This window comes from Balaenoptera ricei, chromosome 3, assembly GCF_028023285.1.
Source record: "Balaenoptera ricei isolate mBalRic1 chromosome 3, mBalRic1.hap2, whole genome shotgun sequence".
NCBI classification, from domain to species: domain Eukaryota; kingdom Metazoa; phylum Chordata; class Mammalia; order Artiodactyla; family Balaenopteridae; genus Balaenoptera; species Balaenoptera ricei.
This window is the reverse complement of record NC_082641.1, coordinates 140,070,007-140,358,364: the sequence shown is the minus strand read 5'-3', so window position 1 is coordinate 140,358,364 and position 288,358 is coordinate 140,070,007. Positions and strand designations below refer to the sequence as shown.

Below are 288,358 nucleotides of genomic sequence, written 5' to 3'. Positions count from 1 at the left end.
TGTCCTGGGCCCTCTGGTGAGCAGGGCCATGTCCAGGGGCAGCTCTGGGCTCAGGGGTTCTTAAGGCAGCCTGTCTGCAGGTGGGTGGGGCTGTGTCCCCACCTAGTTAGTTGCTTGGCTTGAGACTTTCCAGCACTGGTGACTACAGACTGTTGGGCCAGGGTGGGGCTGGGTCCTGGGGCTAATAAGCTAGAGGAAGAATTCCAAATGGCACTTGCCAGCACTAGGGTCCGTGTGATAGAAGGAGCTCCCCAAAATGGCTGCTGCCAGTATCCATGTCCCCAGGGTGAGCTGCAGTTGCCTCTTGACTCTTCAGGACACTCTCCAAGGTCAACAGGTAGGTCTGACCCAGGCTCCTATCAAATTACTGCTTCCACCCTTGGTCCCAGAGCATATTGTGTGCACCCTTTGAAAGTGAAATGTCTGTTTCCCCCAGCCTTCTGGAACTCCTGAAAGAAAGCACCACTGGTCTTCAAAGCCAAATGCTCTGGGAGCTCATCTTCCTGGTACAGGACCCCTGTGCTGGGGAGCCTGATGTCACGCTGAGACCCCTTACTCCTATTCTCCTGTCTGTGGGTCGTCCACCTGGGGGTGTGGGTCTTGACCATACCGCCACTCCACTCCTCCTACACAGCTCATTGTGGTTCCTTCTGTATATCCTTAGTTGTAGAAGATCTTTTCTGGTAGGTTCTCATCTTTTTCATTGATAGTTGTTCTGAAAATAGTTGTAATTTTGGTGTTCCCATGAGAGGAGGTGAACTGAGATTCTTTATACTCCACCATCTTGGGAACTCAGTATATCAACCTTTGTCTTTTGATTGGAGATTTTAATCCACTTACACTTAAAGTAATTACTGATAGGTATGGACTTACTATTGCTATTTTCTTGTTTTCTGACATTTTTGTAATTCCTTTTCTCTGTCTACTTTTCTTACTCTTTTTTTGTGCTTTGATAATTTGCTGAAATAGTATGCATAGATTTCTTTCTCTTTATATTTTGTGTATCTACTATAGGTTTTTGCTTTGTGAATACTGTGATGCTTACATGAAACAGCTTGTATTTATAACAATCTTTATATTCTTCAGCTCTGTGATTTCTGTTTCGTACTTTCTTATATATTCTATTTCTTTGTTGATATTCTCACTTTGTTCATACATTTCTTCTTGACCTCAGTGAGCATTTTTTGACTGTTACTTTGAACTCTTTTTCAGGTAAATCCCTTATCTCCATTTCATTCATTAAGATCTGTTTCCGGAGTTTTATCTTGTTCTTTTATTTGGATCATATTTCTCTGTTTCTTCATTTTCCTTGTCTCTGTTTCAGTTTCTGCACATTAGATAAAATAGCCACCTCTCCTAGTCTTGATAGAGTCGTGTTGTTTAGGAGATGAATGGTCAATCAGCCCAGCCCAAGCTTTTGGTCATTACTCAAACCTTTGTAATTGTCCAAGCCTCATTCTTTATTCTTAGTGACTCCCAATAGTTGAGGGTCTGCCAGGACCAGTGCATGTCCCAAAAGGGAGTATCACAGTATCGAATGAAAAAAAAAAATCACAACCTAAAATTTAAGAATTAGGTTTTATTACTGAAGTCTATAACCTGGGAGACAGCCTCTCAGCTAGCTCTGAGAAACTGCTCTGAAGAAGTAGGGAGGAGCCAGAATATATGTAAACTTTTCTGCTGGGAAAACATCTTGTCAAGCATAGAAAGATTACTGCTAATCACAAAGAAGAGACATCTCAAGTTAATTGTTTTACTGCTTTTCTATGTATGGCTGGATATAAGAATCTGGGGTCATTTTAAATTTTTCCTTAGATAGGCATCTTAACGATCTAGGGCCAGTATCCTGTTTTTAACCATCCTGAATTCCCCTCAGAGCCTCCTTTTGGGGGCAGCTGCAGTGGCTGATAGCTTGATGGGGGCAACATTGTCATTTACTGAAGTGGCAGATGACATTCTTTGTCCACAACAGGCAACAGCTAGATACAGGCTGATGGATCCTCAGGCAGCAGCTGGGAGAGTAGGTAGTTAGGACCCTGCTAGGGAGAAACTTGGAGATGGTCTTTTTTGCCTGTTTTTTTTTGTTTTTTGTTTTTGTTTTTTTACATGTCCTGGGTTTGGGTGTATAGCTATGCATACTACTCCTGAGCCTGTTAATGACTGCTTCTTTGTTTGCTACAGTCCTGTGGGACTTTTGAATGCAAGCACCCTTGGCTTTCTGAGCCACGTGATGCGGGGCCCAGCCCTTGGGTGCCTTCACAAGAGTTGGGGTGCCAGACGTGTGTGCCAGTACCTCCAGGGAGATACAGGAAAATTGGAGCAAGCTAAAAGGTGTCCACAGTCTTCCCTGTTCCCCAGAATGGGTCACAGTCAGACCCTAGATGTGTGCTAAATTAAAAGTGAGGCCCTCGGGCAGCAGCTTTTAAAGTATGCAAATAGGCGTCTTTCAGGGAAAGACTGGGAAATAGTTGTTTCTGTTTGCTTCCTCTGTACTGAGCCCTGGAAGGACAGCCAGGTAACTATTATGTCTTTGTTTACTATAGTCCAGTTGGACTTGTGAATATAAGCCCCAGGGGCTCTCAGAGCCAGGCAGTCCTACTGGTTTGTCCCTTGGACAACAGCTACAACAGCAGGAGCACCAGAAATGTGCGTAAGCTTCCAGGGAGATATTGGCAGTTTGCAGGAGACTCAAGTGAGAAACTGAAGGTGGTATTGCTGGCTTCCCTGATCCAGTGGGGGAGGGGAAGATTATAGTCAGCGCCTAGAAACCTGACCTTCAGGCAACAGCTTTAAAGTATGCAAAAAGGCCTCTTTCAGGGAAAAAATTCTGTAGATGGGAGTTTTTCGCCAGCTCCCTCTGTGTTGAGCGCTGGGGGATAGTCACCAGCCCCTTAGAAACTGTTTGCTTTGGTCTTATGGTCACAAGTCTCATTGGCTTTGAGAGCTAGGTGTTTTGGGGCCCCTCCCTCAGGTGGGAGTCTTAAAAGTTGGGGCACTAGATGTGGGGTTCAAGCCCTTCACTTCTCCGGGAGAAGCTGGGATTTGTCTCCCAATTGTACGGGACTATGCCTGGGGTCAGGTTTATGGCAAAAATTGTGTCTCAGCCTTTCCTACCCATTTTGATGTGGGTCATACGGGTATTTCCTCTTGTGCTTAATGTATAGGAGTCACTCAGCTAGTTTCTGGATTTCTTCCAGAGGGAATTGCTCCACTGTAAACCTGTAGATCTGGTGTGCCCAGGGAAGGAGGTGAGTTCAGGAGGCTCGCATGCCATCTTGGATCAGAACTCCAATAATAATCTTCCATTTGTTTCTTTCATTTTACATAAGGTGTTCATCTGGGCCTGGTATCAAGGCTCTGCCAACCTCATAAAATAAATTGGGAAGTGATCACTATTTTTGTATTTTTTGGAACATTTTTTATGAAATCAGTGTTATGTATTCCTTAGATTTTAGAAGAAATCACCAGGGAAGCCAGGGTCCCTAAATTTTCTTATGGGAATGTTTTAACTGATGAGTTCGATTTCTTTAATAGCCATAGGACTATTCAGATTTCCTGTTTCTTCATATGTCAATTGGTAGGTTTATTTTTTTTTAGGAATGTGTCCATATCATCTAAATTCTTAATTTTATTGATATAAAGTTGTTCATAATATCTTCCAATGATATTTTTTGTCAGTTAAATCTTTAATGATATTCCTTAATTTCCTTTATGTTATTGGGTTATTTTGTGTTTTCTTTTTTTTCTCTTGATTAGACTTCCCAGAGGTATATCAGTTTTGTTAGTTTTTCCCAAGTGCCACCTTTTGGATTTTTAAAATTCTATCTACTGTACACTTTGAAATTTTATTAACTTTCTTCAATTTAGATTCTTTGGGTTTCATTTGCTCTTTTCTTATTTCCTGGAGAAAGCTACTTGGATAATTGATTTTTAGTGTCTCCTCTTTTCTGGTATGTGCACTCAAGGCCACAATTTCTCTCTAAGCATGGCTTTATCTGTATCTCACAAATTTTGATAAGCTATATTTCTTATTCAGTTCAAAATATTTTCTAAACTTCCATAATGATTTCTTCTTGTTCCATGGGTTATTAAGTAGTGTATTGCTTAGCTTTCAGATTTGGGGAAATCTTTTCTAGTTATCTTTCTGTTATTTATTTCTAGTTTATTTTCATTGTGGTCTAAGAATATAGTCTCTAGAAAAATGGTACAGATGAACCTATTTGCAGGGCAGTATAGAGATGCAGATGTAAGAAACAAATGTGTGGACATGGTGGGGGGTGAGGATGAATTGGGAGGTTGGGATTGACACACTGCACGTGCACATGCACATGGGATTGACACACATGGCATGGACACTGCCATGTGTAAAACAGATAGCTAGTGGGAACCTGCTGTATAGCGCAGGGAGCTCAGCTCGGTGCTCTGTGGAGACCTAGATGGATGGGATGGTGGGGGGGGGGGAGGGAGGTCCAAGAGGGAGGAGATATATATATATACATATAGCTGATTCACTTTGTTGTGCAACAGAAACTAACACAACATTGTAAAGCAACTATACACCAATTTAAAAAAATCCTTTGAAATTTGGTGAGACTTGCTTTATGGCCAGCATGCGGTCTATTTTGGTAAAATGTTCCACATGCACTTGAAATTCTGTGCCAGATTAAAAGTATATGATCAAATACTCTTGTTCATAAATTAATTGGATTAGTTCTTTTTCCCCTTCCCTTTAGCATGGTTATATTTTTTATTTGAAATGCAGTTGGGTTCATTTGTTTTCAATTTGCTTTCACCTAGAAGTTTTCTTCCTTCCCATCCTTATCAATTTAATATTTTAATATGAAGACCATTAACATACTTCTAAAAATCAAAGCTATGGCACACAGGTATACTCAGAAAAGCGCCATTTCCTCCTGTATTCCTTCTACCTATCTCCATCTAGGTAACTAACATTATTGTTTGGTAACTTATTCTTCCTGTGTTTTTTTAAAAGATAAGTAGATGTATATGTGTTATCTTATTGCCTCTTCTTTCTTTTATGCAGGGTAGCATGTGAGCTCTTTCACAATTTGCATTTTTCATTTAACAATGTCTCCCACAGATCACTCCACATCAGTTTATAGAGATCTTCCTCATTCTTTGTTTACAGATGGATAGTACTCTACTGAATATATGGGCCATATGTTCAATCAATCTCCTGTGCTTAGACATTTAGGTAGTTTCCTAAAAATAATACTGTAATTAGTTGCTTTGTGCATATGTATTTTTGTACTATTGTGGAGTATATCTCCAGGATAAATTCCTAGAAGTGGGATTGCTATATTGAAGAATAGATGCCTAAGTAATTTTATTAGCTGGTGCCAAATTCCCCTCAATAAGGGTTTTGCATTCCTACCGTTTTGCATTCCTTCCAACAATGTATGAGAGTGTCTGTCTTTCCACAGCCATGGAAACAAAGTGTATTGTCAAGCTTTTGAGTTTTTTCCAATCTGATGAGTGAGATACAGTATTTCAGTGAGTTTTAACTTGCATTTATCTTCATATGAGTGAAGTTGAATATATTTTCATATGTTCAAGGCTCAAATTTATATTTTTTTGTAAATTGCCTCTTCATGTCTTTTATCTATTTTCTATAGAATTATTAGTATTTATTTTTTCTTCAAGTGTTAAAGGTTTGTGTATAATATATTAACAATACTGGCCCTTTTTCTGTGATATCCACTGCAAACACTTTCTCTTAGTCTGTCATTTGTATTTTTACTTTGCTTATGGTGTTTTGTTTTGTTTTGTTGCCATGTATATTCAATTTATCAATTCTTTATTTATAATCTGGAATTTTTTAGTCACAATTTAAAAAATTTTCCTAAATATAGATTATAGAGTAATTCACCCATATTTTCTTCTAGTACTGGTAAAGTTTTATTTCCTACATTTACTTTTCTGATCAGTTTAGAGTTTCTTCTTGTATATGACATGAGGAGTGGATCCTTTTTTTTTTTCATTAAAAAAAAAATGATCATCCATTTGTTCCAACATTATTCATTAAAAAGATCATCTTTCCCCCAATAAGTCTAGATAACACATTTATAATAGACACCTATTCCATTGCATTTTGTCTCTTCATGAGCCAGTACTACACTGTTCTAATTATAGAGGCTTAGTAATATTAACATCCAGAGGACTAGACCCCGCCCCCCAACCATAGCTCTTCCTATCTTCTCTTTTCCTACCTACACTTGTATATTTATTTCTTCTTTCATAGCTTCATTGAGGCATAACTGACAAATAAAACTATAAGATGTTTAAAGCATACAATGTGATGATTTGATATACATTCATGTGAACTTTAGGTTCAATATATCTAGCTTGATAATAAAGTGTGTCAATATTTCTCTTGGGTTACATTAAATTTACAAATTAACATAGTGAAAATGAGATCTTGATTATGTTGAGGCATCCTAAGCAAGAACAGGATTATTTTTCCACTTGCTCATGTGTACTTTTATGTTTTTCACAAGTATTTATACTTTTCTTTATATAAATTTTTGTTATTTCTTGTTATGTTGGATCCTAAATATTTTATCTTTTTCCTTTTTTAATTTTTGAATTTCATTTATTGTTTTATACAGCAGGTTGTTATTAGTCATCAATTTTATACACATCAGTGTATACATGTCAATCCCAATCACCCAATTCATCACACCACCACCCCCATCCCCCCACAGCTTTCCCCCCTTGGTGTCCATATGTTTGTTCTCTACATCTGTGTCTCAATTTCTGTCCTGCAAACTGGTTCACCTGTACCATTATTCTAGGTTCCACAAATATGCATCAATATACAATATTTGTTTTCCTCTTTCTGACTTACTTCACTCTGTATGACAGTCTCTAGATCCATCCACGTCTCAACAAATGACCCAGTTTCGTTCCTTTTTATGGCTGAGTAATATTCCATTGTATATATGTACCACATCTTCTTTATGCATTCATCTGTCAGTGGGCATTTAGGTTGCTTCCATGACCTGACTATTGTAAATAGTGCTGCAATGAACATTAGGGTGCATGTGTCTTTTTGAATTATGGTTTTCTCTGGGTATATGCCCAGTAGTGGGATTGCTGGGTCATATGGTAATTCTATTTTTAGTTTTTTAAGGAACATCCATAGTGGCTGTATCAATTTACATTCCAACCAACAATGCAGGAGGGTTCCCTTTTCTCCACACCCTCTCTAGCAGTTGTTGTTTGTAGATTTCCTACAAAATGATGCCCATTCTAACTGCTGTGAGGTGATACCTCACTGTAGTTTTGATTTGTATTTCTCTAATAATTACTGATGTTGAGCAGCTTTTTATGTGCTTCTTGGCCATCTGTATGTCTTCTTTGGAGAAATGTCTTTTTAGGTCTTCTGCCCATTTTTGGATTGGGTTGTTTGTTTTTTGTTTGTTTGTTTTAAGTAATCTTTTTTTTTAATAGTAATCTTTTATTTATTTTTATATTTTTGGCTGTGTTGGGTCTTCGTTTCTGTGCGAGGGCTTTCTCTAGTTGCGGCAAGCAGGGGCCACTCTTCATCACAGTGCGCGGGCCTCTTCACTATCGTGGCCTCTCTTGTTGCGGAGCACAGGCTCCAGACGCGCAGGCTCAGTAGTTGTGGCTCACGGGCCTAATTGCTCCGCAGCATGTGGGATCTTCCCAGACCACGGCTCAAACCCGTGTCCCCTGCATTGGCAGGCAGATTCTCAACCACTGCGCCACCAGGGATTTAATATTGAGCTGCATGAGCTGCTTATATATTTTGGAGATTAATCCTTTCTCCGTTGATTCGTTTACAAATATTTTCTCCCATTCTAAGGGTTGTCTTTACATCTTGTTTATGGTTTCCTTTGCTGTGTAAAACCTTTGAAGTTTCATTAGGTCCCATTTGTTTATTTTTGTTTTCATTTTCATTACTCTAGGAGGTGGATCAAAAAAGATCTTGCTGTGATTTATGTTAAAGAGTGTTCTTCCTACGTTTTCCTCAAAGAGTTTTACAGTGTCCAGTCTTACATTTACGTCTCTAATCCATTTTGAGTTTATTTTTGTGTATGGTGTTAGGGAGTGTTCTAATTTCATTCCTTTACATGTAGCTGTCCAGTTTTCCCAGCACCACTTATTGAAGAGACTGTCTTTTCTCCATTGTATACCCTTGCCTCCTTTGTCATAGATTAGTTGAACACAGGTGTGTGGGTTTATCTCTGGGCTTTCTATCTTGTTCCATTGATGTGTGTTTCTGTTTTTCTGCCAGTACCATATTGTCTTGATTACTGTAGTATAGTCTGTAGTCTATATAGTCTTTGTAGTATAGTCTGCAGTCAGGGAGTCTGATTCCTCCAGCTCTGTTTTTTTCCCTCAAGATTGCTTTGGCTATTTGCTGTCTTTTGTGTCTCCATACAAATTTTAAGACTTTTTTGTTCTAGTTCTGTAAAAACTGCCATTGGTAATTTGATAGGGATTGCATTGAATCTGTAGATTGCTTTGTGTAGTATAGTCATTTTCACAATATTAATCTTCCAATCCAAGAACATGGTATATCTCTCCATCTGTTGGTATCATCTTTCATTTCTTTCATCAGTGTCTTATAATTTTCTGCATACAGGTCTTTTGTCTCCTTAGGTAGGTTTATTCCTAGGTATTTTATTCTTTTTTGTTGTAGTGGTAAATGGGAGTGTTTCCTTAATTTCTCTTTCAGATATTTCATCATTAGCGTATAGGAATGCAAGAGATTTCTGTGCATTAATTTTGTATCCTGCAACTTTACCAAATTCATTGATTAGCTCTAGTAGTTTTCTGGTAGCATCTTTAGGATTCTCAGTGTATAGTATCATGTCATCTGCAAACAGTGACAGTTTCACTTCTTCTCTTCCAATTTGTATTCCTTTTATTTCTTTTTCTTCTCTGATTGCCATGGCTAGGACTTCCAAAACAATGTTGAATAATAGTGGTGAGAGTGGACAACCTTGTCTTGTCCCTGATCTTAGAGGAAATTCTTTCAGTTTTTCACCATTGAGAATGATGTTTGCTGTCGGTTTGTCATATATGGCCTTTATTATGTTGAGGTAGTTTCCCTCTATGCCCACATTCTGGAGAGTTTTTATCATAAATGAGTGTTGAATTTTGTCAGAAGCTTTTTCTGCATCTATTGAGATGGTCATATGGTTTTTATTCTTCAATTTGTTAATATGGTGTATCACATTGATTGATTTGCATATATTGAAGAATCCTTGCATTCCTGGGATAAATCCCATTTGATCATGGTGTATGATCCTTTTAATGTGTTGTTGGATTCTGTTTGCTAGTATTTTGTTGAGGACTTTTGCATCTATATTCATCAGTGATATTGGTCTGTAATTTTCTTTTTTTTGTGGTATCTTTGTATGGTTTTTGTATCAGGGTGATGGTGACCTCATAGAATGAGTTTGGGAGTGTTCCTTCCTCTGCAATATTTTGGAAGAGTTTGAGAAGGATGGGTGTTAGCTCTTCCCTAAATGTTTGATAGAATTCACCTGTGAAGCCATCTGGTCCTGGACTTTTGTTTGTTGGAAGATTTTAAATCAGTTTCAATTTCATTACTTGTGATTGGTCTGTTCATATTTTCTATTTCTTCCTGGTTCAATCTTGGAATGTTATACCTTTTAAAAAATTTGTCCATTTCTTCCAGGTTGTCCATTTTATTGGCATAGAGTTGCTTGTAGTAGTCTCTTAGGATGCTTTGTATTTCTGAGGTGTCTGTTGTAACTTCTCCTTTTTCATTTCTAATTTTATTGATTTGAGTCCTCTCCCTCTTTTCCTTGATAAGTCTGGCTACTGGTTTATCAATTTTGTTTATCTTCTCAAACAACCTGCTTTTAGTTTTATTGATCTTTGCTATTGTTTTCTTTGTTTCCATTTCATTTTTTTCTGCTCTGATCTTTATGATTTCTTTCCGTCTGCTTTGGGTTTTGTTTGTTCTTCTTTCTCTAGTTCCTTTAGGTGTAAGGTTAGATTGTTTACTTGAGATTTTTCTTGTTTCTTTAGGTAGGCTTGTATAGCTATAAACTTCCCTCTTAGAACTGCTTTTGCTGCATCCCGTAGGTGGATGGGATGGTCGTGTTTTCATTGTCATTTATCTCTAGGTATTTTTCGATTTCCTCTTTGATTTCTTCAGTGATCTCTTGGTTATTTAGTAACGTATTGTTTAACCTCCATGTGTTTGTGTTTTTTACGTTTTTTTCCCTGTAATTGATTTCTAATCTCATAGCATTGTGTTCAGAAAAGATGCTTGATATTATTTCAATTTTCTCTATATTTACTGAGGCTTGATTTGTGACCCAAGATGTGATCTATCCTGGAGAATGTTCGTGTGCACTTGAGAAGAAAGTGTAATCTGCTGTTCTTGGATGCAGTGTCTTATAAATATCAATTAAATCTATCTGGGTCTGTTGTGTCATTTAAAGCTTCTGTTTCCTTATTTATTTTCATTTTGGATGATCTGTCCATTGGTGTAAGTGAGGTGTTAAATTTCCCCACTGTTATTGTGTTACTGTCGATTTCCTCTTTTATAGCTGTTAGCAGTTGCCTTATGTATTGAGGTGCTCCTATGTTGGGTGCATATATATTTATAATTGTTATATCTTCCTCTTGGATTGATCCCTTGATCATTATGTAGTGTCCTTCTTTGTCTCTTGAAACATTCTTTATTTTAATGTCTATTTTATCTGATATGAGTATTGCTACTCCAGCTTTCTTTTGATTTCCATTTGCATGGAATATCTTTTTCCATCCCCTCACTTTCAGTCTGAATGTGTCCCTAGGTCTTAAGTGGATCTCTTGTAGACAGCATATATAGGGGTCTTGTTTTTGTATCCATTCAGCAAGCCTGTGTCTTTTGGTTGGAACATTTAATCCTTTCACGTTTAAGGTAATTATCAACATGTATGTTCCTATGACAATTTTCTTAATTGTTTTGGGTTTGTTTTTGTAGGTCCTTTTCTTCTCTTGTGTTTCCCACTTAGAGAAGTTCCTTTAGCATTTGTTGTAGAGCCGGTTTGGTGGTGCTGAATTCTCTTAGCTTTTGGTTGTCTGTAAAGCTTTTGATTTCTCCATTTAATCTGAATGAGATCCTTGATGGGTAGAGTAATCTTGGTTGTAGCTTCTTCCCTTTCATCACTTTAAGTATATCATGCCATTCCCTTCTGGCTTGTAGAGTTTCTGCTGAGAAATCAGCTGTTAACCTTATGGGAGTTCCCTTGTATGTTATTTGTCGTTTTTCCCTTGCTGCTTTCAATAATTTTTCTTTGTCTTTAATTTTTGCCTATTTGATTACCATGTGTCTTGGCGTGTTTCTCCTTGGGTTTATCCTGTATGGGACTTTCTGTGCTTCCTGGACTTGGGTGGCTATTTCCTTTCCCATGTTAGGGAAGTTTTCGACTATAATCTCTTCAAATATTTTCTCAGGTCCTTTCTCTCTCTCTTCTCCTTCTGGGACCCCTATAATGCGAATGTTGTTGCATTTAATGTTGTCCCAGAGGTCTCTTAGGCTGTCTTCATTTCTTTTCATTCTTTTTTCTTTATTCTGTTCTGCAGCACTGAATTCCACCATTCTGTCTTCCAGGTCACTTATCCGTTCTTCTGCCTCAGTTATTCTGCTATTGATTCCTTCTAGTGTAGTTTTCATTTCAGTTATTGTATTGTTCATCTCTGTTTGTTTGTTCTTTAATTCTTCTATGTCTTTGTTAAACGTTTTTTGCATCTTCTCGATCTTTGCCTCCATTCTTTTTCCGAGGTCCTGGATCATCTTCACTGTCATTATTCTGAATTCTTTTTCTGGAAGGTTGCCTATCTCCACTTCATTTAGTTGTTTTTCTGGGGTCTTATCTTGTTCCTTCATCTGGTACATAACCCTCTGCCTTTTCATCTTGTCTCTCCTTCTGTGAATGTGGTTTTTGTTCCACAGGCTGCAGGATTGTAGTTCTTCTTGCTTCTGCTGACTGCCCTCTGGTGGATAAGGCTATCCAAGAGCTTGTGCAAGTTTCCTAATGGGAGGGACTGGTGGTGGGTAGAGCTGACTGTTGCTCTGGTGGGCAGAGCTCAGTAAACTTTAATCCGCTTGACTGCTCATGAGTGGGGCTGGGTTCCCTCCCTGTTGGTTGTTTGGCCTGAGGCAACCCAACACTGGAGCCTACCTGGGTTCTTTGGTGGGGCTAATGGCAGACTCTGGACTCTGGGAGGGCTCACACCAAGGAATAGTTCCCAGAACTTCTGCTGACAGTGTCCTTGTCCCCACAGTGAGCCACAGCCACCCCCCACCTCTGCAGGAGCCCCTCCAAAACTAGCAAGTAGGTCTGGTTCAGTCTCCCCTGGGTTCACTGCTCCTTCCCCTGGGTCCTGATGCACACACTGTCATTTCTGTTGTAATTTCTGTGAGCATCGTATTTACTTTCTTTCTTCCTTCACTGTGTCTTCTTTGCTTTTATTTTTTGCCTTTGGCTATTTATGAAGTTTTGTGTTTCTTTTGTAGTGTTTAGCTTGGTATTTATAGTATTCTTGATTCCCTTTTGTCTTATTTAACCCTTTATTATCTCAAAACTTTCATTGACGCCCGCATCTCAGAATAAAATCCAGTATCCTTGCTGTGGCCCACAGAGCCTTCCATAACCCGTTTTTTCACTATTCCTCTGAAGTTTTTTCCTATGACTCTCCATTCGTTCACTGAACTCCAGCATCATGACTTTGCTGGTCTTTCTCAAACGTGTTCCCATCTCAAGGCCTTTGCAGATGGGTTACTTCTATTTGAATGTCCTTCCTCCCAATTTTTATACTATTTACTCTCTCACTTCATTCAAGTCTGCAGTCAAATTTTATCTCATCATCAAAAGGGTCCCTGACCCCATATTTATAAATCACTGCTATATCACTCTCTAGACCCTTGTCCTACATGATTTCTCTTCAAAGCACATGTCACGACTTGCCATTGTTAATAAAAGTCACAGATAGATACTCAAGGCCAAAGAAAATATTTGAATGGTCCCTTCAGTTAAAGAACATATTTTTCATGGCATCTTGGCATTGTTAAAATGCTGTCCAGCCAAAATTGTAAAACTTGAAAACCTGGGTCAAGTATATTGAGGGTCTCAAATAGACAACAGTACTGAAAAGGTATTTGGTAAATGGCTTGACGCTGCCTGACAGCCAGATGACAGCCCTGTCTGTTGAGGTTTTTCTCTAGGCTGTTTCCACATCACAAATTGGAAGTTTCATCCACATCTTGTTTTGATGGTACATATGAGCCTGTTTTCTTACATTCCCAGGGCCATTCTAAAAGGAATCTAGGATAAGGGTCCATTCTGAACCCTAAAACTCTACAGTGTGAGACCCTCCAGAATGGAAGTCTAGCACCAGCTGCCCCATGCAGTTTTCCAACTTCACACTACATAATACAGAGAAGAGAGGCATGGGGAGTTGATGAGGTATAGCATAGTAACCCAGGGCTTCAAAATGTGTGCCACATGAGAAGGCAATTGGAGTGGGATTCTAAGTACCAGCATAATCTTATAATTCTGACAAAACTTTGTGAGTGAAAGATAGCCCAGTCCCAAATGGTGCCTACAATCTGTGGCTACATTGTAGAACCCGGGTATGGAAGAATTTGGTTCTTATAACTTTGCTCAAACTTCTGTGAGGTAATGAATACCTTTATAAACAGGAGTGGTTATTGTATACTGGTGAGCTAATGATAAGTACAGGAATATCTCCAGGTCAAGGATAGGATGGAGAATGGATCATGGGGAAATAATTTTTTAAATGGTTCTCCAGGGCTAAGGGATAAACCAGATGGTATTGTATGTGAAAAATGGGGGAGAACAAATTATAGCTATTTACATTTCTGCTCTGAAGGCAAAGCTTGTGTTTTCTGTAAGAGGGCTTCTTTGCTAAGGACTATTAACTTGAGGGGAGAAATACCAACAAATGATATTTTAATAGTCAGCATAAAAAAAAGTATGCTACTTTGCTGTGATTTCTCTGAAAAAAATATATCTTGGTAAAGGAACCTTGATCATATTTTAGAAGCTCTGTTAGGGCTTTCTCATGAAATAAGAAAGTAACAACACTTTAGGAGGAGAAACACTAACATGGATTTCCCTTTTAGAAAATATTCATTTCAATGAATGTTTAACAAGCTCTTGCTATATTCATGACACTGTACTAGGTACCAAGGGGATATAAAGAGAAATAAAATATATCCCTTTACCTCAAAGCATTTGTAATTTTGCTAAGAATATTCCAAGAGCTAAATTTTCTGAATTGTATGATAAGAGATAATAACAGTATATAAATGACCCTCCTCACCCATATTTACAGTAGCTGATTTTTTTTATCCCTGCTTCAAAAAGTCCTTTCTAGTTGAAAAAAGAAAACCCCACAAAATTATTTCTTAGAACAGCCAAACAACTTAGCAGCTTTAGACAAATGTAATCAGCAGTGATGAGAAAACATGATGGGCTGACTGATGGGGCAGAGAAACTTTCGAATGCCTGGATATATGATAAGATAGTGAATCCATATGCCCAGAAACCAAACAGTGATTTTTCCAAAGGGTTGTCATACTTCAAAACTCTTAAGAAAAAGAAAATTGAGACATTAAAGAAGGCATTTTCAGCTTGAGCAAGGGAATATTTGATAACTCCAGCAGGAGGGTCTGTTGACAGGACCTCATAGTTCAGGGAAGAGCTGCAAGAAGTAATAACATTATGTAATATAAGGAGGAGGAGGAAATGCTGGCCAGAGATGGAGTATAATGAAGGATCCCTGAAGGAGGTGGCAGCTAATTTCAGCTTGAAGAATATGGTTGGGTCAAGTCCATGGAAAAGAATGATTGAGTCAGAGGAATGAGAGTGAGCAAACACATGAATATCTGAATTTGCTAGAAATCTTGTGAGGGAAAATAATTTGTCTGTTGGGTTGGTAAGAGCTAAAGAAGCAATGATAGTTTGCAGCTAGTTCACAGAGAGTGTTCATTTGAACTTGATTTAATAAGCAATTAAGAAAATGTAGGATGTAAAAAATAATGTGATGAGATTAGGGTTTTAGAAAGATAAATCTGATGGAGCAAAGTAAAGAACAAGTAGAGTACATGTGACAGTTGTCTAGACCAGAAAGGAGAAGCACAAGGACTCTATCTCAGTTTGTTCTCTACAAATAACAAGCATGTTATTGAGTACATGGTAGCCCTTCCACAAATATTTCATTCACTCAGCACTGAATTACAGCATGTCTACCTCATATAAGCATCTCTGGAAGCTAGAGAAATGGAGAACCATTCCATTGTTTCCAAGAAACTTAAAATCTTTATTGATTAGTCATGATTTTACAAGGTTTTGAGGGTTTTCCAAGGTTCAGTTGCCCAACTGTTTTGAAATGGTTTGCATTCCACTCTCCAGGATATCAGTAGTCAGGACCAAACTTCAAGAATTAGTTAAACAAAAGATTATAAATTGCATGAAACAAACAACAAACTTGGCTCTCTGTTATATTTCCATATTGCTCTTACTGGTTTTTTCCCCCTGAGATTGAAATGATATCTAGGTAACCAGAAACAGAAAATATCAGATCTGACTACAGATTCCATCAGGAACCCTATGAAAACCTGTTTGTCCATGTGTGTGTGTTTTGGTGTGGGGCTGTATGATTCCAGTGCATGAAGAAAAATCCCTATCTAGAAGCCAAACACCCTAAGCCAATGTCCAACTTGCTTCTTAGATATTAGCCAAATATGTATAGTATAGACAATAGCTACTTGACGGACAGGACTTTGGAATCAGGAAGAGGAAGAGCTTTTCTGGTTGAAAATATAATGGTAGTCTTTATCCTCATAATGCTGAGTATGCTCCAGGCTTGCCTTCATCCTAACCCCTGAGGAGAGAAATAACTGGATTCAAGCCAGTGGGTCAAGATCCAGTGTAGCACATAAGCTTATTCCTGATGCAGGTAGGAGGTCCCAGAAAACAGCATGTTCCATAAAACCTTGGGCAGCAGAGAGGGGTGACCATATGCTCCTCTTGCCACTTCTACTTGTCATTTTCCACTCCCCTTCCCCCTGCAGATGACTGACAAGCAAAAGTTTCACATTCCTTCTAAAAAAGAAAACCACCACAAGCAGTACATCTCGGGTTATTTTTCAGCAAGCACAGCCTGTTTCTGAGCCAGTGTTTGGAGTTAGAAGTGGCAACTCAACCCAGTAATTTTGCTCCCCTCTCCCTCAGTCACAAATTATCTTTTGGCCACATCTTAATCCAGGGTGTAAGAAACAGGACTCTTATAGAATGAAAGAAGTCTTGCTGAGGAATTCTCTGTCTCTCGGCTCTACAACATCTTTTTTGGATATTCTCCCACTGAGCATGTGTTCCAGAGGGACTTCTCACCACATCAGTAATCTGTATCTCAGCTGTCGCTTCTTTTTAAAGAAAACCTTGTTTTTTCAGTTTCTAGAGAACACACAAAATCTTGTGGGGAGTGGGAGTAGGAGACAGCCACAAATTCTTGTCAAGAACGCAGTGAGATACCTACAGACTAAGGTTGTTCTGGCTATTACCCTTACTGAGAAGAATTGAGGATGCTGAGGTCTTTCAGAACCTTAATCCTCAAGGAAAGATTTATCATGATAACTAATCCATGTTTGGACTAGGAAACATATATAAAAACTCCTAAAATGTATACCACAAGGACCATAACCAAAGAGCTTCTCTGCTTGATGAGAATTCACATGAGTATCCCGATACATGTTGTAAACTGAGAAGATGCACCATCACTAAGCCCCCTGATTAAGATTTCTTTTCATTCAATTTTAAATGTGGTTCATCCTATTGACACATCTCTCTGCTTTTTTCAGTTTCATCCGTGTTTATCTCCACCAATAGCATTTTATAGAGTGTTGCCCTGAAAATGCAACACCATTTTGTACAGATTAATCAAATCTATCTTTTAGAAATGAACACATACTGGTTTCTGCCACATCCAGCCTAAGACTGAACTTGACCATCCTGGACAGCATGCCCATTACTCTATAACAGCATTATGACCATGACAAGCAAAAGAATCTACTGTGTTGCTCCTTGAAAAGATGAAAGTGAAAAAGTTCTTCCCAGAGAAAACAGTGCTTCTCCCTCTCCCCTAGGGACAATTATTTATCCTGGAATCATACTGCTGGAATAGAAAAGTCTACCTCCCACACATAGGCTTTTAGAAATACTGTTGATGTGATCACTGTTGTAATGTCTAGATGTCCAACTGGAGACCTTGATTGTTTGATGCCTCCAGGTATGGTAGAACCATTATTGCCAATAAACCTCAGAGAGTGCATAGATTTACATCAAAGTTTTTTCCATAGAGTTGAGGTTTCCCTCTAAAGTATTTGAATTATACTTTAGCCATTTCACATGGAAAGACTTGGGAAATTGTTTTTAAAGTCACTTTTTAAATTTTTAAAACATCTTATCACTACGCAAATGTAAATGATAAAAATCATACAATGTAAACATATGGTTCTTTTTTATAGACTTCATTTTTTGCTTAATATTCTCCATCTTTTTGTGAATTGTCAACTTTCCTCCACCAGATTCTATAACATATTTATCACAGTTATTTTAAAGTCTTTGGCTTCTAATTCCAACATCTGAACTGCTTCTATTGACTACTTTTTCTCTTCATTGTATTGGGTTGGCCAAAATGTTCGTTCGGGTTTTTCTGTAAGCTCTTACGAAAAACCCAAACAAACTTTTTGACCAATCCAATAAATCACCTTCTCCTGCTTTTTTGCCCATCTCATAATTTTTGGTTTCATGCTGGACATTGTATGTAAAAAGAACCATAGAATGAAACAAATATTAACTCCTTGAAAAGAGCATAACCCTTTGTCTTCAGACTGCTGATGTGGAAAGTTGAGTCAATCGGATCAACTAATCTATAACTGAGCTGGATCTGGGGTTTGTTAGAGCTTTTGTTAAATTCAGTTCACCACTGACCTCAAAGGATTTGAGGGCAGGATCAGAGCTTTGCCTTCATCAAGGCTTAGGGACCTCATTACTAGTAAGAATCTTGAGTTTCCTCTATATTCTACCATCAAGCTGTGAGCTCTTAAAGTTGTGGGAGATCTCTCTTCTTTATGACACAGCCATCAGTCTTTTAGGTTTTTGTGCCTTGTGAAATCTACCCACCATACTACCCTGCCACCAGGTCGCCACCTGGTAGCAGATGCCACCTGCCATTTGGAAGACTGATGCCTTAAAAAAAAAAAAAAAAAAGAAGGATGCCTTATACCTGATGAAGGCCCATCCTCCTTAAAGTAAATCTCTATCAGATCTCTTGGCCCACCATAGATTTTGGCATTCTAACCCTGTGCACTTGGTTAAGGTCCTGTGGAAAAGAGTTGGCAGATGAGAGCATTCTTGCTTGGGTTTGGATTTGCTCAGAATTCTAACCTGTCATGCCATCCCATACCTAGCCATGAAAAGATAGTTACAGATTGGGCTGGTTTCTCCTTACCCCCATCTATGGCATGTTTGCTGCTTTTTCTGCCATGCCACTGGCATGAAAGGAGTGGTGGCATTATTCTCTCCTAAGAATTGCTTACCCCGTTCTGTTTGTTTTATTTAGATATCTTTGTATCCTCAGCTGTCCAATGGCTTTTTTAGAAGTATGATTTTGTGACCTGTCTAGTTTCATCTTATTGTCAGGGTGGGAGCAGCAGTCTCTTACAACACTTTCCAATCTTACTGGAAGCAGAAGTCATACATTAAAAATTGAAAGTCATCTTTCTTGCTCCACAGATGAATCCATGTGTGTGTGCCTGTACACACGAACACACACACACACACACACTTTTATTCATTCATTCATTCATTTCTTTCTCTGTGTCATATATATTTAACTTTTAAAATAAATATTTAGTCTGCCATACCTTCTCTCTACAACGTTCTCTTTTTTTCCAACAATGTGTTGGGTGTATATTTCCCTGCCAATACAGGTGGAATTACCACATTCTTTCGAACACTGGTATAGCATTCCATCATATTAGCTGAACCATCATTTACCCAGGCAATTTCTTACTGATGGACGTTTAGTCATTAAGTGTTTTAATATGGTAAATAATGTATTCATGAACAATCTTAAAAAGGTATGCAAGGTTTTATGAGCGTTCCTAAGGTTGAATTCCTAAAACTAAAATAACTACTTTGAAGGTGTTTCCTTTATGTAAAAGATGACATTAAACACAATAATCTAATTTTTCCAAATGGCTCTGTGATATCATTAAGACTCTATCACTCTACTGCTGTGATTCCCTGATCACTTGTTGGGCAAGTGTTGGACTATTTGACCAATAGTCCGTACTTGCATAACATCCTGAGACCAGAATAACCCAAAGTAGGTTCTATGGAACACTAGTAATATGAATATTCCATAAAAGGGGGTTCTGTGGTCAAGTTAGATTGGGAAGCCCAGTATAAACTAGCCACGCATCCTTCTTTCTTAGAGATTCAGAGTATACTTCAATATACTAAAGAGCTTGTGAAGCCATGAAGAAGAATAGCAATCTATTTAACTTTATTTCACCCAGCGTTTTGCGCACTGATCAAGTAACTCTCATTGCCTATTATGTATTGACACCCTATAGAAAAAACACAGTATGGAAATTCTGCTGTAAGTAATTTCGTTCCTTTAAAAATAAACCCAAATATTCCTGTTTCTTCTATCTCTTCCCTTGTGATTAGACTTTTAGCACATTTCACAATGAGTTACCCTTTTCTCCTAATCTCTGAATCTCCTAATCTCTGAATCTCCTAGCAGAAAGACTACTCCCCCTTAGAGATGAGGAAGGTTCATACTTGTTAGATTTGTTTATAAACTAGAAATAAGCAGACTTTAAAACCAGAGGTCCGGATGAGCTCTCCCATGAGTCAATAAGGAGACCTTTAATGCCTGAACTCTACTGAACTCATTTGGCCTTCCCATAACTCTTCTTTTCTTCTTTCAAGTTAGTCATCTGTATTTTCCCATAAGTGAAGGATGATGTACTTTATTGTCCCCTGAATTCCTGATTTAGGGAATTCTCTTGCTTTTTGAAGGCTTAAGCAGGGTGCATGTATCCAACAGAAGAGGAAAAGTAGGAAAATTCAGTAATCTTACTCATAATAAGGTATCAGAAGAAAGCTGTGCAGTTAAACAAGAGAGACCATATGCTAGGTAGTCACCATTAACTCTGGACTTAATGCTAGCCGTGATGCTAAGAAGTTTACCTGAATCATCTTACTGACTTCACTCAACAACAGACCACGAAAATACTATTTTTATCTCCATTGAACAGATAAAGAATGCTGGACCCATTGAAACTAAAAACAAAAAAGCAACAGCAATTCATTTAAAGTCACAAAGAAAAAGGAAAAACAAGTGGCAAAGCTGAGATGTAAACTAAGTTTGACTAATTTCAAAGTCTGTCTTCAACCACTACACTATTCTGTCTGCAGAGAGTGTGGATGTGTGTGTGAGAAAGAGAGACAGAGGCACAGAGGGAGAAAGAGAGACACAGATGGAGAATGAAAATGAAACTAGCCAAAGTGGCTGTTCTGATGTGTCAGATTAACTAGAGTGAGAGTCAGAGATTGAAGGACAGGCCAAGCAGGGGTAAAATTTCTACTTGTCAACCATCCCTCTGGATCCCATTCCATATGCTGTCCTCATTTCTCCTCTGGAGCTTCCATTGACGTCAGTTGTAGAATATGCAGTAGAAATCTGCACTGCAGATAAAGGCACTATAGAGGATCTCTGAGCTAAGAAAAAAACCAGTCCACAGTTTCACATATAGAAATTTGGCTCCATTCCTAACAAATTTGGATGATGTGACGTCAGCACTGTTTTCTCTGTGGCTAACCAATCAAGTACAAAAGAAGGCTTGGCTTAATCTGCAGCTGGAATCACACTTGAGAAAGCAAAGAACAGGTTTTCAAAGCTCAAAAAACCTTAGGCCTATTTGATCTGGTGTCATGATTACACTCTGTCACATGCAAAAAGCATATTTGCAAACGTGTATCAAGCACTTCACACCCAAGTACCATGTCAACTGTCACAGTGCGTACACACACACACACAGTCGTTGGAAAAAATTAAGAAATGAATTGCTTGAGCGCATCTGGTAAGATTATAAAAAATGGGAAGATTAAAGAAAATATTAAAATGTATGCTCCTAACTTTTGCCGTAAGAATAAACATTAGCAGGGAATAATTTAAATGACATTAGTGAGATAAAATTTTACATTAGAAATCTTATATTCATCCAACAAATATTTGCTGAGCAACTCTTACGTGCTAGGTATGTGCTGGGTTTTGGGAAGGGGGGGATGCATAGGACAGTTCTTGACCCCAAACAGCTTACAGCTCAGTGGGCAAGAGAGACCAAATAAAGAAAATAACCACACAACTTTTATTAAGAGGTATAATAGTGGCATAAACAAAAAAAGGGAAGAAAAGTCCCAAAGAATTAACCTTTATGAAAATGCATAAAGCTAGTTGACATGTCATATTTAGTCTTTGGAAATGTTAGGAAAAACCTGGGGAGATCACAGATAAATGCCCTCTCTTAGCAAAGAGGAAACAAGGCACAGAGGAAGAAGGTGGCTTGCCCAAAGCTAGCAATCGGTAGAATGGGACTAGGAAAACCCTTGACCCCCAGGCTAGTGTGTTGAGCACACTTTGTTAGAGATATTCAAAGAAGACACGTGACCTTTCCTGGCACACTTCTCAATTGGGAAGCTGCTGTATCTACTGATTTTCTGCTGCAGATTTTCTCAGGTTGGGCAGTCATTTGTGAGCATGCCCAAGTACTCACCCGAAACCAAAGGAAAATGCAGACAGTTTGAAATAAAAGTTTTCATTATGAAATGTGACAGAGGGTACTTTTCTTGCAAACTATTTTACAGTAGAACCACCTGCAAAGGGGGGACTGCTGGTGTTTACTGAAACCCGCCCCCTCTTGGCATAACTGGAATGAAAATAAGCGGCTGCTCTATTTCTGCAATGTCACTGATCAGAGGTTTGTTAAAGTACCTCTTGTTTGTGTTGGATGTATCTCTAGGCCACTAAGAGCTACTATATTTTCCAGGAATTAGTTTAACCCTCTTTATTATTCATAAAATAATGAAAAGTGGAAAACCAATATCCAGTCTGAATCCCCTTTCAGTTTTAGTCATTGTACTACAAGATACAGAGGCAAGAAGGTTTTGTAGAAACTAGACAGGACTCTTATTAAACAGGTTCATTATTTCAACCCCAAAATTCTACTTCTTAGAGTTTATCTGGAAAGTTTACTAAAAGAAGAAAACATTCATTGTATTAAACTAACTTTTAAGAGAACTAGTTATAATAATAGTACAAATTATGCAGACACCTTAAATATTGAATAGTGGTAAGTTAGATCAATTTTAGGACATTTTAAATCCACTAAAAATACTAATGAATAGCTATATAGTTTCATGGAAAATTATTTAACATAATGTTTGTTTTCTGTCATGATGGCCAATAAGGTAAAAAATCGTATAGACAATTTGACTACATACTCTGAAAGTCACCTAGAAGTGAAAATATAACAAACATCCTTTTAGTGCTAGCTAAGCACCCAAGAAAGTAAAGAAAATGCTAAGGGGTCAAAAACAAAAATTTTTTGTTATTATTAGGGGTATTATTCTGAGTGATTGAAGTGAGTTTGTGGGATGGCAGGTAGGACTGGTAGTCCCTATAACATAAGAACTTGATTTTTAGTATGCAGGAACCAAACTCTTGAGTCTCAATTATTTGAGGAATTTTGAAATAAGTTGTCTATATAAAACCAAAAATTTCAAAGGACTCTGACTTCAGTGCAAGACTAGAGTTGAAGAAAAAAAATCTGCCCATCAGCAAAGGGACATTAGAATCTTATACACAATGTCCTCAGCTCAAGGAAAGGTATAAAGAAACCTCTGAAAATTCATAATGAATCTGTCTTTACTTGTGTTTGGAGTTTGATTTTTATACCATCTGGTTGGTCCAGGAAATATGAAGCTGTAAAATGTACATACACAAGTGGTCCTGGGATCTTCTGCTCCTGGCCATGATGGAGTAACTGGACTAAACTTGCTTCTCTCCATGAATGATTAGAAAACTAAGCAAAATATATGAAACAGTTCTTTTCAAATGATGAACACAAGGCAGTGTAGGCCTATGGTCCCTAAGAGAAGGGGGGGAAATTAGGTAAGTTTTTGATTGCCCTAACTTCTGCTCGTAGGCACTTTCTAGACCACACTGCAGGGAGGGAAAACCCAAGCAGAGCTCAACAGACTCAATGATTAGAGAAGACTGAAATAAGTGTTCAGGAAGGCTAAGGTGAAAGGAATTTGTGGGCTATGGTACCAGCGAAGAGGAAACTCTACAAAGAAAGAGTTCCAGAAAATTTCATGGGGTCCCTTTGATTGTGTTACTGAATATTAAAGTGCACATGTGCAGGATGAAACTACGTTGAGACCAACCAAAGAAAAACTTGGGCATTTTAAGCTGGCCCATTCAGAGTTCATACAGGGCTGGGAGATAATTGTGCTCTGAAAAGTTGGTGGAGAGTAAACATTAGACACTGAGAGCACTTGATAGCAACTCCATAAGACCACACCCTACACATTTTAGCAGGTGGGATAAGTTAGCACTAGAGTAAAAGTTACTTTAACTCTAAAGAATTTTTAAAATATAATTCAAAAGAGCAATGTGACCTACAAGTAACTTAGATGACTGCCAGAACAAAGTCCAACACTCTTTAAAGGGAGACAAATGATCCAGATGCTCAACGATGTATAATATTCACAATGTCGAGCATTCAAACTACTACTAGACTTAGAATTAAGCAGGAAAATGTGACCCATTTCCAGAAGAAAAATCAGTCAGTAGAAACAGATCCAGAAATGACAGAGATAATGGAATTAATAGACAAGGACCTTAGAATAGCTGCTATAAATATTCTCAGTGATCTAAAGGAAATTTGAACATAGTGAGGAGAGAGATAAATGAAATAAAGAAGAAACATAACTTTATAGCTGAAATATACATTATATTTAAATAAAATATTTACTAGGTGGGATTAACAACCCATTCTACATTGAAGAAAAGATTATGGACCTAAAGACAAAAGAATAAAATTATCCAAAATAAAGCAAAGAGAGAAACAAAATAGTGGAGGAAAAAAAGAGAGACTCAGTGACCTGTGGAACAATAATAAGTCAAATAACCATGTGTACTTAGAGTTCTAGAAGGGAGAATCAGCAAAAGAGTGTTTTGAATTTTTTTTTAATTGAAGAAAGCTATAAAACTAAAAATCCAATTAACTCAATGAACTAAAAATCCAATTATCCATGTAGGATATATACGGAAAACAACACTACAGCACATCAAAATTAAATTTTGAAGAACCAGTGATAAAAAAGAAAATCTTAAAACATCAAGAAGAAAAAATACACATTACCTAGAAAGGAATAAAGGTAAGAATTATTAATTATTCATAGAAAACATGATAATGTACTGGATAATCCTCAAAAGAGCTACTAGAACTATAAGTAAATTTAGGAAGGTCACAGATAAATATACAAAACTCATTTGTATTTTTAAAAACTGAAAATAATGATTAGAAATGAAATTTAAAATACTGTTCACAAGCATCAGAAAAAAATTAAACAAACTGTTACCTAAAATCTCTGCTGAGAGAAATTTTTAAAAATCTAAATAAATAGAAAGACATGTTAAATTCATGTATTAGAAGACTCAGTGTTGCTAAGATGTCAATTGTATTGAAATTTGTGTATGTATTCCACACAATCTCAATGAAAATCCAAGCAAGCTTTACTGTAGAAATTTAACAAGTGATCCCAAAATTTTTATGGAAATACAAAGAACTAACATAGCCACAGAAACTCTTAAAATGAATAATAAGTTTGGAGAGCGTGTACTACCTGATTTCGAGAATTACTATAAAATTGTTGTGCTCAAGATGATAGTGTAGTATTGACATACATGTGAACATACAGACCAATATAACAGAATAGATGATCAATTGTTTTTTGACAAACAGCCAAGGTAATTCAACAAGAAAAAAACTGTCTTTTCAACAAATGGTGCTTGAACAATATGGCTATATCCATACAGGAAAATAACGAACTTTGAAAAATGAACTTGAATAAAATGAACTCACATCAGATCTAAACCTATAAAAACGTTGAAGGAAACATTCTTCTGTGTTTGGAATGTTAAAGCTTAAAAAAATGTGAAAACGATTTATCAAGAATAATGGATATTAACACAACAAATATCAGAATTAGACAAGAACTTCAGATAATAGAAATGGCAAAGGTTATAAAATATGATTGAGGAAAAACAGAAGAAGGAACTGATATATATATGTGTGTGTGTGTGTGTGGGTGTATATATATATATATATATACATATATATATACATATATATATGTATATATATATGTATATATATATATAAAACACCAGGCAAATATAAAAAGAACCAAATAGAACTTCTGGAATTAAAAAGAAAAAAAAAAACAGTCAATGATTTTTAAAACTAATTGATGGTTGAACTGGAATGGAGAAGTGATGAACTAGAATATAGTTATGAAGACATTACCCAAAAAACAGTACAGTGAGTTAATGAGATAGAAACTACAGGGTTAAAAAAAAAAAAAAATAGACATGGAGAAGAAACAGAGAAAGATAAAATGAGAGTGAAACCCGTAAAACTATTGTTTTGTTATTTCAGATTAACTAGAATGAGATTCAGAGATTAAAGTCTGTGCAATTCCTAGACACAGGTAAAACAGCAGAATAATAGACAAAAATCTCAGAAAAACATATGTATATTACTTGCAAAGAAATAAACTGACAGACTTCTCATTGTAAAATAGAATATAAAGAAAATGGTGCTACAGAAAAATAACTTTTAACCTCAGAATATATATCTAGCTAGGGTAGTATTTAAGAGTTAAAACAAAACGAAGACATTTTCAGACAAAGACTAGAAGAACTAGTAAGAGAGTCCACTAAAGCAATTAGTAGAGAAATTAATCCAGTAGGAAAAAATGAATTAAAAGCAAAATGCTGAGCAAGAAAAGTTTAAACATTTCAAGAATTTTAAACAAATACTGACCATATTAAAGAACAATAATAATATTTGATTTAGAAGTAATAAAGACAAAGGTAGAATTAAATTCTGGGTAACAACTGGTAAGACAGATAGGATTGAGGCAGGACACAGAAATGAGCAGAGTTAAAGAAATCTAAGTTCCACAGGGGAGGTCAAGATATAATTAATTTCAATTTTTTAGGTGTCCATGGTAAGTTGTTAAGGATAACCAATAAAAAGAAGATAAAAATACATGGAATAACATCTAAACCGGCAGAACACAGAGACACAAGAAGAGCAAATGTTCAACTAGAAAGTACTGAATAAAATGGCAAAATGAAAATGTGTCAAATCACAGAAACATCAATAAGTTAAAGTTGCCTATAAAGATAGAGATTAACATATTGGATTAAAATTACACAAACCACTCTGAAGCTCTTAATTTTTAAATTAATTTATTACCAGCAAAGTCTATGCGTTTATAAACATATATGAATATGAACATTGGGGTGCATGTATCTTTTTGAATTACAGTTTTCTCCAGGAGTGGGATTGCTGGATCATATGATAGCTCTATTTTTAGTTTTTGAGGAACCTCCATACTGTTTTCCATAGTAGGTATAGCATTTTACATTCCCACCAACAGTGTAGGAAGTAAAACCACAATCTTCATGGGAGATCATCATTGCTTTCTGATTAAATTTTCATGTGCTTCAGCTGTAAATTAATAAGAACATATAAGTATTTGAAGAATACATTTAGCAAGCTTGATGAAATGAACACACAGAGAACCCAACACCCCATTTAGATAATAAATATTCTTTTTCAGGACACATGGTTATTTACAAAATTTTCCATGCAGTAAACACAAAACAAATCTCAATAAATACTAAACAATTGGTATACTACTAAACAATTTAATTAGAGATATTATTAAGCACTTACAAAAAGATAAGTTTAAAATTTTTGTATTTGGAAACAAACTAATAAGTAGGTCAAAGAAGAAAGAACAATAGAAATTTTTAAATATTTAGAGCTTAAAAGTAATGAAAATGCTACATATCGAATTGTAAACCTTGTAAGAAGAAAAACTAATGCCTGAAATTTTCATATTATGAAAAAGGAGGCAATTAATCAGCTAACAGAAGAGCTAGTGCAATAGAAGGAAAATAAGAAAAAAATTTAAAACAGCTGATAAACTAAAAAAGAAATGGAAAAAAAAGAAGTCAATAGTTGGCTCTTTGAAAAGATTTACCCATAATAAGCCATACATACTCCTGGCAAAGTTAATCAAGAAAAGAAATAGAAGATACTGTAGAGATTAAAAAGAAATACAGAATATTAGTTACAACTTTAGGTCAATAGTTGTGAAGGTTTTAGATTACATGATCAATTTCTTTAAAAATATAATTTATCAAACCTAAGTCAAGAAAAAAAGAATAGAAAAACTGAACGTTCATTAAAAGTCCTAATACACATCTTAACCACTAAAGAACTTAACCACTAAAGAAAATGGAATTAATAGTTAAAACTCTCTCTTTTCCCCATCCCCATCCCCTTCTACTCATACCAAGTCAGTTTTTCAGGTAAGTTTGACTGTATGTTCAAGGAATAGATAATATTACTGTTAAACAGTTCTAGAACAGCAAAGAACACTTCCAAGTCATATTTAGAGTTAATATAACCTTGAAGTCAAAATCAGACAAGCACAAGAAGAAAGAAAAATCATTGGCCATCTCACAAATGAACATAGACGGAAAATCTGAAATAAAATAATAAATTAAAACTGTCAGTGGGTTTTTTTTTTTTTAACATCTTTATTAGAGTATAATTGCTTTACAATGGTGTGTGTCAGTGGGTTTTGAAAAGACATCTCAAGGGTTAAAAAGCAAGTCACAGACTTGGAAAAATATTTGAATTTCATCTAACCAACCGAGCATTATTATCTAGAGTCAATTAAGAAAGCTTACAAATCAACAACAGTAAAAGACAAGCTAGTAGAAATGAAGGCCAATTTATACTATGTGCAAAGCGCTGCGGTGAATACTAAGTTTACAGCAGGGAAGGAAACATGTAATCTCTGCCCCCAGGATGCTCACAGCACAGTGAGAGGAAAAGAAACAATAAACAGGTAAACAAATAGATAAATCAAGTTGAATACATTTTATTATGGATTGAATTGTGTCACCAAAATTCATGTGTTGAAGTCCTAACACAGTACCTCACAATATGACCTTATTTGGAAATAGTGTCATTGCATATGTAATTAGCTAAGGTAAGGTCATTAGGGTGGGCCCTAATCCAGTGTGATGTCCTAATAAAAAGGGGAAACTTGGATACAGAGGCAGGCACACAGGCAGAATGTTATGTAAAGATAAAAAAAGAAATGTGGGTGAAGCTTCTACAAGCCAAAGAACTCCAAAGATTGTCAGCAAACCACCAGAAACCAGGACAGAGGCATGGAACAGATCCTTCCCCTACAGCTCTCAGAAGGACCCAACCCTGCCAACACCTTGATCTTGGACTTCTAGCCTCCAGAACTGTGAGAGAATACATTTCTGCTGTTTAAGCCACTCAGGTTGTGGTACTTTGTTACAGCAGCTGTGACAAACTAATACACATTTCTTTAAAGATAATAAATGAGGTAACATATTGGAGAAGAATGGAGGATCTGCCTAGATAAATGGTAAAGGAAAATCTTCCTGAGAATTAGTTAAGCTGACATTGGAAGGCTAAGAAGGTTGCAAGTCTGCCAAGAGTTTGGGGAAGAACATCCCGGTGAGAGAGAACAATGTGGCCAAGCCAACTAAGGTAGAGAAAAGCTTATTTACAACATATTAAAAGGGAACATGATTGTGGGGGCAGTAGCAGAAATTGATGATAGAATATAGGTTCTTGGGCCTTTTGAAGGATGAATGATGACCCAAAGCAGAACACTCAAAGTCAAGTTTGTCCTCATCTGTTTGGAGGTCTCCAAGGCCATGGTCACCTTACAGGATCCCCTGACCACCCTCAGACAGAGATAACATGCCATCCTCAAGGTATTATCCCCATAGGGAGTATGGTGAAAGCACCATTTCCAGGGATGTGAGTATAATATAATCTCAGATTCATTAGAACCGCTCCAAGCACCAATCTGCCCTCCAAAGTATCTTTTTTTTTAATTTTTATTTTATACTGGAATATAGTTGATATCCAATGATGTGTTAGTTACAGGTGTACAACAAAGTGACTCAGTTATACCCACACAAGTATCCATTCTTTTTCAAATTCTTTTCCCATTTAGGTTATTCCAAAGTATCTTTACACCATCTCTGATATCTGCACAGTCTATTTGAATATTCCCTGTCCATTCACCACCTCAAAGCACAGCCCATTCTGTTTCTTAATTCTTAGAAGTTCATTTTGACTAGGTAATACAAACACATGGCATAAAGTTTAAAAGATAAAAAATGGTTTACAGTGAAAATTAAGTCTCCCTCCTTCCCTGCTCCCTTCCAAAGAGTTTCCCTTACAGAAGCAATCATTATTACCAGCAAAGTCTATGCGTTTATAAACATATATGAATATTTTATTTTAGCAACACAATCAGAGCAATTATACACACCCTCCTGCCTGGTGTTTTTCTCTCGTAGCTTCTGTATGTACGGTTTTCTTCTGTGGTTCTAATTTGTTACTAGATTCTCTCTTTGACAGAATTGAACTCTGCATCTCCTTATATTTTTCCTCATCTGTTTGCTTTCTGCAGCCCTTGAAAATGGAGCTAATCCCACTTGTACTCTGCTTGAAGTAAGGAAAGTTTCCCTGTACTACACAGAGGCTGATAGAGTACTCTCCTGCCATAAATAGTTACGGAAGTGATGGTGAATTCTGGAAGGCAGTGTAGATATTGGTTAATAAGACAGGCTGTGTTCACATCTGGACTTTGCCAACTTATAGTTAAGTGACCATGGACCGGTTCCTCAAACTCTATGTCTCCTCAATTTCTTCAACTGGAAAATGGGAATGATAATAGCACCCAGGCAAATAGAGTTGTTGAGTAGATTAGGTGATGTTTGTCAAACGTCTAGCACACGGTAAAAATTCAATCAATGCTAATTGTTGTTGTTAGCTTCTGTCTTCCTTAGAGGATAAAGATCAACTTCCTAAGACCTCTCGGACAATGCTCAGAGAGGAAGACACACACGGTGAAGGGAAACCTCTGCTCTCAGCTTGCATCTCTGTCTCTTGAACGTTATCTCCTCTGCTCTAAGGAATAATTCTGTGTGGGTGTATGCACACTTATTAAGGAAATATGGCAGTGCCAGGTTGCCCTTTACAAGTCTGCCTGGTAGCTTGTTTTCGGATCTTGTCCTTACCGGCAGCAAAGGCAGTTGACCTTGGTCTGTGTCAGGAGAATGTCATTTGCCTTGCAACTATCTTCCCACAGAATCCCCCCATCTCAAACCTGGGGCATCTGCTCACATACACAGCTACAGACTCCAAGGACCCAGAGAGATCCTCTGAGGCACTCAGGACCATGGCAAGCACTATGCAGATGCTCTTAAGTGCCTTCTACTTCACTGTACCAGGGCCTTCGCAGGCAGCGAGACAGATTTCTGGCTTGGAAAACATGGGTTGGTCCCAGGTGGCCTGTCTAGGTGGGTATGACCCAGTTAGTGTAGTCACCCAGAAATGCTCGTGTGTGCTTGCCAATCCTCAAATCAGCAGCATGGAAGGCAGACTTTGGTTCTACTTCTAAAATGAGCCGATAGCTTAAAACTTCAGTGATGATCTAAATGGTTTCTTCAAGATACACTTAGCAAGACAATTCAATTTAACAAGATGCTATTAAATACCAGTGATTGTTTAAATGAATATGTGGAGGTGCTGCCTTGTAGGAAACGCAAATTAGTATTAATTACTGCTAAGTGATTTTAATCAGCAGCATTTAAATTTCAACATTTCTCATCAAATTGGGATACTTATGTGCAGAATCCTAAATTTAATATATAAGCAGTGATAAATGATCCGTAAAGCCCTTCTTCACAGAAGGAGAATAAAAGCTAATATGTGGCCACATATATGCCAAGCTCTATTCTAAGAACTTTACAAATAATACAGTTAACCCTCACAATAACACCATGAGGTACTCCTATTTTTTAATCTCTGTTTTACATATAAATAAACTGAGGCACAGAATGGATACAGGAGCAAAGATCAAACACCTTTATGTGGAAGGTGATGGAGCCCAGATTTGAACCCAAGCAGACTGACTCTAGACCCCACATGCTTAACTGCTGATCATAACTTCTCCTCCCAAATGACTGCAGGTTTCTAAATATCTGGTTTGCAAAGTTCTAGTCTAATGCTGAGGGAACATGGGGCTTTAGATCCAGATCAGCCTGCGTTAGCATCCTGACTCCACACTTACTAGCTGTGTGAAGGTGGACTCCTAAGCCTGTTTCTTCATCTGCAAAACGTCAGCACCAATGCATGCTCACGTGGTAAGATAATACATGCAGAATGCATGGTAAGATGATGCCACAAGGCCTAGCATGAAGCACAAGCTCGAGTTTGCTCCCTTGACTTATTTCTAGAATACTGTTATATATACAACACTGTGGTGGACACAGGGCAAAAATGATGGGCAAAGGCTGTTCAATGTAGTTCACCTTCTTACCACACACATAAATGAGCACGTAACGCAGTCTAGACAGTGCTGAACAGGGAGGTACGTGCTGCTGTGAGACTGTATAAAGGGAACTTTGATCAGCCAAAAAAAATGGTTTCCCTGAGGAGATGATGGACACCTGTAACTTCATCCTTTAGAGAAGTAGCTCTTTGGCCAAACAGATCTAATTGTCTTTATGCATGGGCATGGGTGTAGGACCTTAGATGGTTTATTTGCTGTGAATCTGAGCATTTGAACTCAGGAGTCCATCAGAGAACGGTAGGCTGGGTCAGGGACTGTGTCAGAAATTTGATCTCTGCCTCCCCGGGAATCCTGCAGGGACGGTGTTGGAGAAACCTCAGTGTGACTTTCTCTGACACAGTCTCTAACACACAAGAGCTGCTCAGTACACATTAGTTGAAAGTATAAAGTACAAATACAGAGCACAAAGGGGAAATTCTGAGATTTATAGAGTACCTCACATTATTCAGAGCTTTTTCTGTACATCACTAATGTAGAGCTTAGTGTAGACTACCAGGTTTAAATTCTTCCACCACCTACAGGCTGCCTGATCTTGAGCAAGTCATCTCTTTCCATGCCTCAGTTTACTCCTCTTCAAAATAGGTTACGGTGATAATTAAATCCTATAGTGTGTAAAACACTTAGCACAGTTGCTGGCATATGGTAATCTTCATAGCAGTGTTAATGGACATAGTAGTCAATGGCAGGTGATATATGTTTTTTTACTCCACGTAACACAACTAAGACAATTGGTCATAGCATTCTCCTTTGATGTAAAAGGAAAAACTGAGGTTCAGGGGTCTCAGGTTACACAGCTAGTCAAACCCAGGTTAGCAGGATCGAAACCCACCAAGCCAGGTGAACCAACAGAAGCCTTTAGAGCAGGACTGTGCCACTGGGAAAGCATCAAAGAGAAACACTTCTCAGGGAGTGTGCACAGAAACGTGGAGTCAGCTGAAACTAGTTCCTTCCTTCTGAGCGGAAGGCACAGCTTATGTTGAGCCCCAGTTGTTTCCCCTCCTTCCCATTTCTGGAGTGGGGTGAAAGATGCAGAATTGTGGGACTGGAGACAGGCAGATTCCTCTCCCGTGAGCTCAGCAGGAGAAAGGTGAGAAGCCAGACAAAGGCATCCCCCTCTCTGCCTGGGGCTCTGGATCCTGCCACAGTAGTGGCTGCAAGTCTGAACCCAAGCTGCCCCCTAATGTGCACAGGCCACATCCAGGAGGCTGCAGCTGGGGGATCAGAGATGCTGCAGCCGTGAGCAACCAATGGAAGGCAGGAAGAAAGGGCAAGGGCTGCAGTGCCTTAAGCAGTAGACAGCAGGCTCTGTGTGAGAATTCAGTGTGTCACTAGCCCCGTGTTTTGGCCTTATCTGGGCCAGGGCTTCTCAGCCTCAGCACTAGTGATTTTGTGAGCTGAATAATTCTTTCCTATGGGGGGTTGTTCTTTGCATTCATTGTAGATGTTTAGCATTATCCCTGGGATATTTTTACTGATATCTTTCCATTTAGGTATCAATTAAAGTCTTCAGGTATGACAACCAAAAATGTCTCTGGACATGGTCAGATGTCTTCAAGGACAAAATTGCTCCCAGCTGAGAACTAGGACTTGACATCTGACTTGAGAACGGATCTTGGCTATGGGTTAAGCATGTTCCTGGTCTCATTTAAGGGCAGAGACAAGAGTTTGTGGCCTGACATTACCTGAAGAAAAAGTCCTGCACCACCAGGCTAGATATCTTTATTCTGTCTTTGCAAATTGAGGCAAATCAGGAAGCATTTGGTTTCCTGGAGGAAGCAGTCATGAGGCGCTCATCTTCCTCAGCTTATTTTCAGCTTTCTAAGGCGCACCTATATTTTTAGGAAATAGTTTCTCAGCACTTGATATGAGGTGGTATGATCCATTTCCAGAGATGTTTGCTGAAGGAAAAAGTTGTTACAGAAATCCCTGCCATGTTTCCACCTCCACCTCCACAGACATGACTGGAAGACAGCAGCGTATCAGTAACAAGCTAGCAAGCATTCATCTTGAAAATCATGCTTAGCCCTATGCAACAAATATTTCTTGGGCAGATCTCCTGTGCTAGGCATTGTGCCAGATGAGGTGGAAGGTGCTGAGATGAAGGAGGCATTGTCCCCAACTCCAAAGCTTCCAATCTATTTGGAAGGACCACGTGGGCTATATATCGTCCAAATTCAAGACCTGCAGTTGGAATCCAGATTTGGATTCTATCTGATCAATTGGTGAATTTGGGGTATATATTGCCAGGAGCCAGGATGGGTGTTTGAGCTCTTCCTAGACGTTGATTTGCATTAGAACTTCTGTCTTCCTTGCCTGGATCCCTGGTTTGGAAAAGCATGGGTTCAGGAGAACAAAATAGTCATTGATTCACTCAGTACATATTTACTGAGTACAGTTATGTTGAAGACTGTGCTACTCTGAATGTGTGATGGTGATCAAAGCATATTCAGTTTATTCCCCCATAGCTTACCATCTAATAGGGAAGACAGACATTAGGCAGAAATGTCACAAAATAATGAGTAATCGCCACTAGTAATAAGAGTTCTAAAGGAAAAGATCAGGCGTCCCCCTGTCTCTGAGCCTGGCTGCAGTCTGAGACTGATGGGAAAGGTGCTACAAGCAGAGGCTCAAGGAGCCATTAACATGAAGGGCTTTGTGAGATAAGAGTATAAGCAGAGTGACTGCAGGACCAATGAGGCAGTGAAATAGCAAGTTGCATTTCTGTAGGGGAAGCAGCACCATTTTAGTTCCTGGTGGGGCTTGTGGCCAGAAAGTTCCCTGGGCAGGGAATGTGTTCACAGAGAGGACCCTGGGGGTTGGGGTGGAGGTTGAATATATCGCAGTGGATTCCTGAGCCACAGAAATCAAGGAGGAGGGGCCAGAATTACACAAGTTCCTGTGAAACTCTTCTAAGAATTCCTGGAAGTAACTCTAGGACATTCTGAGGGCTAAGGAAGGTTTTTACAGCATGAAAGTGGAACCAAGAGTCTGCAAACTCTGCATTACAAACTTATTTAATAAGAGGCACAAGAAGGCCTAAGCTGTGAGGGCCCTGTAGGGGAGGGCCCTCCGGATGACAGGGAAGTTTCAAAGCTTCTTGGAAGAGGTAGGCCTTTACTTGAGCCTTGAAGTATGAATGTTTTAAATTTGTTTCCTAAGCTGATGTCATCATTCCCAAATATTATCCAGGAAGTACTTTCTGCTCAGACTGAAGAACTACTGAGAATCAAAGGGCAATGGCCTATCTCTGCTGAATCCAGTGGAGGAAAAAAAGAAACCAGTTATATTAGGAGCTAATCAAGTAAAAATGGAATCTGTTAAGCAAGATCCAAGAGTCTTCTCTGGCAGGAATGTATTGCCTATAATTTATCAATCTACAAATACTTATCCAGCATGTACTTTGTGCAAACCACTGTAGTGAGAACTCTAGATCACAGTGCTACCGTCAGTGGATCAAATCCTAGCTCTACCACATTTTAGCTGTGTGATAAAGGGCAAGTTTGTTAACCTCTCTACTTTTCAATTTTTTCATCTATAAAATAGAAATAATCATATCTATGTGTAGAAGCATGCTTGGCATATAGAAAATGCTATACAATTGTTACTGTTGTCTTTGTAATTTTTAATCATCATCATCTTAATAGGCCAGACTATATTGACTATATTACAGGATTCCAGTTAGTCCTTATAAGATACACAGTTTTATTATTTCCATTTGTTTCCAAAATGAGGAAACTGAGGCCTAGAAAGACTAAGCAACTAAGTCACTTAGCTACTGAGTTTCACAGCCAGGATTTAAATCCAGGGTGTTGGACTCCAAGTTCATACTCCCAAACACTACCCTACAATGAGAGGATTATAAGAAATAATGTATATGAAGTACGAACCAAGATTTTTGACACTTAATAAATGACAGTTACTGGCATTTTCATCATTATCAGTGGTGCGCGATTTCCTGCTTAAATGAGATCATGGATATACAACATTTGGTTCAGTAACTGGCACATAGTTAGTGCTCCAACTCTAAGGGCCTTATTCCACCTGGCAAGGTGTAGGGTTCAAATTCGTAATCAGGATACTTGGCATCTTGAATGAGGGAGAATTATGATTGAACCTGTCAGTTGTAAGGAAAAAGGAAAATTCTTTTCTTAGTTTCTCTAAGAAACTGAGAACTCCAAATCCTATCAGGTTGCATAAAGCTGTGGACTCCAGAACTTTCTGCTTTCTGCCCCATTTGACCCTTCTCACCCCCAAGTTATGTGTTTTTCCACAAGCGTCAGACAGCCAGCACTCATGAATTGCTTAATTCAAGCTGTGATTGGGCACCTGAATCCAGTCATGCGTTGATTTTTAGGCACATACTGAAAGTTGTGTTCAGAATTAGAAGAACCCTTCATCCCTTAAATAAGCACTTTTGACAGCAGTGTCAGCAAAGCAAAGATCAGCTTTAATTAACAGTGACTTCGGAATGTGTGATGTTTTCCGTTAGATCTGAAGGGAGGAGGAGAAAGGACAACACATGTCATCACCACGTGACCGGAGAGAAAAGGAGCTAAATTCAGAATGCAGAAGTAGACTCCTGTTTGCTTAAAAATAAAAGGGCAATGTTTAGAGAACTCGAGTGGTTAATGGTGGAGATGGTAAAACCAGATGACTAATCTCTCAGAGTGCCCCATTGTGTATGGTCAGTGGGCAGCTGCATTCTTGGTGCCATGGGCAACTCAGCCTTAAGGAAAGATATAGGAAAGTGTTCTCAGCATGAGGACTTTTTTCACTCGTTTGATGTACCTTTATAAAACACAAATCTGAAAAAAAATCAGTTCTTGTTACCACCTAACATTCTTTGATGAATCTCCATTTCACTAATAAACACAGTCTTTCCCTTGCCCCCTGTATTAATTTCCTAGGGCTACCATAACAAATTACCATATTTGGTGGCCTTCAACAACAGAAATTTATTCTCTCACGGTTCCGGCGACTAGTAGCCCGAAATCAAGGTGTCAAGATCTTGGGGAGGATCCTTCCTTGCTTCTTCCCGAGTTTCCAGTGATGACCGGTGATCCCGGGTGTTCCTTACCCTGTATATGCATCACTGCAATCTCTGCCTCTGTCTTCCCATGACCTTCTTCCCTCTGTGTCTCTCACTCTGTGTCTGCCTTCTCTTCTTTTTTTTTTTTTTTTTTAAATTTTTATTTATTATTTCTTTATTATGTTTATTTTTGGCTGTGTTGGGTCTTCGTTTCTGTGTGAGGGCTTTCTCCAGTTGCGGCAAGTGGGGGCCACTCTTCATCGCGGTGCGCGGGCCTCTCACTATCGCGGCCTCTCTTGTTGCGGAGCACAGGCTCCAGACGCTCAGGCTCAGTAGTTGTGGCTCACGGGCCCAGTTGCTCCGCGGCATGTGGGATCCTCCCAGACCAGGGCTTGAACCCGTGTGCCCTGCATTGGCAGGCAGATTCTCAACCACTGCGCCACCAGGGAAGCCCCTGCCTTCTCTTCTTAAAGGATACCCGTCACTGGAATAAGGCCCACCCTACTCCATGTGACTTCATCTTAACTAATTACATCTGCAAAGACCGTGTTTCCAAATAAGGCCACAGTCTGAGGTGCTGGGTAGACATGAATTTTAGGGAGACACTTCAACCCAGTTCACACCCCTTCCACTCTCCACCTTCACCAGCTGAGACTGAGCCTTAGTGGCCTCCCCTCAATTCTCTGAATATGTCAAACTCTTTCCCACCCTTTGAACTTCCAAGTCCTCTCAGCCGAGAATTTTCCCCTGGTTTAAATGTCACCACCTCAAAGAAACCTTCCCTTGCCCACTCTGTCCAAGCTCTTTGAGCCCATCAACTGTTCTCAGTCGCCATACTTGTTTCTTTTCTTGTATTTAGCATGACACCAGTGCTCTGTGTGTGTGTATCAATATTTTCTAGCTTTCTCACTAAAGTCAGCTTGTCCACAACTAGCTTGTTCTCTCCTAGCTTGTTCTTCCAGCATCAATAAAGTTCCTGTCACAGATCATGTACAAAATGGATAGTTGTTTATTAAAGAAACAACTTGAGTATCTATTCTATGCAAGGCCAGGTGCTGGGCACTTGGGGGACATGGAGTATGTGAAATATAATTTGTGCCCTCAAGGAACTTAGGCTGGGGGTGAAATCAGAGGTAGACACAAATAATTCTAAAATAGGATGTGTGAAGTTTAAGCAGAGAGGGCCTGAAAAATGCTGTAGGAAAAACTAACAACTTAGCAAAGCTGGCGGTCTCGGGAGAACAGAGAGACACAGGTAGGGAGAGACTTAGCAAAAGGGAGCTGGTATTGATGCAAAAAGTGAGAGTAATTCAGGATGCACGTAACCAAGAGTAACCCCCAGGGCATTTGGGGTGTCTGTGGGCCTGGCACAGTGGAGCCATGTGGAAAAGGTATGTGAACCCAGCTGCTGCGGCAGGCAAGGCAGTCAAGGGGAAGGTGCAGCGAATGACGCCTTTCCCAACTATGGGTTTTGGGGTCCTGGTTCCTGGGCCTCAAGGGGCCTGGAAGCCATATGTTTTTAATGAGTTCTGACACACACTGGTGACTCAGGGCAAGATTTTGCTGCCCGCGCCTGGGTGCCCCTGGCAGCTGGGGCAAGTTCTACCTGGCAGTTTTCTTTAGGTTCCTGCCTGCCCTCCCTCCCTCCGCTCCAGTTCCCAACCTAAGAAGATTGTTTGTTTAAGCTCCTGGTGAAATTAAAGCCCAATGCTCCTGGAGTAAATGACACTCAGTTTTTTACTACAAGAGACAGCTAGCTTAGAAAGAGCTGCCTTTCCTGCCTTTTCTCCTACTCCTTCTGGACTCCTTTCTGGTCCTCCAGCTGCAGGGGCTAGTGCCTGGCTGAAGTGTTCGCTCTCGCGATTCTCACTTCCCGTAAGGGTCTTCAGTAGACAACATGTCAGAGGACAAGGCAATCCCTTAACGTGCAGAAAATGTAAAATGTAGTTTCCTTTGCGATCTGCTGGTTAGAATCAAATGTCTTTCTGGAGGAAGGAGATGATTCCAAAGGGCACATGCACATGTGAAGCCAGACGACACTACATAGGGGTCCTGAGGATGCAATAGTGGGCCTTGTACCCTGAATATGTTTACTAGGGAATTCATTTAGGAGGTCCTGTTTTTGGAGGCTGAAAGAAATAATACCTTAAAAGTGCTTAGCACCGTGGTTACACAGGGTAAACAACCAGTTACTGTTAGCTACTATTACCACTCATTACTGTTAGTATTAATGTTTTCACATCGCTTGTGGAAGTGGAAACCTCCATAGCACCTAGGGCAAGACTGGGCCGTCCTTAAACACTTGCTGATGTATTGTCTGAGGGGACTTGGAGAGGCAGGAGGATCAAGAAGAGAGGAGATTCCGTGTGGCTGAAGGTGGCTGGAGGAAACAGGTCACAGCAAAGAGGGAGAAATAGCTGCCATGGGAAGCAGAAGGGGCACATTGACTATGTAAGGAGACTGTGGTGTGATGTGGATAAGATGATCTTCCGGATCTCTTTTTACTGGACTACACATCAGCTAAGTTTCTAGAGTGGGCCTGGTGGGGTTACCAAATATGGCGAGGTTAGAAACTGGGTTCTGGGTTAAGGAGGCCCAGTGACCCTCAGCCACACCTATCATACAGATTAATACATCGTTAATTTCCTAAGGCTGCCATAACACCATACCACAAACTTGGTAACTTAAAACAACAGAAATGTGTTCCTTCACAGTTCTGGAGGCCAGAAGTCCAAAGTCCCACAGGGCCACACTTCCTCTAGGGGCTTGATGGAAAAATCTATTATTTGCCTCTTGCAGCTTCTGGTGGCTCTTGGCATTCTTGACTTGTGGCTGCAACCTCTGTCACTGTGGTCACATTGCCTTCTCCTCTGTCTCAAATCTCCCTCTGCCTTTCTCTTATAAGGACACTTGTCATTAGATTTAGGGCCCATCTTCTTAAGCCAGGATGACCTCCTCATCGTAAGATCCTGAAGTTAATAACATCTGCAAAGACCTTTTTCCAAACAAGGAAACACTTGTGGGTTCCAGGAATTGTGATAGAGACATATATTTTAGGGGCTTGCTATTCAGCCCACTACAAGTATCCTGGAGCTGAGAGAGGTTAGGTGACTTGCTGAAGATCTTGGCACTAGCAAACAAAGGAGCCCAATGTGGAAATGTGAGGACCAGAGATGGGAAGTGACTTACCCAAGATAGTATGGTAGATACCAGCGTCAAGTCATCTTTCTACACCAGTCTTCAATGATTTTACCCAAAGATATGAGTAATAGGAGTATTTTCTGTAATACTTAGAAGACCTTTTTGTCTGAGTAACTGGGAAACTTCAAGGGAGTTTTTTTTGCTATTGAGATATCCAATCTGAGACTCAAATCTTTTTTTTTTATGAGGATAAGAAAAGATGGTTTGTAATAAGATAAAGGAATGGAATGGCCAGTGCAACCATGTCAATGTTGAAATGCAAAGGGAGATGATTTCTGTATAACATGGCCTCCATCATTACCATCAGTGAGAAACATTTATCTGTTCATGCACTCATTTGTTTATTCATTTAACAAATATTGAGGACCTACCCTTGCGAGACAGTGTGCTTAGGGCTAGGGAGACAACAATGAACAAAATGAATGTGCTCCTTGTATTTATGGAATTCAATACAATATAGGAGAGACAGACAACAACAATAATAAAACAAAGGAGTGTTATTTTGAAATTTGAAAATTGCTGTGAATGAAATAGAGTACTGTGAGAGAGTCTATTGCTGATGATGCTACTTTAGGTAGAGGAATTAGAGAAGGTCTCTGTGAAATTTAGGTGAGATTCGGAGAAGCCCATTAGGCAAAGAGGCTAGAAAAGGCATTCCATTTCACACAATGTCCTAAGGGGCCAGTGAGCTTGCCACGTTCTTCGAAGTCACTTATGACCAGAACTTAGAGCTGGATGGGGAAGGTGAGTGGTGTGAGATTGCAGAGGTGGGCAGGTGCCATTTTTCACTTTGTAGTCCAGGGAAAATGTGTGAATAAAATTCAAAGTATAATGAAATTGAAGTGATTTCAGTGTGTGTGTGCAGGGGGAGGGATCTAATTTGCATTTTTCAAGATCTCTCTATGGAGGACAGATTATGGGAGGGTAAGAGTGAAGCAAGAACCTTTTCGGAGTCTATAGCACTGTTCTGGGCAGCAGATAGGGAAGATCTGAACTTGGGCAGTGACTGTGCTTATAGAAATGAAAGGATAGGTCTAAGGTATCATTTGGAGGTGAACCCTACAAGACTTGGTTGATGTACGAGATATTGGGCATCAGGAGAAAAAATAAATCAGGAGCCAATGGGTGTACGATGGTGCCATTTAGAGAGATAATGGAGAATTAAGAAGTAACAGAATGCTGGGGAGGGCAAGCCAAACCAGATTCTGAAGAGCTATTGTTGAGCCACATTAAGTTGGGAAGCCTATGAAACATCTAAGTGAAGATATCAAACCAGACATTGAATACATGAGTCTAGAGCTCAAGAGCATGGTCTAAGCTGGAGGTATAATTTAAGAATCAAAAACCTATAGATGGTATTTAAAGTCATGGGAAAGGACAAGGTCACCCAGGGAGAGAAGAACAAGGTACTCTTGCAGGAAATGGATTGATATCTCACTTTGCCCTGATTTAAGCCTGAGTTCTGATCAGTTTTGTACTCTCCCTTTTCTAGTTTATAAATAAATTTCCCTCTGCTGCTCCGAGCCCTCTAGACCCTCAAAGTGCTAATGAATAAAACATAGCAATACGTACAAATGACTTAACATAGAGAAATCAGGAAATGTGGACAGTGTGGAAAGTGCTTGGGCATGACTTGTAGTGCAATCCTTCACAAGAATAGAGTTTAACTCGCCACTTGGGGTTCCGATGAGTGTAACCATCACTTCCTCTCCTCCAGAACATTGCATGGGTTCACAAAGATGGGATTTGTCCTTGATGAGGTGTAATCACATGAAATACACTGAATTCTCTCCTGTGGGCAAATTCATGTTTACTATTTAACTGCCTCCTGCTTGCTTCATGAAGAAAGCCTGACACAGAACTATGCCCTACTTCCAACCCAGTTATAGTGGTAAAGACACAGATGCCAGCAGGTATAAGATAGTCAAAAGGTGGCTCTACAAAATTCAGTTCATCTGAAACCTCCCTTAACAATATTTGTTGAGATTAGATAGATTGAGAATTCCTTGAGTGAGCTGTTGCCTTTTCATGCTTGTATCCCTGGTTCCCAACATAGAGCCTGCCCCATAGTACAAGTCAGTCTAAATGGCTGGGAAATTAAGGGCCCCTCTCTGACCTCTCTTCCCATCATGGTCTCCATCATTCTTGATAGCCCACCACACAGCCTTCTTTAAATTTCTTAAATACACTAGGCTCATTCTGACCTCAGAGCCTTTGCACTTGCTGTTCCCTCTGTCTGGAGCACTCTTTCCCCTGTCTTCATATGGCTGGCTCCTTTTTGGATGCAGATCTCAGCTCAAATGTCATCTTCCCTTAGAAGTCTTCTCTGACCACCCAGTCTAGAAGAGGCTCTGTTCATCTCTATTCCTACTTTATTATCCATGACCTGTACTACTTCCTCAAATGACTTAATCATTTATTTGTTTTTTATTTTGTTACCACCTCCCTCCACTCAAACAGAATCTCCTTGAGGATAAGGTCCTCATCTGTCTCATCCTCCTGTATCCCCAGGACTAAGACAGTCCTGGCATATAAAGACACTCACTCAATAAAAACTGGTTTATGAATATAGGTAGCATTAGAGCTTTTGACTATATGTCAGTGGCTTCTTTTTTTTTGGTAAATGATTGTATTTTTATGTTTAATTCCATAATGCATTTAAAATTTATCTTTTGAGTGAACTTAATTAGAAATCTAGTATTCTATTTGTAATTTCTTTTTTAAAATATTACTATATTTTATTTATTTTATCCTTTCTTAAAAACTTTTTATTACAGTATAGTTGATTTACAATGTTGTATTAGTTTCAGGTGTACAGCAAAGTGAATCAGTTATACATATACATATATCTATTCTTTTTTAGATTATTTTCCTATATAGGTCATTACAGAGTATTGAGTAGAGTTCCCTGTGCTTTACAGTAGGTTCTTATTATTATCTATTTTATATATAGTAGTGTGTATGTGTCAATCCCAATCTCCCAATTTATCCCTCCTACCAGCTGCTCTTATTAAAGCTTTACTCTTATCTCATTATATCCTCATCAAAAACCCCTATGAGGGGGTAGTCATTATTTTTCAACATCACACAGCTGGTTGCTGCTGAAGCCAGAAATCAAAGCCAGGCCTGCCTAATATCTAAGCTCTTTTTCTTTCTAAGTCCTCTGCTTCACAATACTTTGAGAAAATGGATGAACATTATGATAAAATAAGATGGTGGGAAATTTTTCAATCTTAAATGCCTTTCCTCTTAGCCAAAGTCATAGTCAATATAGTGCCATTCATTTATTTATTCATTCATTCATTTAAGAAATATGTCCTGTGTATCTTTTCTACTCAGCACACTGTACTAGGTGATAGGAATGTCCAGACAAAGGGGCTCAAAAGTAATGTTCAGCTCTCTTTTTCCATTTGCCATTTCAAAAATAAGTAATGAGCACCTACTAGTCATTGTTTTAGTATCTATTCCAATGAATCAGTCTGCTTCCCAATTGTTGTGACTGCCTGTCCCTTAATGCCTGCCTCTCCACCTCCCCATCACCTACCGTTCTTGGTTCTACTTCTCTGTTGCAAGAGGTGTCCTCCATGTGGCAAAAAATACTGCCACAGTTGGCTCCAAGATTACATCATCCCAGCCCAGTAATGACAAATCAAAGAAGAGCTTCTCTCTCTTCCTGTTTCCTAAATTGTAAATCCCAGAAAAGACTTCGATTGGCTTAGGTTTGGATCATGTGACTTCTCTTGAACCAATCACTGTGGCCAAAGGAACACAGTAATCAGAAATGCAGGCCTGGATCTCTTGCCTCCCTCTGTGGTCAACAACCCCATCAGAATCACATGGTTCCCCAATAAAAATTAAAAAAAAAAAAAAAAGAATCACATGGTTGGAGCAGCAGGGGAACAGTTGCCCAGAGGAGGGGAATGATGCAATATACATGAGACAATAGATGTTCACCCTCTTGACTCATCAACTGCCCATCAGATTCTCCGGAACAGGAATATTGTCTGTTTTGCTCACCACTATGTTTCCCATGCTGAAGACTGTTCCTAGGACACGTTAACTCCTCAAAACTGTCTATTGTGTTTATATGATGACTTAAAAGAATGACATTTTATTATTTGAAAAAATACCCCATGATTTTCATTATAACAAACTTCACAACGGATAACTAAATATCACTTTTATACCACACCATTGTTGAGAACTGTTGATGTAGGGGGTGGGAATACTAATACTTAGGCTACATAACTTACCAGGCTTCCCTGATGATTAAATGCTATTATCATTGCGAAAGCGTTTCAAAAAGTTTTAAACAACATACAAATATAAGGCATTTTGTTGTTAATAGTCAGCTAGAAAATGAAGGCTCAGCGGAATTGTCTAAATAGGCTCTTAAAGGGGTATGGCAAAAAATGGGACTTTGTAAAGAAAGTTTCAAATGGCAAGAAATCCTTAGGCAGCAAAAGACAATTTTCTAAAATGATGGGTTTGAGAAGAATGAATCAGCAGTGAATGTCAGTGCAAAACATTATTTAGGAACTCTGGACAAACTTCTGATTAAAGATATTTTCCAGAGTGACTCCAGCAGAAATAATAAAATGCTAGGCTCGAACCTATTCACTTAGCTCTCCTAGCTAAGTAGAATGAGAGAGCCTGGCTCACTCCCCCTATCAAGTACACTTGGCTGCTTTTTGAAGGCTTGGCATAAGTACGTTCAGTACTTTAGGTCTCATTATTTTATGCTAAGTGTCAGCCTCCTGCTAAAAGACAAGTGGAAAGGAAGGCAGACTGCTGTCCATAGGGAGAGAGACCAGTTCTGTTCATCATGAGAACGAGCTAATGCACAGCTAAACTGCTGTCATGAAAACCAAATGCAGCAGCTTAGAAGAGCAAGTTTGTGTATCCCTCCCAGCTTAAAAGTAGGCGAGCAGGCTAGGGCAGGTAAGCAGCTCCATGTGGTCACTGTGAGTCACAGGCTGGCCATTTGCTTCTGCCATCCTCCACATGTGGCTTCCATCTCTGGTTCCAAGGAAACTGCTGTACTGTTTTCCAGCCAACACGAAGAGAGTAGGAGGAAGAGTCCTGGCAAGCAGATTTATCCTTATGGAGATGACCCAGAATCTGCAAATATCACTCCAATTCATATTCCATTGGTCCTGATATAGTCACATGGTCACACATAACCCCAAGGGAGACACAGCACTGAACTATCTAGTTGGATGGCAATGTACACAGACAACGCTTAGGGCCAGGGAGGGTGGCTATTTCTAATAGGAAAAGAGGACTACGGATCCTGGGGGACAAGCTAGCAGTCTCTGCTGTGTCGTGTGTATATTGAGTTCATGCTGTGTTTGAGACTTTCAACTGTGAATAAGACGATGGCCTGCATTCCAGAAGGCAAGAGACACTCTCACATGTAGCAATAACTCTCACATTATGTGGACTGTGACAATTATTTCCATCTGAGTGGAACTTAGGAAAAATTCTTAGAGAAGGTAACATTTGAAATGGACCTTTCAGATTGGATAGGATTAGTGCAGACTGGAAATTAAAGTTAGGAAACAGGACTGAGAAGAGGGAAAGAAGGGCCTATAGTCAGTGTGGAGGGAAGAGCTGGCATCCCAGCCAGAGTCATTTGCATAGCTGGAGCCTTTTGAGAACCATCCACCAATCACCAAAAAAAAAAAAAAAAAAAAATGAAGACGGATATTGTTGGTCCTCACTCCAAATCCATTCTCTCCTATCTCCTTAACGACAATTCTAACTTTTAGTTGAGCATATTGTCTGCCTCACACTTCTTTACAGTTATATGTGATCATGTGACCAAGTTTTGGCCAAGGATATATGAGTGGAGCATTGTATGCCACTACTGAAAAGTGTTCTCAAAGAAATAGCTTTCCTTCACACTTCTTCCAGCCTGCTGCCTGGAATTCAGATGTGACGGCTAGAGCTCTGGTAGTCAGGTCGCATCAGAAGAATGAGAACCAACCCTGGTAATAGCAGAACAGAAAGTTGGAATCTGCCCACTTTTCTGATGACTCTGCAGAAGCACCTTAGTGGGAAGCCCTGGACTGCCTACCCCCAGACTTCTTTAAAGCAAAAAATAAGACTTTAGGTGTTTAAGCCACTGTTATTTGGGGTTATATGCTACATTCAGTCACACCAAGTCCTAACCAACTTTCAAACCCCACCTGGTGCTATATTAAACTTAACAACGGATGGGCGGTTAAACCAAAAGTCAGCTTATTAGTTTCCTGTTACTACCATAACACATTACCACAAACTTAGAGATGTAAAGCAACAGAACTTTATTTATTTATCTTGCAGTTCTATAAGTCAGAAGTCCAACATGGGTCTCACTAGGATAAATTCAATGTGACAGCAGAGCTGTGTTCCTTTCTGGAGACTGTAAGGGAAAATCCATCTCCTTTCTAATTGAGGTTGTTGGCTGAATTGAGTTCTTGCAGTTGTAGGACTGAGGACCCCCATTTCTTTGCTAGCTTTCAGCTAAGGACTATGCCCAGCTTTTAGAGGCTGCCCACATTCCTTGGCTCATGGCCCACCGTCCATCATCAGACCAGCAACAGTGGATCAAGTCCCCACATTTCAAATCTCATCTACTTCTCCTTGCATGATTGCATATCTCTGGTCAACCATTTTGCCTTCCTTTTCCACCTTTACAGATCCATGTGATTACATTGGGCCCACCCAGGTGATTCAGGATAATCTCTCTATCTTAAGGTCTGTAACCTTAATTCCATCTGCAAAGTTCCTTTTGCCATGTAATGTCATATATTCATAGGTTCCAGGGATTAGGGCATGAACACCTTTAGGAGGGTATTATTCTATCTACCACATTCAGAGAATATGAAGTTCCCTCAGCACCCTCCTTCTCCTGTCCATTTGAGATCTTGTTTCAGCTGTTCTCCTCGTTCACTGGTGTAATGACCCAAGGGGCAGTTTGTCCTGGATGCTTGGGGTCCTTTATAGCCTTGACACAGTCAGGAGTCCCGGCCTCCTCTAATTCTCAGGAATAATGCAGTGTCTCTGCCTGATCTCAAGAAAAATTTGGGATGATACATTAACTTGATACAAACATCTATGTTTGTAGGGCCAGGTTACAGGCCAAATTTGATGAATGCTGGGAGTTTTGTCAGGTAGGTGTGGGGTTGGGACCAGGAGTAAAACTAGGTCTGTTTCTACCTTTCCTCAAAGCCAGACCCTGAAAGAGCCCGAGCGGCTCTGGAAAAGGATTTAGGCCTGTTCAGTGAGTTGCAAAGAGCAAGTTCTTTACAGACTCTTTCCGGTTAGATTTGAGGATACGATTGGAAAATGGTTGTAACAAACCTAAGGCGAGAAGAGAATAGAGAGAGGAGAAAATAAAAGAGGGAACAAATGCCCCTCAAAGAAAATGTGGAGATGGGGTACCATCCAAATTATCTAAGTGGAGCTGGGGAAAGGTCACCTGATTGGTAGTGTTCTCCTTAAAGAAGCATTATGGCTTGATCTTTGTGCTTTCTGCCTTGTGCAATTTGGGGAACGTGCAGTTTGTGCAATTTGGAGAACTTCAGTGTGAGGTCACTGGAATGTAAACTCCAGGAGGACAAGGACCTTGTCTGTCATGCTTTCTTTAGTCCCAGCTTTCAGAGTACTCTTCTGCACAGAGTACTAACACACATGTATTTCCATGAATCAGTGAATTAATGCATTACTGATCGATTGAGTGAGTAATTGGTGGGAATCCAAGTCCTTCTTTAGTCATTTTCCCACTGGACAGTGCAGTTTCGTGCTTAAAAGCTTATGCTCTGAAGTCACACATGGCTCCTGGTCCCACCTCTGCCGTTTATCCCACCAGTGTGTTCCCTGGGAATTTACCTGAGTCTGTTTCCTGTCTGTAGCATGTAACCAAAAAATTAGTGCTTTGTGAGGTCTCATTGAGGTCACAGATAAAAACTGCTTAGCATAGTTCTCAGTAGTCAGTGAGTATTAGTTCTTAATGTTAGTCTGAGCCCTCTGCTTAGACCAAAGTGGTCTCCCCTTGATGGTCAAACTTAATCTCCAGCCTACATGTCTTTGCTTGTATCAATTATCTTGTCTCTCTAGCATGTTGTGCACAATGTCTGGCCTATAATATAGAAACCTAAAACACTTGGATGGATAGATGGATGGATGGATGGATGGATGGATGGATGGATGGATGGATGGAAGGAAGGAAGGAAAATTAACTTATAGTCTCTGGCAGCTCCATAGGAATTTATGTATCTTCATACACACCCGGGTCAGCCCAGTGCCTTACCTACAGTAAGGGCTCACTAAATGTTGGTTGGATGGGGATAAAAGGAAAGAAACATCAGAGAAAGTGAAAATCAAGACCAATGCCCACCTGGATTCACTCTTCTTTCAGGGCGTCCTGTTGAAAGACGTTGTTGAAAAGAGAAGCAGGGAGTCGACAGCCACTCTCTGAACTCTATCCCAGGGCCTTTTTAGAACAGGAAAGTTAATTATGGAACCAGATTAACAGTTTCTTTTTTTGATATAGTCAAAGTAAAACCAGCAGGATGCAATTTAGCTCTTCCCCACTTTCCAAATAGCAGCAAATTTTCATACAAAACAAAGAGGCACTTGAATTGCAAATTACTTAGAGAATCAGCCAGCAACTCCAACGGAAGAATATTTCTGCTACCTTCAAAACCCCGCTGTTGCCCTTTCAGGATTAACCATGTAGTGGGACCACAAAGCCTTGGGCGTCTTGTTGTTTCAACTCTGGGCCAAGTGGGAGGAGGTGACCCATTAAGGTTTGCTGGAATGCTGCAGCATGGTGTCTGCTCAGAACATTTTTTCTTTTCTCTGAGTCATCTCTAACTCTTAGATTGCTTATCTCCACTCACAGAATTGGGGCTGATGGGTCCCTAGAGGTCATCTCAATCAAAGGTGGCAAGAGCAAATGCCTATGAGGGCAGACAGGGACATAAACGAACAGATCAGGTGGTGAGGGTGTGTGTGTGTATGCCCACTGGGAAGTAGGTGAGGACTGGGGTGAACTCAGAGCCCCCATCTAACCATCATGGTCATTCAGGGATGCTGGCCCGTTGTTGATCATTGCTAGATAGTTCTGAGAAGTCTGTCATCTGGATAATCTGGATTCTTACTTGAAATATCCTTCTTTTTAGCTGTTGGCATATAATTAATGAAAGAAGAAAATACCATCTATTGGCTTGATATGGCTTGTGGGCCACCAGCTTAAAACTTCTGATCTAGCTCAACTTCCTTTATTGATAGATGAAGAAACTGAGGTAGAGAGAAGGAAATCATTCATAAAAGGTCACAGAATGACAGAATCTTCAGACTTCTCATCAAGTGCCTAGTTGATTACACCACACAGCCTCCCTCAAATCCCTGTGCCCTACAAGACACAGGGCAGCTTCATTTTACAAGAGTATTCATAAAACTTTTTTTTCTGATTTAAATTTTTGGCAGAGGATTTGGAAGGTCCAAATCCAAGGATACATAGAAATCCAAGGAAACATAAAATAAAATCACACGCTGCTGCCACTGTGCTTTTGTTCCTGGAGAGACTGGAGCCTAGGGTGGGAACCTGGCTAGAAACAGGCTACTTCCAGACACGGCCACTGGAGGGCAAGGTGGCATCTCAGTTGGGTTAGTGCCAATAGGTGTAGGAATGTCAAGGCAGGGGTTGAAAATGCATGTGTTCATAGCGGCCAGGCAGGTGGCAGAAATGAGTTTAAAAAAAAAGCCAGATGGATAATACGGTGAAGAAAGAAAATATATCTAAAGGACTCAGACACTTGGATTCAGTCCATGTCACTGTGTGGGGATACATGTAGTGTTGACAGTCCTTTTGATTTTTTTCAAGTGAAGCATAAAATCTAAGTTTTGATGTAAAATTTTTCAATCTTTAAATGTAGCTCAATTTTTTTAAAAAAAAAGTGAGTTAAAACACACAAAGGAGCAGGATTTGGGTTGTGGCCTTCCTCTTTGTGACCTCTGCTTAGTGACTCACTGTAAGTGGACCAGTCACTGGGCAAGTCAGTCAACTGGGTGGAGAGTTTGTTTGTGATCAGTCCGGTCACAGACCAGCAGACACAGGGCACGGAGATGACAGGGTCAGGACGACGAGAGAGGCAGCAGAGAAGATCCGTAGACTTAGGGCAGCTGTCACCTGGGGAAAGAGGGCTTCCACCAGAGCCACCCTGCAGCCTGGGCAGATCCTTGGGGGAAATGATCTTCTGTGCAAATCTAAGGCACCTCCTGTGGCCTTTTGTAGTGTAGGTGTGGGTGTGTGTGCACACGTGTAACAATCTTTACTTTGCTAAAGTCATATAGGTAATCTCCCTTGGTAATCCAGTGGAAGACTCCTTCATTTTCTCTAAACCAGAAATATTTGAAGTCAGTTAAGATAGCAGTGGGTGTGTCAATTCCTTCCACTTCGCTGCAATGAATCGCTGAATGAGTAAGCAGCAGACTAGCATGGCAGGAGCCCTTGAGCAGAGGTCTTGGACCTCCCACCCTAACCTTTCTCTGAGCCTCCATTTCATACTTTGTAAGGTGAGATTTATGATACCTGCCCTCCTTCTCTGTTTTAGTGAGGATTTTCGATTGGAAGAGACAGAAAGCCCAACTGGCTTAAGCAAAAACGGATTATGTACTGGTTCATGCGACTGGAAAGTTCAAGCATTTCAATCATAGCTAGATGCTAGTGCCCAAATAACATCAAGGCTTGGCACCTCTTACTCTAAACTGCAGTTGTGATTTCCCACGTTGCTGCCAGCAGCTTCAGGTGTGCGTCCTCACCATCCTCAGTGCAATAGAAAGAGAGCTTCTCTTCCCCTCCATTTTCAACACGAGTGTCAGGACTGACATGAATTGGCCTCAGTCGGGTCCTATGCCCATCCCTGAACCAGTCAATGTGGCAAAGAAGATGGAATGCACTGAGTGGCTGGACCAATACGCATTTCAGAGCAATTAGGCATTTAACTAGAGTTTATGGAAACAGGCTGTGCACCCTGCAGGATAACAGTTTATTCCTCTCTGGTGGAATAAACTGTTCCTAGTGAAACAACTTGCTGGGAAAATGTCCAGCCTGATCCATGAAGTTTAAAGCTGGAGCCATCCAGTAGGAGAGAAAAGGGCCAAATACTTGATGACTGGATGATGCCAAAATGAGATTGTATATTTTATATTGATTTTCTCTCCTGCATCTTGCAGGCTTGCTTTGACAGGAGGATCAGGACCGGTGACGCTTGTTTCAGTGAAAGTGGGAGTGTGAATAGTGAGTAGTTTTTCCTATTTGTTTCTTATAGAATGTGAACTCCTTTCTGGTACCAAGATGAGCTTTATTAAACTACCATTCCTCCCTCCAACCAATTTAAACAAATATCCACTGGCCTCATTAGTAAATCAGATGCCAAGTATATGGCTTAACTTTTCCCTATTATATATATGTTCCCCAGAGCAACATAGGAACTCTCAAGGTGCAGATCACTTAAGATATATTCTTGGCTACAAGTAACAGGAAACACAGACTCAAGATGGCTTAAGTAATAAGAAAACGATTATTAGCTGTCATAACAAGATGTCCTAAAGTAGGATAGGTCCATAGTTGGTTAATTGAGTAGTTCAAAAATGTCACCATGATCTGGGTTCTAACATCTTCAGTGGACTGTCTCTTTCATTTATTTTTTTATCGGCTTTTCCAGCAGTCCCCCAGCAGGTTTTCACTCACATTCATTGGCCAGAACTGTGTCACATACCCTTGCTTAAATCAATCCCTGGCAGAGCAAGCTGTGACCACCATGACTGGCTTAGACCAATCATTAATCTCTTCTTGGGGCTAGGGATGGGATCCACATCCTCTGAAGCACGTGGTCACATAGAGGAAAGTGAATATCTGAACAAAATTAAAGTCTTGTTTAAAAGGAGAAAGGAAGAATGAATGTTTATTGTAAAGGCTGTAAGGTAATACTGTGCACATTTCAGATGAAAACTTGTACACGTACCTAAGTTCCAAGGCATCATATACTCCATCACTGAAGAAAAAGCAGGCCCCCAGCCTTGGCTAACCTTCCCCCAAGTCATGGATAAAATTGAAGAAATATTTAGAAATACTTTTGACTCTGGATATAAGACCCAAGGCATTATCATTGTACCATATGCAGATTGTTTCTCCAATTTGCATAATTATAAACTCCCCCTCAAAGAGTAAACATCGCTGCCAACTTAACAAAAAACAAACTACAAAGCAGTATTAAATATGCATTGCTAATTTGACTTTTTAATTTGTCTGAGATCTCACAGAGGCGTGCACAACTCTATAGATAACGTGTGCTTAATAAAACCTTCCACCTGCCTAAAAGAATTCAACAGGAAAAACAAAGCTAAAACCCAATTTTTTTTAGCTAAAGAATTTGAGTTGACGCCTGAAAATTACCAGTAGGAGTTCATCCTATTAAATTGGCTCTCAAATTCATTATTCTGTGCATTGACTACCATCGTTCATGTCTAGGCAATTGCTCTGTGCAGCCATAGGAAGATAACATTCCCTCAGATGTCTTCATTGGGTTTTGAGTCACCTGTGAGCTGTGTGTGGTCTTAAATTTGAATATTTATAGGAAGTGATTGAAGAGGTGCAGAAAGACTTTCTTGCCCCCAACTCTCTCTCTTATTGATCTGCCTAAAATGTCCACACCAGTCCCTGTCTTGGGCCTTGAAGTTCTCAGCTGCAATACAAATATGCTGCCTGGCCAAGATGGAATATTAAGCTATTCTTATACACCTCAATTTAAGTTTATCCCTTAGCACCAGTGTTGACTGAGACACAGGATACCAATGTGTTTATGCATAGAGAAAAGTCCTCCTGGACCTATAGTAAAAATTATATATATATATATATATATATATATATATATATATATATATATATATATATATATATATATATATATATATATATATATGTATTTATATGTAATGGAGATGCATATTACATTTAAACACACAACACACATACACACAATGTTACATAAATGAGTTACTTTTATACAAGCTATTCTATGACCTGCTTTTTAAGCTCAACAATACATTATAGACATCTTTCCATTGCATCGTGTATGTGTGTATACACATCATTTTTTACCATTGATTAATATTTCATTTCAGGAATAAAAGGTAAGTTATTTACTCAATCCCCTTTTAAAAGATATCTGTCATTACTAGTTAATATTTTTACTGTTTTAAACTATACCAAATATTCATGTGCACAGAGATTTTTCTCCACACTTATGGTCATGTCTTTGGTCAAGATTCTAGAAGGGTGATCACTGGGTCAGTGAGAGACCCGCAGCTGTGTAAGGGCAGAGCCATAAAAGACTAGAATCTCGACACAACCATGTGCCAGCAGAGCATGGGCCCTTGGGGGGCTCTGGATATGCCTGTGCTTTGGGCTTCTGCACAAGGGAGAGGTTAAATGACAGGAAGAAGAAAATGGGGGCAAATTGCACCAAATGTGAACTTTGCTAAACGCCACATTTTTATCTTGTCCTACTACAGAACAGTAAGGGAATTACTGTTATTATAGGCGATTATATTTATTTTTGTGTTTATTTGAGTAATGGCCTGTCTGTCCTTTGTCTAGACTGTAAACTCCCTATGAGTAGGAGCCAGTTCTGGTTTTCTTTTGTTGTCCACGAATACATACCAAATACCCAACATATTTACATTGCTGTGTGGATGTAATTTTGGGGTGAAAGGGTGAACGAATTATATAGAAAATATTTCATGATGGAAAGAAGGAAGTTCCTAAAGAGTGAAATGTCTAGAGAATCTATGCTCTTCTTAATCATCTCACCCAGCTCTCACTATCACTTGTTTATTATAATCTACATCCCAAAACAATGGAAACACTATACAGCTCCAGGTGGTACTCCAGGATCTTAGGGCAAAAGACAATTCTGCCTCAGGAAGTATTGTATAAGGGACAGCTTGTACTAAATGACCTCAGGGGTCAACCTATTTTTATGACCAGCATTTGATTTATTTTTACCTTTCTTTTTCTAAACAAGATGAGGTTCGGTGAGATTATGAAAACCAAAGAAGTGATGGACTTAGAGATGTGACTTTATATGAAATTCTATCCCATCGCAAAATGAATGGGTTCTGTAATGTTGTACCAGTTTGATTTGCTCCAAAACACACAAAACACACAAGAAAGATGAGATTTTTTTCTCTTTCCATAAATGATATTTATTTGCTTTTTCTATTTTCAAAAATGTTTCATGTCATTCAGGGCTTTATCTAAGTTTCTTGAGTTTTTGTCATCCTTCCCAGAGCAGCAAGGGTGGTTTTCCTGTTCCCTAACTCACTTAATGTCTGTATGCCCAGCAAAAGAGCTAGCTGAACAGAGACACCCTACACCCATCGCCAACTGACAACTCCATTGGCTCCAGTGCTTACAGTATCAAAATCAGTTCTCCAGGAAGCTATCAGTTGCTCAGATGAAACTTATTGGCCAACTCTGATCTGGTCAATACTTCTGATCTCTTCATTCTTCCTCATGTATAATATTCCTTTAATGGAAAACCAAGTCTAGAAATCCTTCAACTATCTCCAAGGAGGAAGAAAGATTGCTATTTGGCTGTTCACAGTGAAGTTTGGAGACCAACAGAATTAGCCTCACCTGGTCTCTTCTTAGAAATGCAGAATCCCAGGTTCCACCCCAGACCTAGTGAGTAATAATATACATTTTCTCAAGACCCTCATGTACTTTGGTGTGCACATAACAGATCTAAAAGACAATTTTTTGTAGTCATTCTCCCTGATACCTTCTGTTTCCAAAATCTCTCCCACAAAATGAAGCACATGTGAAGTAGAGTACTATTAAAAGTGCGTTATTTCCATAGCTCATACTATTATCAAGTTAGGCAGAAAAACAAAAGCAAACTTTCATAATCATTTGAAGGACACTTTCTATATTTAAAAACAATTATTTACTCCTTAGAGCATTTCATTATTTTTCAAAACAATTTGCCCTCTATTCTCTCATTTTTTCAAAATGGCAGCCCTACAATAAGACTAAATCATGGCAAAAATGAGAGATAGGATAAGGTGATTTTTGGTGCTCCTAGGTCCTTCTTCTGAGCTTATCTCCTCTGTTCCTTTAAGATTTCAGGTACTATCAGCTTCTCTTCAACACTTCCCTCAAGAAAAATCTATTCTTGGGGCAACATATGATGCCAGCCATTTTATATTTTATGTATTTTTATGTTCATAGAGTCGATCTGATAATTTTTAGTCATCTCTCTCATGATGAAAGAAAGACTTGGTTTTCCATTAAAGGAATATTACATAAGAGGAAGCGTGAAGAGGTAAGAAGTATTAATCAGATCAGAGTTGGCCAAAAGTTTCATCTGAGCAATTGATAGCTTCCTGTATATCTGTGTTAAGAAGGATTCTGAGGCTATATCTGGGTTCACCAGGAAAAAATATTTTGTGATGTCTGCTGTGGGTGTGGGATAAAGCCATACATCAGCCATATAATGTTCCTTACCAACATTTACTAAATCTTTGTATGTCATACATTGTCAAGCTACTCACATGCTGTCTTAGTTTTCTATTGCTAAATAACAAATTACCCCAAAATGTAATGGCTTAAAAGAATAATGTTTATTATCTCATAGTTTCTGTGCATCAGGAGTCTTTGAGCAGATTTCATGAGTTCTCTGTCTCAGGGTTTCCCACAGGGACACAATAAAGGTATCGGCCTGGGCTGCAGTCTTACTCAAAGGCTTGAATGGGGAAGGATCCACTGACCAGCTCACATGGGAGTATTGCATTCTTTGAGGACTGCTGCACTAGGGTCTCAGTTCCTCACCAGCCATTGTCCAGAGACTGCCCTCAGTTCCTTGACAGATTGCCCACTCCACAGGGCAAGGATGCAAGAAGAGTGAGAGAGGATGTCAGCAAGAGGGAAGTCACAGTCTTTTGCACCTAGTTATAGAAGTGTTGTCCAATCACCTTTGCCTATTGTATTCATTAAATGTAAGTCATTATGTCCACTCAAGGGGAGGGAATTACACAGGGCATGAATACTAGAAGGTGGGAATCATTCAGAGCCACCTTAAAAGCAGGCTGCCATACATAGTTTATTGCATTGAATATTCACCATGACCTCTTAAGATAGGTACTATTATTATCCCATTTTTACAAGTGAGGAAGCAGGCATAGAAAAGCAGTCATTTATTCAGAGGACATAGCTAATAACGGACAGAGCTGGGATTTTGACCGAGGTCCACTGGCTTTAAAATTGATGTTCTTGTCACTGTGCCCTTTGCTATCTCTAGAATTACACTATAGAGTGATCTCAAAATATTTTGACCATGAAAACCCTATTAGCAAACACTTTCAGAATACACCTTCACTATATGCATATGTGTTTATAAAGTGCATCTTAATCTGTAATTAAATTTGAGTTAAGCTTACTTCAGAAAGTGATTATGAATAGAAATTCTTTTATCCGCACTACAGTGGATTGTCTTGCCTTCCCCTGGGGTCTCTCCCGCATTGGAGACTACCGAGGTCACCCCCTTCCGGCTGCAGGATCCTGTGATCCCTGGCTCCCTGGTGGACATCAAGTGGGCTGACTGGAGATACAGTTGAAAGCTTCTGCTGCTCAAGCACCAAAAACAGGGAGAAACTGGCTGGCAGCCTCCTCCTCCTCTACCCATGATGAGTGTTAGGGAGAATAGTGAATGAGGAGTTTGGACAACTGCTTCCTCTCACTTGGTGTCATCAAGTCACTTAAGGAAGGATATTGCAGGATTGGAGCAGCTTTCTCCCAGCCTCGGAGCCCTAGGGCTTCACTGCAGGGGGGGAAAAAATGCCTTTAAATCTGCCTCCTAATCAAGTTTGAAGGATAGAGAAAAGTTCAGATGCAGTTTCCAAGTGAGGCTCTAAATTTTATTTATTATTTATTAATTGTATAATATTTATTATTGCATAAAAATTATGTTTATGTTTATTTTAAATAGGTAATTCATGCACATGGTAAAAACATGTTTAATGCATTTTGGATATTTAGCAAAAATTAAGCTTTCTGCAGAGCCTTCATTCAACTTCTCTGCTCTCCTCTCCTTAAATAACCACTTTGTGTGAGTGTTTCCTTCCAGTAAGAGTCTCTATCTATTCAGATATGGATGCACCTTGTTTTTTTTGTAACCCTAACGGTATACACGCTGATCTACACCTTGGTGTTTCTTCAGTTATTGTTTCTTGGAGATGGTGTTACATTAGTGCACACAATGCTTTCTTATTCTTCTTAATGGGCACATAACATTTTGTAGTATGAATGAATCAAAATTTATGTAATCAGTCTCCTATAGATGGATACTTAGGTTGGTTCCAATCTTTTGCTCTTATAAAAAAAAGCTGTGACAGATACAGTGTTTAGAGAATTGCTTTGGAAAGCGTTTGGCTTTTAATGTTGGTGTCTAATAGCTTTTTCTGACCACTTAAAAACCATGAAGTCATTGTTTGAGCCAGGTTGGATATCAGGGACATATAACCACCTTCCGGATTCTTCCAATGTATTTCTCTGAATTGTAGTGTTCCCCTTGCTCCAGTACTTAGTGCCTTAGTGAATAAGCCCACAATGCTGCTCAGAGAAAAGTCTTATGTGGCTTTCCTGGAAGAGTAGAGAAACTAAGGCTCCACCTTCCATCTCTGGATTTCCCAATGCAGTCCTGGGAAACAAGCATAAGAACTTTGCTCCAGACTAGCTAACAGGATTTATCCAGGGAGATATGAGTGGCCTTGACCAGTGGCAGGACGGTGTGGTAGGAGAGCCCCAGTTCTGAGGTCAGTGCACTTGGACTGCGTCAGTGGTTGCCCAAGTCAAGCTATTGCTGGGTCACAGCCTTCTTGGGGAACTTCCTGGGTGTAACTGAAACCAACTCCCCCTTCCCTATACGTGGAGGGCAGGGAGAAATTGAAGAAAAAGGCAGCCGACTCCAGATGGGTAGGTGGCTGTCTAAATAAGCAAGGGAATTTACTTATGAGGTTTGTCTTGGGTGGTCACAAAACAAATGGATTTCCTCACCCACCTGCCAAATCTGGAGTTTATATAGAGGCCTTATCTGGGTTCAATTACATGCACAGTCCAAATGATCTCAGCAGCACATTATTATCTCAAGGCTGTGTCCTTGGACAGCTTCCTATCAGGAGGAAGGCAAGAACAACACACATTCCAAGGACAGGGGTAGGGGTTAACGAGTGTCCGATTGCTCAGGGCCAGTTCACAGGTCAAACTGGTGGTCACGTCTTGTTGATGAACTCCCCCAGGAAATACTGTCACCAAAAAATGGATTGGATACTAGCCAGTCACAAACCATAGATGCCCACTCTAGGGGTTGTTCAAGCAGACCCCTCATCAGCGACCCTTTGTCACCATCCCTTCTGTAGCTCTAATCCTTTCTGCCTCTCTGGTCCTCTTTCCTTAGCAAGACTAGATGACCTCTGAGGTCATCCATCTCAGGCTTTCCCCAGCTTTGTGATTTGCCACCACTTATGGGGGGAGAAGTCAGGCTCAGGCATCTGCCTTTATTTTGTTTGACCCCCATCTTGTCAGATCACTCAGAATTCACCAGCTGTGGGAATCTTCCCCTTTCTCTTGCCCTCCTCGCCAGCTGCATATGGGAATTATTCACAGTCGCCCAACTGAAATGCCTTCTGAAGACACATGTTTGCATTGATTTTCAAATCAGTATTCTGGCCAGGGTGACAGACACACACACTGAAATCTCAGCCTCTGAGTTCTGACTGAGCAAGATTTTTCACGTTTGGGCAAATTGTTATAAGCATACAGATGACTAGGCTGACTGTATCCTTCCCTTCCACCAAGTGTCACGGAGGGAAAAGCCTTAATAATAACAAGAGCAGCAGCAGCTGCATTTGAGTTCCTATTTTATCCTGGAGTCTATATGAGACACGGAGCATTGTGATGGACGGTACAGGACCTGGCGTCAGCCTAAGTGGTTTGAGCCCCCATCGCCATCACTCAGTCACTGTGTCACTCAGCACATTTCTTGACCACTCTGAACATCGGTTACACCATCTGTAAAAGCAAATAGACAAACAAATGAAAAACACCAGTAACAACACTTACCTCGAAAGACCTGTTGGAAAGATCAAACGAGGCAGCCCATGGAAAGTACTTAGCCCAGTGCCTGGTGCATAATAAACACACAGTACCAGCTGGCTGTCCCTGCAAGATTGTTTCTCCTCATTTCATAAATGTGCAAACCCAGAAGCAGAGAAGGTAAAAATCTTGCCCAAGACTGAAAGTTGAAGAACTGGGATTTAAACTTAGGTCCATCTGCCTCATTAATTCTTCAGATATTTATTGGGTGCTTTCTATGTTACAAGCACTGGGGATAGAGCAACGAGGGAGCAAGGCACGGTGCTGGTCCTCATGGAGCTGATGGTCTAATGGGATGACGTGCAGTTCCTTCACCTACCTCCCACTCACTGCCTTTGCAAAGGTGCCCCAGGATACTCTTGACAGTAACTGAAATAGCTCGTATTTATTGGGTGCTATTGGGTGCTCATTTAATCTCCTCAGTAGCCCTGGGAGGTAGATACAATTATTATCAGCATTTTACAGATTAGCAATCTGAGGCTTGCGGAAGGCAGAACACCTTGTCAAGGTCATGTAGCTCAAAAATGGTGGAGCTGGGATGGAAACCCAGGCAGCATCCTAGCACAGTTCATCGTATCATTTCCAAGGAGGCAAGCTGACGTGTGACTGCGATGGGAGCTAGGGCTGGAAGCAATGTTACTGATGCAGCCCGCATCTAATCACATGTAAGGGGTGTCCCCTTTTTTGTGCCCTGAGATCCTGTAGTTACCGTCTGAGGATAAAAAGTACTAGAAGTTTTTATATTTAGCCATGAAACAAATCAAGTGCAGTCTAATTAAAATCAGGCAGCGGGACTTAAACCGACTCTGCTCTGCTAATCTCTATTTAGTTGCATTTTCAAGGACCCTGCATCAAGAGAAAATCTCTGTTAGGTCAGCCAGTGGCAGATCCTGGCCCCCTTCAGCCCACGGGAATGGAGCTTGACTTGGCGGGATGCAGGCAGCCGTGGCCTGAGGAGACGTGGGCAGGGGCAGAGCCCCAGAGTCTGGATGATAACCACGGCCACAGCCTGCTTATTTCCGCAGAGCTGCTGCAGATCGTGGCGAGGGCTGTGTTCAGAGGAATCTCACCAACTTCAGTTCTGCCTCCCTGATTCAGAAGATTCATCCGAGTCTCCACACACGCCTGGTGGGTCCAGGGAGCCAGTGATGCCAGTAATAAGTGAAATGCCACCAGCGTGATTTTCCCCCATTTGATCACTTTATTCACGGCTCACAGTTACCAGCCAGCGAGGGAGGGTCTGCACACCTCTAAGGCACTGTGAGATTATTGACGAGGAGTGAAAACCAGGCAGGGACGAGAGGCTCCCTGCGGAAAACAAAGAGGCCTTGCCCTTCACAGACACAGCCAAACACGTCTGGAGCCTGAGCTCAGGACTGAGTTCCTTACAAAAGAGAACACCCAGCCAAAACATACTAAGTTTGTATTCTTGTTCCCAGCCTGGAATTAAGAAATCTAAAGCAATTAGTCCTTCATAGATCAACCCCCCTCCTGCCTCCCAAGGTGGATACTCAGCTCAGGAAAACATAAAGAATGGCCCAGGAGTGCCAAGGAAGCCGAGAAGAGTTGATAGAGCCAGATATTGGCCAAGGATTTTATCCCTTCCTGAGGCCTTGCTGGTTAGGGGTCTCATTTGAGCCTTGTGGGTCCAGGAGGGGGACACAGTATTTTCACTCGTTGTGAAAGCATATGTGTTGCATATGCAAACTCTGAATATCCAGACAGGTTATGAGATCTGCATAAAGCCACACAGCAATCCGATGGAAGAAATGGAGCCGGGACTCTGATCTCTCTCTGCTCCTGATGCCACTAAGACCTCAGCTGTGCCTCCAGGGGAGAGGTGGGGATGCAGACGGGGCGCTGGGCACAGCGAGTGCAACCCCGGAAGCCCTCAGTCCTGATTAGCTGGCCTTAAGTGGCCGGGACCTCGCGTTGCTCTTCCCACGGGGCCAAAATGAAGACCGATGTTGTTTAGTTTGTATGTCCACCTCCCGGGGTTATGCTGGCGAAGCTTCTAATGAACCACAGTGGAAGAACACATCCTTCTCAATTAAAGCCCTTAAGAAAGTCTGCCGCGTCTTCCTACCTGCGGAGGAAAACACTGAATCGAGAGTCTGTATATGAATAAACAAGAGAAAAAGTGATATCTGTGACGATCCACAGGCTAACAGGAGTCTTTACAATGGCAAATGGCCCGAGAGACTTCAGACCCATCATACTGGGTTTTTGTAAGGTAGCTTTCGTCATTGCTAACGGCATCCATTGCTAATGGATTCTGCAATTAACCACCAAACGAGCTGGGAGGTCAGGCTGCATGGGATGAGAATGTCTGACTGCCCATCATGTGATTGCTTGCTCGAACAGAGGCAGGTGTTTCTGGCACCCTGAAACCCTCCCAGCCAGAGCTTGCCACTACACTGATGAACAATAAACTGTAGCAAGGTGGGCAAGAGTCAGAATGGGACTGGAGGCTGAGATGTGCCACCTTCTAGTGATGTGATACTGGAAAAATATTCACTGCTCTGAGTCTAGAATTTCTCAACTATAAGATGGAACCACTAATGTAACCTAACAAATGGCGCATATGGTATTTAGCTGAATAAAGGGGCCATCTCAGAAGCTGTAGAAGTACCATTCTAATAGAGCTGGAAATGACTCCAGAAATTACCTCCCCGAGAGGTTCCCACATCTGCCTGCACATCAGCATCAAGTGAGGTGTTTTTGAAATATGTAAAAACGCACAGGGCTTCCCTGGTGGCACAGTGGTTGAGAGTCTGCCTGCCAATGCAGGGGACACGGGTTCGAGCCCTGCTCTGGGAAGATCCCACATGCCGTGGAGCAGCTGGGCCCGTGAGCCACAACTACTGAGCCTGCGCGTCTGGAGCCTGTGCTCCGCAACAAGAGAGGCCGCGACAGTGAGAGGCCCGCGCACCGCGATGAAGAGTGGCCCCCGCTCACCGCAACTGGAGAAAGCCCTCGCACAGAAACGAAGACCTAACACAGCCATAAATTAATTAATTAATTAATTAATTTAAAAAAAAAAAAAAAACGCACATGGCTGGACCACAGACATTTCTATCCCGTGCAGCCTGCTTTTACACTCTAACTTCGTAGGCCTCCCTGGTCCTTTGATATGTAATTACAGAGTCTGTTTAGGACAAAAATACAGTGTTTCCCTGAGCAAAGACTATTTTTCAAAATCTGAGGATAGGGACCAGGCCTCTGTAGTTTTCAAAGCTCCTCAGGTGATTCTTAAGCAGTCCGGTTGACCTAAAGCCATAGAGAGGCTAAGAAAACTGAAGGTCACAGAACCGTGGAACTAACTAGCTAATAATAATAACAACAACAAAAACAACAACAAACACCCTCAGTTTTTCTGATTTCTAGTCTAATGACCTTCTCGCCAAATCAGTGCAACAAAATTAAGAACGAGACGGTTTGCATGGTTGACTGTCTCAAGTGCGGTCCATGAGGTCCTGGTTGCTCATGTGCCAGCAACAGTTTAGAGCCATCAACTGATTTTTCCCTGAGGATTCACTGTGTATTTCAGTCAGAACCACAAACCCAGGGATATTTGAGGATCTGAGTGTTAAAGCATCACTGAGTTGCCCCAGGGAGGGCTGGCTTTTTAGGACACAAGATCACAGCCCAGGCATCTGCGCTCCATCCCACAGACACCACTGCCAGGTGGCTTCCTGGATGATAGACCTTGTGTGCAGCAGGAAATGAGCCAATCAGAAGCAAACCTGGCATGCAAACCTGTAGGGGGCAACATGTATTGCCCACATAGCCTGAGGATAATATTGAGAAGACCTACTTTTTCCAGAGAGCTGACCATGTGCCAAGTATTGAGATAACTTAGTGAGCAGTCTTAGGAGTGTAATACTCCTGATTGTCCTTTATACTTATTTATCCTTGCTTCATGGTTTGTATTTTTTAAAGATAGCTTTATTAAGTTATAATTGCTATACCATAAACTGAACTTATTTAAAATGCACAGTTTGATAAATTTTGACATATTTATATACCAGTGAAACTGTACCACAATCAAAATAACAAACATATCCATAGTCTCCAGAAGTTTTTTCCCACTCCTCCCCAACCCATTGTACTTCTGTTATTTCTTGGTCTGACTTCTTTCACTCAGTATGATCATTTTAATTTTATCCATTTTGTTACATATATCAATAGTTCTCTTTTTACTGCTGAGAATTTTCCATTGTATGGGTATACATGCATTTATAGTTTATCCCTTCACCATTGTTAGATATTTGTATTGTGCCTAGTTTTTGGTTATTACAAACATAGCTGCTCATTTGTATATAAATCTTTGTAAGAGTATATATATTTTTTCTTTCCTTTTTGTAAAGACAAATAACTAGGAATGGAATGTCTGGATCATATTATAGGTATGTAAGTTTAACTTTTTAGAGAAACTGACAAGCTGTTTTCCAAAGGGCTGATATCATTTTAACATTCTCACATTCCCTGGAGAGTTCCAGTTCCTCCATATCTTCACCCAAATTCGGTATGACTGATCTTTAAATTTTAGCCTTCCTAATAGGTGTGTAGTTTTATCTCATAATTCCCAACCCCTCATCTATATGCCTTTTTTTTTTTCCTTGCCTTAATGCAGTGCCCAAGACTTTCAGTAAGACGTTGAATAGCAGTGGTGAGAGAAGACATCCTTGCTTTGTTCTTGCTCTTAAAGGAAAAGCATTCAGTCTTTCATCAGCTATGATAAGAGTTGTATGTTTTTTAGACATCCTTTAAAAGTTAAGAGATTTTCTTTCTATTCCTAGTTTGTTAAGAGTGTTTATTTATTTATTTATTTATTTTTGGCTGTGTTGGGTCTTTGTTTCTGTGCGACGGCTTTCTCCAGTTGTGGCAAGCGGGGGCCACTCTTCATCGCGGTGCGTGGGCTTCTCACTGTCGCGGCCTCTCTTGTTGCGGAGCACAGGCTCCAGACGCGCAGGCTCAGTAGTTGTGGCTCACGGGCCCAGCTGCTCCGTGGCATGTGGGATCTTCCCAGACCGGGGCTCGAACCCGTGTCCTCTGCATTGGCAGGCAGATTCTCAACCACTGCGCCACCAGGGAAGCCCTAGAGTGTTTATTTTTGAATAGATGTTATGCTTCTCTCTTTTTTTCGTATCTATTGAGATGATCATATCATTTTTCTTCTTCACTCTGTTAGTATAATGAATTATATTGATGTTGAACCAGACTTGCATTCTTCCGATAAACCCCACTTCATCATGATGTATTACTACTCTTATACATTGCTAGATAAGATTTGCTATTATTTTGGTGAGGATTTACTTATCATCATTGTAAGGATGAGGATCATCATTGTGAACATGGGGGGTTGGGTATCACAGGTCTGAGATGAGCATAAAGGCAAATAAAAAAGAAAGATGGAATATTCCTACCTTTACTAATGCAAGCAAAATTTGTTTTTAATGCCATAACTGTTAATAATGACTTTTCCTTTAAATAATAGAATTTATGTTGCCCTTGATATTTTTCTTAGCTCCAATCTCCTCAGTTGTAAAATATGGATTCATAATGTGCCTACTTCCTAAGATTGTAAAGATTAAATGATTTAATGCATAAAAAGCACTTAGCACAATGAACATGTCCTAATTGTTCAATGAATGTTAGATATTGTTGTAATTACTATTAGACCGTGGATTTAGTCTTTATAAGCAGTAAAATTTACCCAAATCTAAGAGTAGAAAATACAGTGGATGATTCAGTTGAGTGCATTTATATATATAATAATATTATATTTATAGAATACGGCTACCATTTAAGGCTTTAGTTACGGTATTAGTTTTGTTTTGTTTTGTTTTTTTTAATTGCTATGTAACGTATTCCCAGAAGCTTAGCTTAAAGCAGTACGTGTTTATTATGCCACAGTTTCTCTAGGTCAGAAGTCCAGGCAAGGGTGACTTGCCTGGATTCACCTGCTGGCTTCTCTCCTCAGGGTCTTCCAAGGCTGAAGTCAAGGCATCAGTTGGGCTCTGTTCCTTTCCAGAGGCTCTGGGAAAGAATCTACATCTACATCCAAACTTATTCATATTGTTGGCTAAATTCAGTTCCTTGCAGTTGTAGCATTGTGGTTCCCCATTTCCTTGTAAACTGTCAGAACTCCTAGTGGTCACATACATTCCTTGCCTTGTGTCCCCCTTCTATCCAACTTCAAAGACAGCAGTGAAAAATCTCTCCTCATCAAATCCCTCTCACACTTTGAATTTCTCTTGCCAGGAGGATCCCAGTCCCTTTGAGGGGCTCATCTTATTAGTCAGATGCCCAGGATAATCTGTCTTAAGGTCAACTGCTTTGGGACCTGAATTATAACTGCCGAGCCTTTTCTCCACAGTCCCTAGGATAGTATTTGATTGGATGGGCGAAGGCATGTGTAGACCTGGGACCAGGTCTCTTGGGGGCCATCTTATAATTCTTCCTACCACAGATACATTTTCTCGTCAACTTTGGCTTACATCAAAATAAGATGGGACTATAAAATAACGAGAGTGACTTCCTTTTAACGTGCAGCTTGTAAAAATAATTCTTTAAAGATTATTCTCATTGTTTTATAATCACACCCCATATGTGGGACACCCAAGCCCCTTGGCCGGCACTTAGCAGGAATGAGGGTTAAAGATGCTAATGGTAATGTATTATTAGATTCTCTCGAATAATCCCAAATATTCCTCAATACTGGCTGTCACTTAACCTTTTTATGCCTATTTGATCACCTGTAAAAAGAAAGAGATGAATACTTACCTCTCAGGGCTGATATGAGAGTTTAAGGATCTGTTTTACATAAACGATTATGCTGATGAACAGCTGTCATTTCTTGCAAGCTGACCAGGTGCAGCCATTGCACATGCTTCCAAGGCATTGTGTTGTAACTGAAGGTGTGTGGCTCCAGAACTGAGGCCAGAGCCATGATTCAATCCCAGCACTATCTGCTTGGGTGAATTTTTAACTGCTCAGAGCCTCAATAACTTTAGATCTAGAATAGTAACAAAAAGGATAGATCATGGATAATAATAAAGGATAGAAAATGGTCCACAACATAAGTGTGGACCTAGCCTATGGCATCCATCCTATATATATGGCAAGCATGTAAATATGGACCCTATGGTAATAACTCTGCTTCTAAAACTGCATTTATTCAAGCACCTCCTTCATATTTTTTGCCCTAAGAGCATGCCATCTATTTGTCCTACCTGAATACCCTATATTCTTGTAAATCAACTTTATTTCTTATCCTTGAGGTCATGGTTTTGATGTGCTTATTTCACTTTTTTCCTAAGCTCATGTTAAAATAAGTGCATAACTGTTAAAAGTGCACTGAGCAAAATTGCCATGTGTATCCCTTGAGATGCATGTTGAGCAGTGAGGATGTGAAAGGCCCCGTCTCAATGAAAGACAGTGCCCACTGAGGTCCCTGAGGAAGTAAATTGAGAGCTACCCAGATTTTAAACAACTTAGTTTTGTTTTTTGAGACAGTGCCTTGAAATTGAATTCATCTGATGTTTAAAATATGCCTAGGGAATAGAAAAAGTCATATTTAGTTACAACAAAATTAAAATAGGCAAGGGCCAGAACTCATACTCAGATCTTTCTAATTCTAAGGCCCACATTTTTTTTTTTTTTTTTTTTTTTTGCATCACAACCAAAAATAGAGGCAATGGGAAGGGGGTGGGGAGTGGGGAGAGTAAGAAGAAAGATAAAAATACAGAGGAAGAGTGACTGGCAAATTGGCATCCAGAGAGAGAGAGTAAGAGACAGGGAACTTTAGGAAAGTGGTGGCGGGGGGGAAGGATTTGGTAAATTCTTAAGTGAGGATAAACCTTTCTTGTAACTCCATGTTTGGGCTCCTATGGGTTTTAAAATAGAGTTACCTCTTATCACTTTTCTTTGTATGTGTTTAGGTGATTGACAGCTCTTCAGCTTTCTTTTCTCTTAAGACTTTAGAAACCCTCTCAGAATCCACACGATATGGCTGCCCACTAGAGCAAAATTGTCAACTGTAGAAACGCATTCCTAATCAGGGCACTGTGACTCCAGGATCTGAAAGTCAGGCTGGGATCCTTAACTCTGAGTCTCTCTCCTTGGTCTAAAAAATAACCACGCTAATTATATTATGGTAACCAACTGAAAACGCTGTTGAACATGAGAATGAGATGGTTTCAGTGCTGCTTTTTGACTTTCTCCTCCTTGCTAAGTGGCTCTCAGGAGGTGAATTTCTTGCAGCTATTTGCTTCAACAACTGGAATTAAATTTTCTGCCTTTGCCACTTCCTGTCCCAAGAAGCTCTGAGGTACTGACTCCTCAATACCTAGGGAAGAGCACTTTCATTCTATATTTTAATTAGGCCCTGACATCTGGTATGGGCTGCGAGTGCTTATTTGCACACCTGCAGGCTATTGGCTAGAAAAGAGTCCAGCCTATCTGGAGATTACTAGTGCAGATGGAGTCTGCAGTCATTTAATTTAATAGAGCATTTGTGTGAGCCTTGTAGAATGTGCCACCATCGTGAAATGTGGGCCTCTGTCTCAATTCCAGGTACTCTGAGCTGTTCCTTCTGTAATGCACATGTTACCTCTTCTGTCAATCTCCATAACCAATACAGTCAGTTAGAAGAGGAGCTTGGCAACCAAGCAGTCTTGGAAACCTTTTGAGGGAGAGGAAATAGAGGTGGGGCTCAAGGGAAGGAATTTGATTTATAAAGACAATGAAATTTGCCAAGGATTTAAATTATCATCATGCCTCCTCTGTTAAACAAATGTGCCATGTACCACTCCAACCTCATCTAATGAGCCTCTGTCTACCAGGTGCTACAGGAAGTGTACATCTGACACTGAGACAGAGGCAAATGTGACAGGAGATGTTCAGAGTGGGGTCTCGTGAACACGTGTTTCCATGATGTTGGGGATGATTTCTTACTTCCCCATGATGGAGTGCCAACTCAAGCCTCAGGCTTCAGTTTTATGGAATCTCACCTGTAACATCTGTTTTATTTTCCACTGTATCCCCAATACCTGTCCCAGTGTCCAACATAGTGCACGTGCTCACTAAGCAGTGGTGGAAAGAAAGAATGAATAATAAGCCAGCTGAGGTATTATTGCCAGACCACTGAGACCCACTAACTTCCTGAATGCACCCTTCTGGATGTTCTCAAATCTCTGGGCCCACCCTGGGTAACTTGCTGGAAAATTGCACCTGTCAGTAGGTTCACTGGCTATAAAAAAACAGGGATGTCCTTGGTTGGCTTACACTGTTTCCTAATAATCTCTTAAGTGCCTTTGGAATCCCAGCTAGCTTAGAGTGCAGCAGAGGAGGCACTTATAACTTAGTGACAAACAATACAAAACAGAGTAATGCCTGATGTATTAGCACCAATTCAGTGTTGGAGGAGTTCAGAGGAGAGAGAATTCCTGGTGACCCAGGAAAATGAGACAGACCTTGCATTAGGACTTGAGTGTGGGTATTCAGAGAAATTGTGGCAAGTCTTCCAGATAAAGAGGAAAGGATGTATAAAGCAGCTAACAGCATGGATTATGGACAGACGTGGCTTACATTCCTAGCTTCACCATTCTCCAGTCAAATGAATTTAGGTAAATAGCACAATCTGTCTAAACTTTAGTCTTCTCTTTTTAAAAATGGGAATAGAGTGCGCAGCAAGGGCAAAGCCTGCTTTGTCGGGAACCCCCGCGCCTTGAACAACACTGGCCCCACGAAGACCATGCCCTTCCCGATTTCAGATACTCAGACTCCAGCTGGATTTTCACCTACGTTGGTGGCCCCAAAAGATGGGCATCTCTAAAATATCTTGAGGAGGACCTTCAAGGTGGCGGAGGAGTAAGACATGGAGATCACCTTCCTCCCCACATATACACCAAAAATACATCTACATGTGGAACAACTCCTACAGAACACCTACTGAATGCTGGCAGAAGACCACAGACTTAAAAAACTGTATGGCTGAACCGGGTCTTGGTGCTCCGGCTGGGTGTCAGGCCTGAGATTCTGAGGTGGGAGAGGCGAGTTCAGAACATTGGTCCTCCAGAGACTTCCCGGCCCCCCGCAACATCAGTCAGCAAGAGCTCTCCCAGATCTCTGTCTCAAAGCTGAGACCCAGCTACACTCAACAACCAGCAAGCTCCAGTGCTGGACACCCCATGCCAAACAGCTAGCAAGACAGGAACAAAACCCCACCCATTAACAGAGAGGCTGCCTAAAATCATACTAAGTTCACAGACATCCCAAAACACACCACCGGATGCGGTCCGGCACATCAGAAAGAAAAGATCCAATCTCATCCAACAGGACACAGGCACCAGTCCCCTCCACCAGGAAGCCTACACAACCCACTGAACCAACCTCACCCACTGGGGGCAGACACCAAAAACAACGGGAACTATGAACCTGCAGCCTATGAAAAGAAGACCCCAAACACAGTAAGTTAAGCAAAATGAGAACAAATATGCAGCAGATGGGGCTTCCCTGGTGGCGCAGTGGTTGAGAATCTGCCTGCCAATGCAGGGGACATGGGTTCGTGCCCTGGTCTGGGAAGATCCCACATGCCACGGAGCAGCTAGGCCCATGAGCCACAACTACTGAGCCTGCGCGTCTGGAGCCTGTGCCCTGCAACAAGAGAGGCCGCGACAGTGAAAGGCCCGCGCACCGCAATGAAGAGTGGCCCCCGCTTGCCACAACTAGAGAATGCCCTCACACAGAAACGAAGACCCAACACAGCCAAAAATAAATTAAAACAAAAAACAAACAAACAAAAAAAACAACCCCTTTGCTTTCATTCTCCAAACTCTATAAAAAAAAAAAAAAAATGCAGCAGATGAAGTAGCAAAGTAAAAGCCGACCAGACCAAACAAACGAAGAGGAAATAAGCAGTATACCTGAAAAAGAATTCAGAGTAATGATAGTAAAGATAATCCAAAATCTTGGAAATAGAATGGAGAAAATACAAGAAACGTTTAACAAGGACCTAGAAGAACTAAAGCGCAAACAAACAATGACAAACAACACAATAAATGAAATTAAAAATTCTCTAGAAGGGATCAATAGCAGAATAACTGAGGCAGAAGAACGGATAAGTGACCTGGAAGATAAAAGAGTGGAAATACCTACCGCAGAGCAGAATAAAGAAAAAAGAATAAAAAGAATTGAGGACCTCTGGGACAACACTAAAGGCACCAACATTCGAATGATACAGGTCCCAGAAGAAGAAGAGAAAAAGAAAGGGACTGAGAAAATATTTGAAGAGATTACAGTTTAAAACTTCCCTAATATGGGAAAGGAAATAGTCAAGTGCAGGAATCACGGAGAGTCCCATACAGGATAACTCCAAGGAGAAACTCGCCAAGACGCATATTAAGAAAACTATCAAAAATTAAATACAAAGAAAAAATATTAAAAGCAGCAAGGGAAAAGCAACAAATAACATACAAGGGAATCCCCATAAGGTTAACAGCTGATCTTTAAGCAGAAACTCTGCAAGCCAGAAGAGAGTGGCAGGACATATGTAAAGTGATGAAAGGGAAAAACCTGCAACCAAGATGACTCTACACAGCAAGGATCTCATTCAGATTTGATGGAGAAAATAAAACCTTTACAGACAAGCAAAAGTTAAGAGAATTCAGCACCACCAAACCAGCTCTACAACAAATGGTAAAGGAACTTCTCTAGGCAGGAAACACAAGAGAAGGAAAAGACCTACAATAACAAACCCAAAACAATTAAGAAAATGGTAATAGGAACATACATATCGATAATTACCTTAAATGTAAATGGATGAAATGCTCCAACCAAAAGACATAGACTGGCTGAATGGATCCAAAAACAAGACCCGTATATATGCTGCCTACAAGAGACCCACTTCAGACCCAGGGACACATACAGACTGAAAGTGAGGGGATGGAAAAAGATATTCTATGCAAATGGAAATCAAAAGAAATCTGGAGTAGCAATTCTCATATCAGACAAAATAGACTGAAATAAAGACTATTACAAGAGACAAAGTAGGACACTACATAATGGTCAAGGGATCAATCCAAGAAGGAGGTATAACAATTGTAAATATTTATGCACCCAACATAGGAGCACCTCAATACATAAGGCAACTGCTAACAGCCATAAAAGGGGAAATCAGTAACACAATAATACTAGGGGACTTTAACACCCTACTTTCACCAGTGGACAGATCATCCAAAATGAAAATAAATAAGGAAACACAAGCTTTAAATGATACATTAAACAAGACGGACTTAATAGATATTTATAGGAAATTCCATTCAAAAACAACAGAATACACTTTCTTCTCAAGTGCTCATGGACCATTCTCCATGATAGATCATATCTTGGGTCACAAATCAACCCTTGGTAAATTTAAGAAAATTGAAATCGTATCAAGTATCTTTTCCAATCACAACGCTATGAGACTAGATATCAATTACAGGAAAAAAACTGTAATAAATACAAACACATGGAGGCTAAACAATACGCTACTAAGAAACCAAGAGATCACTGAAGAAATCGAAGAGGAAATCAAAATATACCTAGAAACAAATGACAAGGAAAATACGATGACCCAAAACCTATAGAATACAGCAAAAGCAGTTCTAAGAGGGAAGTTTATAGCAATACAATCCTACCTCAAGAAACAGGAAATATCTCAAATAAACAACCTAACCTGACACCTAAAGCAATTAGAGAAAGAAGAACAAAAAAACCCCAAAGTTAGCAGAAGGAAAGAAATCATAAAAATCAGATCAGAAATTAATGAAAAAGAAATGAAGGAAATGATAGCCAAGATCAATAAAACTGCAAGCTGGTTCTTTGAGAAGATAAACAAAATTGATGAACCATTAGCCAGACTCATCAAGAAAAGAAGGGAAAAGACTCAAATCCACAGAACTAGAAATGAAAAAGGAGAAGTTACAACTAACATTGCAGAAATACAAAGGATCATGAGAGATTACTGCAAGCAACTATATGCCAATAAAATGGACAACCTGGAAGAAATGGACAAATTCTTAGAAAAGCAAAACCTTTTGAGACTGAACCAGGATGAAATAGAAAATATAAACAGACCAATCACAAGTACTGAAATTGAAACTGTGGTTAAAAATCTTCCAACAAACAAAAGCCCAGGACCAGATGGCTTCACAGGAAAATTCCATCAAACCTTTAGAGAAGAGTTAACACCTATCCTTCTCAAACTCTTCCAAAATAGAGCAGAGGGAGGAACACTCCCAAACTCATTCTAAGAGGCCACCATCACCCTGATAGCAAAACCAGACAAAGATGTCACAAAGAAAGAAAACTACAAGCCAATATCACTGATCAACAGAGATGAAAAAATCCTCAACAAAATACTAGCAAACAGAATCCAACAGCACATTAGAAGGATCATACACCATGATCAAGTGGGGTTTATCCCAGGAATGCAAGGATTCTTCAATATACACAAATCAAACAATGTGATACACCATATTAACAAACTGAAGGATAAAAACAATATGAAAATCTCGATAGAAGCAGAGAAAGCTTACGACAAAATTCAGCACCCACTTATGATAAAAACCCTCAAGAAAGTAGGCATAGAGGGAACTTACCTCAACATAATAAAGGCCATATATGACAAACCCACAACCAACATCGCCCTCAATGGTGAAAAACTGAAACCATTTCCACTAAGATCAGGAATAAGACAAGGTTGCCCACTCTCACCACTATTATTCAACATAGTTTTGGAAGTTTTAGCCACAGTAATCAGAGAAGAAAAAGTAATAAAAGGAATCCAAATCGGAAAAGAAGAAGTAAAGCTGTCACTGTTTGCTGATGATATGATACAATACGTAGAGAATCCTAAAGATGCTACAAGGAAACTACTAGAGCTAATCAATGAATATGGTAAAGTAGCAGGATACAAAATTAATGCACAGAAATCTCTTGCATCAAAAAGAATAAAATACCTAGGAATAAACCTACCTAAGGAGACAAAAGACCTGTATGCAGAAAACTATAAGACACTGATGAAAGAAATTAAAGATGATACAAACAGATGGAGAGATATACCATGTTCTTGGATTGGAAGAATCAACATTGTGAAAATTACTATACAACCCAAGGCAATCTTCAGATTCAGTGCAATCCCTATCAAACTACCAATGGCATTTTTCACAGAACTAGAGCAAAAAATTTCACAATTTGTATGGAAACACAAGACTCCGAATAGCCAAAGCAATCTTGAGAAAGAAAAACAGAGCTAGAGGAATCAGGCTTCCTGACTTCATACTATACTACAAAGCTACAGTAATCAAGACAGTATGGTACTGGCACAAAAACAGAATTATAAATCAATGGAACAGGATAGAAAGCCCAGAGATAAACCCATGCACATATGGTCACCTTATTTTTGAGAAAGGAGGCAAGAATATACAATGGAGAGAAGACATCCTCTTCAATAAGTGGTGCTGGGAAAACTAGACAGCTACATGTAAAAGAATGAAATTAGAACACTCCCTAACACCATACACAAAAATAAACTGAAAATGAATTAAAGACCTAAATGTAAGGCCAGACACTGTAAAACTCTCAGAGGAAAACATAGGCAGAACACTCTATGACATGCATCACAGCAAGATCCTTTTTGACCCACCTCCTAGAGAAATGGAAATAAAAACACAAATAAACCAACGGAGCCTAATGAAACTTAAAAGCTTTTGCACAGCAAAGGAAACCATAAAGAAGAGAAAAAGACAACCTTCAGAAGGGGAGAAAATATTTGCAAACGAAGCAATGACAAAGAATTAATCTCTACAATATACAAGCAGCTCTTGCAGCTCAATATGAAAAAAAAAAACCCAATCCAAAAATGGGCAGAAGACCTAAATAGACATTTCTCCAGAGAAGATATATGGATTGCCAACAAACACATCAAAGGATGCTAAACATCACTAATCATCAGGGAAATGCAAATCAAAACCACCATGAGGTATCACCTCACACTGGTCAGAATGGCCATCATCAAAAAATCTAGAAACAATAAATGCTGGAGAAGGTGTGGAGAAAAGGGAACACTCTTGCACTGTTGGTGGGAATGTAAATTGATACAGCCACTATGGAGAACAGTATGGAGGTTCCTTAAAAACTAAAAATAGAACCACCATACGACCCAGCAATCCCACTACTGGGCATATACACTGAGAAAACCATAATTCAAAAAGAGTCATGCACCACAATGTTCACTGCAGCTCTATTTACAATAGCCAGGACATGGAAGCAACCTAAATGTCCATCGACAGATGAATGGATAAAGAAGATGTGGCACATATATACAATGGAATATTACTCAGCCATAAAAAGAAATGAAATGGAGGTATTTGTAGTGAGGTGGATGGACCTAGAGTCTGTCATACAGAGTGAAGTAAGTCAGAAAGAGAAAAACAAATACCATATGCTAACACATATGTTTGGAATCTAAAAAAAAAAAATGGTTCTGAAGAACCTAGGCACAGGACAGGAATAAAGACACAGATGTAGAGAATGGACTTGAGGACACGGGGAGGGGGAACGGTAAGTTGGGACGAAGTGAGAGAGTGGCATGGACATATATACACTACCAAATGTAAAATAGATAGCTAGTGGGAAGAAGCCGCATAGCACAGGGAGATCAGCTCAGTGCTTTGTGACGACCTAGAGGGTTGGGATAGGGAGGGTGGCAGGGAGACGCAAGATAGAGGACATATGGGGATATATGTATATGTATAGCTAATTCACTTTGGTATAAAGCAGAAACTAACCACTGTAAGGCAATTATACTCCAATAAAGACGTTTAAAAAAATACAGATTGCACAGTTCATTGGAAAAAAAAAATTTTAAGACTAATCATAGAAGTATTGTCAAGAATGTGGAGCAACTAGAACACTCATACACTGCTGTTGGGAATGCAAAATGGAAAAATCTCCTTGTAAAAACTCCAGCAGTTTCTCAAAAAAAAAAAAAAAATTAAACATATACCCACTATTTGACCGAGCTACTCCCTCATAAGTACAGTATTTACCCAAGAGAAAAGAGAAACATGTATCCACATATGTAGAGAAATTCAGAGCAACTTTATTTATAATGGCCCCAAACTGGAAACCACCCAAACGTCCATCAACAAGTAAGTAAATAAACAAATTGTGGTATATCCATGCAGCAAAAAGGAACAAATTACTGATACACACTAGATAGATGATTATCAAAATAATTATGTTGAGTAAAAGGAGCCAGACACACATCCCCCACCATCAAAAAACAAAAGAACATCTATACTGTGTGGTTCCATTTATGTAAAATTCTAAAAACTAAATCATCTATAAGACAGAAAGCAAATCAGTCATTTCCTAGAGGACAGGGGTGGGTAAGGGATGGGGACTTATAAAGGGGCAAAGGGAAACTTTGGAGATGATGGATATATTCATCATCTTGTTTGCAGTGATGCTTTCATGAATGTATACGATGTCAAACTCATTAAATTGTATAATTTACATATACATAGTTTATTACACATTAAATCCCAGTAAAACTTTAGAAAAATTAAGTGAATAAGATATTTCAGTTCTATGTCCTTTAGCTCCCTTTTCCCATGTGAGGGGCTGCCACCCAACGGGGATCATCTGCTTCTAACTCTGTAGTGCTAACTGCAGTGGCCACAGGACTGCCTGCTTCCTTTAGTGACAGCTGAGTGTGGCCTCCTGGCCTCTGTCATCTCTAGGAAGGCTCTGCTGGTACAGTCATTCAGTGGTCAACCCATCCACAAAAAACTGAAAATCAACACTTAGAGTTTGCACATCAGTGACATCAGTGGCGTCATCTTGGATAATCTTCATCATTAAGTTCGGAGTGAGTTACACCAATCACTTTAAAGTCAAGGCATAACCTGGAGGTCACATAAGACCCAATCTGCTAAAACATGGTGTCTGAACACATCTTCCACAGGAACTTACAACACATCCTGGAGTTTCATTTCACATCTTTATTTGTAGCCCTGATTACATGTCTTTGAAAGCTTATCTATTTTGACTTTTCATCGCCTCTTTCCTAACCAAGAAACAATAAAATCCTGAGCCACATAAAAACCACGATTCATCAAAACATTTATTTCCCAGCAACCTTCTTCTCAGGTCTCAGTTTAACAAGCAATCGAGAGTTAGAAATTTATGTGGATGGTGTTCGGGAAGATGATGATGCTGTCTGACAGATTTTTGTCCTCATACCATCAGTTTTCTCTATGTCTGTACATATTTAACAGAAAATGGCTATAACGTATACTATATGTGAGAGGATACCATAGAAATTACCACAAACTTTGGCTTCACATCTGAACTCAAAGCCCCTTTGTATAATTTCCTAGTTGTATGACTTATGGCAAGTTTCTTATCTTTTGTGAACTTCAGGTTTCTCTTCTGTAAAGTGAGATGATTGGTTTGCAAGGGTTTAGTAAGATATTTTCTTTAAGGAACTTTATAAATTAAGAAACCATAGTATAGTCATTCAGATCACGGGATCTGAAGCCAGGCAGTCTACATTTCCATCCTGACCTTGCCACTTCCTTTGTAATACTCTGTGCCTCAGTTTCTTCATCTGTAAAAATGAGGATCATAAGAGAACCTACCTCCTAAGGCTGGTATGTGGGTTAAATTTGTTAATACATATATATAAAATGTTTACACCAGTACCAACACAAGACGAGGACTCAATAAATATTAGCTGCCATCAGCATTATTCAGTTATTTGTGATGATCTGTGCCACATAATAGGTGTTGGATAAGTGGTAGGCTTCATTCATTTAAAATCCTCTGTCTCTTTTGGTTTTCAAACAACTTCTCTATCCTACAGCCATCCCTGAAGTGCTCCCAAGAAAACCCAAACATTCTTCAGATCACAGTAAGAATGACACTTTTTTCTGTGTGTGCGCATGTGTTGCTTAGCAAAGCAAATAAAATAATGACTAATGTGAGATTTTAATTATCATGTGTGTCAGTGATGCTGCTTTGTAAATCAGAGTTAATTAATTCTGAGTACTTGCTACTTCTTCAGTCCTCCTACCAGCTCAGGAGCAAGTGTGCTATTTTCTATGTCAACAACAAGGGTTCTTCTAGAAAGGGTATTCATAAAAAGCAGGGTGCCATCTCCACAAGAGCAATTTCAAGACTGGGAATTTAGATTTATACTGAGTTCCACCTAAGGTATGTTTCCCAGAAAAGGACAAGATGTTTCCTCGCTGTAATGTTAGGGCACAGCCTCCTCCAGCAACACTTTTTGGCCTTATCCTTCAGAAAATGGTCCAAATTTTTGAATCAATGATTTTGTCTTAATCCTTTAAAGCAATCTTTCATATAATGGATTCAGTTATTTATCTGGCTGTTATGTGAAATGGTACTTTCTTTTATTTATCTAAATGCATGGTTTTCAAACTTACAATGTTTACCCACAACTAAGTCTTGCATGGAAACGTAATTCATAAAGCAGAAAATGAGAGGAGCTGAAGAGTGTAGGTTGAAAAAAGAAACCAGTGGCCACCCAACCAAACCCCACACACACTCCTGTCCCCTACAGCTGCCCCTGCAGTACTTCCAAGAAATCCCGTATGTTTTTCAGATCACACCTTGGAGTCTTCTGTCCTAAAGTACATTTCTTCCTTAAGTTTTCCAAAAAACTTCTTCATCACTGAATTTGTGTATTTCGTGAAAAGCCCACCATTCCTTTGATTTCCCTGGTTGTGCTTCTATCCATTTCAATCATGTTGCCTTTAAGCTGCCTCCTTTCCAAAGTGATAAAGCTTACATTTTTCAACAAATCAAAAAGCGCTTCCTCCTATCCTACCATCATTCTTCTCATCATTGTAATGATTAAGAAGAAGGAGATAGACTGAACTTTTCAAGATTCTTTCTTCTGGAAAGATACAAGCAAAACTTTGGAATGATTGAAGTCCATGAAATCATCATGGAGCTGGAAAGGAGGAAGATGGGTTTTTCCAGCAAATTCCTCACTAATGGATCTTTTTTTGGGGGGGGGGGGGTGGCGTCTTGAAGCTTGACAATAGAGATGCACGCAGAGTAGGAGAATTTATTGCTGAGGCAACTACAGCTCAAAAATAGAAATTGCTTTACAAGAGACTGAGTGAATAAACAAAGATGATAAAACTACAAATGTATATTACTCATCAGTCTTGCAATGGCAAAACTATGACATGTATGCCCCCACTCCCGCCTCTGATGCGCAAGGTCAAGGTCCCTGATGATCATGGCGTAGGTGCAGCCTCAGAATCCTTCACAACACAGCAGTCCCGACAACCACTACATATTCATTCATCAGCATTGGCATGTGATTGCAAGTCTCTCTGCTGATCAGTACTGATCTAGCCCAACCACCAGATTTCACATATAAAAATAGAAGCCCAGAGGGTGGACAATTTGCCCAAGATCACACAGCTAATTAGTGGTGGGTAGCCATGCCCTTTCACCAACACAACTCTCAGTCCATTACACTGAACATATTAAAACACTTGTTGAACTCTGAGAATTCCTGTGTTCTTACACCCTGTGTCCATATATAGGGAGCTAAGAGCATCTCCTAGCTTTCTTTCAGTCCTAAAGTTGTTTCACAGTGTTTGTTCCCCTGTAGCCTTTCAGAATTTACATCAGTAATGCCAGATATTGGAGGCAGCATCTTGCAAAAGTTAAGAGCACAGGCTTTGCCTGACCAGTTCAAACGAGGCTGATATTCCTGCCTTGCTATTTACTTGCTGCATGATATCCAGGATGCAGTCTAACCTCTTTGAACCTCAGTTTCCTCCTGCATAGGATAAATACCCACCTCCCAGGGATGCTCTGAGATTAATTCAGATTCTGAGATTAAATGCTCTGAGATTAAATCAGATTCTGTATGTGAAAGTGCATAGCACAGGGCCCAGAACTTCGTAAGTACACATTTACCTGGAAGAGTTTTCCTTTCTTCCTTTCCTTCCCTTCCTTCTTCCCCTTTCTCTTTTCTTCATATTTGATTCTACAAGTTTATTAATTCCTTGACCTTGGGCAAGGAGCTTAACCTTTCTGAGTTTCTTTCTTCATTTTTAAAACAAGGATCACATTAGCACTGACCAGACTGGCTTGCTGTGGAAAGTAAATGGGATTAGAGCAGCAGCAGCAAACTCGATTCACAGTATGAGTATGGACTCCGTACAGAGAATCTTCTAGAAGTCTTACCAGCTTTCTTGCACTTAAATGTCTAACCTCAGAGGCTTTTTCCGTGAATATTTATATTATGGCCATTGGAGGCAGAATGCAAAGGAGGTGGCCAGTGTCAGAATGCCCAGCTGTCTCTTGAGAGGGAGTCCTTTCCTGGTGGGTAGGATAGTCTTGGACTTCAAGTTTGAAAACTTGAATTTTCGTGAGGCCTGTCATGAACTTGCTCTGTGACCTTTGGCAGGTCATTTAGCCTCTCTGGACCTCAAGGTAATCCACCATGTCCACATCATAGCATTGGCAGCCCAAATGAGAAACAACCCCGGGAAATCTAAAGGAAGGAATCATATTTTTTCTTTTTTTCTGGAACAAAAAACGAGGGGGACCTGTTCCCCTGGAGTTGGAATTGGCTCTAGTTTATCTTTCTCTTACATGCACAAATGACTTTTTATGTGAAGATCTTCTTTTTTAATTTAAGATTGGATATGCGGCTGCCCTACTTAGAGTTTAAGCTGTCTCTGAGCAGCCGTCTTTAACTCCTACACATGTAGCCAATTAGAGGATGCACACTGATCCTGGGCCTCCAAGAATCTTCTTCTGATCTTTACAGCAAAGACTTCGTGTGCAGAGGGTCCCTGAATTATTAGATGGAATGACCTAGTTCAACCACGACAAAAATGTGAAACACACCTTTCCTACCACAAACAGACACAGAGGCATGTGTGCACACACGTACACAAACACTTCCTTCTCCAGACCCCTTGTATCAAACAATTCAACATTCCTCCTGCCGAGCCTCCGTAGGGCTCCAGAGTGACAACCAAGAGGATGGCACCAGTGACAGTGTCAGTTCTGATGGATCATTTTGATCAGCAGCAAAGAGTTTCCAGAATGGAATGCAAGCACTGGGTAATTGAGAATGAGTCCTTTGGGCTATTAGGTATCTAGTAGACGGTAAGATAAATCCTCATCTTTTGCTAGTTATAGAAAAAGAGATATATTTTTCCCCTACAAAGAAAGTGAAAGGACTAGACCGTTATCAGTTACCATGGCAACACAGCTCCACTACTGCTCAGTTCATCCTGTCACTATGGAAGACTTGAGGAAAAAAAGAAAATAACATCAAGCTTCTCTGTTTTTTGTTCAATATTTTGAAGTGACATTTCATGGCATGAGCCTGAAACAACTTTTGCTGAGCGGAAAGGACAGGAGAACCTGAGAGGGAGACAAAGGGGGAATGCAAAGCCTGGAGGACGCCGGGGACGTGTTTGAGAGGAGCTAGCTGTTCACTGATGTGTTCAGTACCAATGAAACTGAGAGGGAAGGAAAAGAAAGTAATAAATATTTATTGAGTGCCCACCACATGCCTGGTGTGGTGCTTAATAATGAACAGTGTGCAACCTCCCAGAACTCTCTGTCTGGAAGAGAAAGACAACTAAACAAGCAATTAAAATATAAGGGGCAGACTATTCCAGGGCATAAGTACGGGGGCAATGGGAGTAGGTGGAAGGTGGCGCTGACACAGGTGTTTTTTTAGGGGGCAGAAGGAGGGAAGGGGGTAGAATTCCCTGTGTGTAATAGAGCTACCACTCCCAGGCATTTCTTCTCCCACTCACATAAGACAATGAATAAATAAGCACAGTCCCCAAATATGGTTACTTAACTTGTGCTCCCTCCAGCCAGTGCAATAAATTACTCCTAGAGTAACAGAAAAAAACATGGATTAGATTCAGACTACCTCGATTCAACACTGACACTTACTAGGTATGCAGTCTTGGTTCAGTCATTAAACTTCTGAGAGTGTCTGTTTCCTCATCTGTATTTATCTGGAAGATGATGAGGATCCATGATAGTGGTTTTTTCGTTGTAGTTTTTGGTTATTTATTTATTTGGTTGCATCAGGTCTTAGTTGTGGCAGGCAGGCTCCTTGGTTGTGGCTTCCCAGCTTCTTAGTTGCGGCACCTGGGCTCCTTAGTTGCGGCAGGCAGCCTCCTTAGTTGTGGCATATGAACTCTTAGTTACAGCATGCATGTGGGATCTAGTTCCCGGACCAGGGATCAAATCCGGGCCCCCTGCATTGGGAGCGTGGAGTCTTAACCACTGTGCTACCAGGGAAGTCCCTATGATAGTGTTTTTTTTTTTTTTTTTTTTTACAAGTAGAAAAATGTTTATTACAGCCCTATTATGCTAGGTTATAATAGCAAAAACCTGAGAGCAACACAAATATTCATTACTAGTAAAATGGATGAATAAAATGTGGTATATTTATGTAATATAATCCTATGATAGTGTTTTGTTTTTGTTTTTTTTTTTAAAAGAGAGGCTTTTTTATTTATTTATTTATTTATTTATTTATGGCTGTGTTGGGTCTTCGTTTCTGTGCGAGGGCTTTCTCCAGTTGCGGCAAGCGGGGGCCACTCTTCATCGCAGTGCGCAGGCCTCTCACTGTCGCGGCCTCTCCTTGCGGAGCACAGGCTCCAGACGCGCAGGCTCAGTAGTTGTGGGTCACGGGCCCAGTTGCTCCGTGGCATGTGGGATCTTCCCAGACCAGGGCTCGAACCCGTGTCCCCTGCATTGGCAGGCAGGTTCTCAACCACTGCGCCACCAGGGAAGCCCCTATGATAGTGTTTTAAGCAGGTTTGTAACATAATCAAAGTCGTGCCGGCAGCAGAGTACAGGATGGTTCTAGAGCCAAACAGTAGTGGTGGAGGGAACGAGGGAGACATTCTAAAGACAAGAGCGTGGGGAATGGATTAGATAAGACGAGTGGCAGCGGAGAGACGTGGATGGATTCTAGAAATTCTATAAATTAGAACCAACAGAAGTTATTGAACATGAAAAAGAGAGAATTGAAAAACGAAGCCAAGTCGTTGGGCAACTGAGTGAATGGCATAGCCATTTGCTAAATGATGGTTAGTGATGGAGCCATAGGTTTGGCACCATTTTGGTTGGTTACAAAGTAGCCAAGTTGGTTAAGTCATGTTAAGTTTTTAGAAGGGCACTTGTTAAGCTTTTGTGTGAGACTGGTATGTGGGTTTGCCCAGAGTTTGAAATAGGTCTGGAACACTATGAGAAGATTACACATTTAGCTTAGAACATGACGAGGGATTCTAGAATGAGATCTTGTGGTAGACTCCACCGTCAGGTGCATAAGCACAACCACAGCTGAACAATTTAGAGCATCTTCTTACTCTCCGCCTTTAATTACAAGCTACATTCCTTCTGCAATCTCCATTACTGCTACCTGCACTTGAAAGATTGGAGATCATCTTTAGCCTTGGAGAAAGAAGCACGTTTAATTCCCCTATTGCTCTATGCACTGATATCCAGGAACTTAGCTTTTGTGGAGCTCAAAATCCTCAGTCAGGTTTGGAGAATGCCAAAGGTGGGACATGTTGAAATGAGATAGAATGTGGCCAAGTTGAGTTGCCTCTGGTGGTAGTCAGCCAATTGGCTGGCTAGAGGATTCCATCTGTGACCCTCACGTGTGCTCACTTACGCTCTATTCTCTCTTCCAGCAAACCCAACGCTGAACTCATTCTTCTTCCAGGGGTCCACAGTCTTGCTCCAAAGGCAGAACTCGTTTCTACATACAGCCATGCAAGATCTTGGCTTCTGCCATTTTCACTGCCAGGAGTGTACACGAAGTCAGAGGATGTGGATTTGAGACCTAGTGCCACAGCTAGCCGAGGTGTTTACCTTGAGCAAGTTTCTTCATTCTCAGAGAGTTTCCTTCTCTGTGTTGCAGGGATAATAGTGACAAGAGAGGGCCCCACCCGACCTGGTGGCAGTGAGGAATAGCTGAAACAAGGCTTGGGAAAGAGGTGTGGAACTGAAACAGGAGTTGGGGGTTGACTCTCGGAGCATGGGGAGGGCAGCTGGATTGTAGAAAGAGGAAAAGCGAACCTCCCGCCCCTTCCTTCCTGCTGCCATGCATGTCTAGACCTCTCTGGGAGGCATCCCCTCAGGGTAACCTTGAATCTTCTGTAGGAGGGGCCCGAGGTCTGAGAAGATAGAATTCTATGTAGGTAGTGGGGCTACCACTCCCAGGCATTTCTTCTCCCGCGATAAGACAGTAAGTAAATAAACTCTCCCCTGCACCTTCACCGTATATCAACCCTGTAAGTTTGCCCTGAGCACAGTCCCCCAAATACGGTTACTTACTTTATGCTTCCTGCAGCCAGTAGCAGTAAGTCTCTCCTAGAGTAACAGAAAGAACATCGTTCTGGATTCAGACTACCTAGATTCAGTGCTGACATTTACTAGCTGTGCAGCCTTGGTTAAGTCGTTTAACTTCTGTGAGCGTCTATTTCCTCATTTGTAACAAAGAGAGATTATCCTTCTCAAACGGTCTTATAAGAATTAGAGATAATTTATGTAAGGTGCCAATCACAGGGTCTAGCACACAGCAGGCACTCGATAAGCAGTAGCTCCATTCTTTTATTTATAATCACTTATAATAATAAAAAAATAAGAGGATCTACTTCTGCACACCCTCAGCCCACTGCCTCTCAAACTTTCTATCAATTACTATGGCTGTATAAGGATTTCTCCCCATTCAGAGGGCAGCATCTGGATTCAGTGGTTACGAAACCAGTTGACAACAGAGAGGACTGGGAAAAATCCTGTCTCTGACTCTATCACTATCACTGCATCTGCTCAGAAATCTCAGCCAGCGCTACTCCCGCTGGCATCTAGAAGTCACTCCTGCATCTCAGAGCAGCTTTGCAAGAACCTGGTCCCACGAGAGGGGCGTCGGCATCTCTGCAGGCAGAGAGGGTCAGAGCAGGACAGCTAGAAAGATATGTCTGGCTGGGCCCCTGCTCCCCAGCGCTCGTTCGTACCCAGTGGCTGCGTAAAGGGTGGATGAAGGATATTTGGTTTTAATTGGGAAATGCTATCAATTGTCCTAGGCTCATTTAAAAATCCATTAGTATCAGGAAGTGGACAGATTAAGTAATGAGGAAGAGAAAAGGGAAAAAGCTGTCAGTGCCCTGCTTTGCAGGGACCGAACGGCCTGTCTAAGCTTCACCAGCGAGAGCTGCATTGAATGCTAAGAAGCTCCTAGAGTCGATTTTGAGATGCCGCAGAGGGAGAAGAGGTGTCTGGGCCAATTCACACAAAGTCCTGGGCAAGCTTGCTGTTCTCGCAGCTCCCAGAGGTGGTACTGCAGTGATCGGCCCTGAGATTTCAGGTTTCCGGCAGCTGTTTCTGGCAGCCTGGCGACTGTGCCACCCAGCGGTAACCATATCAACACGTGCAAATAATCGCTCCCCTGTGTTACCTCCCTATTTGCCAAACTCGGAAGTGGGTTCAGGGTCCTTTTCGTCCTGGGAGACATCAGTCAGGTTCAAAGTCCATAGTGGACCTGAGGCAGACAGGGAGAAGGAGGATAGAGACGTACTGGAGGATGGATGAGAGAGACAGGGAAGCAGAAATGAAGGAGGACAAGGATAAAAGCAGGCTATAAGAACCGGAAATGAAAGGGATGTGTGACAGTGCTGTGTATTAGTTTCGTAGGGCTGCTGTAACAAAGTACCACAACCTGGGGGACTTAAAGCAACAGAAGTTTACTCTGTCACGGTTCTGGAGGCTAGAAGTCTAAAATCAAGGTGTCTGCAGAGCCATGCTCCCTCCAAAGCTTCTGGGGCAAGGTCTTTCCTTGCTTCTTCCACCTACTGGTAGCCCTAGATGTTCCTAGGCTTGTGTCAGCTGCCTCTGGCTTCACGTGGCCATCTTCTCTCTGGGTCTGTATCTGTGTCTCTGCTCCTCTTTGTATAATGACACATCATACTGAAGTAGTGTCCACCCTAATTAAGTATGACCTCATCTTAACTTGATGACATCTGCAAAGAAGACTGTATTTCCAAGTAAGGTCACATGCACTGGCCCTGGGGGTTAGAACTTTAACATATCTTTGCCGGGGGACACAATTCAACCCCTTAGAGGCTGTTCAGAGGGCTGCTGTCTGATAAATTTAGTCCAGTACTGTAGAAGGCCCTGGGAAAGGCTGGAAAGGCACTAGTAGAGATTTCAGAGTCACAAATTCCAATGTAACATAATAGTTAAGTAACATAATAAACTTTGTTAAGTAACATAACAGGCTGCAGAATAGGAAAATGGTGGTTGTTCCTTAGCCCAAGACCTTGGGATGAGGATGAACTAGAGTTCTCGCCCCAGATAAGGGCAAAGGCTGCTCGGCTCCAGCCAATGTTGCCCTGTAGGACTGGCTCAAGGAGGCCAGACCCTCAGAGGAGGCAAGAATCCAGATTTATATGCAAAATTTCACAATTTTTTTTTAAACTTTGGCAAATAATTGTTTTTTCAGAATGCAGTACAGCCCAAACTAAGCCCATCTGCAAACTAAGAACAGTCGTGAGTAGCCAATCTGCCCCCACTGGTAAAGAGCCTTAGGTTCAAGTCCCAGGCTTGCCACTTACCGTGTGACCTTCAGTGATTCCTCTCGCATCTCTGGACCACAGTTTCCTAGTGGGGCAGGAGGCAGCCTCGATCATCCCACAGAGTATGGTGGTGAGTGATGGTGACTATTTCGAGGTATGGGATGCCAGGCGTATGCTGAAGGTACTTACAGAATCGTTTAAGAAACAAGACTTACACATTGGGAAACTTGAGTGACCTCCTGCAGTTGTCCTGAAGGTTATATAAGTGGATCAATTTAAAGCCACTAGAAAGTGCCTGCCCCAGCCTCCCGCTGAGTAATTCCTCTCCTCATGCTAACCCCTTTCAGGGCTCCTCTGTGAGTCAGACTTAGCGGCTGTTTTAGTGGTTTTAAATGCATGGGTTCCAAATGCAGAGATGTGAGGCAGATATAACTGAGTTGCTAGGAGAGAGCATCACAGAGTAGAGACAGACAGAAATCTTCCAATCCCAGCTTTAACGCTGCTGATGATAATAGCTCACTGTGCAAATTCTATGCACAAGGCACTGTGCTAAGAGCTGCCGTGGATTATTTGCAGTTCTCATGCCAACCCTGAGAGGGAGATGTTATAATGACTTCTATTTCATTGACGAAACAGAAGCAGGAACTCCAGAGTTTCAGGAGAAATCTCCCAGTTCCTTGTGGCAGCTAAATCAAATATTTTTCAAAACCTTGTGCAGTCTAAACTAAGACCATCTGCAAACTGAACCCAGCCCATGGGCAGCCACTTTGTGATCTTTGGTCAAGAGCCTTGGATTCCATGAGCTTCCCTGGTGGTGCAGTGGTTAAGAATCTGCCTGCTAATTCAGGGGACACGGGTTCGAGCCCTGGTCTGGGAAGATCCCACATGCTGCGGAGCAACTAAGCCTGTGCGCCACAACTGCTGAGCCTGCACTCTAGAGCCCATGAGCCACAACTACTGAGCTCATGTGCCACAGCTACTAAAGCCCACATGCCTAGAGCCCGCGCTCCGCAACAAGAGAAGCCACCGCAATGAGAAGACTGCACACTGCAACGAAGAGTAGCCCCCGCTCGCCGCAACTAGAGAAAGCCTGAACAACAACAAAGAACCAAAGCAGCCAAAAATAAATTAATTAAATTAAAAAAAAAAAAGAGCCTTGGATTCCAGTTCTAGCTTTGCCATTCTCTGTGTGACCTTGGGTAAGTCACATACTCTCTCCAGACCATGGTTGAGATGCTCAGTAACTTGCCAAGGTCACAGAGTTTATAAGTGGCAAAGCTCAGGATTTGAACCCAGTCAGTTCAGGGTCACGAAATGTAATCACTGTAAATGTAAACAATCTTTAATATGTGTTTCCATTACTCTTCTAAGACCCTCCACCAACCAAGCTACCAGATCTAGGTGAGACACAGGATGGAGACCTATTTGCATTGGCTGATATATTTAACAAACTCCAGTGAGGGACAGTAAATAAGAATGAAAAGAATGAAAGTAAATAAGTGAAGAGTTGCATAGACTTCTTTAAATGTGAAGGGCAAACAAGAGGTAGGAAGGCCCTCTCCACAGCTACGCATCATTTGGCCTAATATTGCACCCTTGAGGTTTTTTTCCCTCAGTCATGTGACACTTTTGATTCATGCTTCAAAATAAGAGGAGTCTTAAAAGCTTTTGATGTGAAAATGAAGCTGCCCAGTGGTTTTTCTGATTGATTGATTGATTGATTGATTTTTTAAGTCTTTATTGAATTTGTTACAATATCACTTCTATTTTATGTTTTGGTTTTTTGGCCACGAGGCATGTCGGATCTTAGCTCCTTGACCAGGGATTGAACCCACACCCCATGCGTTGGAAGGCGAAGTCTTAACCACTGGACCACCAGGGAAGTCCCTAGAATTATTTTTAGCAGAAAACATTTTTTTAAAAAAAAGAAACCTTACGTAGAATGCCAGCATATAGAATAGCATCAGCTGGTGTCCATTATGTACTGCTCTGGCATAGTAATGATGATGAAGGTAAGAATGCAGCAGCTAATCCTTGCTGAGAACTTCCTGCGTGCCAGGCACAATTTATGCTAAGACCTGACCCACGGTAACTCATGGAAGCCTTACAACAACCCTAGGAGGAGACGGAGGCTCAGGGATGTTAAGTAATTTGCTCAAGGTCACAGAGCTCAGCCTGAGGCTGCCTCCAAGGCCCACAGCCTTTCCCCTTCTACTGCTCTGCTCTCCACCCCAGTCTACTCCAGACGTGCCTGGGTAAGGAAGGAGCAGCTTATTGCAGATGAGAGCCACAGTGACACAGAGCCATGCCTTTGCCACTTACGATTCCGAGTCATCTTGAAACCCCAGTTTGATTTTACTATCCACATGGACTTCATCCGTGGGAAACATCTCTTCTAACTGACAGTTACTAAGCCTGTCATTGTACCTCAGTCTCAGCTAATGTGTCTTTGAGGTGTTTCAGTGGGTCTTTCAAAGAGATAGTCGTGTCTCCCTCAAAAAATAAATTAGAAGTCAGAATATCCCCAATGTTACTCTCCAAATTTGGTGAAAATCTGTCCAGAGTGGTTAGAAACAGACCCCAATCCACTGGATTTATATAAATAAAAGAGGATCTGCAGTGATCCCAGGAAGAAGGGGGCCCAGCTGCCCACGAGGCCTCTTCAGGGAACCTCAGGCTCTGGGAACCCAGGCAGAAAAGAAAGCCAGTAGCCAGGAGGAAGCATACCAGTCTGCTCTCTGTTTTGCCTGGAACAACACAGAAGCTGTTTAATTTGCATGATTAGGCCAGGGCTGATGGTACAATTAGTGATAGGGTAAACCTCTCCTGAGCTTTATTTTCCTTACACTTTACTGATAAAATGTAACTTTTAAATAGAACATGGATCTTAACTATTAAGCTTCTAGAGAGTTGAACCAGATCAGATTTCTCAACCTTGGCATTATTGATATCTGGGGCTGGATGATTCTTTGCTGTGGGAGCTGTCCTGGGCACTGCAGGATGATTAGAAGTAGTTCTGGCCTCTACGCCTTCAGGGCCACTAGCGTGGTCCTCCCCTCCCCCAGTTTGTGACAATCAAAAATACCTCTGCAGGGCTTCCCTGGTGGCGCAGTGGTTGAGAGTCTGCCTGCCAATGCAGGGGACACGGGTTCGAGCCCTGGTCTGGGAAGATACCACATGCCGCGGAGCAACTAGGCCCGTGAGCCACAACTACTGAGCCTGCGCGTCTGGAGCTTGTGCTCCGAAACGGGAGAGGCCGTGACAGTGAGAGGCCCGCGCGCACTGCAATGAAGAGTGGCCCCCACTTGCCGCAACTGGAGAAAGCCCTCGCACAGAAACGAAGACCCAACACAGCCAAAAATAAATAAATAAATAAATAAATTTATTAAAAAAAATACCTCTGCACGTTGTTAAATATCCCCCAGAGGGCAAAATAAAGCCCAGTGAGAACACTGAATTAGATGATTTCAGAGAGGTCATTTAATTATCATCCTATGATCCCTATGATATTTGAGATAAGTTTTAAATGAAAACTTCAGCCCAGGGACTTCCCTGGCGGTCCAGTGGTTAGGACCCCATGCTTTCACTGCCAAGGACGCGAGTTCGATCCGTGGTCAGGGAACTAAGATCTCCCAAGCCATAGGGCACGGCCAAAAAAAAAAAAAAAAAGAAAAAAAGTCTAGCTCAATATATTTTTCCTACTGCTAAACTTGTCCTTTGTCTGGAGGTCCTGGTTCATAGGTCGAGGCCAACATCATAGTGGTTTGCCTTCACTCCAGTTGCTCCTGGCTACCGGACCTCAAGTTAGTTCCTAAAAGCATATAGCTTAATAATCCTGCAGAGATCAGCCTCTCTCACCACCTCCTGTTGCTTCCAACTCCCTTCTCTCATCGTATCTCCTCTTCCCACAAATGCGAAACTAGAAGACAAATGAAAATAAATGTCGAGTATCTTGGCTGAGTCAGTGTAACCCACCCAGACAGCCTTTCTCATATCAAGGGGCATTATTTATTTCTTACTTTGCCTTTTTCCATTGTCTTTTCCTAAACAACTTTCTCTAGTAATTACTACTTATTAATTTAAGGGCTTAAGTCACACCCTGTATGTAAGTGTGGGTGTTAAGAGTTCAAACCCCATAATCAGACCACAGCCCAGGTTTGAATACCAGCCCATCCATCCACCCACCAGTTTCAGGATGGTGGGTAATTTCCTGAGACTCGTAGCTGCAGTTTTATTATCTACAAAATGGAGACAGTAGTAGTGCCAGCTCCACATGGTGGCTGTGAGAATTTAATAAAATAAGTATGTGAAGTATTCAGCAAAATGCTGTGCATATAGCAAGCATTCAATACACGCTCTTCCCACTATCATCATCACCATTATAATTATTTTTAATGATCACTTCATTCCCTATCCTCCAATTTCCACTAGAACTATCTGCAGGTAATGACTTGGGGCAGCCAGGGGATTGCTTCAGGAACTTTTGAAGAAATAAACATTTTTAAAAAGCAATTAAAACCTATCCCGCCATACCTTTCTATCACTCTGAGACCACCAGCCAAGAAGGCCATAGGATATCCACAATGAACTCAGCCAGAACCCGAAACCAGGAAGTCCCAAAAGACCCCCTCCCCCCAACGAAGTCCGCCAAATCACTCTTCCCTCTTTCTTTTCATAGGCACCTACATAGGACCTCCCCCTCACTCCCTCCACCTTTCCTTTTCCAAAAGTATCTCCTGCCATTATTTGAAGTGGCTACACTTGAGTTCAGAATGACAGGAAAGAAAAGATCTTGTTTCCTTGGTGATACTTATTTGCTCAGCAGGTGAAAAGCAAAGACTTGTAAGAAAGAGGTGAATCTCTGGTGCAGCCAAAGTAATTATAGCCCCTTTCTCATCACCCAGCGTTAACTCCTTGCTGCCTGTGTCCAGAATGAAGGAAACAGCCCTTTGGGATTTAAGGGTTCAAAAGACTTACTGACCTTTTTTCTTTTTTTTTTAATTAATTAATTTATTATTTATTTTTGGCTGTGTTGGGTCTTCGTTGCTGCAGGCGGGCTTTCTCTAGTTGCGGCGAGCAGGGGCTATTCTTCGTTGCAGTGCGCGGGCTTCTCATTGCAGTGGTTTCTCTTGTTGCAGAGCACGGGCTCCAGGCATGCGGGCTTCAGTAGTTGTGGCTCGTGGGCTCTAGAGCACAGACTCAGTAGTTGTGGCGCACGGGCTTAGTTGCTCTGCAGCATGTGGGATCTTCCCGGACTAGGGCTCGAACCCGTGTCCCCTGCATTGGCAGATGGATTCTTAACCTCTGCGCCACCAGGGAAGTCCCTGACCTTTTTTCTTAATCAACAAAGATTGAAGTGTTTACCATGGAGTCCTCTTTTTTCTGTGTAGGTGACCAGCAGTGAGTGGTCTGGGTAATGGGTTTTTCTATGTATACTTAGTATGACATATAGCGTCGTGCTTACACCCTCAGTCTGGAAGTGTGCACGCCTGGGTTTGAATCCCAGCTTGGCTGTTTACTAGCTGTGAGAAAAGGATCGTCACTTCGCATGTTTCAAGACATTCTCCTGTCCATTAGCACAGATGGTCCCCATGCTAGCTAAGCCTTGGGAGACCAGGAGGAGATATCATTAAACCCATTAGACCCAGAGTCAGAGAGGTGGCCAGTTGCTCGAGATTACTTATCAGTTTGTAATGGATTGGAGAATAACTCTGGCAAGTTATTTGATCTGTTTGAGCTTCAGTTTTCATATCTGTATTTCTTCTGCATAGGGTTGCTCTAATGATTCAGTTTGTAAACAGTGTGACATACTTAGCTCAAACCCTGGCATCTAGTAGGTATTCAATAAATAGTTCTGAAAATAATGGCTATTTAGATGACAATAATTGGGGTCTATGCAGAGAGTATATGAAAAGAGCCCAGCATTAGCAATTAGGAGACCTAAGTCCCCAGATCTGTCCCTAAATGTTATCTTGAGTGACTATCTCAACCTCTGCAGCATAGTTTCCTATCAGGCTAAAATGGAGTTACTGTTATTTGCCTCTAATTTGTTTGAAAAATGGTGAAAGTCTCAACTGAGCTTTAGGGAAGAAAGGAACCTTGAAAAATGTAAAGTGCAGAACAGATTTAACTACTAGCAATGTTCTCATTCTTTGCGTGCTGCTGTTGTTATGGTTGCCTTTGATCCTGGTAGTGGCAGTTGACAGGCTTGCTACACATAGGCTCTTCTAGCACGTTCCTAGACAAGGAGAGACTGCCAGAAACCATTGCTGAAGCTAACGCAACGCTGAGTCAGGATTAGAACCCAAGTCTGTGACCTCAGTCTAGTTTCTTTCTCACTCACGGAGTGGGAGAGGTCCTACAGAGTACTGGACCTTGTACAGAGGCTGGAAATATTGACTAATGGCATTCACAAAGTGAGAGGCAGTCGATGATTCTGTGTAGCCCTTCTGATTGCTAAATTTACAGAAGTGTTTCTTCAGAGCTGTTTGTCTTTCCTTCCTTTTCTATCTCTTCAGGGTAAAGAGTGTTCAGCTGCTGACAGCCGGTGATGGGCTTACCCCACAAACAGTTCATAAGCGTGACTGCTCCCAGGACAGCTGCTTGTGCAAGCCTGGGAGAGGGCTCAGTCCAGCAATGGAGGCAGCCGAGATTGCCTGCAAAATAAACATGCAGCTTCTTAATGGTCATTACTGTACATTGAATAGCTCCCCGACAGAGGCTGGGGCAAGGGAAGTGAGGACGGGGGAGGTCGTTTCCATTCCATGACTTTATAAAGTCCCATTGAGATGGGAGCTGAGTCAGAGAGCTGGCCAGGGATGGTGACCTCCCAAAGCAGATCAGTGACATGTCTGGGGATGGAGGTCAGGCAAAGGTCCAAAGACTTTCACCACTGCTACTCCTTCCTGCAGAGCTCAACTGGGAAAATGTATTGAGTGCAGGAACTCTTGATATTCCCAGGCTTCCTGTACTTGGCAATTGCTGAAGTTGTTAAGTCACTTGAGGACAGGCGGTGCCAAGGTACCATCGCCTAATTCAGCATCTGTTTTGGGTTGAGGCCACAGGCCATTGCTATACTGATTACAGAAGGGAAAAATCAGTCTAGTACTAGGATTGTACAGTATTAGAAAAAAAAAGACCGGAGGTGAACCCAATACCCATCAGGTATTTGAAGGAACTCTCAAGGAAAAGACAATTTTTCAACATGTCTCCACAGAGCAGAGCCAGGGCCAGTAAGTGGAGATCGTGGCAAGATGACCCACGTTTGGAAAATTGACAGTTCAGTGGTCCAAAATGGAGTGGAATGCTCTGTGAGGTGACAAGTTCCTCACTTGAGGTGTCCAGGCACAGAGTGCTTTACAAACTGTTCTGTGTAGCCTTAGGGTTCTCTTGAAGTTCAAGAAAGTCACAGCCGGTGTACAAATTAGCATTGAAGTTGGCCCTGAACAAAAATCATACTTGGTCAAAATTACTTTTGAGGGCTTCTCTGGTGGCGCAGTGGTTAAGAATCCGCCTGCCAATGCAGGGGACACGGGTTCGAGCGCTGGTCCGGGAAGATCCCACATGCCACAGAGCAACTAAGCCCGTGAGCCACAACTACTGAGCCTGTGCTCTAGAGCCCGCGAGCCACAACTACAGAAGCTTGCGCACCTAGAGCCCATGCTCCGCAACAAGAGAAGCCACTGCAGTGAGAAGCCCGCTCACCACAACTAGAGAAAGCCCACTCGCAGCAACGAAGACCCCACACAGCCAAAAATAAAATAAAATAAAATACTTTTGAGAATCCTTTAAATTGTCCATAAAAAGCTATATATAAATATGATTTTATTTTTCACCTTGGACAGTTAAGGCTAAGGCTGGGTTGCCTCTGGAAACCATGTTGTTGAAAATGGGTCTTTACACACTGGAATCACTTTCAGTGGGGTGAGGTGCCTGAGGATTGGAGGAATCGCAACTATTCACCTCTCTCATCAGGGCACGTGCTCAGTGAGTGGGTAGAATGCAAGAGGAACCACCTATATTATTTAACTTAATGTACATTTCTGTGTACATGAGGTGTGGCACATACGGTTGAGTGTGCCAATTTAAAATTAGATATGCTGCTTATTTATGAATCTCACAGGATGAGGGCAGGGGTGAAATCTGGGCCCACCCATCTTTGCTATAATTTCAAAGGCTCTTCCTATCTCTGTCCTACATATCAGAGTTTTTTTTCCAGATATATTGGGGTATAATTTGAATATAACAAAATTTATCCATTTTAGATGTACAATCTGATTTTTAATAATTGCAATTTTTTTAATTGGGGTATAGTTGCTTTACAATGTTGTGTTAGTTTCTGCTGTACAGTGAAGTATATCAGCTATATGTATACATACATCACCTCCTTTTTGGATTTCCCTCCCATTCAGGCCACCACAGAGCACTGAGTAGAGCTCCCTGCACTACACAGCAGGTTCTATTTTACACATAGCAGCATATATATGTCAATCCCAGCCTCTCAACTCATCCCATCCCCCCTTCTCCCCTTGGTGTCCGTATGCTTGTTCTCCACGTCTGCGTCTCCACCTCTGCCCTGCAAACCTGTTCATCTGTACCACTTTTCTAGATTCCACGCATATGCATTAATATACAATATTTGTTTTTCTCTTTCTGACTTACTTCACTCTGTATGACAGTCTTTAGATACATCCACGTCTCAACAAATGACCCAATTTCATTCCTTTTTATGGCCGAATAATATTCCATTGTATATATATACCACATCTTTATCCATCCATCTGTCGATGGGCATTTAGGTTGCTTCCATGACCTGGCTATTGCAAACAGTGCTGCAATGAACACTGGGGTGCATGTGTCTTTTTGAATTATGGTTTTCTCAGGGTATATGCCCAGTAGTGGGATTGCTGGGTCATATGGTAATTCTATTTTTAGTTTTTTAGGGAACCTCCACACAGTTCTCTATAGTGGCTGTATCAATTTGCATTCCCACCAACAGGGCAAAAGTGTTCCCTTTTCTCCACACCCTCTCCAGCATTTGTTGTTTGTAGACTTTTTGGTGATGGCCATTCTGACAGGTGCGAGGTGATACCTCATTGTAGTTTTGATTTGCACTTCTCTAATAATTAGTGATGTTGAGCATCTTTTCATGTGCCTCTTGGCCATCTGTATGTCATCTTTGGAGAAATGTCTATTTAGGTCTTCTGCCCGTTTTTGAATTGGGTTGTTTGTTTCTTTAATATTGAGCTGCATGAGCTGTTTATATATTTTGGAGATTAATCCTTTGTCCGTTGATTCGTTTGAAAATATTTTCTCCCATTCTGAGGGTTGTGTTTTCATCTTGTTTATGGTTTCCTTTGCTGTGCAAAAGCTTTGAAGTTTCATTAGGTCTCATTTGTTTATTTTTCTTTTATTTCCATTACTCTAGGAGGTGGATCAAAAAAGATCTTGCTGTGGTTTATGTCAAAGAGTGTTCTTCCTATGTTTTCCTCTAAGAGTTTTATAGTGTCTGGTCTTACATTTAGGTATCGAATCCATTTTGAGTTTATTTTTGTGTATGGTGTTAGGGAGTGTTCTAATTTCATTCTTTTACATGTAGCTGTCCAGTTTTCCCAGCACCACTTATTGAAGAGACTGTCTTTTCTCCATTGTATATCCTTGCCTCCTTTGTCATAGATTACTTGACCATAGGTGCGTGAGTTTATCTCTGGGCTTTCTATCTTGTTCCATTGATCTATGTTTCTGTTTTTGTACCAGTACCATATTGTCTTGATTACTGTAGCTTTGTAGTATAGTCTGAAGTCAAGGAGTCTGATTCCTCCAGCTCCGTTTTTTTCTCTCAAGACTACTTTGGCTATTCGGGGTCTTTTGTGTCTCCATACAAATTTTAAAATGGTTTGTTCTAGTTGCATAAAAAATGCCATTGGTAATTTGATAGGGATTACATTGAATCTGTAGATTGCTTTGGGTAGTAGAGTCATTTTCAGAATATTGATTCTTCCAATCCGAGAACATGGTATATCTCTCCATCTGTTGGTATAATCTTTAATTTCTTTCTTCAGTGTCTTATAGTTTTCTGCATACAGGTCTTTTGTCTCCCTAGGTAGGTTTATTCCTACGTATTTTATTCTTTTTGTTGCAGTGGTAAATGGGAGTGTTTCCTTCATTTCTCTTTTAGATTTTCATCACTAGTGTATAGGAATGCAAAAGATTTCTGTGCATTAATTTTGTATCCTGCAACTTTACCAAATTCATGATTAGCGCTAGGAGTTTTCTGGTGGCATTTTTAAGATTCTCTATGTATAGTATCATGTCATCTGCAAACAGTGACAGTTTTACTTCTTCTTTTCCAATTTGTATTCCTTTTATTTCTTTTTCTTCTCTGATTGCCGTGGCTAGGACTTCCAAAACTATGTTGAATAATAGTGGTGAGAGTATTGTCTCTTTCCTGATATTAGAGGAAATGCTTTCAGTTTTTCACCATTAAGAATGATGTTTGCTGTGGGTGTGTCGTATATGGCCTTTATTATGTTGAGGTAGGTTCCCTCTATGCCCACTTTCTGGAGAGTTTTATCATAAATGGGTGTTGAATTTTGTCAAAAGCTTTTTCTGCATCTATTGAGATGATCATATGGATTTTATTCTTCACTTTGTTAATATGGTGTATCACATTGATTGATTTGCGTATATTGAAGAATCCTTGCATCCCTGGGATAAATCCCACTTGATCATGGTGTATGATCCTTTTAATGTGCTGTTGGATTCTGTTTGCTAGTATTTTGTTGAGGATTTTTGCATCTATATTCATCAGTGATATTGGCCTGTAGTTTTCTTTTTTTGTAGTATCTTTGTCTGCTTTTGGTATCAGGGTGATGGTGGCCTCATAGAATGAGTTTGGGAGTGTTCCTTTCTCTGAAATTTTTTGGAAGAGTTTGAGGAGGATGGGTGTTAGCTCTTCTCTAAATGTTTGATAGTATTCACCTGTGAAGCCATCTGGTCCTGGACTTTTGTTTGTTGGAAGATTTTAATCACAGTTTCAATTTCATTACTTGTGATTGGTCTGTTCATATTTTCTATTTCTTCCTGGTTCAGTCTTGGAAGGTTATACCTTTCTAAGAATTTGTCCATTTCTTCCAGGTTGTCCATTTTATTGACATAGAGTTGCTTGTAGTAGTCTCTTAGGATGGTTTGTATTTCTGCAGTGTCTGTTGTAACTTCTCCTTTTTCATTTCTAATTTTATAGATTTGAGTCCTCTTCCTCTTTTTCTTGATGAGTCTGGCTAATGGTTTATCAATTTAGTTTATCTTCTCAAAGAACCAGCTTTTAGTTTTATTGATCTTTGCTATTGTTTTCTTTGTTTCTATTTCATTAATTTCTGCTCTGATCTTTATGATTTCTTTCCTTCTGCTAACTTTGGGTTTTGTTTGTTCTTCTTTCTCTAGTTCCTTTAGGTGTAAGGTTAGATTGTTTACTTGAGGTTTTTCTTGTTTCTTGAGGTAGGCTTGTATAGCTATAAACTTCCCTCTTAGAACTGATTTTGCTGCAACCCATAGGTTTTGGATTGTCGTGTTTTCATTGTCATTTGTCTCTAGGTATTTTTTGATTTCCTCTTTGATTTCTTCAGTGATCTCTTGGTTATTTAGTAACGTATTGTTTATCCTCCATGTATTTGTGTTTTTTACAGTTTTTTCCCTGTAATTCATTTCTAATCTCATAGCATTGTGGTCAGAAAAGATGCTTGATATGATTTCAATTTTCTTAAATTTACTGAGGTTTGATTTGTGACCCAAGATGTGATCTATCCTGGAGAATGTTCTGTGCGCACTAGAGAAGAAAGTGTAATCTGCTGTTTTTGGATGGAATGTCCTATTAATATCAATTAAATCTATCTGGTCTATTGTAACGTTTAAAGCTGTGTTTCCTTATTAATTTTCTGTTTGGATGATCTGTCCATTGGTGTAAGTAAGGTGTTAAAGCCCCCCACTATTATTGTGTTGCTGTCGATTTCCTCTTTTAGAGCTGTAAGCAGTTGCCTTATGTGTTGAGGTGTTCCTATGTTGCGTGCCTATATATTTATAATTGTTTTATCTTCTTCTTGGATTGATCTCTTGATCATTATGTAGTGTCCTTCCTTGTCTCTTGTAACATTCTTTAAAGTCTATTTTATCTGATATGAGTATTGCTACTCCAGCTTTCTTTTGATTTCCATTTGCATAGAATATCTTTTTCCATCCCCTCACCTTCAGTCTGTATGTGTCCCTAGGTCTGAAGTGGGTCTCTTGTAGACAGCATATATATGGGTCTTGTTTTTGTATCCATTCAGCAAGCCTGTGTCTTTTGGTTGGAGCATTTAATCCATTCACGTTTAACGTAATTATCGATATGTATGTTCCTATGACCATTTTCTTAATTGTTTTGGGTTTGTTTTTGTAGGTCCTTTTCTTCTCTTGTGTTTCCCACTTAGAGAAGCTCCTTTAGCATTTGTTGTAGAGCTGGTTTGGTGGTGCTGAATTCTCGTAGCTTTTGCTTGTCTGTAAAGCTTTTGATTTCTCCATCGAATCTGAATGAGATCCTTGACAGGTAGATTAATCTTGGTTGTAGGTTCTTCCCTTTCATCACTTTAAGTATATCATGCCACTCCCTTCTGGCTTGTAGAGTTTCTGCTGAGAAATCAGCTGTTAACCTTATGGGAGTTCCCTTGTATGTTATTTGTCATTTTTCCCTTGCTGCTTTTAATAATTTTTCTTTGTCTTTAATTTTTGCCATTTTGATTACTATGTGTCTCGGCGTGTTTCTCTTTGGGTTTATCCTGTATAGGACTTGCTGCGCTTTCTGGACTTGGGTGGCTATTTCCTTTCCCATGTTAGGGAAGTTTTTGACTATAATGTCTTCAAATATTTTCTCTCGTCCTTTCTCTCTCTCTTCTCCTTCTGGGACCCCTATAATGCGAATGTTGTTGCGTTTAATGTTGTCCCAGAGGTCTCTTAGTCTGTCTTCATTTCTTTTCATTCTTTTTTCTTTAGTCTGTTCCGCAGCAGTGAATTCCACCATTCTGTCTTCCAGGTCACTTATCCGTTCTTCTGCCTCAATTATTCTGCTGTTGTTTCCTTTTAGTGTAGTATTCATTTCAGTTATTGTATTGTTCATCTCTGTTTGTTTGTTCTTTAATTCTTCTAGGTCTTTGTTAAACATTTCTTGCATCTTCTCGATCTTTGCCTCCATTCTTTTTCTGAGGTCCTGGATCATCTTCACTATCATTATTCTGAATTATTTTTCTGGAAGGTTTCCTATCTCTACTTCATTTAGTTGTTTTTCTGGGGTTTTATCTTGTTCCTTCATCTGGTACATAACCCTCTGCCTTTTCATCTTGTCTATCTTTCTGTGAATGTGGTTTTTGTTCCACAGGCTGCAGGATTGTAGTTCTTCTTGCTTCTGCTGTCTGCCCTCTGGTGGATGAGGCTATCTAAGAGGCTTGATGGGAGGGACTGATGGTGGGTAGAGCTGACTGTTGCTCTGGTGAGCAGAGCTCAGTAAAACTTTAATCCACTTGACTGTTGATGTGTGGGTCTGGGTTCCCTCCCTGTTGGGTGTTTGGCCTGAGACAACCCAACATTGGAGCCTACCTGGGCTCTTTGGTGAGGCTAATGACAGACTCTGGGAGGGCTCACACCAAGGAGCACTTCTCAGAAGTTCTGCTGCCAGTGTCCTTGTCCCCATGGTGAGCCACAGTGCCCCCCCTGCCTCTACAGGAGACCCTCCAACACTAGCAGGTAGGTCTGGTTCAGTCTCCCCTGGGGTCACTGCTCCTTCCCCTGGGTCCCGCTGTGCACACTACCTTGTGTGTGGCCTCCAAGAGTGGAGTCTCTCTTTCCCCCAGTCCTGTCGAAGTCCTGAAATCAATTCCCACTAGGCTTCAAAGTCTGAATCTCTAGGAATTCCTCCTCCCATTGCCAGACCCCCAGGTTTGGAAGCCTGACATGGGGCTCAGAACCTTCGCTCCAGTGGGTGGACTTCTGTGGTATAAGTGTTCTCCAGTCTGTGAGTCACCCACCCACCAGTTATGGGATTTGATTTTACTGTGATTGCACCCCTCCTACTGTCTCATTGTGGCTTCTCCTTTGTCTTTGGATGTGGGTATCTTTTTTGGTGAGTTCCAGTGTCTTCCTGTCAATGACTGTCCAGCAGCTAGTTGTGATTCTGGTGGTCTCGCAAGAGGGAGTGAGAGCATGTCCTTCTACTCTGCCATCTTGGTTCCTCTCTCAGTTATCTGTTTTATACATAGCATTGTCTATATGTCAATCCCAATCTCCCAATTTATCCCTCCCTCACCTTCACCCCTTGGTAAACATAAGTTTCTTTTCTATATCTGTGACTCTGTTTCTGTTTTGTAAATAGTTTCATTTGTACCATTTTTTTTTTAATTTTTTTATAGCTACTTTTATTTTTATTTATTTATTTTATTTTTGGCTGTGCTGAGTCTTTGGTTCGTGCGAGGGCTTTCTCTAGTTGCGGCAAGTGGGGGCCACTCTTCATCGCGGTGCGGGGACCGCTCTTCATCGCGGTGCGCGGGCCTTTCACTATCGTGGCCCCTCCCGTTGCGGGGCACAGGCTCCAGACGCGCAGGCTCAGTAGTTGTGGCTCACGGGCCCAGCTGCTCCGTGGCATGTGGGATCTTCCCAGACCAGGGCTCGAACCCGTGTCCCCTGCATTAGCAGGCAGATTCTCAACCACTGCGCCACGAGGGAAGCCCCCCATTTTTTTATATTCCATGTATAAGTGATATCGTATGATATTTGTCTTTCTCTGACTAATTCATTTAGTATGACTATCTCTAGGTCCATCCATGTCACTGCAAACCATCCATGTCACTGCAAAAGGCATCATTTCATTCTTTTTTGTGGCTGAGTAATATTCCATTGTATATATGTATCACATCTTCTTTATCCATTCCTTTGTTGATGGATATTTAGGTTGTTTCCATGTCCTGGCTATTGTAAATAATGCTGCTGTGAACATTGGGGTACATGTATCTTTTCAAATTATGGTTTTCTCCAGATATATGCCCAGGAGTGGGATTGCTGGATCATATGGGAGTTCTGTTTTTAGTTTTTCAAGGAACCTCCATACTGTTCTCCATAGTGGCTGTTTCCAGTTTTTGACTATTATGAACAATGTTACTCTAAATATACATATTCAAATCTGTGGATGAACACGTTTTCTTTTCTGTTGGGTAAATACTAGTTTTCTGAAGTGGAATTGTATGGTTTTATGGCAAGTATCTGTTTAACTTTACAAGAAACTGCCAAACTGTTTTTAAAGCCAACTGTCTATTTTGCACTCATATTGGCACTGTATGAGAGTCCCACTTATTCCAAATTCTTCCCAACGCTTGATATTGTCACTCTTTTTAATTTTAGCCAACTTAATGTGTATGTGTAAGTGGTTTCAATTTTCATTCCTCTGGTACCTAATGGTGTCAAGCACATTTACATGTGCTTATTGGCCATTCATTTTATCTTCTTTTGTGAAGTATCTGTTCAAATATTTTGTAGACTTTCTAAATTAGGTTGCTTCTCTTGTTATAATTGAGGTTTTGTATTCTTGATACACCCCTTTGTCAGATATATGTTTTGCAAACATTTCCTGTGATAGGATAGCTTGCCTTTTGGTTTTCTCTATGTCTTTTAAAATACAAAAAAATGTTACCCTTGATATCATCTAATTTATGAATTAATTTCTTTTATAGTTGGTGCTTTTGGAGTCCGAAGAAATTTTTACTTAACCCAAGATCATAATATTGTCTCCTACTTTCTCTTGTGGAATTTTGTTCTTGTTGTTTCAGCTCTTACATTTTGGTATACAATTCATTTCAAATGAATTTTCATGTACAGTGTAAACTAATAGTCAAGGTTTACTTTTTTGCACACAGATATCCAATTATTCCAACATCAGTGGTCAAAAAGACTATCCTTTCCCCATTGAATTACCTTGGTGTCTTTGTCAAAATCAATTGACCATATGAGTCTATATCTAGGTTCTCTTTTCAATTCCATTTATCTAGCTGTCTCTATTTATGCCAATACTACACTGTCTTAATTACTTTATATTTACAGTAAGTCTTGAATTCAGGCAGCATAAGTCCTTCAAACTTGATATTCTTTTTCAAGATTGTTTTATTTATTCCAGGCCTTTTGCACTTCCACATAAATTTTTTAAATTAACTTGAAGAAATTAACAGTTTCTTCAAAAATATCTGGTTATGATTTTGATTGTGATCTCATTGAATCTGTAGATCAACTTGGGGAAAATTCCATCCTAACAATATTGTCTTCCAATCTATGAACATAGTATCGCTCTCCATTAATTTAGATATTCTTTGATTTGTCTCAGCAGTGTTTTGCTGTTTCAGTGTACAGGCCTTATACATCTTTCATTAGATTTGTTCTTAGTATTTTTATGGCATTATAAATAGGTTTGTTATTTTAATGCTATTTTTCAGTTGTTCATTGATAATGAACAGAAATACAATTGACTTTTGCATACTGACTTCGTATTCTGCAACCTTTTAAGGCACCTATTAATTCTACTGCCTTTCAGGATTTTCTATATGTATACAATCATGTTGTATGCAAATAAAGATATTTTTATGTCTTGCTTTTACATCTGTATGACTTTTAGTTATTTTTCTTGCCTTATTGACCTACATAGTTCTACTAATACAATATTGAATAAAAGTTGTGAGAGTGGATATCCTTGCCTTGTTTCTGATCTTAGGGGAAAGCATTCAGTCTTTCACCATTGAGTATGACATTAGTTGTAAGGTTTGTGTAGATATCCTTATTGGGTTGAGGAAGATCCTATCTATGCCTAGTTTTCTGAGAGTTTTTATCATAAATGCAAGTTGAATTTCATCAAATAATTTTTTCTGCTTCTACTAAAATTATCACATGTGTTTTCTCCTTTATTCCATTAATATGGGGAGTCAAACTGATTTTGTATGTTAAATCCAACCTTGGCTTCATAGAATAAATCCTAAACGGTTGTAATACATTGCTCTTTTTATACGTTACTGGATTTTATTTACAAACATTTTGTTAAGGATTTTTTTTTTTAATAATATACACACATATATCACACTCTTTATTTTATTATTTTTTTATTTAATTTATTTATTTATTTATTTATTTATTTATTTATTTATGGCTGTGTTGGGTCTTCGTTTCTGTGCGAGGGCTTTCTCTAATTGCGGCAAGCGGGGGCCACTCTTCATTGCGGTGCGCGGGCCTCTCACTATCGTGGCCTCTCTTGTTGCGGAGCACAAGCTCCAGACGCGCAGGCTCAGTAGTTGTGGCACACGGGCCTAGTTGCTCCGCGGCATGTGGGATCTTCCCAGACCAGGGCTCGAACCCGTGTCCCCTGCATTGGCAGGCGGACTCTCAACCACTGCACCACCAGGGAAGCCCTTTGTTAAGGATTTTTAACTTATGTTCATGAAGAAAATTGGTATGTAGTTTCATTTTCTTGTGATGTGTTCACCTAGTAATACTGGACTTATAAAATGATTTGAAAATAATTTCCTTTTCTTCTGTTTTCTAAAGAAGATTGTATCAGATTGTTCTTATTTTTCCTTAAATGTTAGAATCCACCAGTGCACCCATCTGTGCCTGGTTCTTCTTTGTAAGGAGATTTTTATTTTAATTCAACTTTTTAATTGACCTAAGGTTATTCATTTTTTCCTGTTTCTTCTTGTGTCCATTTTAATTATTTATGTCTTTCAAAGGATTGGCTCAATTTTAGTTGTTAAACTTATCATCATAAAGTAGTTAATGACATTCCGTTACTATCCTTTCATGTCTGTAAGATGTGTAGTGCTTAGTGATATTCATATTTTGTGTATTGTATCTTCTTCTGCAATCAAATAGGGTATATTAATTTTATTGACCTTTTCAAAATTGACCTTTTGGTTTCATTTTTTCCTGTTTTGTGTCCAATTTTTATTTTATTGATTTCTAAACTTATCTTTATTGTCTTCTTCATTTTATTACCTTGGCTTTAATTTGGTCTTTTTCTTAAGGTAGAAACCTAGATTCTTGAGTTTTTAAATTTTTTTTCCTTTTTTAAGTATCATTTAGTTTGAAATAATTTTGATTTCTTTATTGATTTCTTCTTTAGCCCACAAATTATTTAGAAGTACATTATTTAATTTCCAAATAGTTGAGACTTTCATGAATACCTTATTTGTATTGATTTTTAACTTAATTCCATTTTGGTCAGAGAATATACTCTGTATGATTTCAGACTTCTAAGACTTATTGAGATTTGTTTTACAACCTACCATATTCTGGTGTGCACATACTCTTGAAAAGAATGTGTATGCTAGCAGTTGTTAGGTATATTTCTATAAATGTCAATCAGATAAATGTGATAATAGTGTTCAGATCTTGTATGTCTTTACTAATTTTTTGTCTATCTTTGCCAGTTGCTGAAAGAAAGTTATTAAATCTCTAACTATAATTGTGGAATTGTCTATTTTCCTCTTTAACTATGTAAAAACTTAAAAATTGTGTAATTTCATTTATTCTCCTACTTACGTCTTTATGCTGTTGTTATATTTATGACATCTACTTACATAAAATCCCAGAAGGCAATGCTGTTGTTTTTTCTCTATACAGGCACATGTATTATAAACAAATTAAGAAGAAAAAGGCAAAAAAAAAAATAGTCTTTTTTACATTTACATAGATATTCACCACTTCTGATGCTTTTATTCCTTTCTGGGGATTTGAGTTTCCATCTGGTGTCATTTTGCTTTAGCCTAAAGAAGTTCCTTTAGTGTTTCTTATAGTGCAGATCTGGTAACAACAAGTTTTCATAGTTTTCTTTTATCTGAAAATGTCTGTTTTGCTTTATTCTTGAAGAATTATTTTTGCTGCTTATATAATTCTGTTGACTTTTTTAAAACTCTTTAACGATGTTTTAATCTCTTCTGGCCTTTAATCAAACCATCATTCGTTTATATGTAATGTGTCATTTTTCTCTGATTTCTTTCAAGATTTGCTCTTTTCCTTGGCTTTTCATAGTTGCTGACACATGTATGTGCCTATGGCCTTATTCATATTTATTCTGCTTGTGGTTTATTGAGCATCTTGAATATGTAAACTTATGTCTTTTATCAAATTCAGGAAGTTTTAGGTCACTACTTATTCACATATTTTTTTATACTCTATTATCTCATTCTTGTCCTCCTGGAGTTTCAATAAAATATATGTTAAACTCTTTTATATTATCTAGCAAGCCTCTGAGGCTCTACTCATCTTCTTTCTGTTCTTCACATTGGATAATTTCTATTCATCTATCTTAGGATTCACTAACTTTTTCCTCTATCATTTCCATTCTTCAGTTAAATTTATCCAGTGAATATTTTATTGCAGATATTTTATTTTTTTGGTTATAGAACATTAATTTTGTGCATTTTTACTGTTCCCATACCTGTGCTGAGATGTTTACTCTTTTTACCCGTTGCAAGCATATTTTCTCCTATATCATTGAAGGTAGATATAATAACTGTTAAATTTCATGTCTGCTAATTCTAAAATCTGGGTCATCTTGGGATTCATCTTAGCTGATGGTCTCTTCCTTTGAGAACTGGTCACATTTTCCTGGGTCATATACATTGAATATTCTGGACATTTTGAATATTAAGCATGGAGACTCTGAATCCTATTATTTTTCTACAAGATATAGCTTCTTTTCTTTTAGTAGGCATTTAACTTTGTTGGAATTAGACTACAAACTTTTCTTCTTGGGAAGCAGCTTCTATCTCAATTCAGATATTTTTGTTTGTTTTTAGTTGATCTTCTTGGATCTGTTCCATGTATGCATAGTTCAGGGGTTAGTCAGAGATGTGGAAAGACAGAACTTAAGGATCCCCTCTCTGGCTCTTTGCCTTCTGGAGTTATTCCTCTTTCTTTCTGTAGTGAGTATGATTTCCCCAAGACTTAGTCCTCTGGTTACCAATGCCACAAAAACAGATTTTTTTTTTTTTCACTAGCACCCCCATCAACTGCTCTTCAACAACTGCACAGGTCTCTCCAACAAAACCTCCTCCACTTCTACATCAGTACTAAAATTATCTCCATTGATAGAGAACCTTGTTAACACATAAATTTTTTACTTGTCTCAGGCTCTCCTAAGGTTATATTTACCAAAACTCCATTCCTTAAGTACTCCTTTATCACTTACACCTTCCTCTTTCTTTATTTTTGATCTACTTCTCACTTTGAGTGCCTTCTCTAGTGTTTCTTTGTTATGCAGATCCTACCGTCTAAATCCTAACTCAGGTCCCACCATGAAACCATCATCCATTCTATTCCAAGTTAACATCGAATCCTTCAAGTAAGGTTTTCCTAGAATTTCAGTGGTTACATCACTTATAGCGTCTTAGATTATTATTTACCTTTTGAAGTAAAGGTGGTTTTTTCCCTCATAATTGGCTTAAACTCCATGGCCACAAGAAATATGTCTTATGTAGTTATTTTTTATCCTCCACAATAATTAAGGGCAGACAGACCAAGATTAAATCTAGATTCTGCTATGTATTTACTATATATTTCTGACAAGTTACTTAACTCTGTGACTTCAGCATCCTAATATTTTAAATATACTTAATAATACCTGACTTATGAGGCTATTTTAGGATAAATAAAATTATTTCCCTAGCACACTATCCTATTCTTTATGAGTGTTTTATACCTTCTTTTCCCTCAAACTCCCAACACCTTCTGCCACTTCTTCACTTTCAGCCAATGAATTTTTGCTTCTTATTTCACTGAGAAAACTGTGAACTCAGTAGCCATAAGAAGGAGACTTCCACACATTTCCACCAACCAATCTGCCTCCCCACCTACATCTGTGCCCATTTTCTCTCTTTTTCTTCTTGTTAAATGTCAATGCTCTAACCTAAGGCAATTCCTTCACTTTTGTATTTGAAGTCTTGTACTTGTGTACTTTTCTATTTAAGGACATTGTTTCTGCAATTGCTCCCTCTCTCCTAGGTCTTCAGTTTTCCACCTCTACTCAGTCATTCCCATCAACATGCCAACATGCTATGAAAACTCCCCTCCTTAAAACAAAAAAACTTCTCCTGATTTACATACTTTCCATTGGCCTACTCCCTAACACTTGTCTGGGCTCACTCTCTCATTCCCTTGCCACCCATTTTCTGCTAGATCAATATAATCAGGCTCTTGTATCTACCATTCAAAGAGAACATTTCTTGTTAAGAGCTCCATAATGGCAAACCCAATGCCTGTTATCACTCTTTATTCTTTATTTTCTTCACTGTCTTCCAGAACTCTGTTCTCCCTTGGTTCTCCTCCTACTTCATTAGCCACTCTTTTTCAATTTCCCAGTATTCATTTCTTAGGACACTTCTCTGCATCTGCTGTCTAGATGATCTCATATTATCCCCTGGCTTTAAATACTATCTACACATTGATGACTTGAAAATGTATATCTCCAACTTAGATCTCTCCGCCAGATTCCAGATTCAAATACCCAGTTCTCGACAGGTCATCTCCACTTGGATAATTAATGGTAATCTCAAAACTACATATCCAAACCTGAACTCCTGGCCTCATCTCCCAAGCCAGTTCTTTCCAGAGTCTTCCCATCTCGATATATAATTACTCCATCTTTTCAGTTGCTTATGACAAATACTACTCTCTGGTCCTTGACTTCTCTTTCTCTTTTACCTCACATTCAGTACATCAGTAAATCCTTTGGGCTCTTCTAAGTATATCTATAATCTGACCATCTGTCATCTCCATCACTAAGTCACTGATCTAAACCACGATAATCTCTCAAGTGGCAATTTTATTTCAGTAACCCCCAAACTGCATTTCCTAGTTCTATTCTTTGCTCCAGCTACACTGATCTCCTTCTTTTTCTCAAAAATGCAAGCATGCTTCTGCTTTGGGGCATTACCCTGGTTTTTCTCTTCCTGGAGTTCTCCTCTCTAAGATACCCCAATGGATTTACTCCCTTACTTCCAGTCTCTGTGTAAATGTCACCTTCTCCTAGAGGACTTTCCTGATCTTGCTGCGTAAAATAGCAACCACGCCCCCATCACCTAGTCCCCCTACCCTGCTTTATTTTGCTTCGTAGCACTTACCACTGTCTGAACTATTACATACTTGTTTCACACACACAACACACACGCACACACACACAGGGACAGGGATTTTGTTTTGCTTTGTTTTGTTTTTACTGCTATAGTCCCAGCACCTAAAACTCTGCCTGACATACAACAAGCATCCAATAACTGTTATTGGATGGATGGATGAATAATATTGATACAGACTGAAGTCTTATCACAGTACCTGGAGTATAGTAAGCACTTAATAAATCATAAGTTTTATTATCAGGCACTTGATAAATATGTGTTGAATGAATGATTGAGTTTGTTCAAAAGTAGCAAAAAGAACTTTATCTATAATGAGCTAGAATCATCATCTGCCTCTTGATCTTGTGTCTCCCCTCCTGATCACTTCACCAGATTCTCCATCCAGATGCTATGTGCCCAGGGTTCAGAAAGCCATTGCATCCCGCTCATGAAAGACTCTTTTAGTGTATGTAACCTTACCCCTTGCAAAGATATCAGGAGCAGCTACCTGCTCACTTGCCAGAAAGCAACCCCTGTGCAAAGCCAAACTCACCCACAGAGGATCAACCCGGATATGGTCATTATGACAGAAGGCTGGGTCAGGAGCACGTGATTGTTCTGAACTTAAACGTTAGAAGCATTTTTTTTTTAACATATTTCTTGGAGTATAATTGCTTTACAAAGGTGTGTTAGTTTCTGCTTTATACCAACCCTCTTGCGTCTCCTTCCCCTCCTCCCTATCGCACCCCTCTAGGTGGTCACAAAGCACCGAGCTGATCTCCCTGTGTTATGCAGCTGCTTCACACCAGCTATCTGTTTTACATTTGGTAGTGTATATATGTCCATGCCACTCTCTCACTTCGACCCAGCTTACCGTTCCCCTCCCCATGTCCTCAAGTCCATTCTCTACGTCTGCATCTTTATTCCTATCCTGCCCCTAGGTTGTTCAGAACAACTTTTTTTTTTTTTAAGATTCCATATATATGTGTAAGCATATGGTATTTGCTTTTCTCTTTCTTACTTACTTCACTCTGTATGACAGACTCTAGGTCCATCCACCTCACTACAAATAACTCAATTTCATTTCTTTTTATGGCTGAGTGATATTCCATTGTGTATATGTGCCACATCTTCTTTATCCGTTCATCTGTCGATGGACACTTAGGTTGTTTCCATTTCCTGGTTATTGTAAATACAGCTGCATTGAACATTGTGGTACATGACTCTTTTTGAATTATGGTTTTCTCAGGGTATATGCCCAGTAGTGGGATTGCTGGGTCGTATGGTGGTTCTATTTTTAGTGTTTTAAGGGACCTCCATACTGTTCTCCATAGTGGCTGTATCAATTTACATTCCCACCAACAGTGCAAGAGGGTTCCCTTTCCTCCATACGCTCTCCAGCATTTATTGTTTGTAGATTTTTTGATGACGGCCATTCTGACCAGTGTGAGGTGATACCTCATTTTGGTTTTGGTTTGCATTTCTCTAATGATTAGTGATGCTGAACATCCTTCCATGTGTTTGTTGGCAATCTGTATATCTTCTCTGGAGAAATGTCTATTTAGGTCTTCTGCCCATTTTTGGATTGGGTTGTTTGTTTTTTTGATATTGAGCTGCATGAGTTGTTTGTATATTTTAGAGATTAATCCTTTTTCAGTTGCTTCGTTTGCAAATATTTTCTCCCATTCTGAGGGGTGTCTTTTCGTCTTGTTTATGGTTTCCTTTGGTGCATAAAAGCTTTTAAGTTTCATTAGGTCCCACCTGTTTATTTTTGTTTTTATTTCCATTTCTCTAGGAAGTGGGTCAAAAAAGATCATGCTGTGATTTATGTCATAGAGTGTTCTGCCTATGTTTTCCTCTAAGAGTTTTACAGTGTCTGGCCTTACATTTAGGTCTTTAATCCATTTGAGTTTATTTTTGTGTATGGTGTTAGGGAGTGTTCTAATTTCATTCTTTTACATGTAGCTGTCTAGTTTTCCCAGAACCACTTATTGAAGAGGCTGTCTTTTCTCCATTGTATATTCTTGCCTCCTTTATCAAAAATAAGGTGACCATAGGTGCATGGGTTTATCTCTGGGCTTTCTCTCCTGTTCCATTGATCTATATTTCTCTTTCTGTGCCAGTACCATACTGTCTTGATTACTGTAGCTTTGTAGTATAGTCTGCAGTCCAGGAGCCTGATTCCTCCAGCTCTGTTTTTCTTTCTCAAGATTGCTTTGGCTATTTGGGGTCTTTTGTGTTTCCATACAAATTGTGAAATTTTTTGTTCTAGTTCTATAAAAAAAAAATGCCATTGGTAGTTTGATAGGGATTGCATTGAATCTGTAGATTGCTTTGAGTAGTAGAGTCATTTTCACAATGTTGATTCTTCCAATCCAAGAACATGGTATATCTCTCCATCTGTTCGTGTCATCTTTAATTACTTTCATCAGTGTCTTATAGTTTTATGCGTACAGGTCTTTTTTCTCCTTAGGTAGGTTTATTCCTAGGTATTTTATTCTTTTTGTTGCAATGGTAAATGGGAATGTTTCCTTAATTTCTCTTTCAGATTTTTCATCATTAGTGTATAGGAATGCAAGAGATTTCTGTGCATTAATTTTGTATCCTGCTACTTTACCAAATTCATTGATTAGTTCTAGTAGTTTTCTGGTAGCATCTTTAGGATTCTTTGTGTATAGTATGTCATCTGCAAACAGTGACAACTTTTCTTCTTATTTTCTCATTTGGATTCCTTTTCTTTCTTTTTCTTCTCTGATTGAGGTGGCTGAAGCTTCCAAAACTATGTTGAATAATAGAGGTGAGAGTGGACAACCTTGTCTTGTTCCTGATCTTAGAGGAAATGCTTTCACTTTTTCACCATTGAGAATGATGTTGGCTGTGGGTTTGTCATATATGGCCTTTATTATATTGAGATAAGTTCCCTCTATGCCTACTTTCTGGAGGGTTTTTATCATAAATTGGTGTTGGGGCTTCCCTGGTGGTGCAGTGGTTAAGAATCCGCCTGCCAATGCAGGGGACACGGGTTCGAGTCCTGGTCTGGGAAGATCCCACATGCCGCGGAGCAACTAAGCCCGTGCGCCACAACTACTGAGCCTGCGCGTCTGGAGCCTGTGCTCCGCAACAAGAGAGGCCGCGATAGTGAGAGGCCCGCGCACCGCGATGAAGAGTGGTCCCCGCTCGCCGCAACTGGAGAAAGCCCTCGCACAGAAACAAAGACCCAACACAGCCATAAATAAATAAATAAATAATTTAAAAAAAAAAAAAAAAAAATTGGTGTTGAATTTTGTCAAAGGTTTTTCTGCCTCAATTGAGATAATCATATGGTTTTTCTCCTTCAGTTTGTTAATATGGTGTATCACATTGTTTGATTTGCATATATTGAATGAAGAATCCTTGCATTCCTGGGATAAACCCGACTTGATCGTGGTGTATGATCCTTTTAATGTGCTGTTGGATTCTGTTTGCAGTATTTTGTTGAGAATTTTTGCATCTCTGTTCATCAATGATATTGGCCTGTAGTTTTCTTTCTTTGTGACATCTTTGTCTGGTTTTGGTATCAGGTTGATGGTGGCCTAGTAGAACGAGTTTGGGAGTTTTCCTCCCTCTGCTATATTTTGGAAGAGTTTGAGAAAGATAGGTGCTAGCTCTTCTCTAAATGTTTGATAGAATTCGCCTGTGAAGCCATCTGGTCCTGGGCTTTTGTTTGTTGGGAGAATTTTAATCACAGTCTCAATTTCAATGCTTGTGATTGGTCTGTTTATATTTTCTGTTTCTTCCTGGTTCAGTCTTGGATGGTTGTGCTTTTCTAAGAATTTGTCCATTTCTTCCAGGTTGTCCGTTTTATTGGAATATAGTTGCTTGTAGTAATCTCTCATGATCCTTTATATTACTGCAGTGTCAGTTGTTACTTCTCCTTTTTCATTTCTAATGCTACTGATTTGAGTCTTCTCCCATTTTTTCTTGATGAGTCTGGCTAATGGTTTATCAATTTTGTCTACCTCCTCAAAGAACAAGCTTTTAGTTTTATTGATCTTTGCTATCATTTCCTTAATTTCTTTTTCATTTATTTCTGATCTGATCTTTATGATTTCTTTCCTTCTGCTAACTTTGGGGTTTTTTTGTTCTTCCTTCTCTAATTGCTTTAGGTGTCAGGTTAGGTTGTTTATTTGAGATGTTTCTTGTTTCTTGAGGTAGGATTTTATTACTATAAACTTCCTTCTTAGGACTGCTTTTGCTACATCCCATAGGTTTTGGGTCGTCATGTTTTCAGTGTCATTTGTTTCTAAGTATTTTTTGATTTCCTCTTTGATTTCTTCAGTGATCTCTTCGTTATTTAGTAGTGTGTTGTTTAGCCTCCATGTATTTGTATTTTTAACAGATTTTTTCCTGTAATTGATATCTAGTCTCATAGTGTTGTGGTCAGAAAAGATACTTGGTAAGATTTCAATTTTCTTAAATTTACCAAGGCTTGATTTGTGACCCAAGATATGATCTATCCTGGAGAATGTTCCATGAGCAGTTGAGAAGAAACTGTATTCTGTCATTTTTGGATGGAATGTCCTATAAATATCAATTAAGTCCCTCTTGTTTAATGTGTCATTTAAAGCTTGTGTTTTCTTATTTATTTTCATTTTGGATGATGTGTCCACTGGTGAAAATGAGGTGTTAAAGTTCCCTAGTATGAATTTGTTACTGTCAGTTTCCCCTTTTATGGCTATTAGTGAGGTGCTCCTGTGTTGGGTGCGTAAATATTTACAATTGTTATATCTTCTTCTTGGATTGATCCCTTGGTCATTATGTAGTGTCCATCTTTGTCTCTTGTAATAGTCTTTATTTTAAGGTCTATTTTGTCTGATATGAGAATTACTACTTCAGCTTTCTTCTGATTTCCCTTTGCATGGAATACCTTTTTCCATCCTCTCACTTTCAGTCTGTATGTGTCCCTGGGTCTGACGTGGGTCTTTTGTAGACAGCATATATACGGGTCTTGTTTTTGGATCCATACAGCCAGTCTATGTCTTTTGGTTGGAGCATTTAATCCATTTACATTTAAGGTAGTTATCAATATGTATGTTCCTATTATCATTTTCCTAATTGTTTTGGGTTTGTTATTGTAGGTGTTTTCCTTCTCTTGTGTTTCTTGCCTAGAGAAGTTCCTTTAGCATTTGTTGTAAAGCTGATTTAGTGATGCTGAATTCTCTTAGCTTTTTCTTGTCTGTAAAGGTTTTATTTTCTCCGTCAAATCTGAATGAGATCCATGCTGGGTAGAGTCATCTTGGTTGTAGGTTTTTCTCTTTCATCACTTTAAATATGTCCTGCCACTCCCTCCTGGCTTGCAGAGTTTCTGCTTAAAGATCAGCTGTTAACCTTATGGGGAATCCATTGTATATTATTTGTTGTTATTCCCTTGCTGCTTTTAATATTTTTTCTTTGTATTTAATTTTTGATAGTTTGATTACTATGTGTCTTGGCGTGTTTCTCCTTGGATTTATCCTGTATGGGACTCTCTGTGCTTCCTGCACTTGACTGACTATTTCTTTTCCCATATTAGGGAGGTTTTCAACTATAATCTCTTCAAATATTTTCTCAGTCCCTTTCTTTTTCTCTTCTTCTTTTGGGACCCCTATAATTCGAATGTTGGTGCGTTTACTGTTGTCCCAGAGGTCTCTGAGGCTGTTCTCATTTTTTTTCTTTATTTTTCTTTATTTTACTCTGTGGTAGTTATTTCCCTTATTTTATCTTCCAGGTCACTTATCCATTCTTCTGCCTCAGTTATTCTGCTATTGGTTCCTTGTAGAGAATTTTAAATTTCATTTATTGTGTTGTTCATCATTGTTTGTTTGCTTTAGTTCTTCTAGGTCCTTGTTAAACATTTCTTGTATTTTTTCCATTCTATTTCCAAGATTGTGGATCATCTTTACTATCATTACTCTGAATTCTTTGCCAGGTAAACTGCCCTATTTCCCCTTCATTTGTTTGCTCTGGTGGGTTTTTACCTTGCTCCTTCATCTGCTGTGTGTTTCTCTGTCTTCTCATTTTGCTTAACTTACTGTGTTTGGGGTCTCCTTTTCACAGGCTGCAGGTTCATAGTTTCCGTTGTTTTTGGTGTCTGCCCCCAGTGGGTAAGGTTGTTTCAGTAGGTTGTGTAGGCTTCCTGGTGGAGCTGCCTATGTTCAGGTGGATGAGGCTGGATCTTGTCTTTCTGGTAGGCAGGACCACATCTGGTGGCGTATTTTGGTGTATCTGTGACCTTATTATGATTTTAGGCAGCCTCTCTACTAATGGATGGGTTTGTGTTCTTGTCTTGCAAGTTGTTTGGCATAGTGTGTCCAGCACTGTAGCTTGCTGGTCGTTGAGTGGACCTGGGTCTTAGCGTTGAGATGGAGATCTCTGGGAGAGCTTTTGCCCTTTGATATTATGTGGAGCCAGCACGTCTCTGGTGGACCAGTGTCCTGAACTCGGCTCTCCCACCTCAGAGGCACAGGACTGACACCCGGCCAGAGCACCAAGACCCTGCCAGCCACACGGCTCAGAAGAAAAGTGAGGAAAAAAGAAAGAAAGAAAAAAAAGAAAATAAATTTATTAAAATAAAAAGTAAATTATTAAAAATTTTTAAAAATTTAAAAGTAATGAAAAAAATAAGAAAAGAAAGAAGAAAAGAAGAGAGCAACCAAACCAAAAAACAAATCCACCAATGATCACAAGTGCTAAAACTATACTAAAAAAACAAAAAAAAAATGGGCAGACAGAACCCTAGGACAAATGGTACAAGCACAGCTCTACAGACAAAATCACACAAAGAAACATACACATACACAGTCACAAAAAGAGAAAAAGGAAAAAAATATATATATATCTATATATTAAAAAAAAGGAAAAGGAAAAGAGCAAGCAAATCTACCAGTGACAATAAACTCTAAATACTAAACTAAGAGAAACATAAGACCAGAAACAAATTAGATGCAGAAAGCAAACCCCACGTCTACAATTGCTCCCAAAGTCCACCGCCTCAGTTTTGGGATGATTCGTTGTCTTTTCAGGTATTCCAGAGATACAGGGTACATCAAGTTGATTGTGGAGATTTAATCCACTGCTCCTGAGGCTGCTGGGAGAGATTTCCCTTTCTCTTCTTTGTTCGCACAACTCCTGTGGTTCAGCTTTGGATTTGGCTCCGCCCCTGCATGTAGGTCCCCTGAGGGCGTCTTTTCTTCACTCAGGCAGGATGGGGTTAAAGGAGCAGCTGATTAGGGGGCTCGGGCTCACTCAGGCTGGGGGGAGGGAGGGGTACAGAATGCAGGGCGAGCCTGCAGCGGCAGAGGCCGGCATGACGTTGCAACAGCATGAGGCGCGTCGTGTGTTCTCCCTGGGAAGTTGTCCCTGCATCGCGTGACCCTGGCAGTGGTGGAGTGCACAGGCTGTTGGAGGGGAGGTGTGGATAGTGGCCTGTGCTTGCACACAGGCTTCTCGGTGCCTGCAGCAGCAGCCTTAGCATTTCATGCCCATCTCTGGGGTCCGCGCTGATAGCCGCGGCTTGCAGGTGCCTCTGGAGCTCGTTTAGGTGGTGCTCTGTATCCCCTGTCCTCGTGCATCCCGAAACAGTGGTCTCTTGCCTCTTAGGCAGTTCCAGACGTTTTCCCGGACTCCTTCCTGGCTAGCTGTGGCACACTAGCCCCCTTCAGGCTGTGTTCACGTAGCCAACCCCAATCCTCTCCCTGGGATCTGACCTCCGAAGCCCGAGCCTCAGCTCCCAGCCCCCACCCGTCCCGGCGGGTGAGCAGACAAGCCTCTGGAGCTGGTGAGTGCTGGTCGGCACCGCTCCTCTGTGCGAGAGTCTCTCCGCTTTGCCCTCCACACCCTTGTGGCTGCGCTCTCCTCCGTGGCTCCGAAGCTTCCTCCCTGCCCACCCCCTGTCCCCGCCAGTGAAGGAGCTTCCTAGTGTGTGGAAACTTTTCCTCCTTCACAGCTCCTTCCCAGAGGTGCAGGTCCCGTCCCTATTCTTTTGTCTCCGTTTTTTCTTTTTTCTTTTGCCCTACCCAGGTACATGGGGAGTTTCTTGCCTTTTGGGAAGTCTGAGGTCTTCTGCCAGTGTTCAGTAGGTGTTCTGTAGGAGTTGTTCCACACGTAGATGTATATCTGATGTATTTGTGGGGAGGAAGGTGATCTCCACGTCTTACTCCTCTGCCATCTTGAAGGTCTCCCCTAGAAGCATTTTTATTCCCCATGTTTTCCTAAGACCTACAAACTGCAAACAAGGTTGGATCATCTCAGTAGGTGACCTGGGTTTATGACTTCTAATATTTAAAATGAACAGAAAATAATAATGAAAGAGATTGTTATTGCATAAAAAAGTAGTTTCTATATCTTCCCTACAGATTCTGTAGTCAAAATTAACTTTTTTCTTGATTAAATTTCTTTGGTTCACTTACTTCAAACTAGTGAAGATGTCAGAAAGGCCTTTATGAGAAGGTTAATGAAGTCTCACACAGAATCCAAAGCATGGCTGAACCCAGACCTCAGGATGGACATGGCCCAGGGCATCCCAGTGGCCTCAGCAGTGGAGGTCCAGGACCCTCTCCACCAGTGTTCTGTTATTCAAGTGACTCCCTGTCAACTCCAAGTCTGGAAAGAATTTGATTGATCTGGCTGATTTTGAGAATGCCCTCAGGTCCAACCAACTGGTCCAACCAATTGACCAGGGGATGGGTCATATAGTAGAAACATGGTGCTGGAGGTTAGAGGGGTAAAGTTTTCACAAGAGGAAGGATAATTGGAGAAATACCCTGGGAAGTGTCTAGAACACATAAGGGAGAATAGAATGCAAATTCAGAGGAGCCACTATGGGCAACATACACATGCAGAAGAAACATGCCATGTGGGCTCAGTCATCCAATTCAATAATGAAAAAATATTGATTTCTCCCAGCAGCTCATTCAGACTTAAGCATATGCAACAGCTGTGCACGCTGTATGTAGCATGCGTCATTACAGCTCCTGTCAGGCGAGAAGAAAGCATATTAGGAAGCCAAAGAAATAATTTTCATTCTTGTTGTGTGGTCTTGGGCTTATGACTTAATCTTTATTCGCCTCAGGTTCCTCATCTATAAAATGGGAACAGTAGTATTTCCCCAGGCAGGGTAAGAATGAAGTGAGATAGCAGGGCAGCACAGGAGTCAGGAGAACAGACTTGAGTCTGAGAGGCAAAGTCAAGGCTAGCCCTGCTGTTCGCCAGCTCTGGGGCCCTGTGCAAACTCACCTTCTCGGACCTGCATGCTCTGTGTCTCTAAAACAGACGGGTATACCCATCATGGGTTTTGTCAGCATGAAATGATTTATAGAAACTCTGTGCATTGGGCCTAGCAGTGTGAGGGCTTAAAATTGTGCTTCTTAAAAACTGTGTTTAAGTGATGGTGCTTTGAAAATTGTAAAATATCTACAGGGGTGCACTGTGATTTTTTTTTTATATTATCATTGTCACCACTACTATCATCACATCACCACTGATTCAGGAAAGCACAGTAGAAACAAGGATAAACATAGTTTCAAAGGATGGTCTTATCCTTCCTTCTTCAGCAGGCTCTTCCTTGCTACCAAGTAAGATAAAAATGCTTTGACTTGACAGACAAGGCCATTCGTTCTCCAATCTCTGTCTTTCCAACCTCATCTCTCCCTCCCTCCCTCCCTCCCTCTCTCTCTCTCTCTCTCTATCTCCCCCCTCCCTCTCCCCTTCCCCCTCCCTCTCCCCCTCCCCCCTCCCTCTCCCCCCCTCTCCTGTTCTGCTGCTTCCCCTGCTACACTTCATCACCCAGGTTCACGGGCTATGGGCTAGTCCCCAGACACACTCTATACTTAAAACTCTGTGCCTTCATTCTTGCCACTTTCATCTCTTGGAAGGACACTTTGACCAACCTCTATCCATTGAAATTCTTATTTCAAGTTCAGTAATACTTCCTCCTAGGCCGTTACTGCAGCCACTACTATTGTTACCTTTTGAACAATTGTTCACTCCTTCAAATTTTGCATGTCTCTCTACTCCTAGTTAACCGTTATTTTACTTAGATGTTCTATGAAGTTGTTCACGTGACCCAACACCCCACCTTATTAAAGTTCCCTTTAAGGCAGGACTGTGTCATGATGGTCTTTGCAGTCCCTGTTGGCTAGCACAGTGGCTGAAGTGTATGAGTGGAACACTAGAGCTGCTGGAAGGGAGGGAGGGAAGGAGGGCAGGAAGACAGGAGGAATGCCCTCTGTGGACATCGATCTGTGATCACAATAAGTATCAGCACAGTGTTCTAGGCACCCCAGCTGCCCAGCCCTGCAGGAATATCTAGAAATGGACAAAAAACATCTTCTTCTAAGCCCCCAAGGGGTTGTTACTCTTTCCATGCTGTCAGACCATAGAATCCCAGAAAATCTGAAGCCTTAAGGGACCTAATAATAATTATTTCAGTATCTCCATATTACAGATGAAAAATCTGAGGCCCAGAGAGATTTAACCTCCAGCCTCCAGAGGCATTAAACAAACAGGAGGCAGAGCTAGGCTAGGATCAGGGGCCATCTGTGACTGCTGTGTCCAGACCAGCCCTTCATCAGCTCCTACCTGCCATTCCCAGGTTTTGCTTGATTGTCACTTTCCTGGCCTTGACCCCTGACCTCATGTCGCCAGTGCCTTGCTGGCCCAACCCAGTGTTACAGTGGCTCATTCCAGGATTTGCTACTCAGACAAGGAGAGAAGAGAGAAACACAGTCCAGAAGAAGAAGGCCGCCAGCGCAAGGGCTGAGTGAGCCCACAAAGTTAGAGGGAGCACAGTCTGTAAGCCCACCCTCACCTTTCACACCAATTGCAAGTTTGTGGTTTCCCAAGACCACCTTCAGTGTTGATCATTCACTAGCAAGACTCAGAACTCACTGAAAGCTGTTATACTCAAGGTCATAGTTTACAGAAGGGAAAGGATATGGATGAAAGTAAGCCAAGAAATCATGGGGCCAATTCCAGGAAGGTTCCAAATGCAGCGTTTCCATTGTCCTCCTCCCATGGAGCTGTGGACAGTGTTACTTTCCCAACATCCATGTGTGACAACATGCACAGAGTATTCTCAACCAGAGAAGCTCCCCCAAGCCTTGGCCTCCAGAGTTTTTATTGGGGGTCCATCCTATATATACAGCTGTCTGCCCACATGGCTGATCTCAGCCCCTCTGGACATTGAATTGACACTACATGACCCAAAGCATCCACCCTAAGTCATGTTGTTAGTTTATCTGACATGACCCAACATCCCCAGGCAAACAAAAACACTCACACATGACATTCCGAGGCCTTAGAGATTATTTCCCAGAAGCCAAGGACAAACAGCAGACCTCTTTGGGGCAAGGTTAAATTCTTCACTATGCAGAGTCCAGCATAGACACCCTTCCTGACCCTTATTACCCCCACTTCAGCATGCTGGGAAATGCATGAACTTGGAGCCAGACAGGGCTGTGCAGGCTCGACCATTATCCCTGTATAACCTCACCAGTCACTCACGTCTCTAAGCCCCAGTTTTCTCCTTTGGAAAATGGAGATACGAATGCCTAGCCCTTGCAGTGTTTGTAAGGATTAGAGTTGATGTTTTTAATGTACTTAATATAATGCTGATGTGTAGTAGATACCCAGTAAATTGAATAGCCTTTTCCTATTCTTCAATTCTTTTTTCACCTCTCTTTCTCCGTCCCTCTCCCTCTCCCTCTCCCCAGCCCCGCTCCCTCCCTCCCTCCCTCCCTCCTCACTTATTCTCTCTTCTTTTCCAACCTTGCATCATCTCTCAGGATAGGAGGATGTCACTTCACTGCACTGTGACTAAGGAAATGCCAAATTCAAGGGACGCAGCTTCCTGCAGCAGCCTTGGCATACACTGCCCCCATAGACAGGCCCTGCCAGTGTCTACTGAACAAAGCTAGCTGTCCAGGGCTGGAATGAACAGGACCTAACACGTTGTAATGACTTAGCTCCACTCCAGATCTGGTGTAAATTGAAGATGAAAATATGTTTTCTAAAAATACCTGGGCTGCTACAGATGTCTGGGCCTGTTTCACCTTCGGTTACACAACAGTCCTGCCTGGGCTTCTCTTCTGGGCTCACAGGGAAGGTTGGGCTCACGTGCCAGGAAACTTCCCTAAGAACAGCCCTGCCCTCCTCACTAGCATTAGCACAGTCTACCCACTGTACAGACAGAGAGTCTAAAGCACCCGAGAGGAACATTGAGCATGTTATGAAGCAAGGTCTTATCGAGACCGGAACTTGCGTCATCCTGAGTTAGGCTTGTGCGGCTCTCAGCACCTCTCCTGATGCTGCCTGGAATTGTTCTGTGGTTTGGGAAAAGGCAAACCTTCCCCCAGACCCCTATTCTGTGATTGAGATCCGCCTTCCACGTACACTTTTCCCCCAAATACCTTCTCCTACAGAGCTACAATCATAAAGAAGAAAAAGTCCTGCTTTAGGGTGTCAGTTTTCTGACTGTTGAAGATCTGAGTCACAGATTTTGCTGTTTTCTTCCCTGCACCTCTTCCCATGCACGTGGCATTGGGGAAGATCAATGATAAGGCGCCTGCACATTTGCTGCCTGAGAATCCCATGATGAGCCTATGACGTAGCCCCAGCAATTAGGGCTGCGTACGATAAACGCTGCTGCATTGCCCTTATTTTACCTGCTAGGTCTAGACGGAGAAAGTCACTTCTCCGAGTTCCCAGATGTTCTTAGTGAGCACAGAGAGTGACTGAATAATCTAGGGTAATCCGTGAAGACTAAACTGCAGTGCATGAAAGCAAACATTTTGCTTTCTACACATTCAGGCTATTTTTATGCCTGACCTCTCTTATTTAGCGTCAAAGTCAACTAATTTTTCGATCTTGGTTTTTTTAAAAGTTATCAAGTCAGAGGAATAGGTCCTCTTCCTTAATTCATTAACTCAACAGATATTTACTAAGTGCCTCCTACACACAAAGAACTCCTCTAGGCAATCTAAAAAATGAAATGGACAAAAATTCATGGCCTTCAGTAGTTGATATTTTGGTAGTGGGGAGCAAACAATAAGCAAACAAAAAATAGTAAAAAAACGTTCTATCAAATGATGATAAATGATTTGGAGGGAAAAAATGCAAGGAAAAATGATAAAGAGTATTGGGGCCTACAGGGCTTGTGGTTTTAAGTATTAAATTGGTCAGGGAAGTCCCTAGTGAAAAGGTGACATTTGAGCAAAAACCACAGGAGGTGATCAAGGGATCCCGGGCAGCATGAAGACAGATTCTTGGCCTTTGAGGTGTCATATGGCAGGAGTGCCCTAAAAACAAGTATGAGGCCATCATAGTTGGAGCAGAGTGAGTCAGGAGGGGAGGGGGCTTAGAAAGGTGGTCAGAGGTGAGAGGAGGGGCCAGAATACACAGGGCCTTCTGTGGTGACTGCAGATAACTAAGGAATACAAACACAAAGGAATTTAGTTATGTTTTTTACTCTGAGCATATGGGAAGTCATTGGAGAGTTTTGAGAGGGGTTGTGAAATCACTTGATTTCTATTTTTCAGAATGACTATAGCTACTCTGTTAAGAACAGACTCCAAGGAACCAGGGTAGAAGTGCAACCAGTTAGGAGTTTATTGCAGCAAGCCAGTTGAGAGGTGATGATGGCTCAGACCAGGGTATATCAGAGGAGGTGGAGAGAAGTGGTCAGATTCTGTAAATACAGCTGACCCTTGAATGACTGAGGTTTGAACTGTGCGGGTCCACTTATACGTGGATTTTTTTCAATGGTAAATACTACAGTACTACACCATCCACAGCTGGTTGGATGTATAGATACAGAAACACAATTACAGAGGAATTATGCACCCCAGGGGCTGGTTATTCGACTGCATGGAGGGACAGTGCCCCTAACTCCCACTTTGTTTCAAAGGTCAATTGTATATTGAAGTAGAGGTTTCCTGATTGATTATATATGATTGGATAATAGGGTACAATAGAGAAAGACAGAAAGATCGAGAGAAATAAGAATGACACCAAAGTATTTGGCCAAGAAATGGAAGGATGGAGTTGTAATTTGGGAACAAATTATGATTAACCTCTCTCTGCCTCCTTTTTCTCATCTGCCAAATGGGTCAATTAATTAAAATGTGAAAGGTAAATGAGTTGTTACAAGCAAATGGCTTAGAATTATTCCTGGTATGTAAAACTCAAGTGTTAGCTACTAATCTCAGGATTATCCTCCTTTCCCTGCTTACTTCCTTGAGAGAACTAAGCACAATCGGCTATGATCTTGTTTACTTTTCTTTGTCATCTATCCCCTCCACCAAAATTGAAGCCTCATGAGGGGAAAGATCTCATCTGCCAAGTTCATGCCATATCATCAGCTTCTACAACACTGTTTCAACTTTAATATATGCTTGGTAAATACTTACGAGTAGAAGCATGAAAGGCTATAACACTCAGCCTGCATTTCCCATGATATCTCTGCTTGACATCTGTCTGTTTCAGCACTCACACTTGTTCATTTGCAGCTTAGAAAATGGCACTAAGGAGGGCCTTTTTAAAAGGTGGATCACGCTTAGGCTAAATAGTTCACTCAGAGAAGTCTCTGTACTATGCCTTGATGAAGAGAAAAGTTCTACCTAAGTGCTGCCAAGAACAGGAGCTCCGAGATTCCAGGCACCACAATCTACGCTGCTCCTTCTGAAGCTGAAATCAATGCATCCAGTTCTTTAATTAGCAGAGCTGTTGCCCTGCCTGTACCCCGTTTCTGCTGTCAAGATGTCGCACATCTCTGGGCTGGCTGCCTGTCCCAAGACAGTTTAGCTCTCTGTGCATGGCTGAGGAAGGCAGGAAAAGGGCAAGGAGCCAATTAGATTGAAATGGAATCTGGTCTTTGGAGGCCCCTGTCACGGTAAAGAGTTTTGGATGTTCCCAAAGATGACAGATGTTTCTTTATTTGAGCTGATCTCAGAGGTTAGAGGTCATTTGTAAATAAGATTTGGTCCATTTGGTGTGGCAAGTCCTGTTCCTCTTGCCTTATTTTTTTTTAACCCCTGAGTCTTTTTCTCTGTGTTTTGACGTGTTTGCTGCCCTCAGAAAGGCTGTTTTGGTCTGTAATGAATATTTCATATTCTTGGGAGCAGCTGAAATAGCAATCAAATTCAGTGAGGGTGCCAGTGATCAGCTGACATGGTGCTAAGACAACCCCCTGGGAAGGATAAGATAGAACAACTGGGGTACTGAATGAATGAATGAGTGGGAAAATGAATGAAGCCTCAAAAATTATTTCCTCTGATTTTAGCTGAGAGGAGAGGAAGTAAGCTAAATTCTATTATTTAGTCTTTCTGTTGTTGGTCTAAAAAATTTAGTCTTTGTATAGATGATATTCCATGGAATATAATCTTCAAGTAAATAACCGATTCTGATTATAAACACAAATTTTAATCCAAATCAGGGAATTTTTCTAACTCAGGTCCATGGACTTATAAGTATCCACAAACTGTCTTTGTGTATATATATTTACATATGAAATATAAATGTATATATTTATATATATAAGTTAGCAACCACTTAAAAAAAGAAACATTTAGTATGGGGCAGTCATTGCTCTAATGTTTTAGAAATTGTGTCTCATATAATCCCTACAACCCTAGGAGGTAGATATTATTACTATCTCCACACAAATAAGGTCACTGAGATACTAAAAGGATAAGTAGGACTTAGAGCTAGGGAGTGGCAGAGCTGGGGTTTTAACTCAGGTAGTCTGGATCTAATTGTATACATGATGTCATGATAGGTCAAGGAGAAAGCATGGATGTGGAGTTGTTTTTCAGTTTTGTTTTATAAAGGAGGGTATATTGAAAGAAATCAGAGCACCTCATAGACTCCAAGGGCAAGAAAGCAGCTACCCTCACAGAGATTAGAACCAGAGGTCAAGTCATCAGGAAGCTCTGCAGCCATCTCTCTGGTCTCTTAGAGTTTCTGTGTGTTTTCTCTGCAAGACTGGCCTATGAACCCATCCATCAGCTTGAACATGGCTCATCATAGCTGATCAAAACACAGCTTGAGCTTCCTAAGCTTAATCTCCAGAAGCTTCATTGGAAATCTTGATTTGCACTGTAGCAGCCTGTTTGGAACTCCCCATTCCATGTTCCTTCCTTCATGCCATCATACTCATGGCAATGGACTTGGCCCAAGAGGAGGCAGAAGTGTGAGCTTTAGCCCAGAGATGACAGTGTTGAAGATCTAGCAGAACCCATTTTATATCTTGAAACCTCATTTCAGTATTCAATCAGTATTATGAATTAGGTCAATATCACCTTAATTACCTGTGAAAGCTCATTGCTCAGGAAGTGTTAACATTTGGTGGGGAGCAGAACACACCATCTCCAGAACGTGCCACTTTGGCATGTGGATTATTTTGAGCTGAAGACAATTCGGGCCCAGCAAACTCAGAAAGAGCTTTTTACCTCCCCCTTAACCGCCTAAAAGAATTTTAGATAGAGGACCTGTACCAGGAAGAGAACTATTACCAGGGATAACTTTTTATATCAGAAAGACTCATTTGGATGGCAGGGGAAACATTTGTTTACCAAACATTTGCTCGTCTCACCTTCCCGTGAATTGTCTTCCTCCCCTCTAAAGCCCCAGATCCCTTACCCCTTCTCCTTAGCTCAGGGTGGTGTGTAAGTCTCAGTCACCTGTCTGCTGGGGAGTCTCATCTTTACAGGCCTCTCGTACGTACAAAATTTGTTTTTCTCCTGTTCATCTGTCATGTGTCAATTTAATTATTAGACCAGCCAAAGAACCTAAAAAGGAAGAAGGGGAAAGTTTTCCACCACTACATGTTCCATAAGGAGCAAGCACCATTGTCCGTGGATCTCTAGGTGTTCTGATGCATCCTATCCTGTGATTCAAAGATATCACTGTATGTGCACTGTCCCCAACTTAGAAGACCCAACTGGCAATCTTCTGCATTCATACTGTTCTTTTCACAAGTCACACACACACACACACACACACACACACACACACACACACACACACACACACACACACTCTTAGTCCTTAGCATCCACAACCTGTGTTAAAACTGGCCTACTTACTACAACCAATGTAGTCACTCATGCCAATTATCAGCTGAGTGAACTGGCACAATAATAATTACAAAAAGCAATGAACCCACACACCTACGGTCAATTAATCTTTGAAGGAGGCAAGAATATACAATGGAGAAAAGACAGTCTCTTCAGCAAGTGGTGCTGAGAAAGCTGGACAGCCACATGTAAATCAATGAAGTTAGAACACACCCTCTCACCATACACAAAAATAAACTTAAAACAGCTTAAAGACTTAAATATAAGACATGACATCATAAAATTCCTGGAAGAGAACATATGCAAAACATTCTCTGACATAAATTGTACCAATGTTTTCTTAGGTCAGTCTCCCAAGGCAAAAGAAATAAAAGCAAAAATAAACAAATGGGACCTAATCAAACTTACAAGCTTTCACACAGCAAAGGAAACCATAAACAAAATGAAAAGACAACCTATGGAATAGGAGAAAATATTTGCAAGTAATACAACCAACAAGGGCTTAATTTCCAAAATACACAAACAGCTCATACAACTCAACAACAACAGCAAAAAAACCCAATCAAAACATGAGCAGAAAACCTAAATAGACATTTCTCCAAAGAAGACATACAGATAGATGCCAATAGGCACATGAAAAGATGCTCAACATCACTAATAGAGAAATGCAAATCAAAACTACAATGAGGTATCACCTCACACGGGTCAGAATGACCATCATTAAAAAGTCTACAAATAACAACTTCTGGAGAGGGTGTGGAGAGAAGGGAACCCTCCTACGCTATTGGTGGGAATGTAAATTGGTGCAGCCACTATGGAAAACAGTATGGAGGTTCCTTAAAAAACTAAAAACAGATTTACCATATGATCTGGCAATCCCACTCCTGGGCATATATCCAGAGAAAACTCTAATTCAAAAAGATACATGCACCCCAGTGTTCAGAGCAGCACTATTTACAGTAGCCAAGACATGGGAACAACCTAAGTGTCCATATCAACAGATGAGTGGTTAAAGAAGATGTAGTATATATACACAATGGAATACTACTCAGCCATAAAAAAGAATGAATTAATGTCATTTGCAGCAACATGGATGGACCTAGAGATTATCATACTAAGCGAAGTAAGTCAGAAAGAGAAAGACAAATACCCTATGATATCACTTATATGTGGAATCTAAAATATGACACAAATGAACTTATTTACAAAACAGAAACAGACTCGCAGACGTAGAAAACAAACTTACAGTTACCCAAGAAGAAAGGAGGTGGGGGAGGGATAAATTAAGAGTTTGGAATTAGCAGATACAAACTATTATATATAAAATAGATAAATAACAAGGTCCTACTGTGTAGCACAAGGAAGTGTATTCAGTATCCTGTAGTAAACCATAATGGAAAAGAATATGGGGGAAAAAAAAGAAAAAGCAATGGGCTAAGTCATGAGGTGGAATAATTTTTGATCACATGGCTTTATGTGCAGACATGCAAATCATATACTTTTCCACCAAAGCAACAATTTTTACCAAGACAATATCTCTCTGAAAAGCTAATAGCTCATGTGGTGAGATATCAAAGATGAGTTTTCTAGCATGAGTTTAAGGATAGTTTGAGATTTCAAGGCTATAAACTCAGGGGGAAAATATAAATGCATAAAAGAAGCAAAAGAAGAATCTTCAAGAGAACTGAGCTGAAACTCTTGAAGAGGGTAGTCATTGCAGAGTATTTTACATCACAAAACAAGGATCAAGGTTTCCTGGTCAAAGCCTGATTGCAGAGGTTTTCAGGCATATTGACTGGTAAGAAAAGTTTGAGTTGATTTTCATTTGAATTCAATTCAAAGGACCCTGGAGCAAAAAAGAGTGCTTAGGGAGCTTGTTAGAGGGATATTTGCCGGAAAAGGAAGCCAGCACTTGCATTTCAGACTTCATTGCTCTCAGATTTTTATAAAGCCTCTTTAAGAACAGAAAGAAGAAAATACAATGTAGCCTTTACATTCCCTATTTGATTTTTGCTTCTTAATAAATGTTCGCAAAAGCACGCATTTGGGGGTTGCTTTTTCCTTCGTTTATGTTCAAGATTAATGTTGGTATTTTTAGGATATACCAAGTTTCCATAGGGTAATACCAATTCACAGCATCGCTCCTATGGGAAATAAGGACTTACATTAAGTCAACTAGATTTGCCAGCAGAAAACAATTAGGTTAGGAGCTGCAGCTTAAGTATATTCAGAGTAGCCATAAGATCACCTGTGCCTTGGGAGGAGTTATGGGAACATGCCAGAATCTTTCCTTAAGGAGAAATGTAACTTCTTTACTGCCATTTTTTGATGCTGCAACTCAGTCTGTGAAAGGGGAAAAGTCTGGCCACCGCAGTAGTAGAAGTATAGACTTTGGAGCCCAAGAAACCCGCATTTAAATCCTAACTGGGATCCTAACTGGGATCCTTGTGATATGTTTGATCTTCAAGAGTCCACTTAACCTTCTAGGACTGGGCCTCTTCATTGTGAAATGGTAAGGGTAATACCTACCTTGCAAGGTGATGGTAAGTTTTAGAGATAATATACTTAACAACACTGGGCACATAAGAGAGACCAAATAAATTATGGCCATAGTTGTTTTTGATGATGATATTCATGATGTTTTTATTAGAGATTTGGGATCATTTTCAAACAACCTCCTGGCTCTTTACCTGTGGATCTCTGGAATACGCCGTACGATTCCAGTGCATTGTTATACATCCCTGTTTTTATTAGATAATTCATCTCAATTCTGCTCAGCTGTGGGCATGATGCTGGGGCAAAGTGTGCAAACACGAATAATGCCTTGCCCTCAAGGAACTTCAACTAAATTTGTGTTTATTGTGCTGAGTGCTCAGGCCCGACTCAGAGGACACCAGCGAACCTCCGTCCTCTTGAGTTTACTTGTTTGTTCATTTGTTTATTCAGCAAACATTTCTGTTCCTACCGTATGCCAGCACCATCTCAGATCTTGCACCAGACACGGTCTCCTCAAGGAGCTCTCTAGAGGGGAAGCAGAGGGAACAGGCAGTGAGAGCACAAGTAATGGGTACTGTGCCCTGCTTAAAGCTCAGGGAGAAATGACAGTGGGGACGTCAGTGTAGGTACACTCTTCCTGGCCAGGGTTCCACCCTGAGCGCCTGGCTAAGTCCTACCCTGCAGCAGCAACACTGTGACTAATGAAAGCCCCTTGAGAAGCCCCCCTTATTTCTTTGGCTTCTAGACCAAGTGCCCGCTCTGAGCACTTAGCTTTCTCCTTCATCTCAGCCTGGCCCTCTGTGGCCCTTCCAAACTGAGACCCCTACCAACCATAGGAAAACCCAGCCTGTTTTTCCATCCCGATCCTAACATCCCACCTTATCCTTGGCGTCTTGCTTTGGCTGCATCCCACAGAGCCCTTCTTAGAAGTTCTAGCAGGAGATGGGGCAGGGGAGTGATTGGACATCAGAAGAGCTGGCTACAAGCCCAGGTGCAGAGGCCAGACAGGTGTGGCTTCCAATCTGGACTCTGCCCCTGTGGACTGTGGGATCTTCGGAAAGATATGCAAACTCTCTAAGCCCTATTTCCTCTTCTGTCACATGGAAATAACAGTAGTTCTTAGCTGCCAGGGCTCTTGTGGATTAAATAAGTTAATGCTTGCCAAGGCCATAGCTTAGCTCTTGACATTTGATAAGCCCTCAACCAATTTATTCCTGTTGAAGCAGGTGCACTCCAAAAATGCTGCAGTTTGGAACAAACTGCCATAAGTTCAGTGAGGGCGTGAGCTTTCAACCGGGGAGATGGCTCTGGGAGATCTCTCCCCTTCTCTAGAAAAAGAGAGGAAAATGAGAAGGAGTGAATGAATCCCGCAGAAGAAGAAGGAGAGCATTGAAAACACACATACATGCCCAAAAGACACACCCGGCCTTACCCTCCACCCAAATTATTGCAATTTAACCATCATTTTTGCTTCAGATTTTTTTTTAAAGTTGAGATACAGTTGAAGTTTATTGTGTATCCCCCCACTTCCCTCCTTCTCCAAACATAAATATTGTCCTAAATTTGGTATTAATTATTCCCATGCATGTTTTTATATCATAATAAGTATGTATAAATCTACAAACGGTATATCACATTCTTTTAAACCCTATATAAATGGCACTTCCGATAGAAACTCTTTGTTACCTACTCAGTATTTATTTATTAGTCGACCTACTTCAATATTTACTTTTCTTCTTTGCAGAACAAGTAGTTTGTTCTGGGCAGCAATGCATCCAGCTAAAGGCCTACATTTCCCACCTTCACTTGCTGCTAGAGAGGCAGCCAGTGAGATGAAGGTGAAGGTCATTGGCCAGTGTTTCTGGAATGACCCTTTGAAGAGGCTCAGCTGCCAGGTGTACCCTTGCTCTTCCTCCCCTTTTCCTCCTTCCTCCCTGGAATATGAGTGAGGTGAATGAAGCTCCAGTAGCTCTTTAGTTTATAGCACACCTGGAGGTTGGACGCCAGTGCTAAACATGGTGGAGCAGAAAGGCCTGCGTCCCTCAGTACCTTGGAGCTTCTGTATCAGCCAGCCTTGGAGACCTACCTCTAGATTTGTTTCGTGTCATGATTAAATATCCTGGTTAAGGCACATTTTGTTACTGTGGTTAAATGCAGTTGAAGCTAAGCCTAATCATACTAACCAGAGAATCAGAGAATCATACTGTATGTATCATCTTCCAAATTGAATTTCTGTTCAACATTATATTTTCATTGCTCAGCATTCTATTTATTTTACAAGACAGGTATAGGGTTTAAATCACCCATTCTGGAGTTAGACTGGCTGTGTCACAGCCCAACTCTGGCACTGACAGCTATGAGACCTTGGGTAACTGCTTAAACTTCTCTGTATCTTAGTTTGCTCATCTATAAAATAGTACCCTTATCACAGGATTGGCAAGGGAATTAAATAAGTTAATATTCACATGCAAAGTGCTTACAATTGTACCTACAGCAACATAATAAGTAAACCTGTAGAGACTTATTAACTATTATTTTGCAGCTTATTGATGGTGATATAGTTCAATTTTAACTGCCATATAATATTCCATTTTATAAACATGCTATAATTTATTTTTTTATTCTATGTTTGATGGATTTTTAAGTTGTTTCCAGTTTTTAACTTTTCCTAAATGATGGTGCATTGAACATTTCTGAATATGTCTCCTTCTGTCCACATGTGCGAGTTTCTCCAGGGTATCTACCTAGAAGTGGAAATGCTCAGTCCAGGGCCATGTGCACTTTCCACCTGGCTTGATAAAGCTAACTTGCTTTCCCAAGCGGTCATAACAATCTGTCTAAGAAAGTGCCCATTACAGCTCCTCTTCCCCAAATCCCAACGTAATTCAACTTCTTCTTTTTTGCCCGTCTGATGTTGTAGCAAGGTATCACTTTATTGTTGTTTAAATTTGTATTTCCCTGATCAGTAGTGAAGCTGGAAATAATTTCATGTGATTTGGAGCCGTTTGGGTGTTCTCTTCTGTGAACAACCTGTTTTTATCATCCCTCATTTTTCTTCAGGGTTGTTTACCTTTTCCTTTTTGAATTTGTATCTATAATAATGTTACAAAAATATCTTCCCAATCTATGACTTGTCTTTCCACATTCTTTAGGGCACAGAAATTTTAATGTAGTCAAATTTATCAAACTTTAATTATTGATGTCTGTGCCTTAAGAGTTCCCTCTCAACCTCAAGGTCATAGGGATTTTCTCCTATATTTTGTTTTAAATTCTTCTCCCCAAGAGGGGAGTCTTGACTGCACCTGCGATTGTTTTTTTGTACGCGCAGTGTGAAGTAGGAATTGGTTGCTTCTGTATGAGTTAACAATGATCTCAACACTACTGATTGAGCAGTCCGTCCACCCACACTGATTTGTAAGGCTACCTCTGTCACTTATTGAGTCCCCATATGTACACGAGTCTGTTGCCCAGCTCTCTGGTGTGTATCATCTGTCTGTTGCTATCCTAGTGCCAGTGCGCACTACCTGAATCTCAGTCTCTAAAGGGTCTTTAGTCCATGAGAACCCTGGTTTTTTGGCCTCGTGCAGATAAATCAAATCATAGTTAGGATGGATTTTCCCCTGTTCAGACAGCTCTTCCAGCTTTATGTAGGACAAGTCTCAGTGCCACAGGGACACAGCAGAAGGGAGAAATAGGTTTAACTCAAACTTGCGTCTTCCCTCTCTTCTCAATATATACCCTGTGGTGTTTCAGACTCCAAAACCCATACATGCATCCTGCCACCATCAGAGTTTACTCTACATGATGCTGTACTCAACAGTACCCCCCAACTCTACTTGATAGCAAAGCCATTTTGTCTTTCTAATGGTCCAAAGAAAGGGAAAGGTGCCTAGATGCAATATTTATAGCCTGGATAGTTATGAAGCACTTGGGACAGGAACCATTATATTGGAGATGTAAAACTTCACCAAATCCCCACATACACAACTCTAAAAAGGTTGAGAAAATTAGAAATAAATTATCTGCTTACCAGATGGAGTGTTATCTCCTTGGCTCTTTCATAAAAGGACAGAATGAAGTGATTAGGAGGTGGGAAGGAGAGTGAGTGTAGCCACCTACATGTGTTAATTTGCTTTTATCTCAATTTTCTATATCAGAATAATAGGCCAAACAAAGTGCCCTAGAGAGAATGCTGATTTTGCTTTATTAATCAGGTAACAAAACCGCTGCAACACCCTAAGTAAATGTTTAAATGGTTGCCAACCACCCCCCTGGGCACCAGGAAATGTCAGTGGGTCTGCTTCAGCAGCCTCAATCAGAATTCAATCAGACAAGAACATAAAAAGCAAGGCCCAGTGGTTTTTCTAAACATCCAGGATCTCTCACCAAGGACTGAGGTTTAATGAAGAGGGGAGAATTGGGCCTCGGGGACCAAGTCTTCAGAAGGGGTAAATTTCCTGGAGACGTGCGCAGCCCCTAAGCTCCATCAAGCAGTCCAGCCAGGGAACATCACTCTGCCATTCTCCTTCAAGCTGATCATGGCTGATGGATTTATCACTGTGCCGCTTCTCCCCTATCTCCATGGGCCTTTGCCATTTAAGGCAGAAGAGTATTTAAATGGTGAAACCTGTTTTCCTACTTTCTTCCCATTTCTTTTTTGTCTATTTTCTCTCTCCTTCTGTCTCTGGGTTTATGATCTCACCATAGGAAACCACAGTCATATTCTCCTTTCCAATCTCGTAGACCTCCATTCACTCACTCAATATTAACAAACTTTTCTTTACTGTGGGAAACAAACATTAACAACTGTGGTCTATTATTCTTCACAAAGCTGTATGTGGATCTGTGTGCCCCTATCCTGAAGGTAAATTGTGCATATTACAAAAAAGGAAAAAGAGTATGTGATGTTGTCACATGCCAGTGCAAAGTCTCTGTCCAGAAATTTGCTTGCTTGCAAGTTTACTGAGTCTTAAAATAGCCAGAGAACCTTTCAGAGTCTGAAATGAGGCAAGAAGCTTGTGATTAGCTCTTCTCAAGAGTCCAAAGTTACTGCCCTGAAGAGCTAACCCCCTGCCCACCCACACCAGCTCAGGGCTCTACCATAGTGGGAGAGATAGAAGGAGTGTGGGTCGCATGAGAAAGTCACTTAGTATCGTTTCAGATAGGAATAGAAGGATATGAAAACAAACAATCCACCAACAAATATTTAACCGATTGAGTCTCTTGCTGCCAGTGATCAAGTATTGTGGCACTGGAGTCAAGCTCTGTATTTTTCTCTAATTTGAAATGCTTTGTAACTTGAGAAATTGTAAAATGCCAAGGTAAAACCCAAATAAAGTTTGTAGTTTAATTAATTGTAGTGTACGGACACTAATTTCTCATTTTGACAAATGTATCCTGGTTTTGTAACGTTAGGAGAATCTCGGGTGAAGGAAATCTCTGTACTATCTTTGCAACTCTTCTGTAAACCTAAAATTATTCCAGAATCAAAAGTTTATTTTCAAACAATCACAGGGCAATCACAGATGTCTAAAATTATAGGAATAAACATAAATGGCTCACATTGACATAGAAAAACCAAAAGCCAAGTTGTCTGGCCTATACATTAGGAAACTGATGTCAGCTCTACCGCTGATTACTTTTGTGAGCTTAAGCACGTCACCTAACCTCTCTTCTTTTTATTTATTATTCCAGAGAAAAAGGGCAATCAGATTGATCTGCAAAATATGGAAAAGTTCAGAATTATCCACAGCCATACCCTCCAAGGCATGATTTCACCAAATATGAAAATTCAGTAGCAACAGATTTACTTCTGCACATCTAGTTGACCCAGGCAATTTCAGTTCCGGTATATGCAAATATCACATCATTTCTAACAGAACAAGGAACTAAAGAGGAAAAAGATGGTACATTGGAAGTAGAGATGGGAGTGACATAATACTGAAAGATAAAGAATACTGAAAGCATGGGAATTGTGATCTTAGAACCGCACCCTGGGTCTGTAGGGAAAGCCTTTGCTGAGAGGTATGAGAGCATTTTGTTACAAGCACTTTGATCAGAATTCCTTCTGAGCCGAGTGAAGGACATGTAACACTGTGTTATGGGAAGGTAGTTTCAGAAGCACGTCCCCAATAATTTGCCCATCTCAAAAATCCAGTCATTCAGAGTCTCTGAGATCTGAGGAGCCAGAAATCAAAAGCTCTGAGTCATAAATCAACAATTTTGTTTTCATGCTTCATAACAGATGTTAGTGACAAACAAAATTAATTTCAAGTTTCTCGTGTTAGCTGAGGCAAGCATTAAAATGTTCCAGGGAGCAGATTCTGAGTGAAATTGTGCCATACCTATGGTTATTTTAAAAGATAAATGTCATTGATATTGACATGCTACCTTGATTGCTTTCTTCAAAATATTTTTTATTATACTCTCAAACTTGGTCGCAGGAAGAACTTCTACTATGAGTTCTGAAGTTCCTTAACCACAGGTTCTCCTAAATGGGCATATTGAGGAACTTAACACCTACAGCTGGGGAGAACCAGTATAATACAGACCCAGCCTACCTCAAAGGATTATTTGGAGGGTAAAGTGGAATACAGTCGTACCTCATTTTATTGCACTTCTCAGATACTGCGTTTTTTACAGATTGAAGGTTTGTGGCACATCTGCTTCGAGCGAGTCTATCGATGCCACTTTTCCAATGGCATTTGCTCACTTCGTGTCTCTGTGTCACATTTTGGTAATTCTCCCAATATCTCAAACCTTTTCATTATTATTATATCTGTTATGGTGATCTGTGATCAGTGATCTTTGATGTTACTATTGTATTTGTTTCGGGGTGCCACGAACCACACCCGTATAAGACATTGAACTTGATTGTTATTACATAAACTTAGTTGATAAAGCAGTGGCAGGGTTTGAGAGGACAGACTCCAATTTTGAAAGGCATTCTACTGTGGGTAAAATGCTATCAAGCAGCATTTCATGCTACAGAGAAATCGTGTGCAGTAAACTTCATTGTTTTTTTTAAGAAACTGGTACAGCCACCCTAACCTTCAGCAAGCACCACCCTGATCGGTCAGCAGCCATAGACATAATGCTCTTGCATACGTAATAGACTACGATGTAGTGCAAACATAACTTCAAATGCCCTGGAAAACCAAAAAAATTCATGTGACTCACTTTATTTTGCAACATTCACTTTATTGTTGTGGTCTGGAACCGAACCTGTAATATCTCTAAGGTATGCTTGTAATAGAGTTGAAGTTCTTTTAAATTTTTTAAAATAATATTGATATACACATTTTTTATTCATCAGAGAAATCAAGCATGTCTTGGTGCCTATCACTGCCCTGGGAAAGGAGGCATAAAGTGCTGACTGCTCCCAGGAGACACTGGTGGGTAGAGTGGTGACGACCCTGTAGAAACCCTCAATCCCAACAAGTACATAGGCTTAATATACAGAACTAGGAGCTAAAACGGGATAAGGACAGGGTACTACGAGGCACATGAGTAACCCCTCAATCATATATCAAGACAAAGGAAAGCTTTCTGGGGGAGGTAACATCTAAGTCCTAAAAAAAATGAATGGAAATTAGCTAGGTTTTGGGGGGATGGGAGCTAGGGAGTGCTGGTGGTGTTGGTTGTGACAGAGACAGACACAAAAGGAAATAAAATAATTTCCTATGATGAGAATAGAGCATGAACGAGAGATTAACAAAAGATGAGGCTGGAAAGAGAGGCCATCGCTAGTTCATGGAGGGAAGGAGTTGTCAGTTATGTTAAATTTTTGTTCCTTATCCTGTCTGAGGGAAACTGAAGCCAGAATGGGGTTTTTTTGTTTTGATTTTTTTAATAAATTTATTTATTTATTTATTTTTTGCTGCATTGGGTCTTCGTTGCTGCACCGCGGGCTTTCTGTAGTTGCGGCGAGCGGGGGGCTACTCTTTGTTTTGGTGCGCGGCCTTCTCATTGCGGTGGCTTCTCTTGTGGCAGAGCACGGCCTCTAGGCACACGGGCTTCAGTAGTTGCAGCGCACGGGCTCAGTAGTTGCAGCCAGCAGGCTCTAGTGTGTGGGATCAGTAATTGTGGTGCACGGGCTTTGCTGCTCCGTGGCATGTGGGATCTTCTTGGACCAGGGCTTGAACCCGTGTCCCCTGCATTGGCAGGCAGATTCTTAACCATTGCGCCACCAGGGAAGTCCCCAGAATGGGTTTTGAGCAAGGTTATTACATAAATGGATGGACAATTTGATGACGTCTTTCTGACTTTACTGTGGAAAAACAGATTGGGCGGTGGGGGGCGGGGGGTATTGGAAGCAAAAGGACAAACTATGAAACTGTTCAAGTAATCAAGGCAAGAGATGCGAGTGGCCTGGACTGGGGTGGTGGCAATGGGCCCAGAAAAGAGTCAACAGAACTGACAGATACGTAGAGGTTACAATAAACAGGACTTGGTAACTGATTGGATACACTGGATGAGAGAAGAATCAAAAGCTTGGGCAACTGAAGGGTAGCATTGCCATCCCATGGAGATGGGAAAGAGGGGGTAATAGCAGATGTAGGAGTAAAGATAATGAGTTTACTTGGAGGCAAACTGAGCTTGATATTCTTAAGAGATGTCCAAGTGGTGATGTCCGATAGACAGTTGGATCTTTCCTGAAATTTCTCTCCGCTTTGAAAATAGAAGTTTGGAACATATGGAGGCCTTCTGAGAACCTTGTCATTAATATATTAATCTAATAAAAAAGGAGAAATAAAAATGAGAGAGTAAGTTATTTCCTTAGAAATAAGAGAATGTTCAGTCCAAAGTATGTGTGAGAGAGTAACTCAACCAAAATGGATGGATGAAAAAGCTGCATTTCTGAAAAGAGAAAAGATCAGCCACTTAGCAATTATGTGCTGTGAGATCATTTACCTTTTATGGAAAGGCTGGCATCTGGGGAGGAAATAATCTGCCCTCTGGCAATATCCCTCATCAGGGGCACTCATCCCCTTGATTTCAGAAAAGTCAGAGTGAATTAAAGCTGAAGTGAAAGTGTGAGAGACATACGTGGGCCTTCACCATTACCTGGACCAATTCCTTCATTTTATAGAGAAAGGAACTAAGACCCAGAGAGTGTGACTGACCTGCCCATGGTCACACAGCTGGTCAGTGGGATGTGTAAGCCACATGTCAGCTTGGTGTCTTACTCTGCCCTTTAAAATCCAGGTGAGATCAACCTGAGCCCCCATCCCATATCCTATGGAAAACCCCATGCCACCACTTCCCCTGCCCCCAACTTCTGTGAATTTCTGTGGGACCGATGTTTCTCCCAGTCACCTCTGGTTCTCATTCCCAGCATTTGCCAAGTTTCTCACTCTCTACTCTTTCTTGTGGCTCTTCTTTTAGCTTCTCCCACTGGCACTGAGCCAAATATGGGGACGCCTCCTTCTTGACTTTTAGACCTCTACCCCCAATCAAACGGTATCAATCAGACAAGGCCACTCTGTGTTGTAAAGTTTTACTAACAATTTTAAAGTAACATGGATGGATATTATATCACATTATAATATCATACATATTTGTAAGTAAATATTGTTTAAAGTACCATTTATACCATGGAATATTCAGCCATAAAGAAATAAGGAAATCTTATCATTTGTAACAACATGGATGTATCCTAAGGATGGGTTATGCTAAGTGAAATAAGCCAGACAGAGACAAATGCTGTATGATCTCACTTCTATGTGGAATCTAAAACAAACAAAAGACAAGTTCATAGATACAGAGAACAGATTAGTAGTTGCTAGAGGTGGGTGTGGGCGGTGAAATGTGTGAAGAGTCAAAATGTACAAACTTCCAGTTATAAAATTAAGTCATGTGTAGTGTACAACATGGCGACTATAGTTAATAATGATTTGAAAATTACTAAGAGAGTATATCTTAACAGTTCTCATCACAAGAAAAAAAAATTTTTTACTATATATGGTGACAGATATTAACTAGACTTCTTCTGCTAATCATTTGCAAAGTATACAATTATAGAATCATTATGTTATACACCTGAAACTTCTATAATGTTATATGTCCACTATACCTCAGTTTTAAAAAATAGCCCCTCTGCCCTTTTTTGACAACACAAGCACCAACCTGCTACCATCTTAATCTCATTTCTCATGCTTTTGGCAACTGATTCTCCCCCCTTCCCTTTCCCGTTTCCTCTTCCCCTTAATTCTTGTCCCCTTGCCTTTCATCCCAAGTACTGTTCAGAGGATATTCCCTCCCTAGAGAAACTCTGGAGGTACCTGCTAAAATATCCATTTTTCTCACCCCCCCCTTAACAAATCTGGTCCTACGCTCTTTGCACTAAGCCAGGTGAATCATCCATATGACCTTGTAGAAAGCTCCTCCCAAATTTCCCAGGTCCTGTTCCCTGCCTCTCCCCACCTCAGGCTTTCCTGGGCTTGTTAGTTAGTGTGAAACTCACATAAGCACGCATATGTTTTGAGTGACGTGAACTGAGCCCGTCAGTGTATACTATTGTCTTTTAATTGCTTTCAGCCCTGCAGACTTTGAACAACTTTCTTCACCCTTCAGCTCAGCACTGATTTATTCAGCTTCTGCGAGCAATTTATTCACTTTTAATTAGACCCAACTTAATTATTTTGTCGGTAAAACAAACCAAAAGAATCTATAAAGCAACTTTTAAGTGAAATCACATTTCTGCCTGGAGGGATATAAAAAATGAAATTACACATCTCATTTTACCTGCCTCTTTCAAAGACAGGATTGCCCACATTGTCTTTTTATTTCCCAAGACCTTTTGTCTTTCATTAAGGAAAAGACTTGGGAAATCAGGCTTGGAGTAGAGGGGAGAAAATGGGAAAAGGTCATTTTCAATGGAGAGCAGATATGTGAGCGCATAATGCAGGGCCTCTCCAGGTTGGCTCTTTGGCAACCCCTGCCCTAGAATATCTGGGAACTGGTTAAGAGAGCAGATTCCCCACCCTAGCCCTGGGCTTTCTGCCTAGTAGGTCTGAGAGGTGGGGACAACAGATGGGGCTTCTCACTTGCCTATTCTTATACTTTCTGGACCCACACCTGCTTCTGGATACCCAAGCCCTCATATTCACTAATTGGCTACTTCTGCTTCCCCAGGAACTTGCCTCATCCTTCCTAGTCATCCAGGTTTTCTTCCATCTCTGACAACCACCACTCCTTGATGTCTGCATTTATTCAATTCCCCATTGATAGCCTATCCAGTTACCTTTCCTGTGTATACATCTCATCTCTGCAATTATTTTGTTAGGTCAGGAACTGTGCATTACAGATCAGTCTGTCAGCCAAACACCCTGCGTGCAGTCCTGGGCTCTCCCTACTACACCAGCGTTTCCAACCTTTCAGAGCCCAAAGATCTCTTTTGTCATCAAAGAACTTTACAACCTCCACCTGGAATTTGCTGTAATTTTTTATTTTATTTTATTTATTTATTTATGGCTGCGTTGGGTCTTCGTTTCTGTGCGAGGGCTTTCTCTAGTTGCGGCAAGTGGGGGTCACTCTTCATCGCAGTGCGCGGGCCTCTCACTATCGCGGCCTCTCTTGTTGCGGAGCACAGGCTCCAGACGCGCAGGCTCAGCAGTTGTGGCTCACGGGCCCAGTTGCTCCGCGGCATGTGGGATCCTCCCAGACCAGGGCTCGAACCCGTGTCCCCTGCACTGGCAGACAGATGCTCAACCACTGCGCCACCAGGGAAGCCCCCTGGAATTTGCTATAATTTTAATTGAAAAAAATGCACAGCAGCTAAATCCAATTGTGTATTTGGTAATGCCTTTATACAAATTTACAATATATCTCTCTTAAAAGTATCTGCCACGCTTTAAAATAGAGGCTCACATATGTATGCAGCATATAATGTGTTCCATCTACAGGCTGTGCCAGGAGCACATGGGAATGCTCTGACCTCTTGCTGTCGGCAGCCTACCTCAAGGGCAATGTTGAAGGGCCAGAGTTCAGGAGCTACTCTCTTGGCCTCAAATTTGAAGTATGACGCACAAGTAGAAGGTGTCAGAGTGTTTGGAAAATGTAAACTCTTTCTTCAGCTAACGGCAATAATGACGTTCTGACCATGTCCTGTCGCCATGCTGCCACGTTACTCCAGTAGCACTCACTGGATTAATCTGTTATGTAACTCTGAAGAAACGTCTTTTAATCTGCGACCTGGCAGAGACAGCCAATACCCACCAAAGATTCTGTGTGCTTCCCACGTAGCCCAGCCTCCCTTGCAGTTAGAATGAGGCCATGTGACTGCTTCTGGCTATTTGACTATGAGCAAAGTAATGTTATTCACTTCTGGGTCCTTGTCATGGCTATATTTAAAGCCACATGTTGAGATCATGGGGTGGAGGGAGCCTGGATCCCTGAGTCACTGGATGGAGGTGAGTTACTTGGCCCTGCAAACTCTTCATAGGTTGTGCTAAACCGCTGAGATTTGGAGGCTTATTTGTTTCACAGCCTAGCCTAGCTTAAAAGTGAAAAAAGAGCTTTTAAGGAAAGGAACTACTAAATGCCTAGATCCATGCACCAAGAAAAAGAGAGAGAGAGAGAGAGAGGGAGGGCTTGGAGTGTTTGAGAATATTGAGCAACAAGGAAAGAGGTAGGCAGGAGCTGCATCCTATAAAGAAATGTAGGCCACAGTGAGAAGTGTCGATTTTGTACAAAGGCAATCATAAAGAACATTAATAAGAGAACTGACATGATCTAACTTACACTTTAGAAAAATAACTCTGGCTGCTATGTGAAGGCTGGATTGGAAAGGGAACAAGCAAGGATGTAGGAACCAGTTAAAAGTTTGTTGCAGTCATCCAAGACAAGAGATGCTAATGCCTTTTTTAAAATGGAAGCAGTAGAAATGTTGAGAAGCTGATGGATTTGAAGAATATTCAGAAGACAAAAATGGACAGAACACAAAGATAGATTGGCTGTATCAAATGAAGGAGGAATCAAAGGGAATGACTAGGTCATTTGGGTAATTGGAGATGCTATTCATAGAAATAAGGACTATTGGAGCCAAAGTGAATTTTGGAGAGAATCCAAGAGTTCTAGAAATGATAAAGTTGAGATACCCAGCAAAGAAGTAGAGATGGCAAGTAGGCAGTGGGATTACCTCTGTCCAATACTCCATGAGTGAGGTTTGAGCTCCAAATACACTGAATGGGAGATCAGCTTGCTGGATAACTGGTGGTGCCCTAAATGCTAATGAACTTGGAGGATAATGACGTTTAACATGGCAGACTACAGAAATATCTTCTCATCTGTTTAAAAAATAGTTGTCCTTGAAAATCTGTTGGAGTAAGTCTTTTATGGACGGAGGAGCTAAGAGAAAATCAATCGGGTAAAAAACATTAACTGGACTCGTGATGGACACTGAGCGTGGCATGCTGATAATACCTAAGTTTTATAAAAATCTATCTTTTCATCGTTCCTTTCCCACAAAGGTCCTGTAGGATTTCATTTGTCAGGTATTTTCATTATCTTCTACAGAACTGCATCCTTTGGTTAATTTTATTTAAGGTGATTGCTGCTTCGTTCTCACTCTCCCCCCACCTTTCACGCTACTCCCACTTTCACCAACCTCTGAGAGCAGCCATCCTCACCCCACCCTGTGCAAGGGCCTGCAGACTCGGTTCTTATGCAGTGTTTCTTCCTCTCTAGAGGAAGGCAGCATCTGGCATCCTAATTATAGGACACGTTTTGTAGTCTGTGAATGAGGCACAGTCACAGCTTTTGCCCTTCCCTTTGGGAAGGACAGAGCATGTCTAGTGCTTACAGGAACTGATGGCACATAGCAGCTCTGTGTAGACTCCTGTACTGAGTTCAAGGCAAATGAAGACTCTGAAGTTGAGGCATCCACAAGGCTTCTACCCGAGCTGAACTCTGCTGCAGGATAAGGTCTCCCCTGTGACCGTTCCTTTCTCATGAAGCCTTACTGAACTTTCCTGGACGGGTCCCAGAACTAGAAACCTTAGTGAGCGGCTCTCAAACTATGATTTCTGTTTTCTGGCCTGCAACCAAAGACATTTCTTTGAATCTAAAACGCTATCAATTTAATAATGTTGTGAGGAAGCCTGCCGGCTAGCTCAGTTGGTAGAGCATGAGACTCTTAGTAATGTTATGAGGGTTAAAAAAAAAAAAAAAAGAAACATTACCGTATCAATAATGTGACATATCCTAGGTTCAAAACAATTAAATGTGAAAAAAAAAAAAAAGTTGGACTTCACTGGTGGCACGGTGGTTTAGAATCCGCCTGCCAATGCAGGGGACACAGGTTCGAGCCCTGGTCTGGGAAGATCCCACATGCCATGGAGCAAATAAGCCCATGTGCCACAACTACTGAGCCTGTATTCTAGAGCCCACGAGCCACAACTACTGAGCCTGCATGCCACAACTACTGAAGCCTGCGTGCCTAGAGCCCATGCTCCACAATAAGAGAAGCCACCGCAATGAGAAGCCCGCGCCCACAACAAAGGTTAGCCCCCGCTCACCTCAACTAGAAAAAGCCCATGCGCAGCAACAAAGACCCAACACAGCCAAATAAATTAAAAAAAAAAAAAAAAAAAAGGTATACCTCAGATTCTAGTAAATATAGGTTTTCCTGAAATGGAGTAGGAAGAAATGACAGGTTCTACAGAGAAATTATTCTATTTCCCTTATTTTTGTTTCTTCATCTGTAAAATGGGTATGGGTGAAATAGGTAAAAGACTACATAAACGTGATGGCCATTTCCTTAAGCAAATCCAATCAACATAAATGCAAAAAGCAAAATGAATAAGAATTGATGATAAGACTGTTTTATTGCAAATCTTTCCTTGATCTAGTAAAATGCTTGGGGAATGGATAGGAATGTGGTCACTGGATTTTTGCTTTAATTCAGGGTTGATGAAAAACCTTTTGTTTCTGTTGCCTCTGTTGTTCTGAAACTTCTGTGAGAAACAAACAGAAATCTTACAAAACATGTTAGCAGTCTTTCCCGCAGTAGTTGGAAATACCTCAAATAATGAAAATGACTGATACTTTCAGGGTAATTGGTGATGTTTCTGAACCTGGTTTCCAGATAGCAAATAGAGTTATAGATGGTCTAGGACAAATGTTGTAGTAACAGGCCAACAGTTTTTATTTTAATAAAAGTCGGCCCTGTTAGTGCCTATTAAAAAAAATAATGTGTGTCAAACTCCTAATTTCAGATATCAGTGCTTTAGCACAAAGCCGAAGTTGATTAAGCTTTTAAAAAGTGAGTTGACTTGAAATAAAATATACTGCATTTAATAAAACAAATGTTACTAGGGTATAGCAAGAATTGGAAAGATGACTCAAGAATGCTTGCAATTTGGGGAAAACTGATATAATTGATATATTTGAGGACACGCTAACCCCAGACTATTTCTTCCAAGGCGGTTATTGTTTAACTCAGTGTCTAACAGGAAATTGTTTTTGTAAGATTTACACATTTTGTCCTCAGGGTGGAGTGCTTTAAAAACCCCTGTGGTTAACTGAGGACCAAACTTTTTTAGATTCTAATTAATTCTAATATCAGGATAGTGTACTATTCATCAAGAATCTAAGTGTAGATTAAACTTAATTTTATAGGGTCCCCCCCACTCCCACGGTCCTGACCAACTGATATCCTTTTCAGAGAACTGTACATGAAGGGAAAATAATTTTCTAGTAACCACTTTTTCCTGCTTTCTAGCCCCACTTGGATCTTTCCATTTTTAAAGTCAACATATTTGCTGTAGCCACAGGAAGCCTGCAAATGTGGCTTCTTCCTAGGTTGCTCACTTAAGTCCAGACACACACACACAATTTTATCCAGTTACTTCTCATCTCTTGATCTCAGCTCAGTGAACCCCACCTCCTCAGGGACGGGGTCACATCCCTCTGTCCTGCAATCACATTGCACCCTCTTCTCCTTTGTGGCACTTATCCTGACAAAGGTTCAATAAGTATTTTTTTGATTCAGTGAATAACTGGTTAATTGACCCCTAACGATAAAAATGGAATTTGCTAAAGATGGGGTTTAGTTGAGTTCATTAAAATGTAAAAGCAAAGAACTAGGGTTAATTGAAAACGTGAGCCAGGCAGGATAGAGAAAGTTTGGGAATAAGAACAGAATTTCTTAGCAAACTGTAATTAACCCAGTATTTTAGATTAACGGTCCACCGTATAGAAATACTCCCCACACACACCCCATCTAGGGGACATTCTGCCCAGTGGAAAAGTGATATTGGTTCCGGAGAGGATTACTGTCTCAAGCCAGAGGTGATCTGAGTGTTCATTAGCAAAATAAGATAATCCCCAAGTTTATTGTTAGTGGAAGGTGCCATTTCGGAAAAATTAGAATGAGAGAGAGATTTTACAATCAGAAGGACCTTGGAGAGTTGCTTCAGATATGCTCCTCCCTTTCTGAAAGCAGTAATAAACCACACCTCAGATAAAAGAATTGCACAATCCCCGTTTGTTTCCTGTTCTACTTTTGGAAAGAAGTGGCTTCTCTGGGGCAAAGGGGAAGCAGTGGGTTACGGAGCTGCCTCCCCGTCTTGGTCCCTCCAGCCCATTCTTCTGCGCTTCACACGGCCTGGGGCCCACAGCTCTGCTCACCACTTCCCTGCCCAACACCCTCCAGGACTTCTTACTCTCAGCGTAATAAATAGCTCTAACAGGCCACCTTGCCCTTGCCTGTCTCTCCACCCTCACCTTTTGCTACTCTTTGTCCCCTACTTCATGGCCTCTATAGAACAGTCCTATGTACTTTCTGTTTCTAAAACCAGTTCTTCTACCTGGAACACCCTTCTACAACCTCCTACCTAGCTAACTGTGTATATATACACATACGCATATATGTATACACACATATGCAAACATATTATTTTCTGAACCATTGAAGTGTCTTGCCCCTTAACCCATAACTACTTTAGGATGGATTTCCTGCAAACAAGAGCAATTTCTTTTTTTTCTTTTTTTTTGTTCTAGTATATATTGATCATCTGCTTTGTGAAAGGTCGTATGCAAGCTGCTACAGATAATACAAAAGACATGATATATGGCCCCTTCCTTAAGATTCTTTGTTTTGAATGACTAATGAGAAAGAGGTTATTTACTAAATTCATATATATTATTATTTAATTAAGTGCTGACTAAATACAGCCAACTGCCTAAAAGGCTGGATCAGGTAATACATGTATGCGCGGGACAAGAAGTAATATTTCAGTGCGTGCAGGAGTTAGGAAATGACACTAAAGTCATCGTAAGGGAAAGCAGAGCTGAGATGGTTTCCTGATGACATCATCTGAGTACCTACATCTAACCATACTTAAATATAATCTAGCTAAATAAGTCAATCAGTTTCCTTCCTCCCCTTATTTTCCTTTAGCTTCTTTTTGCTGACCTCTTTGTTGCTTTTTATTTTTTATTAATTTTTATTGGAGTATAGTTGCTTTACAATGTTGTGTTAGTTTCTGCTATACAGCAAAGTGAATCAGCTATACGTATACATATATCCCCTCTTTTTTGGATTTCCTTCCCATTTAGGTCACCACAGAGCACTGAGTAGAGTTCCCTGTGCTATACAGTAGGTTCTCATTAGTTACCTATTTTATACATAGTAGTGTATATATGTCAATCCCAATCTCCCCATTCATCCCACCCCACCCCCTTCCCCTCTTGGTTTCCATATGTTAAGAGCAATTTCTTATATAACCACCATGTAATTATCATAATCGGAAGATTTAACATTATTAAAATCCTGTTTCTAATCCACATTTCATATTTAAATTTTTCCCGTTGTCCAATAATGTCTTTTATACCTATTTTATCTCCCCCTGTCCAGGAGCCAATCCAGGATCACACATTACTCTTAGTTGTCATACCTTTTTAGTCTTCTTTAATCAGAAGCAGTTCCTCTGCTTTTCTTTGACCTTTGACATTTGAAAAACCTAAGCCAGTAATTCTGTAGACCAGCCCCCAGGTTGAGATTTTTCAATGTTTCCTTGTGACTACCACAGAAGTGACGTTCTTCTCAGTATATCTTATCAGGAGACCCAATATATCCAGTTATCCCAAAATGGGTGATGTTTGCTTTGATCTCTTGGGTAAGGTGGTGTCTGCCACATTTCTCCACTACTAAGCGATTCTTTTTTTTTTTTTTCTTTAACCATTGTAATTAATAATTTGAAGGAAAGATACTTTGAAACTATGCAAATATTCAGTTCCTCATCAAACTTCATCCACTTGTTTGGCATCCACTTTATATCTGCTTTGCTTTTAAGGAAGCTCATTTTACATTGTTAATAAAGAAAAGAAAAGAATATAGTATGATAAGTGGACTTTCTCAATTGCCCCACCTGACATACCTGCTATCTCCCGTGTCAATCCAGTCTTCCTTTATGAAGACCTTATCACGTAAAATTGAGAGACATCTGATATGTATGGCATTAGCCAAGGCAAGATTTCTTGTTTGCATTTTCCACTCTATTCATGAATGATCTTTTCATTTCCTTTTCTTTTATAATAATAATATTTTTAAAAAAGAATCCGTGAAAGGGGCATTTATTTTAATAATGAGAAAGAAGATATACATTATTATTTCGGGCTTACCACATGTCATAATATTGCTTTTGTCTCATTATGATGGGCGTCAGTAATTGCATTTACTTTTTTTCAATCTTGATGCAAGGGCTCACTTAAGACTCTGAAGAGCTTCTTGCCGCCTTGGGGTCTGTGCATTAGAAATCATTTGGATTGATTAAAGTCATGAGGAGAATTAGGGTAAGGGTCAGATCATAGGAGCATCAGGAAGGTAAAATATTACCATTTAAATGAGAAATGGAACTTCTTCTCCTTTAGTGAATCACATTTTCAATGACAGATGGGGTTGCTCACTGCGAGATTAATAATGCCTGACATTCACTCATCCATTTATTCAAAACAAAACCATCCTGCAAGCCTACTAGGTGAGAAGCAAACTATCTACAACTTCTAACCTTATAAAGTATGTATTTGAATTAATTCTTCTGGGTCTCTAACCAAGATTTGACCAAAAGGACCCTTGAGAGCTTGCTTATAGGTTCTATTAAAGGAGCTCAGAAACTGGAATATCCTAGATAGAGCAGCCTCCTTCCTCCATCTAGGACTAAGGCCTCAGTTTCAGAAACCACCGAATGGAATGGCGAGAAAGAAAGGGGTCTCCAACCCTCACCCCCAGACAACCAGCTCAGGAAAAGCCCACGGCGTTCGTGGAAACCACGTTCAGTGCAGTCCAGTCACCTCAGGCCCAAATTTCCTAGGAAAGAGAACTTCTCCTGTTTCACCAATCACTCTCACGTGAGGTTCTGACCACAAATGAGCTTCTCTGAAATATCATCAGTATCAGAAAACTTTAGAGCGAGGGAAAACCTAGAGAATAAATAGCTTTCCCTTTAAGACATGTCTCCACTTACTCTTTATACTGTCTGATTTGTTCCTCACAAAAGGCTTGTGAAAAAAATTAGCGTAAGACTAGGTCTCCTCATACTCTGGTGAGGGCACTGAACACCAGCAAGGTGAAGGGGCAGTTTGGAGTCAGGAAGGAACCAGAGCTCGAATTCTGAGCCCTGGGTTCATAGTCCTCCAGGCCACACTTTTGCCCCAGCGAGGTCATCTACACCCTCCCCATACCATCCACCAGCTGAAACGCTTTCATGGCACTTATCAGAGTGTTAGTTGTATTTTATTTATATGATCATTTGCTTAATGTCTCTGACCCTAGAATGTATGGATTATAGGGATTGAACATATTTTTCTCACCTTGTATGCCACAGTCTACCTTGGATGGTTGGGGGGACACATGGATGAGCCACTATGCCACCCGTGTGTCCTAACCATAGCCACACCTTGCGTTGACACGCCTCATATTTCTCCTGACCATGGTGACTTCATGTCCTTTCTCAGGTCGTAGCTTGCTGCCAGACATGGCCCTCTCGGTGGACTCGTCTTGGTACCGGTGGCAGTGGCGAGTCAGAGATGGCCTCCCACAGTCTCCATCAGAAGCCACAGCACTGCTGTCCCCAGAGGAGGGACCGCAGAACTACAACCTGCCGCAGCAGCGGGTTGTGTTCCCCAACAACAACGTATTCCACCAGGACTGGGCCAAGGTCTCCAGGAGATACTGTGGCAACAGAATCTGCACCACCAAGTATACCCTCTTCACCTTCCTGCCCCAGAATCTCTTGGAGCAGTTTCACAGGTATATGACCACTTGGCTGAACGGTACACACTTTCTAGCCAAGTATTTGCCACTCAGATGAACTCAGAAATGCTACCCTCTGGGCCAAATGCGTGTACCTTGAGAAGCTTTGTCATCCATTCATTCATTCAGTATTTATCAGATTCTACTCTGTGTTAAGTCATGTGTTGTGTATTAGAGATACACGAGGGAAAAAAAAAGGACACATTGTCCTGACTATATTGGCTAGTGAAAGAGACAGATCTTAATTTTAGGAATTATGTAAATCGGAGTAAACTATAATTCAGATAGATACTTCCAAGGAGAAGTATATGGTGCTATTAGAGTGAGTACAAGAGAAACCGGGCCTAGTTAGGAAAGTCAAGGAAGACTTCTAGGAGGAAGTAACTGTGGAAGTCTAATATGAAAGAAGAGAATGTGTTAACTAGGTGGAAAGAGGCACAGAGAAGTCAGAGAAGGGAGTCAGAAGAATGTTCTTTCAAACAGACCTTCATGTGCAAAGGCACAGTGGCAAGAGGGAGCAAGATGCACTTGGAAGACGTAAAAATGCCAGCCACTCTTTTGAGATAATATATGCAAAATTATCTTTTAATTATAAAGCAAAATATGCACCTAGACATTATCCTAAATTTTGTAATTATTAACACCTACCATTTATTGAGCAACTACTATACTCTGGAACCCTCTATTGCATACATAACAAATATTCATTCCATGTAATATTTATAGGAGCCCTTTAAAGTAGATAGTACTATCCCCATTTTAAATGAATTTGACTTTAAAGCCCTTACCATGATGTTCGAGGTGACACTGAAAGAGAATGTCATTTTTACTTGGCAAGGGCTAATAGTAGGGAAGCAGTAATGCGGCAAGTATATTTCTCTTCTCCACGGTTTTCATTTATACCTTGCTTGCCCCTTCCAGATGGGCTAACCTCTATTTCCTGTTCCTGGTGATTCTGAACTGGATGCCCTCCATGGAAGTCTTCCACAGGGAAATCACCGTGTTACCGTTGGCCATTGTCCTGTTCATCATCATGGTCAAGGATGGCATAGAGGACTTCAAGAGACACCGCCTTGATAGAGAGATAAACTGCTCCAACATCCAGATATATGAAAGGTAAGGGAAATCATTCCTCTGTTTTCTCTGTGGCAAATAGATTATGCAAACTTATCAGTGTTTTCAAAAAACTGGTCTCTCTTCTCACATTAATTTTCTTCAATTCATTTAATTCAGTGATACTCAACCAGGGCAATTTTTCCCTGCAAGGAACTTTTGACAATGTCTGCAGACGTTTTTGGTTGCCATATCGGGAAGGAGGTTGCTACTGGCATTTAGTGAGTAAAAGCCAAGGGTGATGCTAAACATCTTACAATATACGGGACAACCTTCCACAACAAAGAATTATGATCCAGCCCAAAATGTCAGTAGTGCTGAGATTTAGAAACCTTAATTTAACTCATGTAAATGCCATAAGAGCAGGGTTGAAACCTCAAGAATTAAACTCTAAAATTGACTGAATCATCTCAGGAGACCAAGCTCAGGAACAGCTCCTTGGAGAGTGATGGGCAATGTCTCCCAAACAGGAAAATGTATACCATTTTTAAAGCATCTGTGGCTCTTGGCTAAAAATCCTTGCTTTTAGAACTTAGCCAGGTAGGTTTTAGGACCCAGAGTTGGCACACCTGTTCTTGGTTGCCTGGGGTGGAAAAGGAAGCTACCTGTGGGTGACGTCTGCATTCCAACAGGTGGAGTCTCAGCAAACAGAAGGAAGTGACCTGGTGGGTACACACCTGTTCTCTGCAAGCTCTTTCCTTGTCATACTTCTCCCCTAGTGTTTACACACCGGCTTTTTATTTTTAGTTTTCCTTTTGAAAGAAGAGAGAAATTTTCAGCAGAGAAGGCGAGTAAAAGATGTCAGGAACATCACTCGCTGGCAGCTGAACAATGGAACTGATCAGGGAAGAACCTCTTTTATGGGGAGCTCAACTGTCCTGCTATGAGAATTAAAGAGACGGGATTGAGCAGAGATGAGAAAGGAAGGCAAGAAAAGGCAGAAAAGGAAAGAAGACAAGAAACGAGTGGTGGTCTCCAACCTGCCCTTTGAAGGACGGTCCCACAAAGAGAACCCCAACAGACATTATCATGGGAATCAAATTAAGACCAGCAAGTACACTCTGTTGTCCTTCATACCTAAGAACATCTTTGAGCAGCTGCACCGGTTTGCCAATTTCTATTTTGTGGGCATTGTGGTTCTGAATTTTATCCCTGTGGTCAATGCTTTCCAGCCTGAGGTGAGCATGATACCAATCTGTATCATCCTGACGGTCACTGCCATCAAGGATGCTTGGGAAGACCTCCGGAGGTACAGATCCGATACAGTGATCAATAACCGAGAGTGCCTCGTCTATAGCAGGTAAAACGAAACACCCAGGGAAGTCTCGGCCCCAGCTCTGATCTTTCTGTGGCTGCTGCCACCACAGGTGCTGTTTATGGAAGGATGGGGTAGGGAGATAGCATTATTTTATCGCAGTGAAGCTGTTCAGTTCTCCACAATGGGGATTATGGTTTAAAACCAAAAAACACAAAACAAAAGAAATTGAGGCTTGAGTCAATCGTTCATTAAAATTAGAAGGTCTTTATTATGTGACATTTTCTTTGCTGTTTCAAATGTGTTAGACATTTAAGAGTTTTGCATAAATTCACATCCATTTTAGGTCCAGTGTGGCCATGAGCACATTGGAGCAGGTTTGGAGACCCTTGGAGAAAAGTGGCATCACTGTTTTTCAGGGAAGCAGTAGGCAGTGTATTAGGAGAACCAGCCCTGGAGACACACTGCCTGGATTGAACGCTGTCTCCATCAGTCGTTAACTCTGTGACCTTAGGCAAGTGACCTAACCTCTCTGAGACTCATTTTGTCCTTCGTAAAACTGGAACACTTCCTGAGGTGGTCGTGAGAATTGCATGTGATAATCCTTGGAAAGTACTTAGCACTGCTCCTGATGTATGATAAATACTCAGTATGCAAACTGTAATTGCTTTATTTTTAGAATGTAAAACTCACATTAGCTCGATCAAGACTGTCCTTAAGCTTTCTCTCTGATATCCCAACCCAAACAAAAATGGCTCACCACCTGTCTTGCCATGTTCTTTAACATAATTTTATACCTGTCATTGTCTTAGACTCCATTGAGTCAAAAACCAAACTGGGTTGTTAGGAAAAGGACACGCTCTCAATCAGTAAGGGAAGAAAACAGAGTTACCATGTGTCTCAACTTTGTGACAATTCATGTAGCCCAGAAAGAAGCAAGGGAATGGAGGCTGGGCTTGCAGTGAGATTACGGTGACAAAGAGTGCTTTCTGGGCTGGCAATGAGAAACTTTGAATGAGTCAGTCACTTAGATGAATACAGCAGGTAGGGGCTTGACTTCCTGCCAAATAAGGGAAAAAGTCCAACTGTCTCAAGAAGCACCATCCCTCTGACTTGTTCCCTCTGACCTTATGGACCCCCAAGCCGTTCTGCAGTTGCTCTGGTCCTTCTTAGAGTGAAAGGGGCTTGCTCCGAGGTGTGCCCTACAGCTGTTTAGGGGCTGCTTCTTTCTAAGAAGTTCTCTTCCCCAGGAGAGAACATGGAGCTTACGACTTGGAGCTGGCTGACGATAGGGTTTATGAGCCAGACTCCACTCGGAAAATTGTAGCCTGGGGAAGCTTCTAAGGAGATCATGTAATGCAAGGGACTCAGCTGTCTCCAGGGCACCCCTAAGAGAACTTCCATACCTTCTCCTCAGCAAAAGTGAGCTTCTGTTCTGTTTGCCTACAGGACCAAAATTGCACATCTAAAAATATTAATCTGAAGGTTTAGGTTTTTTTTTTTTTCAGCTGAATCTAGTTGTCTTGAATATTGTTAGCACACTGAATACCTAGAGTTGAGATTGAGTCATTCCTCACCTTTGAGTAAGGAAATTATAAAGAGAAAAAAAAAAAAATAACGTTGGAGTGTGCCGCCTTCCCTAAAGAGACTGATTTTTTAAGAAAGCATTGTTTTCCTCTTGTCACCAATCCACCGCATCACTTTTTGTTTTCTGTCTTTCTCCTTTGTTGTTTTTCTCATAGAAGATGCACAGTGAGGCTGGTTCCTTGGGGAGGGATCCAGGTGGACCTCAGTGAGCCTGGTTCTCTTCTCCCTGCTTTGCCAGAAATCGTCTGCCCTGAGCATCCCAGAAAAATAGGCCTGGGATAACCTCAGTGTCAGTCAGACCACAGACTGACCTGTGCTGGGTGCTGGCCTGATACAGGCCAGGCTGTTGTCATTCTGTTCTCAAAACAGCTTCCAGAAAAATGGCAGAAAACTGAGGAGATAACAATCCAGAAAAAAGAGACATTTATCCCCAGGCTCACTGGCAGGGAGGGACATACAGGTGTTTTATTTTTAAAAAAATAATATTATTTTATTTATTTCTTAATAATATAATTTCAGAGAAATCTTTCTAAAATTATTATAGATAAAAGTTTAGTGATAATAATGGGTTTGATCATTCTTCACTATTTTGGTGAATCATAGTTTAACAAAGAGAGTATTTGAAAACCAGGTTCTAAGTTCAGTTTATTTCAATACTTGATTACCATAGTTGTCAGGACTGAAAAATTACCTTGGAAAAGCACACATCATGCAATATGTACTTGGGAAGACTTTATGGTTATTGATAATGGATATACAAATTCATATTTTTAATTGAAGTATAATTAATTTACAATGTTGTGTTAGTTTCAAGTATACAGCAAGGTGATTCAGTTTTATATATATTCTGTTGTGTCAGTTGAGGTGCTCTCTACTGCAAGAAGCAGAAACCTCAACTTAAGCAGTTTTAACAGTGAAGAGACTTTGTTTCTTAAGTCACTACAAATATGCTGAGGTGGGCAGGTGATCAGGCATGGTTCATTCAGCCAATCAGCATTCTATCTGCAGCAGTTAGCTATCCTTTTCATTCAGTCCCCCTCTGTGTCATCTTTACCCTCAGGTAGATTTCCCTCATGGCAATGAGATGGCTGCAGCAGCTCCAGCCCTCACATCTACATATAATAACCCACAGAGGGAGAAAGAAAAGCACTTCCAGAAGCATTCTTGGAAGGTCCAGGAAGCTTACTCCCCAGATCCTCCTCATCTCTCAGGGACCCCAGTGGGTCACATGCCCATCCCTGAACCAATCCCTCTGAGCAGGAGATGAGATTACGCTAATTAGGTTATACCTGAGCCATAGAGCCCAGCATGAGGTTCACTTCCCTGAAAGCATATGGGCTACACAGGGAAGGTGAAAAATCCAAATTTAAAAAATGAAGTATTTCCAAGAGAAGGAGAAACACATGTTGGAGGGGCCACCACTATGTCCTCAACATCATCACCTTAAAATATTTTTGAGCCTCGACTCCTTGTGAGTTGCATTCCACATATTAACAGGAGCAGACACACTTTGGGACATTCTGTAATATATATCCTTAAAGTTCTTCTAACCCTGAAGTGGGTTAATTCTATGAAAAACCCCAGAATAGGAAGATAGAAAATGCTAGATATTATTATTATCTTAAGTAATGATGTTGAGGAGCATTTCCTTTTGCCAAACGTTGAAGATATTGGGTTGGCCAAAAAGTTTGTTCGGGTTTGTCATCCCATCTTACTGAAAACCCCGAATGAACTTTTTGGCCAGCACTATACATGACGGGATGTCAGGCAAAGAACACAAGATCTGAGAGGACAATTTTTTTTCTGAGAAGCAACATAAAAGCTTATATCTCAAGCACTAGTTCTATCCATTTTGTCTCAGATTCACACATTTGAGAAACTGATGTCAAATGTCCTCATTTTCGTACAGTTGAATACTAGGACCCTAAGAATTTTGCTCACCTTAATCCCATGTATCGTCCAGCCTAGACTTGTTTATGCTGTGAGAGAATCTTTTTGCAAACAGCAGAAGCCTCGTTTACAGAATTACAATCCTGTTAGAGTATTTTCTTTTAATATAGCAACTGTGCTTGTGGTCTAAAGGTGACCCCATTAATCAGATTTATAGAATGACTTCAAGGAGAGATTAGCTTCAGAATTGTATTAGCTTAGGCTCTCCCAGGGCTCAACTGAATGAATCTAGAAACCATACCCAGCAAGAGAATTGTATTTTTCCATCCAGCTTCATACATTTTTATTTGTATTCAGAAAACAGGCAACAGGGAAGCAGGAGTGGGAACCAAGGGAATCCATGAAGGTTTTTGTCCCCATATTGTAATGTGGCAAAAGCCTTCCAGTGTTTCAGCAGCCGAGCACACAATCATTCATCTGTTCAGCAAGTCTTACGTCTGGACCGAGTACGTGTATATCAACATGGAAGGCCCCATGTACCCTCGAGGGGCTCTCAGTCCAGAGAGCACGAGGAACTTGTAAACAGCTACAGTGTCCCTTGACTATGGACAAAGGGTCACAGTCATTCATGGGCTGCAGTGACACATCTGCCTGCCAGAAACATCAGAGCCAGCCGAGGGAAGCCTTCTCTGAAGAGGTGACATTTCAGGAGGGCGCTGAAGGATGAGCAGCATTCAAATAGGTAAAGAAAACAGGTCAGCTCACAGCCTATTCATGTGTCACCTAAAGGTTGTATGTGTGATTTATGCTCGTATCAAAAAGACCAGGATCAAGAGATATCAGGAGCTTAAGAGAGAAATGATTCCGATTAGAAACTTTATTTTATTTTATTGGCCACGCCGCATGGCTTGCAGGATCTTAGTTCCCCGACCGGGGATTGAACTCAGGCTCTGGCAGCGAAAGCTCCGAGTCCTAGACACTGGACCGCCAGGGAATTCCCTAGAAACGTTTAAATTCTGACTTTTTACCAAGACTTGGAGATTCTCTTTTCTGTAAGTCAGGTGGCTGCTCTAACATAAAAAGAATTCCAGGTGCTACAGGATCGCGGCCAGTCTTCTGACAGCATGGCACTGAGGGCCTGGTTTCCCAGCTGTGGAAAGCTCTGCAGCAGAAGGCAGACGCCTGGCCTGCAGCCTGTTTTTATTTGTAGGTCAGTTTCCTTCTGTGCCGGTGCCCCCATAGGAGAGCCTGAGAATGAGGAAACCAGAGGTCCTCATCCTGGGTCTGTCACCAATTAACTACATGACCTAAATGAAGCCACTTAGGCAGTTGTGTCCCCATTTATCTCATCTTTAAATAGTGGTCATAGTCTCTCTGCGGTAAATTTTGTGAAAAGATGTGAGATGACATTTCAGAGGGCTTGAACGTAGCAGAGCTATGGAAACAACTATACAATGCAGTGCCGAAGGAGAGTGCATAAAGCAGTCTCAGCAAGGATGTTTAAAACGTGACATCTTACTGGATGTTTGGCATCACACCTGGGCTTGTCTCAGAACTGCCACTTACTAAATGTGTGGACACTTGTAGTTACTTGATCACTGCAGCCTCCATTTCAACTTGTATAAAGTGGGGCCAGTATTAGCACCTATCTCCCAGGGGCATGTGGATTGAATGAAATAATCCTTATAAACTGTTAACTCAGTGTCTGCACCATAATTAGCACTACGTAATTTTTTAAATTTCCAGTCACTTCAACTCTAATTTTTTCAATGTCAGGCCCAACCTAAGCCTTCATCTTTCTTGCTACATTTCCCACCCATTACAAGGGAGGAATTGTTTATTTTATTGGCAAAGGTCAAGGACATTCACTGAGCCACATTTACCAGTGGGCAGGGTAACAGTGTTTTAAAAGCAAAAACTTATGCTCTGCTCTCTCATTTCTCTTCTATTCTATGTGGCAGGATTTAAAATCTGAATTAGGGAAACCCTTCTAGAGCCTGGACCTCTTTCCCCTAACTCCGTTTCCACAGCACTCCTGAGCACACCGGGACAAAGATTTAGATTTAGGCGAGGGATTTAGGTGGCTTCATCTGGCCCAGAGCCTAAGCCACTTCTCCCAGCCCAGCTTCTAACATAGAATGTACATTCAAATATCATATTTGTGTGGCTCTTAATATAGTAGCTATTTGATCCCCATTCTACTATCATTTTCCCCCATATAACATCCCTCTGGGAAACCCAAAGGAGATGAGATGATTGACAGGGTAGAATTTAGGCTTTGCCAGGGCCATCCTAACATCGAAATACGATATGTATTCTTTACCCTAAAACTATATCCTCAGTTTGCTGCAGCTGTTAAATGAAGTAATGCATGTAAAATGCTTAGTATAGTTCCTGGCATTCAGTAGCCCTCAGAAGATGTTGGCTAAAATATTACTAAGGAGAGTTCTATAACCTTGATAGCCAAGAGTCACCATGAGCTTGACTCAAGGGGAGTAAGAAAGACAGATCATTGGCTGGGGTTTTGAACCGCATGGGAGAAGACAAACGCTTTACCATAGAACTTGACTCCAAGCTATAATAACATAGCAAAATAGGCCTGGGGGAAGAATCTGAAAATGCACAAAACAGAGGATCATAGTGTCATTTGAAGCATGACTATGAAAAGTGCCACTGGCTGCAGCTGACAGACCAGCAGACCACGCATCCACTCGGCGGGTCTTTGCTCTGCATCTGGCACCAGCCAAGTAGCGTCCTCTCTAAAGGGTCAGTTTTGCAAGTGCCCACCCGACTCCCATGGCCTCGCCCTGTGCTCACAGAAGGCCATAAACTATGTGGGCCAATTCAGCTTGTCATTTCAGGATAGGATGCATTAGGTTCTTCCCCAAACTCAATGGGTGGAAGAATCATAAAACAAGAATTCAGGTGTCCCTGAAGCTCTGCACTTGTGTCAACAGGCGTGATTTGTATCTGAGCGGGTGAGAATTTATAGCCTCTGATTTGCCATTATGGAGCCCACAGTTCCAAACGCTGGGGCTCCTGTTCCCGACCCAGCCTCAGTTATGTTTATGTCACCAGCTTCTGAGGTGTCATCTGCTTAGTACTGCACTTTCGAGCAGGACCAAGAGACCACACTGAGCCACGAAGTCCCCACAGCTGTCACTCCTATGTCCTGGCAGACACACCTATGTGACCTTACACAAGTTACATAACCTTTCTGGGCTTAAGTTTCCTCATCTATGAAAACAGTAATAATAAAAGTTGTGTCATTATTAGGCAGCTAAATGGTAACGTTGGTTAAGTGCTGGGCTCATTATAGGCACTTAATACAAATAAGTTTATTGTATTACATTACATTAAATACATTATATTGTATCATCTCATCATATCATACATCATATTATATTATTATGATATCATTTTTGGAAGTCTCCGTTAGTGCGTCCATAACAAAAAGAGATAGATGTCAAAATGACTTAAGATTAGGAAAAGCTTCTCCTCTACTGCCTCATGTTCAAGACAAATCTACAAGGAATCAATTACTGAATATTTACTGAACACTCCCCTGTGTGCTAGACACCATACCAGACTCCATGTAGGTACGGAAATATAAGACCCAGGGTCATCCCAGCTCTCAGCAAGCTTATTACATAGTTGAAAATAGAAGACACATGAAACAATTAGGCCTCTGGGTGTTAATGAATTCACATAAATACAGATGCCACAAGCTGCTGATTTGGGTCTTCATTCTACCCGCCCTAATACTCAGGCCTCCCCAGATATATCTGGGCATCCTCAGGTATAGTTAATATGTTCATGTCCCCCAATATTTCCATCCAAGCCAGGGGTCCGGGTCTCCTACCCACTCCTCTGGCCTCAGCTGTTTCTTTCTGGAGCTTCCCTGAGTCTAAAGCCCCCGTCATCGTGGTCTGTAGCAAACAGGCGGGTGCGGGGACACAGCTGCACTCACTGCCCTCTGCCCCAGGCCCACGCTGTCTTTAGCGTAACTTTAACTTAACGCTAAACCTTTAACTGCTATTCCGTTTCCATTTTGTGGGACCAGGTCAGGACAGAAGCCACAGGAAACCTTCCTCCCTTTTCAGTTCCTTCCCCCTTGCTAGGCTCCTCCTCCAACCACAAAGCCCCACCCCTCATTCACAACAGCTCATGAAAATAGACCACCACACAGATTCTGTTCTCCTATCACCACAGCAATGACCCTGTTTGCTCCAAGCTAATATTAACTGTAATGATAATAATAGCAGCAGTAAATGCCATTGCTGTAAGGTCATTTCGTGTATTATCTTATTGAACTCTCACTTTAACCTGTAGAATAGATTCTATTTGTCCATTTGATAGATGAATAAGTTGAGGGTCATATAGTCAAGCAGTGGGTTCAAGGTCACACTACCTTGTATGTAAGAAGTAGTTCTGGGTTTTAGTCAGGCTCACGTGACTCCAGAGCTTTTAACCACCCCACAATTTTGTCTCTACGTGAGCACACCACTGTCAAGACAAAGACAGTTGGGTATTTCAAGTATTCCTGAACCAGCTACAGGACCCTTGACTCTTCTTGGAGCCATGGAAAGAATAGAGGTTCCAACCCAAGCTTCATTGCTCTACACCTTGGCCAGGTCAGTTTCCTCACCCAAATTGGAGATTTATCAAATTTCCTCCAGCCTTGATTTTTTTTTTTATTAAGACTTTATTTTTTTAAAGCAGTTTTAGGTTCACAGTAAAACTGAGGGGAAGGTACAGAGATTTCCCGTATACCCTCTGCCCTCACACATGCACAACTTCCCCCATTATCAACATCCCTCACCAAAGCGGTCCGTTTGTTGAAATTAATGAACCAACATTGAGACATCATAGTCACCCAAAGTCCATAGTTTACCAGATGGCTCACTCTAGGTATTATACATTCTGTGGGTTTGGTCAAATGTATAACAACCTGTATCCACCATTACAGTATCATACAGAGTAGTTTCACTTCCCTGAGTATCCTCTGGGCTCCATCTGTTCATCCCTACCCACCTCCCAACCCCTGGCAATCACTGATATTTTTACTGTCTCCATAGTTTTGCCTTTTCCAGAATGTCTTACAGTTGAAATCATACAGTGTGTAGCCTTTTCACATTGGCTTCTTTCACTTAGCCATGTGCATGTAAGTTCCCTCCATGTCTTATCATGGCTTGATAGCTCACTTCTTTTTAGCTATGAATAATATTTCATTGTCTGCATGTACCATAGTTCATTCATTCACCTACTGAAGGACATCTGGATGCTTCCAAGTTTTGGAAATTATGGATAAAGCTGCCATAAACATACATGTGTGGGTTTTTGCATGGCATAAGTTTTCAACTCATTTAGGTAAATAGGATACGTGACTGCTGGATCGTATAGTAAGAATACGTTTAGTTTTATAAGAAACCACCAAATTGTCTTTCAAAGTGGCTGTACCATTGTGCATTCCTACCAACAGTGTGCGAGAGTACCTCTTGCTCTACCTCCTCACCAGCAATTGGTGGTGTTCGCGTTCAAGATTCGGGGCATTCAAATAGGTATTTTGTGGTATCTCATTTTAATTCGCATTTCTCTAATGACATGTGATGTGGAGCTCTTTTCATGCTTATTTGACATCTGTATATCTTCTTTGGTGAGATGTCTATTCAGAGCTTTTGTCCATTTTTAATTTGCAAAACATATATTTTCTCCCAGATGGTGGCTTGTCTTCTCATTCTCTTACCATTGTCTTTCACAGAACAGAAGTTTTTAATTGTAATGAAGTCCAGCTTCTCAGTTACTTCTTTCATGAATAGTGCCTATGGTGTTTACCTAAAAAGTCATCGCCATACCCAAGGTCATCTAGGTTTTCTGCCATGTTGTCTTCTAGGAGTTTTATAATTCTGCATTTTACATTTAGGTCTGTGATGCATTCTGAGTTAATTTTTGTCAAGAGTGTAAGGTCTGTGTCTGGATTCTTCTTTTTTTTTTTTTTTTTTTGGCATGTGGATATCCATTTGTTGAAAAGATTATCTTTGCTCAGTTGTATTGCCTTTGTTCCTTTGTCAAAAGTCAGTTGACTCTAATTATGTGAATCTATTTCTGGGCTATCTATTCTGTTCCATTGATCTATTTGTTTTTTCTTTTGCCAATACCGCACTGTCTTGATTATCGTAATTTTATAGTAAGTCTCGAGGATGGGTAGTGTCAATCCTCTCCTTCAATACCGAGTTGGCTAGTGTGGGTCTTTTGCCTCTTTATATAAACTTTAGAACTAGTTTGTCAACATCCACAAAGAACTTGCTGGGCAGCCCTGATTTTAAGGATATATTTTTCTGGGAGTTTGCCCAGTAGCCAGCATCTAGAGCCCTTAGTCTTCAGTAGGCTGAATTTGAGTCCTTCTTTTCTGGACTTGGGGGAAATGTTTGGATTTTTTAAGTTCCTTGTGTTTGCACATTATGTGCCTGAGCGCAATTCGTGAAATGTAATCACGGACATAAAGCGGGCATCCCAATAGCATGAAGAAGAAAATGCTGGGGCTGGCGGTGGTCGTTAGCCCTCACCATAACATTAACAATCATTGTCATCAACATCATAAAAGAAGCTTGTATTCATTAAGTACTTACTAAGTGCAAAACCAAGAACTCAGTCCCTTACACGGGTCATGTCACTAATCCTTCCAATAACCCTCTGAGGCAAATACACGTATTACCTTCAACTGAAGAAATAGAGTCTCTGAAAGATTAAGTAACTTCCCCAAGTCACACAGGTAGTAAGTGGTGAAGCTGAGATTCAAACCCACTCTTTATCCCTAGACTGCACTCACTCTCCCTGGCTTCCCCTTTCACCCTGGGGTAGCGATACTGACCATCCTGGGCCTGACATTCCCGCTTCCTGAAGGACGGCCCAGGTCAGCTCATCATCCTACACTGAATGGGAAAGCCCACAGACAGCTAAGCTTCCTGATAAATCCCCTCTTCTCTAGTTCCTTGAAACCCTTTTTACAAAACCCACATAGTACTTGAGAAATGGGAGCTTAAGCACCTTCTCCTCCTCCATTCCCCCCCTTTCACCTGCTTCCCCACAGGATCCAGTTGGTTATAAACCTCTCTTGCTGTTTATTTACCTCTTAATAAGCCCTACCTCCTCTCAGAAAGCCATTTAGCACTGCACCACTTAATTTCTCCCCAAGGCAGAATCTGCCAGATGGAGTCTTCCTCCCCAGCCACGTCGATTTGTCTTATTTTTAAGCAGCAGTGAACATGCCACAGAACTAAAATAGCAATCAGTTCCCAGGTGTGGACTCACTGAGCAGGGAAATGACCAGGAGTGTGTGGATGTGTCCCCCCGGGGCAGCTGTTCCGAACAGGCTGGATTAGCCAGGGAATGACTCCCGAAGGTGACTCGCAGCTAGCTGTGGCCACATCTGGGCGTCCCTCAATGCAGAAGCACGCCGCTTTTCTGCCTCAGCTGGATTCAGCCATTCATCACCTCCTCGGGCTGGACGCCTCAACCCTGGAGCTATGCACCCTTGCCTTTTCCATAGTTGAGGAGACAAAGTGGGCCCCCAGAGGACCAGGAAACCAGCACAGAATAACCCAGTACAAGAAGGAAATGTCCCCGATGTCACTTTTTCTTATCCCAAAATTCCTATAAAATCTGACTCTGATTCTATAATATTACTACATTTGGGTCAATATAAATATATAATTCTTCAAATTTTGTACCAGCTAAATTACTAAATTATGTCCCCCCTCAAAAAAATTTTGAACACCCCAAAAATCATGTTGTTCCCATAGCTTCCATGCTCCTGGACACACACGACAAGATGTGTGCCTGGAGGCATATGTGCCTCTGAGCAGCACGACCCGGAGACAGGCAATCTCTGTTTTGGGGAGGGAAAGCCTACAACAGGGACGAAGAGTGTCCCTTCACCACTGCATGTCATCCTAAGGAAGAGAAGATTACATCTAAAGGAAAGACAGGTGATTATTAACAGGACAGCAGTACTGGACAGGACCTCCCAGGGACCCAAAGAATAATAGAAAGAAAACAGAGACCAGTCTGACTTATAGCTTCTTGTGTGGTTCCATTGACCTTGCGATACCTATCATCATGATGGGAATTGACAAGACAGCACTCCAGCCAAACTCACAGAAGTGACTGCTCATAAATATATATACATATATACACACACACATACACAAACACACACACACACATATATTTCATAAGTTCATCTGCATAACATCCATCTTCCATCCCATTAATAACTCACATCCCATAATATGCAGTGGAGCCCTTTATTAGAAGGAAGAAGAATGAATTTCAGTGTTCACGGGTGGAGGTGCATGGCCTTGCCTTCGGTATGTCTATGTATGTAGCGTTCCCAGCTAGCTTTTGCAAACCTTCTGGTTTGAACCAGTGTGCTCTGGAAGTGTTGGCAATCAGGATATTGCTCAGAGTCAAAGATGTTCTTATTAAATCACAATCTCAATACCGGGCAGAATGCTGAGATTACAGCAAGCAACCAATGGTGAGCCATCCCCAATAGGACAGAAGTCAAAGGGGAGAAGAGTAAAGACAAGTTGAGTGACAATCATTTATTCCTGGGAGCAATTTTGCTGTAATATTCAAGGATCCTTTTTTTTTAAGTGCCCTCTCAAAAAGGAAAAAAAAAAAAACAATAGAGAAAGCCTCCCTCCTTCACCATACAAGATTCCTTTTCCAATGGAGAGTATCTGCAATTCCAATTTCTTTAAGTAGCTTTATATTTGGACATTTAACAGGTGTTCCCAAGGCTGCTCTGAAGAAAAAAAAAATTCTTCCCTGAATCAACAGATAAATGTTTTTCTGAAATGGCAGTGAGAAACAGATCTGGGGGGACTGTCTCTATTTTTCATGGTAAAAAAAATAAGGTAGAGCAGATGATAAGCTGCTCTAAAATAAGATGATGGAATGAAAAAGTGCTTAGAAACCTGTTACATCCTTTTTCCATTAAAAGAATTATTATTATTAAAATGCTACAGAGGCACTGCCCACAAAATGCTCAGAAGTGGTCCCCGTTTGGGTGATACTGCCCACAGTTAACCAGTGGCCGCTGCACTGGGCTCCCTAGAGCATGGGCACTTCCACAGAACTCTGTGGGTCTTTAGAGTTACAAGACTGCTCCCTAATTGTAATCCCTGATTATTTTATAGACTCTGATCAGATCGTCCCTTGGTTGGCCTTCCAAAAGTCTTCCAGATGGATGTGCATCTATTTCAGGAAACTGGGGGAGTCCTTTGCAAGGATCTTTTTTGACAAGGAAAATGGGGTCTTAGGAGGGCTTGCTTGGGGTTCTCTAGAGGGCCCCCAAAGAAAGGAGAAAGGCGTCAAACCCTTATCCTCCTCAAGGACTTTTAAGAACTCAGAGGAGAAAAGTGAAATTCCAGTCACGTCTCTTTCTCTGTGAAAGAGTGGTCTTGTCATGCCCAGGGCAGCTCAGATTCCAACAGAAACAGAAGCAGTAACGTGCCCAGAGAGGCTCAGCATCAGTGGAGAAAAATAGCAAAAGAGAGCCTGCTTCTCCAGGCCTGGCTGGGCTCAGAAGCATCCAGCTGCAAGCCAGCTGGACTTAGTTTAAAAGACCACATGTGGAATATTGGTTTGGTCCCAGATCCCACATTTAAAGAGGAACATTTCCAGACACAGCCTTAGTCAGAAGAGCCCTCACCTCTAAGACAGATCTTGAAACTGTGTCACACAGAATAATTGAGGGCACTTGGATGGTTAAATTTGACTTGGCAAGTCCAAAAGGCTTCAGAAGACACCTGATGAATACTTTAAAGTATTTTTTCAGGGCTTCCCTGTGTGGCGCAGTGATTAAGAATCCGCCTGCCAATGCAGGAGACACGGGTTCGAGCCCTGGTCCGGGAAGATCCCACATGCCTGGAAGCAACTAAGCCCATGCGCCACGGCTACTGAGCCTGTGCTAGAGCCCACGAGCCACAACTACTGAAGCCCCCATGCCTGGGGCCTGTGCTCCGCAACAAGAGAAGCCACCGCAATGAGAAGCCCACGCACCGCAACAAAGAGTAGCCCTCGCTCGCCGCAACCAGAGAAAAGCCCGCGTGCGGCAGCGAAGACCCAACGCAGCCAAAAATTAAATAAAATAAAATAAATTCATTAAAAATATATATATATTTTTTTTAATGGTAGAAGATGGAGTAAATCAGATTGCCTGGGAGAGCAGAATTAGTTCAATATTTGGCTAATCAGAAGGAAGAATTTCGTAAAATGAGGGCTCTTGGAAACGGAATGTATTGCCCTGGGGAGTAGCGAGTCCTTCTGCCGGGGCTGTAAAAGCTGTTGCTGCCATTCCGTTGGAGAGGAAAGAGGGGAATGATTTCCAGGAGGTAGGATATTCAAGCGGTGAAAACTGGGTTTGGTGTCAAGTTGGACCCAGACTCAGGGTCCAGCTCTGTTTTTGTAAGGCCTTGGGAAATTTCTTTTGAACCCTCAAGTTCCACATTATGAAATGGGTATAACATCTCCTCCAGTGAGTTATTATGCAAGTAAATGAAGTATTAATTCACCCTAGTGCTTGGCAGGGTAGAAATGTTAAATTCACAATTGTTGCTGCCCCTGTTATTACCTGCGCTTGATAAATTGGATAGGAAGAGAAAGTACATCATTTTCTCAGATTTCTTTAGCCCTCTGATCCTGTGATGACTGTGGGGCCCATCCTATCAAAGTTCCTGGTGCCATCTTCCTAATCCCCTGCTTCCTGTTTCAGCACCGCTCCAGATCTTCCTAGACAATGGTCTATATTCTCACCTTTCCCACTGCCGCTCTCCACCCATAACCAGAAGCAGTCTTTCCTATACTCCATTCTTTTGTGACCCTGCTTTCTACGGTGATAACTGGGTATTCTAGGAAGTGATGTATATTAAGAATGCTATGTTAATATGACTGTATAATCACCTTCTCCTTTAAATTTTTTCTCCTGCTAGGAAGCAAGGGCTGAGCACATCAATCAGTCAATAGCCGACAGTCCATCAAAAGTCTACGTGGTCATAAGGAGGGACCTTTGCTAGTGGGATTCTATAGATCATGCTTAGCTTTTCTAGAGATGACGATAGTGGTCATTTGGGGCAAGGTAGAATACAGAGCAGTCCTGTGACAGGCTGACTGGAGGATATTAGGTGCAGGCGGGACCTTTTCCATTCACTCATTCATGTTCTGGAGAACTTTAACATTCACTCTGACCCCTGTCTTTCTCCAACCCCAGAAAAGAGCAGAGCTACACGCAGAAGTGCTGGAAGGATGTGCGAGTGGGGGACTTCGTCCAAGTGCAGTGCAATGAGATCATCCCGGCCGACATGCTCCTCCTCTTCTCCTCGGACCCCAGTGGGATCTGTCATCTGGAAACCTCCAACTTGGATGGAGAGACAAACCTCAAACAGAGGCGTGTTGTAAAGGGCTTCACAGAGCAGGTAGGGCTCTTTCTAAGGTCTTCAACTGGAATGGCAAAGGGAAGATGCCAGCCAGCTCTACTGGGAAACTGGATTTAATCTGGTGTGTGAAGGAGAAGGTAGTAGTTGCCTCCTTTTCCCAGGCACTTAGGTACACTTAATCTTCCCACCAACTCTCTGAGATGGATATCATCCCCGTCTCACAGATGGGAAAACTGAGGCTTGGGAAAGGTAAATAACTTGCTGAAGGCCTCGGAGTCCTTACATGGGGACCCCCTCCATTCAACTGAAGAAACTGTGCTCTCTGCTCTAAACTAGATGAGTCTAGTATCTGCTCAATTACTCTTGAGACCAACCCATTTTTCTGTGCTTATCCAATCCTGGCTCATCCTGCCCAGGTCAGCTTCAGCAATTTCTCCCTCCATGAATTTTTTCTAGTACTCCTTTGACTGCAGCATAAAAGCAGCAAGGTATCATTAACTATTTTTCCATTTGTGTAGGTCTTACCTTCTCAACAGTACTGAAACCTCTTTAAGGACAGGGAGTGATCATCAACATTTTAATTTAATCCCCACTTTATGTGTGTGATACCTTGGATATCATGGAGGAATCATGATTGTTTGGTGGTTAAGAGCCCAGGCTCTAGAGTCTGGCAGAGCTGAACTCAAAGCTCAACTCCACCATTTATCAGCTGTCTCACCTAAGGCAAGTTATTACCCTCTCACACCTTCATTCCCTCATCTGGAAAATGGGCACAAAAAATAGTACCCTCTCCATAGGGTGTTTCTGAAGACTGAATTGTTACTGAGCCAAACTTGGTTCTGCTTGCCCACGTGCAGTAAAGCCAATGTACTGACACTGGGTCGTAGTGAAGGAAAACGCAGCATTTATTGTAAGGCTCCATACAAATTGTCTGGGACAGCTAGTGCTCAAAAAGACTGAACTCCCTGATGGGTTTCAGGAAAACATTTTTAAAGGCCAGCTAAGGGAGGGGGGTCAAAGGGTATGTGGTCTCCTTGTGCACAATTCTCTGATTGGTTGATGGTAAGGGAACAGGACGGTGTCACAGGGGTTATCAATCCACAGGCGCCAGTAGGTCTTGGGGCTGTGTGCTCATGGTCATCAAGTAATTAACATCTTCCGTTTGATGGGGGGTTTTCATGTCTGTAAAACAACTCAGGAAATGTGCATCAGATACTATTATCTAGGTACTTCAGAAAGGAACTAAAGCAGGGAATATGGGGGAGAGGTCAGCCCCAAAAAGGCCCCATAAGGTCCTGTTCGATTATAAAATAATACGTACATGAATTACTTAGCATGAAGCTAGGCACATAGTAAGAGGCCAGTAAATAGTTGGCAGTAAATATCAATGGCGTTCATAGGCAATATGTGTTGACTGATGGAAACTGGGTGTGATATTCCAGTTTTCCATTAAAATTCCCCTTGAAAGGGTTGATTTCCCATCTGGTACCTTTCTCTGTGCATGGAAAAGAATAACATTCTATCATTCCTCTTCATCCTGACAGCCTGTGGCTGGGGAGAAAATGGATGAATCAGGGGATTTAGAAGAAGGAAGGCAAGTGATTCATTCCTCAGAGATGCTCATGAGCTAACGTTTCGTCATCTAGACAGAAACTTCTCAAGAGACGGCCACTCATCATACCTCACTTTGCCTCTCTCAAAGCCCTAGATGAACAGTTCTCATAAAATCGCTTTTCTATGATTGAACTCTGTTCTCTCATCCTTACAATGGGAATAATAATAATAGCTCTCCCAAAGTTTTGCTGTGTGATTCAAATGAGATAAGGAAAGTAAAGAACAAAACAGAGGGTTTGCTGCATTGTAGATACACAGTAAATGGTCTATTGCTGCTACCTCAGCTACAGTTCCTACAATGGGAATGGAAACCACCATGACCACCACACCGTCATCTTGCTTTGTGATTGTGATAGTGGCTCAGTCCTCCCATTGATGCCCAGGCTCTATTGAGTCAATCACTGCCCTGGGGCTTGGCGTCTGAGTTTTCTCTCCTTTGCTTGTCCTTGTCACACTCACCCAATCATCCCAGTGTTTACAAAAATGTAGGCCGGGATCTGGGTAAGCTCCCAAAGCCATTCTAGATACAAAATAACAATCTATTTCTTGGCTCAGGGCCCTGTGGGCTGCCCTCTGGAGCAAAGGTTTTCAAGCTTTTTTAACCATAACTCACAATAAGAAATACATATTGCACACACACACCTAACCACATGCACATGTGGGTATGTGTGTGAGTGTGTAAAACTGCCACCTCAGTCATACTACGTGCAAAGGACTCTGAAACTTTCTATTCTATTCTATCACGTTTTGGTTTTTGTTGCTGTTGTTTTAATTTATTTATTTATTTATTTATTTTTGGCTGTGTTGGGTCTTCATTGCTGTGCACAGGCTTTCTCTAGCTGTGGTGAGTGGGGGCTACCCTTCGTTGCGGTGCACGGGCTTCTCATTGCAGTGACTTCTCTTGTTGTGGAGCACGGACTCTAGGCGCTTGAGCTTCAGTAGTTGTGCGCAGGCTCGGTAGTTGTGGTGCATGGGCTCAGTAGTTGTGGCTCACGGGCTCAGTAGTTGTAGCTCGCGGGCTCTAGAGTGCAGGCTCGGTAGTTGTGGCGCACGGGCTTAGCTGCTCTGCGGCACGTGGGATCTTCCTGGACCAGGGCTCGAACCCGTGTCCCCTGCATTGGCAGGCGGATTCTTAACCACTGCACCACCAGGGAAACCCCGGTTTTTGTTCTTGTTGTTGTTGTTGTTTTAAGTTCTGGGAGCAGCAAAACGTGTGTGTGTTTGTAAATCTCCCCCTCAGCCCGCCCACCCCAACATCCTCACCACAACTCTGAGTCTTTTACTCCCTTTCTCAGGCAGTTATTTCGGCGCTGTTGAGGTTCACCCAGTCCCTTCTCTTTTTTGCCATTGGCAGCGGCTCCCAAGCTGTTTCTTGTATATTAATTAGTCTGATAGTTTGGGATTTGACTAGAATGAAGAGCTGGATAAAAGGGTCATTCACGCTCCACTGCTATAAACCAGCCAATTCAAGTTAATCACATCTCTCAAACTCTAACCCTGAATTCTCATAGGGTACTTGGTGTAATGATTTACCCAAAATAAATAAATAAATAAATTCACTTGTAAAGGGAATAAGATTTATTTGATCTTGAAAGTTTCCAGAATTCTCAGTTCTATTTCAATTCTTGATTCTCCCCCTCACTTTGCTTAAGTGTGCTTTTCCACTTCTATAAGAACAGGGATAAATAGTACTAATAATAATGCACTTTTTTTAAAGCCCTTATACATATAAGGTAAGTGAGGCACAGAAACGTGAAGTAACTTGCCCAAGGTCACTAAGCTAAGAAGTGTTGGAACCAGGATTCAAAGCCAAGTTTGTCCAATCTCAGCCCTTAAGGTTTGCAGTAGCTCATCTCCCTGGTCCTTTGACTCTCACCCAGAGTTTACCCAGAATTGCTTACTTGAAAGCACACATTTATCATTTTCAATATTCTTTCCACATGTAAGTAACAAGCAGCAGGAAGAATAAAAGCAGGCCTAGACAGCTCCCTGGGGGGGGTAGGAATTTTAGCTGCTCTGTGCTATCTTGCTTCTCCCTTATGTCTTCAGTGCAAAAAGATTTCTGAATATGGATAGAATTCTCTTCTAACTCTATATATAATATTTCTCAAATGTGTTGAGCAAAGATGTTGATGAGAGTTGCAAGAAAAATACATGTTGCACTGTCAAATAAGATCAGAAGGCAATAGGTTACAAGTTTTCCAATAGTGTGTACTGCAGAACTTCTCAGATACTTTAATAAAGGGGGAGGGAGGGGGAGGGAGGTACTAGTATATAATATTTCTAATTATTTAACCACAGAAACCTTTTATTCCAAGGACCATATCCCAGGACTACTACAGGAGAGGTGGGATCACAATTTAGAAATTTGCCTTAAATGCAGTGAAGGTGTTTTGGATATATCATAACCATCACAAGGAGAAACTTTTTCATATATACATACATCCTTCCCCATTATTATCACCAAATTATGATTCATGGGGACTGAGTAGTGGTCTGGGCATGCATATTTTTTAAATGTTCTCCCAGATGATCTTAATATGAACCTACCACTAGTTCATCAAAAACCTGTATAATAAAGGGAAGGTGTTACTTCCAAAAAACACTCATCATAATAATGGGAATAAAGCCACCATCTACAGGAGTCTTACATGTTTTGCCCATGTTGTCCTTTGTCCTCATGACCATCCTGTGAGGGGGACATCACTACTCCATTAGACAGAAGAAAACCCTAAGGTACAGAAAAGGCAAAATTCACCACTTGTCTCAGAGAAGATTTTGAACACCTGCAAATGTGGTTTGTTTGTCAATTTAATATCTTAAATAATGAGTATTAATGACTTTTTTTTAGCTTATTATTCCTATTGGCCATGAGATTTTATTTTGCCAAAAGGGGGTTTTTACTAACCTCAGAGATTTCTAGAAACTCCCAACCCCACACCATATACCCACAACCATTTTCACTGCTGTGTTCTGTTCATTCAAAGTCAATAAGACAAACTTTGTCACAGCTACCCTAGATCAGCACTTCCGAAGGTGGAGTCTGCCAAACGCTTATCTCAAGAGATGGTTCTTAAAAAACAAGGTCTGTGGTCAAATCTGATTAGGAGGCTGGAGTCCTGCGGAGCCCTCTTGGAGGTTCCAATGTCCATGAACATTTTAAGGTCTCAGAGAAGACCTAGAGGAAGGAGGCCAATTAAACTTTCTTTAACCCTGAGCTTTCCAAACTTATTTAACCTCAGAACCATTTGGGGCACAATAATTTTTCACCTTCATATGGAAACTTGAACACATTAATCTACATTGAGTGCAACACACGTGATCACAACAGGTGAGGAATGACCGAGAGGCTGACCATCCTCGTGACTTAGGCAGCTCATGCTTGCCTTTCCTGTCTAGGTTCAGGGGAAATTATAAACATGAGAGAGCTTCTCAAAAGGATCTTTCCCCTGTGACACAGCACATCATTCTCAAGGTTGCCAAAGAGTTTCAAAATCCATTTCCCAGAATGCAACTTGGACCAAGTCAGGTTTCGGGTTATTTGTTTTTTGTTTTTTTTTCCAATTGGAACTTTTATCATGATGGGCCATCTTTGCATTCACAACATTATTGACCTGTTATTGAAATATTTATTCCTACATCCTATTGCTGGGAAAAGGAGAGAAAGGGAAGGAATCCAAAATTAGGATTATGCTGAGGTCTGCCGAGCAGGCAAGAGGACTTCATTAGAGAATTAAATTGTACAGTTTTCTCTTTGGGGACATTTTTGACACGCGAAATCTCTTCTTTTTTAAAAATTTTTTTTAGTTGAAGCATAGTTAATTTACAATATTATGTTAATTTATGCTGTACAGCAAAATGAGTCAATTATACACATATATACATTCTTTTTTTTATATTCTTTTCCATTATGGTTTATCAAAGAATATTGAATATAATTCCCTGTGCTATACAGTAGGACCTTGTTGTTTATCGATTCTATATATAATAGTTTGCATCTGCTAATCCCAAACTCCCAATCCATCCTTCTCCCACCGCCCCCAACTTAGTAAAATCTCTTCTTTAAAGGGGTTCCAAGATGGGCACTAGATATTTAACACCTGAAAATAAGTATGTGCCATTTATTTTGGTAGATGGAACATTTACCAAAGCCAAAGAATCAGAAATGAATTCTTCCAATTAGTATTTCAAAACAATTATCCTAGTTATCTTTTATCCAAACCATTGAAGCCCAAATCCTACTGAAGTGCGTGTCAGATCATTTCCCAGTGACAAGGAACTTGGGACACCAAGTTGACATGGACTAGCCTCTTCAGCATCACCTGAAAGCTTGTCAGAAATGCAACATTTCAGGCCCTGCCCCAAACTAAACCAGACTCTGCAGTTTAGTTCTGCAGAGATCCCCAGGTGATTCATGTGCAATTGAAGTTGGAAAGCACTAACCTAGAGCATCGTTGATTAATGTAATAATTGTGCCTATCTGTTTTGTTGCCAACGTTAAAGATTCTTAATTGACTCTGCCTTTTAAGTAGCTTGCATTCCACTGATGGTTAGTGCTTTTAAGCCATTTGCTCAACTAAAAAGAGCCATCGTAACCTGGATCGTCCGCAGTGAATGTGTGTGCTGATTTAACATATTTAGACAGGAGAGCACTTTACCTACAGAGTTGAGGTGGGGTGGGGAATTATCTGTCACCATCCCAGTTCAGTGATGACGCATCTTGACGCATCTTGACGCATCTTGAATGATAGGCAAAAAGTCGTTGCCTATCCATTCAATTTGTCTGCCCTGAGAACCAGAGAAAAAATCCTCTTTCCTGGTGGATTTTATAATGGGACTGCCCCTAGTGGACTGTTACACATTTTCTTTAAGAATGATACTTAGTCTTTTTACTTTTTGACCAGTGCTTAAATTTTGAGCAGAGATCACATATTCTATATCTTTTAATATAAGATCTACGTAACAATATACAATAATAATAATAATAAACAACGCTATCAATAGATAACTTGGTTGAGCACATACTATGTGCCATAAGCAGCTCTTCTAAGTGTTTTATACCTATTATTTCTTTCTACTCCTTCTAAAAAACCCTATGAGACAGGCACTTTGATTATCCCCATTTGACAAATGAAGCAAGAACAGTTCAGTAACTCTGCTAGCAAAGGACTGAGCTCAGCTTTAAACCCAAGCATAGTTCTTTTATTTTAACTTTTCATTATGGGAATTTTCAAGTATATACAAAAGTAAGAATAATATGATAAATTTTTATGTACTCATCACCAAATTTCAACAATCAGCTCATAACCAATCTTGTTTTATCTAGATTCCCACCCTCTTCTCTCTGTTAATTATTTTGAAGCATGTCTTTTCAATATCCACATTTCATCTGTAAATATTTCATTATCTATCTGTCAAGAATAGGATTTTAAAAAATATACCTTTCTATCTTTGTCACACCTAAAATAGTGGCAATAATTCCTTGATCTCAACTTTCAAGTCAGTGTTCAATATTTCCAGTTTGTTTGAATAAGGATCAAAATAAGGCCAAATACTAAGATTACTTTCTTAAATCTCTTTTACTCTGTAGGTTCCTTATTCAGCTTTTTTTTTTTCCCTTGCATATTTAGTTTTTGCTGCTGAATAAACCAAGTTGTTTGTCCCGTAAAATTTCCCATAGTCTGGATTTTGCTGATTGTGTTGTTTCCTTGTGGTTCCATTTTATGTTTTCCTACCCACTATATTTCTATCAATTGGTGGTTGGATCTAGTGCCTAAATCAGACTCAGGTTAGGCTTGTGTTTGTGTGCATGTTTATGTCAACATTACATCATAGGAAATAAAGTGTGCTACCATCTTGAGGTACAAAATGTCTGATGGTCTTTTTTCAGTGTAAGCAGTCATTGATGATCATTGTTTAGATCCATTAATTCAATGGGATTTGCAAAATGGTGATACTCTAACTCATGTATAAAGAGGAATTTCCCCTAATCAAGTATTCGGTTACTGTGCACTACCCTCTATAAAGGCAGGATAAGTGTTTGTTCCTTTCCTTTTTATTTACCAGTTTTAAAACAATGAGTTGATTCCCTAACAACCTCCAAAGTTGACCAATGAGTTTTTCTTTTTTAGTATCAACATGAACTCCTGGATTTAAACATGTTTGATGTATGTCAAATCATTGCAGTTATTATCTTTATTGACTATCCCATCTTTAGCCAGTGGGAACTTCTTCAAATTGGCTTCCAAGTTCTTTTGCCATGACCTCAGTAGTCTTTGATAAATCTAGTCCCTTTCGATAGAAAAATGGCATTTAGAAATCATAGTAAGTACATGCTAGAGGTACTTTTTGCTATTGGGTTGATCATTGTTTCTAGACCATTTAAGTGAACAGAACTAGGACTTTTTTTTTTAAGATTAAATACATCAAGAATTATGCTGGTACTTCAATTCAAATTCAGGGCTAGAGGGTATTACTCAACCTCATCAATATTAAATATGTAAATCTTTCTCCCACATCAGGCAAAGTACTTAACCACTGTACTACACAACTCCCTTTTGATATTTGACACTCGATATTGGACACTCACCGTTAGAAGTAGAATTAACAACATTTTCAAGATGAGAAAACTTAATTTCAGAGAGATTGAATCTTGTCAAGGATTACCTAGCTAATATAGTATGGAGACAGAATTGGAACTCAATTCTGATGTACCTGATTATTTCTCCCATTGCTAAAGTAAATTTTAGATTCCTTTATATGTATTTTCCATTTCTCAAATAAATACAATCTTCATATGTATGAAAATACTGAAGTTTTATAAGTTTTAGTTATAATATACAATAATACTTAGTATGACCCTGATGGACACAACCCTACAAAAAGCTGTTATTCTTATTTTTATAGCCCTCTGACTTCCTTTTGGTGACCCTCTCCTCCAGAGTGCTGCTGGGGCATGGGTGCACGCACACACACACACACACACACACACACACACACACACACACACACACACAGACATGGGATGCCCCCTTCCCAATGGTTTGCCCACTTCTATTAAACATTCTTTTTCCATTTTTACCCCTTAAGGGCCGCATTAGGAAGCTCTGCCAGGTTGTGTGAAAGATATAATCTCATTAAGGTGTTAACAGATGAAATCTTTAACAGCTTAAAGTTTTTCTCCCTCCCACTATCTCCATACCCCACGATAACGTATTTATGTTGCAATAGTGGCCTTCACTGTCTTAAACACTATGGATAATTGTGGATATTTCAGGCCAATGTGGAAAATACTTGGTATCTCAAAGGAGAGACATACCACTCTAGTATATGGATTAGTCGGGACTCTTGGTTGCAGGTGACAGAACTCCAGTTCGAAGTAGCGTGGACAAAAAGGAATCTTATTGGAAGGATACAGGGTGAGATGGGCCTCAGAGTGATGTGGACCCAAAATTTCTATCCATCACTAGAATCCCCATCTCCTTTGTTTACATTTCTCTCCATGTTTGGTTTCGATCTCTCAAACCAGTTTCTTTCATGTAGAAGAAAAATTGGCACCAATAAAACTACATTTACGCCCCATCCCCTGAAAAGGGACTGGGAACCTTCCCTGTTGTCCAGCTTGAAAAGCATTCCAGGGAGAGGGAGTGATTAGCCTGGCTGGTATCATGTGCCCACCCCTAGACCAATTCACTCTGGCCAGTGGGGAAGGATTCTGTCCTTGGCATTCTCTAGTTCAACTTCATGGTTGAAATTGGCCTGTGAAGCAGGAGAGGACTGAGCAGCGCAGCAATAAATATCCACTGCATCTATTCCGCATCAGGGCTATATAAGCCTAACTTAGGTACAACCAAGGTCATTTATGCTTAAGGAGGGGGGTCCAATGTCCTCTCTCCTATAGCTCCCAGTGGCATTTCCTCTTCCCCAAAAGCCCTTTCCCGTCTGCCCTTTCTCTGCCTAGGCACCAGGTACCTGGGATGAATCCCTCCTTTCTTTGTGCTCCCATAGACTTCGTTCTTGCCACTCTCAACCACTGCACATACCTCTTTGTAGTTCATTCGATAAATTCATTTACTCAACCAGCACCCGATGAGGTCCTTCTGTTGCCAGACACTGTGTTAGGATTTGTCACTGTTGTTGTTATCACAGGGGTGACACATTATGATCATATCTTCCGGAAATAACTGAATATAGAGTTTCTCAAACTGGAATTCATACTCTCTTCTTTGTCACCTCTTTTGCCCAAAACATGAGGTACAAAACATTGGATCTCATGTCATTTTCTTGCATCTCAGTTATCCACAGCAATAAAAATGTGTACAGAAAAGAATGTCTTTGCAACACTCCCTTAAGGCACCACTTCCCATCTGGTGGCAGCTGCCCATATTTCCAGCATCATGCATTCATGCATTCATTCACCAAATATTGACTGAATGCCTTCTGTACGGCAAGTGCTGTAGCATGCTCTGGGGGTCCAGGTGTAAACAAGAGAGATACAGGCTCTAAGAGGGAATTAAACAGACAATTGTTAACAAACAATTCCGCAAATAATTAATTGATTCCTTTTAGGAATGACAGAAGAAATCATTCTTTTTTCAGTATTAGCTTCACATGCCAAACCCGTGCCTTTTTGTTGGAAAAATGTCATGGGAAGATTTCAAGATTAAATTTAGTCTTAGCCCTGAATAAAAATCAGAATATTTGTCCACTTAAAAAAAAGGGAACACAGACTATAAGGAATCCTTAAATAGACCTTTTCTCCCACAGCCCTCCAGCCCGCTCTGTGTGCTTTTGTGGGAATCACTGGCGCAGGCAGGGAGACCCAGGTACTTGCACACGCAGACCATTTCCTCATCCGGAGTCAGAGAGGAAAGTATCTGCCAGTCACTGTTGCAGGTTATCTTGAAAAGAACTCTGACCAGAAAGCAGGAAGGTTATCGAGTGCTGGTAAATGTCATTAGTTTTCAGATAGAATTCTCAGAAATCACAGGGTTAATTTGCATGTCAGGGAGGAAACCTCAGTCACCTGACTCAGCAGCTGGGGCATGAAGAACATTTAATTCTACCATTTATCCAAACTAGTATGCTAAAAAAAAAATTTTTTTTTTTAACCACTTTAAGTAGTGCTCTTCTAAGGTCGCAGTATATCTCCTGTGTAGCTGCCCCGGTTGGTGAGGTTTGTGTACCCTGTAACCCCCAGTCCTTGCAGAGTCCACAAATGACTCACTAATGCTGCTTTGTCATCCTCCTCCTGGCGTGGAGTAGAGATGGCTCTCCTAGTCGTCTAACCTGAGGGTTGTGTAAAAACACACTCTGAGAGCTTTGCAGAAGCTTAGCAATCCCTTGTTCAACTCTTCTTTTTCACATACATCACTGGCTTATGATAAAAGCTCAGTATATAAGTGCATTCTCTGTTGGAGGAAAGAGTTTAGCTGATTTCTCTTTCTTCAATTAACAGAATCTTTCTTTTTATTTTTTTAATGTGCTTAGCTCTTTATTTTTTTGTTTTGCTTTTCTTTTCCTTCGAGTTTTATTGAGATATAATTGATGTACAGCACTGTTTCAGTTTAAGGTGTAGAGTATAGTGATGTGACTGACATACATCATGAAATGATTACCACAATGAGTTTAGTGATCATCCATCATCTCATATAGATACAAAATAAAAGAAAATGAGAAAGTATGTTTTTCCTTGTGATGAGGATTCTTAGGACTTATTCTCTTAACAACTTTCATATATAACATACAGCAGTGTTAATTCATGTCAGCAATGTTAATCATGTTGTACATTCCATACCTAATAGTTATTTATCTTGTAACTAGAAGTTCGTACCTTTTACTGCCTTCATCCAATTCCCCCTCCCCCCACCTCCTGCCTCTGGTAACCATAAATCTGATCTCTTTTTCTATGAGTTTGTTTGATTGGTTGGCTGGTATTAAACTATAATTGACCTACAACACTATGTTAGTTCTGGTGCCCAACATAGTGATTCGATATTTCTATACATTACAAAATGATCACCACAAATCTAGTTACCATCTGTCACAATACAAAGATACTACATTATTATTGACTATATTCCCCATATTGTACATTTCATCCCCATGGCTCATTTATTTTGTAACTGGAAGTTTGCTTTTGTTTCCCTTGCCTGAGGAACCAGATCCAAAACAATATTACTAAGACTGATGTTAAAGAATGTATTACCTATGTTTTCTTCTAGGAGTTTTATGGTTTCAGGTCTCACATTTAAGTCTTTAATCCATTTTGAGTTTATTTTTGTATGTAGTATGAGAAAGTAGTACAGTTTATTTCACATGTAGCTGTCCAGTTTTCCCAGCACCATTTATTGAGGAGAGTGTCTTTCCCCATTGTATATTCTTGCCTCCTTTGTCATAGGTTAATTGACCATATAAGCATGGGTTTATTTCTGGGCTCTCTATTCTGTTCCATTGATCTATGTGTCATTTTTTATGCCAGTACCATACTATTTTGATGACTGTAGCTTTGTAGTATAGTTCGAAATCAGGGCGTGTGATACTTCCAGTTCTTCTGTTCTTTCTCAACATTATTTTGGCTATTCTGCATCATTTGTGCTTCTAATCAAATTTTAGAATTATTTGTTCTAGTTCTGTAAAATTTACCATTGGTGTTTTAATAGGGATTACATTGAATCTATAGATTGCACTGGGTAGTACGGTCACTTTAACAATATTATTTCTTCCAATCCATGAGAATGGTATATCTTTCCATTTGTTTGTGTTGTCTTCAATTTCTTTTATCAATGTCTTACAGTTTCCCAAATACAGGTCTTTAATCTCCTTGGGTAGATTTATTCCTAGGTATTTTATTCTTTTTGATGCAGATGTAAATGGGATTGTTTTCTTAATTTCTCTTTCTGATAGTTCATTGTTAGTGTATAGAAATGCAACAGGTTTCTATGTATTAATTTTGTATCCTGCAGCTTTACCAAATTCATTGATGGGTTCTAGTAGTTTTTTGTTGGCGTCTTTAGCGTTTTCTATGTGTAGTATCATGTCATCTGCAAATAGTGACCTTTACTTCTTCCTTTCTATTTCAATGCCTTTTATTTCTTTCTCTTGTCTGATTGCTATAGCTAGGTCTTCCAATACTATGTTGAATAAAAGTGGTAATAGTTGGCATCCTTGTCTAGTTCTTGATGTTAGAGGAAATGCTTTCAGCTTTTCACTGTTGAGTATGATGTCGGTTGCAGGTTTGTCTTACATGGGTTTTATTATGTCGTATTCCCTCTATGCCCACTTTGTTGAGAGTTTATTTTTTTTACATAAATGGATGCTGAATTTTGTCAGAAGCTTTTTCTGCATCTATTGAGATGGCCATATGATTTTTTATTCTTCAGTTTGTTAATATGGTGCATCATATTGATTTGCAGATATTGGATGATCCCTGCATCCCTGGAAAAATCCTACTTTATCATGGTAAATGATCCTTTTAATATATTGTTAAATTTGGTTTGCTAATATTTTGTTGAGGATTTTTCCATCTATATTTACCATTGATATTGGCCTGTAATTTTTCTTTTTTTGTCTTTGGTTTTGGAATCAAGGTGATGCTGAACTCATAGAATGAGTTTGAAAGCATTCCTCTTCAATTTTTAGGAATAGTTTGAGAAGCGTAGGAAGTAACTCTTCTTTAAGTATTTGGTAGAATTTACCTGTGGAGCCATCTTGTCCTGGAGTTTTGCTTATTGGGAGTTTTTTTGGCTACTGATTCAATTTCATTTGTGGTATTAGTGGTCTGTTCATATTTTGTATTTCTTTCTGATTCAGTCTTGGGAGATCATATGTTTCTACCAGTTTATCCATTCTTCTGTCTTTCCATTTTATTGGCATATAACTGTTCATAGTAATCTCTTCTGTTCCTTTGTATTTCTGTGGTGTCAGTTGTAGCGTCCTTCATTTCTGACTTTTTTAATTTGAGTTTTCTCTCATTTTCTTGATGAGTCTGGCTAAAGCTTTATCAATTTTGTTTATCTTTTCAAAGAACCAGATCTTAATTTCATTGTTCTTTCTTTCTTTTTTTTTTTTTAGTCTCTATTTCATTTATGTCCACTCTAATCTTTACTGTTTCTTTTCTTCTACTAACTTACAGTTTTGCTTGTTCTTCTTTTTCTAGTTACTTTAAGTATAAGGTTATGTTGTTCTTTTGAGATTTTTCTTGTTTCCTGAGGTAAGCTTGTATCTCTATAAACCTCCTTCTTAGAACTGCTTTTGCTGTGTTCCATAGATTTTGAATCATTGTGTTTCACAGGCTGGTGGGTGGGGCCCGGCCCCAGCTCTAATAGGCTAGAAAGAGGACTTCAAGATGGCAGTTGGCAACATCAGAGTCCTCGTGGTAGAATGAGCTTCTGAAAATGACTTCCACCAGCATCTCCCAGAGGGAGTCCCAGTTGCCTCTTGCCTCTCTGGGAGGCTCTCCAAGATTAGTAAGTGGGTGTGACCCAGGCTCCTTTCAAATGACAGCCTTTGTTCTGGGTCTCAGAGTGTGTGAGATTTTGCATGTGCATTTTAAGAATGAAGTCTCTGTTTCCTTCAGCTCTCCCATACACAAGCCCCACTGGCCTTCAAACAAGGCAGTCTAGGGGCTTGTCTTCCTCATGCAGAACTCCTGGGCTGGGGAGCCTGATGTAGGGCTCAGAACTTACTCCTTGGGGAGAACCTTTGCAGTTGTGAATTATCCTCCCATTTGTGGGTTGCTTACCTGGGGGTATGGGTCTTGACTATTGCCACATCTCTGTACCTCCTACCCATCTCCCTGTGGTTCCTTCATTATAGCTTTAGTTTTGAAAATTCTCTCCTGCTAGTCTTCAGGTCATTCTCATTGATAGTTGCTCTGTAAATAGTTATAATTTGATACACCCATGGGAGGAGTTGAGCTCATGGTTTTCCTACTCTGCCATCTGGCTAGCAGAATCTTTCTTGAATATTTCCTAATGGCTGTAGAGGGGTTTCAGAATGGTCTAAGACATACTTCCTGTCCTGTAAGAGCTTAGAACTATGGGTCCCTATTTTTCTTTAACATAAAGACCCTCAGTGACTATCAAAAAATTTTGATAATCCTAACCCCCCCATCCCTCCTCCCTGAAAGTGGTTGTCTTTTCAGTGTCTGTTAGTTAAGAAAATAAGTTAAAGCAAAAAGCTACTGTGAATTTGGTGACCTTTTTAAATGGATTTGTATTTATTGATCTCAGGAATTCCTACAGAAATTTGAAAACCATGTATGTGTGAGAGTTATTTTTACTCCGTCTACAGACAGCATTTTGGTGCACATGGGGATGTATAGACAAGTTGCAACGCTTCATCTACCAATTGGCTTATAGAAACAGCTTGGTATTTGACAAATAAAAGTGTAAAACATTTCAAGTTCCAAGTGAGTGGTATGGATATTACAAATTGTCTAGGCTCAAAGGAAGGAGAATTTGCTATGATCTATGGTAGACATATGGGTCCTTAAGAGGTAAACCCTTGAGCTTGGCAATGAAGGTTTAAGGGAATTGTCAATGGGAAAAACTTGCAAAGAAATCATGAAAAAGGCCCAGAGGGTTTGCTCTATAAGAAGACAGCATTAAATGCTTACATCCAGCAAAGAACAAGCACAAGCTTTAGAATCAGACAAACGTGGGTGCTCATGAGCTGTGTGACCTTGGGCAAGTTACATAGCATCACCAACACTCAGGTTTCTCTCTTATAAAATGGGACTAGCCTGTCCTGAACACTTCACAGAAGAGTTGGGAAGATCAAATAAGATCACATAAATAAGGGGCAGCATTTTGTGAAGTGTGATTTTACCAAGTAAATAAACATCATTATTTTTTAAAGGCCTAGAGATGTCCAATGGACTGAGTAGACCACTGTGTTGATTAGGATTCTTTGTTTTCAAGGAACAGAAATGATTCTGGCTCACTTAAACAAAACAGAATTATCAAAAAATGTGCTGGGAGGTGAGGTGGAAGGGGTGAAGTACACAATATGACTCACAGATTCTAAGGACATCTGAAGAACCAGGCTCAGAAACAAGAACCAGGAAACTTCAGCTCAGCAGGAGAATATTGGTAGCAGCAATTATTTAATGTTCTCCTTTGTTTTTCCTTCCTTGAGTTATTCTACTCAAGGCAAAGTCCCACAGTGGGCGAATCTAGTGGGCAGGGCATCGTGATTTATAGTCTCATTAAGATTATGAACCAGGGGGCTTCCTTGGTGGTGCAGTGGTTGAGAGTCTGCCTGCTAATGCAGGGGACACGGGTTCGCACCCTGGCCTGGGAAGATCCCACATGCCACGGAGCAACTAGGCCCGTGAGCCACAACTACTGAGCCTGCGCGTCTGGAGCCTGTGCTCTGCAACAAGAGAGGCCACAACAGTGAGAGGCCTGTGCACCGCGATGAAGAGTAGCCCCCGCTTGCCACAACTACAGGAAGCCCTAGCACAGAAACGAAGACCCAACATAGTAATCAATCAATCAATAAATAAATCTTTAAAAAAAAAAAAAAAAAAAGATTATGAACCAGCGAGAAAAGGTAGTTTTCCAAAAGGAAGTTAAAGGATTGTTAAAGAAAGGAGAACACAATAGAGAGTGAGTCACCAGAAAACAACTATCCACTACAGACAATTTCAAAAGATCATCCATACATTTATGTAATCATACTTATTGATCAACTTTGACTAATAGTGAAAAATAAGTCTAGGAAAGTAAAAGTTGAGGCTAATTCAAGGGAAATGGCCTATTCTAGATACAGGAATATATCTCAACCTCTGTGTTTCACCATGGCCTTCCCGGTTGCCCCAGGAGGATACAGCCTACTGTATCTAGGGCATAGGTCAGTGAGGAGTACCTTAATCCCGGAGAGTCATTACACACTAACACTTGGCTCACTTTCCTTTGGTTTCACTGATACCACCATTGACACACCCGGCTAAACTGGGAACTTTGAGTTGTTTTATGGCTGCAATTATTGATTTGTGTCAATAACCTCTTCCTTCTCTCTCATTCTCACTTCCATGGCTCATACATTATGGGTATTCAATAAATACTTGAATACATGGATGGATGGTTGGATGGATGGATGGGAGACTAGTCTGGCCTATGTTGGGATCTAGGACTTTGACTACTTTTTTTCTCTTTTTTTATTAGTTGAGCCAAAGAATTTCCTTGCAAGAAGCAATCTTATTCCCATGAATCAAAGTTAAGATTTGTACCTGGGGCTTTTCCTAGTTGTGTGGGGCAGTCTTTACAGAGAGGTTTTCTTTGTTACCTCCTCATCCATCACCTTTCAGTATTTATATTTATAATATTCATCTCCCCAGCACTAACCTTACCTCTCCAAATCTTTATAGTGTGCCTGTTAACACAAGGTATCACAGGAGATGCTCTAGAGGAAGCTGACAGTTTACTCAAGGAAGCAGAGATCTAGATACATCAGTGTTAAATGGAGGCATGAGAGTTGATGTGGAAACATGTTAAAAGAGCAATTTTTGTTGGCTGGGGTGAAATAGTCTGTGGGGATATGGGTGGGCTTCATAGAGGAGGTGGCAAATAAAAAACCTCTCAAATGCTAAAAATATATATAAAGTAATAATTCTCAAAAGAATGTTCTCTGTCTAGGCAGTTTAGTATCTTAACCTCTACCCTTTGAAGGTACCCTACTTTAAAATGCAAATTATACTTGGAAGAGGTAACACACCACATTGCTTATTAGTTGTAGTAATTTTTATATATTTTCTACTATATATTTAAAATGAATTCTTTTTTTCATAACAAATCTCCTTTTATTTATTTATTTATTTTTGGCTGCATTGGGTCTTCGTTGCTGCATGCAGCCTTTCTCTAGTTGTGGTGAGCAGGGGCTACTCTTCATTGCAGTGCATGGGCTTCTCATTGTGGTGGCTTCTCTTGTTGCGGAGTGTGGGCTCTAGGCATGCGGGCTTTAGTAGCTGTGGCACACAAGCTCAGTAGTTGGGGCTCACGGGCTCTAGAGTGCAGGCTCAGTAGTTGTGGTGCACAGGCTTAGTTGCTCCGTGACATGCGGGATCTTCCCGCACCAGGGCTCGAACCCATGTCTCCTGCATTGGCAGGCAGATTCTTAACCACTGTGCCACCAGGGAAGCCCCCCCCACTTTTATTTGTAACTATAGGATAGTACATATATTGCCAGGAACCTTCACCATGCTTCTGCAGTAGTTTCTGTGGTATAAGAGTGATATATACAGATTTCTCTTATTACAAGTCATTATGACCCCCAGTCATAAAACCTAACTTTTTTCCAATTGAAGTGAATAAAATAGAAAAATTTGGATTGGGTCCTTTCCTAATGGACTGATAGGATAGAGGGTATTCTCAGTCTCGGCAACTTCATCTCATGTTAACTTGGAACTTTTTCTAGGGCAATTCTTTGTTCTTCCCCCTCCCCCAAGGGACATTTGGAAATGTCTGTAAACATTTTTGGCTGTCACAGCTGAGGGGGAGAAGGGGAGGGTGCTACTGGCATCAAGTTGGTAAAGGCCAGGGATGCTGCTAAACATCAAAGAATTATCCAGCCCAAAATGTCAAGAGTGGCAAGTTGAGCTACCCTGGTCTAAAAATGCCTTGACCTGCCAATCAACCAGATGTCTATGTAGACACTAGAAAAAATGAAAATGAGCCAGTGCAAAACCTTTCATGAAACATAAATACAAATCTTTTAGAAACAATCAAAGAAATAGAAAAATTTTAATAGCAGTAAATCAAAGGTCAGCGTGACAATATTATGTAATTTAGTTTTTGATTCTTCCTTATCTGACCCAAGTTAAGAAGAGTGGTAGTGATGGTGATAATGATGATGGTTTCTAGACACTGGGGTTTGCTTACATTTTTTATTGAGATATAACTGGCATATAATATTATATTAGTTCTAGGTGTATAACATAATGATTTTACATTTGTATATATTGTGAAATGATCACCACAATAAGTCTAAGTTAATATCTGTCACCATACATAGTTACTTTTTTTTCCTCATGAACAGAACTTTTAAGGTGTACTCTCTTAACAACTTTCAAATATGCAATACAGTATTATTAAATATTGTTGCCATGCTTATGGTATATTCCTTGACTTATTTATTTTTTAACGGGAAGTTTGTAACTTGTGACCCCCTTCACCCATTTCACCCACCCACAACTCCCTGCCTCTGGCAATAAGCTTTTTTTTTTAAATTTAGATTCCAAATACAGTTGACCCTTGAATAACACTGGGGTCAGGGGTGCTAACCACCCACACAGTGGAAAATCCACATATAACTTATAGTCAGTCCTCTGTACTCGCAGTTGCACATCTACCAATTCAACCGACCACAGATCGGGTAGCACTGTAGTATTTACTATTGAAAAAACCTGCATAAGTGGATCCACACGGTTCAAACCCATGTTGTTCAAGAGTCAACTATATACAGACCCACTTATCGTACTTCGGTCGTAGGAAGTGGAAAAGGAACATAGAAAAGGAAATAGAGCCAAAAGGAGATCTTAATCAATAATCTTTCATTGTGCATCAAAATAACGCTGTGGTTTAAGAGAGCAGGCTGTGTGGCGTCAGACGTCCTGAGGTTAAAGCCTGTCTTCTGCTTTGCTAGCTGTGCGCCATTGGGGAAATTCACTGAATCTCTCTAAGCCTTAGTTCCATCATTTGTAAAATAAGGTAATAATAGGACCTACCTGATGGAGTTATTGTGTGAATTCAAGAGAATAGCATGTATAACATATTTAGCTATACTTGACACACAGTAAGCATTCGGTAAGTACTGTAATAATAATAATAATGAGAGGAGAAAGTGGAATAAATGTATTGATGATGATGACGATGATAACAATGGCAATGACAATAATGATGATTGGCTTTGGAGTCCGATGATGTGGATTGCAATGCTGGCTCTGTTACTTACCAACCATAAGACAATTGCTTTACTGAACCTGCATTTGCACTTCTGTCCACGCCTCTTAAGGTTACTGTGAGAACTTAATGACAGGTGCCTGGCACATAGTAGATACTCCAGATCAGTGGGTCTGGCCTGAAGAACCACAAACACACTGTGCTCTCTGGAAAGGGTTTACCTTTTCCTGTACGCTGATGGCTGTTCCTTTCATAAGGACAGCACCTTAGATAAAAGGCTGGCTCAGAAAGAAAAGGTGGTTAGGTGGGCTTCATTCCCAAGCTAAGAAAAGCTAAGGGGTAGTGAGTCAGAAGTGAATCAGAAATTCCTGAACAAGGTAAAAAATAAGGACCCTGACAGATTTGTAGGGCTTGGCAATGCCCCCGCCGCTGCTGTCCTTGAGTTCTCCTAGCAGCTCCCTGGAGTGAGTTACAGGAAAGCCTAAAAAGCAAGCAATGCTGATGGGTTGCCTGGAGGCCCGTGTGGCCCTCTCCACAGTCTATCTCGGGCAGGAACAGAAGGAGCCCGGGGACAGAGAGCTAGAAAGGGCGAACTCACCTCTCCGTGTAGAGAGGGAGACAGAGCACCCAAGGCCAGTGCCCAGAAGAATAAAAGGACAAGGGATGCTTCAAGAGGAAGGTCATTGGGAAGCCCCACTGAGGGACAAGAGACTTCACCACCGCCAGGGATCCGCCAGGTATGATTAAACAGATGACAGAGGCTCACTGCAGCAGGGTCGTTAGCTCTCAGACCCTGCTGCCACTCACATCTGAGATAAGTTTGGATTTAGAAAGCTAGCAATGAGCTGAGTGGTGTGGATCAGGAGGGAAGCACACGGCTTCATCGGGGCCGTGAAAGCAGCTGACAAATTACAGCGTGATTTGTCATCATCTCAGAACTCGGCAAGTGTTTGTCCCTGAAAGAATCAATACGTGGAGGGAAAAGGGCTGTATTTTTAGAAACTCCTGGATGGGTAATTTATTTCAAGTGAATGGAGAGTTTATGTTGGCGCCCCACAGAAGCAATGGACACTATATTTACACGAAGCCAGAAAATGCTATCATTTCTTCTAATCAATTTACTCCTTTGAACAGATGTACCTTGAAGCTTGGAGTGATAAATTCACTCCCCATGCTAAAAGCTCTACCCTGGGAACCATTTCCAATCCCACCTTTAGTACTACTTCATTCTATATGCATAGCATGTTATGCCTTTCAAAACTTTCCTACATGAATTCTATCTTCTGGATCACAAGTGAGATGGACAGGGAGGTGGTGTTAGCCCCATTCTACAGAGGAGAAAACTGAGGCTCAAGAGTTGAATGTACTATTAGCCAACGTGGGGTAGAATTAGAAAGCAAGATCTCCCCACTCCTAGTTGTGTTTTCCCCCTCATTGAACTTTAAGAGATTGTACAACTAAAATACTGAATGAAAGAGAAAAAGTGAAGAGTCAAGAATGTGTTTTAAATGCTTTGCTGTAAGAATGTTCACCAGGGGGCAGTGTGCTGTGCAAGTAAAGAACAGAGGGTCTGCACTCAGACTTGGATTCAAATCCCAGTCTTGATAGGACCGCGGGCAGCCACTTAACCCTTGTGAGTCACAGTTTTCCCATCTCTAAAGAGGGGCTAATCAAAGTTCTTACTTAATAAAATGATTGAAAGCTTGAAAAAAAATAGCATTTCTTAAGTTCTCATTGCAGCATCTGACAGAAATAAGAGTCTAGTAAATGCTACTTATTTTGTGTTTTTTTGTTTGTTTTTTGAGAATTTTTTAATTTATTTATTTTTGGCTGCGTTGGGTCTTTGATGCTGCACATGGGCTTTCTCTAGTTGTGGTGAGCGGGGGCTACTCTTTGTTGCGGTGCACGGGCTTCCCTTTGCGGTGGTTTCTCTTTGTTGCGGCGCATAGGCCCCAGGCGTGCGGGCTTCAGTAGTTGTGGCACACAGGCTCAGTAGTTGTGGCACACGGGTTCAGTAGTTGTGGCTCACGGGCTCCAGAGTGCAGGCTCAGTAGTTGTGGCACACAGGCTCAGTAGTTGTGGTATACGGGCTCATATGCTCTGCGGCACACGGGGTCCTCCCGGACCAGGGCTCGAACCTGTGTCCCCCGCACCGGCAGGCGGACTCCCAACCACTGTGCCACCAGGGAAGTCCCTACTTATTTTGTTTTATTAGCTACTATTTCACAGCATTTTTGCAACAGCCGAACAATGGAAACCATGTCAATGTTCAGTAGTGAAAGGATTAAATGAAATAGGGCGACATTCATGCAGTAGGTATCTATCTAGGTAACATGTAAAAATGTTCAAGTTATATGAACACTAAATCTCATTGTTGAAACACATAAATGTGTATGTTTGTCCATACATAAATGTGTATGTAGGTGTATGCATATATTTTTTAAAGCCTGGAAGTTCTATATACACACGAATATTGGCTAGCTGTAGGTTGTGTGATTTATAATCTCTGCTTTTTTGATCATCTATTTCTATGCTGCCCAGTTTGGTAGCCACTAGCCCCCATGTGGCTATTTAACTTTAAATTAGTTAAGTGAAATTAAATAAAATTTAAAAATCAGTTCCTCAGTCATACTACCATATTTCAACAGTCACATGCAATGCGTGGCTTCTACATTATACAGTGCAGACGAAGAACATTTCCATCATTGCGGTAAACTCTATGGGGCAGCTTGAGTCTAGAGATTCAAACCCAGGCCGGGGAAAAGTGGTCAGGACAGGGCCCTCCCTTTGCCCCGCATCCAACTTTTCATCTGCATCTATTCTCTCCTCCTTAATGAGGATTTAACTGTTTCTTTTAACACATTACAACTATCACAGTGTGACAAAGAGGGGATTACCTTATTTGCAATGGTTCTAACAGTGATTAGCTCTTCTGATGATCCTATTAAAACGAGATCCCTCTGACTTAATAACCTCACGGCATCCTCTCTCTCACAGGAGGTACAGTTCCAACCAGAATGTTTCCACAACACCATCGTGTGTGAGAAGCCTAACAACCACCTTAACAGGTTTAAGGGTTATATGTAAGTATCTGCCGCCTGTGTGCTGCTTGTAAATATCTCCCCTGCAGCTAGAAAACATTTTTTTCTTGAAATGGCCAAACAGGTAAGCATCTGGGTCCTAAGGAAGTTTATTTCTTTTTATCATAAAAAAAGGGCTAGAGAAAACTAACTAAATTGGGAAAACTTTTCTAGTCTTTTTTTTTTGCTGGTGTGGTATTTAATTATCTCACAGGGTTAAATTCACTAATAGTTTTTTCAGAACTCTGGTGTAACAGCATCAAAATCGAGACCACACTCTGATTCAGGGGAGGCAAGTATGATTGAATTTAGATCAGATTTCTGAAGGGCCTTTACTGCCCTGTAGGTAAGAACGGGACTTTGGAGTTGGACAGACCTAGGTTCGAAACCAGGCTCTATCACTTACAAGCTGTGTGACCTTGAGTAAATTAATTAACCTCTCTGGGCCTTCGTTTCCACATCTGTAAAATAAAGATTATATCTACATCACAGGGTTTTTCTTGTCTATGAACTGATCATATGCAAAGCCCGTAGGACAGAAACTGGCACAGAGTAGATAGTTAATGCGACTGCTGCTGTTGCAATTATTGTTGTTATTGTTCCTCACCTCTGGTTCAGCCTGAGAGTTTTACTATAATTTTGCTCCCACATTTGACTGCCGGTCTTACTGCAAAGAAAAAAAAAAAGACCAAAAAAAAGAGTAGTGGTAACAGATATGAATAAATGCCCGTATTCTGGCTTTAAGAGTTAGAGGACTTTCACAGAGCCTCGTCTCATGTAATCTGCCAAACAACCCAGGGAAGCGAGAATTATGATTCCCATTTTTCAGATGGGAGATCTGATGATAAGATTTTTCAGGATTCTCCCAGAGGCACACAGCAGCTTCAAGGCCAAGCCAGGACTTACAGTCGGGTCTTTTCACTCCAACCCCGGTGTGTTTTCCATTGTCTGCACACACAGCTCAGACGTGTTATAGCAACTTCTCTACCAATGGGCCCTGCAGTGAAGCTTAGGAAGGCTTCTTGGGAGGCAGGTGTCAATGCTTTCCCTCCACCCACATTTTCTCAGGCCCTGTGAGATATCTTGAGGAGCCAGATAAGAGGGGAAAGGGTAAGAACAGTACAAGAGAAATAGCAGCTTTTCAACGCAAATTACTTTTTAAAAGATCATAGAGAGCAGACAGAGACAGGCGAGAAGGGCACAAGCTCCTGGGGGAGAAGGGGATTGGTTGCAGTCATCTGGCAAGGTAGAGCTTGCCACCTTCCCCGGGCAAGGAGTCTACCCCTTGAGCCCGAGTTTTGTGGATTCGGTTCATCCCAAGTCACCCATGCCTTGAGCCATTCTCCTTCCTCTTAGAGAGCAGCCTCCTTGCTGGGTTTCTCTTTGTAATCCTTTCTCCCCGAGACAGCTCATGCCAGCAGCCAGCCTTTCTAAGCTTCATCCTGGGCTCTGGCCCCTCATCTCAGACAGAACTTTCCCAGTTGCGTTCAACCCCCACCACCTCCTCTTCCTGGCCGCTGCCCCTAGAGTTGTCTTTCCCCACCTGCCCGGGCCTCGTGGGTGAGCCCTGAAAGTCCAGTTGGTCAGTCCAGCAGCCAACCCATGGGATGTTGGGGGATTCACCGTGGTCCTACATCCCTGCCGAGGCCCAGCTCCCACAGATGATAAGCACTCTCTTCCTGAGCAAACCCACTGTCTGATGCCTCCAGGTCTCCAGAAGCTTCTTTGGGTCCCCTTAATTTAGGAGTTCTCCTGGGGCTACCCAGGTTGGCTAGAAAATGAGTCGTTTTTAATGCTTTGAAGATTAGGAATGTCAGATTTAAAAATGTAACTTTTAAACAGTAAGATCTCTATAAAGAAGTGGTTCTCAAGCCCCTTTTCCTCCTCTCCATCAGAGGACCTTTAGCGAGTCTGGACACATTGTTGGTTGTCACAACTGGGGAAAGGGGTGCTGCCGGCCTCTGGTGGGTAGAGACCACGGATGCTGCTCCGCATCCTACAATGCACAGAACAGCCCCCACGACAAAGAAGGATCCCACAAAAAGTGCCAGTAGTGCTGAGGTGGAGAAATACTGCTTTGAGTCAGTTAAATAAACATCCCTGTAAACAGAGCACTAAACGGAAGAGCTATGAGATGGCTAATCTCTTTCTACCATCCATTGAAAAAGGAACATTACGACTGGGAGAAAAAGATGCTGTCATATGTTATCACCTCAGAGCATCATAAAAAAAACGCTCTTCAAATCACTAGCTACTGACACTGACTCATTCAAGTTTCTACCCCAATATTCTATCCATAGCCAACTCCCTCCTTGATAAGGAGAGGTAGGTCATAAACTTCAGCCATTCTTGGACCCCCTTTATGATTTGTATCACATTCATAAAACACCTCTACTTTCCAAATTTTTTATTGGCTTTCTTTATTTCAAAAGGAAAATGTATGTTACTGGCACTGTGGGCATCCAGCATCACTGCCATATGTAGATTGCCACAGATTTATGGCAGTATTACTTTCCATGTATAAATTTCATAACAGTAAAATTAATAAAATGATATCAAAACAGTTATTATTTCATTCTAACTACAGACTTACTTGCCAAAGCCTCCTCTGTGTTGAAAAGTTAGATAAATAAGTGCTAGAAAAAAGTTAATGAGGGCTTCCCTGGTGGCGCAGTGGTTAAGAATCTGCCTGCCAATGCAGGGGACACGGGTTCGAGCCCTGGTCTGGGAAGATCCCACATGCCGCGGAGCAACTAAGCCCGTGAGCCACGGCTACTGAGCCTGCGTGTCTGGAGCCTGTGCTCCGCAACAAGAGAGGCCGCGATAGTGAGAGGCCCGCGCACCGCGATGAAGAGTGGCCCCCACTTGCCACAACTGGAGAAAGCCCTCGCACAGAAACGAAGACCCAACACAGCCAAAAGTAAATTAATTAATTAATTAAAAAAAAACACAAAAGTTAATGAAATACTAAGACATTTCCTCATTAGATTTCAAAGGATTGCAAATGGGAATGACTCCGATTCAATGTAAATTAACGGGGTGCTACTTTGGGAACCCTGGTGTAGTGAAAACCACATGAGGGTTGGTGTCTGGGGCCTGGGTTCCCAAGTCCTAGGATATCCCATGTAGTAGGTGAGTGGCCTTGGAAAAATCTCTCACCCTCTCTGAGCTTCATCTTTCTTATGAGTAAGGACTATCACCCAGCTAACTTCCCAGAGCTGTGAAGAGACAAATAAAATAATGTAAATAAATGTAGTTTACAAACACAGTAAAGAATTATTATTAAGAGGAGTATTGAGTGGTAGTATAGCACTCTGCAGCCAGACTCCCTGGGTTTGAATCCCCTTTCTGCCACATACTAGCTCTGTGAACTTGCCTCAATTTCCCTATCTATAAAATGGGTATGAAACATGACCTATCTTATAAGATTGTCATGAGCATTAATTAATACATGGAAAACACTTATAACTGGACCTAGAGAAATGAAGTATTAAAGAATCAGAAGGAGAAAAATCCCTAAGGGTTCAGATTATTACTTTTCTGTTCTCCCCAACGTTGTGGGAAAGTTATATTTAAATTTCCTGAAAAACCCAAATGGAGGGCATCAGGATAGAATAAGGGCCAGACGCTGAGTAATCACTAATGTGGACTGACTCAGAAGTTTCTAGTGTGAGGTGGAAAATTGCCGTGCTTCCGGAGGCTAGAGAAAGAGAAACCCTCCATGTACCTCCCTTTTGAGAAGCTGCCTTGCAGGAGGTTGCACAGGGTCGCTGGTCCACCTCCTGTGAGGTCTGTTTATTGTAAGGCTTCCTCAGCAGAGTTCTGCCTTTTAGGTGAGTAAATGATTACGTCCTTAGGGATGGGTGATTCCCTTCTAATGGTCCAGCCCCCACTACACATCCCAGGAGCAATGAAGAGTTGCACTTAAACATGGGGATTAGATTCTGAGTTAATATCACTCTTCTGAAGAAGAGTGAGAAGAGGGATCTTGTTACTCGCCACTCTAATTCTATGACACTAACCGGTGACAGCATGGAGAGGCCACCAAACAGCTCCCTCTCTTTCCTCATCCCCAGGGAACATCCCGACCAGAGCAGAACCGGCTTTGGCAGTGAGAGTCTTCTGCTTCGAGGCTGCACCATCAGAAACACCAAAGTGGCTGTTGGCATTGTCATCTACGCAGGTAACTGTGCCTGGACAGCTTCCTGTGTCCCTGTCCTTTACTCTCTCTCCTCCAAAACCTCCTCCAAATTTATCTTCAGTCAGTGGGAACTCACATCAGTTCTAAGGGGTAGAGTGATGTGACTTCCCATTTCTCAGCTAAGCAAACTGAGGCTGGAATCACAGCAGCTCTCTTGGTCCACAGAGACATAATTCAATTCCAAGCTACTGTCACTCATCCAGACAAGACAGGGAGGGGCACTCATGCTCATGTATCCCTAACACTTTTGTGACACTAACCATAGGTGGGATGAAGAACATCTTCTTGAGCCTGAGGAATAACCTCACCAAACTTAGCAACTTCACCTCGTGTGCCTCAGTGTCCTCATCTATACAATGGGAAGAATATTTGTATCTACCCCATAGGTCCCCCATGAGGGTCCAGTGACCCAGCACATGGAAAGAACCCAGCACTGTGTGTAGCAAGTGAGGGCAGGATGGGTTTTAGTTGTTGTTTTTGCAGTTGTTTTTATTATTATCTTTATTCATTTTGTGGCTCCATAGATGGTGGTCTATCTCTCCTTTGCACTTTGATTTTGCTTCCCATTGAGAAAACGTAACAGCAGCACTTCTCACAATGATACCTGAAGTATTGGAGGGAGGTCTTGGGACTGCTGTATCCCCAGTACCTAGCACCTGGCACTCCATGGGTACTCAGTACGTGTCTATTGTTACGTGAACAACTGCAACTTCTTCTGTAGCGGAAACACAGTCTCCCTGGAGTGTCTGCCTTCCCTGGAAGCCTCCAGAATACGTTTCCCTGGATCTTCCACTCACTGGGACACCTTGTAGTATTTCATTTGCTTGTTATTTTGTTTGATTTGATTTGTTTTGGTCTGAGTAGACTCCCACTTTGCCACTACAGAGAACAGTATGGAGGTTCCTGAAAAAACTAAAAATAGAATTACCATATGACCAAGAAATCCCACTACTGGACACATACCCTGAGAAAACCATAATTCAAAAAGACACATGCACCCCAATGTTCACTGTAGCACTATTTACAACAGCCAGGTCATGGAAACAACCTAAATGTCCATCGACAGATGAATGGATAAAGAAGATGTGGTACATATACACAAGGGAATATTACTCAGCCATAAAAAGGAACGAAATTGGGTCATTTGTAGAGACATGGATGGACCTAGAGACTGTCATACAGAGTGAAGTAAGTCAGAAAGAGAAAAACAAATATCGTATATTAAGGCATATATGTGGAATCTAGAAAAATGGTACAGATGAACCGGTTTCCAGGGCAGAAATAGAGACACAGATGTAGAGAACAAACGTATGGACGCCAAGGGGGGAAAGTGAGGGGGGGGCGGTGGTGGTGGGATGAATTGGAAGATTGGGATTGACATATATATGCTAATATGTATAAAATAGGTAACCAATAAGAACCTGCTGTATAAAAAATAAATTAATCAAGTTAAATTTTTTAAAAAAAGAAAAATATGTTTTTTAAAATGTTGTGTCACAATCTAGCTGGCTTTCCCTAATTTGGGGGAGGGATGTTATATTTGTCAGCTTTCAAGGGTCTTTGGCAATGGAGTTCAATGCCATCTGGTAGACCTACTAGACATGGACGCTTCAACAATCCCTACCGCACCAAAAAACCTGCATAGACATGGATTTGCTTCTCTGCCTAATCAGAAACAAAGGTCAGAGTGGGTGATGGGAGTGGTCTGTGAGGAGGCAGATGGAGGGAGAGTTAATCATGACTCTGAGGACTCAGGCTGCCTGGGGCTGAATCACTCCCTGGCTGCAAGTTCCTGGGAAGCTGGTTCAGTTTTCAGCACAAGGAGCATTGATAACCCCTGCCTCCTAGGGTTATAAGGTTCACAATGCCTGGCACACATTTGGGTCTCAGAAAATGTGAGCAAAAATGGTACAAATTGTGTTTAGTGTTACTGTCTAGACCAGGGGTTCTCAACCTCAGCACCATTGCCATTTGTTCCGGATTGTTCTTTGTGGTGGGGGCCATCCTATAGGGTGTTTAGCAGCACCCCTGGCTTCTGCTCACTAGATGCCATTAGCACCACCTCCTCAAAGGTGACAACCAAAAATTTCTCATGACTTGGCCAAGTGTCCCCTGGGGAGAATGACTGGCCTAGAGCTACATTCTCTGCCTTGATAATACAGATGGACAAAGTAGGAGCACCTCAGAGTCAAAGGCCAAAAAAAGGACAAGTGAGCTTTCCAGACGGAAGAGATTCAGTGTGGAGGTATGCGCTCCTCACAGCAAACATTTATTGAGCCCCTACTGTGTACCGGAAACTAATTTAGGTACATTGTGTATATCAGTTCACTCCCCCACCCCAAAACACACAACGATTATATCTCATTTTGCAGATGAGGAATTAAGATACAAAAGGATTAATTCCCCCAAGGTCACATGTCTCCTGAGATTAATTCCCTATAACCCAAGGTCAGGTATCTGCAGAGCCAAGCTCTGTCAGACACTAGATCCCACATTCTATCCACTACACCATACTGCCTCCCCCTTGAGCCCAAATTTTGCCAAAAGAACAGGGGGATCTTAGGAAGTGAGGAAGCAGGTGGGTGAAGGGGGTGGTCCCAGGACCCCTTGTATGGGGTGAGCCTGGGGCACGCAGGAACCATAGCTGTGTCAGCCCCTGCACAGCTGCAGCAACTTGAGTCTAATTTAATAAGCCTAGCATGCTCGCTCCTACGGTTTTGTTGCCGCTTTAAATCCACAAGGCCACCAACTAAACAGCATTAAACCACACACTGCTGGAGCTGATATATTGGTTTTCCCTAATTTTGCACAGAAATATGTGACAGGTCTCTTTTAATTTGACTGCTGAGGGGTACAGCATGGTAAATAAAATTTGGCAGACCCAAAGGGGAGGCTCTGTTCTAAAGACAAAGGCTCAGTTTGACTCTCAACTCTTAGCTGGGTGGTTTGGGTTCCACGAGTTGTTGGAAGGAGAAATAGACTGGGAGTCAGAATCCTGGGTTCTCCATGTGGCTCTGGTGTCAATTTATTCTTTCATTTGGAGAGGGTCTCTTCTATGTTTCAGTCCTGAATTTCTCTAATTGGAAAAAAGAAAGGGGGGGTGCCTGAATGAGCTCAGTAGTTTTTAAATTTTACTGTCTTTTCTTTAAACAAAACTTTATGCAGAACTCCAGGGTAGGAGAGTAGCTGCCCAGAGTTAATGCTGGGGTGGCCACTACCACTCTTGGACAAGCACGATGACACCTTAGGCAAAGAAGCAAGCATGATAATCACTGGCCTCAAGCACAGTCCTGCCACAGGGCCTTGGCACATACTGTTCCCCCAGCCTAAAAACCTTTTCTCCCAACCCTTCTCTCTCCCTTCAGGTCTCCCTCAAATGTCACCTCCTCTGAGAAGCCTTCCCTGACCACACTCTCTAACACCATCTCTTATTTATTAACCCCTTATTTATTGTTTACTTCATGGGACTTATGGCTAACTGTAATTACCTTATTTACTTGTTTCCCTGTATATTTTCACCAGATGGTGAATCATCTGTCTCACCACTGTATCCCACCACTGAGCCGATAACAGCCCCTCTGCGCAAATTAGAAAAAGATGGCCCTTCCTCAAGACAGCTTACTGTCATTTGCTGCAAATGTGTCCTAGTGGACTTACAGATCTATGACAGCTACAAAATGAGGGCTGCCTCTCGAGTTGTGCAGGGCACAGCCTGTGCACAGTAGCTCTGTCCATGCCCACCAGTGTCTGGCAGGTAGGGGATGTTCAGTAAAAACCTGCTGACCAATTGTGTGAGGTCTCTCCGGCCATTCCCAGAACCTCCCTGCAGCAGGACAGATTCAGGTTAGAGAATGAAGCTTCTCTTGTATCGAAATCTCATGGGAGAAGAGCCAGAGGCAAACAGGGGCCAAGGACTGACGATCTCATTTCTCTCAAAGGCCATGAGACAAAAGCCATGCTGAACAACAGCGGCCCGCGGTACAAACGCAGCAAGATCGAGCGGCGCATGAACACAGATATCTTCTTCTGCATCGGGATCCTCTTCCTCATGTGCCTCACTGGGGCTGTAGGTATGGAATGTTCTGGAAAGGACAACCCCACAGTCATCTTCTGTTTCTTTGGGCGAGTTGCTGCAACTCGGAGCCTCAGTTTCCTCATCTAAAGAAAGAGAAGCCTCAAAGAAAGCCTACTCTGTACTTTAACAGGGTGCCAATTAAGTACAAATGCAGATGACATTCTCCTGAAAGTCGCATGCACTCTAAATCTTAGGAAGAGCATCTGTCATGTATCTGTCCAAGAAATACTTCCTGAACCCAGGCACCCCCTTATCATGAAAGGGTAACGAGATGAATCAATCACAGGACCGGTCCTCAAAGAGCAGGAAGGTCCTCATAGTCTAGTAGGAGGAAGTCCAACCTGAGAACAGAATCAATAACACCATCTGTTCCCCTCAATGAGGGCGGTACCAGGTACTGTGTTCATTTCCTAATGCCACTGTCAAAAGTCAACACAAATTAAGTGGTTTAAAACAATGCTAGTTGACTCTGTTATAGCTGTGGGGTTCAGAAGTCCAAAGTCAGTTTCACTGGATTAAGACCAAGGTGTCCTCAGGGCTGGAGATTCCAGGGGGAGAATTGGTCCCTTGTGTTTTTCAGTTTCTACTGGCTGCCTGTGTTTCTCCCTTTGAAGCATCTTCTTACATCTTCAAAGCGCATTACTCCAATTTCCACTCACATTTCCTTCTCCTTGTCTGTGGGAATGTGGCCCTCTGCCTCCCTTTTATAAGCGCACTTGTAATTCCATCATTGGGCCTACCTGGATAATCCAGGCTCCTCTTCCCCATCTCAAGACCCTTAACTAAATCACATCTGCAAAGTTCCTTTTGCCATCTAAGGTAGTACATTCACAGGGCCCAGGGATGAGGACGTGGACACTTTAGGGGGCCATTATTCAGCCCACGACCGGGATTATGGGAGCATCAAGGAAGAAAGTCTTGCTGGAGCTGATTCCCAGATGCAGTAGGTGTTCACCAGAGGAGGGAGGTGACAGGAACAGGGTGGGGCGGGCAGCTGTCAAAGGAAAGACAGAGGTCACTTCACCCCAGGGACAGCACAAGCAAAGCACAGCAGCAGGAAAGAGAGTCATGTTATGCAGAGGAGGGTTTGGCCATTTGGTGTGCCAAGAGCAAGGCCAAGGATGGAGACCTGATTAGAACTGGGCCATGGCCAGGTTCTACAACAGCGAGTTGTAGACACGAGTGATCCGGAGCCATTTCAGTGGATCCTCGGAGGGCAGGGGAAGAGGGGCCCTCACTCTTACCCACTCTCCCCCTCTCTGGCTTAACACTAAGGATGGTTCTCAGGACCCTAAAGGAGACCCCAAAAAGAAGCAGGGAGGATCAGAAGGAAGAACTCATACGCTGAGTCCAGAACCCCCTGCCAACCCCACGCCAGTGAGCAGCTATAGCGTTTGCGCTTTACTTGCTTTTGTCCGAAATCACACCCATCACTGTTTTTAAAAGACAGTGTCCAGGGAGTCCCCTGGTGGCCTAGAGGTTAGGATTCTGTGCTGTAACTGCTGTGACCCGGGTTCAATCCCTGGCAGGGGAACTGAGATCCTGCAAGACATGAGGTGCGGACAAAATTTAAAAAGATTTAAAAAAGACAGTGTCCAAAGCTTAAGATCTTCCTAGGCCCACAGAGATTTTCTGTGTCACCACAGTGAAGACAGTGGGATTCAGTCTTGTGCATGGCCTGGAGTTTTGAATGAATATGCTTCCCAGATGTGTCTAATGGCAATCCAGGTGAGGGGCTCATGGCTGGAAGGGCAGCACCTGCATGGGACGGAAGCAGGCAAACAAGAAAACGAACTGTTTGTTTTGTGGGCCATCCCTGTGTCCCCGGAAATGCTGCAGAACTGTCAGCTCTGCTTCGGGACAGGTTTTTCAGGGGACGTCAGATCTGGGAGGGACATTGGATATCATCTCACTGCGTCCCCAGGGAAAGGAAATGAATGATTAAAAGGTCACAGAGTTAGATAAGGTACAGGCCAACCAGAAGCAGCTTGGTAGATTGCCCAAAATAATAAATACATGGAGAAAGTAATTGGGAGGGTCAGGATTCTATTCTGTCTGAGAATAACACAAACCGCTGCTGGCACCAAATCAAACACAGCCCCCACGGGAGGTGAAAGCTCTCGAATGAGCACCATTCAGGGTCATTTATCACATGTTTGCTTTAATTGTGTGAAGATGGTGTTTCTTTTTTTTTTTTTTTTTTTTTTTTTTATTAATTTATTTTTTATTTTATGGCTGTGTTGGGTCTTCGTTTCTGTGCGAGGGCTTTCTCCAGTTGTGGCAAGCGGGGGCCGCTCTTCATCGCGGTGCGCGGGCTTCTCACTATCGCGGCCTCTCTTGTTGCGGAGCATAGGCTCCAGACGCGCAGGCTCAGTAGTTGTGGCTCACGGGCCCAGTTGCTCCACAGCATGTGGGATCTTCCCAGACCAGGGCTCGAACCCGTGTCCCCTGCATTGGCAGGCAGATTCTTAACCACTGCGCCACCAGGGAAGCCCGGTGTTTCTTTTTTATTTGCCCAGAATGTCCTCCCCAGGTCTTTCTGATCACCCAGTACCCACCTGGGCTTCAGAACCCCTCCAGGCCTCCTCCTCCATGCAGCCTGCTCTGACTTCTTTCATGGTCTGTAGCTCCTCTGAAGGCCAGTAACCCTTACTCTGTGCCTTACATTTGGCCCTTAACCTCACATCTGTTAAGTCTCCTTTCTTCTGCTGTGTCTGATGGTATGTGACCCAACCTCCTGTGCAAAGAAGTATCTTAGGGACAGGGCAGGAACACCTATGCCTTTTATTCCCTATAGTCCCTGCCCTGGGGCCAAGAGCATCATACACATTAGGTTATCCTGTTCTCAACAACCCCATGGAGAATGAGGATGCTGAGATTCAGAGAGCTCGGTGCAAGGTGCACTTATCAATCCTCACTTGATGGGTGTTGTTATCCCCATTTACAGTTAAGGAAACAGAGGGTTCAGTCTGCATCTGGTGCTGTCACTATGGGCTCTTATAGTGTTCCAGGATCTGGCACAGCACCCCTCATGCTAGGTGGGATTTGTATCTTTACATCGGACTCCCTGACTTGGTAGGGAACTCCTCAAAGACAAGAAGTAGGACCGACTCCTTCTTGAATTAAAAAATTTTGGATAAAGGGAGGGAAGGAAGGAGGCAAGGAGGAGTGAGTGAACAGAGATATGGATGGACGGATGGATGGATGGATGGATGGATGGATGCATGGACGGGTGGATGGGTGGATGATTGATTGGATGGATGGATGGGTGGATGGATATGTGCATGGGAGAGAAAGATGGACTAGGATACAGGTCTGTCAAGACTTCCCAGCCATGTACTTTCTACCACACAACTGAAAAAAAAACTCTTGCCCCTTTCTCGCTTTCCAACCCCTGAATAACAGGACTTCAACAAAATGTAAGTAATCCCCATGGTAGTCTCCTCTGGGAGGACAGACTTGATGCCTATTAAGAGATAGAAATGTAGTATATATGAAGGACCACTTTAGAGCTAAATGAATACACACACACACACACCCCTATGTTATATAGATGAAGGATGGGCTCCTCCAAAGCCCACTCATTTCTGGCAATAGGTCAAGGAAGGGCTGATGTAATTGACCAATTTAGGATTAATTGGAGATTTTGCCTCATGCCTGGCTTTGCCTCCTCTTAGGTCACAGCCTCTGGAATGGAACCTTTGCAGAACACCCTCCCTTTGACGTGCCGGATGCCGAGGGCCACTTCCTTCCCCTTGCCCTTGGAGGCTTCTACATGTTCCTCACCATGATCATTTTGCTCCAGGTAGGGGGCCTTCTGTAACGTGGGACTCAGAAGACCCGTGGCCAGTATCTGCACAACTTGGCAAAATAAAGAAAAATCAGCGCTGGCCCCGTGAAAGAACTAACTGGACTGAGATGGGGAAATATTTATCGCTTTCTTATGGGTCTTTGAAAGTATTCACAACTGGGATTATGCCAGGACCAGCCCTGCCTTGTGGAGGGGACCTTGGCCTCAGATAATAGCAGAGGAAAATATTTATCAGGCTTTTCCATTTAAAAGTAAGATTATAGCAGTGATCCACGTGTGCCTGTCCCTCTGCCAGATCTAAACAGGTAAACCCTTGTGGGAACAACAAAAGATAATGCAGCACAGAGAACTACAGAGAACTTTCAGACCCCAAGCACTGAGAGAAAGAAACCACAGGTTAGTGTTTTCTCATTTGCAAGTTTGAGATGGAAAAAGAGAACCGGCACTATATAGGAGGAAAAATACAAAAACATAGAGCACCTACGAGAGAGGTAAGAAAGGCAACTACTGTAGGTAAACACCTGCAGTGAAGTATAAAGAGACAGATTCAAAAAATCCTCAGGCTCTATAAGTAATCACAGTCTATGAAAAGATAAAGCAAGTTGTAGTTTTGTTTTAACGAAACCCCATCTATGTTTGAGTTCTTACAGTATTTGAGGGTGTTTCACTCTCCTCTTACTGATGAACCTTTTTCATTCATTAGTTCGTTCATTCATTGAGCACAGTAATCCTTTTAAAATGTGAGTCGGGTCATGCTCTCCTCTGCACTAAACCCTCTGGTGGTTTCACATCTACTCAACGTGAAAACTGAAGCTCTGACTGCAACCAACAAGGTCCTAGGTGATCTGGACCCCGACTCCCTCCTGGACCACATCTCCGAGCTGTTTCCTGCACACTCACACACAGGCCTGCTGACTCTCACCCCCGCCCTGTAAGCACCCAGCCACCCATGCACTGCCCGGAACCCTCCTCCTTCCATAGATAACCTCAGGCTCACACCCTCATTTCTTCAGGTCTCTGCGCAAAGGTCATGGCTTATGACCGACTCCCTCCCACCCTTCACCCTTTTCACTTTTTTTTACTCTTTTTCATGAGACTTAACCACTACCCAGTATCTATTTGTTTGTTTGTTTACTAGAATGTGAGGTTTTGTTCTGCTCACTGCCGTTTGCAGGACCTAGAACGGCATGTGACACATAAAGCACCTGATAGGTACTAGGTATTGGATCAGTGGGCAGTGATCAACAATGAGTCTGAATAGGAAACAAACTTATGGTTACCAAAGGGAAAAGGGGGGGAGAGAGATAAATTAGCAGTTTGGGATTAGCCGATACACACTACTATACATAAAATAGATAACAAGAATCTACTGTGTAACATATTCAAAACCTTATAATAAACCATAATGGAAAAGAATATATATATGTATATTATATACATAAAACTAAATCACTTTGCTGCATACCTGAACCCAGCACAACATTGTAAGTTAACTATCCTTCCAAAGAAAATGAGTCTGAATACCCGTCAAAGTGGGCAGCAGTCTTTGGTGGCATAGAGATCCGAGGGGCATCAGGAGACTCTGGACTGAGGCATCTAGAGCTCCTTACCTCCATCTGGCTCAGTCATTAAACAAGCAATGGTGAGTGCCTACCCCATACTGGATATCTCTGGTTGAAGAAGGCGTATCTCTTTTTCAGATGACCCTAAGAATGCCAAGGGAGGCGTGAGGTCATTAACCTTTAATTTCTCAGAGAAGGTCCATCATGTGAGCTGACCTGAGCTTTCCATGAAATCGCTTTGCTACTCCCATCACCCAGTGAAGGTTCTGAGTTGGGGGACCAGCCCGTTTTCTGATGCGATGGGAATTGATCTCCCCACAGATACTGATCCCAATCTCCCTGTACGTGTCCATTGAGCTGGTGAAGCTCGGGCAAGTCTTCTTCCTGCACAACGACCTTGACCTGTATGATGAAGAGACCCATTTGTCCATTCAGTGTCGAGCCCTCAACATCACCGAGGACTTGGGCCAGATCCAGTACATCTTCTCTGACAAGACGGGGACGCTGACCGAGAACAAGATGGTGTTCAGGCGTTGTACCATCATGGGCCACGAGTATTCTCACCAAGAAAATGGTACGAGGGCTTCCAGGGGCTCCCACCCCTCTTCTAAAGGAATTGCCCCTGCTCTCCTGAGAGAATGGTGATAAAAACCATTATCCTGGCTCCCAGCAGAGGCTGGGAGTAGCTTCCTGCATCCCTGTGGCTTCCTTGTCACAGATCAATGCTGTTCTTATCACTTGTAAACTTTCATTTGTTCACAAAGGCTATCAGTGATCTCCTGTGTGGTAGCCCTCCAGTCAGTTGATCTTTGTCCTTGGTTGATCTTTGTCTGGTGCCATTTACACACAGGCTTTTTATCTGTCAGGAATGCACTGGGGAAATGTCCAAATTATGTGCCAGTCATGCAGCCAAAGTTTAAGAATTTCTCAGGTCCCCTTACCTGACAGGACAGGCCCAGGTGTAGGCACATGGTGAGATGTGATACATCCAGGAAATGCCCTCCATACTAACTGATCTCTTAGATTTTCACTGACGCAAAGCTTTGCCTTAGGGGATGTGGCTATAAAATGCCTGGAATGTCATCTTGCATAGACTGAAGGTGGCCGACAGAGCTGACTGATCCCCTCAGCTCCCTTCCCTGACAACACACACACACACACACACACACACACACACACACACTTCCTAACTAGAAGAAACTCACAAGAGCAGCATTCATTCTTTTGAGTGGGAGGGATGGAGAAAGAGAAAAGAGGGGATATTATAGGCGGTCCAATCCCCTTTGCCACAGTGGTAACCATTTACATGGAGCTTCTAATCTCTTCTTAATAATAATACAGCTACCATTACCAGTCCTTAGAGTATGCTAATCACTTTTATATCACTATATCATTAAGTCTTCAAAACAACCCTGTGAGTTAGGTACTTTTTTATAACCCCTAATTGAGGAAAGAGAGGCACGGGTTATGCGAAGCTCAAAGTCACATAGCTAGGAGGTAGGAGAGCCAGGATTTGAACCTGTGCAACTTAGTCGCACCCCTCTATCACCAGCCAGGGTAGCCAGCTGCCTAATCTTAGCTCCACCCCCAAAGTCTGGCATCTCCCCAACCATGATCTGGCCAAGGTATGACTGGCGCAATAACGGGGTTCCTTTCCTGCAGCTAAGCGGCTAGAGACCCCCAAGGAGCTGGACTCAGACGGTGAAGAGTGGACCCAGTACCAGTGCTTGTCCTTCCCAGCCCGAAGGGACCAGGGACCAGCAACAGTAAGGGGCCAAGGAGGGTCCCAGCCTCTGAGGAGGAGCCAGAGTGCCCGGGCACGCATCCAGGGCCACTTGCGACAAAGGTCCACGGGGCGCTGTGAAATCTCACAGCCCCCTGTGGCCTTCAGCAGCTCCATAGTAAGTCCCTGCCTTTTCCTCTTTGAATTGCTAGTGGCCCGTCTCGGGGAGAGAAGGGGGAGGGCTCTAGGGTATGAAAGAGAAAAGGGTGTATAAACCCTGAAGAGCTCTCAGAATGGCAGCTCTTGGTCTTGTATGTAATCTACACGGGTTTTGGGGGGGCATGTACGATTCTTGTTAATTTCAAATGTTCAATGTTTAGAAATTGGGAGATTTCTAAATGGAATTGAAAAAAGTCTCCCCACTAAGCCAGCATTTCCTTGTGGCAGTAAGTGGTTTGAATGAAGTCGGTGCTCCTGAGCCTGGGCGTGCCGTCCTCAGTTCATCACGGTTCCTCACCCCCTCTCTCTTTATCCTCATCCCTGAGCTGAGGCCCAGCAGCATGTTCATTATGCATTTGTTCCAAAATACAGTTAAGAGGAAAAAGAAATATCTGACATGTCCATGTTTCTATAAAGTGGAAAAACAAAAGATGAGCCTGTAAGGCTTAGGTTTCAAGAAAAATGGGAGAATGTATTTATTGTGATAAAGAGTCTTAAATTGTTATGAAGCAAAGAACATCTCTGTCAAATTTACTCAGTCCACCTCACTCCCTTAGGCTAACTGCCAGGCCCCTGGGATGTTCGACTTTGAAACTTTGGGGCTTTCTGCATCTGGTCCCTCACGTTTGATCCATTGGGATAGTTACCACTAGACGTCCAGGCAGCAGGTGAAGAAAGTGAGTTCTTTCCCCAAGATGACACAGCATGCCCAAAAAGTCAGGGCCAGAACCAGGGCCTCTGACTCCTGTCTCATCCCACTTTCCTCTGCACCAGGCTCTTCCTCTGGGGAACACATCATCCAGAGTCTTCTGCACTTACAGAAAAGGCCTCAGGGAGCCCCAGGTATCTTGAACAAGACACACATACAGAGGGACTGAAAGTGCTATTATCCCATTATTAGAACATTAGATTTTCAAAATGATCATTTTGGTGAATTTCCTTCCAGTCTTTTATTTCCCCCACTAATGCACACACACACACACACGTGCACACACACAAACTACATATTTTAACATTTTTGCAGTCATAGTACACATAAATTATAGCTGCTGGGTTTTTTTAACCTGACATGATATCAAGAGCCTTTTCCACATTGCTCCCTAGTATTCATTACCCAGGGCTGTTTTCTGACTGTGACAAGAAGTGCTGTGAGTCTGTATGTTCCGGGTTGTTGTTTACCTAACTTTAAGTAAGTACAACTTAACTCTCTTATGTTTTTATCATGCACAGCAATGCAATAGTAGCAAGGAGAAAACAATAACAGTGTGTTAAGACATATGATGTTTATAAACCTACAAGAAGAATGATCCATTGATGCCTTTGGGAAGATTTTGGTTTTTATTTTTCTTTTTGATTTTCCCAAATGAAGTAACAACAGGACATGCATATTGTCAAGTGTTTCCTTCTTTAATTTAATTCTGTCCCTTCTGAATGGAATGCCCTTCCCCTCAGCTCTTTACCTAAATATTTGGACAATGAATTCAGTGAATTCTCATTGGGCACAAGTAGTAAGTCTTGCACTACTGGTGTCTTTTGGCATCTTCCAGTTCTAGATACCACGGGCATCCCGTGTGTCCGAGAATGTCTCCCCCAGGACACGGGGGAAAAAAGGAAGCTTTCCTGTGTAGATCTCATTTGGGATACACAGATTCATTGCCCAGCCTGACAAATCTCAGCAGCCCAGAAAAATTGTAGCCCTGAGTCAGTCAGTATAACTTTTATTCGGGACCCTTAGCTGATGGTCAGTGAAAGGGACACGTTAACTTCTGAGCTGTCTCCCAGATCCTGGATGTCATTGTTCTGCCCTGGCTGGCACATTCCAAGTCCAGTTCTAACTAAATTCATTCAGGAACAATAAGGAAATTGACACATAGAGTAAGACCCAACTCTTGTTGCCTGGGCAGGAGAGGATGGTGATGTGTTCTCTTTATGAGCTGCTAAATATGCTGTGCTACAAGTCAGGCTGAAAATCTGGGGTCAGTGGGACAATAACATCCTGGCTATTTGTTAGGGAGGGCACTGGGCCAAGGGTCAGGAAACATAGGCTCTGATTTCAATTCTGCTGAGGCTTGCTGGGTGGCCTTATGCAACATGTTAAATCTCTTTCTATCCCTGTTTCATCACCTGAAAATACGTTGCTTACAACTCTCACTGGCTGTTCTAAAAGTCAAATACCATGATGCTTGTGCTGACCTGCAAGGTCGCTGCCAGCTATGAATTAAGCACATTTGGGGTCAAATGTCCCAGGTTCTCATCTTTGCTCCACTGTGTATTAGCTCTGTGACTTTGGTCAACTCACTGAGCTGGAAGCCTCGATGTTCTCATCTTGAAAAGGGATTATCGTTATGCCTCGTGAGTTGATTCTGAGGATTTAATTCTTAAAGCTCATGTGTTCTAGACAGATGGATAACTAATAGAAGTTTTAAATGACTTTTCTAAAGGAAAGCTGTCTGCCTTGGACAAACATTCACATAACTGATGACAGGGAGGGGAAATGGGAGTTTTCATAAAACACAGTGTCAAGCTCTCTCCCCTGAGATTCTGGGATAGTCGGTCTAGGGTGGGGGCCTGAGCATTCATGTTTTTATTTCTGATGATTCCAGTGAGCAACCAAGATTGAGAAACGCTCTAAGCATACCATCACCCCACTGGAAAATAGTCTTCATTTGGCTCAGACAGGCGCCTTCTACAGCTTGGGAGGCGTTGGCTAAAGGGGGCGATTTATGTTGCCTTAAAGGGCTCTGACACTAACCTGTAAACTCTCCGTGGCCGAGTGGCAGACCCTTGAGCGAGTCCATGGAGAACGTCCGTGGCAGCCCCAGGTGGGTGCCCTGGCTCCTGGTTCCCGCTCCCCCCCCCCCCCACTTGGCAGGCTTTCTGTGTTGCTTCCTCTTCCACCCGCCCGTCTGGCAACCACTCTCATTGGATAATCTCTTGGCAAAACCAGTGCTTTACCTTTTTCCTTTGTAAACTCAGCCAGAACTTGCCTCTGAAGCCCCAGGGAAGCCAGGTCATGGCGGAGCTCCCAACCCCATTCCAAAGAAGCCCATTGCTCTGAACCAAAAATAAAATGAACATCGACAATAACAACCACTACAACAAAAGCTGGCTTTTTTCTTTTACTACAAAGATCAAGGAAGCATCTGTTATTGTTGTCTAATTGGCTGCTCTAAAATCTGTGGCTTTAGGGTGGGGTAATATTCTTAGGAAAGTGGTGAGTTCTGAGCCAGCATTTAACAGTCCTGGCAGAGGGAAAATGAAATGCCTTTTCCCCCCTGGTCTGTAAGCAGCCAAGATTGGAGTAAGAGTCTTTGTTTAGACATGCCACTTGGAAAAATGTTTTTGAGTCATCAGACCAAAGACTATTTTCCTAATCATAAAGTTTGCATCAGGGCCATTTAGGCTCCAAACCCCACCACCTCTCCCTTCTGTGGGCACGACCCCTCCCTCCTGTCTGGAAAGAATGCAATAGAGGGAAGTAAAGGCGGTGTCTTTGGCCCTCTGCCTCCTTTCTTGAAACTTGGTCTTCCTTTCATTCTTGGGAAGATATTTGTGCCATACTTATAGTCTGCTCTGTGTTGACAGGGACAGGCCACATGCACAAACTCCCACGGCAAGGTTAGGTAAGAGTCCAGATTTAACTAGTCAAGCGCGCAAAATCTTTTAGTAAGTGATGTGACCACACGGGGCAAGAAATGGATGAAACCTGTCTCAGCTTTGCTTCCCTTAGCTCCCAGGGTCCCAAATGGGGGCACACAGCTGTGGTGACCCTTTTCACAGAACTGGGTCTTACAAGATCTGGGATACTTCTTTCTTTTTTCTTTTTTTTTTTTTTTTATTGAAGTATAGTTGATTTACAATGTTGTATTAGTTTGTGGTGCATAGCAAAGTGATTCAGATAGATAGATGGATAGATAGATAGATAGAGACATATTCTTTTTCATATACTTTTCCATTATGGCTAATTACAGGATATTGAATACAGTTCCCTGTGCTATACAGTAGGACCTTGTTGTTTATCTGTTTTACGTATAGTAGTTTCTATCTGCTAATCCCAAACTCCTAACTTATCCCTACCCACCCCTTTTCCCTTTGGTAACCATAAGTTTGTCTTCTATGTCCATGAGTCTGTTTCTGTTTCATAAAAAAGTTCATTTGTATCATATTTTAGATCCACATATAAGTGATATTATGTGGTATTTATCTTTCTCTGTCAGACTTACTTCACTTAGTATGATAATCTCAAGGTTCATCCATGTTGCTGCAAATGGCATTATTTCATCCTTTTTAATGGCTGAGTTACACACACACACACACACACACACACACACACACCTTCTTTATCCATTCATCTGTCGATGGGCATTTAGGTTACTTCCATGTCTTGGCTATTGTAAATAGTGCTGCTGTGAACATTGGGGTGAATATATCTTTTTGAATTAAGAGTTTTCTCCAGATATATGCCCAGGAGTGAGATTGCTGGATCATATGGCAACTCTATTTTTAGTTTTTTAAGGAGCCTCCACACTGTTTTCCACAGTGGTTGCACCAATTTACATTCCCACCAACAGTATAAGAGGGTTCCCTTTTCTCCACACCCTCTCCAGCATTTGTTATTTGTAGACTTTTGATGATGGCCATTCTGACCAGTGTGAGGTGATACCTCATTATAGTTGTGATTTGCATTTTTCTAATAAGTAGCAATGTTGAGCATCTTTTCATGTGCCTATTGGCCATCTGTATGTCTTCTTTGGAGAAATGTCTATTTAGGTCTTCTGCCCATTTTTAGATTGGGTTGTTTGTTTTTTTGTTGTTGAGTTGTATGAGCTGTTTGTATATTTTGGAAATTAAGCTCCTGTTGGTCACATCATTTGCAAACATTTTTTTCCCAGTCCGTAGGTTGTCTTTTCATTTTGTTTATGGTTTCCTTTGCTGTGCGAAAGCTTTTAAGTTTGATTAGGTCCCATTTGTTTATTTTTGCTTTTATTTCTTTTGCCTTGGGAGACTGACTTAAGAAAACATTGGTATGATTTATGTCAGAGAATGTTTTGCCTATATTCTCTTCTAGGAATTTTATGGTGTCACGGCTTACATTTAAGTCTTTAAGGCATTTTGAGTTTATTTTTTGTGTATGGTTTGAGGGTGTGTTCTAACTTCATTGATTTACATTTACATTTACAGCTTTCCCAACACCACTTGCTGAAGAGACTGTCTTTTCTCCATTGTATATTCTTGCCTCCTTTGTCAAAGATTAATTGGCCATAGGTGTTTGGGTTTATTTCTGGGCTCTCTATACTGTTCCATTGATCCTTATGTCTGTTATTGTGTCAGTATCATGTTGTTTTGATAACAGTAGCTTTGTAGTATTGTCTGAAGTCTGGGAGGGTTATGCCTCCAGTTTTGCTGTTTTTCCCCAGAATTGCTTTGGCAATTCTGGGTCTTTTGTGGCTCCATACAAATTTTAGGATTCTTTGTTCTAGTTCTGTGAAAAATGTCATGGGTAATTTGATAGGGATCACATTAAATCTATAGATTGTTTTGAGTAGTATGGCCATTTTAACAATATTAATTCTTCAAATCCAAGAACATGGAATATCTTTCCATTTCTTTGTATCATCTTCAATTTCCTTTATCATTGCTTAATAGTTCTCAGCAGATAAGTCTTTCAGCTCCTTGGTCAGGTTTATTCCTAAGTTTGGTTTTGGTTTTGGGTTTTTTTGATGCAATTTTAAATGGAATTGTTTTTTTACTTTCCCTTTCTGATATTTCATTGTTAGTGTAAAGAAATGCAACAGATTTCTGTACGTTAAACTTGTATCCTGCTACCTTGTTGAATTCATTTATCAGTTTTAGTAGTTTTTGTGTGGAGTCTTTTAGGGTTTTCTATGTATAATATCATGTAATCTGCATATAAGGACAATTTTACCTCTTCCCTTCCAGATTGGATATCTTTTATTTTTCTTGTCTGATTGCTGTGGCTAGGACTCCCAATACTATGTTGAATAGAAGTGGTGAGAGTGGGCCTCCTTGTCTCATTCCAGATTTTAGCAGGAAGGCTTTCTCTGTTGAGTATTATGTTGGCTGTGGGTTTGTCATAAATAGATTTTATTATGCTGAGATATGATCCTGCTATACCCACTTTTGTAAGGGTTTTTATCATGAATGGATGTTGTGGGAAACTCTCTTCTTGCTAGGCCACTGGGTTTTTTTCCCTGGGGCTCCTGTCCCATTTGGGAAAAGCTTACCTTAATAATCCACATGCTTCTATTTAAGCAAATATTTACTAATATTGAGCTCTCCCCATTCTTGAACCAAACTCAATATCATCAAGGCCACAACCTCATCAAGGGCAAAAACATGACTGCCCTAAATAATACTTCAGCCTTCAGCTCCCCAGCAACTGGGAAAGTTTGTTTCCACAATAGCAATACAACCACGTGGCTAAGTATTCAAAAGGAACCAAAGGGCAAATGAAGAGAGTAATCCTCCCTCCCTCCTCTATTCCCCACCACCTCAGAGACAACCATTATTTGTATATTCCTGTGTCTTTGCCAGAGGTGCTGTATCTATATAGAAGCAGGCAAGTGGGGAGTACACATAAACACATTCTTTCCCACAAACAGGAGCATAGCATACACACTGTTTTGGACTTTGGACTTTTTTTTAACCTAATGAATCTTGGGGAATATTTCATATATGTAGACAAAGTGACGGATATTCAATGGAGAGCCGTTCATCCCATTTTTAATGGCTGTTAGAATTTGTTGGATGGTCGCGCCATCACATGTTTATACATGTATATAAGTTTTTCTATGGTATTCTTAGAGCATAACTGCTAAATGGAGATTGTGTGCATTTTTTAAATTTGGATTGATACTTCTCAAGTGGTTGTACGAGTTCAGACACTCACCAAAGCAAATAGAAGGGTCTGCTTCCTCCCCTTCTTCCAAGTCTTTGTATTCTCAGTGTCTACATTTCTTTAGAATAGCCTTTCATTTATTGTCAGTTGGTCAACAAATACTAAATAATATGGCAAGTACTCTTCTAGACACTAGGGATATAAAGTCTAACGGGGCATTGTTCCTGATTTCAGGCGCTTACAGCCCAGTAAAGGGGCAAGAACCCCAGTGCCTACAGGACACTGCTCTCAGTGCTGGGGTGTGTGGGTGCAGAGGTGCTATAGGAGCCCAGAAGAGGTGCACCTACATCAAACTAGGCATCAGAGGGCTTCCTGGAAGGGTTAGCATCAGAGCTGAATTTGAGACAAAATTTTAAAGGTTAACCAGAGCAAAGAGAAGAGACCATCTAGCGGGGAGAGTGCAGGTTGTTTTAGGGGAGACATTCTGCACAAGCAAATGGAGACTTGGGGTTCCAAGGAATAGCTGGAATAAGAGGCACAGGTCGGAGAGAGGTGAAGGAGGAGACGGAGGCATGGGAGGAACCAAGCCTCAGAGTTTGCTTCCAGGCCTACGCACCAGGGTTCCTGTTCATTTCCACCACTGGCTCTGTGGGTTCCCATAGCAACAATCTTTTGCACCCAATTAGTGATAGTCACCAATATGACCATGAGTGAGCCGTCACTAAAACTGAGAGGAGAGTAATGGAATGGAGCTTGGCCTTCTTCTCGCAGCCTTCAATGCAGAACACTCCTCAGTCAGAGAGGAAGTGGGAGTGATAGGGCAGCCCTATAGCCTAGAGCCTTGCTACTCAAACTCTTGTCCTCTGACCCCCAGCAGGAGCACCACTTGGGAGCCTGTAGAAATGCAGATGCTCAGACCCCACTCCAGACCTGCTGCATCAGCATATGCATTTAAATAAGACACCCAGCTGATTTGTTTATATGTTAGAGTTTGGGAAGTGCTGGCATCCTGTTTAAGGGTTTGGGTTTTGGCATCAGCAGAACTGGATTCAAGACCCAGCTTTTTAATTGATTTTGGGACCTTAGACAAGTTACTTATCTTCAGTGAGCCTCATTTGCCTCATAACTAAAATGGGAGAATGATAATAGCTATTTTGATGCTGTTATAATGATTACATGATGTACATGGAAGCACTTACCAAAGCCCCTGACTTTGCTATAAGTTGTCAACAGATATAATCTGATGATAATAAGAGGATCCTTGAGTGTGTGGTGTGAGGTCAGAGATCACCTTCCCCAAAGAGGGTTTATCTGAGCTTCAGGTGTTCTGCAATAGAAAGAAATCCAACCAGTTGGGTGCCCAGCTGCCACAAAGCTCTAATCTGAGCAACTGGTAGCCCCACAAATGTATATTTCTTTTCCTTCAGAGAAATAGACTAGCCAAAGGGCCCGGAGGGGGTTGGGGGCACTGCTATCTCTGTAATGGTCCTACATGCCAAGTTCCTAAATGTTAATGAACCGGACAGCAAACCAATGGGCTGTGGACAAAGGGAACCATGAAGAAGCTTGCCCTGGAGAAACAAGTCTGCGTGCCTGGATAAAGCTTCCCTGACATCTGTCGCTGACACCTGCAGGCTGGGCCTGCTGCCGATGCCAGAGAGAAGCAGGCCCTTTGCAGAACTTTTTTTTTAGTGCATTGCTATATGATTGGGTGAAAATATACTAAATAAGAGTTTTAACAAAGAGCCCCCATGGGTTAATCAGTGGTGAGGTAGCATGGCGTCCTAGATAGGAGTCAGTCAACAAAGGTTTGAGTGAGTGCCTACAGGCTGCCAGGCACCGGGGACACATCACAGTCTCTGCCCTCATGGCACTTAGAGACTAGAGAGTAATGGACATGCAATACATAACCGTTAAATCATTTTAACTGTGTCACCGTTTGGAAATACATAATGCATAGCTTGGAGCAAAGCAGTGTGCTGTCAGAGGCCGGAGTCAGGTGGTGTGAAAACTGTCCTAGTTCTGACCCTGATTCAATGTGCAATCTTGGGGAGTTCACTACCCTCCTCCCTGGCACTCAGTTTTAGCATCAGGAAAATAGGGGATTTGGCCTTGACCTCCAAGCTTGTTCCCAAGTCTGGGTATTTTTGGTAAGGGTTGAAAGCGTCCCATTCATGTACCCCTGCCAAAAAAATGAAATCTACTTTCTGATAAAGATCCCCATAATCCCCTTTATAATCTCATGGACTCCCTGCTGAGCCCTAAGGATTAGATATATAAGCCCATCAGTTGTATTTGGGATCCCAGACACTAAAGATGCCAACTGTCAGCAAGTATCAAAGGCCACTTCCTTCTCGTGGGAGATCTTGCCTGGCATGGAGGTTAAAGAGCATGAATTCTAGAGTCGGACTCTCTTGAATCAACTTGCTGTGAGACCTTGGGCAAGACACCTAATCTCCCTGGGCAGCAATTTCCTCGTTTGAAGTACAGAGGTAACTGGGAGAATAATAGTACTCAATCGATAGTGTGCCGTGGGGATGCAGTGAGATAGTGGATGTACCCAGAACATAAGAAACCTCCACGAAATGGAACTGTCATTACTATTATCAGAAATTGGCTCAGAGCTCCGTGAGTGATGTTGGTAAACCGGATGGACCCTGGAATCTGGTTAGAGGAGTTTGCACGGGAGCATTAATGAGGGAACATAGCTACTTTACCACGACCACAGAAAGGAAGACCCTAGGCTCGCAATCAAGGGGTCTGACATCAATTCTGGCTTTACAATGACTCCTTGGGTGACACTGGTCAAGTCAGACATCTCTCTGGGTTTCAGTTAAGTTGGGGCTAGTTTCGTCTCAACTTGGGACTCTGAGAACCCAGTGAGATCACATAACTGACATCGTTGGAAAGGTAGGATTAGCTCCATCACGGTGCGTTCCTGCTATGACAACTGCGCTCAGAGGCAGAGAGGATGGATGGTTCCTGCTCCTTCCTAAGCTTTCTGAAAATAGGGTCACTGCACGGGATGGATGGCCCACCATTACTTATTACAGGGCAACGAAAGGAAATGCAGACTTGACGCGGTTTTACTCGCACTCTTCCTTTTAATAAAAAGGCTTGTCCTCTTAAGATGGTATAAGCAAGTTGGAAGCGTAGGTGTTGGCTCTGGGAAAGCCCTCCAAATGACGGTCAGAACTCTTTACAGTGTGAGCTCCACCCGCAGTCCAGTTCCCCGATCAAGCTGTGCTGTTGCAAAACCCGACTCTCATCCCTCCAGCCATCCAGCACCTCCGCGTCAGTCTGGGTTTCCTCCCCTGTGGCTCTCGCCTGTGCCAGCAGTCCCAGGGAGGTTAGAATCTGACTTCTGGAGTCACTGCAGTTGGTAGTCAGAGAACACAGTCTGAGGACTCTTTCCCCACAGGAGGTTTTTCATCTCAACTTGGGGTCTTGTTTGTAAAACTTGCTAGCTTGTTGGCCCTCAGTCTTCACTCTGCACTAATCAGTCAAGATTCCCTCAGTCCATCATTTCCAATCATTGACTCTCTTCTAAACTTTAATTGACCTGTGAACTCTGAACATTGATAGAAATGGCTTTATGTGGAAACTTCTTTGCAGAATGGCTTTTGTCATATCTATGAAGAGCTAGTGTTTATTGAACTTCTGCTTCAAACAAAGCAATCCTTGGAGTTCCAGAAGATACAACTTCATGGAAAAGGCAGTCTCTGTCTTTCAGGCTCTTGGTTTATCTCTAGAGAGATTAAACATGGACATAAGAAAACTGCATTTAAAATATAGGTCAATATGTAGTGAATTCTAGAGGGATGGTGGAAGTGGCAACTTCTACAAAGATGTGGAAAAACTGGAAATCCATGAGTCAGATCCAGCCCACATGTTTTTTAAAAAAGAAAAGAAAAAAAACACAAAAAACAGTTCTCACATCATCTCTACTTTATCTTGAAAAATCCAGAGATTTGGCAAAATGTACCAGCCCTGGAGCATGTTAGTAGCAGAGCAGTCGCCCCCTTTTAGATGGGGTGGGACTTGCCAGGTCTCACAGCCCCCCCATCCCATAGTGTCCTCATCTGTACCTTGGCCAGCTTCCCTCATCCGCCTCACCCTGACTCTGGTGCACATTCTGCATTCAGGAGCCTGCTACTGTGGCTCAGGAGACAGAGAACTCACTGTGGGCTGGATCAGATCTCATGGACACGTGGAGTTTCCATGGTTATTGAAGTCTAGGTAGGATTTGGGTAGACAGGAGAGGACTTCAAACAGGCTGTGATCAGAGGCATAGGAGGGGAGGATACCCCCAGGAGGCAGAAAACACACCACCCGGCCTAGCTGAGGGTCCACAATGCAGAGTGGTGGGAATCAAGAGTGGAAATGCAAATGGGAAAGAATTTAGATGCCAGACTGAACTGATCGTGTTTACAATGAAGACCTCCTGGAAGTTTTTCAAGCTCAAGAATACCTTGAGGGAACTAGTATTTTAGGAGGACGACTGTGTGATGCATATGAAGGGGTTGAGAGAAGAGAGGAGAAAGGCAGCCACCTCACTGTAGAGGCTGAAGCAGAAAGCCAAGCTGGAGGGCTAGAGGGTCTGCGCTTGGCTGGAAACATCAGGAATGAGGGGTAAATGGCGGGGACACCCTGTGGGGAAAGAACTACCAGAGCCTATAACTGATGGACATGTGGCGTTGAGGGAAAGGGAGGAACCAAATCACACTCTACAGTGACCAGGCCCAGGGGAGGGGGGGACGTGCTGGATTCAGGACGCAGGGGGGTACTGTATCAGCCTTTCCCAGGCATGAAAGAATCTGCCGGAGGGGGCTTTCCTCCCCAGTCCCTTCAGGAAAGACTCTGACCCGGGCCTTTCTCTCCCAGGAAAAAGATGTGACTCCAGATAAAAACCTCCTGACCAAGGTACGAGATGCAGCCCTGTGGCTGGAGACCCTGTCAGACAGCAGACCTGCCAAGCCTTCCCTCTCCACCACCTCCTCCACTGCTGACTTCTTCCTGGCCTTGACCATCTGCAACTCCGTCACGGTCTCCACGACCGCAGAGCCCCGTCAGAGGGTAAGGACCGCTGATGGTAAGGGTGGGATGGATGGGAGGAGGGGGAGCGGGAGGGGGTAAGCCCTGCACAGGGGGACAGGATACTTGGGTCCTAGCCACACTGTCACCATTTCATCACTGTGAGACCTTGAACAGAGCTCTTCTCCTCTCTGGGCCTCAATCTCCTCATTTTTTAAATAAAATATTAAAAGTTCCATATGAGCTCTCTATATAGGTTCACATTTTTGTGTCTGTCTGTCTGCAGGGTAGATGTTAAAAGTTAATATTTACTGAGCACTTGCTGTGTGCCAAGCTCCATGCCAAACATGTCACCTGCACTGTCATTTAATCCGCACAGCCCAACAGTCCTAGGAGGTATGTCTTTGGATTTAACAAGTGAAGAAACAGTGGCGTGGCTCAGAGAGCTTGAGGAACTTAAGGAAGGACGTATGGTGAATACACGGCAGAACGATCTGTACGATTCTGTAATAATATCACGGTATAGTAGTATCTGCTTTTTAATGGAGGGTTAAAAAAATAATTAACACCATGTGTGAAGTTCTGCCAGTTTGGAGATAATGCACCTGGATGGCCACTCATAGGACGTTATACTCTGAATTATTTTTCAGTACAGAAGATAGATTTATCTTCGATTATCCACATACTCTCACCCAAGCTCCCTTGTAAGTGAAAAATAAGAATAATTGGGTGTTACAAGATGTGGCCACAAAATCAAGAAAAAAAGGGTTCATCCAGGCACCAAACCAGAGCCCCCATTATTACACCCAGATTCTAAACTACCCTGAAAAGTCGGCAAGTAATCAGAAGTCTTCAGGGAGTTTTGGGAACACAGGAAGCATTATCTGAGAAATTCTCCCTATTTTCAAGAGAGAAAGAAGTACCATTTGGGGAAGGACAGCATCCAATTCTCAATTTTCACTTTAATGGGGAGGCTTTAGCTGGCAGGTAGCTCAAGAGCCCAATCCCTGGAATCAGACGGACCCAGATTTGAGACCCAGCTCTGCTATCTACACCCTGGGTGATCACAGCCAATTTAACCTCTTTATGCCTCAGTTGCCTCATCCAGAAATTGGGATAACGATAGGATCCCCTAGCGTTGCTGGGAGGATGAAGTGAGATGTTGCGTGCAAAAATAAAGCAGACGAGGCGCTGGTAAGGGTGCAGGGCGTGTGAACCCCTACTATGAGTCTGGCTTTTGTCTCCTTTGCTTTGCTTTGCTTTGCCCATGATCAGAGTGGGATGGTCATAAGATAGAGGAAAATGAGTATCGCCAATCCCTAGGAAGTCAGGGCTGGAAGGAAACCAATGGCCCAACTCCCTCATGTTATAGGTGGGTAAACCGAGGCTCACAGAGGGGAGAACACTTGCCCACCATCACTGAAGGCCCACCTAACTCACTGATTGCAAAATGAGATTCATAAGACAGCTTGATAGTTTTCCCAACCTGGAGAGTCATGGTCTCCTTCCCTCCTCTACCACAAGGTCACAGTGCCACCCTTGACCAAGGCTCTGGTGACATCCCTGGAGAAGATTCAGCAGCTGTTCCACAGGTTGAAGCTTTCGAGCCTCAGCCAGTCATTCTCGACCACCGCACCCTCCGACATGGGCCTGGGGGAGAGTTTGGGGGCCAACATGCCCACCACGGACTCTGAAGAGAGAGACGACACGTCTGTGAGCAGTGGCGGCTACTCCACCGACGGCGGCTCCAGGAGCAGCACGTGGGAGCAGGGTGACGTCCTGGGGGCGGGCCCGGGTGCCTCCCTGGAGGAGGTGCTGCAGGCCCCGGCCCTCAGCCTGGCCGGCCCCGAAGTCTGTTACGAGGCCGAGAGCCCGGATGAGGCTGCCCTGGTGCACGCTGCCCGTGCCTACAGCTTCACGCTGGTGTCCCGGACGCCCAGGCAGGTGACCGTGCGCTTGCCCCAGGGCACCTGCCTCACCTTCGATGTCCTCTGCACCCTGGAGTTTGACTCTGTCAGGAAGAGGATGTCCGTGGTCGTGAGGCACCCGCTGACCGGTGAGATCGTCGTCTACACCAAGGGTGCCGACTGCGTTATCATGGACCTGCTGGAAGACCCAGCCTGCGGTGAGGCCACCTCAGCGGGTTCCGAGAAGAGAGGGCTTATTTAACAGGCGGTGTGGATGGTAACCAGGGGCTCAGGTTATAGTGTTGCTCAGTCCGGCAGGTCCCAACTGGAGCACAAACCCTCAAGATGCTCTCCTCAGAGCAGCTTGCTTAACACACACTGCTTTACACGTCTCCACGACCTGGAGAATTACAGAGCTCATTATTAACTTATTAAAGGCTTTGTTTGGGCAGTCTTGTCATAGAGGAAATTCTTGAACTTTATTTATCCCAGTTTCTAGTTTTCCAGACTCATTTAAAGATGGACTCCCCATACACAATTTTTTTCAACCAGGACCTCCATTAACATACCCTAGAACACACTGTGGTTTTAACTCTTAGTTTTGGAGAGAAGCCAACTGAACCTAAAGAGGGAAGTGACTTAAAAGAAGTGGCCCCAGCTAACCAGTGGTAAATCCTATGTGGAGGCGTCCTGAATCCCAGTTCAGAGCTCTTTCCATGCTGCCAGAATTCTGCATCAGGCTCGGATCACTCTGGGAAGCCTCAGGTGGTCCTCTTTATCATCCCTTTCCCCAGCCTCCCCCAGATAGATTTTCATAAACTTGCTCCAGGCCAGAAAAATGTTCCAAAGTCCCTACATATCAGTGTCCAATTTTGGAACAGCATGAATTAGTGTGCAGCCGCTTCCTGATTGCTAGCAAGGAGAAGACAGTTATGGGGCTGTGATTCTCCCAGGGTAGTAGATTCTAGCCAAGCTTTAGAATTGCCCAGGCAGCCCTGTGCCTCCTGAATTATCAGCTATGGATCAGAGCCAAGAGGTTCATGGAGATTGATGAGTGTTTTGAATGGGAAGGGAGCTAATTAAGTCTCTTCATCCCCAGTCTCTGGCAGACAAGTGAATTCAGTGTTTCCGAGTCAAGGGTACCACGGCATTCTATCCCTGGGCAACAGCCTTCCACACTGCCCTGGAGATGTTTCTTTCTTTGTTCCTCACCTGATTCCAAAATGGATTACCGATGCCTCCAATAAAAAACACATAGACAGTGTTACTGTAAGACTTGCGAAGCAAAGATTTCAAAAGGAGGGGGAAAAAATAACTTCAGGGTTTAATATATTTACAGTGTTTGAACATTCAATTTGACCCTGAGGTTCCTGGTAGCCTGAGCAAAAATGTAAACTCAAAGGCACACAGGTAGAAGGCAAAAGGTGTTTAATCTCAGGAGCTGATGTCTTTGAAAATAAAATATTGTGGATAGTGCTCAAAAAGATAAGGTGCAAAGACTGTGGTTAAGGTACCAGGAAACCAGTAGCAACTGAAAAATGAGAAAATAATCTTTGAAGGGATTTTTATACTGCATAACAGCAGCCTTAGAATAGTATCATGGAGAAAGTCAGAGCTTTGTTGGACTTCCTTATACTTATCTTACTGTTAAGAATTGTACTTTTAATTTTGCATTATATGGAGGGATGGACAAAGTGCACAAAATCTGTTTACCACTTAGGGCTTCTAAAGATCTCAATCCAGCCCTGGTAAAGAAGGATTCAGAAGCTTTTTCCAAGCTCAGATTTACAAAGTGCTGCCACTGATTAGTGATGTCTGTAACATTTTAGATAAAGGAAGTGGTGATGGCATCAATCCTGCCCCATAACCACCAGCCCAAGCTGAAAAATTCTTTTTTATCTGATAGATCAAAGTACTGGAATTTCAAAAGAAAAAGATAAACATCTTCTAAGAGAATCGTATTATGTAGGACTTCAAAAGGGGGACTTTGAGCAACACGATGAAATATTTTTCACACTAGATTTATAGGAATCCAAAAAATATTTTTTCTAAGCCTAACTCAGCAAACCCGGTATGGTGAGGAACTTAGTAATGAGATTCAGGTCTGTAGCCACCTTGGAAGCAACTTGCTATAAGAACTAAAGTAGATGACGGAGAAGGTGATGGATAGTATGTCTGAGACTTAGCAAACTGGTCATCCAGGGCTAAACTGGCCACATGGAAAACTCCTTAGGTAACAAAAAACACTCAGACTTCTGGTCCCCTGATTCAGCAGGCCTTCAACCTGACCTGCGAATCTCTATTATTGGTTTAAGTTCCCTGGTGGTTCTGATGCAAACAGATGTTTTGGTTATCCATTTTTTTTTTTTTTTTTTTTGCCTCACAGCATGCAGGATCTTAGTTCCCTGACCAGGGATCAGACCCATGCCCCCCTGCAGTGGAAGCACGTTGTCCTAACCACTGGACCACCAGGGAATTCCTGCAAACAGGCATTTGGGAACAATACCTGGAACCACCTACCTTCCGTAAATAGCACTTCTCTCAGCCAGACTTTGGATGATCAGATATAGAGAGCAGACAATTTAAGGACCCGTGGAGTTACCGCCTTCCAGGGCAGCCTGGGAGAGCTGGTCCATGTTTGCGGGGGGCGGGGGTATGAGGGAATTCCTCCTCTAAGATGCCTGAGCGTTAGGAACGGGATCCCTAAGCGATTGCCCACGACCTCATGGGGCACAATGACTGTTTGACAGCGACTGACACTGATGTGGAAAAGAAGGTGAGGAAGATCCGAGCCCAGACCCAGAGGCATCTAGACTTGTATGCAAGAGACGGCCTTCGAACACTGTGCATCGCCAAGAAGGTGAGAACAAATTCCACGCTTAGTGGCTGAAAGGCCTCGACCCTGCTTCTGTCTTTTCTATTTCTTTTTTTAGAAGATCCTCAGTGTTGGTTGTTTTAATATTTTCAAAATTAGCTATCCTGACCACAGAGACCCATGACTTTGACAATTTTGCTGGGACAAAAATCTGAGTGGCAAGGGTCCTTATTAGTGTGGCTTTGTGGTTCCTTGCTTTCCATTGTCTATGTAACTGATAACCTATAACTCATAATTTTTTTAATGTTATAATTTTGCCTTCAAATATCCTTTGAACATTCGCATTATTTGCCTAGATTTGGAATTGGGGAGATTTCATGTGATCACATACAAATCTAGATTTCTGGTTTCTCTTGAAAATGCAGAGGATCTGGAAAACTGGATCTCCATTCTTGAATAGCTACAAATAGCTAGAGCCATGTAGCATGTAGCCATGTGACTAGAGCCATGTAGCTGATCCCTTTGATGAAAGATATATTCTGCTGTGTTCTGGGGCTGGTCATGGTTCCTACCATTCCCAATCGCATTGCCCTTGGCCCAGCTATAGTCAAGTAGATTACCCACCTTATGCCCTTCAGGTCTTTCACTTTGCTGCCCCTACAGGAAAGGAGGCAAAGAGCTATGAATCCCAGAGCTGGGGCATCTAATGAGGCACCTAAAATCAGACAGGGGAGCTAGGATGGGCATACATTTCGAGATGGCTAGAAGTGGCTTCTTCTCCATAAATCCCCAGAGCTCTTCGTCTCTTTTGTAGGTGCTTAGTACACCATAAAGTTTAAGAGCACCCACTTTAAAGCCAGACCTACCAAGGGACAAGTCCCAATCTCACCACTTATCTGTGGTGTGACCTTGGGCAAGTTTCTTCACCTCTCTGAGTTTGGGGATGTTCTTATCTGTGAAAAGGTGCTAGTGTTCCCTACCTCATATAATTGTCAGGGAGATTAACTAAGATAACACAGGTACAGCGCCTGGGAGAGTGACCAGCATTACTATTCTATAAATTGTAATTATATCCTTACCACCTTCTATTTTTTATTGACATTATCTATTCCTATTTTGCCTCTTCTGATAAGACTGTTCTTCCTTGAGAGCAAAAGGCCTACCTGTGTCCCCTTGGTTTTCCCTACAGTGCCGTGCACGGAGGGAAAATTAAAGAATATTTGGTGCATGAAGAAAAGAGTCATTCATTACTATAAGAGACAGTGAGGATATAATGCCAACAGAGGGATCTAAAAGTGCTATGGACTCCAGATATGCCCTCTAGTTGGATTCTTTCAGCCATTGGGCACCCCCAGTAGCTGGTGGAATGGTCTACCAGGCTATGCAAGATCTGGCTGTTCCTTACCTTTCCAGCTTCATTGCTGGTCCCTTTCCACCTGACTCTCCATCCTTAAGCCAACTGGTATGTTCAAGGGACAGAAAGAAAGCCAAGTCCATTGCTATTTCATGGCCTTTGAACTTACCCCTCCCTGTGACAGAACCCTTCTCGTCATTGGATCTCAGCCTACATGTTACCTTGTCTAAGGGACCTGATGATCCAAATGAAATAACCCCTCTTCCCACAACTATCCCCCTACCCTGTCGTACGCCATCATATCACCCTCTTTGTTTTCTATATGGAACTCCTTGACATGATCCATTCTTTTAAATTATTCACTTGGATAATGTCTCTCACCCTCCACTAGCACATAAGCCCAGGCCTATAGGATTCTTGTCTGTCTTGATCACTGCTATATCTCTGGTGACCAGAGCATCACAGGGGCTCAACAGAAGTTTGATGATAATGGAACACGAAGAACAATCCTTCATCAATTCAAGACTCAAAAAAAAAAAAAACGAGGGAAAAGCCCCATCTAATTGTACAGTGAAGCTCAAACTGGCCCGTAGGAGGCCCAGCACATGGGCAGGGGGAGGGAGTCACCCAGAGCTGTGAACAAGCCTCTTCCTGTTGCATAGATCTTAAGTGAAGAGGACTTCCAGAGATGGGCCAGTTTCCGGCGTGAGGCTGAGGCGTCCCTCAACAACAGAGATGAGCTTCTCATGGAGACAGCACAGCACCTGGAGAATCAACTCACCTTACTCGGTAGGTAAAAATAAGTTATCATTACATTTTAAAAAAGGAATGCTGCAAGCTGGAAAGGGAGTTCTTGGCCTTGATTCTGACACTGCTACAAATGTGTCTCAGTTAGGAACCTCCCTGGGGTGCCCTTCCAGGCATTTGGCGCCAATGGGCTGTGCCAATATCCAACCCAGACTCCACACACAGCTTCCTGAGGATGCCCCAGGAGCATTCCTGCACTCCCTGCTGGATGAAGCCTGGTCGCTTCTTCTCCAGTCGTTCAAATGTTTTTGAGCACCTACTGTGCGCCAAGTAGCATGCTAGGTATTGTGGCTACAACAGGGAACAAGAGCCGCAGACCCTCACCTGAAACTAACACAACATTGTAAATCAACTCTACTCCAATAAAAATTAAAAAAAAAAAAAAAAACACAGACCCTGCCCTCCTGGAGCTCATAGTCTAGCAAAGACACTTGGATGATTAAACAAGTAATTTCAACAGAGTGTGATGAGAGCTGGGCTGGAAGATGTACCTGGTGGGATGAAAGCACAAAGGAGAAGGTGGCAACCTACTGTGGAGCCAAGGAGGGTGCACGACAGCCGGAACTGAGCAGAGAAAAGGAGCTGGTCAAAGGGGGAGGGTGTTCCAGGAGCGGGAAGGGCCCGAATGAAGGCCTGGAGGCAAGAAAGCCTGGGCTGGCTGGAGACTCAGAGGTCTTCTACGGCTGGACCACAGAGTGCGGGGGAGATCAACAGGATGAGGCGAGGTGAAAGAGATCGGCAGGAGGCAGGTTATGAAGGGCCATGTAAGTCATAGGCTGAAGGTTTGGAGAGGGGAAGGGAATCAAAGCAGGGACAGATTTGTGTTTTACAAAAATCACTCTGCTGCTGTAGTAGTTAGATAGATACTCTCGAGGGAAAGATGGAAAACACCAGCTAAGAGACAGCGTTGGATTTCTGTTGAAGGAAAAGCATTGCCAAGGGAGAAGGGGGAGGCTTTATTTATCAGACTAATCTCTTCACAGCTCGGGAGTAAGATCCAGGAAAGGCGATGCCTGAACAGCATGCGCATACTGGCCATGTGGCAAAAGGCTTCTTTCATCTTGGGAGGCAGTGCTGGCCTGGGGATGAAGGCCACATCTTGGCCCTGTGGAGACCCTGCTGTGTGCCCAGGGACACATCCCCACACCCCTCTGAGCCTTTGCGCCTCCTCTGGCTAAATCACCAAGCTCAGCCAGGCAGGGTTGAAGGGGGAAGACCCAGGGTCACTGTAAGAAGACGGTAATACCTCTTTGTATATAAAAGGTACCAGCAAGATTTGGTCAGATGGGTGGAAAACAGGGGGAGACAGGTTTGCTCCCCACCTCCTTCGGCTTTTTTGTTTCCTGTGTTTGGACTGCAGGGGCCTCTGTCTGCTGCCTCACAAGGCCCCCTTGAAAGCTGGCCCCGAGAACCCATTTTAACAGGAACTAGAGGGTAGCTAGTCCAGACAGCGCCATCCGGCACCCCAGGCCACCCCCAGAATGTCAGCCCATTAGGGCACCTGACCCCCTTCACACCCTCTCCCCTGCAGTCTCTTTTGTTTCAGGGGAGCCTTCTGGCCTCAGCTGGTGAGAAATGCCCCTGAGCCGGTAGTGCATGAAAGAGAACACGCTTGTCAGGACCCGTCGGCTTCCCTGGCTGAGAAAGGCTCTCACCACCCTCCTGTTTCATTTTCTCTTTCACACAACTAAATGTGTTTTTCCTGCTCTCTCCTTCACTCTGCCTCCCGGTAACACACATCATTTTCAGTCTCACCTTCCAGGCGAACGCTCGGCGGAAAAGATGGGGATCGGGCATCACTTTTCATGGGTTGGTTTACCTGTGCCCTCGGGCCTGAAATACACAACAGGCACATTTCAGGATAGAGAGGTTTGTTTTCTTCCCTGAAGATGGCTTGCGATGGAGAGGACTAGGGCTGGGAAGAGATTTCATCCTGCCACGAAGAAACTGCCGTGCCATTAAAAAGTTGCCATGCGTTCACACCGAGTCCCACAGTATTAAATCAGCTTTTCAGTATGCATCTAATGTAACTGCTTTGCCAACCTATTGTCACTCGGGATTATTAAAAGAAATGGCACGCCTGTTCCTGCCCAGAGTGAGATGGGTAGCCATTAGTCTGTGGTCTGAAATGAATCTCAGTTTAAATGCAGATTTATTTTTGCTTCATCACTTAGCAGCTATTGGATATTTGGGTATAGAATCATCAGCTTTGGCTCAAAGCTTGAGACCATTCAAAAAATGATGGAATCCGCATCTTTAATGCCCTCCAAGAACGTTATCAAAAACCCAAGTCTCGGGTCTTCCCTGGTGGCACAGTGGTTGAGAATCCGCCTGCCAATGCAGGGGGCACGGGTTCGAGCCCTGGTCTGGGAGGATCCCACATGCCGCAGAGCAACTGGGCCCGTGAGCCACAATTACTGAGCCTGCGCATCTGGAGCCTGTGCTCCACAACAAGAGAGGCCGCGATAGTGGGAGGCCCGCGCGCCGCAATGAAGAGTGGCCCCCGCTTGCCGCAACTAGAGAAAGCCCTCACACAGAAACGAAGACCCAACACAGCCATAAATAAATAAATAAAATTAAAAAAAAAAAAAACAAAACAAAACCCAAGTCTCTGTTAATTCTGCAGTGAGCACTTGCAGAGCAAAGATTCCAGCCTCTCCGTATCTTTCCACTCCTCTTGCCGCTAGGCCAGTCCAGCCACACCAGCTCTCCTCTGACTGTCAGCCCTGAATCTCATCCTGCTGCCTCCACCCTCCAATCTATTCTCTAGAATGATCTTCTTAAAATTCACAACCGATCCCATCACTCTCCAACTTAACTCCCTTTAAAGCTTTCTTTGCTACCAAATAAACGCCAGATCCCTTCATGCCCTGACAGGCTCTGCATGGTCCAGCTCCTCCCCTCCTTGCCTGGCCTCGTCTCTCACCCTGCTCTGCCTGCCTTTCTGTGTCATCTTCTGCTCTGACCTCTGGGCCTTCACACATGCTGACACCTCTGCCTGGAATTCCCCTCCTTCCCCACCTTTTGGGTTTATCTCCCAGGTCTGAGCTTAAGTGGCCCTTCCTCAGCAAAGCCTTCCCTGACCTTCCAAATGAAGTTCGGGTCTCCTGATATATGTTTGCCCGGCACCCTGGGCTTCTCTCCTCACATAGCTCAGTTATAAATCCTTATTCAACAGGCCTTTGAGCACCGAGAGGGTGGGAACCAGCTCTGTCTATTTCACTGTTGTATCCTGGGCATTTAGCACAGCCTAGAACATGAGAGATAAGTTAATAATCACTGCCTGGCTTGATAGGGCTTTGGGGAAATTAAGCAGCTACTTTCTCAACATAAATGTGAGTTCTGGTGTCTTTAATCACTCCAGGAGCCACTGGGATCGAAGACCGGCTGCAGGAAGGAGTTCCAGACACGGTCGCTGCTCTGCGGGAGGCTGGGATCCGGCTCTGGGTGTTGACTGGAGATAAGCAGGAGACAGCAGTCAATATTTCCTATGCCTGCAGACTGTTAGACCAGACGGACACCGTTTATTCCATTAACACAGAAAGTCAGGTGAGGCCAAAGTAGAGCTCAAATGTCCAAGTGTGGAGCAGCTTCTAGGCCAACAGGAGATGGGATTGTGGGTGGGACTTGGGTACACAGGAGAAGCACACCTACTCCCAAATCTTGGAGTTCCTAGGGTCCTAGAAGGCATCCAGCCCAATATCCTCGACCCCATCCCCACATATGGTTGACCAGTCTATTTATATTACATCTAGCAGTACCTAGGAGCAAGTTGTGCCTCTCTCGAATCTCATCCTTGGCCCAGTCTCCCCATTCTACACGTGAGAAACTGAGGACCACTGGAGCTAAGTCACTTGCCCAGGGCCACCCTGGTAGTTTCTGATGGACTAAGTCTAAAATGCTCTTCTCTGGCCAGGCCAGTGCTATTTGCATCATACCAGACTGTTTGCTCACAGATCCTCAATTGTCTGTTTCTTGTACTTTGGATTAACTTATCCATTGAAAAACCCCAATTAAATAGAAATGATTCTGAGTTTAAAATTTCAGCTCCAATTCGTATGCGCAATTTGTTGCCACAGAATAAAACCTGAAGGAAATGATACGTGAGACCAGTATGTTTTTTTTTTTTTTTTTAAAGATTTATTTATTGATTGATTGATTGATTGCTATGTTGGGTCTTCGTTTCTGTGCTAAGGCTTTCTGTAGTTGCGGCAAGCGGGGGCCACTCTTCATCGCAGTGCGCGGGCCTCTCACTATTGTGGCCTCTCTTGTTGCGGAGCACAGGCTCCAGACGCGCAGGCTCAGTAGTTGCGGCTCACGGGCCCAGTTGCTCCGCGGCATGTGGGATCCTCCCAGACCAGGGCGCGAACCCGTGTCCCCTGCACTAGCAGGCAGATTCTCAACCACTGCGCCACCAGGGAAGCCCGAGACCAGTATGTTTTGATGGGATGGAGGAGAGAGAGAAAGATAAGCCAAGTTTGAAAACTGCAATTTTCAGCCTGAATAGGTTGTGAGTGGCAGGGAGCAAGGTTTGGAGACAGAGGGCTGTATAAAGTCTAAAGAAGCGTATTTAAAGTCGTAACACAGTTTTATATTTAGGAGGAAAAAATCTATTTTCACGATGCAAACTGCAGAAAGTAAAGTTCCACTATCTCCTTGGCTGATGAATATGGGAAGTACGTGTTAAGTTGTGTGCTCCTATCAAAGGGAGCAGGACTGGATTAGATGTGCGGTTGTAACAAGGAAAGCAGTGGGTTGCGGGGCGGGGGGGGCACCTGGAGACCTAGAACATACCATGGGGAGAAGGATGGAGAGAGAGAGGAAGATGGAAGATGGAAAGAACAGCGCAGAAAGAGAGGCAGGAAGGATGATGGAATCTCACTCCTTCACTTTTGCCTGAGGCTGAACTGGACCCAGAATAGACGTTTACAGGTTTCAATTTGGTTTTCATTCCATGGAGAATCCACGTACACATATTTTTTTAAAGAGGTAGTGAATCCTAATAAAAGTGCCAGAGGCCCTTTAGATGAATTGGGGAAATCACTTACTTTCTTGTCAGGTGAACAGATAATGCCATGATTAGATTAAACCCTGATGAATTTTCAAAATGAAACTACTCTCAGGGAAATCTTGGCGTTAATATCATGCCTAGGAAAGAAAGTAATTTGCAGCTTGCTTGAGTGCTTGATCCCTGTAATAGTGTGGATGTCTGCCTGCCCCACTTGCAATGGAAATTCCATTTGCAATGATCATTTCACTCCAGCAGATTCCAGGAGGGTATCAACAAGCCTGTGAGTGCTCCTGAGGGGGATAGAGTGGGCTTCTGTGGGTTCTGTTAAAGGCAATGCATTCCTGTAGGAAGCGGAAGGTGTCTCTTGATTAATTAGCCAGAGTTCCCAAGGAACTGTGGGCCACGTTCCAAGTTGAGCTCAGTCACTGTCAACAATTTTAAAGCTGTCCACAACCTTCCAAGATGGTACCTGAAATGTTGGGCCCTGCCTACACCCCCAGGCCCACTAAACCTGGAAAATTAGGCTTTCTCATCCCCTTGGAAAAGTAGTAGGTACAGAGATATGTTAAGACAGAAACTGGGGAAACCCATTCTAAATCTCAGACTTATTTAAACCCCAGTTTAATGTAATTACATATTTGGTGGATATTTCCTCCAAGGGTTTTAATCTGCCTGATTCAATATAAATTGATTTAGGGCTATGGTTTCTTTGTTATGTATCTTAAAGCTATAAGCAAGCTATGGGACCTGTCTAGACCTCAGGGTTCTCATCCATAACATGAGAAAGTTACTAACCCATCACTGGAAATGTTGATCTGTCAAGGAATTTTAGAAGGGACTATATAGTATTAGATAGGAACTGGTAATAGCAACTATTATTGTTATTATTAACAACATATATTGAAGGCTTAATATGGTCCAGATACCATATCTCTCTGAAATTCATTCTTCTTATCTGCAGAATAGGGATTAAAAAGATTTATTTCAGAGGCTATTGGGAGGGTTAAATAAGTTCACAGAAGAACAATACTTACTAGCACTGTATTTATATGAGTTAACAAATTACCCCAAAACTTAGCAGCTGAAAACAGTAAACATTTATTATCCCACAGTATGTGTGGGTTATGAGTCCAGGAGCAGCTTAGCTGGGTACCTCTGGTTCAAGGTCTCTCCTGGGGTTGCAGTCAGGCTATCAGTCAGGGATGTGAGCTCATCTAAAGGCTCAACTGGTTGGGTCATTTGGTGATGGAGAGGAGTCCTTCTTGCAAGCTCACGGACATGATTACTGGCAGGCTTTGGTTCCTCACCACAGGGGCCCCTCTACCGAGCTGCTTCACAACATGACAGCTGGTTTTCTCCAGGGTAAGCCATTCAAGAGAGAGAGTGAGAAAGATTGCCAAAATTGGTAGCCACAGTCTTCAGATAAACTGACCTGGGAAGCGACATCCCATCACTTTTGCAGAATTCTCTTCATTAGAAAGGAGTCATTAGTCATAACCACACTCAAGGGTTGGAGATTACACAAGGAAGGACTTGAATACCAGGAGGTGTGGAGATCATTGAGAACCATCTTAGAGGCTGCCTGCCTCAGTACCTGACAGATACTGAATGTTAAATGAATGGTAACGATTGCGATTATTACATAGAAAATTTGAAATAAGTAAATTCAGAGATTTTATTTTGAAGCTTATATTTCCAATGACTTGCTGCAGTCAGATGTTGGAGGAATTGACAGCATACCTCATTTTATTGCACTTCATTGCATTTTGCAGATACTGTTTTTTACAAACTGAAGTTTCGTGGCAACCCTGCATTGAGCAAGTCCGTTGGCCCCATCTTTCCAAAAGCATTTGATCACTTTGGGTCTCTGTGTCACATTTTGGTAACTCTTGCAGTATTTCAAACTTCTTTATTATTACTGTATTTGTTATGGTGATCTGTGACTAGTGTTCTTTGATCTTTTAGGGTACCACGAACTGCAACCATATAAGATAGGGAACCTAAATGATAAATGTTGTCGGTGTTCTGACTGCCCCACGGACAGGTTGTTCCGTCTCCCCCCACTCTCCTCAGGCCTCCCTGTTCCCTGAGACACAACAATATCAAAATTAGGTCAATTAATAACCCTACAATGGCCTCCAAGTGTTTGAGAGGAAGAATTGCATATCTCTAGCTTTTAACCAAAAGCTAGAAATTCTAGCTTTAAACCAAAAGCTAGAAATGATTAAGCTTAGTAAAGAAGGCAGTTGAAAGCTGGGACAGACCAAAAGCTAGGTGTCTTGTGCCAGTTAGCTAAGTTGTGAATGCAAAGGAAAAATTCTTGAAGGAAATTAAAAGTGCTACTCCGATAAACACATGAATGATAAGAAAGTGAATCAGCCTTATTGCTGATACAGAGAAAGTTCTAGTGGTCTGGAGAGAAGATCAAGCCAGCCACAACATGCCTTTAAGCCAAAGCCTAATCTAAAGGAAGGCCCTAACTCTCTTCAATTCCATGAAGGCTGAGAGAGGTGAGGAAGCTGCCCAAGAAAAGTTTGAGGCTAGCAGAGGTTGGTTCATGAGGTTTAAGGAAAGAAACCATCTTCATCACATAAAAGTACAAGGTGAAGCAGCAAGTACTGATGTAGAAGCTGCAGCAAATTATCCAGAAGATCTAGCTAAGATCATTAATGAAGGTGGCTACAGTAAAGAACAGATTTTATATTTATAAGGAAGAAGATGCAGTCTAAAACTTTTATACCTAGAGAGGTCAGTGGCTTCAAAGCTTCAAACGACAGGCTGACTCTGTTAGAGGCTAATGCAGCTGGTGACTTTAAGTTGAAGCCAATGCTCACTGACCATTATGAAAATCCTAGGACCTTTAAGAATTATGCTAAAATCTACGCTGCCAATGTTCTATAAAAGGAACAACAAAACCTGGATGACAGCGTAACTGTTTACAGCATGGTTTACTGAATATTTTAAGCCCACTGCTGAGACCTACTACTGCTCAGAAAAAAAGATTCCTTTCAAAATATTACTGCTCACTGACAATGCACCCGGTCACCTAAGAGCTCTGATGGAGATGTACAATGAGATTAATGTTGTTTTCATGCCTGATAACATGACATCCATTCTACAGCTCATGGATCAAGGAGGAACTTCAACTTTCAAGTCATTATTTAAGAAATACATTCCATAAGGTTATAACTGCCATAGGCAGTGATTCCTCTGCTGGTTGTGGGCAAAATAAATTGAAAACCTATGGAAAGGATTCACCATTCTAGATGCTATTACGAACATTTGTGACTCATGGGGAAGAGGACAAAATATCAACACTAACAGGAGTTTAGAAGAAGCTGATTCCAACCCTCATGGATGACTTTGAGGGGTTCAAGACTTCAGTGCAGGGAGCCACTGCAGATGTGGTGGAAATGGCAAGAGAACTGGAATTAGAAGTGGAGCCTGAAGATGTGACTGAATTGCTGCAATCTCATGATAAAACTTTAATAGTTGAGGCGTTGCTTCTTATGGATGAGCAAAGAAAGTGGTTTCTTGAGATGGAATCTACTCCTGGTGAAGATGTTGTGAAGATGGTTGAAATGACAACAACGGATTTAGCGTTATTACATAAATTCAGTTGATAAAGCAGTGGCAGGTTTGAGAGGATTGACTCCAATTTAGAAAGTTCTACTGTGGGTAAAATGCCACCAAACAGCATTGCAGGCTACAGAGAAATCCTTCATGAAAGGACGAGTCCATCGATGTGGCACACTTCACTGTTGTCTTATTTTAAGAAATCGCCTCAGCCACCCCAGCCTTAGCAACCACCAGCCAGATCAGTCAGCAGCCACGGACATCGAGGCAAGACCCTCCCCCAGCAAAAGGATTACAACTTGCTGAAGTCTCAGATGATAGCACTTTTTAGCAATAAGTATTTTAATTAATATATGTACATTTTTTTTAGACATAATGTTATTGTATACTTACTAAACATAACTTTTATATGCCCTGGGAAACCAAAAATTTCATGTGACTCACTTTATGGCAATATTCACTTTATTGCAGTGGTCTAGAACCAAACCCACAGTATGTCCAAGGTATGCCCATAGATACTGTGTGCCAACCCCAAGTTCCAGCAAGGACTACCTTGATCTCTTTCCCAGAAAAGTGCTGCGGGTATAACCACCTGCTCCTGACCTCCTTCCTGTGGCCCTGCTAGGTCCTGTGCACGTCCTATTGCTTTCAGTGCTCAGTGTAGCATCCCCTAAAGGAAGCCTCCAGAACAATGAACTGCAGTCCTACTCACTCCAGAAGAAATTATTCCAAATATTCTCAGAAGCTTCTAGATCAGGGGTCTCCACACTTGTCATTTCAGAACAACCTTCACGATTTTTGCCTAAATCCACATATTCTCTATACTGTTGTTTATTTAATGATTTCATTTAAATAGACTCACTTGGAACTTTTCAAAACTTATTTTTAGAAGAATTTTTTAGCACTACAGTAAATGAAAAATCATCATCCCTTGCCACGGATAAAAGAACACTGCTAAATAAAGACCCCGTGAACAGAACAATGAAATTAAAATTGATAACACCGCTGACTGCCACCACTTTTCTCTATCTTTATTTAAAAGTGATGTTTAAACAAGTGAAAGAGGTATTAAGGATATCTTTAGATCCAAGATCTGTCTTTATCTTTGATACAGTCAAAAGTAATGGAGGAGAATTGATACGAGGAAATAATTTCTTCACCATGTTTCAAGGTAAACATCAGAAAAAAATCAATAAGACTCACATACATGGTCAGTTTTAACCAGTACGACCAATGCATTTATACAAACAGATAAACACGCAGTCAGTGTATTTTTTCAGTTAAGAAGCCACAATTTGAGATGACCTTGGGCAAGTTACTAAGGATTTCACTGTTTCAATTTCCTCATCTCGAAACTAAAGTCAGTAATACTCACCCTACCTACCACACAGGAATGTTCTGAGGAACAAGGGAGAACAGAAATGACGTGTGAGAAATGGAAAGCAGGACACCAGCATGACACATTGTCATCATTTACCATCATATCAGTATCATTTACTACATTCTGTCATCCCTGTAAAAGTCCCCCATCTTGCTGAGCTGTCTCCACTCCCATTCCCAAGCCGTCTCTCCTATTTTGGCCATTAATTTGGTTCCAAATTACTATTGCTTTGATGCTGTTTGAAATATTGCAGAGAAATGTCAGAATCAGAGAGTGAAATCCCAGGTCATCTCTATGGGGGTAGAGTTTTATAACTCTTTAACTAAAGGATAAAGTGACATTTTTAACCTGTTTCCAATGTTGCTTACTAACACCAAATTCATTATTCTGCTCTTTATAGGAAACCTGTGAATCCATCCTCAACTTGGTATTGGAAGAGGTAAAGCAATTTCATGGACCACAGAAGCCGGACCACAAGCTCTCTGGGTTCCGCCTACCTTCTGCGACGCCACCCCCCACCTCAGGAGCTGCAGTTCCAGAGGTTGGATTGGTCATAGATGGGAAGACGTTGAATGCCATCTTCCAGGGCAAACTGGAGGAGAAATTTCTGGAGTTGACCCAGTATTGCCGGTCTGTCCTGTGCTGCCGCTGCACCCCACTGCAGAAGAGTTCGCTCGTCAAGCTGGTGCGAGACAGGCTAAGAGTCATGACCCTTTCCATAGGTACCCGTCATGCGGAGATGTGGGGGGGAGCTGGGCAAGGCCACTCTGGACCAGAGGTGAGGGGTCAGGTGTCACCGTCAGGATGCTCAGGCTGAGGGTCATTGTCTTAGAGGGAGAGAGTTCAAAGTGACAATCAAGATGTGGCAGTCAGCAGGTGAGCAGAAGCTAAGCAGAGTGGGAGAGCAAGCCCAAGTTCTCAGGGTGAGCAGGTCTGCTAAGGAAAAGTCAGGACTTGGATGGAGGCCGAAGCCAAGAGGGGCCTCAAGTTCAGAATGTCCAGGTAGCTCAGTACACATTCAGGCCCACTCACTTCTGGGATGCCGACCATGTGCCCTTCAACACTTAACATGTGGCACAATACCACGCACCTCAGGTGCCTGTGGACTTGATATTCTGTCGAGTGTTGATGGCTGGTGGGGAGATTTTAAAAGTGAAGCTTGTCCCGCATTTAGTGTTGTATATTCATTTCTAAATATAAGACTCCACACAAAGCAAACCCTCAATAAATGCTGGCTTCTTGGTTGTTGAAGAATTTCTCATAGGGGATTAAATTTTAGCCATGGTTGAGGGAGAGAAATTAAGTGTCCTTACTTCAAACCTCCCAGGAACAACCAAAGCTGGTTTACAAGAACCTTCACGATCTGGGCTCCATTGTCTCTCCAGCCACCTTCCTCCCCGCAACATTCAGCAGTCCATGTCCCAACCACATGAAGCTGCTTTCCATTCTCCAGGAGCCTCGTCCTCTCTCACTTCCTGACCTTTGCTCAAGCCGCTTCCTCTGTAAAACCTCCTCCACTCCCGCCTAATGTTCCTTTACTCCGTGGGCTCCCACAGTTCCACAGCACTGTTACGCCTTCAGTGCTGGGCTGCTCAGGAGACCAGACGTTTCTTGAGTGGAGGGCCAATGTCAGTCTTACTCAGCTCCATCCCGTGCCCAGCGCATACCGAGCACATGGGAAACGTTGCTTTAGTTTAAGGACATTCTTACAGATGGTTCAGGTTCTCTTCCTCCTACAAAGACATGGAAAGAGATTTTCTTTCCTGGCATTTCAAATAAGGGGCCTACTTTACATTGGTGGGTTTTTTTTTTTTTTTTTTCCTTTTCTCCTGGTCTTCAGGTAAAAGCAGTTCAAAACCAGAAAAAAAAAAAAAAAAAGAGGGAGTGGGCAGAAAGAATAGAGGGAGCAGAGCTTTAGCAACTGCATCCTAATTTTATTCCCTGAATTGTCCTCTTCAAAACTTCAGACACGTTCAAGGCAATAGCCCGGGATTGATTCCCAGAGGTGAGGGACTGGCTTCACTGCCACAGCCGCAGAAACAAAACCAGCAGGGCAAGAAATAGCAGGATTCCACACCTCTGCTTCCACTGCTTTGCTAACAGAAGAGGTTAAAGGGTGGATTTGTTCTGCCATGGGGAAGATGGAAATCATGCACTGCTGTGCTATCAAGGAAAAAAAAAATCGTCGTTAGAAGAATAACAGCAACTTACACTGACAAAATTTTTGAGCTTAATGAATTTTGTTGCCAGATAATTAGGAGAAGAAAATTTTCTTCCCCAAATCCATATTCTCTCTAATATCTCATATAAATTGACTTGCAGATTATTATAAGAACCCACTGGAAAAACAGGTGGCGCCAGGAGAAGGAGAAGGATGAAAGCAGTTCAGTCTACAAATCATGGCCCTCAAGCTGAGACTGGCCCAGTGCATATTTCTGTAGAGATGCTAAGAATGGTTTTTGTGTTTTTAATGGTAAAATGTGTAAAAACTATTTGCCTCTCAGCAGGAACAGTTGTTCAGTTTTGCTTCTTGGCCCACAAAGCCTAAAATATTTACTATCTGGCCCTTTACAGAAAAAGTTTGCTAAACTCTACTCTGATGGGTAAGGCATCATAGTCTGGAAAAGCCAGGCTTGTGAGGAAGACCTCACTATTTAGAGCTGTGCCGTCCAACATGGTTGCCACCTGTTATATGTGGCTATTTAAAGATAAATTTAAAATTAAATAGAAATTCACCAGCCACATTTCAGTAGTACTAGGGGGCTAATGGTTTTCAAATTGGACAGTAAAGATATAGGACATTTCTATCACAGAAAAATCTGCTTGACGGTGCTGGTATAAAAGGTGGCATGTGTGTGTATGTATTTCCATGCCCTAACCTCCAGTTTCCTGAAACAACTGATTCATTGACTGGGAACTCAAGGTGACTCAATGTACCTCAACCTAAAAAATGAGTCAATCCCATGTTCCTATATTTAGAAACATCACTGAACATTGTCTCTGTCCTTGGGCACCATTGACAATCTCTGATGATTTAGCTGTCCGGCATTCCAGTTGTCTTGATATGGTCAGTATAAGTTCTACTGAGTGAGGGGAGGTATACTGGCCATGGAAACAGAAAGATCTTAGTTCCAGTGCTTCCGGGTCCCTTCATTACCTGGATTATTACCTTGCCGAGTCCCTGTGTTGCTCAGATTCTCCATTTGCTTCTCAGTGAAGCCCACTGTAACACCTGTGAAGGCCTTTTTGGCAAACTGTAAAGCACTGCCCAAGGCTCACATACCATTGTATTCCCAATACCTAACACTGTACCTAAAAAAAAAGACACAATAAATATTCGGTAAATGATAAAGAAAGAGTAGGGCTTCTTGTCCAAAGAAGAAAAGATCTCTCAGGCTAAATGCCTGTAGCAATGACTCTTCCTATAGGACTATTCAGAGCAATATTAAAAGGATTCACTTATGTACAAAATAGGGACAATTTAGTGCCACTTGTATAAAACTTCTCATTGTCACATAGCAGTTGGACCAGGATCTCATGACCTCTCTCCTTTCAGGTGATGGAGCAAATGACGTAAGCATGATTCAAGCTGCTGATGTTGGGATTGGCATCTCTGGACAGGAAGGCATGCAGGTATCATTTGCTTCAACTCTACTTGTTACTTTCTTACTCTCCTTTATCCTTATTGGTGGGTTAAGCAATTCCCCACAGCGTTGGAGGAATTTCTACTGAAGAGCTTTGCAGAAATATCATCTGAAAGGCAGATATCCTTGCCTGTATGTAACCTCCATCACCACATCCCTACTGCCCAGTCCTTCAGAATAAAGAGAGTGATCAAAGATGCTTGGCTTCTTATAGACAGCTGGCGATACCCATATTCTAAAGCCAAAGAGTACCCAACCATTCAGGGAAAACAAAGACTTACCCTGATTCCATGCTTCCTCCCTGTAACCTCCACCCACATCCAAGTTTGCAACGCCCTCTGTGAGCACTGACAGATGTTAGGACATCGGAAAATATTTTTCAAGTGCCATTTTAGTCGTGATGGCTAGATGGACCTATAAGTTGCTTGGTATACCTTAAAAGTGTACCAAAATTACTCAAATTCAGCTTGGAACGAGCATACTAACTTCAGCTGCTAATGTTCCCCATTAAGACAGACCCCACCTTGGGGTTTTGAACCATTACCAGTTGTATTCCCACCACCAGTGCAGACATTAGGTGGTGCCTAAATTTGTTGGTGGGGAGGAACGAACACCGTCACCTTGTGAGTGTCTACCGTAGGCCAGCACTCTATTCGCACTTCACGCTTATTGTCCCAATTAATTTCAGCAGCCACCACCCTGTGTGTTAGGGATTGTTATTCCACTTTTTCAGATGAGGAAACTGAGGCTGAGAGAGGTTAAACGCCCTGACCAAGACTCGGACCAGGATTTATAACCAGGCACGTCCAAACCTCATACTCCAAAAAAGTACTATGAACTGGGCCTTGTTCTGAGTCATCCCAAGGGCAAAAGACACGTTTCAGCTCCATGGAAAGGAAGATCTATCCATCCATCAGCTCCACATGAGACTGGAGCAAATGGCCTGCCTTGGTGGGTGGCCAAGGGTGTTGAGAGGTTTGAGGATCACTTGCATGGAAGCCCCTACTCTCTGGTCAACCATCACATCCCTAGATGGTGCCCAACACGCACTGGTTCACAATAAAGGCTTATTGGATAAGTGGAAGGAGGTGAAGGGCCAGACCAGACCACTGGTCCCTTCTGACCTGCCCTCCTTGGATTCTAGTGGGGTTTGCATTTCCCAGAGGAGAGGGTGGGGTGTCAGAGTCCATAAAGCCACCCAAGGGTGCTGCACGTGACAAAGGGTCTTTTAGACCCTTCCGGCTGTGGACCCAGAACAGAGCAGCACCCTCGAGGGAGCCTCTTCGGTGCATTGGCAGCTGTGAACGGAAGCTGATGTGTCTGCTGTGCCCTCTCAGGCCGTCATGTCCAGCGACTTTGCCATCTCCCGCTTCAGACACCTCAAGAAGCTGCTGCTTGTGCACGGACACTGGTGTTACTCACGCCTGGCCAGGATGGTGGTGTACTACTTCTACAAGAACGTGGTGAGTAGCCCTGCGGTAACCTCCCGCCCGAGCCTTGGGAGTCCTGGCCAGGGGAACCAGCTCTCCCCGCTGAAGTAGACAAAGCATCTCTATGTAAGGAAATAAGTCGGGCTAACCTGGATTTTCAATCCTGAAACTGTCCCTTACTAGCTCAGTGACCTTGGGCAAGATAATTCAGTTCTCTGGGCCTCAATTTCGTCTTTGATAAAATGGGGCTAGTACTATTTGGTGAGATTATGGTCAAGATTGGCAATACTGTCTGGCACGCACCTGGCACATAGGAAGCAGCGTGAGTACTCTGGAGTCAGATCAGATTTGGTTCAAACTGAGGCTCCAGTATTTGGTAATGGCTTCACGCCTTAGTTTCCTCATCTGTAAAATGGGGATGGTAATAGTACCTTTCTCACACACTTGCCATGAGGATGAATTGACAGCTTGTGTAGAAAGTGATTAGCGCTTAGTGATCACCCTATAAAGTTAGCCGTTCTTTTTTTTATCATTGTTGCTGCTGTTGTAACTCCTAGAGGGCCTCCATAAATGAGGTTTCTTTTCTGACTGCAAAGAAGAAGGATTTGAAGAACAACTCGCCTAACTTGTAGCTTAGGTTTCCTCCCCAGATAGAGTCACCCGGATATGCAAAAGCAGCACCCTGACCCTCAGGAGAGTGAAGGGTAAGGTTTAGGATCTTGCGCTTCCACCCAAGACCCTGTGTATCACTTCAACATCCCCAGCATTCCCAACAAGGACTTCTAAAGACAATATCTATTCGCAAAAATGTTTAGAGCAGGGTGACCATCTGGGTTTTAGTCTTGCCTGACTCGAGTATGCTGTGTGAACTTGAAAGAGTTACTTCAACTCTCTGAGCCTTGGTTTCCTCATCAATAATATGGGGAGACTAGGACTCTCTCCTGTCCCTAGAAGTATTATCGAGAGGATTTAGCATCAGAGCTCTGGATCAAACGTAGCACTATACAATCATTTGAAGGTATTATTGTTTCTCTGAAAGACATGTGGTGTGTTTTTGTCTTGTTGATAAGGGCCCAAAGCAGGCACACACCAACTGAGGTATTAAAACTGTCAGAGGCTCTTGTTTGCAAAGCCCTTGATTAACAATGGGCATCGGAAGAAGTCAGAGCACTGCTGAACTAAGGGAGAGAACAGGGCCTGCGTCTTTCATTATCTAGCGTGAGGACCTTTGAATAATCCCCAAGAGACTCCAAATAGAATCTAATTCCTTTTTGCATAAGGAAAAAGGGAGGATTAAGACCAGAGTGATGGAAGGGAAACACAGTAGCCAAGTAGCAGCTACAAAATGGCATATATTTTTTCCTCTCACTCCATTCTCCCAGGCCTGCTTTCAGGCACTGTCACAGTTACCCTGACTCGGGAATAAGCATTTCTGTGCAAAGTTCAATGTATATGTAAATAAGCAGCATGACAAAAAATAATGTAAATTCCATACACTGGATGGTACCATTTCAGCAAGTCCATGCAAACAAGTCTCTATTTGACCAGAAGGACTGTGTAGTTAGAATTCAAAATGCCCCTGTTTAATGTTTTTTCCTTGCCTCCAAAAGAATCATTCTTTTGAATAAGCACAACCTCTTCTCTGCATCAAATTTGTGAAATAGAAAAGGAAACGTTTCCAGCCAGCCATGCTTTCAGAGCTTAAATGATATTTATTTCCAGCTCAGTACCGGGATGGAAATTGCGATACTGATGCTGTATTATCTCCCCTTTGCAATTAGAGGGTGGAGAACTATGACTTCCATATCCGAAACCAATTTCAGAGGGGATTAAAACCCTGCCTGCTCTGAAATGTGAACAATGAATTAATTACTGCACTGTAGCTTCTTGGGGGGAAAAACAGGCGCCCAGTCTCAGCGATGCCATCACGGGGTTCAATGCGCCCTCCCCGGGGTGCAGAGATTCCAGCCAGGCAGAGCAAGTGGAAACGCACAAGGTCCTAACATGACCTGCGGAAGGAAACACACGTTCATGTTAAAACTCCAGGATGCTTGTGAGGACAATAGAACCACCAAGATGTACTTAGTTTGTTCAAATAATTATTGAACCTCTGCTGTGTCGGGAACATCATCAGGCACTGGGTATAGAGCAGAGATCTAGACACACATGGTCCCCACTCTCATGAGGCTTACGGTCTAAATCGGGGCTCGGCAAACTTCTTCTGCAAAGGGCCTGCTCATAAATATTGTCTGCTTTGTGGGCCGTATAGCCTCTGTCGCACCGACTCAGCTCCACTGTGGCAGCTATAGACAATATGCCAATGCATCGTTGTTGCTCTGTCCCAGTAAAACCTTATTTTTGGCTGGACTTGACATGCAGAACGTAGTTTGTCACCTCCTGGTTTCAATAAATCTCAAAGTGTGGTTCCTGGACCCCCAGCATTAGCTCACTTCGATGCTCATTAGAAATGGAGCTCCTCAGGCTGCACGCGAGACCCACTAACTCAAAATCTTCATTGTGAGTAAGATCCCCAGGCGATTCATATGAACATTAAAGACTGACAAGCACTCCTATGGGGGAAAGAAATTAAAATTTTTAAAACATTTTCTTCGGTGCATCTCCCTAGAGTAAGGCCAGGGTGCTATGGACATATCGCCAGGAGACTCTTATCCTCATCAATCCAGAAGAAAATAGCATTTAAACCATGGTCTGAAAGACAAGGATATTTAACTATGAGTTAATCAGTTTCCTGGCCAAGGAGGAGATGTCTGACAACCTGAGTCCTTACAGGAAATATTTCAGGAAGTTTATGCATCATTTTATAGCATACATTGTATCTAATTCCAAAACCAACCGTAAGAGATTTACAGTAAAAACACAAAGGCAGTAGGCAAGTTATAAAGGAAACATAAGAGTGTAGATCAGGACATAGAAAAAGGAGTTTAGTCGCGCCAGGAACCTGGGATAAGACACTATTTTTTTTTTAACACGAGTCCAAATTGTTTACTATTACATTCAACAGACATAAACTACTCTGTCAAATTGCTTATACAAGTTTCTAAATGCTTTCTTTCAATTTCTTTACTTGTCTCATCATGGACCAGTAACAAACATTCCTGGGTCAACACAGGTCCATGAACAACACTTGGAGTCGCACTGGTATACATATGTCTCTAACTGAAAATCCCTGGTAGAGCAGAAGAGGCAGAGCAGTATAATGACGTGGTATTAAAAGCCCAAGACTGGAGGTCAGGAACCTTGTATTCTTTTTTTTTTTTTTTAAGGATTAATACAGTTTCAATTTTTTAATTGGATTATTCCTTTATTTTAATTTTTGTTTTATATAAGAGTATACTTGATTTACAATGTTGCGTTAGTTTCAGGGGTACAGCAAAGTGATTCAGTTATACATCTACATATACCCATTCCTTTTCAGATTCTTTTCCCATATATGTTATTAGTAATCATAACAGTAATAATGTTATTACTGATGATTGAGTAGAGTTCCCTGTGCTATACAGTAGGTTCTTGTTGATTATATATTTTATATTATCTATTTTATATAGTGTGTATATGTTAATCCCAAACTCCTAATTTATCCCTCCCCCAACCTTTCCCCTTTGGTAACCATAAGTTTGTTTACAAAGTCCGTGAGTCTGTTTCTATTTTGTAAGTTCATTTATATCATATTTTTAGTTCCACATATAAGTGATATCATATGATCTTTGTCTTTCTCTGACTTATCTCACTCAGTATGACAATCTCTAGGTCCATGTTGCTGCAAATGGCATTATATCATTCGTTTTTATGGCTGAGTAATATTCCATTGTATATATATATGTACCACATCTTCTTCATCCATTCCTCTGTCAGTGAACATTTGGGTTGCTTCCATGTCTTGGCTATTGTAAATAGTGCTGCAGTGAACACTGGGGTGCATATATCCTTTCAAATTATGGTTTTCTCTGGATATATGCCCAGGAGTGGGATTGCTGGATCACATGGTAGCTGTTTTTAGTTTTGTTTTGCTTTTTTAAATAAGACTCGTGTGAAATAATGTTTTTTGTTTTTAATTTTATTTATTTATTTATGGCTGTGTTGGGTCTTCATTTCTGTGTGAGGGCTTTCTCTAGTTGCGGCAAGTGGGGGCCACTCTTCATCGTGGTGCACGGGCCTCTCACTATCGCGGCCTCTTGTTGCGGAGCACGGGCTCCAGACGTGCAGGCTCAGTAGTTGTGGCTCACGGGCCTAGTTGCTCTGCGGCATGTGGGATCTTCCCAGACCAGGGCTCGAACCCATGTCCCCTGCATTGGCAGGCAGATTCTCAACCACTGTGCCACCAGGGAAGCCCTGTTTTTAGTTTTTTAAGGAACCTCCATAGTGGCTATATCAATCTACATTCCCACCAACAGTGCAAGAGGGTTCCCTTTTATCCACACCCTCTCCAGCATTTGTTGTTTGTAGGTATTTTGATGATGGCCATCCTGACCAGTGTGAGGTGATACCTCACTGTAGTTTTGATTTGCATTTCTCTTACAGTTAGTGATGTTGAGCATCTTTTCATGTGCTTTTTGGCCATCCATATGTCTTCTTTGGAGAAATGTCTATTTAGATCTGACAATTTTTTGACTGGTTGGTTTGTTTGTTTTATATTGAGCTGCATGAGCTATTTGTATATTTTGGAGATTAATCTCCTGTAGGTCACTTTGTTTGTAAATATTTCCTCCCAGTATTAGGTTGTCTTTTCATTTTGTTTATGGTTTCCTTTACTGTACAAAAGCTTATAAGTTTGAATAGGTCCCATTTGTTTATTTTTGCTTTTATTTCTATTGCCTTGGGAGACTGACCTAAGAAAACATTGGTATGATATATGTCAGAAAATATTTTGCCTATGTTCTCTTCTAGGAGTTTTATGCTGTCATGTCTTATATTTAAGTCTTTAAACCATTTTGAGTTTATTTTTGTGTATGGCATTAAAGAATGTTCTATTTTCATTTTTTTACATGTAGCTGTCCAGTTTTCCCAGCACCACTTATTGAAGAGACTGTCTTTTCTCCACTGTATACTCTTGCCTCTTTTGTCATAGATTAAATGACCATAGGTGTGTGGGTTTATTTCTGGGCTTTCTAGCCTATTCCTTTGATCTATATTTCTATTTTTGTCCCAGTACCATAGTATTTTGACAACTGTAGCTTTGTAGCATAGTCTGAAGTCAGAGAGCCTGATTCCTCCAGCTCCGTTTTTCTTTTTCAAATAGCTTTGGCTATACGGGGTCTTCTGTGTTTCCATACAAATTGTAAAATTTTGTGGTCTAGTTCTGTGAAAAATGCCATTGGTAATTTGATAGGGATTGCATTGAATCTGTAGATTGCCTTGGGTAGTATAGTCACTTGACAATATTGATTCTTCCAATCCAAGAACATGGTGTGTCTCTCCATCTATTTGTGCCATGTTCAAGTTCTTTCATCAGCATCTTATAGTTTTCAGAGTACAGGTCTTTTTCCTCCTTAGGTAGGTTTATTCCTAGGTATTTTATTCTTTTTGATGCGATGGTAAGTGGGATTGTTTCCTTAATTTCTCTTTCTGATCTCTTGTTGTGAGTGTACAGAAATACAAGTGATTTCTGTGCGTTATTTTGTATCCTGCAACTTTACCACTGATGAGCTCTAGTAGTTTTCTGGTAGCATCTTTAGGATTGTCTATATATAGTATCATGTCATCTGCAAACAGTGACAGTTTTACATCTTCTTTTCCAATTTGGATTCCTATTATTTCTTTTCCTTCTCTGATTGCCATGGCTAGGACTTCCAAGACTATGTTGAATAAAAGTGGCAAGACTGGACATCCTTGTCTTGTTCCTGACCTTAGAGGAAATGCTTTCAGCTTTTCACCAATGAGAATGATGTTTGCTGTGGGTTTGTCATATATGGCCTTTATTCGGTTGAGGTAGGTTCCCTCTATGCCCACTTTCTGGAGAGTTTTTATCATAAGTGGGTGTTGAATTTTGTCAGAAGCTTTTTCTGCATCTGTTGAGATGATCATATGGTTTTTATTCTTCAATTTGTCGATGTAGTGTATCACAATGATTTGTGGATATTGAAAAATCCTTGCATCCCTGGGATAAATCCCACTTGATAAGGGTGCACAATCCTTTTAGTGTATCGTTGGATTTGGTTTGCTAGTGTTTTGTTGAGGATTTTTGCATCTATGTTCATCAATGATATTGGCCTGTAATTTTTTTCATGTGTGGTAAGTTTGTCTGGTTTTGGTATCAGGGTGATGGTGGCCTCATAGAATGAGTTTGGGAGTGTTCCTTCCTTGCAATTTTTTGAAACAGTTTCAGAAGGATAGGTGTTAATTCCTCTCTAAATGTTTGAAAGAATTCGATTGTGAAGCCATCTGGTCCTGGACTTTGGTTTGTTGGAAATTTTTAATCACAGTTTCGATTTCAGTACTTGTGATTGTTCTGTTCATATTTTCTATTTCTTCCTGGTTGGGTCTTGGATGGTTATACCTTTCTGAGAATTTGTCCATTTTTTCTAGGTTGTCCATTTTATTGGTGTATAGTGATCTCTTACAATCCTTTGTATTTCTGTGGTGTCCATTGTAACTTCTCCTTTTCCATTTCTAATTTTATTGATATGAGCCCTCTCCCTTTTTTTCTTGATGAGTCTCACTAAAGGTTTATCAATTTTATCTTTCAAAGAGCCAGCTTTTAGTTTCATTGATCTTTTCAATTGTTTTCTTCATCTCCATTTCATTTGTTTCTGCTCTGATCGTTAAGATTTCTTTCCTTCTACTAACTTTGAGTTTTGTTTGTCATTCTTTCTCTAGTTGTTTTGGGTGTAAGGTTAGGTGTTTATTTGTGATTTTTCTTGTTTCCTGAGGTAAGATTGTATTTCTATAGACTTCCCTCTTAGAACTGCTTTTGCTGCATCCCATAGGTTTTGGATGACCATGTTTTCGTTGTCTTTTGTCTCTAGGTATTTTTTTATTTCCTCTTTGATGTCTTCAGTGATCCATTGGTTGTTTAGTAGCATATTGTTTAGCCAGAACATCTAGGTCTGGACTCCAGCTTTGTAACTTACTAGTCTGTAACCCCAGCCCCATGATTTGACCTCTCTGCGGCTCAGTTTTCTCAATTGTAAAATGAGGATAGTAGTGATATCCTCATAAGGATGGTAGATGGACTGAGTGGGTCGGAACAGAGTTTGGCACATAAGACGCGCTTTTGGAGTCTCTGTTGCTGTTGTGTTTGCTGCCGTTGCTATTCTTGGCCTCATGTGTAGATGGCGTCACTTCCAGCCCTGGCGTCCTAAGGTTCTGCAACCTCAAGTCACAGTTCCAGCCCCAACTGGCAGAGGGACTTTGGTGTAGTCACCCCATCTGAGCCACTCAAGCTGCCTGTGTGTACATAGAGATAAGAGTTACTGTCTTACCCACCTAGTTGGGGAGGAAGAAGAAAGGCAAGGTGCTCAAAGGGCTAAAAAAAAACAAACAAGCAGTCAAAGCCTCATGCAGTTGCTGAACCCTAGTATCAAGGAGACTTTAGCACTTTGGTTCTTCTTAAACCAATCCTGTCAAGAGCACAAGTGGGTGATGTTGATTTGGGGACTCAGTGTCTGCCCATAGTATATTTCAAACCTACCTACAGCACAGGAAACAGACCAAGCCCTCTCCTTCCCAAATCTCCTCCTCTGAGAAATAACTTCACCAAAACTCATAGGAGAAAAGCCCTCACAGCATCATGGGACTGGAGTGGGAGTGGGGTGACCTGAAGCCCCAGAGCGGCAATGGAGGGGAGCCCGGCCCTCAGACAGAGAGATGCAAGGTCCATCCAGGTTGTCTCAGAGCACCGGGGTCTCCTTCAGAGCCAGGAAACCTCCCATTAGTCATCTTGGCAGAAAAGCCAAAGGATGGAGTTCCTTGGCTGGAAGAATCTCAGTCAGCATTGTTATTATATAATCCAAAAACGGGACTAAGAGGTCTTGGGGGTGGTTGAGGAGGAAGCTTTGAAAACTCTGGGTCTGGTTGTGCCATTTCCTAGCTGTGAACACAGGCAAGGAGTAACTGAGTATCTCAGAGCCTCAGATTCTTTGTCTGTAGATAATGTTAAATAATATTATTATCAAGTTATAATATTTAATAATACATAAATATAGTATTAATGATATTATTAGCAATAACATTAATCTTGCTAGGTTGATGGGACAAATTATGTATATTGTACATCTACTAATGTGGTATATACTAATATAGTATGTCACACACCTGTCACAAATTAACAATCATGGTGTTAATAAGAATGTTAATATTACTAGTAGTATTATAATACTAAACAGAGAGGCTTTTAAAAATAACACTGGCCCAGCAATTAGGGAGTGAGAATTCTAGCTTGAACACAAACCTGCTGAAAGATTCCTTACAACATCGTTCACCCCTCTGTGCCCCAGCCACGTGGAGCTGAGAAGTTCTAGTTCTAATCTCAGGATCGGCTGCTTCTGTGACCTTGGTCAAGTCACCAAACCACATCACAGTATGTTAGACAGTAACAGTGACCCAGCCCTTCTCAGGCGAGGAGGTCTTGGGTGGAAAGATCTTTCGAAAGCCTAAAGCAACTTAGGCATAAGATTTTCTTCTTCACCTTTTGAGCTGTGTGACCATGAGGCAAGTGTTGTGGGGTCAACCTCCTCATGAAGCCATCCTCCCGCCAGCCTTCCTGCCCACGATCAAGTCTTTCTAGCGTCCCTTCCTCTTACCATTACTACTAATCACAACTACTGCCTTTTGGTATCACATGTCATGGTCTAGGTACTACTAATCGTATGCGAAAGATGGCAAGATGACGTTCAGAAAGGTTAAGCAATTTGTCCAAGGTCACACCCAACTGGGGTGTGACTCAAGCTAGTACATGACCCAACTGGGGATTCAAAACCAGTCCTCTCTGCCTCCAAAAACCTATGCTCTTAACAACGTATACTTAACAAGTCGATGGACTTCCTTTCAGGTCCTAAAGGAGGTTAGTAGTAGTAGTAGAAGTGGTAATGGTAGAATCTAAGGGATGAAAATTACCTCCAGTCCTTATACAACCTTGCCTGTCACAAACAAGGAAACTGAAGCTCCCAGTCTGAGTAGGGACTTGTCAGAGCTCCTAAGCAGCATCTGGTGACTCGGCTGCCCGCGGGTCCTCACCCACAAGGCCGCACTCTCTGCCTGCAGGGCTACGTCAACCTGCTCTTCTGGTACCAGTTCTTCTGCGGTTTCTCTGGCTCCACCATGATCGATTACTGGCAGTTGATCTTCTTCAATCTCTTCTTCACCTCCTTGCCTCCTCTTGTCTTCGGAGTCCTCGATAAAGACATCTCTATGGAAACGCTCCTGGCGTTGCCTGAGCTATACAAGAGTGGCCAGAACTCTGAGGTAAGGGGCCCGGGCAGGCGGGGGGGATGACCTCCAGCTCCTCCCTTGAGGTGTCAGAGGAGTGCTGGGCTGGCAGTCCTGTGTTCCGGTCACCGCTCTGCCACTTACCTCCCATGTGACCTGGAAACGCTGCTCCCTGTTTCTGGCCTGTTTCTCATTTGCTGTTGAAGGTGATGGACCAGACCAGTGGGTATTTTTCTTTTCAGTTATTTCTTAATTACATCACACATTAATACAGGACTGCCCTAGTTAAAGGGGAAGAGGGCTTACAGAAAGATCCCATCACCCTTATCTGGTCTTTGTCTGTAGGCTTTCAACAGAACGCCCAAGGCTCGGTTTGGGAACCCCTGGACTAAACCCGTTAGAACAGTCTCTTACAAGGCGCAGAGGCCACACTGATGCCCTAAATGATCTGGAGAAGTCAGACAGCAGGCAGCCCGACTAGCACAGACACGGGCCAGGAGCTCGGAGGCAGAGAGGGGACCTGACTGCCTCAAAGGGGGGGGCTCTGGGAAAAGGGATGTCGATATGCACAAGGGTACCTTTGCACCTGGGGAAAAGGAGGGCAAAGCCAGATGTGGTGCTTGAGAGCTGGTGGTATTTTGGGGACAGCCAGTGAAGAACCAAGCCCCATCCTAACCCAGAGACAGGTGGAGAGCAACACAGCGACCCCAGCACTTCAAGCAAGGGAGACGGGGCGATGGCACGCATACATCCTGGGCCCTTCTAACTGTCTCCTTCCCAGAGGCGAGCTAGCTGCGTAATGTCTTCCTGGAGTAACTAACATTAAAAGAAGTTAATGTGGCAAAAACATACAATGTGAACAGTTTCACTTTTCCCAGGGAAGGCAAGAAGAGTGAAGCACACAGTGAGAAAGCTTGTCTCTGAAGCCATTGAGCTCTTGGGAACCTGTGACCCTGGACTGTGATTGAGAGTTCTCTTTCAGATGCTATTCAGAAACCTCAGAATCTCTAAACTTACCAAGTTTGTATTAGCACTAACAATGTGCTAATGAATGATAATCATTCATTATCATTTGGTAATAATTTGGTAATATATTTGGTAGCTGAGCCCTTACTAGCTACCAAAGTACAGTTGCATTTAGACCTCTTGAAACCCAAGGGAATAGTTGGTGGTGTTTTTCTCTACTTTCTAAGGAAGAAGAAACAATTCTCAAAGAAAGAAGTTTAGTGACTTTCACTAAGGTCACACAGTGCTGGAACTTGACCTGAGGTCTGTCACCCCCAGGCCCATGCTCTTAATCGTTCCATTCTATTGCCTCTAAGATAAGAAGCATCGTAAGTGCCGTGTTGTCTAGTCCAGCCGTGCACAAGAAAGTCGCTTACAAAGAACAGAGGCTTGCTTTGATGGTGGTTACTGTTGATGTGTTATTTCCTGGCAGTGCTATAATCTGCTGACTTTCTGGATTTCCATGGCGGATGCGTTCTACCAGAGCCTCGTCTGTTTCTTTATCCCCTACCTGGTAAGTTGTATAGTCCCATTCTAACCATACAAATAGCAGGGTAGAACTGGTCCTGTTTATATGAAATCCCAGACTAATAGTTTCCTAATAGCATCTTCAGAGCAGGGGCTCCAAAGAGGAGGCCTGCAGACTCCACCCTACCCTGGGTATTCAAAAAGTCAGAATATTTTACCAAAACGTCTTAATTTCTGCCAGCTTCTGAAACACTGAAAGTTATCATTACACTGGGTCATTTTTCCCTTGTGGCGAGAATCCAGGGTTGACTCACTGCCCTGCTTAGATGGGGGGCATGTGCTCCAGTTTGCCATAGTCCCCACCATGCCCTTTTGTGTCATGCCTGGCCTTCTTCACTCATTTACCGCTTCTTACTTGAGCACTGAAGGTGTTTGAATTTGCAACCCTTGGTTTATATTTAGATTTGTGCTTCCGAGGTCAAGGCAGGAAGTTCTGATAATAAGGAATACTACATTATATGAAATAAAAACAAGAATGCAGATAGTAAGGGATACCAGCCCCATCTCAATTTGGTTCCCCAGTTTAAAGAGTGAGAATTTATATAGCATAGGATATCTGTAGTCATCCTAGACAGGGAACTCAGGTGTGGGGTAATTGCTCCCAGGAAACCAGTGGTGTCTAGTTTCTGGCTCATGTTCGTTTGCAAATAGCAACACGATGAGTGTTGAGGTGGGCATTTTGTGCTTTCTTTGAATTTCCAGGTTTAAAATACCCTCCCTGGTCAGGCCTCTGCTTGCCTTTCCTGCTTCATCTTTTGCCCTTACTATGTGCTCAACAGACCTACCATCTAGGACGATTTGGACTTTTCACCCTCAGTTCTGGCCTTTGCCTGGTCTGCCTTTCCTCTCTCTTTTCAAGAGACTAACTCCTCTTATTATAGTCTCAGCTGATTCCTCTCTTGTACTTGCTTCCATTATAGCATTTATACCCTTAAATTGTACCACATTTGCCCTGCCTAGTTGGTCTCTTAACTCCTTGAAAGTGGACACAGCAGTGTCTTTAGCAGTTGGCATTGTGCCTGGTAGGTACTCAGTAAATTCTTTCTTGACTCCTTCTGCAATGTTCTGGAATACTCATCATGGCTTCCTTTGCAAATGCTTTTTAAAGAGTTTAGTCCTGTCAACTCACTCCTTCTCTTGTCTGTCCCTTGGGTCAGCTCCACCTGATGGCAGCTGGATACCTTCTCCCCAGCCTGCCCCTCCCTTGACACCTGCCTTCACTGATGTTTTACAATCACTTGTCAAAGCCAAGGCCTTCAGTCCATGGGCACATCTGCCAGTGCCTGTTTGTTCCTCCTCTGCAGACCTACAAGGATTCTGATATCGACGTCTTTACCTTTGGGACACCCATCAACACCGTTTCCCTCGCCACAATCCTCCTGCACCAGGCAATGGAAATGAAGACCTGGGTAAGTGCCCCAGAGCCCTTATGGCCTAAAAATCGTGTTCCTGTTCATCAACCACCTTCAGATTTCTGAGCTGCTTTACTCAACCACCTTCAGATTTCTGAGCTGCTTTACTCCATATAATTGATCCACTGGATAAATACATACTGAACTCCTACCTGTGTTCCACTTGTACAGGGATAAAGAGGTAGAGAAGATAAAGCTGCTGGCCTCAACTTTGTAACCATCTAGCCAGGATGAAAAAACTAATTCATAAAGAACAATGAGAGAATTTGTTGCCAAAATACATATTTTTGATTAAAAAATTCAGGGGTGTTTGAGAGACGAGGAAAACATTAGACTGATCATACTTGAAGCTGTGTTAGGGAGGTATGCTCCCCATTTAACTTGGGGGTAAAAGATTAGAAGACTGTCTCCATGTAAGCATATCTCAAGCACATCCAAATATCACATTTTAGTATCTAAAAAGGTAACACTATCTTTCTCATTAAATTCGACTAGTCAATGACAATTATAAAAACAAAGAGCTTAAAATTATATGCCAGGTATATATCTACATGATTTAATGTATTATCTTACTTAACCTCCCAGAGCCCTTCGTGTTAGATGGGATTTGGAGCGTTTTGTTGTTTTATTGAGATATGATTGACATACATCACTGTATAAGTTTAAGTTGTACAACATAATATCTTGACATACATATATAGTCGACCCTTGAACAGTTTGGGGTTTAGGGGCGCCAACCCTCCACGCAGGGGAAAATCCACACATAACTTTACTGTTGGCCCTCCGTACCTGCAGTTCCACATCCATGGTTTCAATCGTGTAGTACTATAGTATGTATTTAGTGAAAAAAATCTGTGTATAAGTGGACCCGTGCAGTTCAAACCTGTGTTGTTCAAGAGTCAACTGTATAGCAAAGTGATGAATGTTAACTAAACTTACTGTGGAAATCCTTTTGCAATATACGCATGTGTTGTTAGGTATTTTTTTTAATTCCCATTTTATAGATATAGAAATGAATATAAAGAGGTTAAGAAACTTTCCCCAAGTAGTTCAAGACAGAAGCAAGTTTGAACCCTGGCCAGCTGACTCTTGACCTTTTAACCTCTGTACTAATAGTGTGAGAAGGTAAGACTGACTGCTGCAGGGAGACCACTTGACAGAAAGATCTGTCTTTAGCCAAGCTGAAATGGCTCTTTCTGAAAGCATTTGTGTTAACCATTTAGAAGACTTCCCCAAGTAGGCTCAGTGTGTTCCCAGCATTCTGCAGTGGGACTTCCTCCCCACGCCCTAGTATCACAGGTTAGGCCAGGCCCTGACATTGGGCAGTGGCTGATACGAGCCACCCAAGGGAGCTTCCAGATCACGGAAGCCACCCAAGGGAGCTTCCAGATCACGGAGTTCCCATCTGGAAAACCCCTTTGTTCCAATTCATGCCAATGACGGATAGACCAAAATGATGAAAACGAAAAGGCCTAGCCAAGCTTAAGTACAGGATAAATTTCTTTCAGAACCACCAGAAAAACCACTTAGTTTTATCAGAAGCTGTGAGGAAGGCAGACAAGAGTCATAACTTTAATACTGGGAACTGAGCCAAGCTAAGGAAACATTTAGAACTCTTGAAAATACAAAAATTTTTGTCATTGAAATTAGACTGGGCACTGGCTAAAAGTAAACTATCAAATTGGAAGGTAGTATTGGGTACCCATCCAGAATGCCACACAAATATGAAAATGTAATCAAGAGGAATGGGGGCTAGAATAAATGGTTCCAGCAGCTACATAATAGGAGTCAGAGTCACAGAAGAACAAGCAAAGAATAGTAGAGAAGCAGTATCTGAAGAGATCATCACTGAGAATGACGATTAATCAAAATAAACCTGGGTATATTGCCTGGTATATCATAGTAAAACTGTACAGTGTGAAAGACAGAGACAATCTTAAAGCCTGCCAGAGACTATGCACAAATTACTTGAAATTTAACAGCAGTTAAAAAAACAGTAGAAACCAAAAAAAAAAAAATGGAGTAATTATCTTCAAAGAAAGACCTGAGGCAAAATAACAAACAGTTACACTATCAATCACTTAAGACTAAGTAATAAAATGACATTTTCAGATAAACTCTGTAAGGTCTACCACCCACAGACCCTCACTAAAGGAAGAAAGAAACATGCAAGAACATAAAAGCTAAAACTACAAGAAACACATAATGGCCAGGAAGGGCTGTTCAATAGGTAATTAACGTATGCTGAAGACTTCATTGTGAATAGGAAGAAAATAGAAATGCACACTTAAATTGTTCCAGAAAGTCAACATTTATTATCTCCTAAAATTTAAGATTAAGCATAAAGGAGAGGAAAGAAATTAGAGGAATATAGGAAACTATCAATTCTCCAGGCTGTAGGGAAGAGGAAAAGGTAAGAGCAAAGAAAATGATGGCAAAAATAAAAAATATGTTCAAAATAAAGCCAAATATATCAGTACTCATAATAAATGTAAATGGATTTAATTTGCCTATTAAAAGCAAAATTTATCAGATTGGACTTTTTTCATCCAGTGAATATAAAGAGAAATGGAAAAACTTAACAATTCTAGTATGAGGTTTTTATAGAACTCTATCAGAAACAGACATAGATCAAGCTTTGAATAAATCACCACATTTGACCTAATGTAGTTAGAGCTAATATATAAAATCCTGCTCTACACAGATAGTAAACATGCATCTTTCAAAGACACCTGGACCGGGCTTCCCTGGTGGCGCAGTGGTTGAGAATCTGCCTGCTCATGCAGGGGACACGGGTTCGAGCCCTGGTCTGGGAAGATCCCACGTGCCACGGAGCAGCTGGGCCCGTGAGCCACAACTACTGAGCCTGCGCGTCTGGAGCCTGTGCCCCGCAACGGGAGGGGCCGCGACAGTGAAAGGCCTGCGCACCGCGATGAAGAGCGGTCCCCGCACCGCGATGAAGAGTGGCCCCCGCTTGCCGCAACTAGAGAAAGCCCTCGCACGAACCGAAGACCCAACACAGCCAATCAATCAATCAATCAATCAAGCAATCAATAAAGTAGCTAAAAAAAAAAACAAACAAACAAAAAAAAAACAAAGACACCTGGACCATATACCAAAAATTTAAAGAAAAAGAAAGACCAAATTCTAAATCACAAAGGACTCTGAAAGAATCATTATCATAAAGAACGTATTTTCTGACAACAATGCATTTAGATTAAAAACAAGCAATAAAAATATAGCCAAACAAGCCTAACATGACTGGATACTTCAAAAAGCACATCTAAATATGCAATTCATGAGGTCAAGAGTAAATCATGATGGAAATTATACTTATTGCTGCTGAACAACTATAAAAATATTATATATGCAAACTTGTGGGATGCACCTAAAGCTTTTACTATGAAAAACAAAAAGATGAAAAAGAGGTAAGTTAAAAAATTCAACTCGAGGAACTTAAAAAAGTTATCATGTAAACCTAAAGAAAAAGATAAGAGAAAAATCAAGGAAACAATAGGAAAGATCAGTAAGACCAAAACTGAGCTCTTCAAAACCCTAATGAAAACACATCTCTGACAAAACTGATCCAGGGGAAGACACAGGAAGAGAAGACCACAAAAATACTACTAGGAATGAAAAAGACTGCAATTATGAATATACAGTCATCTCTTAGTACCTGCGGGGGACTGGTTCTAGGACCTCCATGGATACCAAAACCCATGGATACTCAAGTCCTTTAGATAAAATGGCATAGAACATTCAGCCCTCCGTATCTACAGATGCGAAACTTGCATACACAAAGGTCCATGTAATCAATTTTTTTAATATTTTTCTGAAAATTTAAAGCAAGTCAATAATTTCTTTAAATGGGGACTTCCCTGGTGGTGCAGTGGTTAAGAATCCGCCTGCCAATGCAGGGGACACAGGTTCAAGTCCGGGAAGATCCCACATGCTGCGGAGCAACTAAGCCTGTGCTCTGCAACAAGAGAAGCCACTGCAGTGAGAAGCCCACCCACAGCAACGAAGACCCAACGCAGCCAAATAAAAATAAATAAAGACTTGGCTTTTTTAATTAATTAATTTATTTTTGGCTGCATTGAGTCTTCTGCTGCGTGTGGGCTTTCTCTAGTTGCAGCGAGCAGGGGCCACTCCTCACCACGGTGCACGGGCCTCTCATTGCGGTGGCCTCTCCTGTTGCAGAGCACAGGCTCTAGGTGTGCGGGCTTCAGTAGTTGTAGCACTTGGGCTCAGCAGCCGTGGCTCACGGGCTTAGTTGCTCTGTGGCATGCGGTATCCTCCCAGACCAGGGCTCGAACCCGTGTCCCCTTCATTGGCAGGCAGATTCCCAACCACTGCGTCACCAGGGAAGTCCCAAGACTTGACCTTTTAAAAATAATAATAAAAATAATAATTCCTTTAAGTGTAAAATTTACCAAAACAATCAAAATCATTCAGCAAACATGAATAAACCAATCACTATTACAGAAATTGAATCGGTAACCCTGTTCCTAAAGACACCAAGCCAAAGGATTATAAAGGTCAGTTTGACCAAACTTATAAGGGACAGATAATTCCTATCTCATACCCATTGTTTCATGGATTCAAAAAAATAGAAAATATAGGCAATTCAATGTTCATGGCTAAAATAATTAATTGATATGAAAATGAGCATGGATTGTTCAAGAAAACAAAATTACAGACCAATCTGTTCAATGAATATAAATATAAAAAATTCTAAATAAAATATTGCCACACTAACTCAGTAGCACGTTAAACATAATAAAGCCCAACCAAGGAACTTTCATATTCTGTTGGTAAACTATAAACTGATACCACCATTCTAGAGAGCAATTTGAAAATAGCTAGAGGAGTTTAAGTACTCATTATATGCTATGACGCAATTCCACTTCTAAATATGCACCCTAGGCCATCATCCTTTTGCACATGTATATACATAGACATGTACAAGAATGCTTGTTTCTTCATTGTTCTTAATAGCAAAAAAAAAAAAAAAAAAAAAAATCGGAAACAGCTTAAATGTTCATTAACAGGAAAATAAATAGAGGCATATTCATACACTAGAACAGTTAAAATGAATAAATTAGAATGGCATTTATCAACAAAAATAAAGGTCCAAAGCATAATTCAGGGGGATACTTATAAAATTAAAAAGCATCCATTAACATGGATACATAAACATGTATATATAAAATACACAGAAGAATGATGAACACTGAGTTTACTTTCAAGATTAACGAGAAGGCATTTGCAAGGGATACATGGGTGCTTGAATTATCTGTAAGGCTTAATCTCTTAATAAAATCTGAGGCAAATATGTGTAGAGGAAGAAAAAAAATTTTCCCTCTACCCTTCTAGGTTCTCAGCTTAGACACTCCTGTAATAAAAGACAGATTAATGGGAGAAAAACAAAAGTTTAATAAATACTTCCTATACACATGGGACAGGCCAGGAAACTGAGTAACTTTCTGAAATGGCCCTGGCCACCACCTTAAATACCATCTCTAGCTAAAGACAAAAGAAGTGTTGAGGCTAGGGGAGGCCAGATATTGGAGTTGATAAAGATTTCCTAGAAATGTAGAATTGTCCTTTTCTTCCGGGTACAGAGAGGGAGACACCCTTACAAATGGAGATTTCCCTTATAACTGTAAACGTCTCTTACAAAAAGATAACTTCTTTTCAGTTTCCAGAGCTCCTCCTCTGTCTGCTGTTTCTTAAAAATAACCAGCTCAAGATAATCCTTATGCCAGAGACTTACTTTGGGCTGATATATTCTGCTCCCCTTTATATAGCATAAGGTTAAAAATGATAAAGCTGGATGTCAAGTATATGAGATTTGTTGACTATGTGCTTGAAATATTTCACAATAATTTAATTACTTTTTTTTAAACACCAGCACAAGATATTTCCCAAGAGGATCTCTGCTCTCCATGACCCTCTTAACCATTAGGTATCTTATTAACCTTTCAAAATTGCCCTGTAAATAATCAGGCCTCAATGTGTAATATATTAAATGGGTAATGACTGGTCGTTCGGCCCTCTTTCTCAGACCACTGCATTCATCTGCTTTAAAAGACAGAACCTGTTCCTTTCACTCACCATTCAGCACTATTAATCCACCTAATGCAGCTCTAGACCAGGTATCCTGGTAGTTACTGGTGATTTCTGTTGCTCTTGGGAAAGGAGTTAGTTAGCTACTAGAATCATTATGAAAAAAGTGTTTCCCTTTTTAAAGTGCTTGAAGCAGAGGGAGAATGTCTTTCTTCCCTGGGTAGAAATCTAACATGAATTTTAATAGCTGTGTCAGCTTTCACAGTCCCCACCAAAGTGATTTAAAAAGTTAGCTAACTGCTTTCTTTTTCAGGAACAGGCGCTAGGATATTCAAACCACCTCTTCCACTGAAAACAAATTAATGTGTGTATATACATATATATATATATTTATGTATTTAATATATGTATACATATATACATATATAAACATATATATGTATACACACATATAATGTATATATATATATATACACACACGTATATATGTATACATACGGTAAAGGTATGAAATAGATGACAGGATAGTTAAAGACCAAAGCCTCTGGGAAAGTGGGTTTGTAGAGAAGCAAGCTGAGCCAAAGCCTCTGTTTTCTTCAAAGCGTTTGCAACCCTGCCCAAAATGAACTTTTTGGCAGACTTCATTGAACGTAAAGTTCAGAAATTAAAACCCAGGCTGCTAAAGTGGGAGTCTAATAAGAGATCACATTAAATTAGGACCCCAAAGGCTCTACCTTCAGAGTAGAAGGTATACCCAAAAGTGGACTTACCTGCACTCCCCTCCCCAGCAGGGACTGTACAGATTGTTCCCACTGTGCTGAAGAGACCAGGGAGAATCAGTAAAAAGGACTTATCCTGGGAAATGGACCATGGGCTGGCCTCACACAGATTTGCAGCCCAGATTCTTTGTACCACCTGGGTGAGCCAAATTTTGACCTATGAATTCAGTTTAAAGTAACTGACAGTGCCCAAGGATATTACAAAATACACACACACACCCTCTCCAGGGAAAGTTTTCCTAAGCCTCAAAGTATCCCCACTAATTTTCCAAGGCCGAGAAGCGTCACATATTCAAAAATAAGGAAGCTCATTATCATACTAAGTAAAGTAAGCCAGACAGAGAAAGACAAATATATGATATCACTTATATCATAATTTTTTTTAAAAGATACAAATGAACTTATTTACAAAACAGAAATAGACCCACAGACATAGAAAACAAACTTATGGTTACCAAAGGGGAAAGGGGTGGGGGAGGGGGGGGGATAAAGTGGGGAATTACCATACACACACAACTATATACAAAATAGATAACCAACAAGGACCTACTGTATAGCACAGGCAACTGTACTCAATATTTTGTAATAACCTATAAGGGAAAAGAATCTGAAAAAGAAATATATATATATATATATATATATATATATATATATATATATATATATATATATATAAAACTGAATCACTGCAACTATACTTCAATTAAAATAAATATATATAATAATAAACAATAGACTTTAAGAAGATTTTTGCACTATATAACAACAGATCGCATTAAGAAATTTCAATAACTCTCAAATGAGTTAGAAAAATAAAATTTTCAAAAACACACAAAAAATAAATAATAAAGCTCAAAATGAAACAAGAACTCATTAATGAGGATCACAAGCACAAACATCAGTAACAAATATCTCAGGTACTGGAATTATCAGATATAAATCATAGAAAAGGTTTGTTTGCTATGTTTAAAGAAGATTACGCTTTAAAATATCTGCAAGAATTGGAAAACCATGCAAAGAAACCTAGAAGATGTGAAAAAAGACCAAATAAAACTTTTAGAAATTAAAAAATACAGTAACTGTAATTTAAGTTTCAATGGCTGGATTAACAGCAGATTAGGCACAGCTGAGGGGAGAATTAGTGAACTGGTCAAATTATCCAGAATATAAAACAAAAGTAAAATAATGAAAATTATGGAACAGATATTGAGATATATAGAAGATATGGTGGTATCTTAAAAGATCTAACATACATTTGATTAGAGTCTCAGAAGGAAAGGAGGAGAAAATGAGACAGAGGCAATATTTGAAAAGATAGTGACTTGAGAATTTTGCAAAAGTAATGAAAGACATCAATCCACGAATTCAAGAAGATCAGCAAAACCCAAGCAAGATAAATTTAAAAATCCACACTTATAAGAAAACTATAGAACACTGAAGATGAAGTAAAAATCATAAAAGCAGCCACGTTATAAGAGACTTCCTTCTAAGGAATAACAGATAAAGAGTTGCTAACTTCTCAATAGCAACAACACAAGCCAGAAGATAGTGAAATGCTAGCTTAAATATACTAAAAGAAAAACTTCCCAACAAGATCAAAAATAGCTTTTAAGAATGAGAATGAAATAATGGATCAGAGAATGCATCACCAGCAGACTTTCACGAAAGGAAATTCTAAAGGATGTACAGCCATCCCTCAGTATCCACAGGGGATTGGTTCCAGGACCCAATGCAAATACCAAAATCTGTGGATGCTCAAGTCCCATAATCAGTCCTCCATATCTGTGGATTCAACCAACCACAGATCAGGTAATACTGTAGTATTTGTTGAGAAAAATCCACATGTAAGTGGACCCGCACAGTTCAAACCCATGTTGCTCAAAGGTCAACTCTATTTACAGTATAAGGAAAGACACCCCAATGTTCACTGCAGCACAGTTTACAATAGCCAAGACATGGAAGCACCCTAAATGTCCATCGACAGAGGAATGGATAAAGAAGATGTGGTACATATATACAATGGAATATTACTCGGCCATTAAAAAGAATGAAATAATGCCATTTGCAACAACATGGATGGACCTGGAGATTATCATACTAAGTAAAGTAAGTCAGAGAAAGATGAATATCATATGATATCACTTCTATGCAGAATCTTTGATACAAATGAACTTATTTACAAAACAGCAACACTCACAGACTTAGAGAACAAACTTATAGTTACCAGGGGGAAAGGAGGGTGGGAGGGACAGATTGGGAGATTGGGATTGACATGTACACACTACTATATTTAAAATAGATAACCAACAAGGACCTACTGTATATAGCACAGGGAACTCAATATTCTGTAGTAACCTAAATGGGAAAAGAATTTGAAAAAGAAGAGATACTTGTATACGTATAACTGAATCACTTTGCTGTACACCTGAAACTAATGCAACATTGTTAATCAACTACACTCTAATATAAAATTTTTTTAAAAAGTATAAGGAAAGAAAGCTCAGATGGAAAGTCCAAAATGCAAGAGGGAATGAAGGCATAGAAAGTGTCAAGCATGTAAGTAAATCTTAATGAATATTGACCATACTAAACTGTAATAATGACTTATGTGATTTAAAAAGATGACAGAATTTAAATACACAGTAGCAATGAGTTATGAATCAGGAGGGAGGTAAACAAAGTTAATGTATTCTAAAGTTAATGTATTCAGGAGGAGGGAAACATAGAAACTTTATACCACAGTAAGTTAAAACTGCTTATTAGCATTTATTGAGTAATCACTAAGGAATGGAAATGAAATATATAACTTTCAAACTAGTAGATGGGGAAATGAAATTATATGGAATTGTCAGTAAGTTTAAAAGAGGACAAGAATTGGAAGGAAAGCAGCATAAAACAGGCAGGGCAAAATGAGATCAGACTACAGAAGACTGCACTGCTTCGGAAATGAATAACTGACAGCCACATGTGGAAAAAATGAATTCATCACACAAACATAATACTGAGGAAAAAAGACAAAAGTCACACCAAATACGATTAACTTTTAAAAACAGACTATTAAGGGAGAAACATAGGTAGTAAAACTAAAGAATATCATGAAAATTATCACCAAAGTCAAGGTGATTTAGGGGTTTCCAGGGTATGTGTGTTCAAATTCTGGGTGGTAGCAACATAGGTGTTTACTTTATCATAAGCCATTAAATGGCACACTTTTTAAAATTGTTTATAGGTATGTGGCATTTCCAAAAAAAGAAGTTTAAAACAAGTTAAAGTAGCGTGACTGCATTCCCCTCTAATCTAAGCTATCCCTTCAACAGTGTTTACTTCTTTCCTTCCACAGACCATCATCCACGGGCTTGTTCTCGCAGGCAGCTTCCTGATGTACTTTGTGGTATCCCTAGTGTACAACGCCACCTGCGTCATCTGCAACAGTCCCATCAACCCCTACAGGGTGATGGAAGGCCAGCTCTCGGACCCCACTTTCTACCTCGTCTGCTTCCTCACACCGGTCGTGGCTCTTCTCCCAAGGTTTGAACAGGGGGTGCTATTTTCTTCCTAGAACTACCACTCTCCCCTCAATCAGCCATTTTCATAGCCCAAGAGTCAGGAGTTTGACTCCAGCTGGGATGCTTGAGGCTGTTGTTTGAAAGACAGGGAGCTAGGACAGAAAGAATAATGAACTTGGAGGCAAATAGCACGGACTCTGGTCCCAGCTCAGCCACAGAGCAGCAAAGTCACCAAATCTGGCAGAACCTCTGTTATAACATCTGTAAAATGAGAATACTAATTCCTACCCTCCTGCCCTACAAACTTTTTTGTGTAAAAAGAATCATTTTGAAAAGCTCTATAGTCCTTTATTCCTTAGCCCAGGAGTCTCACTCTCAAATGCCTACAGGGACAGGTAAGCAACAGCAGCAAACCAGGTGAAGTACAGACATTAGGAGAAGGAACTTCTAAGCTTCAGCCTATCACTGCCACAAGGAAAGATCAAGACTAGCATTTCAGAGCTTTAGATTTTTCCCAGAAATTCAAATTTTGCATGAAATAGCCAACTTTTTAATACTACTCAAATTTGTTAAAACACACACACACCCTGTATTTGCCAAATAAATCATTCATGCAGAGGGACTATTTCTAACATTTCCAGCCTAAATCCTCTACATTCGCCTTTTCCCGAAAAATAGCAACAGCAACAACAACGCCTGGCGTGTCCTTAGAATTTACTCTTGACACATGCTTTTCTATCTAGCTCCTCATTTGCCTTTTGCAAAATCACCTAGAAATCAGGCAAAGCTGTGGTTGTAGTCCTACTTGCTCATGGAACAGCTTAAGTCCTATGAGGCACCAGAATGTGTCCTCCAGCCCACCACAAGTCACAGTGGGAGCTGAGTTCTCCCAACTCGGAGGCCAGTATTCTGTTCTCCATCCCACGCTCTCTAGTCAGAGCATTCGGTGAACTTAATGATGCTGTACCCAGAGGCAAGACTCAGCCTCTCCCCATCCTTAGGATCTCATCTGCTCTGAACATTGAAATTCAGCTACTTTTATCATTATAAGCCACAGTCAAGAAGCCATTGCAACATTGTGTAGAACTTCTTCTAATCCAAAATTAGGCAGAGAGCCATTAGCATGCTTTGCTTCCTTTAATAAGTTTGGCAGCTTGCTTAACCTAGTTTGGGCTCCATTTCTTCTTCCTAAGCCACCTCAGAACCTTGACATCTGATGCAGGGTTTAGAGGCTGAAGATACCAATATGACAAACACTATTGTGAACTCAGCAAACGGCTGAGTATGCACTGTGGACGCAGCCTCCCTGCTTGGCCCCTACTGGCCTCTACAGCCTTCTCCCCCTGCTCCCAAAGCTCAAACTTTGGGCTCCACATCACCAAGCTTCTTGGACTTCCCTAAAGGCTCCCTGCTCTCTCCCCTTCCTGCCTGTGTTCATGCTGTCCCTTCTATTCAAAATGCCCTTCGTTACCAGACCTCCTCACCCTTTGACATCATTTCAGTCATGAGCAATTCCAGAACCCTTGCATGACTGACTTCACCTACCTCCCTCAGGCTGAAACAGATCCCCCTCGCTCATGTGTTCCCATGACCTGGGTCTATCTGTCACTACTACCTTTAGCCCACATTATCTGTTTTATCTGTTTGTCTTGGTCTGACCATTAACTCCTGGAAGGAAGGTATCTCCTTATCATTATATAACCCACAGCTAGCAGAGTTCTTGTCACGTAGGCTGCCCTCAGAGATAAATGAGAAAAAGATGCTAAAGAAACAGAAAGATGAATAAAACAGAACTCTTGCTCTCAAGAAGTCTACAACCCAGCAGACAATTCAGACAGAAGTTTGATTGTAATACAGGTGAAAGTAACTAGTATTAAAAGAGGGCCCTGGGACTGAAGAGTGGGAAGCAATTAAGCACAAGCCTCAGAGGACATTATTTCCCACCCACCCCCTTTCTCAGCCCAACCCCTTGGGAGACAGAGCCTGGGAGAGACCATGAAGGTCCTGCCCTCACTGGAAAAGGGCATCAAATATGTGGGTTAAATATTTTTGTCCACACTTTTTGGGGTTAAACACGGTTATGATCACCTCTGACCAAGGACTGACCTCCTCTGTTCTGTGTCTTATTTGGGGTATGGAAAGAGCAAATCATCAGCGGAGGATTCTTGTCCTACCCTTGGCTAGAAGACACATGTGGAGCCAGAGGCTACCAGCTTGATGAGGGTTGTTGAAAAGTGTGAACGTTCTTGGAAAAGACAAACACTCAACATTACAGCTTGTTAAACAAATGAGGGACAACTTAACTTAGGGAAGAGTCAGCAAATATTTTCTTGCCAGTTACCACAGTGCGTAAGTTAAATCTCTGCTTATTCTATATTATCATCATAAACTTGAATTCCTGTTTAATTCTGTTGCCTAAGCAAGGCAAAGAGATTTCCTTTGACAGAGAAAGGATTATTTTAATAGCTCCAAGGACTGTTGACTTGTAACCTTAGAACAATTAATTTTTGTTACAGACGTCTACATGATAGAATGTTTGCTATAGAAAACTCTATTTGTTCACTTAAAGATGTAAGCTGTACTTATAATAAGATTGATTTCACTCACCAAGCTTGTGATAATTAGCCACTAACCGTGACCTCACTTATCTCTGTCTAATTACTTCAACCAGTATAAAGGAACTATATGGATTCTCTTAAACTAAGAGAAAGTAAGTTTCTTTTGTTTTATCTCTTAAATAACTAACACACAAACTCTAAAACACAATGCAGCATCGTAATTCGCTACAATAGAGCCCTTGGACACTCTTCATTTAGCTTCAGTAACACAGAACTCTCTTGGTTTTTCTCCTACTTCTTCTTTGTTTCCTTTGCTGGTTCATGTCTTTGACATGGTGTATTGTCAAGCCTTTGTCCTAGGTTCTCTTGTCTTCTCACTTTAATTCTTTCCATAAACATAGCAACCACTACTGTGAAGTTAAATATCATTTTTCACAAATGAATCTCTAATATAAACTCCCAGCCCAGATCTTTCTAGTTACCTATGCCTCACCAGCACTGGGCCTGCTACGTCTGAGAAAAGTGGGAGACATCTATAATTTAATTCACTATCTACCTTCTGTCACCACCACCATCCCAGAAACCTGGCTCTCTTCCCGAGTTCCTTTCATCCACTGTGACCCACTTAGGATCAAGGCAGGCCCATGAGACTTATCCTTGATACCACCCACCACCACATGCCCCTCTCTCGCCCATCACCAAGACCTGACAATTTTATCTGCTAACCTATTTCTCAGTAGGTATTTCCATCTGCTATTTCCATTTCTACAGCCACCACCATGGATAGGTTACAAGACTTTCATTCCGAATTACTTCAATAGTCTCCTATTGGGTTTTACTCTAATCCATTATCATTGTGTCAAAGTGTAATCGTGTCAGGTTCATAACTTTCCAAGGCCTTCCCAAGGCCTTTACAATAATGCACAAAACCCAAAACATTCCCCATGGTCCTTGCCTGCTCTGACCCTGCCAACCCCTCTGTGTCCTATTCCTTCACTCTCCACACTGCAGCCACTGAGCCCAGGATTTGGTTCTCACCCCCCTCTTTGCCTGGCTTCCTCCTATGCGTCCCTCAGTCCTCACCTTTAATGTCTCCTCCTCAAGGAAGGTCTCTTGCACCAGATCACGTGTTTGACACTCTCACTGCTCTTTCGGCTTCTAACTAACTCTGTTCCTGTGCTTCCTGACAGCAAGATTCCTGTCAGTCTGGTTCCCAGCTTAATAATCCCTTGGGGCTTGGCCCATTGTAGGAACTTGACAGGTATTTGTTCACTAAATGGACAGAGAGGGAAGTTGGTAGCTTGGGGGAATGTTTAAACTGAGAAAATTCCAGTTTCCCGCAAGAAGTTGAGTCTTTCCTGAAACACATACGTATGACCACCTGCACTGCCTCCCTGGGTGAGATGAGAAAGAATGGGGAAAAGTTTCTGATTCCGTAGGATCTACTGTGGTCTTCAGAAACCCCTGCTCACTTTGAGATCATCCTGAATCTTTTAGACATAACAGAAGGATGGGAGCCTCTCTGCTTATAAGGCTTTAGAAATTTAAAAAAAAACATTTAAGGATTATTATTTTTGGAAAAGACCTTAGACGTCGTCTGGACCAACTGGATTACGCTTTAGATAAACTGATACCCAGAGAGGGCGTATGAGCTGCCCAGCGTCACAAGATGGTATATGCTTCTCCATAGATCACATAGTTTTAGTTACCTTCTTACCTAAACTTGGAACAGGAAAATATTCTAGGCACATATAGAGACCCCTGATTCCAGAGTCCACTACAGGCTACAGGAAGCTTGGCAGGGGAAAGGAACCTTGAGTTCACCATCAGGGAGCTCTATCAATCAACTTCTCGGGAGACCTTAGGAAACCCATCTCATCACTTGGGACCTCAGTATCTTCATCTGGAAAACAGTGATAATACACTGATGCTGTGAAGCTAGCATAGCCTGTGGATTCAAGAAAAGAACGTACTGGGAAACTACTTTAAAATTATTAAGTCCCACAAAGAGTTGACATTCCAAAGCAAGTAAATTTGTCTAAATTAGATCAGCTCAGAAATAGAATGGACTGCCTCATGCATGGTAGATGAGAGAAAAGCCTCAGAATCCAGAGCACTTGGTCTTGACCACAGCTTGACCACTGTGTGGCTCTGGACAAATCACTCAATCTCTCAGTGCCTCAGTTTCCATGTCTGTACATAGCGGGAAACAAAAGTACCAACCGAATGGGATTTGGGGGAGAATAATATGAGTTAATAATATGTAAAGCACTTAGAATAGTCCTGGTACCTAACAAATGTTAGCTGTTATATTTTGTTGTTGAACTCCCCAGTACCAGAGGTGTACAGGCATAGATTTGATCCAACAGTCAAGAGAGTGGCAAAGATGATCTTTCCCGAATAAATGCTGGAGAGGGTGTGGAGAAAAGGGAACCCTCTTGCACTGTTGGTGGGAATGTAAATTGATACAGCCACTATGGAGAACAGTATGGAGGTTCCTTAAAAAACTAAAAATAGAACTACCATACGACCCAGCAATCTCACTATTGGGCATATACCCTGAGAAAACCATAATTCAAAAACAGTCATGTACCACAATGTTCATTGCAGCTCTATTTACAATAGCCAGGACATGGAAGCAACCTAAGTGTCCACTGACAGATGAATGGATAAAGAAGATGTGGCACATATATACAATGGAATATTACTCAGCCATAAAAAGAAACGAAATTGAGTTATTTGTAGTGAGATGGATGGACCTAGAGTCTGTCATACAGAGTGAAGTCAGTCAGAAAGAGAAAAACAAATACCGTATGCTAACACGTATATATGGAATCTAAAAAAAAAAAGGTTCTGAAGAACCTAGGGGCAGGACAGGAATAAAGACGCAGGCGTAGAGAATGGACTTGAGGACACGAGGAGGGGGAAGGGAAAGCTGGGACGAAGTGAGAGAGTGGCATGGACATATATACACTACCAAATGTAAAACAGATAGCTAGTGGGACACTGCCACATAGCACAGGGAGATCAGTTCGGTGCTTTGTGTCCACCTAGAGGGGTGGGATAAGGAGGGTGGGAGGGAGACACAAGAGGGAGGGGATATGGGGATATATGTATATATATAGCTGATTCACTTTGTCATACAGCAGAAACTAACACACCATTGTAAAGGAATTATACTCCAATAAAGATGTTAAAAATAAAGAAATGAAAAATTAAAAAAAAATTCTTTTTAAAGTGCCATCATACGAACTAAGAGGTGGTACGAGCATTTATGAGAAGGAAGTTCAATCAAAAAAGGCTTCCCCAAGGGAGTACCCCATGATTCATGCAGTCATTAAAGGCCAATACATGGTAACCTTTTCTTTATAATAACTAACATTAAATTACCATTGTTTGTTTGAAAAAAAAAAGATGATCTTTCCCTGGGCAGGGAGTTGGATTCTAAGGACCCTTTCAATGCTGAAATTCAAGAAGTCAGAAGTCAGAAAATATCTTTATTCTATTATTTCCCACCAGGTACTTTTTCCTGGCTCTCCAAGGGACATACGGGAAGTCTCCGATCTTAAAAGCTCAGAAAATTGACAAACTCCCCATGGACAAAAGAGAGCTGGAAATCCAGAGTTGGAGAAGCCGGCAGAGGCCTGCCACTGTCCCTGGAGAGGCCCAGCCCACCCACCGTCCAGGGCCACCTGCCCCAGAACAGAGCTTCAGAGCCAGCACCCCAAAGAGCTCGAGCCCTGTGGAGTGCAAGTCCAAGGAGGACTGGGTGCTGCCCGGAGAGAGATGCAGTGGGGACCACATAAGGGATGACCCGTTCTCACGGGACTCCTGGGCTCAATTCTCATCTGGGGAGCACCTTCTCCTGGAGCCTAGTAGGATGACGGCGTCCGGAGCCTACTCAAGTGGACAGACGAACTCAAACCGGCCCTTCAGCCAGGGCAGCCATCGCCGATCCCAGAGTTCACTGACAATATGAGGGGCCTGCAGAGATCTGCACAAACTCAGAGGAGGCCGCTAATCACTGGCTTAATTAACCACGACTCTTCCTCTTCGTGAAGGGACGAATGTGGCCGTCTTATCCTCTTCTCCCCACCAGGCTTGACTTCCTTAGAGGAAGTGCTGGCCCCAAGGGGTCTGACAAAAAAGGACTGGAAACCAGTCGACCTCTAGTTTTCTCCTGCTGCCAGGCAGCACTTCTTGCAAAAGGTTTTTTATAAGGAGGCTATATTTCTATTGCATTGAGGTTTTTTTTCATTGTTTAACCCAGAGACATTCTTTGACCCTCTCGATAAGTACAGCCTACAACCCAGTGCAACTGGGCCATCAGTTTCCCAGATGCCAAGAAGTGTAGCAAGCCAGCCAATATCTCAAGATCTGGAAGTTTCTGGGCTTGTCAAACCATCACGTCACCCCTCGGTGTCAAGAGTTCAAGTTTCAGAAGAGTCTCATACACACAAGTGCCTCATCTCAAGTGTACTGCAGGGATGGTCATGTCGGGGTTAACACCCCTTCCCTTCTCAGAGTTGGGTCTGCTCTAAACCAAAGAAAATCACATCTGAAGATTAAAATCAGATTTGAACTCAGAGCCACAGACACTTCTGAGGGTCATAAGGCCCCAGCTAGTGTAAGAGGCAGAAAGAACATAAGCATGTGAAAGCGAACGGACATAAGCCCGTGAAGCAGAAACTCCACGCTTCAGCTAATACGCTGCGTGTCCCACAGTCTGGGGAATCTACCAAGAGGGCGTGGGCAGCACTCTTCTTTTAAAGATATTTACTTTATTTATTTTTAAATAAAAGTACAAATATGCCCCACTGTTCAAAAGTTTGCCTTAAGCCATTTCACTTTTACAAAAGACCTACATTGGTACCTGTTGTTGCTAACCGAAAGAAATCCAAAGAGTTGAATTTCTTTCTGCTTTTACCCCCAAAAAAAGGTGAAAAGTGAAAATAGCGCTCAGCGTTTATTTTGCAGCCAGCGGTTATAGAGCACTGAGCACTGAGTGGCACCACCCAACTCCTTCCCCAGGAACTGCACTCAGCATCTCAGAATCAAACCTCCATAGCTTTGAACTGTGTCTAAGCAGCTGTGCTTTACCTGGATTTATCCAGATATTTTGTGCATCCATTAGCAAGATGTGTCCTAAGGTAATTGCTTCTTTGTTTACGCCATTTCAGCTTACGAAAATTTTCATACTAACGCTCTACTTTCAGATAGCAGGGGAAACATGTACCCATTCCTCATTCAACTCTCAGAAAAGGAAAACTCTTAAGATCAGACCTTTACACAGCTGCACCCAGAATAGACGACCCGCATGACAGAGCAACTCTGAGCCCAAACAACAACATCTGAAAGAGTAGGACCAGTGTCAAACCCCATTGATTAAGCTTATCCCAGAATATCACAGGCTTCAGCTGAATTAGGGAGAGCCAGAGGAAGTCTCACTTCACAGGGAAAAGAAGGATTACATAGACTTCTTATCCCTAGAGGTCGTAAATGCCAAAAATGCAAAAGAGCTCAAAACAGTGTTGGAATAAAAGAATGGATGATAGGATTCTAATACACTGTCAAGAGAAGTGAGGTCTACCATGGGCAAGGATAGCCTGTTCCTAGTCTTTTAAGGTGAGCCAGGGAGGACTACTGAAACCTCCCGCCTTAAGGTGGTGCCTATAGATGTCAGGCAAGAAGTACAAGGGTGGGAACAAGTGTGGCAAGTTACAGCCACCCCGTGAATTGACTTATCACTTGAGCAACTTCTCAGCAGAAGTGCCCAAAAAGAGCTCAACAATCAAGCTGGCACATGGCAGACTGAGCTGGTCCTCTGACCATCCTGCTGGCAAACCTTAACTGGAAGGGCCATTTGGGACATCATCCTAGAGTCAATATACTGGATCTCTTTCACTGACTTTGCCACATAATGATGCCAGCACTGACCAGCTGGTGGGTCTTCAGGGGAATCCTTCATGAGGATTGCTAGAGGAGGAGCAGATAAACACATCAGGCAAAGCAGTAATGACATAAATTGTCCCAAATGAGGGGACTGAGCCAAAGCTTGGATCTCAGGGTCCTTCCTTTCCCCCGTATGATTCCTGCTCACTCCTGAAAGCCAGATGAGACAGGTAGGATGTTTCAGAAAAGAACAGAGTCGTGGGAAGAACACTGGCCTCAGGAGATGGGGGTGGGAGTCTTTTCTCTGCCCCGTATTCTCTAGGAGCTAGGAGCACTGACCTAGCATGCTTCACCTGTAAACTAGGTTAGAACTGCCCTACCTCCCAGGCTTGGCATAAAGATCAAGTCCAAATTACACGGGGTTGTTAAAACCCTTTGAAAGCCGTAACACCCTTGATAATAACACAGGGATTTTTATTCCAGAGCTAAGAGGAAGCGAGGTCATGGGAAGTTGAGAAAATATCGGACCCCTGTACCTAAATGCCAAAGCACACCCAACATTCTCCTGCTGCTCTCTTTCTTGCATGACCAACTATCCCAGTTTGCCTGGGCTTTTCCCAGTTTTAGCACTGAAAGCCCCACATCCTGGGAAACTCCTTAGTCCTGGGCCAACCAGGCCAACTGGTCACCTACTCTTGCCCTTTTTTGTTAAAGCAAACCAACAGTGACCGTCCAAGTACCATCTTAGGGGAAAGGGTTATAACAACTATTTCTCTGCAATGTATTGCTAATGACTGTACTTAATACATTTTTATACGTTCATGACGTTTTACAGATTGACTGGAAATGTACTGTCCTTTATTAGAAGGAAAAAATAAACATGGTTTTCCATTGTTGCCTGCAGTCTGAGTACTACTGTCCATCCATCCTTCTTTACATTCACTCATTTATTCATCTATTCATCCACCCGTCCGTCCATTTATCTATCCAATAAACTTCTGTTAAGCCCCTACTAGATGCCTGACAATGTGCTTGGGGCTGTGAGGGACTCGATCTCTTTCTAAAGAAGCCCATAGCCTTGTTGGACATAGGATATCAGGAACATCATTGATCCAACAAAGAGTGTGACAAAAACCTAAACGGCTGTAAGAATGAGAAGCAGCGCACATAGTCTCCTCTCTCTGAAACTGCAACCTGGATACTCCCCTCTTCCTGGAAACCAGACACCAACCTCAAACTCATATTGATTAGATGCGTCTTTTCATCCACTCATTCAGCAAATACCAAGTGAGTGCCTGCTGTGCACAGCACCGTGGAGGGTGCCCTCAAGGGACTTGAAATCTAGAAGAGGAGACAGACAATATTCAAGGAAATCAATATATGTGATGATCAGACACAGTGAAAGGGAGCAAAAATGGAGAGGAAGGGAGGAGGGAGATTCAGAGAAGACCTCTCCAAGGAGGAGACGTTTCAGCTGAGACCCCAACCATAAAACAAGACAGCAGGGAAGGACCATTCCAAACGGAGAGAATTAAGTATGAAGGCCCTGAAAAAGGAAGAGTTTGGTATATTTAAAAGAAGAAGAAGAAGGAGGAGAAGGAGGAAGGAGGAAGAAAGAAGGAACAAGGAAGAAAGAAGAATAAGAAGAAAGGTCAGTGGGACTAGAATGCAATAAGCAAGACGAAGTGCCCCATGATGACGTTAGTAGTAACGACTGTATTTGCTTCATGAGTGCTAGGCGCTGATCTAAGTCCCCATTATTACGTAAACCTCAACGCAACCCTTCAAGGTAGGTACAGCAGTCCCCCTTATTCTAGGAGATTATGCGCCAAGACCCCCAGTAAATACCTGAAACCACAGATAGTACCAAACCCTACATACACTATGTTTTTTCCTATACATACATACCTATGATAAAATTTATAAATTAGGCACAGTAAGAGAATATCCAAATTGCTGGCATCACTACTGTTGTGTTTGGGGGCCATTATTAAGTGAAGTAAGGGTGACTTGGACAGAAGACAAGACCCTCTGTCACTTGGTCCCTACCTGCCCCAGGACTGCAATACCAGGACCATCGATCTGATAACTGAGACTAGAGCGCTACTAAGTGAGTAATGGGGGTCGCATATACTGCTCGGATACGCTGGAGAAAGGCATGATTCATGTCCCAGGTGGGAAGGCACAAGATTTCATCAAACTACTCACAAAATCATGCAATTTAAAACTTACAAATTCTTTCTAGAATTTTCCATTTGGTATTTTTGGGCCATGGTTGACCACAGGTAACTGAAACTGTAGAAAGCAAAATCATGGATAAGGAGAGGCTACTGTACTATTATTCTCCCCTATTTCAGTCAGCTTCAGCAACATAACAAACCACCCCCAAAATAATTCATGTACTCACAATGCTGTGAGTGGGCAATTTGGGCTGGATGGCTGGGATCTCCTTCCACGTGGCCTCACATCCTCAATGACATCAGCCGGGCTTGTCACATGGCAGCAATGTCCTGAAAGAACAGAAGTTGCAAAGCCTCTTGACACCTAGGCTCAGAACTCACACATTATTGCCACCACATTCCTATGGAAGCAAGTCACAAGGCCAGCTCAGTTTCAGGGGGGTGGGAAAGTATACTCCACCTTTAGTGGGGGAAGTTGCAAAGAAATTTGAGATCCTATGTAATCTACCCCATCCCATTCACAGAGGGAGAAACTGAGGCAGAGAAATGTTCCATAAACATGGCACAGTAACACAATTAACAACTGGGGAGACGCCATTCCAATCCCAGGAGTCTGAAACCAGAGCCCATACTCTTAGCCACAGAGCTCCACAACTGTGAGATGGCACTGGAGGGGCAGGTAGGGACCAAGTGACAGAGGGTCTTGTCTTCTGGACATTCTCTTGAGAGACAAAGTAATGCGGTGCTTAGCAAACCTGGACTCCATCCCCCCTCTGTCACAGACCGGCAATGTGACCCGGGGAGAGACCACACCATGTTCAGCTGGGTTGTTCACCCAGACAGAAGCTTCAGTAAGTAAGATACCAGCACCTAAGGGGAATTTGTGCCTGCATGGCCCTAAAATAGCTCCCCTGAGCTGATCACCCAGCCAGAACTCTCCATTCTGCACAGAGAGCCCCCAGAAGAAATCAATCACATAGGAGTGAATTCTTCCAGGTAACCAGTCAACAGGTCCCCAAGGCATCTGGGACCCGGGAAGGGTTCCATGGATGAAGGAAGTGGGACTGTCATCAGGGGCAGGCCCCCGAGCAGGCAGGCCTTGTGAGGGCACTAGGAGAAGACAGCGCCCAGCCCGGACTTCAGGCCGCCAGCAGCGAGGATTCGGGCATTTTCAGATGGGAGCCAGATTGGGAGCCTTTTTGTTCCAAGGTGTGCTGCTGCCACCTAGCATCTAGCATCGGCGGAGGAGCTGCCACACCTGAAGATTCCTCCTGCAGCTGGAGCAGGAATAACAAGGCGCAGGGGAAGCCGAGCCAGGAGTTGGAGGCCAGGTTTCAACTCTGGCCCTGCCCACAGTTTCTGCTGTGACTCTGGACAAAACCCTTCCCCGGGTTTCAACCTCAAACTGAGGTTCACTCAGATTCCCCAAACACTCAGGGTGGGAACTGGCCTGGTTCTAACATTCTGTGATTCTAAAAGCTATTTTGGGGAGGCTGGTTACAGTAGGGGAAGGACCTCTGGTAAATCAATGTACTGTTGGCGCAGCTGTTTGATTCTTGCGCGTGCGCATGCGCACACCACACACACAGAAAGATCCCGTAAGGGAGGGAGCCAGTGGTCTTGTTCTCTGATGTGTTCCCAGTGCCCTGCACATGTCAGAGCTCAGCAATATGGTGACTCTTGCTGTTGAAGAAAATCATAGATGGGGGCTGGTTTCAGAGAGAGTAGAGAAGGCAGGAGGGCAGCAACCCTATTTGGGAAGATAATGCACCCGGGGAGGCGCCACGTTGCCTTTCTGAGATCAGTAGGTATTAAGGAATTGCAAACACCTCAGGAGCGGGCAGGGCAGCCGGCATTTCCAGCTGTCAGGACGGAGCTGCAGCCAGGACGCTTCTCCCTCGCACACTGTCAGCTCGCTCCAGGTGCGAAGGGGTGGACGAATAGGAAATTCACTCTCCTATAATCTCTGTCAATACCTCCACACCCCTCCGTAAATGTAGCTGCTTGCTGTGTAAATAAAACACCAAGACCAGCTCCAGTACCATGCACATCACCGCCCCTAAGCCCCTCCTCTGACCCCAAATTTAAACAGCCACCGTCTCTCCCCTGACTCCGAGGCTATAGGGGGAGCCAGCCCCTCGCAGAGCAGGGCTGGAGGAAGGTAAGCTCAGGCACAACAAAGCCCCAGACCACCTGGGAGGCACAGTATCCTCAGAGCCTGTTCTCAGACCCCAGTGCAGCAAAGGGAGGCTGCCTGACAGACACTTGACTGAACTTAGAGAGAAGTGTTCTTTCTTCCGTGTCTTGAGCCCTTCCTACCCCAGCTCACCCATGTTCCCACAGGTTGACGTGGGAGATATTCCTTAAGAGGCTGATGACAAAACTGAGGTGAGAGATAAGTGGCTGTGAGCACAGTCACGCAGTAATTTGGAGCTAGAGCAGAGACTGGAATTGGGGTCTCCTGACACCCCCCCAAGGAGGACTCTTCAACCCTCTCATCAGCTAGAGATGAACTAGCAGTCCCTTCCAGCTCTGCTTGGACGTTTAAAAATGAGAAGATTAACCCAAAAGGGTAAAATTTTAAAATATCAGGCCACACGGCAGGTGAGCCAGCATAGATCTGTTTGACTATGAAATTCATATCGCCCTGTTTGCAAAAGGGCAGCCTGGGGGGTGAAGGATGGGGCTGTACCAGTAAGAAGTCACCTCTCGGGGACTTTCCTGCTGCTGCAGTGGTTAAGAATCCACCTACCAATGCAGGGGACACAGGTTCGAGCCCTGGTCCGGGAAGATCCCACATGCCGCGGAGCAACTAAGCCCGTGCGCCACAGCTACTGAGCCTGTGCTCTAGAACCCGCGTGCCACAACTACTGAGCCCGCACATGCGCCACAACTACTGAAGCCCGCGTGCCTAGAGCCCGTGCTCCACAACAAGAGAAGCCACCGCAATGAGAAGCCCATGCACCACAACGAAGTATAGACCCCACTCGCCATAAGAGAAAGCCCACATGCAGCAATGAAGACCCAACGCAGCCAAAAATTAATTAATTAATTAATTAATTTTTTTAAAAAAGTCACCTTAGAGTTCTCTGGTCGGCAGAAGCAGAACAGAATTCTGAAGCTCCCCTAGCTGCTTCTTCTGAACCTCCAATCTTGCCTTTAAGACAACCCACCATTCCCCCGCCACACACACACACACACACACACACACACATAAACGAAAAAGCAGCATTTGTCCCTTTTACTGGATGCAAAAGACAAAAGTGTGAAGAGCAGCACACATTTGCTTTCTCCACTTGTAACAGACTAGTATGTTGGACAGTGAGAGTTCTCTTTCAAGAAGGGAGTACAGAAGCCCTGAGAGCTTAACGATTGCTAGGCTTCTAGCCAAGTCCTCCTCTTTTTAAGGAGCAAGGAACCAGAAAAGGCCCCAAGAGGGGATGTGAACTTGCTGGAGGTTGAGGGTCACCTCTGCTACCCTCAATTGCCCCAGGTGGCCAGAGGAGAGAGATTTAGAAGATCTGTTCCATGTTGAAAATGGAGGGACTTCCGTGGTGGCACAGTGGTGAAGCATCCGCCTGCCAATGCAGGGGACACGGGTTCGAGCCCTGGCCTGGGAAGACCTCACATGCCGCGAAGCAACTAAGTCCGTGAGCCACAACTAATGAGCCTGCATGCCACAACTACTGAAGCCCGCATGCCTAGAGCCCGTGCTCCACAACAAGAGAAGCCACCACAATGATAAGCCCACGCACCGCAGGGAAGAGTAGCCCCCGCTCACCGCAACTAGAGAAAGCCCGCACACAGCAATGAAGACCCAACGCAGCCAAAAGTAAATAAATAAATTTTAAAATATATATTTAAAAAAAAAAAGAAAATGGAATCTCTGAGGTACCCTCAATAGGTGCTTTTACCAAATGGGCCCATGGGTACCCTTCCAAGCAGGACCTCATGTCACCCTCTTGGCCTCACCATCGGCCCAGGATAAACCAGAGGATGTCATTCAAACCACGGGCTTAATGATCATCATGATCTAATGTGAGATCCCATCTTGGTAATTCATCTATTTTAAGAGGTCTTGGGGTCCTTCATCCCGAAGATAAAGCAGGCAGGGTGTCAGGACAGAGCGAGGATATCGACATCTTTGGCCAAAAGACCCTTTCTTTAGAAGACCCTTGCTTCACCCCTTGGACATGACTGCCTACACATCAGGCAGCTCTTGTACAAATAGGAAATATCAATATACACCCTTTCTTCTGTTCCCTGAAAATGATAATGTATTTTTCACTTGGCTTCCTTGTCCCATTTTATAGATGGGTAAACTGAGGCTTGATACCTTTCCCAAAAGTCAACAGGCAATTATGTGGCTAAGAGCCAAGATTCAACATCGAGGAGCCCAACTCCAGGGCCCAAAATATTAACCTCTAGGTTACACTCCTTCCACAATGCAGTGAAAAGAGACCTGACTGAATTAAGAGTCAGGAGATCTGATTCCCAAATCTGCAAATTTCTTACTGTGGGACTTCTTCCTCTCTCACTCTTCTCTATATGTAAAATGAAGAGGTTGGCCTGGAGACGACTAAGGCCACCACATTTTTCTGAATTCATGATTCTCCTCTGTAAGAACACATACTCAGTTGACTCCTAAATGCCCTTGAAGCTTCCACTCAAGCTATCAATAAGAAATCTTTTTTCAGTAGATGTGCTTGAAACCAGACTAATCAGCTTTTCAAAAGGATAATTAAAGCCACTACTAAGTCAACTGAAAACCTGCTGACTGGCTAAGCACTAGCAAACCACAAACATAGTTGGAAGGTGGGGGGTGGGCAGGGAGAGTAAGCAGGTGGCAGGGAAGGAATGTGAAGGATATTAAGATAACTCCCGGGCTTCCCTGGTGGCGCAGTGGTTGAGAGTCTGCCTGCCAATGCAGTGGACACGGGTTTGAGCCCTGGTCCGGGAAGATCCCACATGCCGCGGAGCAACTAAGCCTGTGAGCCACAACTACGTAGCCCACGGGCCACAACTACTGAGCCCACGGGCCACAACTACTGAAGCCTGCACGCCTAGAGCCCATGCTCCACAATGAGAAGCCACCATAATGAGAAGCCCACGCACCACAATGAAGAGAAGCCCCCGCTCGCAGCAACCAGAGAAAGCCCACGCACAGCAGTGAAGACCCAACGCAGCCAAAAATAAATAAATAAATAAATAAATTTATTTTAAAAAATAAAAATAAAAATAACTCCCAAAGGAGATAAGCAAGAGCTGTGTGTTCTATTTATGACCCAACTCCTGAACCAGGTGTTCAATGAGCCCCCATCGCCTGACCCTGACCTACCTTGCCGAGCTCAGAGCCTGCAATTGAGGGAATCAGGCTGCTTGTCATCCTAAACACATTTTACACTTTCTAACCTCTGTTCCTTTGGATGGGCCACTTCCTCTGCCTAGAACGCCTGATCAAAGCCCAAATCTCAAATTCAGACCTCTAACGACCACTTCTTCCATAAAGCTTTCCCTAGTCACTGAACTCTCAAACCTCTCTGCACACCACTTATGGAACTCAATACAGACTCGTGTCTTTTTTTTTTTAATCACTCCTGATAGAATGTCAGAGCCTGAAATCACAGGTCATTCCAGGGCTAGAACCAAGCCTTGGCCAATGATAGTAGCAGACTGGCTGATAAGAATGTTCTTTCATCTAGTCCTGACTACAAATCTAGGAGACAGAGGTGGGGAGAGACATTTCCTCTGCCTCTCTCATACCATGAGGTCTCTGTCTCAGCCTCCCGCTCTTCTCTTCCCTATAGGCAAAGACCAGAGAATGATCCAATGGTCAGAGTGCCAGGAAAATCAGTGATTCTTGACGGCCTATATCTTAAAAGAGTTCCAGACACATCTGAGCTCTCCTGTGTCTCTCTTTCCTCCTTCCATGAGGTCAGCCAGCACACTAAGCTGAGACTCGTCTCATGGAGAAAGCCAACCTCTCTTTCGTTCCCTTTTCTTTCTCCTACTTTGGTTCACTGGGCTCAGTTATAAGTAAATTATTTTTGTTCCCATTCTGCTAATGTTGCTTGTGGTACTAGTCTGGGAAGAACGGAGTAAGGGGAATTGGGAAGTGGAGGCCCACAGAGGGGAGAAATGATTGTCCATGTGGGATGCAGACATTCCTGAGTTCTAAGTCCATGATGCCAAAAATAACATCAAACTTAATTCATATTTTTAATCCCCATTTAACAGGTAAAAGCAAACTGAGACTCGGAAAAGTTAAACAGTTTATCCAAAGATGCTCTGTTAACAAGAGACAAAACTAGTGTCCCAAACCCCAGTGGGATTCCCAGCCCACTGTAATTAACAACCAGGGCAGCCTGGTCTTACGGAAGCGTCAGGGCATGTGATTTGCCAGAATAGTCCTGTCTCATCAACTCCCTCAGGCTGTACTTCCAGCTACTTAAACTTTCCAGCCTCCTCCCCTTTCAGCTCCTCCAAAGGCGCCCCCTCCAAACACTGACACAGAGCCTGGGAGGACTGGCACCCCGGACACCACGTTGACATTGGCCCAGCTCTAATTACAGCTCCAACAGCCTGCACCAAACCTGTAGACAAACCACACCTGAGGCACATCAATTTCTGCCCCAGCTGGCTCCCACCATGGGCATGTTCGCACTGTTGTGCTCAAAGGCGCCCTGCCTGAACCCCTGATGTGGGAGGAATGCACCCAGCCCCTTTCCACTTCTTATTCTTAATTAGAAGTTCCGTTAAAACCACTACAGCAATGAGGCACACCCCAGGCAGCAAACTGCAGAACAATTAGCACGCCCCTCAGGTGGCTAAACTGGCCTGGCCCTGGTCCGGGCGACAGAATTGCACCGAAACATACAGCCTACCAGGAGGCTCCCATTTTAAGTGGAAAGAAACAATTAGTCACACAATCTATTGGGCAGTTAGAGCTGTAGGAAATGCTTCAGTATACATAATTTAGAAGTTTGCCAGGGGGTGAGATATATGCAAATTATCTCTTACCTAAGGCTCACTATGTTTGTAAGCAAACTTCTATCCCTGCCCACCCTACAGCCCGATGCTGTTAATGGTGTGTGTGTGTGTGTGTGTGTGTGTGTGTAGACGCCAGCTGCATAAAGGGACCGGTTATAATTATGTGCCTGGTTCACTGTGGACCCGAACAGCCCACTCCTGGAATGTGGTAAATAATCAGTGGGGCAAAGAGGTTATGGAGCCCCCATCTACCTCGCTGCCACTTTTGGAATCCCCAAGCCACTAATTAAAACCTGCCCCTAAGATAGCTCATGGCCACGTCACCCTGGTGATTCTGAGGAATGAATAAAACGAGCAAATGGGAAGACCAGAAAGACCTCTCTGAACACCAGGAGAGTTGCAGAAAACCACCGGAGGATCCCTGGCCTCTTTGTGAAGCCACACTTGGATTTCACAGGCAGAAGCATCTCATCTGCATTCATCATTCCTCTCCCGTTCTTGTGGCTGAACCATTGCGCCTTCCGCGGGCCGGCACTGCCACTATAATTAATATTCGACTGGCATTTCCACTGCGTACTCAAAGCCTGTTCTTTCAGCCTTTTCAAATCCAATTCAGACCAAAGTCATCTTTGCCCTTGCAGTTTGGTTCGGGCGGCAGGGATCGTTAGGATTGCAGCTTACGGTTTATTAGCATTTATTGAACAGCCAAGGAGCCCTGCACGATACCAGTTGTCACTAGGTCTCTGACTCCCAAACTAAAATTAACAAGCCAGCGGGACACCAATTCTGGGGCAGAAAGGAGGCCGTTTCAGTGAGAATTATTGTTTATGATTTTTTCATACAAAACTATGGATGAGTGGAGCCTTTGAAAAAAGGGGCAGTCAGGCTCATAGGATGCAGCCACTGTTTGATCACTCACTTGAAAGTCTCCACAAACACCCTTCTGGCTTCCTCATTTGTGGATCTAGAGGAAATGGTAAAGTATAAGGAGGCCTTGATTCAAATCCTGAACTAGTCCACTACATGACCTTCTGCAAATTACTTCCCAACTCAGGGACTCAGCCTCTCACATTCAAGATGAGAGTTAAATGGGATCAGTGGTGGTTAATCCATCTCCTTGGGGAGATGTGATCAGGATGGGGTAGGTTCCCTTCCCTACATTACCCAGAACAGCTCTCATTCTACCTGCTTCATGTACCAGGCTTTCCCCCAAGATTGGTTAAAACTCTTCTTTTTGATCTGTAGACTGCAAGTTTGAAGCCACTAGATGATCTCTAAAATCCTTCATAGCTCTGGAACGTATGAAGTAGTAAGAACTGAAATGGTGTAAGGAACCCACTGTGCCAGGACAGAGCAGCTGTATATTTTGAGTGATGAAGGAGACACGAGGGCCAAGGAAGAAGCAGATTAACACGGAATCCCAGCAAAGCAGAGAAAACACCCAGAGATGATACTAATGACTGTAGATAGAAACCCAGAGCACAAGGGAGCTGAGAACTGATTTGAGTGATGTGTAGGCTTTCTTTAATAACTAAGATAGCTCAGCATCATTCTGTGGCAGATTTCCTGGGAAGATGGAAGGCCCCTTTATCCAGGCTGACAGGTCCAGACTGATAAGACTTTCTTCCCCTTCTCTCTTGAATGGATGCATTGCTCACCCATGCAAGCTTTGAAAATAGGGCATATATCAGCTCCTAGGCTGAAAATCTTCTAAAGACAAATTCTGAAACCTAAAAGAAATCTCCATGTGTATTCCAGGATGAAAACAAATGACTCTGGTTAATGAAAGCCTGGCAAACCCACACAACCAGCAACAACAGAAAAAGTTAACTTTTGAAACAGAAAAAGAGAACATCAGCTCAACTTCCAGTTAAATGAGGTGGACTGACATACACATTTACCTCCACTTTCTCCTAAAATCCCACTAGAATATGAGTTAAGGGAGTAGAAAGGTATAAATCCTCAAGAACAAAGAGAAAGGGAGTGAACTAAAGACAAAGAGGAGTAAAAAAAAAAACTTAGGAAAATGGAAAAGAAATAAGGGAAGGGTAACTGGATTACACTTCAGCTGTCTTCTCTCTGCAAAGGACCTGCAGGGTGAGAAACCAACATGAATCCCAGCAGTGCCTACCAACAGACCTCAGAGGTTTGGGAATCAGAAGCACCAGGTAACTCTGAAAATGGGGATCCAGGGAGTAGAGAGCTGAAAACAAGGTGTTTCAAAGCCTGAGCCAGCTCCCCTACCCCAACCAGTGCAGACATGGAACCTCCATTCCCCAAACCAGGTGGGAGGTTGAAATGAAGATTCTGCAGGAGGTCCCATGAGCAGAGCACAGGCTGAGAGCAAGGTCCTCCCTGATCAAAAGGTTAGGCCCTCAGCTCTTAGAATGCGGGCAGCCCCAAAGCCAAGGCCCCTCCCAAACAGGAGATTGGAGAACTCTTTTTTGGTAAGCTAACTAGCCCAAGAGAAGAGATTTTCAGGTACTACCATCAAAAGAGGGCAGGCAGAAGACATGGAAGCAACCTAAGTGTCCATCAACAGGTGAATGGGTAAAGAAGATGTGATATACCTGAAGAAAAAGAACAAAGCAGGAGGCATAACCTTCCCAGACTTCGGACAATACTACAAAGCTACACTAATCAAAATGGCGTGGTATGACAAAAACACACATATGGATCAACGGAACAGAATAGAGAGCCAGAAATAAACCCACACACCTGCAGTCAATTAATCTTCGACAAAGGAGGCAGGAATATACAATGGGGAAAGTCTTCTCAGCAAGTGGTGTTGGGAAAGTTGGACAGCTGCATGTAAATCAATGAAGTTAGAATACATCCTCTCACCATACACAAAAATAAACTCAAAATGGCTTAAAAACTTAAATATAAGACATGACACCAGGACTTCCCTGGTAGTCCAGTGGGTAAGACTCCACACTCCCAATGCAGGGGGCCCGGGTTCGATCCCTGGTCAGGGAACTAGATCCCACATGCATGCCGCAACTAAGAAGTCTGCATGCTGCAACTAGCAGATCCTGCATGCCACAACTAAAGATCCCACATGCCACAACTAAGACCTGGCGCAGCCAAAATAAATTAAAAAAAAAAAAAAAAGACATGACACCATAAAACTCCTAGAAGAGATCATAGGCAAAACATTCCCTGACATAAATCATACCAGTGTTTTCTTAGGTCAGTATCCCAAGGCAATAGAAATAAAAACAAAAATAACAAATGGGAACTAATCAAACTTACAAGATTTTGCACAGCAAAGGAAACCATAAACAAAACAAAATGACAACCTATGAACTGGGAGAAAATATCTGCAAATGATGCAACCAACAAGGGCTTAATTTCCAAAATATACAACAGTTCATACAACTCAATAACAGAAAAACAAACAACCCAATCAAAAAATGGGCAGGAGACCTAAATAGACATTTCTCCAAAGAAGAATACAGATGGACAACAGGCACATGAAAAGATGCTCAACATTGCTAATTATTAGAGAAATGCAAATCAAAACTACAATGAGGTACCACTTCACACCAGTCAGAATGACCATCATTAAGAAGTCTACAAATAACAAATGCTGGAGAGGGTGTGGAGAAAAGGGAACCCTCCTACACTGTTGGTGGGAATGTAAGTTGGTGCAGACACTATGGAAAACATTATGGAGGTTCCTAAGAAAACTAAAAATAGAATTACCATATGATCCAGCAATCCCACTCTTGGGCGTATATCCAGACAACTATAATTTTAAAAGATACATGCACCCCTATCCTCACAGCAGCATTATTCACAATAGTCAAGACATGGAAGGAACCTAAATGTCCATCTACAGATGAAAGGATAAAGAAGATGTGGTACATATTAACTCAACCATTAAAAAGGATGAAATAATGCCATTTGCAGCAACATGGATGGACCCAGAGATCGTCATACTGAGTGAAGTAAGTCAGAGAAAGAGAAATATTGTATGATATCGCTTATATGTGGAATCTAAAAAAAAAAAAAATGATGCAAATGAACTTATTTACAAAACGGAAACAGACTCAAAGACTTAGAGAACGAACTTACGGTTACCGGGGGGAAGGGTCAGCAGAAGGGATAGTTATGGAGTTTGGGATTGACATGTACACACTGCTATATTTAAAATGGATAACCAACAAGGACCTACAGTATAGCACAGGGAACTCTGCTCAATATTATGTAACAACCTAAATGGGAAAAGAATTTGAAAAGGAATAGATACATGTATATGTATAACTGAATCACTTTGCTGTATACCTGAAACTAACACAACATTGTTAATCAACTATACAGTACTCCAGTATTAAATAGAAAGTTAAAAAAAAAAAAAAAAAACTATACATCCTTCAGGGGAAAAAAAAGATGATATATTGGGTTGGCCAAAAAGTTCGTTTGGGTTTTTCTGTAAGATGTTACATATATACACTTCTCAGCCATAAAAGCGAATGAAATAATGCCATTTGCAGCAACATGGATGCAACCAGAGATTATCATACTAAGTGAAGTAAATCATAAAGAGAACGACACATACCATATGATATCACTTATATGTAAAATCTAAAATATGACACAAATGAACAGGTCTACGAAACAGAAACAGACTCAGGGACATAGAGAACACACTTGTGGTTGCCAAAGAGAAGGGGGTTGGGGGGGATGGAGTGGGAGGTTGGGGTTAGCAGACGTGAGCTATTATATACAGAATGGATGGACAACAAGGTCCTACTGTATAGCACAGGGAACTATAGTCAATATCCTATGATAAACCATAATGGAAAAGAACATTAAGAAAAAGAATGTATATATGTACATAACTGAATCACTTTTCTGTACAGCAGAAATTAACACAGCATTGTAGATCAACTATACTTCAACAAAAACAAGTAAAAAGATGTGATATAGATATAACTATATAGACACACACACACACACACACACACACAAAATGGAATACTACTAGCCATAAAAAAGAATGAAATTTTGCCATTTGCAGCAACATGGGTGGACTTGGAGGGCATTATACTAAGTGAAATATGTCAGACAGAGAAAGACAAATACTGTATGATATCACATATATGGAATCTAATAAAACACAACAAACTAGTGAATATAACAAAAAAGAAGCAAACTCACAGATATAGAGAACAAACTAGTGGTTATCAGTAGGGAGAGGGGACAGGGGAGGGACAAAATAGTAGTACAAGAGTAAGAGGTACAAATTATTAGGTATAAAATAAGCTACAAGGACATATTATACAGCATGGGGAAAATAGCTAATGTTTCGTAGTAACTATAAGTGGAGTATAACCTTTAAAAATTGTGAATCACCATGGTGTACACCTGTAACGTATAATATTATACATCAACTATACTTAAATAAAATTTTAAAAATTAAGAATGTGCAAGTGATTTCTGTACCGACACCCTTATATGAGAACCCTTTTGACCCTGTGTCCCTTAGAGATAGCTGTAGGGATAGTAGCTTGCTTGGAGCGTGCACAGCAACTTCTCCAGAAGGCCATCAGAGAAAGGAGAAGCATGTTGGAAGATGACACTAAGTCACAACGATGACGGATCCTCTAGCTGTCAGAGCCCAGGCCACTGGTCTCCCTTCTAACATTCACAGCTCTTGGGCATGTGGTAAGTTCTTGGGGTTGAGAAGGATAATAAGAGTGACCATACTAATGACACGATTTATTGAACATTTACAGTATTCCAGGCACAGTACTAATGCTCTACATACAACTCTTCAGTTAATCTTTATGACATCTATACAAGGTATCACCATTTCTGTTTTATAGAGGAAACTAAGGTTCAGAAATATTAAATTATTTACTAATGGACACACAGCTAGTATGAGGCAGGCCTGGATTTTAACTTTAGTCCCTCCGATCCCATAGCCTGTCTGCTTAACCACCAAATTCTGGATTGTTCATTTTTGAGCTATCTCCACATCACTTACCTACTTAGAAAGTTTCAATGGCACCTTACTACCTACAACAGTGGTTCTCAACCCAGCATTATATGTTCATCAAATTCAACGACTCATGGTTGCCTAGAGAGTCATACATACTATCCAACTCTTGGAACGCTTTCTACATTTAGGTGCATGTTATCCATCTTTAAGAGACCAGCCAAGGTCACACCTCCTCTGAAGCCTTCTGTGAGGACTTTAGCCCCTAGAAGTTTCTGAAATGATTTTCTGTCCTCTGGGCTCCCCAAACCCTTACTGAGTATCGGTCAGTCTGCCTTGATAGTGTGACACCTTACAAGTTAGTATTTTATGTATTGTATATGTCATGGTCCCAGCACAAAGCACATTCACTTTAGAATAATTTGAGGACTTTTTAATAAAGGGACTGTTTACAAAGGTGTGGGAAGTCTAGAGGGAAACTATGGCAGCTAGTCTGAACCCCAAGTCTGGCAATAGAGGCCCCTATAACCACTCGCAGGCCTAAAAAAGGATGAGAAGAGGAAACAGTTGTCGCTAATGGGACCCAATACAAAGAAGGCTGCCTGGAGAGGGCTGCCTTACAGGAGCTGGGACTAGCAGTTGAGGAATTAAACAACTCCATAGAAAAGACTAAAACTCTAATTCAAAAAGAGGCATGCACCCCAATATTCACAGCAGCACTATTTATAATAGCCAAGACATGGAAAAAACCCAAGTGCCCACCAACAGACAACCGGCTTAAGAAGATGTGAGATATACACACACACACACACACACACGACTATTACTCAGCCATTAAAAATGAATGACATAATGCCATTTGCAGCAACATGGATAGACCTAGAGATTATCATACTAAGTGAAGTAAGTCAGCCAGAGAAAGACAAATATTATATGATATCACTTACATGTGGAATCTGAACAATAACACAAATGAATCTATATACAAAACAGCAACAGTCTCACAGACATAGAAAACAAACTTACAGTTACCAAAGGGGAAAGGGAAGGGATAAATTAGGAGTGTGGAATTAATAGATACAAACTACTATACATAAAACAGATAAGAAACAAGGATTTACTGTATAGCACAGGAAACTATATTCCATACCTTGTAATAACCTATAATGGAAAATAATTTTTTTAAGTATAAATATATATAAAAGTATATATATATATATATATATATATATATATATATATATATATATAAAACAATCACTTTGCTGTACACCTGACACTAACATAATACTGTAATCAATTATACTTCAATTTAAAAGAATCCCAGATGGGGAAAGACATAAATACATACAGACGTACGTACATAAATCACTCCACAGGGTGAGAGACAGTGAACAAATACCTTGCCTTGCTCTCCTTCCTCCCTCCCTCCATCCATCTTTTGCCGACGCTCCTCACTGGCAGAAATCGACAGGAAGCTGAAGAGCAGGGGAACTCATAGATCAGTGGTTCTCAAATGTTAACATACATCAGCATCATCTGAGGGCTGTTAAAGATTCCTGGGCCCCACCCCCAGATTTTCTGATTCAATTGGTCTGGGGTGAATGGGGCTCAAGAATCTGCCACAAGATCGCCATCAATGCTAGCATGATGCTGATTCCAGGACCAGACATTGAGAAAAACTGCCAGAAACCCTACCCTAGAGGCCAGCCTCCTAGGGTACAGAACATGGTGGAAAGTTGATCCTGAGGGGCAAAAGGAGAATATCCAGCACACACTCATTTATCCAATCTACACCGTTAGACAAGAGGTCAGCAAACCTTTTCTATAAGAGCCAGAAAGTAAATATTTTAGCCTTTGCAGGCCGTATGGTCTCTGTTGCTACTGCTTAACTCTGTATTCATAGCACGAAACCTGTCATAGACAACACAAATGAATGAGCATGACTGTGTTCAGTGACATTTGACTTTCATTCTTTATTTATAAAATTTTGTTGGGACTTCCCTGGTGGCACGGTGGTTGAGAATCTGCCTGCCAACGCAGGGGACATGGGTTCGAGCCCTGGTCCGGGAAGATCCCACATACCGCAGAGCAGCTAAGCCCGTGAGCCACAACTACTGAGCCCACGTGCCACAACTACTGAAGCCCACGCGCCTAGAGCCCATGCTCTGCAACAAGAGAAGCCACTGCAATGAGAAGCCCGCACACCGCAATGAAGAGTGGCCCCCGCTCGCCACAACTGGAGACAGCCCACATGCAGCAACGAAGACCCAACGCAGGCAAAAATTAATTAATTAATTAATTAATTAATTAATTTAAAAAAAATTGTTGTTTACCACATACTCATTTAAGTCTTACCCACCTTTATATCTCCACAGTGTTCAAAAACAACCACTACAATCATTTGCTGAGTGTCCACATATAAATGCCAGGAACCTTACACGCATTATCTCTTCACTTTGAGGACACCTAGATTTACTCTGCCCCAGTTAGGATCAGCACTTTTGTAGCTCTCAATTTATTTAAGCCAATTTTTCATCTCCACTGTATGTCAGGAACTGCGTGAGTCATTCGGGATCCAGATGTGAAGGAGACAGCCGCAGTCCCTAGCTTTGAGGGTTAACCAGCTAATGAGATGTCAATTAAGGTTTTCTGGTTGTAAGCAACAAATGTGAGCCTGAGTAACTTAAATAAAATGAAATGTGTTGGCAAAATACTGAAATGCCGATAGGCTTGAAAGACAAACAGGTCAGCCATTCTTCAGGAAGGCTGGGAACCAGAATACATCCCACAAGGGTTGCCAAGTGCCAAGCTCACTCCCTGGATTCTTGTAACTCTGTCCTGGATGGGGCTCTGGCTTAGGCAGTTTTTAAAACTTCCCCAGATGATTCTAATTTGTGAGCATGGTTGAGAACTACTGCTCTGGTCTCTTCAGCAGAGTTGTTTTATTTTTCTCCTATGTCATTCTGTTTTTTAGTAGATCACTGGCTCCTGGTAAAGCCTTTTGAAAATATACCCCAATTCCCCACCAAGTTTAATAGGTGGACAACAATATACTCCATGTTTATAGCAGTCACTTTGCCTCAAAGCATTCTCAGGTGTCTCATCTCAAGTGAGCTTCACAGCTGCCCTATGCGGTAGACAGCACAGATGTTATTATTTCTCCTTAAGACAAGAAAACTGAGGCTCAAGTAAGGGATGGGCCCAAGTGAATGGCAAAAGCTGAGACTAGACCCCAGATCTCCAAAGGGCAGTGGTTCTCCAACATTAGAGTGACTAAGACACACCTGGATACTTGTTCCAATGCAGTGTACTTGACTTCAAATTCAGAGGTTCTGATCCAGTAAGTCTTGAGTGAGGCACAAGTACCTACAATATCACCCAAGTGATTCTGATGCACCTGGCCCCAAAATCTCAGTTGGTGAAACACTGCCAGCGAGGAAATCATCCTCAGCCCGTGGCTTTGAATATGATCCTGTCCAGAAGCAAGGGAGTGGATCAGCTGACCAATTCAAGATGCTTTCCAAACCGATAGCATTTCCTTTGCTTTTCCCTTCATCCTCTTATCTGCTAATATTAGCTTTTCAGAGAAATAACAGTCAAAGACAAACTCTAGATCAGCAATAGTGAGTGAGTTTCCATTCAACTCAGATCAATCAGTAATGGTTTCTTAGAGCCTTGGACCGAGAAGCAATGAGACTGTACTGGGCACAGCAGGAAAATATACTGTGATCAGTTAGTGATGTCTGTCAGGGACACACTGAGGATTCCGGCAGCCCAGGCTATCATTGCTCTAGATAGGATTTATCCTTTGTTGTTGTTTTTGTTGTTTGGTAGAAAGAATATTTCTACAAAGAGAGACCTTGTTTCTAACTACAGATAATGAGAAATGATTTTTTTTAATTGCTTCCATGCTTTCCATAAACTATGGGTTGTACTTGAGACATTCTAGAGGCCATGATTCAAATGTAACTATCCCCTGAAATCCATCAATGTCTGGGTAGCTGATTAAGCACCATGGACTGTAACAGCGTTCCCTTTTCTGATCTTCAGGCATTTTTTATTTTTGTGAGCTGATGTATTACCACGATGAGGGTACTTTCTCACACATTCTGCTCACGATAACAGATGAGGCATGAAATTGATTCTGAACACCTAGGAGGGTTATGATTTATCATCATCCATTAAGACCCTGTGGAGCTTTACAGGATGAATCCCAACTACACTCACTCAGAATCCAACCACACTTCTGGAAAGAGGGCACTTAATGACTCAAGATACATTAAGTACAGCTATTTCACAGCTGGCACCCAATAAGGGGCTCCGTTTCATTCAGTCGGTCAACAAATATTAACTAAGCACCTAACATATGCCTGGTACCGTTTTAGAAGCTGCAGATAACACAATGGGCAAGAAAGACTCACTTATCCCTAGAGCTGGCTTCCCTCCCTGTTAACTCACACTCACTATTGGCCGAACACACCAACAACATGGCACCTGGGGATCAATACTTGAGGTGGCCTGAACTGGATGTCATCCTACAATTTTCTGAAGGTACTTGGAGGCGCCAACTTGTCAATAGCCAATGCTGCACCTTCACTGTTAATACTCCCTGTACAAAGGATGGGCCCATGGAAATCTCTGATGAGTGAGGGTGTACGGCACATGAGCCCCTCAGGAAGTCGCTCAGTCAAGAAGGGGCTTCAGGCCTTACCTAACTGAAAGTATGTAGACCTCTGGAAAGAATTCTCTCTCCTGCTAATCAATGCCTAAAACCATATCCTTACCAAGAGCTGGGCAAGGGAA

The 288,358-nt window shown here is 41.8% G+C and overlaps 1 protein-coding gene across 3 annotated transcripts; it reads left to right on the top strand.

Annotated features, from left to right (window-relative positions):
- Positions 1-51,375: 51,375 nt before the first annotated feature.
- ATP10B (ATPase phospholipid transporting 10B (putative)) lies at positions 51,376-269,338 on the top strand. 3 transcript variants are annotated; one of them, XM_059917629.1, is made up of 23 exons: positions 51,376-51,418; positions 147,713-148,007; positions 148,932-149,126; positions 165,131-165,335; positions 187,811-187,896; positions 191,970-192,076; positions 196,033-196,164; positions 199,847-199,974; positions 201,864-202,116; positions 203,205-203,443; positions 215,228-215,419; positions 216,902-217,502; positions 220,035-220,144; positions 222,116-222,242; positions 225,625-225,809; positions 232,629-232,950; positions 235,785-235,861; positions 237,210-237,335; positions 246,522-246,722; positions 248,125-248,205; positions 249,524-249,628; positions 259,820-260,007; positions 266,063-269,338. In XM_059917629.1, the coding sequence occupies exons 2-23, from the start codon at positions 147,733-147,735 to the stop codon at positions 266,520-266,522; spliced, it is 4,395 nt and encodes a 1,464-aa protein (XP_059773612.1). In that variant the 5' UTR covers positions 51,376-51,418; positions 147,713-147,732; the 3' UTR covers positions 266,523-269,338. The 3 variants fall into 3 exon arrangements, with proteins under 3 accessions (XP_059773612.1, XP_059773613.1, XP_059773614.1); XM_059917630.1 differs by lacking the exons at positions 51,376-51,418; positions 147,713-148,007; positions 148,932-149,126 and adding an exon at positions 149,765-150,423; XM_059917631.1 differs by lacking the exons at positions 51,376-51,418; positions 147,713-148,007; positions 148,932-149,126; positions 187,811-187,896 and having other exon boundaries at positions 165,252-165,335.
- The last annotated feature ends 19,020 nt before the right edge of the window (positions 269,339-288,358 follow it).

Bases quoted from the DNA above. Each gene is read 5' to 3' on its own strand.
- ATP10B (XM_059917629.1), top strand. From the start codon at position 147,733: ATGGCCCTCTCGGTGGACTCGTCTTGGTACCGGTGGCAGTGGCGAGTC. The intron at 220,145-222,115 runs GTGAGAACAAAT...CCTGTTGCATAG, and splicing joins CACTGTGCATCGCCAAGAAG to ATCTTAAGTGAAGAGGACTT. The intron at 246,723-248,124 runs GTAAGGGGCCCG...ATTTCCTGGCAG, and splicing joins AGAGTGGCCAGAACTCTGAG to TGCTATAATCTGCTGACTTT.